The sequence below is a fragment of the Heterodontus francisci genome, chromosome 27 (genome assembly GCF_036365525.1).
Source record: "Heterodontus francisci isolate sHetFra1 chromosome 27, sHetFra1.hap1, whole genome shotgun sequence".
Classification (NCBI taxonomy): Eukaryota; Metazoa; Chordata; class Chondrichthyes; order Heterodontiformes; family Heterodontidae; genus Heterodontus; species Heterodontus francisci.
Genome location: NC_090397.1, coordinates 15,917,255 through 16,205,612, shown reverse-complemented (window position 1 = coordinate 16,205,612; position 288,358 = coordinate 15,917,255). Strand labels below are relative to the sequence as shown.

The 288,358-nt window shown below is 43.4% G+C and overlaps 1 protein-coding gene and 1 pseudogene across 4 annotated transcripts; both read right to left on the bottom strand.

Moving 5' to 3' along the window:
- Positions 1-25,058: 25,058 nt before the first annotated feature.
- On the bottom strand, positions 25,059-31,428 carry LOC137384668 (ATP-sensitive inward rectifier potassium channel 8 pseudogene; annotated as a pseudogene).
- Positions 31,429-59,910: 28,482 nt separating this feature from the next.
- Positions 59,911-266,022, bottom strand: abcc9 (ATP-binding cassette, sub-family C (CFTR/MRP), member 9). 4 transcript variants are annotated; one of them, XM_068058911.1, is made up of 41 exons: positions 265,808-266,022; positions 242,649-242,744; positions 239,237-239,378; positions 211,173-211,294; positions 209,785-209,951; positions 204,060-204,302; positions 202,540-202,725; positions 200,275-200,334; positions 198,328-198,492; positions 194,212-194,367; positions 182,788-182,922; positions 181,719-181,881; positions 180,610-180,650; positions 174,721-174,863; positions 168,558-168,666; positions 163,678-163,788; positions 162,263-162,335; positions 160,926-161,031; positions 159,945-159,983; positions 158,733-158,771; positions 151,201-151,299; positions 147,834-147,918; positions 145,721-145,801; positions 142,547-142,684; positions 140,935-141,060; positions 139,433-139,532; positions 133,033-133,265; positions 118,985-119,142; positions 112,025-112,094; positions 109,127-109,284; positions 107,932-108,024; positions 106,282-106,384; positions 94,322-94,435; positions 92,421-92,541; positions 87,775-87,905; positions 84,474-84,552; positions 84,014-84,122; positions 76,205-76,308; positions 68,048-68,181; positions 67,363-67,425; positions 59,911-62,415 (listed from the first exon to the last, which is right to left on the bottom strand). In XM_068058911.1, exons 1-41 carry the CDS (start codon positions 265,950-265,952, stop codon positions 62,278-62,280), a joined length of 4,878 nt encoding a protein of 1,625 aa, XP_067915012.1. In that variant the 5' UTR covers positions 265,953-266,022; the 3' UTR covers positions 59,911-62,277. The 4 variants fall into 4 exon arrangements, with proteins under 4 accessions (XP_067915012.1, XP_067915013.1, XP_067915015.1 ...); XM_068058912.1 differs by lacking the exon at positions 158,733-158,771; XM_068058914.1 differs by lacking the exon at positions 242,649-242,744.
- Positions 266,023-288,358: the final 22,336 nt, after the last annotated feature.

The following is a 288,358-nucleotide window of genomic DNA, read 5'->3' as shown; positions in this document are numbered from 1 at the left end:
AACTTCTATGAACACTATTCATCGCTTATGTGCCAGGAAACCACCTGCAAAGCAACAACAGCAGACTCACAAACAGAGTTGCAACTTGTCTAAAGAATGTGGTGCTGCTTAGCTACACTGGACAGAGTATCCTGCTACTGATAAACAGTGTAAAGTTTGTGAAAAACCCAATCACTTTTCTCATGCTTGTATCTCAGTAGCAAAATCAACTACTAAGACCAATAACATCAGAAGGGTGCCATTTTTGCATATCACAGCAAAATGGCGAGAGACTGTAGCTAATGCAGAGACGGATGACCCTGAATATACCTTTGTGTTGTCTGTCGGACACAGCAACCAGCCTCATGCAACAGTGACCATTGGCTGCTTGGATGTAGATGCTCTCATAGTTAGAGAAGCATCTGTCAATGTCATGGGAGACAAAATGTTCAACAAACTTCAGGATTGTCCCATTCTCTGCAAACCAGGGAATATGAACACTTTCCTTTACAACAGTGACAAACCACTGACAGTTCTTGGGACTTTCGAAATGCCAGTCTCATTCAAAGACATTAGAACGAATGCTGTATTCTATATCAGATCTGGAGAATGTGATACGCTAATCAGGTTCCACACTGCAACAGATCTGTACATGATTACAGTTAACATAAGTGATTCCTATGCATAACAGTATTCATGAACTGCATGCTGACTGCTTCACTGGTATCAGCAAACTGAAAGGTGTTACATGCAAGCTGCATGTAGACCGGAATGTTGCCCCAGTCACGGAACAACAGCGATGAATACTATTTCACGTCGGGAAACAGACAGAGAAGGAATTTCAGTGCCTATCTGACCTTGACATTATTGAGTAAATTGGGGATGAGCCAACCCCTTGGGTCTCACCCATACATGCCTACAACATCTTAGAGAATGTAACCTCACCTTGAACAAAGGCAAGTCCTTGTTCAATGAAAGCAGAATTGAATTCTTTGTTCATGTGTTCAGTGGTGAATGAGTATCATCTGATCCATGGAAAGTTGAAGCCACTGCAAATGCTGCAGATCCTACAAAATTGCAAGAAGTGCAGTGTCTGCTAGGACTCATCACTTACTGCAGTCATTTCATTTCTGACCTCACCACGTTATCTACTCCCACTACACGATCTGACAGACCACCAAGTGGGAATGGATTAAATCACACAAACAGGCAGTACACCAGATCAAACAACAGGTATCAGCATGTTGCACAAATGCCTATTTCAACCCTGAGAAAACCACCCAGCTAGACGTGGATTCAAGCCCGGTTGGCTTAGGGGCAGTTCTCATACAGAAAGACTAGACAGGGGGCCCATCAATCATTGCGATGGCAAGCAGATTGTTAATGCCTGGAGAGCAACGTTATTCGAAAAGAGAGAGAGAGAGACACTCTCAATCACTTGGAGTATCTTACACTTTCATCTTTCCTTGTATGGAAGCGAGTTTGAAGTAGTAACTGATCGTCGACCACGAGTAAGCTTACTCAACAATCCATAGAGCAAACCACCCACTTGAGTAGAGCGTTGGATATCAAACTACAAGAGTACGAGTTCCATGTTGAGTATCAACCACGCAAGCTCAACCCGGTGGACTACCTTTTATGACATCATTTTTCCACAGTCAGTCCTACTAGTCATGAGGAAAAGGTTGCCGAACAACATTTTAACTATGTTAAGTTTAAATGTGGTGCCAAAGTCGCTAAAACTAGCTGACATCAAGGCAGCAACAAAACAAGATGTGGCATTGCAACTATGTATGAAGACTATGGAATCTCAAAACTGGAAAGATGTGATCGAGAGAGCATCTACAAACAAAATTGCTCACTACAAGGTCTTCACAATGTTTGAAATGAGCTCACCATTACAAACACTTCTGATCTCCTGTATTGTCATTCCACAATCATTGACGGAAGGTGTTGTCAATATAGCACATGAAGGTGACCAGGGAATTGTCAAAACCAAACAACTGCTTAGGGAAAAGGTATGGTTCCCAGGATTGACTGCATGGCAGAGCACAAAATCCATCAATAAATGTTTGCCATGCCAAGCAACCACAATGTCAAATCTTCATGATCCTCTCAAGATATCTGCATGACCTCCAGGACCATGGATTGAAGGCAGCATTGACTTCGCAGATTTGCCCGCTGGTGAACACTGCTTGTTGTCATTGATGACTACAGCAGATTCCCAATCATGGGATAGTTATATCAACTTCAACGAAAGTAGTCGTCCCAAAGCTTGACCCGATCTTCGCCTTGTTTTGAATCCCTGAAATGGTGAGAAGAGCCAATGGACCCCCATTCAATAGTGATGAGTCCAGAAAATTTGCAAACTACCCAGGTTTTACTCATCGAATAATCACACCCCATTGGCCAAGAGCTAAGGGGGAAATCGAGAGATTTATGCGTATCTTGAAAAGAGTGATACGTACAGCTACAGCTGAGAGCAAGCCGTGGAAGCTAGAGTTGTATCGTTTTCTTCGTAATTACAGAGCAATTCTTCACTCGACTGCTGGAAAACCTCCAGCTACACTCATCTTTGCACATTCTAGGCATACATGTCTTCCTGAGCTACCCCATGGAGCTAATGATCAACATGTACATGAAAGTGATCGAGAACAGAAGGATCAAATGAAAGTAAATGCAGAGCGAAACATGCAATTTAGAGCTACCCTCGAAAGCCAGGAGATAAAATGCTTGCGAAACATGATAGTCATATTGGAAAGCAAACTGCCCCTTATGACTTCAAACCATTTGTTGTTACTAACACAAAAGGATCAACAATCACTGCTAAGCGTGGTTTTCAAATCATCACATAAAACGCGTCATTCTTCAAAGCACTGAAAACACCACTGTATTGAAGTATTGAATCTGATTCAGACATCGACACCTCAGATGAAGAACATAAGTTAAGTAAGACTACACTTGATGTCAGATGATATCCTACACATGAAAGACAATTTCCACCATACTTATGAAGCGAACTATTGTCAGTTGGTGAACAAATCTTTCATTTCATTGTATATCATGGAGTGCATTGTTAAATTAATACAAAAGTTAGAATATGGAATGGTGCTACTGGCAAAGTTCACTGTTCAAGTTATGTCTATGTTTACGCTTTTGGAAACAAACCATTGAAACATGCGAAGCCTCTCATTTACTAAAAAGGGGAGGGACATAGTGTATTGAGAATTGCATTGTGCATTTTGTCCACTTAAGGCTCCCATAGACACATATACCAGCAAAGGTTGTCTGTAAGAAAATAAAGGAATCCATCTTTTAACACCATGTAGCAGTTCTGTGTCTTACTAATTCTATCTGAATATTACCGTTTAGGCCAAAAACATTACCTTGAGGAGAATTGGCATTTGAACCAGGCAGTGTTGATGGGAAACTGATACTGCAGTAAAATGCAACATAAAACCAGCAGTTTAATCCCATTATTGTAGACCTGCATTTTTTTTCACAGTCAGCTACACCCCTAAATAATGTGACTATTGTTATGAAAGTGCTTCCATTAAAAAAAATTTGGACTTGTGTTAAAACTGAAAAGATTCCATGGATGTGTCTTTTTCCCCCTAGTTCACCGAAAGGACACTTGAGATGTTGTTTGAAAAAACACCTCTGCTGGAAATCAGGTGCTTTGGGCTCAGTAAACAACAGAACCTTTGGTGTTGGTGACCTGCGGATAAATGTTTACAGAGAAGCTACATGTCAAGGTTTATGGAGGTCAGGAGGTCGACTCGCTAGGGTTTGGATATTGTTTTTAGTGCAGCAGTTGGGGTGTGAACTGTTTGAAGACACTTAGTGTTTTCCTGCTAAGGAAAAAGAAACCACCCAGCTCACCTCCTTTTCTCCTCTGAAGAAATCCTACAAAGATCCAGGATTGGAGAGCTAAAATCCCTGGTGCTGCATAGCTCCTGAGAAGCTGAAAAAAGTCCTGTGATTCAAGTGTGTTCTGGTATAAAACCCTGATGCCACACTTGTTCTAGAAAGCCTACTAGAATAATTCTCGACATCTCCAGAACAGACTGCTTCTGAGACGATCCCAGTGTCTCGTCTTGGTCCACAATATTATCATGACTGTTGAGACCAGGTGAGAAGGGGTCTAGGGGTTCCCTCTCAGCCTTTGCCTAGTTAACCGTAACAGGGTTTAATTTTTAAACACCATGTTTTTAGCTCCCCTTCAGTGAATCCTTGTTCACTGCTCCAATTGTAAGGCAAAGAAATCAAACAGGTTTCCTTAGATTTAAACAAGAAAGGTAGAAGTTTATTAATCTTAAACTCTAATCCAGTTAACGACTACGAATATGCGTCGTGACCATGCTAGTATGCATACACGATAAACACACACGCAGATAGAGACTGAAAATGTAGAAGAGATAAAGGGGAAAAGTTTGAGGCAATGTCCGAAAGTTACAGTCCTTTACTTACCTTCCAGGAACGGAGAGCAGTCGGACCTGTGTGGGAACACTTAGAACCGGGAGCGGATAAATTCAGCGTGAGGCTCGGGTCCTTTACTTACCTTTAGGGAGCGGAAAACAGTCAGACCTGTGCCTACAGCAGTCCAGGCACGCCGGAGATTTGAAAAAAAAGTCAACAGTGACATCACAGGAAAGCTGCAAGGTGAACAACTGCTAGGGAATAACTCTAAATAGCTTGGTAAGTAACTAAAGTAAAGAGAAAGGTCTACAGTTCTTTTTTAATATAGTAGGTAGTGGGTTTTTTTAGGGAATCAAGGTTCCTAGTGTAAATAATCTAATTTTTGGGTATTTTAAGGGAGTAAAAACAGAGTGAAAAAAACAAAGAGTGACATCACAGGAAAACCGTAAGTTCACTCGTTGGTAAGTAACTGCTAATTTGAATTCTAATTCTAAGTTGATTTCAGATTAAAGGTGAACAGGAGAAATATTTTACAGATTAAAAACTAAAGACCAGTCAGAAATTTTAAAAACAAATTAAAATCTAATTAAATAAAATAGAGATGCAGGGCCAGGTGATTTGTTGAGACCATATGTTATCTATATGGACTTTAGTAAAGCCTTTGACAAGGTCCCGCATGGCAGACTGGTACAAAAGGTGAAGTCACACGGGATCAGAGGTGAGCCGGCAAGATGGATACAGAACTGGCTCAGTCATAGAAGACAGAGGGTATCAGTGGATGGGTGTTTTTCTGAATGGAGGGATGTGACTAGTGGTGTTCCGCAGGGATCAGTGCTGGGACCTTTGCTGTTTGTAGTATATATAAATGATTTGGAGGAAAATGTAGCTGGTCTGATTAGTAAGTTTGCGGACGACACAAAGGTTGGTGGAGTTGCGGATAATGATGAGGATTGTCAGAGGATACAGCAAGATATAGATCGGTTGGAGACTTGGGCGGAGAAATGGCAAATGGAGTTTAATCCGGACAAATGTGAGGTAATGCATTTTGGAAGGTCTAATGCAGGTGGGAGGTATACAGTAAAAGGCAGAACCCTTAGGAGTATTGACAGGCAGAGAGATCTGGGCATACAGGTCCACAGGTCACTGAAAGTGGCAACGGAGGTGGATAAGGTAGTCAAGAAGGCATACGGCATGCTTGCCTTCATCGGTCAGGGCATAGAGTATAAAAATTGGCAAGTCATGTTGCAGCTGTACAGAACCTTAGTTAGGCCACACTTAGAATATTGCGTGCAATTCTGGTCGCCACACTACCAGAAGGATGTGGAGGCTTTGGAGAGGGTACAGAGGAGGTTTACCAGGATGTTGCCTGGTCTGGAGGGCATTAGCTATGAGGAGAGGTTGGAAAAACTTGGATTGTTTTCACTGGAACGACGGTGGTGGAGGGGCGACATGATAGAGGTTTACAAAGTAATGAGCGGCATGGACAGAGTGGATAGTCAGAAGCTTTTTCCCAGGGTGGAAGAGTCAGTTACTAGGGGACATAGGTTTAAGGTGCGAGGGGCAAAGTTTAGAGGGGATGTCTGAGGTAAGTTTTTTACACAGAGGGTGGTGAGTGCCTGGAACTTGCTGCCAGGGGAGGTGGTGGAAGCAGATACGCTAGTGACGTTTAAGAGACATCTTGACAAATATATGAAAGGAAGGGAATAGAGGGATATGGGCCCCGGAAGTGCAGAAGGTGTTAGTTTAGGCAGGCATCAAGATCGGCGCAGGCTTGGAGGGCCGAATGGCCTGTTCCTGTGCTGTACTGTTCTTTGTTCTTTGTTTGTTCTTTGTTGTACCTGCATGATGTGGGAGCTGGTGGACACCATTGTGGTTCCTAGTGACCACATCTGTAGCAAGTATTGACTGCTCAAGGGACTCCGGCTCAGAGTTGATGAGCTGGAGTCTGAGCTTCAGACACTGCGACACATCAGGGAGGGCGAGGGTTACCTGGACGCTATGTTTCAGGAGACAGTCACACCGCTTAGATTAACTACCTTGAATGTAGCCAGTGGTCAGAGACAGGAGGGTATGACTATGAGTGAGACAGGTAGAGGGATCCAGGAGGTAGTGTTGCAGGCGCCTCAGCCCCTGTCCTTGTCCAACAGGTTCGAGATTCTTGCTCCCTGTGTGGACGACAGGAGGGACTGTAGGGAGGATGAGCAAACTGACCATAGCACCATGGTACAGGGAACCATTCAAGTGGGCTGAGAAAAGAGAAATGTAGTCGTAATCGGGGATAGTATAGTTAGGGGCATAGACGCTGTTCTCTGTGGCCAGGATCGAGAGTCCCGAAGGCTGTGTTGCCTACCTGGTGCCAGGGTTCAGAATATCTCATCTGGGCTGCAGAGGAACTTGGAGTGGGAGGGGAAAGATGCAGTTGTCGTGGTCCACATAGGTACCAACGATATAAGATAGAGCTTCTGCTGAAGGAATATGAGCATCTAGGGGCTAAATTAAAAAGCAGAATCAAAAAGGTAATAATCTCCAGATTACTAACTGAGCCACGAGCTAATTGGCACAGGGTCAATAAGATTAAAGAGGGAAATGCGTGGCTGAAAGATTGGTGTGGGAGAAATGGGTTCAAATTCATGGGACATTGGCACCAGTACTGGAGAAGGAAGGTGCTGTTCCAATGGGACGGGCGCTACCTGAATCATGCTGGGACCAGAGTCCTGGCAAATTGCATAACTAGGGCTGTTGATAGGGCTTTAAACTAAATAATTGGCTGGCGGGGGTGGGGGGGGGTCAGTTGCATGGAAATTAGGAAATCAAAGTTAAAGGAGAAGGTAGGAGTTCAGGTTAGTGATGAGGCTGATTGTTACCAGAAAATAAAAGGTAGGGACAGAACATGTGAACATCACATTGCACCAAAGAATTGTACAAAAGTAGGGAAATTTGATAATAGAACAAACTTAAAAGCTTTGGATCTGAATGCACAAAGCATTTGGAATAAAATAAATGCATTAACAGCGCAAATAGAGACAAATGGGTATGATTTAGTGACGATTACTGAGACGTGGTTACAGGGAAACCAGGTTTGGGAATTAAATATCCAAGGGTACTCAGTATTTCGGAAGGAAAGGCAGGAAGGAAAAGGAGGTGGTGTAGCTTTGTTAGTAAAGAAAGAGATCAATGCTGTAGTAAGAAATGATATAGGCACTGGAGATCAAGACGTAGAATCAGTCTGGGTAGAAATAAGAAATAGCAAGGGAAAGAAGTCCCTGGTGGGAGTAATCTATTTGTCCCCAAATAGTAGTTCTGCAGAGGAGCACAGTATAAACCAGGAAATACTGGGGGCTTGTAAGAAAGGTACAGCAATAATCATGAGTGATTTTAATATGCATATAGATTGGATTAATCAAATTGGCAAGGGTAGCCTTGAGGGAGAGTTCATTGAATGTATTTGAGATCGTTTTTTGAAGCAATATGTTGTGGAACCAACCAGGGAGCAGGCTATTCTAGATTTGGTATTATGTAATGAGGTGGGATTAATTAATGATCTCATAGTTAAGGATCCTCTAGGGAAGAGTGATCATAACATGGTGGAATTTCAAATTCAGTTTGACGGTGAGAAACTGGAGACCCACACTAGCGTTCTGGAGTTAAACAAAGGTAATTACATAGGCATGAGGGATAAATTTGGCCCTAGTGGTCTGGGCAGGAAGACTAAAAGGTAGGACAGTTGATGAGCAGTGGCAGATGTTTAAGGAGATATTCAATTCCTCCCAACTAAAATACATTCCAGAGAGGAAGAAAGACTGTAAGAGGTGAAAAAAACATCCATGGCTAGGAAGTTAAGGATAACATAAAGACAAAAACTAAGGCATACCATATTGCAAAGGCCAGTGGCAGGCTGAAAGGTTGAGAAACTTTTCAAGATCAACAAAGGGTTACTAAAAAAGTAATAAAAAGAGCAAAGGTAAATTATGAAAGAAAACTAGCACACAATATAAAAATGGATAGCAAAAGCTTCTGTAAGTATATAAAAGGGAACAGAGTAGCTAAAGTGAACATTGGTCCCTTGAAGGATGTGACTGGGAAGTTAATAATGGATAACACAGAAATAGCAGAGACACTAAATCAGTATTTTGCCTCAGTTTTCACACTGGCGGACAATAGCACCATCCCAATAGTAACAGATAATGCAGAGGTTATAGAAAGGGAGGAACTTAGAAAAATCATCATCACTAGGGAAAAAGTACTGAGAAAACTACAGAGATTGAAGGCAGACAAGCCCCCAGGGCCTGATGGCCTACATCCTAGGGTCTTAAAGAAAGTGGCAGCAGAGATAGTGGATCCATTGGTTATAATATTCCAAAATTCCCTGGATACGGGAAAGGTTCCAGTGGATTGGAAAAATGCTAATATAACGCCCTTATTCAAAATGGGAGGGAGGCAGAAAGTGGGAAACTATAGACCAGTTAGTTTAACATCTGTCATTGGGAAATTGTTAGAATCCATTATTAAGGAAGTAATAACAGGACATTTAGAAAGTCAAAACGCAATCCATCAGAGTCAGCATGGTTTTATGAAGGGTAAATTGTGTTTGACTGATTTTCTAGAGATGTAACAAGTAAAGTGGATAATGGGGATCCTGTAGATGTAGTATATATGGACTTCCAGAAGGCATTTGATAAGGTGCTGCACAAAAGGTTAATACACAAGGTAAGATCACAGTGGGTTAAGGGAAATTTACTAGCTTGGATAGAGGATTGGCTAACCAACAGAAAACAGAGAGTCGGGATAAATGGGTCCTTTTCTGGTTGGCAAGATGTAACTAGTCGGGTGCCATAGGGTTCGGTAGAGAGGCCCCAAATATTTACAATCTATATTAATGACTTGGATGCAGGAATAGAAGGTACTGTAGCTAAATTTGTAGATGACACTCAAATAGGTGGGATAGTAAGTTGCAATAAAGAAATAAGAAATTTACAAATGGATATGGATAGGTTAGGTAAATGGGCCAAAATTTGGCAGATGGAGTTTAACATGGATAAGTGTGAGGTTATCCATTTTGGTCAGAGGAATAGAAAGGCAAATTATGATCTAAATGGAGAGAAACTTCAGAGTGCTTCGTTGCAGAGGAATCTGGGTGTCCTCATGCATGAATTGCAGAAATCTAGTATGCAGGTGCAGCAGGTAATAAGGAAGGCAAATCAAATTTTGGCATTTATTGCTAAAGGAATGGAGTATAAAAGTAGAGAAGTGTTGCTACAACTGTACAAGGCATTAGTGAGACCACACCTGGAGTATTGCCTACAGTTTTGGTCCCCGTACTTGAGGAGGGATGTAGTTGCATTGGAGGCAGTTCAGAGGAGGTTCACTAGATTGATTCCAGAGATGAGAGGTTTGCCATATGAAGAGAGATTGTGCAGTTTAGGCCTTTACTCTCTAGAGTTTAGAAGAATGAGAGGAGATCTAATTGAGGTATATAAGATGATTAAGGGGATTGACAAAGTTCATGTAGAGAGGATGTTTCCTCTGGTGTGGCAATCTAGAATGAGAGGTCATAGTTTTAGGATAAAGGGTAGCAGATTTAAAACAGAGATGAGGAGAAGTTACTTCTCTCAAAGGGTCGTGAGTCTGTGGAATTCACTACCCCAGAGTGCGGTGGATGCTGTGACATTGAGTAAGTTCAAGGAGGAGATAGACAGATTTTTAATTAGTAATGGGTTGAAGGGTTATGGAGAAGAGGCAGGAAAGTGGAGTTGAGGCCGAGATGAGATCAGCTATGATCGTATTGAATGGCGGAGCAGGCTCGAGGGCCTGAATTGCCTACTCCTGCTCCTAGTTCTTATGTTCTTCAAGTTCAATGTGGCCTCTTTGGTTGTTGGTAGGTCTTGCAACTCGTTGGGGCCCAGTTCACACTTCAACTTAGTCTGATGTAGGAGCAGGAGCAGGCCATTCATCCCTTCGAGCCCACTCCGCCATTCAACAAGATCAAAGCTGATCTTCTACTTCAACACCAGTTTCCTGCACTATCCCTGTAACCCTTGATGTTTTTAATATGTAGAAATCTATCGCTCTCAGTCTTGAATATACTCAACGACTGAGCCTCCACAGCCTCCTGGGGTAGAGAATTCCAAAGATTCTTCACCCTCTAAGTGAAGAAATTCCTCCTCATCTCAATCACCATAGCCAATTTGCCCCTCATACCTTCATAGTTTCATTTGCTTAGATTTAAGAACCTAGTTTCTGACTGAACTACGTTACTTTCAAACTTTAATGTAAAATTCTATCATATTATGGTCACTCTTACCTAAAGGCTCCTTTACAACAAGATTATTAATTAGCCCTTTTTCATTGCAGAAGACGAGATCTAAAATAGCCCATTCCCTGCTTGGTTACTCAGCTTACTGCTGTAGAAAACCATCTTGCATACATTCCAAGAATTCATCCTCCACAACATTAGTACGAATAAAGTTTACCCAGTCCATATGTAGATTGAAATCCCCCATGATTACTATATTACCCTTGTTACATACAAGTCTAATTTCCTGATTTATACTGTTATTTACATTACCACTGCTGTTTGGTGGCCTATAAACAACTTCGACCAATGTTTTCTGCCCCTTGCTGTCTCTTAGTTCCACCCAAGCTGATTCAAAATCTTGATCTTTAGAACTAAAGGTCATCTCTCACTACAGCACAAATGTTCTCTTTAAATAACAGAGCTACCCCACTACCTTTTCCCAGCTCCTGTCCTTCCTGAATGTCACATATCCTTGGATATTCATGTCCCAGCTTTGGTTTCCTTGGAGCCACATCTCTGTAATGGCTATCAGGTCAAACATATGAATTTCTATTTGAGCTGACAATTTATCTGTTTTATTGTGAATACTGTAGGCGTTCAGATACAAAGCCCAAAATTGTTTTTTTTTACAGTTTTTGTAAACTCTGGCCCTGTCTGCTGGCACACTCTTAAGTTTGCATTCACTGTCCCTTCCTGCCACACTCTGATCAAGATTACCTTTATCTACTACCTTTATCTACTATCTACTGCCTTGTCATTTTCCTTTAATTTATTCAATCTTCCCATACATGATCCCTCCCCCCTCTATTTAGTTTAAATAAATGCAGGATGTTCCTGAATCCACTAAGAGTGATGCCACACATGGCACTCCACAATTTTGGCCATTCTTTGGATGGAGGAGCTGATGTGTTCAAAGCCCTGAGCCACTGTGGTGCACATGAGCTTGATGGACTCCTCCATCCTCAGCCCATGACCCCGCACTGCATCAGGGAACTCTTTCATGTAGGAGCACATCTCCTGGTGATGTTGCAGATAGAGCCTTCTTTCTTGCTGTTTCAGTGCTGTATCTCTAAATAAATAAATAAAAACAAGTCCTCAACAGTACTGTGGCTGCGAGCCATTCTGAGGGGGTGAGTAAGTGCCCTGGGCACACACCATTCCCAAGTTCAGGAACAGCATGCACCTCGAGGGTCCTCAGGTGGTCTGTCTGCTGCTGGGTACAAGCCCTGAAACCTGTCCTGAGGGCTGCACTCACCTTGCCAGAGCATATCAGGTCTTTGAACCTTTTACAGCGCTGGATCCATGTTCTTCTATTAACGCTTCTGCTGCTGATAATGACAGCTACCTCTACCCAGGCCTGCTTTGCTTGGGTGAGTAGTCTCCTCTTGCCACCCTCCAGGAAGATGACCTCCCTCCTCTCCCTCACAGCCTCAAGCATCAACTCCAGGTTGCTATCTGCACTGCTGACCTCCTGCTTTTCATTGCCACAGTTCCACACTTAAGTTTAATCCAATACTGTCAGCAGGTCTCCTCCTTACTCCCTGCAGATTTAAATGGCAGCCACAGTAATGGCTGCTGTGCGGTTTTAAATCGACCCCGCACTTTATCTGGCCCAATCTCTGCTCCCGTCCCTGCAGCTTCTAATTGGTCTCCAAACCTGAATCCTATCCATTTAGGGGGTTGCCTGCAGAAATCATGAATTTAATCTACTTCCCTTCCTCCCCCAGGGTGAGGTCGCGACCAAGAACCAGTCCCAACTTCCATTTTCCACCTCCATCGTAAACATTTAGTCCTTGGCCTCAGTCAAAATGAGATTTTGAACTTAATATTCCAACCTATAAAATCCTCAGGAGAGAGAGAGTGAAATGCAAAAGGAGCTTTATTAATAAGATATGTTCTTACAGCTATAGGATGGAAAGGTTTTGACAGTAGTGCATGCTTGGGTAGAGTTATTAAAAAATAAGGGATCAATAATCATATTGAGAGTACAGCATGAACCTTAAAGTAATTGGAATTAATTGAGGTTGACATTTGTAAGCAGTTTGGAGAAGCTCGCAGTAGGATCAAAGCTGTAATAAGGGGAGATTTTAACTTAAGGTGAGCTGGGCTAAGACAGAAATTTGTAATCAGAGTGGGGAAAAGTTTATTAGAGTACATCCAAGATTGTTTCTTTAACCAGGACTTTGCATGTCCAGCAAGGAAAGATCCAGCACTAGTTCTGATGAAAGTTCATTGACCTGAAACGTTAACTCTGTTTCTTTCTGCACAGATGCTGCCAGACCTGCTGCGTATTTCCAGCATTTCCTGGGTTTATTTCAGATTTCCAGCATCCACAGTACATCTACAAACAAGCAAACAGCCTGAAGATAGAAGAACACTTGGGAAATAATGACTATTACATAATAAGGGTCATAATAAAAATAAAGTAAAAGGTGTCAGCAGACAGATAACAAATTTCAGTAGCATGAAACTAAGCCAAGTCCAGATGAATTGGTTAGAAAAAATTACTGATTAAACACGGGACCAATAACAGTTGATAGTCCAATACATTCCTACTAGGGTCAAAGGATGGGGTAGAAACTAGGGGGCCATAGAGAAAAATATAAGAAAAATGAGGCTTGACCGAAAGAAACACATGATATTAATGGATAATGCAGAAGAAACTGTAAGAAATATAAAACTAAGAAAGAAAATAATTTGTAATTATATGATACCTTTCACAATCTCAAGTTGCCCCAAAATGCTTCCCAGTCAAGGAAGTACTTTTGAAGGGTAGCAACTGTTGTTATGCAGGCAAATATGGCAGCCAATCTGTGCACAGCAAGGTCCCACAAAATGTAATGGATAATGACCACATAATCTGTTTTTGGTGGTGTTGGTTGAGGGACACTTGTTCAAAATAGTGCCGTGGAATTGTCTAAGTCCCCCTGAGAGGGCAGACGGATCTCAGTTTAATGTTTTACTCCAACGGCAATACCACTGACAAAGGAGTTGAGAAACGAGACTAGGAAGGTCAATAACGAGTATCAACAAAGGATTGATGGTCAACACAAAACAGAAAGGGTAAATGATTGAGACTGTTTTCTGTTGCATGTTCCTTGAACCTCTGTGTTACTATGGACTGCACACAAATACTGACCACTCCAGAGGGCATCAGTAGTGGTGGGTTCTTTCTTGAATACTGAGAGAGCAGCTATTACATTGAGATGTTAAATGCTCAGGTGTTTCTCCAAGACTACTAAACACTGAATCACATGGTGTGTTACATTATAGCTCTTACATAGCTAACATGATCTTGTAGCCACGCCTCTTAAAGGTGTACACACACAATATCCCCCTTTTCCCAAAAGGAAAACAAGAGAAACATATTAACAAATTTGAACATCTCTTTTAGATAAGTAAAAGTTAACCATATACATGTACAGAAAAGTATTGAGATAATACAAAAGAAACAATAAGAATATGCAAGAACATCAATTGCAAAAGCAGAAAGGTGCATTGATAACTCTGCTAGATTTTGAAACAGGGTAGCAGTTCTCGGATACTGGAACAGATGTTTGTGAATTGAATTTCATGGAAGGAGATGGTGTAGAGTCTCTCTGAGATCTCGTCTTCAATCTTGTGCGAGTTGTAATGGAGTCTTCCATGGACTTGGAATTTTGAACAGCTCTGATTTGACCTTGGTTATGACGCAATGTAGTAGGTGTAGTTAATTCATAAGGAACGTGGTTCTGGTTGAACTTTGGAGACTGTTGCAGAACTTGGTGTACGATTGATAGGATTTTGGATGGTAACTTGCTGACCAATAGCTAATTTGAGAAGGCCACTCCCAACATTTCTTTCATCTTCCTGCATTGTTCTAGTAGAACATCTCTAACTTCATGCACTCTATACAGTTCGCACTGGAGGTGCTGTATGTTGGATATAACAGGCTGTGCTTCATCCTCATTCTCACCCTTGGGAATCTTGAAACCATAAGACATGTAAAAGTTGAAAAGAGCTTCTATCTTCTAACCACAACATGAGCAGAATTGGAAAACCATTGGAAAACCTGGGAAACCATGGTCGGCATTGCATTCCTTTATTGTAAGACCCCTTCAAGTCACTGTCTGAGACTAGAGAGAGATAGTACTTGGCGTCACTGCATGTTTGCAGTCCAGTGATAGCAGGTCCAGTTGTTTGAACAATGTAGAAGAGTTGGGGTTTTCCATCCAAACCATTATAACAACACTAAATCACAATGGATCCCATGTCTTGGGATCGGGGACCCATTGTAATCAGCTGAGCGTTGGTTGGAGTTATCTTGTCAGGCCATTTACCTGGACATATGTATTTTAAAATGCATAGGGGTACAATGTTTGTACTGGCACCCATGTCCACTTTTGTCCAAAGCAAACATGTGCCCTCTTTTCCTGGACAGGAAATATGAATGGATACAAAAGCTTCTAGCAGAATAATTGAATCAATGTGTTCAGTAACATTGATGACATGGAATGTCTGTTCTGCTCATTCACTTTTGCTTATACTCTTATCTTCAGGATCAGTTGTGATAGTGTCACCCAATACTTCGTGGATGAATCAGTTGTGTCATGACAGAAAATTGTGAAGCTTGTCAGGGCGCGAAGATGTCCTATGGTTTGACTGTTTGTGTTCAGGACTCATACCCGCTGTATCTGTCTTGGCTTTGTGACGTTGTCATTTCCAGTAACCTCTGACACTGCATGCTTTGTATCTGGAATTAAGTGCTGGACAGGCTTTAGGCGAATGTAAAAGCCTTGTACATGGTGTCTTGCATTTGGAATCCCTTTTCAATGCACCTATGGTATTTGCTACACATAGAGATTGAAGGCTTAAACAAAACAAAATGTGCTGGAAATACTCAGCAGGTCCGGCAGCATCTGTGAAAAGAGAAGCAAAGTTAACGGTTCAGGTCTGTGATCTATCATCAGAGATTGAAGGCTTTGTTGACACGCGATGATGGACTCAAATTTCTGGCCATCCTTCAGTAAGGCAGCAACCATGTAGGAAGCTAGGAGAGGAACATAGGAGCAGGAGTAGGCCATTCAGCCCATCAAGCCTCCTTTGACATTCAATTAGTTCATGGGTGATCATCTACTTCAATGCCACTTTTAAGCACTATCCCCATATCCCTCGATATCACTGGACTAGCAATACAGAGGCCCAGGCTAGTGCTATAGGGACATCGGTTCAAATCCTACCTAAGCAGATGGTGAAATTTGAATTCAATGAATAAATCTGGAATTAAAAAGCTAGTCTAATGGTGACCATGAAACCATTGTCGATTGTTATAAAAACCCATCAGGTTCAATAATCTCCTTTAGGGAAGGAAATCTGCCATCCTTACCTCATCTGGCCTACATGTGACTCCAGACCCACAGCAATGTGGTTGATTCTTAAATGCCGTGCCAAATGGCCTAGCAAGCCATCCAGTTCAGGGGCAATTAGGGATGCCCACATCCCATGAATGAATAAAAAAACCTTTCGATTTCTGTTTTGAACATGCTCAATGATTGAGCTTCCACAACCGTCTGGGATAGAGAATTCCGAAGATTCACTACCCTCTGAGTGAAGAAATTCCCCCTTATCTCAGTCTTAAGTGGCCTGCCCCTTATTCTGAGACTATGTCCCCTGGTTCTAGACTCACCAGCCAGGGGAATCATCCTATCTACACCCAACCTGTCACGCCCTGTAAGAATTTTGTAAGTTTCAATGAGATCACCTCTCACTCTTCGAATCTCTAGAGAATACAGGCCCAGTTTCTGCAACCTCTCCTCATAAGACAATCTGACCAAACCAGGGATTAGTATGGTAAACCTCTGTTGCACTCCCTCTATGGCAAATATATCCTTCTTTAGATAAGGAGTCAAAAACTGTACACAATACTCCAGCTGCAGTCTCACCAAGGCTCTACACAATTGCAGCAAGACTTCTTTATTCCTGTACTCAAAACCCTTGCGATGAAGGCCAGCATACCATTTGTCTTCCTAATTGCCTGCTGCACCTGCATGTGACTCATTAACAAGGACACCCAGGTCCCTTTGGGCATCAACACTTCCCAATCGTTCACCATTTAAAAAATTTTCTGCCAAAATGGATCACTTCACACTTATTCACATTATATTCCATCTGCCATGTTCTTGGCCATTCACTTGGACTGTTCTAGTCCCCTTGCATCCTCCTCACAGCTTACATTCCCACCTAGTTTTGTGTCATCTGCAAATTTGGAAATAATACATTTGGCTCCCACATCCAAATTATTTATATAGATTGTGAACAGTTTTGGCCCCAGCACTGATCCTTGCAGTACCCCACTAGTAACAGCCTGCTATCCTGAGAATGATCCATTTATTCCTACTCTCTGCTTTCTGTTAACCAATTCTCAATCCATACCAATGTACTACCTCAATCCCATGTGCTCTAATTTTGTTTACTAACCTCCTGTGTGTGACCTTATCAAAAGCCTTCTGAAATCCAAATGCACCACATTCACTGGTTCTCCTTTATCTATGCTATAAGTAACATCCTCGAAAAACACCAGCATGTTTGTCAAACATGATTTCCCTTTCATAAATCCATGTTGACTCTGCCCAATGCAACCATTATTTTCTAAGTGTCTAGTTATCATATCCTTTATAATAGATTCTAGTATTTTCCCTACTACTGACACCAAACTAACAGGTCTGTAGTTCCCCGTTTTCTCTTTCCCTCCTTTCTTAAATAGTTTGTACTCTTTGGGTTTGTCCAAAAGATCCTTTTGGTAGAGTTCCATCAGTGTGGATGCAATCACAAGTTCAATGATGTGATCTTCCAGTGTGGAGTCAGTAAAATCACACTCTCAGCCTTTGGCATGACAATGACTGACAAACTGGTCTATGGATTCGCTAGGCTGATGTCTTAAATACATGAATCTGAGTACTTGAAAATTGGGCTTGAGGTGCAACTGGTCTTCCAGAGTGGAACAAATTTTCACAGGGTCCTTCATCATTAGAGTCATAGAGAGATACAGCACTGAAACAGGCCCTTCGGCCCATCATGTCTGTGCTGACCATCAACCACCCATTTATACTAATCCTACATTAATCCCATTTTTCCCTCTCACATCCCCACCTTCCCTCAATTCTCCTACCACTTACCTAAGCTAGGGGCAATTTTTTTACAATGGCCAATTTACCCATCGACCCACAAGTCTTGGACACGCGGGAGGAAACCGGAGCACCCAGAGGAAACCCATGCAGTCACAGGGAGAACTTGCAAACTCTGCACAGGCAACATCCAGAACTGAAGCTGGGTTGCGGTGCTAGCCACTGCGCCACTGTGCCACCCATTGTGGGCAGATATTTTGAGACGATGTAGTCCTTCATTGCTGATGGCTACGATTATCTTTTTTGCTTGCTTATGTGGATCATCAATGGCTAGGTCGTCGAAACAAATCTTGATTCTCGGCTTGAAAAAATTTTGAAAGCAGGTCAGATGCTTGCCAATTAATAGTAGGAAGATGTGTTGTTGCATCTACAGAAGAAAAGATATGCCATGCAGACAAATAATAGAAAGATTTGAAGTATCAATTCTGAGCAGACTTGGATGGTGTGGTGCTGTCTTCTCAATAAAAAAGTAGTTGCAGTTCCACTGGTAAACTAGTTTGGAGGTGTGGTGCTATTGCTTGCGATGCAGATTTGCAACAACACTAATGGATAAGCTTGGAGGTTGTGGCTCTGTTGCTTGCTGTGGAGACTGCTGTACTGTCACAAATGAGCAGGCTTGGAGGTTGTGGTGTGTTGCTGAATTCACGTGCTTTTGGTTTAGCCCCGCCCATGAAGGGTGGATTTGGTGCAAAGAAAAATCAAAGGCCCAATACTGCATGGTGATTTTCCTTTGAAAAATGGCAAAGCGATTGTTTCATCTGAAACCACAAAGAAAATCTTTTCTCCGTTCTGAATCTTGACTGTCGCCTGTTCCGCTGTTCATGGAAGGATCGCAGTGCTCCCTGCACTGAAAATATACCAATTTTGTGCTCAACCCAGTAGTCCACTGCCTTGATGGCGCTGAACCGACTGACACACCTCGCAAATGTAATGGGGTCTGTTACCTCTGTGCAGCGCTCAACTTGCCAAGACTTCCTCAAGTTGTTCCTGATGAGAAACTGACTTCAGAATTCTCGTGTTAATTGAGTCAACAGGAATCTGAAACCACTCGACTTCACAGCCCAAAGTGAAAAGAAGCTTACACAGTTGCTGCTGACTGCACTGCTGCAAAGGTAAGGATGCTTGAAGTGTTGGGGTGTTGGAGATCCAGATCGTTGCTGAGTAGACTTGAGAGAAAAAAATAACTTGCAATGTGGTCTGATCTTCCAAGAGTAAAAGAAGTTTAGTTCAGAATAGTTCTTCTAAAAACAACTTAGGATCTTCAAAAATCTCAGCACTGCCAACATGTTGCATGTTCCTTGAACCTCTGTGCTACTATGGACGATACACAAAGACTCCAGATGGGATCAGTAACATAATATTGTGGGTACTTTATTGAATACTGAGACAGCAGCTTGTACATTGAGATGTTAACTGTACAGAGTGTTTTTTTCAAGATTTCTAAACACTCAGGATCATGTGGTGTGTTAGATCATAGCTCTTACATGACTAACATGATCTTGTAGTCACACCTCTTAAAGGTGTACACACACATTTTCAGTTGGAGATTCCAAGAAGATTTGTTTGACGTGTTTACATTTATGATGAGACAAGGTAGATAGAAAGAGGCTGCTTCCAGTTATTGAGCAACTTAGGATGAAGTGACATAGATATAAAACTAAATACAAGAGATTTAAGACAGAGAGTTAAAAAAAAAACTTTTCCACACCGAAGGCTGTGATGTTGTGGAATGCAGTACCAGAGTTCATGATTGATGCAGAGACCATGCCAACTTTTAAGAATGGGTTAAATCAGTGGTTGAAGAAAAGAGGGATAAAGGATTTGAAAACAGGGCAGGCACATGGGAATAGGATATTGCTGCTGTAGAGGAAAAATATCAATATGGAACGGTTGGGCCAAATGCCTGTTTCTATATTATAATTTTATGTAAATCTAAGTACTTTCATAAACACAGGAGAAGCAAAATAGACTGGGTGGCCTGCTCCAGTGCAAAGGGAAACGTCAGGTACTGGAGAGTGAGGTAACAGCAGTAATGCTGATGTATTTCAGTTTAGGAAGGTGAAAGTGAGGAGAATGTGTAAGAGCTACTACTACAGGTATTTATTCAAAAGGGAACTACATTAAAAATAATTGGAATTAAAAGTGCAATGATTTGGCCATGTAGTGAAAGATTGTTTTCCACTGATTTGTGAATCAGAGGATATAAATTCAGGATCGTCCCTCAAAGAATGAAAAGGAATTTAGAAGATTTTTTTCTGTAGGATTACAAGAACCAGAAATGCTTTTACCACATGCGGACATTCAGGTAAAGACTCGACTGCTATTTATAAGGGAATTGACTAAGTATTTGCAAAAGGAAGAAAACGAAAGGAAAGAAGCTATGAAATCGAACTAGATCACTTCAATTAATGAGCCAACACTAGTACAGGCATGACCGAGTCACACAACACAGAAGGAAGCCCATACAGCCCATCGTGCCTGTGTTGGCTGTTTGAAAGAGCTGTGCTATTAGTCCCACTTCACTGCTGTTTCCCTGGAGCCCTGCAAATGTTTTGCTTTTCAAGTATATATCAAACTCCCTTTTGAAAGTTACTATTGAGTCTGCCCTCACCACCCTTGCAGGGTGAGCTAAGTAACCTTCTTTTGTGCAGTCATTTTTATAATTTGATCATTTGGCCCGAATTTATCTCTGGGTCAGTTTTGGGTGGCCAGGTGGAAGCGTGCGTTAGCAACCCACTTGTTCCAGAAATAAGGCCCAGGCTATTTTAACTCCTGGGCCTCATTTAAATCCACCAGCCATTCCAGTGGGAAGTGGGCAGGAAGCAGCAGAAAATTGCATGGCTTATAGAGTCATAGAGTCATACAGCACAGAAAGAGGCCCTTCGGCCCATCGTGTCTGTGCTAGCCATCAAGCACCTACCTATTCTAATCCCATTTTCCAGCACTTGGCCCGTAGCCTAGGCTTGGCGATTACCCTCACACTCCCCTCTCCACCCCAGACAACAGGTAGGTGGCAAGATTGGCTTTCAGGGCCATTCTGCTGGGGTCTTCTGCTCTTCCTGGCCCCATGAGGGAAGTAAAAAAGCTTAATAATTTGGGGCCTCTTCTGGGCCTGGATTGTCTCCTGCTATCTTCACCAGGCAGGAAAGCCATTGCGGATTCCTACTCAGTTCATCGAGTGTAAATTGCAGTGGCATCTCGATGATGTCATATGGCCCCAACAGGCACATGTAAGCAAGGTCGCTGCTGGCTTTGTTGGGTGTCCTCGACACCTGCTCAATTTCAGCACAAGTGTTACAACCAGGTGAGAAAGAGGTCTAGGGTTCCCTTTCAGTGTTCACCTGGTCTTACTGTAACAGTTTTATTTTTAAATACACTGTGTTTTTAGCTCCCATTTGGTGAATCATTATTCACCGCTTTCCAATAAGGCAAAGAAATCAGCACAAACAGGCTTTCTTTGGTTTAAAGAAGAAAAGTTGAAATTTATTAAAATTAAACCTAAACACTAACTCGGTTAACGTCTATGGATACACGACGCACCCCACGCTAGTATGCACACGCGATACACACATGCAAATGGAGACAGAAAGAAATCAGAAGAAATAAAGTGGAAAAGTTTGAGGCAATATCTGATGAGGTTTTTTGTGTTATAATTCTTCGAGCTCACTGTAGTGTCCTTGATTGTAGGTAGATCTTGCGTTTCGTTGGGACTCAGTATTCTTTTTAAACCTTGTTCACTGTAGGAGACTTTTCTCTCATATGTCTTCAGTGGATTCAGAGGCTTGTGAGAAATTGATAGGAGCAGACAGACAGGAGCGGCTTTGGCGAGCCAGCCATTAGAGATCTTCTCAGTCCAGGAGCATTCTGCTTTTATTCCCAAACTGTTTGTACAAATTCAAAAAACTCAGGATGCCCAGCAATTTAGTCATGTGACTAGCTGGTTTGGCCATGTCCATTTGTGTATTCGGCCATCTTAGCAGTCAACCTGGAATGCGAGGTCCCCCACCTTCAAAGTCTGGTGATCAAAAGTCCACTGTGGGTTGAATATGTCAGGGAATAGCTGCTTTGTCCTTCCAAACACTGCCTGTTAATATGCAAATATCTTTTCCAGCCACAGCTGATCTGTTTATCAAGTCCTTTCTTAACTCCAGTAACAGTTTAAAATCAATGTTCATTACAAAATTAAGATACCTCATTTTTGGCAGGTGGAGGGTCTAGCATGACAACAAGTGTTACGACGAACCGCTCCAGACAAAACCCCCAATCAAAATATACAATTCTGATTGTGGTGAGAGAAATGCACTGTTAATTCAATCCCGTCCCTCCACAGATCGCCTAACATATCATTTTAAACTTTCCAAATGAAAGAAAGACCCAGCCAAATTGTACCATCTATTAACCCCTGAATGAGGCTAACCAAACCAGGTGTCTTTAAATCAACAAATTAACTGTTTAATTAGAAAAACTAAATTCTTAAACATGATGAAGATATAACAACATTTAAAATAGAAAAAAATTAGAGTTCTTGAAAATTTACAGTCCAATGTTGCTTGAAGTCCTCACAGCCGTCTGATGGGCAAAAAGCTTCTTCCACAGTAGAACAGTCTGTAGTCTAACTCCAGCAGTAAGTGACGCTTCCTTCTTCAGCGATGGATTTCAACAATTAACAACTTGCAAACACTTTCAATAGAATCAATCTGACTTTAGAGTTTTTTGAGGAATAAAAGATTGTAGCAGTCTAACTTCCCTTCCTTCAGTTTAAATTACCAGAGATCTCTGTTTTGGCTTGACTTTTTTTAGAATTTTGAGAGATAATAACAAACAGACTAAATTCCTTTCCTTCAGTTTAAATGGCTAGAGCTCTTTTTCAGGTGCTAACACCAGCTGTCTGTCTGTGTTTTCTCTTAGAACAAACAGTCTCCAACTAAAAACCCAGTTCAGAATTGAATTGTAACAAATATATCGCGTGATGCTCAGTCCCAGTGTCTGTATCCAAGGTAACGAGAATGCATCCTTTGAATCGCAGGCTCTGAATGGCTGTTGCCAGGTAACCAGGATGCATTCTCTGAAGCTGGTTGATTCCCTCTACATATGGTTGTATCCAATGGCACCAAAAACGCATTTTCTCTAACTGCTGAAGCTTGCTGGTTCTTAAAGCAGTACTGATCCTTTGCAAGCCTTAAAGACACACCACATATTTCCCAGAGAGAAAAAAGAACTACAGGACCATGACATAAGTATAAAATAAAGCTTCTTCTACACTGTTCCAAGAACATGCTTTAACTGCAATGTCCCCAGCCTTTTCCACACCAACTATCTTTGTGGGATAGTGTCAATATTATCTTCTGATTACTCTAATAATCAGCAGTTTGAGGTGTAAGCTTATACTAAATAGCAACTTGATTCCAAATTAAGGTAACACACGTGTGACAAATGTAATAGTAAGAATGGCAGTCATCAGAGAAATCATATTTACATGTTTTCATTCAGACTGAATATTGAGTTAGGCATGATAAAAACACCCATTTACATGCTGAACTTTTTTTACTTAGATTTTGTGCGCCCAGGATCAGACAGCGTACTTCCCAAAGGAAAACACAACTGCTCAGTTCCAGACCAAGCTGGCTGAAGTGTTCTTCATAAGTGTAAATTGGGAACGCAAAGTACAACCGTAATTTCAAGAGGGATAATATTTATGTCCGGCGACAGCACAGAATGGAAGGTAGTGAATCAGCAACCTGCTTTAAACTCAACCACATTGCTTTATCATTGATGCCAGTGTAAAACAGACTGTTGATTCAGAATTGCTGATGTTGTGTTATGCCCAAAACACTTTTTTTTGTTTGCGGGATATCCATAAAGGTCAGCATTTAATGCTAATTTCCCTTGAGTACATTTCAGAGCCAGACCAGGTAAGGATGGCAGATTTCCTTCCCTAAAGGACATTAGTGAACCAAATGGGTTTTTATCCAAATCTGGTAGGTCTACGGTTACCATTATTGATAGCAGTTTTTTTAAATTCTAGATTTATTTAACTAGCTGAATTTAAATTCTGCCAGCTGCTGGCATGGGAATTAAACTCATGTCTATGGATCATTAGTCCAGGCCTCTCGATTACTAATCCAGTAGCATAACCACTATGTTACCAGAACCAAGATGCCAGTTGAATAGAGCTATTGCAGCCAGGGACATGAAAATTTACCACTGTCAAAGCTTCCCTTCATTCATAATGATGAATACTTGTTCCAATATACTTATGATATATAGTTGTTCGAAGCCTTTGCATCAGGACGTTTGTGGGGTTCTTCATAAATCATCTAATCACAGATCAAAGGGTAAGCTCCACTGTAGGGTTAGTGACTTTGATTAACACAGCTTACCTTATTTTACAGGTGGGCATGGCCATTAATTGACTTAAGTCCTTGTTGATTGTAATCAGGGTCCTCCTCCTACAGAATTATACTGGCAGTTCACAACCAATTTCAGCCAGTGAAAGGAATATGTATTTGTATAACACTTTTCATGACCTTAGGAGGTCTCAAAGCACTTTACAAAAAACGAAGTACCTTTGAAGTGTAGTCACTTGTAAATTAATATGAATCTCACAGTGAAGGGCCAAAGACATGTCTATATTTTAAATGTCAATGGCAGTTTAGCTAAGGTGCTAAACTAGATTGTGGCTATTGCAAGAAAACCTCTGTTTTCAAGGTCTATGTTCAGGAAGAAAGTGAGCTGTGCCTTTATTATTTTAACATACTTCACAATGTTATACTGGCTACTCTTCATTCATCTGCCATGGACAAATGTAACCATTTATTAGTCCAAAGCTTGAATCTCATTTTGATAAGAATGTTTATCTTGTTCATCAGTTGGAGAGAAACAAGAATTTGGTGGCACTTCATACATTCCAGTTGCTAATGTACAGAGTAAGTGTCACAATCAATGGGTCTCACTATTGTTTTATGGGGCAGGAAAAGATAGACTCCTGACCATAAAGAACATTAGGTCCACTTATGGAAGTAACCAGTGACATCAGACCCAAGATAATATCTCATAAAACCCCAAAAGAATGTGCCAAGTCTATGAAGTTAGTATGCCAAGCCACTTTGCCACCCTATGAAGCAGGGAGATAGTCAGTTACTATATTATGGAGGCTTACCACTAAAAAAAAACAATAAAAATGCATTTAATTTTATTGTTTTCTTAGACATCACCACATAGTTCAAACAGAACATTTCCCAGGTAAGCAGTATAATTAACATGGACGTAATTATCAACTGTCGCTATGAAACCGCTATTTGGACATCAATTTATCCAGGCTGTAACAATAACTTGTATTAAAACACTGGTTGTGTTTAAATGTGACATGTGCGATTTCTATGTGCCACTAATCAGTTCCCCATATAAACACAAATATTCAATTCATAATAAAGTTAAAAAGGAGCTATGTGCCATAAATGTGTTCCAAATAAGGCTAATTTATCCAAAGAAGTTGTTAGCACACTTAACTTTAACATTTTTCACTAACTGGTTCCAATTTTGTCAGGAATTTTGTAAATCATGATCATTTTTTGAATGAATTTATGAGTCAGTTGTGGAATTCTACCAAGTTCATGATGGGGTTCCCTAGCATCCCCAAATTGAAAACAGAAAGTAAATAAGCTCATCAAAAAAAACTAATATAGATACATATATAATGGAGTCATTCCGGGTCTGAACGTTACATAATTGCATTAAAGAAAGACTTGATTAATATAGTTCCATTCATGAACACAAGACATCCCAAAATGTTTTTCAGCCAATTAAGTACTTTTGAAGGGAAGTCACTGCCATAATAATGCCACAGTTTTGTTATTAATTAAGTTAATGAAACAAAACAGAAGATACTTTTGGATCTCATTACAGGCGGCATGAAAAATATTGTACATAAAAAGGAAAGCAAAAGTTAAATCCTAATCAGTCACAGATTACTATATTTTCCCCACTGGATCTGAGTGGGAAGCTACAACTGACTAGGATCTTCCCACACCAAGAACTCTACTTCGGAGTTGAGGATTGTGAAAACTTGGTCTTTCAGTGATCACAAACTTAATTAAAAAGAAACAAAAAAGAGGTACACATATATAGCATTTCTCAAGCTCGGGATGTCCGAAAGTGTTTTACAGAAAATGAAGTACTTTTAAAGTGTAGTCACTGCTATAATGTAGGAAACATGGCAGTCAACCTGGACATAGATAGATCCTGCAAACAGTAATGTGATAATGATCAGATAATGTTTTAATGTCTGTTTTAGCGATGTTAGTTGAGGGATAAATATTGGCCTAGATATCAGGGAGAACTCCCCAGCTTTTCTTAGAAATAGTGCCATAGGATCATATGTCCATCTTCGAGGGCAAACATAAAAGCTTAACATCTCATTTTGAAAGATGATACCTCCAACAATGCAGCATTCCCTCAATATTGCACTGGAGATTTGGGCTGAAATGTAAGTTCTGATTCAGAAGCTGAAATGCTGCTACTGAGCCAAGACTGACACTTAAAAAAGGGTCATGAAATTTTACTTCAGCTTGGTAGGGGAAGCTAGGGGTAATCGAGATAAATATATTATTCCAACCAAACAGTGCTGTGCACATCACTATATAAATAGTAATAGTCTAACTTTCCGAAATAAATAGATAAATAACAATAAATAACAGTATTCTGACTAGCACAGCAACAGTAACTTTTGGGCTATTATCAAAATATAAAGCAGTGCACTGAAAAAAATACATTAAACATCTAAAACGTTTGCTTAAACTTGTTTGTTTTCATCATGACTCCAAAGTGAAGAGCCAAGCTCCATGGTCCAAGTACTATCAGCAAGATTCAAAAGAGTAAAGGAGAAAATGAGCTGAACTATCAAGCACTGACAAAATGACTCCTAGCTGAAGTTTTAAAATATTTTAGATTGTAGGAAGGTGGAAAAGAAGTAAAGATTTCCACAGTTTTGGGGTCCTTTGGGAATGAATTAGAATAGGAGACTGTGCACTGTCTTGATTTGAACATAGTAAGGATGTTGCGAGGAAGAGGAATATGTAAGATGGCATATTGGGGCTTAGAAGGAAGTAGTAAGGAAAGTTCTAATTAATTTATTGATATTACAATGAAGAGAAAAAAAAGTTTGGGATGGACCAAGTGTTTAGAAGTTAGAGGTGAACAGAAAGGTGCTAAAGAGTTTTCCTTGAATATGAGATAAGGGTCCAAGTCTTTAATGGGCTTGGCTATTTGGGCTTTATTGAGATTTAGGAATTCTTCAAGAAAAAGGATGGGTTTGATAAGAAAAGGAAACCAAGCTACTTCGAGGCAAATGTAACAATGGAGAAAATGTTGGGAGATCAATTTCAGATCAAAGGAGAATGTGAAACCAAGAGTATTAATTGTTGAAAATACACTATAGGTGAAGCCACCAAAGGTAGCTGTTCGTCAGACTAGTCAATGACATGAAGGCACTGTGTCCTTGCAGAAGTAAAAGAATCAAAAAGTTCATTGCCTGCTTGGAGGTAATGGAGGAGATTGAGATAATGGGGTCAAGTTTGACTCTTGGGCGCACTGCCTGGACACCTCTACCTGCAGCAAAGAAGCAGCTGTGATTTTGAGGCACTGGCCTCTGTTACATTGGGCTGATGAGCTGTGGGGCACCAATAGGGCATCTTGACACAGCTTGCTGAATTGAGGTCTCCCATTATCAGGCCGTCCAGGCTGCCAGCAAGGTAAATACAAAGGGAGGGATGGGGGGGGGGTTCATGATCGCGGGAAGCGGGTGTCCTAGTGCAGCAATGGCCCAGATTACTTTTGTGGGTCAAGAGGTGCACTCCTGCTCCTCACAAAAATAATTCCACACTTGCTTTGGTTGGCTCTCTTCGGCTCCATCCTCCATGGAATCGGGCAGACCATGGCCACCACAGACTCCAAACAAGTTCCGACCCTAAAATGGCAATTGGGGAATTCCCCCTTTCAAAATATGTCCAACCTGTTCTTCAGCATTAACTAAGTGGTAAGGTTATTGACCCCATTTTGAGGCAATTACCATCCCTTTTAACAGGTGAAAAAAGTGAAAATCGAACCTAGTTGATTCAACCATTACAATAAGAGAGGAAAGGCAGTGAAAATACTGAGGGTAGACAATGGAGTATCAAGAAAACATGTATTCACACACCACATTCTGGCTGTACCATAAAACACCTATATGAAAATTCACAGTGCTGACTTCACAATTCAAAGTGACAAAAGTATGGGGGAAAAAAAGGACAGTCATTCCCTACCTTTTTTTGCAATCTTGAAGAGCAACCAGGATTTTATAAGCATCTATCAATCCAGAAGCAATTAGTCTCTCGATGACCTTCAGATGTCCCTGTTTACAGTCATTTTACAGCTTCATATTAGCAGCTTAATAATACATTCTGTGTTGCACGGTGTAACCTTTGTACTGACAAATCAGCATATCTTCCAAATTACCACAACCGGCTATGGGAGATTGTGCTAGAAAAGTGTTTTCAAGTTTTGCTTTAAAGGAGTTATTTATAATCTCTGGGAAGAGGCAATTGAACAGAATTGTATTTGAAGTACTACCTTCGCCAGGGTTTAAAATAGTAAAAAGCCATCATGTTCAGGATGACATTTAGATTTCAGCTTTCTAGCACATTGCAAGCAAAGAGCCAGACAATCATAGCTTTAATGGTGTTATGGTAGTGCTGTGGTTGGAAAAGTGGCGTCACACTTTAATATTTATAACCTATCACATGCCCAGACATTATGAGCCAATTCTCCTTCATACCAAATAACTATGGACAGTTTAATGATTATTCGAACTCTGCCTTGATAATAAATAGCTTGCTGAGTAATAAATCACCCCATGCTTTGAAATCTTTATGGCTGTTCATATGCTAGTGCCTTCACTCGTTTTATTTTTATTGGGTATATTTGAATGTCAAGTGTTACAGAACAGCATTGTTTACACGCCAATTACTATAAGACTCGAGATAATTCTCAGCATATATGATAAATGTATAACCAATCTCCGACAGCATTGTTCCCACTGAGCCAGCTTATAAACTGGGCTTATTACGCCCAAAAGTAACCGTCCTTCACAATCCCAGCACATTCAAGGAAGTTCCCTTCTCACAGAAAGGTCTATCTCCGTCACCCTTCTACTTGCTGCTGTTCTCCCGCTTTCAAATGGAATTCTGTACCTTAACTTATTCCCCACTTCTGCCATGAGATTCTGGCTCCTTCCAGGAACACGTGTCTCTCACTACCTTCAGGTTATGCGCTGTGCTCCCTGGGCTTAGAGAATTCCCGAAAAAGCACATATAAAGAAGGTCAGCAGTTCATTTAACCAATGTATTTCAGCAAAACTAATTAAATGAAGGTAAATGAATTCCAATTTAAAGAATTTCCACGGCTCTGCAAACTGCGAGGCGGAACAGAAGCAAAACTAAGGCCTGAGCTCGGGGGTGGGTCACAGATAGTGTAGGGCTGGGGAAAGGTGCAAGAGTGAACGGCATAAGGCAGGTACAAAAAAATAATGCAGCACCAATACAGCAAAATGATAGCAGAAATGGTCCTTTGCCTCTGGAAGTTAATTGATTAGTGGTTGACCTGTGCTACATCTTGCACCTCATTGGCTGAAAGTGGTGTCAGTAACAGATGTGGGGCCGATGAAATCCAAGGGAAATGACAGACAGCCACGTGAGTCTGTAATGTAGAGACAGTTTGCAAAACATCTAAGAGGGAAACAAAGTTCTTCACTTTAGATTGCGGTAATGTATTCTCAGTTCTCTTGCAATGTGGATAGAAATAGAACAAATGATATTAAAGCAAGGTCCTTGTTCGAGAATTCCCTTACTCTACACAACACTTCACTGAATTGGTTTCAAATCATGTAGATTCTCAAACTCCAAATGCGTTCACTTCCTTCACTCTGGAAAATGATTTGCTTGGAATTTATCTCCCAATTCATGTTAGGATTAATCAGTACTCCGTATTCTCCGACATAAAAAACTGGACTTTATTTACGAAAGAGGAGGCGCTCCTTCTCATGGAGTTGTTCCGCCTCATGGAACTGCGCTTCCTCAGGGAGTTCTGGTGGGAAAGTTCGCTCTTCTGCAGAGTCTGGATCAGGATGGACGGTTTCTCATCCAGTTCTCGGGCAGTGCAGCGAGGAGTCGCCACTTTGATCCTGTTGCCAAACTTGGAATAATCCACCGAGTAGGTGCCGTCCTCCTCGGTCACTATTGGGACAAAGCGATAGCCCCATAAGATCTCCTCGGATATGTAGGATGTCCTGGCCTGAGTTGTGATGCCTGTGGTCTCCACCACCCCTTCAAGTATAACAATGACCTCCAGGTTCTGGTTCTGGAGGTCGCTGGCCGAGATCTCATACAGGGGGCTGCGCCTGTCTATAACGTGGCAGATGGTGAGTGGGGCCACCAGGAAGATGCTGTTGGTGTCTATTGGGTTGTCCACTTGGATGTCGATCTGGTGGATGGGAATGACCTCTCCCTCAGTGGTGGTGCTCTTCTTCACCACTTGCATCCTGACCGAGGCGCTGATGATCATGCTCTTCCTCAGGTCACCCACCCGGAACATGAAGCACAGTTTGCCGTTCCTCAGGCCGATGACGGCGTGGCGGCTGAAGATCAGGGTCTCAGCGCGGCGATGAGCCTGGGCGGTCTTCATGAAGATACAGCCCAGCATGACGGCGTTGATGATCAGCCCCGAGATGTTCTGCACGATGAGGCCGGTGATGGCGGTGGGACACTCCTCGGTTATCATCCTGCCCCCGAAACCGATGGTGACCTGCACCTCGATGGAGAAGAGAAAGGCCGAGGTGAAGGATCTCACTTTGGTCACACATGGCTCCAAGCCTGAGCTCCGATGGTGGTCCAGGTCGCCATGGGCAAAGGCCACCAGCCACCACATCATGGCGAAGAGCAGCCAACTGCACAGGAAGGACATGGTGAAGATGAAGAGGGTGTAGCGCCATTTCAGATCCACCAGGGTGGTGAAGACATCCTGCAGGAAGCGGCCCTGCTCTCGGATGTTCTTATGAGCCGCGTTACAAGCGCCGTTCTTGGCGATGAAGCGAGCTTGGCGCGGCCGCACGGTGTAGCGGGGCTGCCGGACATTCTCAGCTGCGATCCGAGCCAGGACATATTCCTCTGGGATGATGCTCTTCCTGGCCAACATTCTGGGAACATAGTCCTGGCTTTACAAAGGCACTGGGGAAGACAGCGTCTTCGCATGGACTGTCTCTCCTACTCGGGCTCCTTATTTAGTTGCTTAAATGTCTATCCTTGAATAGTCTGATACATTTAAGCATTGGATTTGCTCCCGCAACACTCTTTGCTCGGAATTTTCCATTCAGGGTTAAATCAATGTCGGAAATAAAAAAATAACTGGGAAGAGTTACCTCCTCCGTGGCGCTAATGAACCATGTCGCTTAGTAAATCGGTACATTCTGTGTGGTTTCTCAAAGACGGACAAACTCGGGTTATTGGAATCCCAAGTTTAAAGCTGTCACACACTTTGCTCGGTTCCTGCACTCAACTTTCTGCAGTCGGCACATTACTTACGTGTGTAGATCACATTTTGCCCTCACTTCCTTAGTCTGCGGCCATAGACTTTCTGACGTGGATGGGCAGATCTCCATTGTGTTTCTGCTCTTGTCGGAGGAGCCAGCCAGCAACCAGCACTTCAAAGGCAACCGCGCCGCATTTTCCAGTTTAAATCGCAATATCAACCGTCTTTCCTCCTGAACAAAAAATCGGCATGGAACCTTTGTCATAAATTTTTACAGCAACAAGCGGTTGAACCAGTCACCACTAAGTTGACTACTTTTGATATGTCTTCCTTTTTCCTCAACCGAGGATTCCCCTCCCCCACTGTGGTTGGCAGGGCCCGCAACGTTGTCCGACCCATTTCCTACACCTCTGCCCTCACCCCTTCCCCTCCCTCCCAGAACCACGACAGGGCTCCCCAGCCTCCCACATCCAAAGGATCATCCTCCGCCATTTCCGCCACCTCCAGCGTGATGCCACTACCAAACACATCTTCCCCTCCCATCCCCGTCAGCATTCCAAAGGGTTCGTTCCCTCCGTGACAGCCTGGTTCACTCCTCCATTACCCCTGACACCTCGTCCCCTTCCCACAACACCTTCCCATGCAGGAGGTGTAATACCCACCCCTTTACATCCTCTCTCCTCACTATCCAAGGCCCCAAACACTCCTTTCAGGTGAAGTAGTGATTTCCTTGTACTGCTTGCAATTCAGTATACTGTATTCGTTGCTCACAATGCGATATCCTCTACATTAGGGAGACCAAATACAGATGGCTCAGTCCAAAAACACAACTCCGAGCTTTCTGTCGGTTGTCATTTCAACACCACCCGCCGCCTCCCCCCCCCCCCCCCCACCCCTCCGCTCTCATGGCCACATCTCTGACCTAGGATTGCTGCAGTGTTCCAGTGAACATCAACACAAGCTCGAGGAACAGCACCTCATTTACCGATTAGGCACACTATAGCTTACCGGACTGAACATTGAGTTCAATAATTTCAGAGCATGACTGGCCCTCCCCCCTTTTTTATTTTTAGTTTTCTTTTTTTCTTTTTATTTTATTTTAGTTTGTTACATCATTCATTTTTCTTACCATGTGCCTGCCTACTGTTTTTTTTCATGTTTGTGCTTTTGGCCAGGGCTGTTCATTATTCAATCATTTAACAACCTCACTGCACTAACACTTTGTCTTTCACCACACCATGAACACACCCTTTGCCTTTGCTCCATGACCTTCTGGTCAGTTATTCTCTGTGACCCTCTGTCCTATCAACACCTTCCCTTGTGTCATCTTTTGCCCCACCCCTGCCTTATTTTCTTAAAACCTATTACATTTCTAACCTTTGCCAGTTCTGATGAAAGGTCACTGACCTGAAACGTTAACTCTGCTTCTCTCTCCACAGATGCTGCCAGATCTGCTGAGTATTTCCAGCACTTTCTGTTTTTATTACTGCTAAGTTGAGATGGTTTCAAAATATTCTCAGACTTTAATAATGGTGGTGATTGCCCCTCACACTGGGCTCAGCAAGAGTTGAACTCTGTGCATGTGTGCTTGGACAGTTTTTTTTAATGTACGGAGAGGGCCATTTGTGCTAAATTTCAAACTTTGGAAAGTAGGACCAGTGGACCGAATTTGTGCAGGTTTGAAATATGGCTTTATGCCAGACTGGAGTTATACTGCACCCGAGGTGAACTCAGCTCAGTGCGAGAGTTTCTCCTGGTGGCGGAGTCTCATCACCAGGTGTTACTATGTTGTGAGGAGTCAGAGGCTGAACACTCCTATCAGCAGTTTATTGTTGATGAGTATCCCAAAGTGCTTTTCCCTAGGAAAGAGAAGTCTGAGGCATGACCAAATAGAGGTCAGTAAAATTACGAAGGGGATTGATAGAGTAGATGAAGAGATGTTTCCACTTGTGGGGCCGTCCATAACAAGGGGTCAGAAATATAAGATAGTCCCTGATAAATCCAATAAGGAATTCAGGAGAGACATCAGAGTGGTTACAATGTGGAACTTGCAACCACATGGAATAGTTTAGAGATACAGCACTGAAACAGGCCCTTCGGCCCACCGAGTCTGTGCCAACCATCAACCACCCATTTATACTAATCCTACACTAATCCCATATTCCTATCACATCCCCACCTGTCCCTATATTTCCCTACCACCTACCTATACTAGGGGAAATTTATAATGGCCAATTTACCTACCAACTTGCAAGTCTTTTGGCTTGTGGGAGGAAACCGGAGGACCCAGAGAAAACCCACACAGACACAGGGAGAACTTGCAAACTCCACACAGGCAGTACCCAGAATTGAACCCGGGTCGCTGGAGCTGTGAGGCTGTGGTGCTAACCACTGCACCACTGTGCCGCCCCAATAGTTGAAGCAAATAGCAGAGATGCAGTTGAGGAGAAGGTAGACAAGCACATGAGGGTGAAAGGAATAGAAAGATATGCTGGGAGGCTTAGATGAAGTGAGATAGGAGGAGGACCGTCTGGAGCATAAACACCAGCATAGATTTGCTAGGTTGAATGGTCTGTTTCTGTGCAGTTAATACTGTATAATTCTATGTAAAATGTGTCAGTGTAACTACAAATCCAATCTTCAAATATTTATATGGGTGTTATACATACGGAGAGCTTTAATATATGTGTTTCTGAAGAGATTTACCTTTTAATATCAACTTTTATTTGATAGTGATGAAAGCTTGCATTTGCCAGAGTTAAAACTGGAGCAATGCAACATGGAAGCTCACATGACAGGTTCCCCAGGCAATGGTGGCAGGAACTAAATTAAAAAGAGATTCCCCACTCCTTGGGCTGGATTTTACATTGGGTGGACGGGACCTGGCCACAGACGTAAAAGTCGGTGGGGAACCTGCTTCCACCTAGCCCGGGCATCCCTCCCGGATTTTTACATCTGCCCATGCTTTAATTGTTCTGAGGCAGGACTTACACATGCTTCAGGGAGGAAGTCCCACCTCATTGAGCTGCCGGCAAATCTTTGGGCAGCGGTGGCCACTGCTGGGACTACAGCCCAGCCGAGAACATGGAGCCAGGACTGCAGGTAAGTTTGGGTTGCCTTGCTGGGGTTAACCTGTCATGCCCCAGCGAGGCAAAGGTGGTTGCTTGGGGGAAAGGGAGGCATCTTGGATCCTGGGGGTGGCTGGGGAAGCGGGGGTGGTCCTCAATCGGGCACCCAGTGTCACGGGTGCCCGCTTGCCATGGGTAAAATCCCTGTGGAGGCGGGCGAAGGCGCTTAAGTGGCTGTTAAGTGGCTATTTGGATCAGACCTAAGCTCTGCAGTCCTGCCACATCCAGCCGTGAATGGTGGTGGACAATTAAACAACTAACTGGATGAGGTGGCTCCACAAATATCCCCATCCTCAATGATGGGGGAGCCCAGCACATCAGTGCGAAAGATAAGGCTGAAGTATTTGCAACAATCTTCAGCCAGAAGTGCCGAGTTGATGACCCATCTCGGCCTCCTTCTGAAGTCCCCAGCATTACAGATGCCAGACTTCAGCCAATTTGATTCACTCCGCGTAATATCAAGAAACGACTGAAGGCACTGGATACTGCAAAAGCTATGGGCCCTGGCAATATTCCGGCAATAGAATTAGAATTAGAATTTTTTTTTTTAGTACTGAAGACCTGTGCTCCAGAACTTGCCGCACCCCTAGCCAAGCTGTTCCAGTACAGCTACAACACTGGCATCTACCCTGCAATGTGGAAAATTGCCCAGGTATGTCCTGTACACAAAAAGCAGGACAAGTCCAACCCGGCCAACTACCGCTCTATCAGCCTACTCTCAATCATCAGTAAAGTGATGGAAGATGCCATCAACAGTGCCATCAAGCGGCACTTGCTTAGCAATAACCTGCTCATTGACGCTCAGTTTGGGTTCCGCCAGGGCCACCCAGCTCCTGACCTCATTACAGCCTTGGTTCAAACATGGACAAAAGAGCTGAACTCAAGAGGTGAGGTGAGAGTGACTGCCCTTGACATCAAGGCAGCATTTGACCGAGTATGGCATCAAGGAGCCCTAGCAAAACTGAGGTCAATGGGAATCAGGGGGAAAACCCTCCGCTGGCTGGAGTCATACCTAGCACAAAGGAAGATGGTTGTGGTTGTTGGAGGTCAATCATCTGAGCTCCAGGACATCACTGCAGGAGTTCCTCAGGGTAGTGTCCTCGGCCCAACCATCTTCAGCTGCTTCATCAATGACCTTCCTTCAATCATAAGGTCAGAAGTGGGGATGTTCGCTGATGATTGCACAATGTTCAGCACCATTCGTGACTCCTCACATACTGAAGCAGTCCGTGTAGAAATGCAGCAAGACCTGGACAATATCCAGGCTTGGGCTGATAAGTGGCAAGTAACATTCGTGCCACACAAGTGCCAGGCAATGACCATCTCCAACAAGAGAGAATCTAACCATCTCCCCTTGACATTCAACGGCATTACCATCGCTGAATTCCCCACTGTCAACATCCTAGGGGCTACCATTGACCAGAAACTGAACTGGAGTAGTCATATAAATACCATGGCTACAAGAGCAGGTCAGAGGCTAGGAATCCTGAGGCGAGTAACTCACCTTCTGACTCCCCAAAGCCTGTCCACCATCGACAAGGCACAAGTCAGGAGTGTGATGGAATACTCACCACTTGCCTGGATGGGTGCAACTCCAACAACACTCAAGAAGCTCGACACTTTCAGTGCTGTATCTCTAATCTAAAAAAAAAATCTAAACCAACCAGGCCAAAGCAGCCCGCTTGATTGGCACCCCATCTACAAACATTCACTCCCTCCACCACCGACGCACAGTGGCAGCAGTGTGTACCGTCTACAAGATGCACTGCAGCAATGCACCAAGGCTCCTTAGACAGCACCTTCCAAACCCACAACCTCTACCAACTAGAGGGACAAGGGCAGCAAATACATGGGACCACCACCACCTGCAAGTTCCCCTCCAAGTCACACACCATCCTGACTTGGAACTATATCGCTGTTCCTTCACTGTCGCTGAGTCAAAATCCTGGAACTCCCTTCCTAACAGCACTGTGGGTGTACCTACCCCACATGGACTGCAGCGGTTCAAGAAGGCAGCTCACCACCACCTTCTGAAGGGCAATTAGGGATGGGCAATAAATGCTGGCCTGGCCAGCGACGCCTACACCCCATGAATGAATAAAAAAAGACTTAAGGATCTTGATTGGCCTGGGGCAGGTGGCCCCTTTCTCGGCTCCCCCGTGCCCTACGTAAAGTGTTCAAATTCTTTGTGGCAATTTTTTTAAAAACCTCCAACAGCCAGTTAATCATGTGACAAACTGCTCTGACCAGCTTAGCAGTCTACCTGGAAAGCGAGCTCCGCAACCCTCAACGTCTGGTAATCAAAAGTCCATTGTGGATCGAATGCATCAGGGCATGGTCTTTTGTCCCTTTTAAGCACTGTCTGTAAATATGCAAATGAATTTACAGTCAAGGGTCTGATTTTTATTTAAAAGCAACTTCTTTCTTTACTTAAGTAACAGTTTAAAAATCAATGTTCGTGTGGCAAAATTAATGTGCCTCATTCTTGGCAGGCGGGGGCCTGCATGACACCTCCACACCCAGGGGAATGAAATGTGATTTGGAAAGAATGGTGCATTTCATTAAAAGGTCTGAAAGAAATATAAGATACAGAAAGAAAAACTATGCATTTCTCTCATTCATTTACATCCATTCATAAATCTTAAAGCTTATTAAATTTGTCTTTTCTGGGTGTCAGTGCTGCTTTAATTTCCCCTTTTTGGCATCCCAGTAACCATATAGTTCTTTGGGGAAGTTTTTCTTCAATTTTCCCATTGCCATGAATGCCTAGGGGTTTTTTTTTTCTGTTAAAGTCATTTTTTTTTTGGAGAGTCAGTAGTGGGTGGGTCTATCTTGTACTCTCTTTCAGTGCTTTGCTAAGTCATGTAAAGGCTTTTGACTTCAGGGGATGGGTGGTTCCCTTTTCCTCTGACTGTGGGGAAGGATTATTTTTATCTCCCCTTTGTTCTCTGGGACATTCCTGCCTGCAGGTATGTGTGCAGACTTGACTGCACTCTCCTTTATTTATTTATTTAGAGATACAGCACTGAAACAGGCCCTTCGAGTCTGTGCCGACCAAGAACCACCCATTTCTACTAGCCCTACTGTAATCCCATATTCCCTACCACCTACCTACACTAGGGGCAATTTAAAATGGCCAATTTACCTATCACCTGCAAGTCTTTGGCGGTGGGAGGAAATCGGAGCACCCGGCGAAAACCCACGCGGTCACAGGGAGAACTTGCAAACTCCGCACAGGCAGTACCCAGAATTGAACCCGGGTCCCTGGAGCTGTGAGGCTGCGGTGCTAACCACTGCGCCACTGTGCCGCTCCTGTGGCACTTCGACTAGGTGAGGCATCACCCTCATGGTTTCTGTGCCCCCTAGAGGTCTCTCTTTGTCTCTGCAGGTTCCTGTTAATGCTGTTAGCAACTCTGGTCGGGTGCTTCTAGAGTCTGCATTTACATAGGAGGATGTGAGGTCTAACTTTTTACATTTTTTGGGGTTGGCTGACTGGACAGTAGGGGTTTCCATCCAGGATTCCTCCTGGACTTCCTTTAACCTGCCCTCTTGTTCACTTTTTCCCCTTCTCTTTCCAAACTTTTGCCAATCGTGTGCCTGCCTGTCCCCTTTTGTTCTCGGCGGGGCTCCCTTACAGTTCACCAGCACTCAGCTGGAGGGTCCTCCTAACACCCGTACAGGATTTGGGGTGCAGGTTTTGCTGAAGGTTGGGGTTTCCCCTCAACCTGGCATAGGTGGCAACTCTTGCCATACTCCACCACATCTTTGTTGAGTTTTGGTCAGTCATACTGCTGTCTTATGCAGGCTTTGGTCTTTCGTAAACCGGCATGTACAGCCACTGTAGTCTCTTGGGCCCTTCTTAATATTTCTCTCCGGTACCTCTGCGGCACCACTAACAGGTGAACTATTGTCCACTCCTTGCTCTCAGGTCTGTGAGGAGAACTCCATTTCCTCATTGCCTCATTATTTAAACAGTGGTAATCAGGGACTCCCTCTCCTTCACTTTCAGACTGGGCAGCCTGTGCTAACTCTCACAATACTGGGTCGGCTCACTGAGACTCAGCTCGGGAAAATTTATTTAATTCATTCCCTAGGTCTCCTAACTTTCCAAAGAAAGTCTCGGGCAGGTCGACCTCATGGTCATCTGCCTGCAGTGTCAATGCATCTCCTCTGGGGGAGCTGGTTTGCTCATGGCCTGATCCACTACACATTCAACGAAACTGCAAGGGTCCATCCTCCGCCACTGCCTTGTCTCTCTGACCTCCTGCGGTCTTTCTTTCACAACTGGGTGGGCTAATCCCTTCACCCCTGCCAGATCATTACCTAGGAGCAGGTCAACCCCATCCACAGGCAAACTAGGAACAATCCGTATGTGTCACCGGTCCCGAAACTAGGTCACACTCCAGGTGTACAGGTACAGGCATACACTGCCCTCCAAAACCATTCACCACCATTTTGGTGTTCACAGCACTCTCTGGGGAAAAGGTCAGGCATTTTCCCAGTAAAAGGGATCTGGTGGCCCCTGTGTCCCTGAGAATTACTATGGGCTTGCTTGCCCCACTTGAGGGATATGGGGTTACTTTCCCTTCAGACACAAAACCTTGATAACCCTCAGGAATCCTATTAACGTTTCCTGCACTTGCAGCCGTAAGCTTCCTGGGTCTCACTCTTACTGCAGTTAAACCCATAGCTGTGCTTTCCATCAAGTTCACTTCTTCATTGAGCGGGTATGCCTTGATTAATTCTACAGGTTTTCCCTTTCGTTTCCAGCAGTCAGCTTTTAAATGCCCTGCTTTATTACAATGGAAGCACACAGGTCTCCGGGTCTCACTCTTACTCACAGCACCTTCCTTTTTGGCTGGAGGAAGGCCCCCTGTGTCTCCTGCTTTCCTTTCTCTCCAAGGACTGCCTGGGCAGATATCACCTTCCCAGCCTTTGTCCTTTTCGGATTTGTGGGGGTGATTAGGAAAGGCTCTCCCCTGAGAACCCAATTATAAATTAAAGCAAACCCATCGGCCAGATCGACCGCTTGTGAACCCGCTGCTCCTCTACATGGGTCTTTATGGAGAGTGGGAGTGTGTTTTTAAATTCCTCTAACAGAATTAATTCTCGAAGATTCTCATAGCTGAGCTGTACTTTAAGAGCCCTCAGCCGCTAGTCAAAAGCCAGCTGCTTACTTCTTTCAAACTCCAGATAAGTTTGATTAGCTTGCTTCTTGAGGGTTCTAAACTTTTGGCGATAGGCTTTGAGTACTAATTCATATGCACCGAGGATAGCATTTTTGGTCAGTTCATAATTTGATGAACTCTCATCTGGCAATAGGGAACAAACTTCATGGGATTTTCCAGTTAGCCTGCTTTGCAGTAAAAGAGACCAGGTCTCAGCTGGTCACTTTAGCTGCCTTGCCAGTTTCTCAAAGGACACAAAAAATTCCTCCATATCTTCCTCATTGAATTTTGGAATTAGTTGAGCGAGTTTTAGCAATTTTGTACCCAGCCCTGAATTCTGCTCCTCCATATCAGCCCTGCTTACACTGGGGTTACTCTGTCACCCCTTACTTAACTCAAGCTGCTTCAACTCTCTTTCTTCACATTCTTTCTGGAATATTCTTTCTCTCTCTCTCTCCTGCCTTTAATTTTCTTCACGTTCCTTCCATAAGGCTTTTTTTTTCTCCCTCTCCTGCCTCTCTCTCTCTTTTTCTTCTCATTCAAGTTTTCTCTGTTCCAATTGTATCTTTGCGAGCAATACCCTCTCTGGGTCTGCTTCTAACACTGCCTCCGCTTCTTCAGATTCAAGGGAAAAATGGTTGGCCACTAGCCTTAGGAGTTCAGACTTCCCAGCCTTGCAACGTACAGTGATCCCACACTGCTCAGCCATTTTCCTCAACTCCTCCTTAGACAGTGCTTTTAACTTATCCCAAGTTACTTCACCGTGGCTTGGAGAGCTACTCGCTTCAGTTGCAGACATGTTAGTATTGAATCACACACAACCACAAGAAAACCTGTATTAATCTTGCTCTTTTTTGACTGGGAACAATTTGGCTTCCAACTTCCAATTTCTCTCATTTGTCTTTGGGTCAATTCTGGATGCTAGCACCCACATTTCTGTTACAACCAAGTGAGAAAGAGGCCTAGGGGTCCCTTTCAGCCTCACCTGGTCTTACTTTAACAGGGTTTAATTTTAAGCACACCGTGTTTTTAGCTGACCCTTGGTGAACCCTTGTTGATTGTTTTTCAATTATAAGGTAAAGGCATGAGCACAAACAGGCTTTCTTAGGTTTAAAGAAGAAAGGTGACATTTTATTAAACTTAAACTCTAATTCGGTTGACACCTACGGATACACGATGCATCCACGCTAGCATGCATACACGATACTCATATGCAAATAGAGACAGAAAAGAACAGAAGAAAAATAAAGTGGAAAGGTTTGAGGCAATATCTGAAGAGTTTGGTACGGTTCTTCGAGCTCACTGTAGAGTCCTTTTTTAGGTTGATATTGCTTTTCACTGGGGCCCAGTATTCCTCTTAAACCTTGTTCACTGCTTGTCGCTCTTAGGGTTCATGTGTCTTCAGTGGGTTTTGGGAGTCCCATGAGAAAGAGATGGGAGCAGACAGGAGAGAGATCTTTTCAATCCAGGACTCTCCTTGGGGGTTGCTGCTCATGACCGGGGGCTTCTGCGTGGATCGCACCTGCCTGTTGATTTTGCCTCTGGTGCACACGTGCAGAGGATCACACAATGTAGGATGAGCCAGACCTATTTCCATGCGATAAATAAAGTTGAAACCTTCATGTATTCAAAGGTTTCTTTGATGGGTACATCAGCTGCTTTCCTGGATTAACTATGTGGCATGCCATGGCATTGCCCATCTTCCCTTTAAGAATGCAGAGTGAGACCCTGGTGTATCCCCCACTTCTCTTCCAGTATGCAGAGTGGGATCCCTGTGTATCGCCCCCTCCCTCCTTCCTTGCAGTATGCAGAGTGGAACCCCTGCAATCCCCCCTTCCCTCCTCCCTTTAAGAATGCAGAGTGGGACCCCTGAAAAGGAGCTTACCTTCTGCCGCGAAAACTTTTGCCTCTGTGGACCTGCTGGCTTTTCAAATCGTGAACGGGACGACACGTGACGGCCACCCATTCAGTGAAAAATCAGGAAGTGTCAACGGAGAGGCAGCGGGCTGCATAATCTGCAGAGGTAAGTATCGTTTAACATATTGTAATTGGGTGCCGCTGCCATGCGGCGGGGGCCGCACCGAGGTCCCCCCGCTGCCGGTAATTTGTGGCGGGCCCTTCTCGACGTCAGGGGTCAAGGCAGGCCTCGCCCTGCAGGATTTTACCGGCCCCCGCACCGTGACCCACGGTGTCGAGAGGCTGGTAAAATTCAGCCCTATGTCCTGGAAGGCATTTGATACCTCATCTGATGCTCACCCTACAACCTCCAGTCTTGCTATCAATCAGATGTGTATCTAGCTCCCACTTTTCTTCTATAAAGCAGTTAGCATCAGCTAAGTAGGAAAGTTTTATATTCTTTTACTGATTAAATCAGGCAAGTGTTTTGACAATGAGATGTTACTATGCTGCCTTATTCGCTGTCTGTGAATACAATATAAGTGCCTGCGAGTCACATTACATTGTCACACATCATTTTGGGGCATCTCTCTACACAAAATAAAAAGAAGACTTGCATTTGCATAGTTACTTTCATGACTGCACGACTTTCACAGTGCTTTATAGCCACTGATGAGCTTTTGAAGTGTTGTCACTGCTGCAATGTAAAAATAAATGCTATAGAAATGCAAAAACTTGTTGTTTCTGATGCAAACACTGAATACTGCAGAAATGTTAGAACTGTACTCATATATTACCATTCATATGAAAGATGCAATCGCATAAGTAACTTCAGTTTGAAAATGTCTTCTGTATTCATCGTAAAAGCATTGCTTCTAAGTTATCTTAATAAAAAAATGTAAAACACATTTTGCTGATTCTTTTGCTTAAAATCCACAAGGTTCTTGATGTTGGTGTTCTACTCCAGATAACCAGGCAGTAAAGGATAGAACTGGTGCCAAATCTTTACACACTTGCAAGCTTTTACTTATTGAGACACACATTACAAACATGTACCTTCTAACCCAATAACCACAGTTTCAGTCTGCTCCTATATATAGGAGCTCAAGTGAATCCCCAGTTCGTGCCCATCACCTGAATATAACTAAATACTCAATTACTATACAATTAGCTGGTGTTGGGGGATTATGTGAAATGGGCATGATACATTTAAATTTTTCACTGTATAAACAGTGTCACCTAGGTGTTCCATTACCAGTCCCTTTTGCCTTGCAGCATCATCACTTTTATCATTTTGTCGCTCCTGCCCTCCAACCTATCACAGGCCTTCTGCTTTTATTCTTTCCATGCCCTCCTTTCCCTGGTTCTATATTTGCTTAAAATCTGTTCATCTCTAATATCTTGCAGGTCTGATGAAAGGCCATCAACACGAAACATTAACCCTGTTTCTGTTTCTGCAGATCCTGCCTGATCTGCTAAGTGTTTTGAACATGTTCTGTTTTACATTCAGATTTCCAGCATTTGCAGTATAGTGCTTTTGTGTTAATCCAGATTGCCTCCTTAAAAAGAGAGGTTAATTTGTATGTCTGTAAAACATGGCAAGATGTAAACAGTGCTCAATCTGACCTTGCACTCAAGCGTCTTGTTGACATTTCAAACTGCGTGCAATGTAAAAGAGACCCAAACTGGATAACTTGTTAATATAAAGGCTTATGTGGCAATAATGTTTAGCCAGTAGATGCCACTATCACATTCAGTAAGACCTATACTAAATTATATTTACAAGACATGGTTATAATATCTAAGGGATCAGACAGAAACCTTGTTTTCTCCACTTTGATTCCAAAAATATTCCCCTGAAATCTGGAATAATTCCATGCTTCAAAAATCTCAAATCAAATATCTTTATGGGCCAACATATTCAGGTTTAATAATAAAATAAATATTGTGTAATAAATGATATTAAACAGAAAATATTTAATTCACATAGCAGGAGTACCCAACTGCCTGGCCTTTATTTATTTGTGGCACAAATTTTATTTTACATCTTTATGCCACTCAGGTGTATTTCAGCTGCATGGTCTTTCAGCGTATTGACTTTTGTCTACTTTTTATTGACTTATTTCCACACTTCAGTCTGTTAATCGCTCTTTTTTCTGTTTCATCAGGTTCACTCATTGGAATCCGTATTATGATTTCTGCAGTGAAATCCCACTCAAATCGATACCCATTATGTACTCATTAGGAAAAAAAGAATTTGCCTCACATCTTCGGCGTCATAGAAATTCCATATATGTATATGCATATATCAATTTGGTCATCACAGCAGGGGGATATGGAGGCCCTGATTTGCGTATGAGAGGCAGAAGGTTTCCTTGAGGAGCTGCTGGGAAGATTCCTTCTCATCCCGGTCCGTAAGGATGTAAAAGAGACTTACCTTCTTCAGCCGGCAGCTTCCACCTCCATTCCACTGCCGGGTCCCATTTGCACTATGGGGGGTTTGGTTTCAATATGTTAATGAAGTGTCCTGCCATGCATGACACAAAACTTACCGCTGTAAAAAAAAGACCATTGGTGCATAGGTGGAAGGTTGGGAGGTACGTTCCTTATTTCAAGATTTTTAACTCATCTACTGCCCATTGTGGAGGGGTTAATATAAAGACCTTTGTTTCTATAACTGTCGTGGGATCACCTCCTTCTGGCTAGTACCATCATCCCTTTAGTCATTAAAATCATTCCTTTCCTCCACATTATCACAGGCTTCCCCCTTTTGTTCCTTTCCTGCCCTCTTTTCACTGTCTCTGTATTTGGTTAAAAATGGTTAAATCTTTAATTTCTTCCAGTTCTGATGAAAGATCATCGACCTGAAACAATATCTGTTTCTGTCTCCACAGATGCTGTCTGATCTGTCCAGTGTTTCCAGCATTTTGCTTTTTTTTAAAAATAAACCATACAATCATTTTCATTCCAACAAGTGGAAAGCTGACATATTGAGCATAGATGGTCCGACTGTCAAAGCACGGCTCTGCTGATCAGGTCGGATGATGCGAGTGTCTGATGGACAAATCCTGAAGAAGATCTTTCACGCAAGTGCGTAGAAAAATGAGAGCTTGCAACAAAACTTCTTACAAAAGTGAGAAGTAAAATATTCACACAACTCCTCACATTTGCCCGAAGCAGATTGCTTGACAGCTGGGAAGTGATTTTCTGTAGGGCAGCAAGAGGAGACATAAAGACTGCATAAAAATGACTGAAATGGTGCAAATTTGGTGTCCATTTCGCCTTGACCTGCTTCCTTCCAATTGGGAAAGCCTCAATGTCTCTAATCCTTCCTTGCTAGCATGGATTTATGAGATTCTTCCCCATTTTGGGTGACAGCACTTCAGATAAGCCTAAAGGTTGTCAGAATGTAGAAGAATAAACAGGGAACGGTGGGAGCATTTGTCAGCTTGCACTCGTAGCCTCATTTGAGTTAGGAGAGGGGAAAGTGGAGCTGACTTTCGGTAAAAGACACCAATCAGCGGGTACGTGGAGTTTGGCCAAGTGTTCTGCGATTTCTATAATGTTTTACGTCAGTCCTGTGCTTGATGAACTGTGACTTACTCATTTCTGATTCCAGTAAATGAGAAAAGTGACGCATTGTGCCGCACTATTTACTTATGGAGACAATTATTATAGTTTAATTGTTCGGAAATGAAATTATCAGACTCCAAGAGATCATTGTTACATCAGTGATTTAATTTCATGCAAAAATGCATACACTTTATAAAAGCAATGCAATTTAGGCAGCATCGGTTTTATCTATATATATAAAATCACCCCTTTTCAACATTCTGTTATTAAGGTGTTGCCTCAAGGTGCCGGTTGATAGATTCCCAGAAAAGCTGGGACTAGCCCGGCACAATCGGACTCACGTCCCTCTTTCTCCTGACTTCAGTAACTCCCAAGATGTGTGAAAATTCTGCATAGTTGCTAATACTACACGGGTTTAACTATTTCTAGCTTTAATTTGAATTTTCCCAAACAACCCACAAACAACAAATCACTGTGTGGTTAGTAATTGTAATTATTTTGTTTTTTTGGATTAGAGTTATAGAGTTACACAGCACAGAAACAGGCCCTTCGACCCATCGTGTCTGCGCCAGCCATCAAGCACCTATCTATTCTAATTCCATTTCCAGTACTTGGCCTGTAGCCTTGTATGCTATAGTGTTTCAAGTGCTCATATAAATACTTCTTAAATGTTGTGCGGGTTACTGCCTCTACCACCCCTTCAGGCAGTGTGTTCCAGATTCCAACCACCCTCTGAAAAGGTTTTTCCTCAAATCTCCTCTAAACCTCCTGTCCTTTAATCTATGCCCCCTGGTTATTGACCCTCCGCTAAGGGAAAACGTTTCTTCCTATTTACCCTATCTATGCCCCTCATAATTTTGTATACCTCAATCAGGGGTATCAGATTTTGCTCTAAGGAAAACAACCCTAGCCTTTTCAGTCTCTCTTCATAGCTGAAAAGCTCCAGCCCAGGCAACATCCTGGTGAATCTCCTCTGCACCCTCTCCAGTGCAATCACATCCTTCCTATAATAAAAGCAAAATACTGCGGATGCTGGAAATCTGAAACAAAAACAAGAAATGCTGGATTCACTCAGCAGGTCTGGCAGCATCTGTGGAAAGAGAAGCAGAGTTAACGTTTCAGGTCAGTGACCCTTCTTCGGAGTTCCGAAGAAGGGTCACTGACCCGAAACGTTAACTCTGCTTCTCTTTCCACAGATGCTGCCAGACCTGCTGAGTGAATCCAGCATTTCTTGTTTTTGTTGTCACATCCTTCCTATAGTATGGCAAGCAGAACTGTACACAATACTCCAGCTGTGGCTTAACTAGCGTTTTATACAGCTCCATCATAACCTCCCAGCTCTTATATTCTATGCCTCGGCTAATAAAGGCAAATATCCCATATGCCTTCCTAACCAGCTTATCTACCTGTGTGCTGCCTTCCGTGATCTCTGGACAAGTATATCAAGATCCCTCTGACCCTCTGTACTTCTTAGGGTCCTACCATCCATTGTATATTCCCTTGCCTTGTTAGTCTTCCCAAAATGCATCACCTCACACTTCTCAGGATTAAATTCCATTTGACACTGCTCTGCCCATCTTACCAGCCCATCTATATCGTCCTGTAGATTAAGGATAAATGTTGAATAGGACACTGGGAGAACTCCCTGGTCTTCTTCAAATATTGCCATGGCATGTTTTACATGACCTGAGGGAGCAGACATAGCCTTGGTTTAATGTCTCACTGAAAAAATTGCACCTACAACAGCACTGCACTGAATTTTGAATACAAATTATGTCTAAGTGTCTGAAGAGGGGCTTGAACTGTATAAAACACTGGTTAGGCTACAGCTGCAGCATTGCATATAGTTCTGGTCACCACATTACAGGAAAACCATAATTGCTCTGGAGAGAGTACAGAGGAGATTTACAAGAATGTTGCCAGGGCTTGGAAGTTTCAGTTCTGAGGAAAGATTGAATTGGCTTAGGATAGAGGAGGCTGCGGGGTGACTTAATTGTGGTATGCAAAATTATGAGGGACCTAGATAGACAGGAAGGACCTGTTTCCCCAAGTGGAGAGGTCTATTACCAGGGGGCACAGATTTAAGGTGATGGGAAGGATAAGAGGGGACATGAGGAAAAACCTTTTCACCTAGAGGGTGGTGGGTGTCTGGAATTCACTGCCCGGATGGAGGCAGAAACCTCGAATTCTTTTAAAACGTACCTGGACATGCACCTGAAGTGTTGTAACCTGCAAGGCTATGGACCAGGTGATGGAAGGTGGGATTAGATTGGGCGGCTAGTTTTTTTACAGCCAGTGCAGACACGATGGCTGAATGGCCTCTTTCTGTGCCATAACCTTTCTATGATTCTATGATTGAAACCATGGGCTTCTGAGTCACAACAATTGAGAAAAGAAACTTTTTGATTGGCAAATGGGCCTGATTTAACATGGGGTAAAGACAACTATTCACTTGATGAACTACCACCACTTTTGGTTGGCTATTTCCGCAGAGTTGTTCCTGCTGTAACTTCGCTGGACATGTAGTGAAAACTAAGTGGGAGCAGTTCTGAGGAAATTTCTGTCCAATGAAATTGATTCCATTATATTGTTCCATTGTTGTGAAATAAAACTCTATTCCAAATTGGACATACTCATAATCTTGCCTGCTTAAGTATTTATTGCACATGAGGGAATCATTCATGAGGTCCTCAGCGTGTCATTTTATGAAAAAACATAAAGAGCAAATCTCTTTAAATTACTACAAGATTTCGAGGCTGCATAACCTGGAGGGTTTATCCAAAAGTAGTGGTAAAAGTACAATGGAACATACAGCAAACCACAACCATAATTGAAGTCTTTGTGAGTTATATTGCAGGAAGTCACCAGACCTGTCCAGCCATGAGAATTGCTTGAGGACTCCACTGTTCTTCTCCATGAGGGCTCTAGTTGACCCATGGATCTGCCAAATATGAAATTCTGAGAGGAATCATGAGCAAAATGTGAAGGGGGTAGGTAACACTTTTCCTCAAACAGTCAACTTCTCACCTTCTTTGTAGGGAAATGAGTGGTGCAATGGAGGACAGCCACAATATAAATGTGTCATGGCAATGGACAGTAAACATTAGAACATTACAGCGCAGTACAGGCCCTTCGGCCCTCGATGTTGCGCCGACCTGTGAAACCATCTGACCTACACTATTCCATTTTCATCCATATGTCTATCCAATGACCACTTAAATGCCCTTAAAGTTGGCGAGTCTACTACTGTTGCAGGCAGGGCGTTCCACGCCCCTACTACTCTCTGAGTAAAGAAACTAGCTCTGACATCTGTCCTATATCTATCACCCCTCAACTTAAAGCTATGTCCCCTCGTGTTTGCCATCACCATCCGAGGAAAAAGACTCTCACTATCCACCCTATCTAACCCTCTGATTATCTTATATGTCTCTATTAAGTCACCTCTCCTCCTCCTTCTCTCCAACGAAAACAACCTCAAGTCCCTCAGCCTTTCCTCGTAAGACCTTCCCTCCATACCAGGCAACATCCTAGTAAATCTCCTCTGCACCCTTTCCATAGCTTCCACATCCTTCCTATAATGCGGTGACCAGAACTGCACGCAATACTCCAGGTGCGGTCTCACCAGAGTTTTGTACAGCTGCAGCATGACCTCGTGGCTCCGAAACTCGATCCCCCTACTAATAAAAGCTAACACACTATATGCCTTCTTAACAGCCCTATTAACCTGGGTAGCAACCTTCAGGGATTTATGCACCTGGACACCAAGATCTCTCTGTTCATCTACACTACCAAGAATCTTCCCATTAGCCCAGTACTCTGCATTCCTGTTACTCCTTCCAAAGTGAATCACCTCGCACTTTTCCTCATTAAACTCCATTTGCCATCTCTCAGCCCAGCTCTGCAGCCTATCTATGTCCCTCTGAACCCGACAACATCCTTCGGCACTATCCACAACTCCACCGACCTTAGTGTCATCCGCAAATTTACTAACCCACCCTTCTACACCCTCTTCCAGGTCATTTATAAAAATGACAAACAGCAGTGGCCCCAAAACAGATCCTTGCGGTACACCACTAGTAACTAAACTTCAGGATGAACATTTGCCATCAACCACCACCTTCTTTCAGCTAGCCAATTTCTGATCCAAAGCTCTAAATCACCTTCAACCCCATACTTCCGTATTTTCTGCAATAGCCTACCATGGGGAGCCTTATCAAACGCCTTACTGAAATCCATATACACCACATCCACTGCTTTACCCTCATCCACCTGTTTGGTCACCTTCTCGAAAAACTCAATAAGGTTTGTGAGGCATGACCTACCCTTCACAAAACTGTGCTGACTATCGCTAATGAACTTATTCTTTTCAAGATGATTATAAATCCTGTCTCTTATAACCTTTTCCAACATTTTACCCACAACCGAAGTAAGGCTCACAGGTCTATAATTACCAGGGCTGTCTCTACTCCCCTTCTTGAACAAGGGGACAACATTTGCTATCCTCCAGTCTTCCGGCACTATTCCTGTCGACAATGACAACATAAAGATCAAGAACAAAGGCTCTGCAATCTCCTCCCTAGCTTCCCAGAGAATCCTAGGATAAATCCCATCTGGCCCAGGGGACTTATCTATTTTCACACTTTCCAAAATTGATAACACCTCCTCCTTGTGAACCTCAATCCCATCTAGCCTAGAAGCCTGAATCTCAGTATTCTCCTCGACAACATTTTCTTTACTGTAAATACTGACGCAAAATATTCATTTAACACTTCCCCTACCTCCTCTGATTCCACACACAACTTCCCACTACTATCCTTGATTGGCCCTAATCTAACTCTAGTCATTCTTTTATTCCTGATATACCTATAGAAAGCCTTAGGGTTTTCCCTGATCCTATCCGCCAATGACTTCTCGTGTCCTCTCCTTGCTCTTCTTAGCTCTCCCTTTAGATCCTTCCTGGCTAGCTTGTAACTCTCAAGCGCCCTAACTGAGCCTTCACGTCTCATCCTAACATAAGCATTCTTCTTCCTCTTGACAAGCGCTTCAACTTCTTTAGTAAACCACGGCTCCCTCGCTTGACAACTTCCTCCCTGCCTCACAGGTACATACTTATCAAGGACACGCAGTAGCTGCTCCTTGAATAAGCTCCACATTTCGATTGTTCCCATCCCCTGCAGTTTCCTTCCCCATCCTACGCATCCTAAATCTTGCCTAATCGCATCATAATTTCCTTTCCCCCAGCTATAATTTTTGCCCTGCGGTATATACCTGTCCCTGCCCATCGCTAAGGTAAACCTAACCGAATTGTGATCACTATCACCAAAGTGCTCACCTACATCTAAATCTAACACCTGGCCGGGTTCATTACCCAGTACCAAATCCAATGTGGCATCGCCCCTGGTTGGCCTGTCTACATACTGTGTCAGAAAACCCTCCTGCACACACTGGACAAAAACTGACCCATCTAAAGTACTCGAACTATAGTATTTCCAGTCGATATTTGGAAAGTTAAAGTCCCCCATAACAACTACCCTGTTACTCTCGCTCCTGTCGAGAATCATCTTTGCTATCCTTTCCTCTACATCTCTGGAACACTTGGAGGTCTATAAAAGACTCCCAACAGGGTGACCTCACCTCTCCTGTTTCTAACCTCGGCCCATACTACCTCAGTAGACGAGTCCTCAAACGTCCTTTCTGTCACTGTAATACTCTCCTTGATTAACAATGCCACACCCCACCCTCTTTTACCATCTTCTCTGTTCTTACTGAAAGTGGATATAGATCTGCCCACTGCTGGTGCCAGTTGCATATCAATAGATTGGAATCTTTGTGATTCATGTAGACAGTGGGATTGTGTGAAGGAGCCCATGGATGATGTAAGTGCAGTCAATGAACCCTTGAACTTGGGCGGAGTTCTGCAACCTGTGTGAACATTAAGGTCCTATATTATTGCTTCTGGTTGTCCGTGCATAATGTGATGTGTTTTTGCTTTAGCAAACAGGGTAGCGGTTGCCTGTTTAATGCAAACGTGAACTGCGGATGGACTAATATTACCGATATCCTCTATTCCAACTAGAAGGAGCCACAGGCAAAGAATTAAGGACATCAGTAATCTTAACTGCAACAGCCAATGCTGTGGTGATTGTGGTACTTGGTTGCAGGTCTTACTGTAGTAGGTGACACAACTCTGTAAAAGCCTCTATAGAGGAGCAAAACCTCTTTATGCACTATTCCTCTGAGAATCACAGTTGTATTGTCTTCATTCTATGAGCTTTGCTGGGAGGGTGAGGATTTCTGTAAGCACTATCTAATACAAGCTAAATGTCTTCCATCGCTCTGTACAGCTTTTTCTGAGAACAGTTGAGGGCCCCACTGAAAATGGGAACTTCCTGACTTGTGCTCCACTTGGTTTGTGGACAGAAACAAGAACTGGTGGTAGCAACAGGGGTGGAGAAATAAAGAGTGTCGGAAGTTGTAACTGCATCATTTTTCCCCTAATTACCATCTATTAATGAGGCTCCCACCTGTTTCTGGTGGGAGCTCTGGCCACTTAAATTGAGGCCCAAAAACCATAATCAGCATGAAGCTGTTTTGGTCCCACTCTCACTTTGTTTTTAAGGATAGAGTGGTAGCAACATGAAAATAGCAACCCCCTCATTACCCCGCTGTTGAGTTAAAATAATTAAATGTAAATCTTTACTACGCCGTAGGCCCAGCAAATTAGTACACCAGCACACTGCACGAGCAGGCCTGTTTGGCCAAGTCTGCTAAAATGCAATCCAACCCAACATGTAGCACTTAATGACCAAGTGTGATTGTCAACCCAACCAGAATCAGGCTTCCTGCACTTCTTTATCATAAGTATATACACTATAATTCGGGAAAAAAAACAATTCTTTGGCCAAGAGTACCTTTTGCCTTGCTATTGGTCATTTAAGTTGAACAGGCCACACAGCACAATTGAGCAAAGTTTGCATTTTATTAAATAGAAAATGTAAAAGCAGCCATGGCATACATTTTGGTGTGCTGTATTAAAAATTAACACAGAATCTTGAGGTATATATTTACAGTAATGCACTGTGCAGGGTTACGGCAGAAGGTGGGAGAGCAGCACTAAGTGAAATGCTCATTAGGAGAGCCGGTGCAGACACAATGGGCCAAATGGCCTCCTTCCGCACTGTAACAATTCTGTGATTCTGTGATATTAAAGTGGTCATTGCTACTTCATATGACATTGCATATCTATGGATTGATTGAGTCTACGCCATTCAGTCCTATTTGCTATTAACGAAATCATTATTGGCATTACTCGTGAAACACATGTTCATCCTGTTGTAGTATTTCAACCAAATTAAAAGTGATACAAGTCTTTCCAAGATGACTTCAGCTAAGTTGTACAATGTCTTTCTTACCGTGTACAGATCATTCTACATTTCAAAACTCATTTTAACATACATAAACATTTGCTTCTTAGATTTGATTTTACTTTTAAGTACTTATCAATTTTTAAAATAAGAACAACCCAAGCATGAATTCCAAGTTTGTCAACATTTTAAAATAACCTAAGTGTAAAGGAAAAGGCAAATTAGCTGGTTTTATGCAACAAGTTTATCAGGATTTTACATTGCATATGATGGGTCTGAGAGTTTCTGCAAAGATGCTCTACAGAATAATTACAAATTTTAACAAAGAATGATGCTGTCTTACAGCAAATAAGGATCTGATGTCCTTTAATTGTTGGTACTAAAGCATTGCACAATGTGCATGATTAAATATTTCATTTAAATCAGTCTTTTATATCAGTTCACATCTTATTTTAATAAATGATGAAAAATTACTTCGAATTATGTGTGGAGAAAAACTGGAAGGTATAGAAAGAGAGGGGCAGTAATGCAAGCAAGAAGGAACTTGCATTTATGTAACACCGAGTCAGGTGTCTCAAAGAGTCTCAAAGCACTTTCCAGCATTTGGAAGGCTTTTGAAGTACAGTAACCTTGTTTTTTGGCAAATGTAGCAGCCAATTTGCACACAGCAAGCAAAGGAATGGCCATATAATAGACATAATATACTGGATTATTAAAATCCATTGGTACAGTTAGTTGGAATATTACAACTGAACACATAAACTAAGTTATTACTTATGTTGCATGCAGCAAATTTGAATGTACCAATGAGAATGTGCATGTTTTGCCTTTGCTATTCATTTGACAGTAATTGTCAACCTTCTCACCTGCAATTCTTATTGTTGCTATTCTCCCGTGTGATATAGTACATTGAGATCTATGCTTCAATGCTATTGATCTGGTGTTTAAATAGGGATATTATAACTTTCAAGTCATTCAATACACTTTTCCACAGTTTAGCGTATAAATATGAACAAACACTTTCAGAAGTGCTCTCTTGAGATCCTTCAGCCAAACTTTCAATTTTGGTCCTACAAAATCAATCCTGTATCTTGTCTTTCACAATTTCAGAACTTGGATTTGCTAAATGAGGCATCAATTCTTATGGGTGCACATACAGTTATTGCTCTGACAGTGTGCAAATACTAAAAATATCATAAGGATCTAGAGGAGTTTTTCAAATGGTGAGGTACCACATCTACCCAGCTGGGGCATGGTAGCGGGTGAGAAAAGAAGTGCAGGATATAGAGTGAGGCAGGAGGCTGAAAGTGATGAGACTCAAGGTAGATATCATGCGACTACTGCTGGGCAACAAAGTGACAATGTCGATAGAATAAGATGTTGCAGTTGTTCACCACTGTGCTAAACCTATTCATCTCCTCAATGTGTATAAGTGTTGGACATCCCTGTGACGTGGGGTGCATGTTGACTGTAGGTGCTTGGTATTTTGAGTGATCATCAGATGATTTAACAGGTGATTTCTGTGTTATCTGTCTTGAGTGTGTATGTGCATGCTCTGGTAAGGCTGCAGCTCCTGAAACTACTGTAAGTTAACTTGTTAATTTATATGCTTAATAAAACATTGAAGGGGAGCAATTTGTTGCAGCGCGACACAGACTATGTCAATTCTCCAGGGGCAGGCAGTTCCGGGGGGAGGAGGGCTACCTTTGCAGCCCATGTGAGTTTCTTCAATGATATCAATGAGGAAATAGGAAATCCATGTGGGTTTTGCAGGCAGTGGCCCATGGTGTTGCCTGCCCCCAGAGAATCAACTTAGGTCTGCATAGCACCACTTGAAGCTGCATTATATGAAGGAATTTCTCCCCCAATATGCTTTCTAACAATGCACAGCTACACCTAGTATTTAAAGTCACATGGTGGCAGCGACTGTTTAAAGCAATTTTCACTATTTTGGTGGACATATGAGTAGCTGGCACTGTTTTTAAAGTTAGGCATAAACTAAAGTATGCACACAATAGTGTCGGGAGGTACTCTACACCACCTCTGACTCTTGAAATCCCTGATGCAAATGCAAAATGGAAGTAGTTCGAGTGAGCACGGGAAAGCTATGCTCTTGCGACAAAGCTTGACCAGGAGTTGGAATGCCTGCAGGTGGTCACATTTCTCACTGTGATTGGGGAAGCAGCATGCAAAGTTTAAGCCACGTAGACAGACTGGGCCATAGGTGTGGACAGGAACAGGATGGAGCCGCTGCTGAGGCAGGTCTCTCAATATTATCAAACACACAAAAATGTTCCTTTTGAGAGATTTTGTTCAACAGGAGAAAGCAAGAAACTAGTGAAACATATGACCAGTATTGTACACCATTGCGAAAACTCACCAAAGGGTGTGAATTCAACATCATAGTTTCAGAAGAGATACTCCAGGACTAACTTGGGTTTGGAATTGCAGATTCAAGGGGATGAGAGACACTGCTTTGAAAAGCTAATCTAACCTTGTTGAAGATGGATGAGATTTGTCACACAGCTGAAAGCCTGATAGTGCAACTGAAAGTCATCAAGGATTTAAGAAGGCAAAACATGAAATCCAGGGAAAATCCCAAAGCATGACAGAGGCAAGCTTCAGGATAATTCTAAAGAATCCCCAAAGACTCGTGAGCACTGGAACTGCAGGTAGAAACATGAGTGCCACAAGAGAGAGCTGTCCCAGCCTTTAGGAAGATTTGCGACAAGTGCAAAAAGAGCAACCATTTTGCAGTGAAATGCCATGAAAAAGAATCACCTGAACACAGACAGAGAGCTTGAGCAATAGATAAAGAACCAAGGACAAAAGAAATCTTTCTCATTAATGAGGTTAGTCCTATTGGCTATGTTTTATGTTCTATTGGTTTGGCTGACTCAGAGTGTGTTACACTTAAGCTGTAGTTAAACAACTATCTGAGATTTCAACTAGTCATGGGTGGACAATGTAACGTAAATTCTGCTTCACCTACACTGAAACGCAACAAGCGATTTTAAACTCACAAAGGTTGAATCACGTAAATCTGTGACTATATCTTATGGTGGTACTGGTCTTCCCTTTAGAGTAAAAGTCCAGGTCCAACTTGCTGTCTGTAGGTGTAAGCTGGACTGTAAGCTCGCCGATAGTCCAGTTCTGGTCACCACACTTTTGGAAGGATATGGGGGTCCTTGAGAGGGTGTAGAGGAGATTTACAGGAATTGTTCCAGGGATGAGAGATTTTAATTACAAGGTTAGGTTGGAAAAGCTGGGTTTGTTCTCTTTAGAACAAAGGAGATTGAGGAGAGATTTAATAGAAGTGTACAAGGTTATGACAGGCTTAGATAAGTTAGACAAGGAAAAACTATTCCGATTAACAAATGGTACAAGGACTAGGGGACAGAGATTGAAAGTTCTGGGCAAAAGGTGCAGGATGAATTTGAGGAAGCACTTTACATGCAGTGGGTGGTAATGACCTGGAACTTGCTGCCCACAAGGGTGGTGGAAGCGGAGATGATCAATGACTTCAAGAGGAAGTTGGATGGCCACGTGAGAGAAATAGACCTGCAGGGCTATGGGAATCAAGCTGGGGAGTGGGACTGACTGCATAGTTCCGTGGCGAGCCGCATGGACTTGTTAGGCCGAAAGCCTCCTTCTGTGCCGTACAATACTCTGTGATTCTATAAAAATGGAATTAATAGAACACCATCTCTTGGAGTAACAGTATACATGATCAATGACTACAATCACTAACCAAGGAGTGTTTAATACTGAAACATCCTCGGGTATTCAGTATTGGGGTAGGAAAAGTTGAGATTACCAAATCAGGCTCGATAAGGCTGTAGATCGGTCCAATATGTCCCAAGTTTTGTATCAATGGTTTTAAGGGATAAGCTTAAGGAAACCCTGATGATCTGGTCAGACAGGACATCATCGCCCCTGTAGCAACACTGACCTCATGGATCAGTTTGGTGGTAGTCACACCCAAGAAGAACAGCACACTTCACATCTGCTTAGATACTAAAGGTTTAAACAAGACTATTAAGTGATAGAATTATCCTCTACTAACTATTAAAGATATAATTACATGCTACTTGGTGGGAGCTGACATTTGCGAGTTATGTGACTGCACACTGTTAGATATGTGCGACTCTTACCATTACTTTATTGAAGTACCAGCCTCTCTTCCATTAATATGCACAATGTTCTGACAGAACTCCGAGAGATGGTTTCAAGATTTAGGATACCAGACATCCTAGTGATGGATAACAGTCCACAATTTGCATCCGCAGAACTTGAAGTGTTTGTCAAGACATGGGGATTTGAACATGTAACGTCATCACCTCACAACCTAAAGTTCAATGGCAAAGTTGAGAATGCCATCAAGACTGTGAAATGACTCCTCACAAACTGCAATGAGTCGGTCAATCAGAGTTTCTAGTTCTATTAGATTGGTGCAACATGCTGAGTGAACATATAGGTACAAGCCCTACACAAAGACTTATGGGTTGCAGATGCAAGGCTCTTCCTACAGTGGGAACACTTCTACAGCCTCAATATTCGACTGAAGAAGATACTTGGGTGTTTGTTGCCATGAGAAGCAATGTCGGCAGTATTACTATGACAGGAGTGCTAAGCCACTACAAGAAATACACCCTGGTGTGTCACAAGAGTTTTTTTTTATTTGAAAGCTTAGAATTCTGTGTGTTTTTAAAAGACTGAGAAAAAGGATTTTCTCTGAACATTGAATGCTGAAATTTGGTTTTGAACTGAGTGGGACAGACTGCAAAACACCTGTTCCAAACAGTTCAGCAAAGGGAAATGACAGATCACATGATCACATGTTGGCGTTCAGTTTCATTTTTGCATTGTAAAAGACCAGTAAATTTGACAGGCAGGAAGCAGAACAAACTGGCTGGGGCCTGTTTTTTGTAGACCAGAGAAAAAGGCCTCTCCCTGAAAAAGGTTTGCCTCACTTGTAAAATAAATTTTACATTTGAGGTGGTGGCTGTGGTTTACCTGGAGAGAGAAAATACCCCTGGAGAGGAAAAGATCCAGGGAAAGAGAAGTTGCTGCTCTCTGTGGAGAAAGGCTCCTTCGTTGAGATGAAGCCCAGAATTTTAAAGATAGCAGATTCTGATTGCCTCAGGAGTGGTTCCTGTTGCCTCTTACTTTTTGGGAGATCCTGCATGCTGAAGAAAGCTTCTATTGCTAGACTGCTATTTCAAAACCCAAGTAGACCTGTTGCTATACCCTTTGCTGAAAGATCTGTGTGACGCCTGCTGCAGATAAAGTATTGTGAATGCCTACCCATCACAGACTGCTCATCAACCTCGCCTGGAGAGACTATGAGTGGTATCCGACTACTGGACTCTGAGACACCTCACTGACCCCGAAATATCCTACCAGAATGTTACAACACAATTATTTTATTATTCCTAAGAAACAGTTGTAAACCAAAACATCCATCTCAAGCGCCGCTGACTCAGTAGTGTGTATAAGCTGGGGATGTTGGCAGCCTCGAGGACTTCTGTGTTGGAGCTATGGTCCTGCCACCTGATGCCAAGTATTCTCCGGAGGCAACGAAGATGGAATGAATTGAGACGTTGCTCTTGGCTGACATACGTTGTCCAGGCCTCGCTGCCATAGAGCAAGGTACTGAGGACACAGGTCTGACACACTCAGACTTTTGTTGGGTAGTGGGACTAAATTAACAGTGCATTACTCCCACCTTGGTTGTAACAGGTGATAGAGTGTAGATGAAACTACTCAGCCTGAGTGCTAGCCCATGCACAGCTATGGTGCATCTAGAACTTATGATGTGCAAGTTGGAGACTCATCATACCACAGGAATTGGCGCGGTTGATTTATGCTGATGAGCCACCCGTAAGCAAAACTCCTGAGTTTGAGGACTTTTCTGAAATGCATGTCCCAGCAGTTCTCTGAACTGTCCACAGTACACAAAGCAAGTAAAGACAACTAGGATCATAGGAAACAGGAGCAGGAGTAGGCCATTCAGCCCATTGAGCCTGCTCTGCCATTCAAACAGATCATGGCTACCCATTTTTCCCCGCTAACCCCATATCCCTTCATGGCATTAGTATCCAGAAATCTATCGATTTCTGTCTTGAACATGCTCAGTAATTGAGTTTCCACAGCTCTTTGAGGTAGAGAATTCCACTGATTCACCACCCTCTGAGTAAAGAAATTCCTCCTCATCTCTGTCTTAAATGGCCTGCCCCTTATTCGGAGGTGGTGTCCCCTGGTTCTAGACTCAGCAGACAGAGGAAACATCCTATCCACATCTACTCTGTCACACCCTGTAATAATTTTGTAAGTTTCAATGAGATCACCTCTCATTCTTCGAAACTCTAGAGAGTTCTTTATGTTGTCATTGTCGACAGGAATAGTGCCGGAAGACTGGAGGATAGCAAATGTTGTCCCCTTGTTCAAGAAGGGGAGTAGAGACAGCCCTGGTAATTATAGACCTGTGAGCCTTACTTCGGTTGTGGGTAAAATGTTGGAAAAGGTTATAAGAGATAGGATTTATAATCATCTTGAAAAGAATAAGTTCATTAGCGATAGTCAGCACGGTTTTGTGACGGGTAGGCCGTGCCTCACAAACCTTATTGAGTTTTTCGAGAAGGTGACCAAACAGGTGGATGAGGGTAAAGCAGTGGATGTGGTGTATATGGATTTCAGTAAGGCGTTTGATAAGGCTCCCCATGGTAGGCTATTGCAGAAAATACGGAAGTATGGGGTTGAAGGTGATTTAGAGCTTTGGATCAGAAATTGGCTAGCTGAAAGAAGACAGAGGGTGGTGGTTGATGGCAAATGTTCATCCTGGAGTTTAGTTACTAGTGGTGTACCGCAAGGATCTGTTTTGGGGCCACTGCTGTTTGTCATTTTTATAAATGACCTGGAAGAGGGTGTAGAAGGGTGGGTTAGTAAATTTGCGGATGACACGAAGGTCGGTGGAGTTGTGGATAGTGCCGAAGGATGTTGTAGGTTACAGAGGGACATAGATAGGCTGCAGAGCTGGGCTGAGAGATGGCAAATGGAGTTTAATGCGGAAAAGTGCGAGGTGATTCACTTTGGAAGGAGTAACAGGAATGCAGAGTACTGGGCTAATGGGAAGATTCTTGGTAGTGTAGATGAACAGAGAGATCTTGGTGTCCAGGTACATAAATCCCTGAAGGTTGCTACCCAGGTTAATAGGGCTGTTAAGAAGGCATATGGTGTGTTAGCTTTTATTAGTAGGGGGATCGAGTTTCGGAGCCACGAGGTCATGCTGCAGCTGTACAAAACTCTGGTGAGACCGCACCTGGAGTATTGCGTGCAGTTCTGGTCACCGCATTATAGGAAGGATGTGGAAGCTATGGAAAGGGTGCAGAGGAGATTTACTAGGATGTTGCCTGGTATGGAGGGAAGGTATTACGAGGAAAGGCTGAGGGACTTGAGGTTGTTTTCGTTGGAGAGAAGGAGGAGGAGAGGTGACTTAATAGAGACATATAAGATAATCAGAGGGTTAGATAGGGTGGATAGTGAGAGTCTTTTTCCTCGGATGGTGATGGCAAACACGAGGGGACATAGCTTTAAGTTGAGGGGTGATAGATATAGGACAGATGTCAGAGGTAGTTTCTTTACTCAGAGAGTAGTAGGGGCGTGGAACGCCCTGCCTGCAACAGTAGTAGACTCGCCAACTTTAAGGGCATTTAAGTGGTCATTGGATAGACATATAGATGAAAATGGAATAGTGTAGGCAGATGGTTTCACAGGTCGGCGCAACATCGAGGGCCGAAGGGCCTGTACTGCACTGTAATGTTCTAATTCTAATTCTAATACAGGCCCAGTTTCTGCAATCTCTCCTCATAAGACAATCTCACCATCCCAGGGATTTGGCTGGTGAACCTCTGTTGCATCCCTCTATGGCCTGTATATCTTTCCTTAGATAAGGAGACCAAAACTGTACACAATACTCCAGGTGCGGTGTCACCAAGGCTTTATACAATTGCAGCAATACATCTTTACTCCTGTACTCAAATCCCCTTGCAATGAAGGCCAATGTACTATTTGCCTTGTTAATTGCTTGCTGCATCTGCATGCTAGTTTTTAGCAACTCATGCGCAAAGACACCCAGCTCTCTTTGGACATCAACACTTCCCAACCTCTCACCATTTAAGAATGACTCTGCCTTTCTGTTTTTTCTACCAAAGTGGATCACGTCACACTTATTCACATTATATTCCATCAATGTTCTTGCCCGTTCACTTAGCCTGTCCAATTCCCCTTGAAGCCTCCTTGCATCCTCCTCACAACTTACATTTCCTCTTAGTTTTGTGTCATCTGCAAATTTGGAAATATTACAACACCTAAAATACCTGGTAGTCAGACATCAATAACCGATCGCAAATATGGAAGACAGCGGCAGCCTCTATCTCGACTAAAGGACTATTTGTTTTCATAGTGCCTGCTCGTGCATGCATATTTAGTTTCAACTACATTTCAGAGTTCCTCTATGTGCATTTTTTTGAAGTCTGAAATTGATGGTATATCTTTTTTTCCTTTTTGAGGTGAAAGATGTGACCTGGGACACATGTGATGTCTGATTCATCATCATATGATACATCAGGTGATTCAGTTGTTCTCGCTCTTGTTTTGTGTGTGTGTGGGTGTGTGTGTGGGTGTGTGTGTGGGGGGGGCAGTGTAGTCCAGTAAAGCAGCAGACCTATGGAGCTCCTGAAACTACTGCAAGTTCATTTGTTATTTTCTATGCTTAATAAAACATGGATACTCTTTCTAACATGCACATCTATGCCTACTATTTAAAAAGGTATCGATACAAAATCCCATTAGGTTAAAGTGGAATGGTCACTACGACTGTTTGAATGTGATCATTTCCAAATACTGGAGAGTGGATGATGAAAGGTGCGTATCTGTAGCAATATTTCCTCCTTCCACACTTCTGATTGTCACCTTTTATATTTTTTAAACAAGGATAGAATGCAGCTGCTGAAATTGTTATTGCTGCAGCCTTGTGTTTAATGTAGTTATTTGACTTGGATTGAATCTGGTTCCATTGCCCATGTTGAAGCTACTGTCCAGAATAAATCTGCTATTTTTGATTTCTAAACCTATGTAAACACAGTTCCCCCTTTTACTATGCATCTGCAACCTACAAACCTTTCAAAAACTTCAATAACTTTATCTTTTTAACTGAATAAATAGTATTTGAAACAATGTGATCCACGTTAGATATCGTGGCACACGTTTGAACTTGCACTATTCTCAGTTATATTGTCACTGTTAAAATATAAAAGCCATTCTGATTCGACGCTGAAATATTTTCTATTACTGCATTTCAAAACATGTGCAGTTCTAAAAAGTCTGAATAAATCCATTAGTTCATGGACAGTGGCATTTCCCTGCAAAATTGCTTTGTGTTCTGTAGCTCATTAAAGTTGTGAAAGATCACTTGTTTTCAGGTTAATACTAGTGCAGGCTCAAGAATTAAAGGACTCTCCATCAGGTGATCTGCAATATGTCATGGGAAATGTTATGATGGGGGTCAGGGATCTTAAATGAGACAGCTGCAATTTTCTGATTCTTGGAGATAGTGTATAAAAACATTCTATTTTAAGGAAGACTGCTGTAAACTTTATATAAAAAATACAAAACTGTGGTTGCAGAAGGAGAAAACAAATATCAACTTGCAAAGTGAGAGCTCTGGAAGATTTACATATCAGCCTTAACAAAAGATGCAAAAATGCCACCCTCGTGGGCCAGGAGACTTTCGGGTTTATCATATTCGAGAATATTCCCCCGTTTCATCACAATAACCAGGTCCGCAGTCAGTATGGTGTGCACACGATGCTGCAGGAAGAAGAAGAGCATTTTAGAATGTAGCCCAAGTCCAATGAACCAGTCAAAATTAAATCATAATGGTCCAGAATTTACGGTCAGTGGCAAAGTGATGGTGCCCGCCATCGAAGAAAGCTGCCCACAAAGATCTAGCAATTTCTGTGGTGTGGATTTCCATTTTCCTGACGTCAGTTTGAATCTGGCGGCAAGTCAAGGAGATCTCCAGGTGTCCAGCAACAGTGATGACATCAAGCAGAATAAGCAGCCAATCACATTGAAGTATTCTCACAGACAGCAAAGCAGGAAATAAAATGCACTGAATTTTTCACTTTTAATTAAAATTTTATAGAAAGCAAAATAAATGGTACATCCACATGGGATTGAAATAGATGCTGAAATATAAACAAATCTTGTTCAAACTTTTTTTTTAAAGTATGTGAATTTTTTTTTATCATAATGGAGAAATTTGATATTCCACAAATATAAAATTAGTTCCTTCGGGCCAATAAGGCTGTTCAGCAGTAAATATGAACATAATGCACTTCTAAAAATGCAGTTACACTTCATTCAGCAAGATGCAACTTTTTCAAGGGTTTTTATAGTGAGATTAACAGTGTAGAAGGACAAGATTTCATCAATTCAGTGATTTCTACTTGATTGAAGTCTGCGGGTACTTCAACAATGCACACGATGGGGAAATGTAGAATCACTTGCAGCAACTTTTGGATTTCCACTTTTAACTGTGCATGTGCAAACTCCAGAAGTTGCTGTCAGTTTCAGAAGCGTAAAGACAACGAATGTTGACAGTTTCGCCATCATTACTACCGCAACATCTGGGCCATTATTTACATGTGTATTATGGATCACCAGTTTTAAGTCCCTTCCTCAGTCTGAAAAGGGAACATCTAGGAATATGAGTGGGTTATTCAGCCCCTCAAGCCTGTTCTGCCATTCAAGTAGATCATGGCTGATCTGCACCTCAACCCCATTTCAGCTGCTGGAACTTAAATCCATTGAAACACTTAAACAAGATTGTGGAAAGTGCCTGGATTGTCCAACCAATTGTGGCTGTGAGTTAGAGAGGACAACCAGGTTTCTACATTTCACAACAATCACAGATTTATAAGTCTGGTCAAAAAAGTTAAACTTTAAAAAGCACAGCAAGCCCACACTAGCACTTAAAGATTGAGAAACTGAAATTAATGTGTCCTGAAATGCTTCCAGGTCACACAGAAAATTTATCTCATGGCAATGTGAGGGCCAACTTTCTCAATGTGCTCTTCTGGCGAGGAACCTTACTCGGCAGAAGCAGCAGTGGGGAAATCATTGGCATGTTCCCTACCCATTATGAATGGAAAATCTATAGGAAGTGCGTCTGCAATTTGTTGATAAGCACTCCCGTGGGGTGAAGCTGGGAGCCAGGAGCAGCATTGGGAAAATTGTCCCCTTTTGTGCAATTATTCTGTACTTTATGTTTGTTAGTCTCACACCAGCTTAGTGCAGTAACACCTTGGCCCATATACACAAAAGTAAGAAGAAATTACAAATTGCTAAGTGATAAAGGTTTATTTTTCCCATTTGTATCACCAGGCATGGCCTGTTGCAGACACGCTGGCCTTCATTTTCATACCTTTAGTACTCATAGCTGGAAAATCATGGACAGAGTCCCTGTAATTTCCCAACCAGGTATGTCCAATAGGCCTCACTCACCCCAATAGTGTCAACTAGCAAAATTGGTCCTTGAGACTTGATTGCTTATATTTTCCTCTATTGCTTAAAGGAAAGTTAATTCACTTCTGGCCATGTTTCATGACTGCCAATCAGAATGTTGAGCGCCCCCAATATTACTTTAGCCAGTCTTGTCCAATTCTGGCAAGACAGCATTCATTATGCATTCCTGAGGATATTAAGTCAAGTACTGGGACTGGAATCACATGTAGGTAGATTAGCTAGGGTCCTTTTCCGTTTCCTTAGAGAGGTAGTTGGGTTTTTACAACAACCTTGCAACTTTTGTGGTTTTTTTCCTATGTCCAAGCCGCAAATGATCAGATTTACTGAATTCAGTTTCACAGTTTACTATGATGGGAATATTACCCCAGTCGCTAGTCCAGTACCAAAACCACGAGGCTACCTTTCCCAATGTGTGCCTGTAACACAGTCTTTTTATACATCTCATGCAGCTAAATTGGCATGTAACTGCATTTACTGGCCAATACTTCACTTATCAAGCTGTGTACTGCATGCAAACCTTAATTGAAATGGGCCGAGAAAGCACTTACAATGTCCATTTTTAGACCAGGAAGTAGAGATCGTCTTAGATAGTTTGTTTGACCTTGTCAGCTGTAAGTTCACTCTTTGGTGTATGAGTTTTTAATTGATTTTATTCCTATACGTTTGAAAAACTAGCACATATCATTAGCCATGTAGGTCCATCTTTTCCATATTAAATATGGCTGATTTTCAGCTGCAAGTTCATTTGAGTACATGGGATGCCAGCGAGAGTTGGGTCTTGCCAGGGCTAGGTATGGATTTCTCATAGAAATTGGGTCAGGCTGGGGTTACTAACAGAAATCATATTAAACCAGAGCTGCCAGCAGGAGTTGGACTGGGTCAAGACCACATCTCCTGGATTCTACCTAAAAGATTATTTTTGTAACTGTAAGATTACTTGATTATAGCTAATTTTCATTCTCAATGGGAGTTCAGAACTCAGTTTCCTTTTCCTTCTTCTGGGTTTACTTAATATTTAAAGCTGGACTCTATCAAAACTTTCACAGTTTTTGACAACACTTTCTAAGTTAACAGCAAGACAGAGTAGTGCTAGAAACAACATTTTAGTCCATTTCCACTTACTATTAATTTTGCTTACTTATTTGCTGAAGTCTAATTTCTCATTACACTTAGTAGCCGGAGGAAAATACACCTCTGTATGTTTAGGGGATAAAACCCTTGTGAATGTGGGCTCTGCCAATGTGAATGCATCAAATTAATGTGAAAGCAGTTTAAATAGTGTTTGCTTACATAAATTACATTTTGCAATCAGCAAGCACAGATGGAACACAACAATAAATTAAAGAGCTCACAACGATAAATTAAAGAGCTGTCAATCGATGAAGTTAAGAGCGGATTAACTGAGGAATCAAAAAAAATTCCAATCACTTCAAAGGTTGTTTGTACCTGTGATGAGTTTCTAGGGCCACTATTTACCATGCAACATGGCCTTTTAACATAAATAGATGCTGATTTATTTTAATTAACAATATATCAATAGTCACATACCAGATGTGAACACTTTCTTCCAATGACAGTAAAAATTTGAAATAATATTTAAGGACTCTAAGTTTAGGAGTTAACAGCTCACTTCTTAATAATCAGGTTAAGTATTGCTTAAATAATGAAAGACAAAGCATATTTTTTAAACAAGGTATTAACCTAGATCTTGAACCACAAAAGATGCACAAATCTCAAAGTACTAAAGCTACTCAATGGCAGCACGTCAGCTTTGGTACTCGAGATGCAGTAAGCTTGCGTGTTTACATGAAGATTCCAGCATTCCAGCAGAGAAACAAAGAAGCTCAAAACTGCCATGGCTGATGCCAGTATCCATCAAGTCTACCAACCCAAGAGCTGGACTCTGTGCCAATAGAGTGCACTGGACTCCTCTACTTGTTGGACTTCACCAGAGAGGTAAAAATGCTCTCCTCCTGGGAGAGCAATTTTGAGGAAGCACCATACTCCACTAAAATACCCTCGCAAAAGACTAACACTAGGTCTGTATCCAGAATGGAATTCTCACGATGCTGGAAGGAGAAATAGTAGAGAAAAACAAAAAGTGAATGGTGGAGATAATGAAGGGGAGAGAAAGAGAGAGAGAGAGAAATAATCATGTGAATAGAACAACAAAAGGAAAATTGTCAAAACATGGTAGAAACGTCAAGTTGCAATAAATGCAAGTAATGAAAATTCACAGGAAACCATCTGTTTGAGGGGAACACTCCTTCAGAACTACTGACCACAGCGAGAGAGTGCAGTTTTCTGACTCATTCTGGACTTTAAATGCCGGCCTCTATTCTGTTGACCTTTTGATATTGACTGGCACGCTTACTCAAGTCACTTATTTAATAACATGATTGAAATCTTTGTGCTTTTTTCTCTCACTAGGGTAGATCTTGACTTTGTGTGATAGTGTAAAATGGGTGAGAGTGGATCAGCAGCCCACCTTAAATCTGTCCCGATTCTTATTTCTATTAAAGTCAATGGGAGAGATGTAAAATGGGCTGTTGCCTCACTGTCACCCATTTAATACTCTTGCACAGAGTCAAAATCTACTCCGCTGTGTTTTCTCTGACTCCGATTCAGTCTAACTACCAGAGTTAAGGGTAGTTTTTTATTTCCTATGGTCAGAGTGCACATAATTCATCTGTTTTAAAGTATATGAAATCATGATATGCCCTCCCTCTGGGCAAAGATGAAAATTATATCCTTTAGCCTGGTGTATTCTGATGACATCTTTCTTGTTAAGTCTGATGCCACTGAGAATGGAAGCTTCCTGTGTAAATTTCCCTCTGACTTAATTTTTATTTGTGTAATTACAGTAAGAAAAATACAGTAATACAATATGAGGCAGACATTTCACAGTTTATACTCAGCACCATCATTTAACCCCGGCGGGTTCAGTAAGATTAAAAAAAAGTGCTGCGATAACCCTGGATCACTGATTGGTGCATAAAGCTGATGCCATAATTTAGATACAAATCACGTTTAAATAAAACAATTCAGCAAGAGAAAAAGACAAACCAATGTAATACAATGCTAAAGCATAAAACTGTAAACTTCAAACATCCACAAATATTCATAACATAGCAAGTCTGAATGCATTATAAATGAGGAAAATACAAATGAAGATTGAATATGAAGACTATAATAGCACAAATACTCAACTCCATCACTTGTACTTACTGCGATTGTCACCACGGTGCAATTGGCAAAGGCTGTCATTACTACTTTCTGCAAAATGCTCTCCTAGTAAACAAGGACAGAGTCGGACGTTACAGAGAATCTGGTGGTTTAGAAATGCTACAGCAAAAATGGCTTAACTATAATATTTCTTATAAGGTTTTTTTTAAAGAAACATCAATTTTCTTGTTGACATGGGGATGCTCGAATAGGGTATCCCTCTCTGTTAGGTTCTTCCAGTGAATGCAATTCCAAGGAGTGCTCTGGAGTAGGTCCATTGCAAAAAGCAAGATATATACATTCAAAACAAATCCAAACCAGTGGACCCCAGTAAACCATGCTGTGGGCTGGTTTCCACAATGCAAGCTGCCAAACCTTGGTATGGTTTCCTGACATATGACTGCTGTTGCGCTAGTTTGAAATTGTGGCTTCTTTTGTTTGCAGTAGAGTCACTGCAGGATGCACAGGAATGTTGCCTATAGTTGATGTGTAAATCAGACTTTTAATAGACAAATCTTCTAAGAAAAGTGGAGTATTTTAAACAATTGCACTTTCCTACACTTTCCTTCTTTAGATTTATGGAAAACAGAAAGAAAATAATTTGTAGACTTTTGACATTTCATGAAGAAGTTATGCCTTACATTATGTGATAGTAAAGTGCCAGTATATCCTTAAAGGTTTAACTTACTGTAGCCATGTCAATAGAAGCTGTAGCCTCATCCATAATCAGAATGCTGCTTTTCCGTACAAAGGCCCTGGCCAAACTAAAGAGCTGTCTCTGTCCAACGCTGAAGTTCTCTCCACCTTCAGTTACCATGGCATCTGCAAAAAGAACAAGGAGACTTCATTTAGATGTTCAAACTATAGGTCACGTATTGTTCAGGCTTTGAAGCGCAGCACTCAATTTATTTTATTTATTTAGAGATACAGCACTGAAACAGACCCTTCGGCCCACCGACTCTGTGCCGATCAACAACCACCCATTCATACTAACCCTACATTAATCCCATATTCCCTACCACCTACCTGCACTAGGGGCAATTTACAACGGACAATTTACCTATCAACCTGCAAGTCTTTGGCTGTGGGAGGAAACTGGAGCACCCGGCAAAAACCCATGCGGACACAGGGAGAACTTGCAAACTCCGCACAGGCAGTACCCAGAATCGAACCCGCGTCCCTGGAGCTGTGCGGTGCTAACCACTGCACCACTGTTGGCCTTTCACTGGTTGTTACTATGCAAATGATAGACAGTATCAGTAATTTACTGTGTTTTGAAAGGTTACTCATCGTAAGAAAGAACTTGCATTTATATAGCGCACCTCATGTCCTCAAGGTATCAATTACTTCTGAATTGTGGTCACTGTCATGTAGGCAAATGCATCAGACAACCAGAGAATGAGATACATGTACAGTTGGATAAATGTTGGCCAGAACACATAGAGAATTCCATTGCTGTGCCACAGTATCTTCTATATTCACTGCAACAGGCAGACAGGACCTCGGTTTGACATGTTATTCGGAAAATGGAACATCCAGCAGTGCAGCACTCCCTTGGCATTGCACTGAAATGTCTGCCAAGATTTGTGTTCGTCTATGCAGTACATAAAGTTGCTTCCTTTTGTATTCAAGGACAAGTCAATACATTATTATCCTCACTTAATAATAAAGGATCATAGAATCAAAGAATATTACAGCACAGAAAGAGGCCATTCAGCCCATTATGCCTGTGCTGGCTCTATGATAGAGCTATTCAATTAATCCCATTCCCAAGCTTTTACCTCTGCTCCGATCACCTAGTTCATGGTTTGTATTAATATTTTAGAGGTCACTTTTAGTTTTGGGGAATTAAATATGTAGCTGTAAGAATTTCATTTGGTTGCAGACCACCTAAGATTTACAGTTCAAAGATCTCTCCATGAGTGCTTACAGGGACAGAGTTAGACAGGTGAGAGCTATAAAACAGCCATTGGACTTGTTTAGTTGGGAATTGAAGCCAGAAAGTCTGGAAGGGATTGCACTGTCATTGTTAGCAATATCAAATATTCATGTGGCTATCAGAAATGAAAGAGTTGCTTGGGGTTGGAGGTAATTAGTTTAAATTGCTATCTGGGACATAGGAACATAGGAGCAGGAGCAGGCCATTCAGCCCATCGAGCCTGCTCCGCCATTCAATATGATCATGGCTGATCATCCACTTCAATGCCTTTTTCCCACACTATCCTCATTTCCCCTTATGTCATTTGTATTTAGAAATCTGTTGATCTCTACTTTAAACATACTCAATGACTGAGCTGCCACAGCCCTCTGAGGTAGAGAATTCCAAAGATTCACAACCCTCTGAGTAAAGAAATTTCTCCTCATCTCTGTCCTAAGTGGCTTCCCCCTTATTTTGAAATTGTGTCCCCTGGTTCTAGACTCCCCAACCAGGGGAAACATCTTAGCTGCATCTACCCTCTCTATCCCTAAAGTATTTTGTAGGTTTCAATGAGATCACCTCTCATTCTCCGAAACTCTAGAGAATACAAGCCCAATTTCCTCAATCTCTCTTGTCTTCCCGCGAACAAGTCTGGTGAACCTTCGTTGCACTCCCTCCATGGCAATAATATCTTCCCTAAGATAAGGGGACCAAAACTGCACACAGTACTCCAGCTGCGGTCTAACCAAGGTTCTACACAATTGAAGCAAGACTTCACTATTCCTGTACTCAAATCCTTTTGCGATAAAGGCTAATGTACCTTCTAAATTGCTTGCTGCACCTATATATTAGCTTTCAGCGACTTATTGACAAGGACACCCAGGTCCCTTTGTACATCTACACTTTCTAATCTCTTACCATTTAAGAAATGCTCTGCACATCTATTCCTCCTTCCAAAGTGGATAACCTTACATTTTTCCACATTATATTCCATCTGCCACATTCTTGCCCACTCACTAAGTCTGTCCAAATCACCTTGAAGCTGCTTTGTATCTTCCTCACAACATATATTCCGACCTAGTTTTGTGTCATCTGCCAACTTGGAAATACATTTGGTCCCCATTTCCAAATCATTGATATATATTGTGAACAGCTGGGGCCCAAGCACTGATCCCTGCGATACCCCACTAGTCACAGCCTGCCAATGTGAGAATAACCCATTTATTCCTACTCTCTGTTTTTTGCCTGTTAACCAATCCTTAATCCATGCCAGTATATTATCTCCTATCCCAAGTGCTTTAATTTTGCTAACCAACCTCCTATGGGGGATTTTATCAAAGGCCTTTTGAAAATTCAAGTATACCATGTCAACCAACTCCCCTTTATCAATTCTGTTAGTAACATCCTCAAAAAACTCGTCAAACGAGTTCGTCAAACATTCATATATCCATGTTGACTATGCCCAATCAGATCATTTTTATCCAAGTGCCCATTTATCACATCCTTTAGAATAGATTCTAGCATTTTCCCAATGACTGATATAAGGCTAACAGGTCTGCAATTCCCTGTTTTCTCTTTCTCTCCCTTCTGAAATAGTGGGGTGACATTTGTGACCTTCCAGTCTGCAGGAACCACTCCAGAATCTATAGAATTTTGGAAGATGATCACCAATGCATCCACTATCTCCATGGCTACCTCTTTCAATACTCTGGGATGTAGAATATCAGGACCTGGGGACTTATCAACCTTCAGCCCCGTTAATTTCTCCAGTACAACTTCTTACTAATACTACTTTCCTTCAATTCCTCATTCCCCCTAATCCCATGGATCTCTAATTCTGGAAGATTTCTTGTACCTTCCTCAGTGAAGACAGACACAAAGTAATCATTTAGCTTCTCTGCCATTTCTCTATTCCCCATTATAAATTCTCCTGACTCTGCCTGTAAAAGACCCACATTTGTCTTAGCCAAACGTTTCCTTTTTACGTACCTATAGAAGCTTTTACAGTCTGTTTTTATATTTTTTGCAACTTATATTCATATTCTATTATCCCTTTCTTTATCTGTTTCTTTGTCCTCCTTTGCTGTATTCTAAAATCCTCCCAATCCTCAGGTTTAGTACTATTTCTTTTAATCTTCACAACATTTAAGAAGTATTTAGATAGCACTTGAAACGTCATAACTTACAAGGCTATGTGCTGGAAAATGGGATTAGAATAGATAGGTGCTTGATGGTTAGCACAAACACAATGGGCTGAAGGGCCTGTTTCTGTGCTGTATAACTCTATGACTCTAATCTTATACAATCCTTAACTTCCTTTGTTATCCATGGCCTTTACTTTTGGGTTTTTTGTGCCTTGAAGGAATGTATATTTGTTGTAAACTATGTAACATTTCTTTAAAGACTATCCATTGCCGATGTACTGTCATACCTTTTAATATATTTTCCCAATTCACCTCAGCCAATTTGCCCCTTATACCTTTATAATGTCCTTTGTTCAAACTTAACACCCTGGCTTCAGATTGGACTACTTCACTTTCAAACATGATATAAAATTGTAACATATTATGGTCACTCATCCCTAAAGGTTCTTTTACAACAAGATTATTAATTAGCCCTTTCTAATTACATAATATTTGATCTAAAATAGCCTGTTCTCTAGTCGGTTCCTCAACATACTGCTCTAGAAAACCATCCCTTTACACACTCCAGAAACTCATCCTCCAGAGCATTAGTGCTCATTAGGTTTACCCAGTCTATATGCAGATTGAAGTTACCCATGATTACTGTATTACCCATGCCACATGCTTTTCTAATCTCTTGATTACCCATGCCCCACACTACCACTACTGTTTGGTGGCCTACAAACAACTCCTTTAGATTCCACATTTTGTTCTTCCTATCTGGGATCCTCCCTTACTAATGTACTTACTCCATCCTTTATTATCAGCGCAACATCACTTCCTTTTCCTTTTTTTCTGTCCTTCCTAAATGTCGAATATCCTTGAATATTCAGTTCCCATTCTTGGTCACCCTGTAGCCACGTTTCTGTTATAGCAATTAGATCTTACCCATTTACCTCTATTTGGGGCTTTAAATCATCTACCTTGTTGCGAATGCTGCGTGCATTCAGGTAGAGTGCCCTTAACATTGTCTTCTTGATATTCTGCATTCTAAGCCTAGTTGTTGCTCACCTTTGTTTTGCCTGCCTTCTAATGTCACTTGCTACCTCCTGTTAACAGCTTTACTTTCTTCCAATTTGAGCTACCCCTCAGGTTCCCATTTCCCCTGACAAGCTAGATTAAACCCTCCTCAACAGCAATCTGCCTGAGAGAATGTTAGTTCCAGTCCAGTTAAGGTGTAGCCTTTCCATCTTGTACAGGTCCCACCTGCCCCAGAACCGGTCCCAATGCCTCAGAAATCTGATGCCCTCCCTCCTACACCAATTCTCCAGCCACGTGTTCAATCGATCAGTCCTCATTCCTATGCTCACTATCACGTGGCACTGGGAGTAATCCTGAGATTACTGCTTTGGAGGTTCTGCTTTTTAATTTCCTTCCTAACTCCCTAAGATCTGCTTTCAGGACCTCATCCCTCTTCCTACCTATGTCATTGGTACAAATGTAGACCATGACCTCTGGCTGTTCACCCTCCCCAGAAGGATGTCCTGCAGCCGCTCTGTGACACCCTAGACTCTGGCACCAGGGAGGCAACACACCATCCTGGAGTCACGTTAACTGCTGCAGAAATACCTGTCTAATCCCCTGACTATTGAATGCCCTATCACTATTACTCTTCCACTTTCTTCCTCCCCTTCTGTGCAGCTGAGCCATCTATGGTGCCACAGACTTTGCTCTGGCTGCACTCCCCTGAGGAACCATCATCCTCAACAGTATCCAAAATGGAAAACTGATTAGCAAGCAAGATAGACTCAGGGGACTCTTGCACTGCCTGCCTGGTTCTCTTAGACTGCTTGGCGATCACCCAGTCCCTCTCTGCCTGCATGCTCCTAACCTGCAGTGTGACCACCTCCCTAAACATGCTATTCACGTAGTCCTCTGCCTGGCGGATGCACAACAGTGACTCCAGCCACTGCTCGAGTTCCGAAACCTGGAGCTCAAGCTTCTGCAGCCGGTGACACTTCTTGCGGTAGTGTTCGTCTAGGACACGTGGTGCGTCCATGACTTCCCGCATTCCGCAGGATGTACATTCCACTTGGCCAAGCTGACCTGCCATAATGTAACTTTAAAAACCTTTTATTACAATGAGAAGTAAAATAACTTACCAGTTACTCACCAATCAACTTCTTCCCCTGGACCGAAGAGAGAGGCAGCTACTGGAGGCTGAAAAAAGATAGAAGAAAGAAAGAAAGGAGCCCCTCCCTCACACACCAAACTCCCACTTTACAATCTGTGCACTCAAATTTATTTTCTTCTTAATTTATAGCTCCTCTCCTTCCCGAACTCCCTCCATTACCAAACTCCCTTCTTCATACTCTGCTAAAGCTCAGAAACCAGTTTAAGCTAGCTACCTAATTAACTAACTACAGCTACTCGCAGAGTGTTAGTATACCTGTTTAAAACTGCAAGAAACCTAACTTACCTCTTAAGTGAAACAGGAATTTCAATTAATTGCTAGATGTAAACAAAAACTAGTCTTGAGAGATTAACCCTTAAAATTCACTCACTTACCAAACTCCCTTCTTCACACTCAGTGCAGACATCCCATATGTACTACATGATATGGCAATAGGTGATGCAGGGGCTGCCTGTTGGTCATGTGTTTTTTTTAAAATCTCTGTGCTTACTGACACAGACACACAGTTAGTTTACTTTTGGAAAGCAGTTGGCTTTGGAAGCTGATGGACTCAAGAGCAAAGTGGCCATCAGGAACCAGCGGTGTTTCTGTTTTGAGTCAGGTCCATGCTCAAGTTTGAAATCTAGATTTGTGAGGTGTTGAATGAGAGTTGGAGGATTGCCTAGCCGGATTGCCTAGTGTAAGAATCCCCAGAAGATCTCATATCTCGGAATACAGCTGAGAAATTAAGGAAAATAGAAGTGAATTCCTAAGAGCTGTGGTACACTTTGGATTGTTCTCAGGAGAAGTCAACAAACCGCCAAGATTCTGTATAGGGAACTCTTGGGGTGGAAGTAAAAGTCAAATGGGGGTGTTCTGTTGAGATTTAGAATTTAAAGTATACGTCTTCATGTTTTGTTAAGATCTTAAGTTTAAAGTAAAAGTAATTTCAAATTGCAATGTTAAGTTAATAGTGTTTTGCTTTGTTTAACTTTTGGACAGTAAAGATTTTTGTTTAAAATGTAAAATCTTGTGGCATGATTCTTTCAGTAATAGCTGGGAATTCAACTTACTCTTTTTAAAAGTTAATGGTCCCTCATGGAATTGTAATATCCCATAGCCCTATTTATTCAATTCTCTTTTGAATGTTACAATTGCTTTCACTTCCCTTTCTCACTATTGCAAAGAAGAATCTTACTTTCTCACAAACTGGAATGACAAGTATAACATTTATTTTTAATTTTATATTCATCTAATAGTATAAAATGAGAGTAAGGAATGGGTCTATTCTATGATATAGAAAATTGGATGTGGTGTACAGGTTACCAATTCCATATGAGCCTGTCTCACATTACGCGCAGAAGCCAATTTCACCGCAAGACTGTATAGGATTCACACGTGAAGCAAGGTCAGTTAGGTGAGGTACCAGGGCATATATTATCTAGTAAAGTAATCTGTATGGGTCAACATTTCTTGTTTTAAAAAGACGTTAATGTTCGGAAATGGAACATAATCCATGTGAAGTGCTCAATGTTAGAATCAAACACTCTCAGGTCAATCATACCATATTTATAGGCAAAGTAAAACTCCCTTCACATTGGCCCAATAATATGCTTCAGCCCCAAACAGTGCCCTCTACTGCACAATTGTGCCATTTTTCCAATTCCCATCCAAGCCAAAAGAAGTCTGAGTGTGACACCAGCAGTTAGTGTCAAATTAAGAGCCGTTTTTTTGCTGTAGGCCTAAGTTTACTAAGAACTTGATGTCAGACTCATTCTACTTTGCATGTGGACTTTCATTAGCGCAATGTGCACAACCCTAATGTGTGGAATTCCCTCTCCAAATCTCTTTGCTCTTCATATCTCTCTCTACGCCTTTAAAACACAGCTTAAAACTTACCTCTAAACTGTATTAATGTCTCTTTCTTTGGCTCAGTGTCCATTTTTGTCTGACAGTGCTCCTGTGAAGCGTTTTGGGATGTTTTACTGCATTATAGGTGCTATATAAATGCAACTTCTTGTTGTTGCTAATAGATCTTAACTTTATGTGTGAATGAAATGGATTTCCATTATGATTTTTTTATTCATTTTAACTTTTCGATATCCAAGAGCGTGAGAGTGAATGAGAGAAAGAGAGAAAGACCCCTTACCAAAAACCCCAAGAAAAACATAATCCATATTATTTTACGACACATTTGAACATTAAGCCTTTACCTTGACTCAATGATACCAAAGGGTTGAAACAAAGCACCAGAGTCAGTGAAGGAGCAATCTTGACGCCTATCCTTCCAACTGAAAGAATTTGTGTACTAAGAAAATAAAGGAAAAGTAAAGCAAAAACCTACCTCCCCAAGGTATTTTGGGATCATGCTTAGTGTGTATGTGTGTGTATATATATATATATATATATATATATATGTTGTCAAATGGCAAGAGATGGTAATTAACTAACTGAGCTTTACCCTTAGCAATAGTGATAGCACAGGACGATTTATGAGGTACTGGTTGAAACAAACTGAAGAATGCCAGGGTCAGTACTGTGAGAATTGACATTTCAAACATCAAATTTCATCCTCAATACTTTTAAATTCCAGCGTCTTATGAAGAGTTTTATGGAGTTGCGCAGACGTACTTAATCCTCCTGGTAATGATTTGACCACGTTCTTTAGCTGAGCTATTTCTAACGCCTCCCAGAGTCTGTCATCAGTGCACTTGCACTCCGGATCCAAGTTAAAGCTGAAAGAAAAATAAGAAGTTGTAAATATATCACTGTAATCATATTTTAATTTTTTTTATATAGTTTTGGCGATTTTTTTGTGTGTGCACGTTAAGGGGAGGATTTCAGTGTTGGGGACCCTAGTTTTGACACAAAGTACCAAAATCAAACAGGGGTGAGATCTAAAGCAAGCACCCTCAAAATGATTTAACTCCAATTTCAGAAGGACACCATCTAATCTACTAGGGAATATTTCATATTTCCTGCACAGATGCTCCTATGTCCTTCGCGTGAGAATGCCAAGTTAGTATTATTTTGTCCCAGCTCCTTCATATTTACCTCAACTAGGGAATCCAACTGCATACAGCCCAGTGTTCCATCCAGGCGGATTTTTCACAAACCAGCTTGAGTTTACATATATCCACTGGTACATGGGAGCCAGCTTTCATTGACTGTATTTTTAATATAATGCATTCAACAAGCAAAAATTTAAAAGAGTCTGCCCAGCTAATAGTGGCAATCTCAAAATCCCAGCTGGGTCTATGGAAAATAAGCCTGGTGGCATCTCTCAAGCAGCGCCTGGGACCAGAGGCTCAGTGTTAACCTGATTTCTGGCTGCTACAAGACTGCTTACAAGTTGGTCAAGGTCTTAAGAAATATATGGTCCTCGAATCATTCCTTCAGCTTGAGAAAGGGTTTGCAATGGCAGGTAATGGGGTTAAAAAAATCAGAATATAAAACAGCCCTTTAGCTGATTATTAATAAAAAAGTGTTTTTTTTGTTTAGGAGCTAAATACATTTGAAATTAGAGGCACAATGATTACGTCTCAGGTTAGAACAACTTTTTAATTCCATTGGGCTGTGTTTCGGCCATGTGGTGAGGGGTGTGGGTGGTTCCCACTGTTCATTCCCACCTGACCGCAGCAAGTGTTTTTGTTATTGGGGTTTTAATCCTTGGTGTTTTATTTGTCAAATAAACAGAACGTGACAGGTTTTCTTGTAGGCTTAAAACAGAAGATTAATTATTTATTGAGCAATATGCCTTATCTCAAAATTGTCGCAACTGCATCAACTCACACATTCACTTACACACAAGAAACAGATATAGAGGAAAAGGGGTAAGTGGTTTGAACTGAGGTAGGGTTTCGGGATTCACGGTAAACCTGCTGAATTCTCTCGGAGGTCAAGTTCTCTTTAGTTGCAGGCTTGAGGTGTTTGTAGATTTCCCTGTTGATTGCAAGTTCAGTTTGAAAACAGGGGGTCACTTTCAGTTCACTGGTACACAAGTTGACAGCTGGAATTCGCAGTAGGGCGCCTTCCTTTCTGGTTTGCTAGATTTTCTCCCAGCTCTCAGATGGATAAGCTTTGGTGATTTTTCTTCCTAGGTCTCCCTCTTTCTCCCCTCATAGAGCTACCTTTAAAGCTAAAAGTTTCCCACATATTGCCTCTGCTGGGAGACAGAGATTTTCCTCCCTGTGGTGGTCGACAATGGCGCAGGGTATGGCTACTTAACACCTTCTTTGTTTCAGAAGAACCCATTCAATTCAAAAATGTCCCTTGATGGGTTCAGGGTGGATGTAATTGACACCTCTTAGCTTTTAATGTTTTTTTTTTGTCCTTCACAGTTTGAAGATACAAAGGCAAGGTCTTTGGATCTCCAGTGGCCATTTTTTTTAAGCACAGTGTCCACTTTTTTTTCCCCAAAGAAATATCCATTTTTATAACTCTTCAGGTTGAGTTCTTGTAGTTTCAATCCCTGCACTTTATATGAACGTCACACTGCCCCCCAAAAGAGAAAAATGAAATTCCTTGGATTTTATTTTTATGTTGTTTGTTTTTTTGGTTTAGAAGGAAAAAAGTAATAATAAGGTTTCCGAGTCACATCACTACACACATAACACCCGCACCTCAATCTCACAACTGCTACATTGTAACAGCCATTTCTTGTTCAAGTCTGAGTTTTACATCATCTTTTCTTTGGATGAGGCACAATTGTAATTGAATTTTCCTTTTTGGCCATTGAAGTTTTTCCCCAGGAATGCTTCTGTTTAAAACATTTAATGCTTTCTTTTATCCGTTTCCCACTTTAACTTTTCCAATGCAAATTTCCATTACTGCATTGTTCTGAGTTGATTGAAAATTCCACTGTCTGTAGAGGCTTTAACCCCTTAACTGCTATTCCCACAACACATGGATTTAATAGTTCAGGTTCTGGCACATTGATAAATCTTATCTATATGGTGATTGTGGGTTGTCATGAACACATGCTATGCCAAATGATGATTTTTTAATCCACCGGCTGGAAACTTGAATTAAATTTTATAAAAGGAAAAAAGGAACAGATAAAAAGGTGACTGCTAGCAGTTAAGATGACCAACACAATTTGCATCAATATACCCTACATTCCAATGCATCGAAGTGGACATGAACTGTCTGGCCAGTCCCCTCCTGAACAATGACTTGGGGAATTTTGAGTGAATTACCTGTCCTGTTCCCATTAACAAGAAATTACTTGGGACATTAAACTGGTAGAGATGAACCAATGAAACCTAATCACTTAAACAATGGGACCCTGGTTGAGAGAAAGGAATTCCTAGACATTAACTAATTAAGTTGCAAGAGGAAATACACATTGAACCATCATGCTGAATCACCAAGTGATGGCCATGTAACAGGCCCACCATCTGTGTGTATGAGCTGGCGTTTTCTCTGCAGCAACTAGACACCGAACAGAGGAGACCAAGTGGGGTCCCTCCTCCCTCTCTCCAGTCCACCTTACAAGCTTAGAACCCGGCCTGCTGGCCACAACCATCCAGGCCTATCACTTCTGCAGACAGAGACCCCGTGAAGGAAACCATCTACATTGCTGTCTCTAGAAAAACCCCGAACCAGCTGGCCACATCTGCAAGTCAAAAGCTTCAAGACCACAGAATTCATCCAGAAACCAGCTGAATCACGAAACTCCACAGACTCCATACCCCTTTTATTGCTCCAGACTCTAATCCGACTAATGTATTCTTCTCCACTCTGTAATCTATGTGAGTGTGTGTGTGAATCTTGAGTGTGTGTGTGAGAAAGTTGGAATGTAGTTTATTATTTTACTTAGATTGCTTTAAGTATAATAAAGCCAACCTCTTTCTTTGTTAACTCAAGAAAACCTGTCCGAATGGTCCTTTGATGATCATGGCATATAAATAGTTAAACACTCACTGAATTGGCAAGTATATCCACTTTAAAAAAGTAAACCTGTTGTGGTCAAACAAGGAGAGGGACAAGAGGGGAGCCCTTTGACCCCTCTTCACCTTATCATACAGAATGATAACTTTTTTGTTTAGCCCCTGTGTGGTGTTGGGATTCTCCTCTCGTACTTTGTCCTTAGTGTCCCGTGGTGGGAGCAAAGCACGGTCAATTCAGTCCTGTCACTCCACAGGATGCAGCATATTATTAAGCTTTCACACCCAATCAGAAAACAGCTAAATTAAACACTTTAGTAACCCCAGAATGAAACAGACCAAACCAGGTATCTTTAGACAACAACAAATTAACTATTTATTAAAAAAACTAAATCTTAAACACTATTAAGATAAACCTAGGTCTAAAGACCTTATAATTTCTTATTTTAATCTAACTCCCCATTCACACACATACATTCAAAAGTAACAGTAGTTAATCATTTTTTAAAAAGTGGAGTTTTTAAAAATTAGCTGTCTCTTAAGAATAAATAAAATAAGAAAGTCTTTGTGGATTATGTTCTTGGTGGATGAGGTCTTCTAATGTGGATTTGATGAAAATAGTCCTTCAGAAGATAGGCATTCAAATCTTTGGTTGCAGCAAGCATTAAACAGTTCTTTGAATGATGAGCACAGCAATTCAAACAGTGTCTTGAAAAGGGCTTTTTTTCTTTACTAAGGGAATTAACTTGGCTTGTAGCTCCTTGTAGAATTTTTTCTGAGAGAGAGTAAAACAGCTCCTTTTTCCTTCAGTACGCCTCGCTGGAAAGTGTGCTCAGAACTAACTGGTCTCAGCCAGTTTCTCCCAGTTCCACACAAAACCAAGTGGAAAACATTACCATGTGACCTCTCGCCTGCTGTTGCCCAGGGTAACAAAAATGCAACTGCTGCACACTGTGTCTCAGGAATTCCAGAACCTTCTCTCCCTTAAAGGTGCACCTTAAAGGTAAACACAGTCTTAGAGACAAACACACTGTTTTTAAATCCGAGGAGAAAAAATAATTACAGATCCGTGACATTAGTGAGTTCTGAATCTGACTGGCTAGGTTCAGTTAGCTCTGGATTTAGAACCTGACCCTTTGATTTTTCAGTGGACACATCCACACTGACCTCATTTTTAGTTTTTTGGTGGCTTTCACAGGTGTTGATTATTTTAAGGTATTTTACCTTCCCTTTCCTTTTACTTCGGGATGGTTTTCCCTTAATCTGCCCCATGTCCTCTGGGACATTACTGCTCACAGGTAGTTGTCCAGCTTCCACTGCACTCCCCTGTGGCACCCCCTCACTCTTGGCTTGCCTGTTTGGGAACTTTTTTTGTCCCTATTTAAATCTTTAAAGAAGGTTTCGGCTAACTATGTTTTTGGTGCTTTTCTTCAAACTTTGCTACTTTTATCTCAGCTCCTTTAAATTCTTCTGGCTCTATCTTGGCCTTTTAAAAAATCTACTGGCTTTCCTTTAGCCTTTTTAATTTTTACTTACCCTATCACCCCCTGTGGGATTTTTGTGACTTCCTCAACCCTCTACAGCTGTGCAGAGTTTTGTTTGTTCCCCTCAGTTTCTCCAGTCTCTGCAGACTGTCTTGGACCATCTGGGTACAATACTGTGGTTCCCGCCAAGTCACTGCCCAGCAATAGGTCAACCCCTTGCACTGGTAAGCTTTGAATGCTTCCGACCATCACTACCCCGGCACTAACCTTGAGCGTCTCAGCCCATCAAAGTTTTGCTCTGGTTTGGGATAAGGTTTGAGTGGCTGGTGGCATTTTCATTTTGTCCTTGCCAGATAGTTTGAATATACAAAGGCATGGTCTTTGGACCTTCAGCAACCATTTTTCTTAAGCACTCTGTCCACTTTTTTTTAAGTCGATTTTTATAACTCTTCAGGTTGAGTTCTTGTAGTTTCAATCACTGCACTTTATGCGAGTGTTGCAGGTGTGACAAGGGGATCTCTCCCCAGTGAGTGACTGAAGGAACCTCCAAGAAAATGGCATAGACAGCTATAATTGCCTGTTGAGGCTCATTCTATGGGTTCAGGCCAGTTGCTTGCTTAAGTGATGGCAAGGGGAGACTGGGAGAACTCTAATGAAACTTCAAGATCATAGCGAAGTCAGTGAAACGGATCTGTGGCGATAGTGCAAGACGGGCAACAGCAAAATAGCGGCTGGTTTGACACACCACTGGTTCAACACCCCACCCAATTTTCTTTCACATTAAAATCAACAGCATGGGTGTGAAACATGATGCCAATTGGCTATCTGCTGTTTCCTGCTACCTGTAGAAGGCCTATTTCATCCCAACATCTCAAAGTCATGACATTAGAACAAAAGAAGCATTAAAAACAATTTTTTTAAATAGAAATCAGAGCTGTCCATTTACATCTTGTTATCATGAAGTAGTTATAGTTACATAGTATTTATAGCACAAAAACAGGTAATTTGCCACAACAGGTCTATGCCAGTGTTTATGCTCCACATGCGCCATCTAACACCCTTCATTATCTAAACTCATCAACATATCTTTCTATTCCTTTCTCTCTCATGCGTTTACCTAGCTTCCTCTTAAATGCACCCATGCTAGTCACCTCAAATAATCTTTCTGACAGCATGTTCCACATTTTAACCACTTTTTGGTTAATGAAGTCTCTCTTGGATTTATTAGAGACTATCTTATATTTATTGCCCCTAGTTCTGGACTCCCCCATAAGTCAAAACATGGTTACTCTATCCAACTCAGTCATAATCTTAAAGACCTCTATATGGCCACCCATTGGTCCTCTCTGAGAGGAAAGAGCCCCAGACTGAAATGCTGCTGGATGCTTGCTGAGAGAATGCAGTTTTCTGCAGAACTCAGTCAATATGAGACTCTTGTACATCATTTAGTGATGTCTTTCACAGTGGACATGCCAATTAGAAGAGAGCAGTTCAGAAACTTCAGGTGAGTTTCAGTGTGGATGTTTACTATTACAGCAAAGATTGCCTCAGGACACATAGGTAGCCAACTGGGATTGTGATGTATGAAAGCTTAGTTTTTCCACTGATGGATATGGGATCAAACATTATGAATGTTTACTATGTTTGCCTGAACTTCCTCTCTTCATTATTTTAGCAGAGGTGTCAACACATTTATTTGAAATAGGTTAACACCATCACTACTATAGTAGAGTTATATCAGAGAACACATTAAGCATTCATACAGCATCATCTCATGATGTAACTTCAGGGCCTGTGAGTCTACTTCCTGTTTAAAGCATCTTTTTGCTAGGCTGACTAATTACGCACTTATTGTCCCTGAATTTACTCAAAGTTTCTGCCAACATAACCTGGTTGTAAGTGCCGCAGAAACACTGCTTACACATGTAAAAGGGATTTATGTTACACTTCTGACAACGTTATGGTTGTGACAGAAAATTTGAGGAAATTCAGGGTGATTGCATTCAGGGTGATTGAGGTAATTACTGGTTAATATTGCTTTCACAGGCTAGAAGGTAGGCACATAGGAATCACTAGATGGCAAAGAACAAGGTCCATCTGGTCCACTTTCTTAATAGTTGTATGGTACAACAATAATGAAGTTGCTGACTAATTATAGCAAGCAATCTCTATCAATTGGTCTACAACATACACAGACATGAGGCAAAGAAAACTGCAATGATGGACAGCTTTGGGAACCATAGGTCCAAAGTCACCTGTTCCCCCCAAGTATGCTGCACTTACCACATGTCATATTCTGTCAGAACATAAGTGATTGAGCTGCACATTTTTTAATCAGTTGCAAAGAGTGTTTCCTTTACAATGGGATAAAGGTGTAGAAATTCCACTGAGAATTACAGGAAATAGATGGCATGAACTGCTGATCAAGCAACTCATTATCTGATTGATGTAACGTCACATAAGTATATTTTTTCATATCACACTAGCATCCATACATATTCTATTCAAAATAATTTGATAAGCTTTTGACCTTGGAAAAAAGAGCATTCATATCAACTATTAATAGTTCAGAAAATTTCTAGAAAAGTGGTTTAATGCTTTTTCTTTTGCTGTGTTATATCAGTGGGAGGATGACTTTATTTCCACTGGCAAATCTCCAACAACATTTAGACTTGTAGTTAATTAATGGCCATGGCTGGAGAACATGGTTAGGGTGACAGATTTTAAGGCCTATGATAGAAAGGCTCCGACAGTCGAGATTACTTTGATTAGGTGGAGGATCTTAGTGTTGTGAAACGCTATGAAACAGTCTAGGAATTAAAAGCACATTCAGTTCTACATCCAACTTTCTTGCTTGCTCCTCAACTCTTTAGACATACAACACTTTCAGATTTTCATTGCAATGAGATTCCATGCTGAATGTAAACTGCAATGTTCAATTTGACATACAGCAGCTGAGAAGACGTGCCATTCTTATTTACAGCATATTCTGTCTGGGCTGCTTTCCAAGACCAAGAAAAGAACACTTATGGTTGTGGAGCCAGCAATGACTCTAAGTGCTTGCTTACCGAATGGATCCACTAAAAAGTACAGGGTCTTGCAAAATAATGGAAAGTCTGGAGCGAAGAGTGTGAAGAGGGAGTTTGCAGATGTCTATTCCATCAATGATGATTTTACCTATTAAGTAAATATAAAACACTGTAAGTAAAAAGCACAATACATTATGTTCTGTGCAAAGAACCTAGCCCCCTTCTCAAATTCACTGTTACTCAGGTCATTTGTTTTTTTCTTCCCAGTTAAATAAATCATGTTTACAGATTGATGAAATCCTTATGTCCTTCGATTGGGAATCTCAACCAGGGGCAGCCAGTGAAAAAGAGAGATTGCTTAATCATAAATCTTAACAACCAAGTGACTCCTACCTGTGGAAACTAAGCTGTATAACAGTGCCTGAGAAAATGTCCAGCATTCTCACAGTAATTAAATAAGGTGTACTGTTTCACAATGCTGACAGATGGCAAGACTGACCTTCAAATATATCCACCATCCTGAAAAATGCCAGAGACAGGGAAGATTTTCCACTGCCAGTGCGCCCACATATCCCAACCTGGAAAAAGAAAACAACACACATACAAACATTGCACTTTTGTTATTAATGTCAAATAATGCATGAACTATTAACTGGAAAATCAGCTTTTATAATATTTTGCTCACACACAGCAGGGATAATACAAATATATGCGTTGGAGCGAACACACATGCTAATTGTGCATTAACCTGTGGCAATTTGAGGGTGAACATTACTGTGTGTGTGATCTGTTGTCCACTGCTGTTCCTACCTTCAAGGTTGAGGAGTAAGAGTGAAGGAGAGCAGCAGGGATTGAATAATTTTTTTTTTATGTTGATAGACTGCAGCGACGGTTATTAAACTAAATTTATAGTGAAATGAAAAAAATAGCAGGAAGACCATGGATTAGGATAAATAATGCTCCAGAAATTAAAAGAGTAGTACATAGCAAGATTGTGAATGCAATGAATAAAGGCATTTAGATTTTAATGATGTCGAGTGCTCAGCACCTTCCATTGCTGGAAATCACTTGCTTGCAGTTTGCACTGTGAGGCAGAATCTTTTAGTTTTGGGCTGAAATTTCAGATTTCTTGGTTGCAAATGCAGTAATGGGCAAGCTAGGGAAAAGCATCATAAAGGATTTTTTCATGATCTTCCAAAAGAGTAGAGTGATTATTTTTCAAAAAAAAAGTCATTAAGTACTCTGAATTAAACTCCCAGCTGCCGCTCAGTGGGTATCACTCTCACCTCTGAGTCAGAGGTTATGGGTTCAAGTCCTGCTCCAGTGACTCTGAGTCCATAATTTATGTTGACACTTCAGTGCAGTACAGAGGGAACACTGCAGTTTTGGAGGTGTTACCATTTGGATGGACATTAGACCAAGGCGCCGACTGCCCTTTCGGGTTGATGTAAAAGACCCCAAGGCATGTTTCGAAGATAAGCAGAGAGGTCTCCTTGCAAACGTTCATTCCTCAACCATCACTAAAACAGATTATCTGGTTATTATCATATTGTTTGTTGATGGAACCTTGCTTTGTGCAATTGGCTGCCAGAACAGTGACTACACTTCAAAAATATTTCATTGGCAATAATGCACATTGGGGTGTCCGGAGGTCATGAAATCTGATTGGCTGCACACACCATATCTGCAAGCATTGCTACACTTACATTGGTATGTAAGATATGGTTGGAGGCAGCACAGTGGGTATTGCCAACTCAGCTCTATTGCCATCTAATTTTCCAACATGACTCCTTTGATGTTTTTCCTCACAATGAAATCCTGATATGGGGTGTTTTGAAGATAATCCTCATATCTTGCAAAAATTGACCATTGAAAAAGTAGCAATGTACTTTTAAGTGTTCCTTTTTGACACGTGATAGTTACTGACTTTTAACACCCTTTCAATTGGTGGGCTTGATACTGGGTGGGATGTTTACAGGAAATCTGGGAAATCTAGAGCTGTATACAAATGCTTTCATTTTTATGCCTTTTAAGTATATAATGAAGCCCTCGAACATTTTACACAACAGCAACCAATGTTAGCTGAAAACCAGGTATTTGCCCTTGTGCAGTGTTTGAAATGTGCAGGAACGTTTGGAAATCCTCAGTTTGCAAGTCTGACTCCCCAGTTACCATCAACAGAACTGTTCACACTGACACACTAACATTTGGTGTGTCATCATGAACAGAGTTTTAGAGAAGTTTTAACCCAAATCCCCAAATCCCTCAAGAGACTGAACTGGTTTGATGCAAGCCAATGCACATACTTGGTATTAATGGCGCAGAATTTGCTAGGCATGCTCCATTTGTTAAACCTGTTCCCTCACCATTCAGGGCTAAAAACTTCTGCGCTGCAAATTACTGGAATTGTGAGCTGATAACGACACGATGAGGGCAACAGGGCATCTGAGACCTTGGAAAACGATGGGACAAACAGTGCATCTCCATAACCAATGAGATATAAGGATTGAGAAAGAAATGGAGAAATGATGTAGAAGGAAATAATGTGACTTAGAGTCAAATCTGGTACAGAAAGAAAAATAAATGGAGAAAGATGGAATTAAGAGAGAAAAATGTCAGAAAGGAAAAGTAAGAAAAAGTGTTAAAATTAAAAATTTTACATTTTAAGAATCTCTAAGAACAATTGACTATGTGCAAGGGTGGGATGCCACCGTTTCATTGTTCCCTTTCTGAGCCAGAGAGGTCGAGTGGCATTGTAGGAACAGAAATCTCATAATTTAAAAGGATCCTTATGCTGTTAAATATCAGTCCAACATTTCTGCGGTGACTTTAATTAGCAATTAATGTGCGAATGCAGCAATTTCTTGAAATTCACAGGGTGATTGCGAGCTTCCATTTTCACAAGGCTAACGGTGAAGCCAAACAAATCGTTCAGCACTTTTTTTTTCACACTCCATCAAATATAACCAGCAGATCTTGATGCATTCGCATCTTCTACACTCCCTTTCCATTTGACCCAGACATTATGCACACTGGAGCTGTATTATTATTTATTTTAACCAAGTGCCTGTTGAGCTCATCCAGCAGCTTTTTGCAGGTATGTTTTAGCTGGCCAATCTCCTTTGTAATTTTTTGCTTACCTTAACGTACTTCAGCTTTATCCAAATGTCATGAAAAATGGGTAACAATTTAACCTCCTGTTTAATTCACTGCCTGCACAATGTAAGTAACTTCCCATTGAGTAGGGGGAAATGAAATTTTAAGATCAAGCTTGTGATATTATGAATTAAATAGAATGTTACATACACACAATTATTTCTGGTAGTAAAACATTTACAAATGTATACAGTGCAGATCTGACATTGCTGCGTGGTTTTCTCATTATTTCTTTCAATCTTCTGAGCTAATTAATAAGCAAACAAAAATTAAATGATGAAAGAGAGAACACTCTATTGGCCCTGTCAAAATAACCAAATATCAGTTCTATTTGATTGTGGGTCCAAAACAACACAACACACAAATCAATGAAAATAGCAGAACAAGAAAGATCCTGCACCTCTAATATGAGAAATAAAACAAGCCTTCTTGTGTAATATACATTTTGAGAACCAGAGAGCTTCAAGCCAAATCTGAACTTTGAATTTGTCAGGATTACCTGGTTGATGTAAGTGATTCTTTTTCATTCCCATTTCCTCACGTAGTGCAGCACTTAGCCTATTTCCTACTAAAAGTTTGCAAAATCTCTCCAATTTCTTAGGAGGACCGTTAAAGGACAAGATTTGTAAAACTCTCTTAATTACCTTTTGGCCGGGTGTGATGTAGGCTTTGACATGTTTAAGGACAGGTTTGAGAGTTGGGTCATATCGAACACAGAGATCCTGAATCTTTATCTCTCCTTGCTGAGGCCATTCTTCTGGGACCTGGGATGGGTCTGGATAGAATATGAAGATCTAGAATGGATGCATAATCTCAAACTGATATTGTTAATTCAGGTCTTCAGAATTCACTTTCATCTATTGCTCCTTATTCTAAATCAACCCACATATAAGCAGCTTAGAACAACTCATCTACTGACTTTCTCCCTCTTCCTATAGGGAAGAAGCAACACTCTTGTTCTGGAATTTGGCATATGTACATGACAACCAGCAGCCAGAGACTCAGTTGTATAGTTTGTGGATGTTCCCACTCACAGCACTACTCTTTATTGTGTTTAGATCTGCAGAAATTCCAGCAAAACATCAGGGACGTCACTTCTTGGTGGGAAACTGATGGGTCTGGATCAAATGTAGGCTTTACACCCCAATTGAATTTACTCTCCATCGACCTTGGAACAGAGGAACAGGAGCAGGCCACTCAGCCCCACAAGCCTGTTCTGCCATTCAATTAGATCATTGGTAATAAGGTGGATTGGCTTTAAATTAAGACCCCCCCCCCCATATAATTTAACATACATCCATCATGATATTTATACATATTTTAACTGACCCATTGATACACACTACATGTTGCTATGGGTTAGATTTCACAAATGAGCATTTCTGGCACAGAGTGTCATGCAAAGTGAGAACATATCAGAGAACACACCAGAAATAGAGGCACAGAGATCAGCATGCCCAACTGCCTGATATCTCCATCCACCATGTGAATCTCTAGGTATGGTGTGCTTATTTGTAAATCCTACCCCTTTAACTCTGTGCACAACATGGAAGAGTACAAATGACTTACATACCTGGTACAAAAAAAGTCACATTTATTCAAATTCTTCAGATGTATTGGGTGATTTTGTATTCCTGGCCAGGAGCATGGGTTATTGGAACATAAGAAGAGGAATAGAGCATTCAGCCCTCAAGCTCATAATGCCAGTCAATCAGATCATGGCTGATTAGTATCTTAAATCCATCTATCACGCTTGGTTCCATAACTCTGAATACTCCTACCTAACAAAAATCTATCAATCTAAATCTCGAATTTTCAATTGCATTTTGGGGACAGAGTTCCAGATTTTCACTAACTTTTTGTGAAGAAATGCTCCTTGGCTTCACCCCGAAAAACCTAAGTCTAATTTTAAAGTTATACTCCTTTGTTCTGGATTCCCCCACAAAGGAAACCTTTTCTCTCTATCTACCCTATGTATTCATAGAATCATGGAATAATACAGCAATGAGAAAGGCCATTCAAACCATCGAGTCTGCACCAGTAATCCAGTTAGTCCCACTCCCTGGCTCTTTCCTCACATCCCTGAAATTTTTTTTCCTGTATTTATTTAATTCCCTTTTGAAAGTTACTATTGACTTTGTATCCACCACCCCATCAGGTGGTGCATTCCAAATCCTAACCACTCTTTACATAAAGGATTTTCCTATGTTATCTATTTTGCCAACCACCTTAAATTTGTGCCTTCTGGTTATCAACCCTTCAGCCATTGGCAACAGTTTCTCCTTTATTTACTCTATCGAAACTGTTCGCGATTTTAAACACTTCTAACAAATCTCCTCTTCAGCCCCTCTGCTGGAAGGAGGACAATCCCAGCTTCTTCAGTCTATCAATATAACTGTAATTCCTCATCCCTGGAACCATTGTAGTAAATCTTTTCTGCGCCCTCTCCAAAGTCTTCACATCCTTCCTAAATTGCAGTGCTCAGAATTGGCTACAATACTCCAGTTGGGGCTGAACTAGTGTTCTACATGGGTTTAGCATAACTTCCTGCCTTTTGCACTCATGCCTCCATTTGTAAAGCACAGAATTCCATATGCTTTATTAACTACTTTGTTAATCTGCCCTGCCATCTTCAAAGATTAGTGCACAAACACCCCCTGATTTCTCTGTTCTTGCACCCTTTGACATTACACCATTTAGCATCTTTCCTCATTCTTCCTAGCAAAATGTATCACTTCATACTTTTCTGTGTTGAATTTCATTGGCATGTGTCTGCCCATTCCACCAGCCTGTCGATGTCCTCTTGTAAACTATTACTATCTTCCTCACAGTTTACTAGAGTTCCAAGTTTTATGTCACCTGTAAATTTTTGAAATTGTGTCCCACACCTCCAAGTCGAAGTCATTAATGTAATCAAAAACAGTAGTGGTCCAAGTACTGAACCCTGAGGAACACCACTATATACCTCCCTGTAGTCAAAAACACAACCATCTACTACAACTGTTTTCTATCCCTTAGTCAAGTTTTTAATCCTTGCTGTTACTGTCCCTTTTATCTCATGGGCTTCAATCTTGCTAACAATCCTATTATGTGGTTCTTTATCAAACGCCTAATGCAAAAGGTTCACTATAATTTCACTATAAGCCCAGCGACTCCCAAAAAGAGTTCTGAGGAAAAGTCATTGACCTGAAACATGAACTCAGTTTCTCTCTCCACAGATGCTGTCTGACCTGCTGAGTATTTCTAACATTTTCTCTGTTTTTATTTTATCAAACACCTTTTGTAAAAGTCCATATGCAGAACACCAACTGCACTGCCCTCATCCAACTCAATCAAGTTACTCAAACACAAAATAAAAACAGAAAGTGCTGGAAATACTCAGTAGGTCTGGCAGCATCTGTGGAGAGAGGCAGAGTTTCAGGACAGTGACCTCTTCACCGGTACTGCCAGACCTGCTGAGTATTTCCAGCACTTTTTGTTTTTATTTCAGATTTCCAGCATCTGCAGTATTTTATTTTTATTTTAGTCAAACACGATTTGCCCCTAAAAAAAAATGCATCCTGGCTCAACTTTATTAGTCCATACTTTTCCAAGTCACTGTTGATTTTCTCCAGTATTGTTGTTCCTAAAAGCTTCCCCAGCACTGACATTAAAATGACTAGCCTGTGATTGCCAGGTTTATCCATCTTGCCTTTTTTAAACAAAGGTGTAATATTTGCAATCTTCCAGTCCTCTGGCACCACCCCTATATTTAAGGCAAGTTGGAAGATTGTGGCCTTTAATCTTAAACCCCTTTATTTTTGATACACAAGTGAATACAAGCCTGGTCTATGCAACCTGCACTCATAACTTAACTTTTTTAGTTCCAGCATCATTCTGGCGAATCTGTGCTGCATCTGCTCCAAGGCCAATATATCCTGTCTGAGATGTAGGGCTTTTGAAGTCGGCGGTCTTCAGAAACGGATGCGCCCTCGCTAACCCCTCGCGATATTTCACACGGGGGCTCATTTCAATGGAGGGGATGGAGCGGCCGTCCCCAATGATGTAGAGGGAGCGACTGCTCTGTACCCGGCAATGGCATCCGGCGCCACCGTGCAGGCACCGCTACCATTTTTTAGAGGACTTCAAGCCCTTCAGGTTCAATAAAATGTTTAAAAGTGCTGACACCCAGAAATAACAAACAAAATGTCAAACACTTTCAATCCCCTTTCCAACTCCCCCCCACCCCCCACTGAGTTATCAATTAATTAAATAACCCATCCCCTCGAAAAAACAATTTGTAAAATTACAAACTATAACCCCCCACCTTCAGAACATTTGACCCTCAATACCCTTGCACCATCCCCACAACCAATCGGAGCATTTTTCCCTGCTCCTACACCCCTCCTGACCTGAAGATTTCACTGCTCCCCCCCCCTCCACCAGTGTCATGCTTCAGAACTCTGAACAGCGTTCCGAAGGCGGGGGACTTCTGTTTGGCGGCTGCAATATCGGCGTGGGACGTCCACTGGGATAAGGTGAGTTGATTTAAATTTATTTCCATTCATTTTAATGTGTAAATGAAGGCCCCGCCACTCGGTGGCAGGGGCCGCACTGAGGTTTCGCCGCCGCTGGTAAAATGCGGCGGGGCCTTGTCGGCATTGGGGGCCATGGTGGGCCACTCCTGCAAGTATTTTATGGCCCCCTCCCACCACCACGACCCTCGACATCGAGAGGCTGGTAAAATTCAGCCTGTCGTGTCCAGAACTGAATGCAATACTGCAGATAGGGTCTGACCAGAGCTCTATACAGCTAGAACATAACTCCTACCTCTTTGTATTTGTTATGGACGAGGCCTGCAATATTGGTCTATGCAGTAGTAAACTGGAACATGCGTAAGATTAGGGGAGGCTAGGAAACATCACTCAGAGTTCCTGCTGCTGGCTACTGTTCAGAGTCTGCTAGAAAGTGCAAGCATGTGGATAGAATTGTGACACCCCCATGGGCACTCACCGACTAAGCTCACAAATGTACTGGAGGTTGACCATACTAGATGCACAAGCGTGAAAGAGGAGAAAAATTAGAGTGACAAAAGAATTGTACTCAGTAATGCATGCATTACACAAGTTTGCCTGATGTGCTTAATTTTTATACACCTGAGAATAACGTACATTAATTTTTTATGAAGTGCATCTTTATTTATAACCATACGTAGCATTATCATGTACTTTAACGAAGACACTTCTAACTGCTATCTCTTCTCACTTCAAGGTTTACATTCCAAGGGATTTATTGTATTTGTAAATCATACCCATGGTTCCTTCGTAATTCTCACTCTCAATGTTCAGGAAACTGTTCACCTTCTTCACAGCTCCCATCTGCACTTCCAAGTCAGCGAGATTTCTCACTACCCAGTTAAGGTAATTACAAACCTATACGAAGAAAGAGCTTGCATTTAAATAGGCCTTTCAGGACGTCCCAAAGTGCTTCACAGCCAATGACGTTCTTCACTTAAATGTGGTCACTGTTATAATAGAGGGACAGGCAGCACATCATCTGCTCTAGTGATGTTGGTTGAGGGACCGGGAAGAACTCCCCTGCTCTTCTTCGAATACTGTCATACATCATTTACATCCACCTGAGATGGCAGACGGGGCTTTACAAGAACATAGGAATATAGAAACACAGGATCAGGAGTTGGCCATTTAGCCTCATGAGCCTGTTTCACATTCGACGAGATTATGGTTGATCTCCACCCTAACTCTATATACCCACCTTTACCCCTTATCCCTTAATACCCTTGGAAAACAAAAATCTAGAAATGTTTCCTAATTTCACTCCTGTAAGGTCTGGTTCTAATTTTTAAGCAATTCCCTCTAGTCCGAGACTTCCCAACCAGGCGAAATAGTTTCTCTAAATCTACTCTATCTGTTCCACTTAATAAATTGAAAACTTTGATCAAGTCACCCCTTAACCTTTTAATTTCCAGGGAATACAACCCTAGTTTGTTTAATCTTTCCCTGTAATTTAACCCTTGGAGTTCAGTTTAACGTTTCACGTAAAATCAATCAAATCAAAGACAAAACATAAAGGAGGCCCAAATACCTCATGAGACCCCATATACAGTAAATGTATTTAACAAATTCCTATGCAACCTCTTCCATAATGCTTAGCGTTTACTGTGGTTTAATGGGGCTTCATTGGTTTTCATGAGTCCAATGCAGAATTGAAAGCAAATACAAGAGCAGATTAAGGCAGATGATAAGCCCTGTCAGCATTGACAGCAAACTAAAGAATGCCATATAACTGACAGATACAACAATTAGTTTTACACTGAGCACAAACCTAGTTAACACAGATAGGAAACATTCAGTTTGATCCTGAGTTCTGACCCAATCAGAGATGGGGTACAAAATTAGGCCTGATCGCAGTGAAACCGACAAGGTTGAGTACTAAGGATTTGCAAGATCATTGGGCTGAATTTTCCCTCCAGGAGCAGGAAACAGAGTTCAGGATTATTTCCGGGTCCTGAATGCACCCTCAGGGGGCAACAGTCACTCACTGGGATTGTCATGGGGGCGCCCCCTTAACTGGCATGGAGACAGGCTCTCTGTCCAATTAAGGACAGCGGGTGGTCTCTCAAAGCTGGAAGGGCAATCAGAGGCCTTCCAGCTTGAAAACCGCAGCAGGCTGCAGTGGAAGGTAAGTAAGAGAGGAGGCACTTCAAAATGGAGGCATCATCTCGCCAACCTCTTTAAATCTTGAATTAAATTTCAGCAGCCAGCTGTCAGTGGGGATGGGGGTGGGTGGAGGGGTGTGGCTGTTCCTGCACCTAGGCAGTCAGAGAGGGCCCCTAGGCCTGCCTGGAGTGTTGGCCTCTTGTCCTGCCACAGGATGTCCGCCTCCAGGCACCTAAACCGGCCCCCACTGGTGTGGGAACTTGGAGGCTGACTGGAAAATTCCATTCAGCCTTCTTTAATTGGCCTCAATTAGGCTCTTAATGAGCCTGATTGGCTACCACCGCATGTGGGCAGGTAGACTTGCCAGACACGATCCCACCTCCGCAAAAATGACCTGGAGGTGAGATGGAGCCAGGGAACCAGCACGCTGACTGGTGGGGCTAGTTTTCAGCCCTGCCCCCTCCAATCCCAGCTCAGTTCGGACCAAAAATCCAGCCCATTATATTTGACAAAGACAAACAAGTCTACTTACTGTTAATGCATAGGTAAGACCAAATCCCACAAAACCAGATGAAAGTTCATTCTGATAGGCATCCGTTATGGAGGCTAGAGCTGCAGTGAGTACAATGTAAGCACCAAGATAGTCCTGTTTAAATGAATAGGAAGAATATGTCAGTTTACTTCAACATGACAAGCTGTCTACCATTACCGATCAGAAGAATAGGCTTGACTTCCAAGAATTTAGTGGTTGAATATGGCATGCACCGTGGCACTAAACCATTAAAATGAAAGGCCCCATTTTTGCCCTGTGTTCAGTTAGCTGTCCCACTCAGCCCAGGGATTAGGGGAGCAGAAAAACCAGCAAGGGCTCCTGTTCCGAAATGTGATCTAATGGCATCCATGCCATTGTGAATGTCAGCTCAGAGCAGGCTCAGAATTGACTTTGATTGCCCTCCATGGATGGATTGCTTGCTGATACTCACTGTCTAGGACTGCGCATGAAGAGCAGAGACTTATAAACAGGATGTCATACATGGAACTATCTTGCAGCGAAGAGTCAATGAATTTAGGTGAGATGTGGAACTGCAGCTGCAAATTAAATAGGAGATGGTTTTTTTTTCTTCTTCTGCTAGAAGAGATAGGAGGAAGAAAGAATTTACAGTTGCTGAAGAATGTTGCAGCATCCACAAGGGCCTCCTAAAATCAGGAAGTGGGCAAAAGGAGGCTATCCTGTTTGGCCCTGAGGGGTGCCTGTCTCACAGCAGACTGCAAAGGGAAGGAAAGGTGATAGAAAGAGTCCAAAACCCAAAGGAGATGCAGATAAAAAGGACATGTGGCAGAACCAGGAAATCTGCCAAAGGATCTCAACATCAGGCAGATTGACAAAGTATGCACAGCACAACCTGTGTCTTCACAATCTGTTACACCTTGACTATGGTTGTATGCAACACACTCATGTCATGTTACTTGCAATGATTCATATGCATGCTCATACTGAAACATAAGAACATAAGAAATAGGAGCAGGAGTAGACCATACGGCCTCTCCAGCCTGCTCTGCCATTCAATATGATCATGGCTGATCTTCTGTCTCAACTTCACTTTCCTGCCCACTCCCCCTATCCCTTCCTGCGAGACCAAAAATCTGTCTACCCAGACTTAAATTTACTCAGCGATGGAGCATCCACAACCCTCTGAGGTAAAGAATTCCAAAGATTCATAACCCTTTGAGTGAAATAATTCCTCCTCATCTCAGTCCTAAATGATCAACCCTTATCCTGAGATTGTGCCTGTGTTCTAAATTCCCCAGCCTGGGGAAACAATCTCTTAGTGGCTACCCTATCAAGCCCCTTCAGAATCTTGTATGTTTCAGTGAGATTACTTCTCATTCTTCTAAATTCCAGAGAGTATAGGCCCAAATTGCTCAACGTCTCAAGATAGGACAACCCTCGCATTCCAGGGGCCAGTCCAGTGAACCTTCGCTGTACCGCCTCCAATGCAACTATATCCTTCTTTACATATGGAGACCAAAACTGCCCAAAGTACTCCAGGTGTGGTCCCATCAAAGCCCTGTATAAATGTTGCAAGACTTCCTTATTCTTGTACTCCAATCCCTTTGCAATAAAGGCAGACCTAGATCAGGTTGCACTTTCAAATTGCAAATTAAAACTGGGACTATTGTTGCATTAACATCTGTAAAGGTCAGCTCCCTTACTTACACATTCATGTGGATACATTCCAGCAGACCACTATGATACACAATACATTGCCATCTAAACACTAAACACTAACTAAAACAGTGTCTGCACCAACCATTCTAACCTATGCTCCTTTTCTGTTTCTATAGGCAACCTGAAGATTAGCTTGTCCTGTCAAGGAAATGGAGCAAGCTAACTTCTCACACATCTGCCAACACTACCCCAACTAGTTGCAACTTATATATCCTAGATGATAGTCTGTTTGAGAAGGGCACATTGTGTGTCTCAGAGAGCATACGTGAGCAGGAGCATGCTGCGTAATTTAAGGAGATAAATTAAGGGTAAGTCATGGCAGGGCAGCTCGGCAATTTGGAGTGCTCCTCCTGTGCAATGTGGGAAGTCAGGGACATTTCCAATGTCCAGGGCAAACACATGTGCAGGAGGTGTCTCCAGCTGCAGCTACTCAGAATCTGTGTTTCGGATCTGGAGCGGTGGCTGGAGACACCGTGGAGCATCTGCGAGTCTGAGATCATAATGGATAGCACATACAGGGAGGTGGTCACACCGCAGGTAAAGACTGCTCAGACAGAAAGGGAATGGGTGACTGCCAGGCAGAGTAGAAGAACTAGGCAGGTAGTGCAGGAGTCCCCTGGGTCCATCTTCCTTTCTAACAGATTTTCCACTTTGGATACAGTTGGGGGAGATAGCTTCTCAGGGGAATGCAGCAAGAGCCAAGTCTATGGCACCACGGGGGGCTCAGCTGCACAGGAGGGGAGAAAAAGGAGTGGGAGAGCTATAGTGATAGGGGATTCTATCGTAAGGGGTACAGATAGGTGTTTCTGTGGCCGCAAACGTGACTACAGGATGGTAAGTTGCCTCCCTGGTGCTAGGGTCAAGGATGTCACGGAGCGGCTGCAGGACATTCTGAAGGGGGAGAGTGAACAGTCAGAGGTCGTGTTACACATTGGTACCAACGACATAGGTAGAAAGAGGGATGAGGTCCTGCAACAAGAATTTAGGGAGCTAGGTAGCAGATTAAAAATCAGGACCTCAAAGGTTGTAATCTCTGAATTACTCCCAGTGCCACGTGCTAGTGAGTATAGGAATAGGAGGATACAGCAGATGAATGCGTGGCTGAGGAGATGGTGCAGGAGGGAGGGCTTTAGTTTCCTGGATCTCTGGGACTGTTTCTGGCAAAGGTGGGACCTCCACAAGTTTGATGAGTTGCACCTGAACCGGAATGAGACCAACACCTTTACTGGGAGGTTTGCTAGTGCTGTTGGGGGCGGGGGTTTAAACTAATTTGGCAGGGGGATGGGATACAGAGTGGAGGTACTGTAGGGGGTGATGCACAGTCAAATATAGAAGAGAAATGGAGTCAGTCTGGAAGACAGAACAAAGAGAGACCTGTTAAGGCACAAGGGAAAAATGCAAGGCTGCATTGCATCTATTTTAATGCAAGGAGTCTTACCAGTAAGGCAGATGAATTGAGGGCATTGATTAACACATGGGATTATGATATTATTGCTATCACAGAGACATGGTTGAGGGAGGGGCAGGACTGGCAGCTCATTATTCCAGGGTATAGAATCTTCAGGCGTGATAGGGGAGGGGATAAAAGAGAAGGTGGTATTGCACTGTTGATCAAGGAGTCATTTACTGCAGTAAGGAGGGATGATATCTTAGAAGGTTCCTCAAATGAGGCCATATGGGTAGAACTTAAAAACAAAAAGGGGGCAATCACTTGGCTGGTGGGAGTGTACTACAGGCCTCCAAACAAACAGTCAGGGAGAGATAGAGGAGCAGATATGCCGGCAAATCTCAGAGATGTATAAAAATAATAGGCTAAAAATAGTACGGGATTTCAACTTCCCTAATATCAACTGGGATAGTCTTAGTGCGAAAGGCTTAAAGGGGGCGGAATTCTTAAAATGCATACAGGAGAGCTTTTTGAGCTAGCACGTAGATAGTCCTACAAGAGAAGGGGCAGTACTGGACCTAATCCTAGGAAATGAAGCTGGACAAGTGGTAGTATTGTCACTGGGGGAGCATTTTGGGGATAGTGACCATAACTCTGTAAGGCTTAAGGTAGTTATGGAAAAGGACAAAGACAGACCGGAAATAAAGGTACAGAATCGGGGGAAGGCTAATTTCAGTATGATAAAACAGGATCTGGCCAAAGTGGACTGGGAGCCAGAATGGGAGCAACTACTTGTAGGAACGTTGACATCAGACCAGCGGGAGTCAAAGAGGAAATAGTGAGAGTTCAGAGCCAACATGTACTCGTTAAGGTGAAGAGTAGGACCAACAAGTCCAGGGAACCCTGGATGTCAAGGGATATAGAGGATTGCACCAGGAAAAAAAAGTGGCTTATGGCAGATTCAGAGCGCTGAACACAGCGGAGGCCCTAGAGGAGTATAGAAAGTGTTTTTTTTAAATTCATTCATGGGATGTGAGCGTCACTTGCTATGCCAGCATTTATTGCCCATCCCTAATTGTCCTTGAGAAGGTGGTGGTGAGCTGCCTTCTTGAACTGCTGCAGTCCATGTGAGGTAGGTACACCCACAGTGCTGTTAGGAAGGGAGTTCCAGGAATTTGACCCAGCGACAGTGAAGGAACGGCGATATAGTTCCAAGTCAGGATGGTGTGTGAGTTGGAGGGGAACGTGCAGGTGGTGCTGTTCCCATGCATCTGCTGCTTTTGTACTTCTAGGTGGTAGAGGTCGCGGGTTTGGAAGGTACTGCAGAAGGAGCCTTGGTGCATTGCTGCAGTGCATCTTGTAGATGGTACACACTGCTGCAACTGTGCGTCAGTGGTGGAGGGAGTGACTGTTTGTTGATGGTGTGCCAATCAAGTGGGCTGCTTTGTTCTGGATGGTGTTGAGCTTCTTGAGTGTTGTTGGAGCTGCACCCATCCAGGCAAGTGGAGAGTATTCCATCACACTCCTGACTTGTGGATGGTGGACAGGCTTTGGGGAGACAGGAGGTGAGGTACTCGCTACAGGATTCCTCGCCTCTGACCTTCTCTTGCAGCCACGTTATTTATATGACTACTCCAGTTCAGTTTCTGGTCAATGGTAGCCCCTAGGATGTTGATAGTGGGGGATTCAGCGAGCGTAATGCCATTGAATGTCAAGGGGAGATGGTTAGATTCTCTCTTGTTGGAGATGGTCATTGCCTGGCACTTGTGTGCCGCAAATGTTACTTTCCACTTATCAGCCCAAGCCTGGATATTGTCCAGGTCTTGCTGCATTTCTAAACGGACTGCTTCAGTATCTGAGGAGTCACAAATGGTGCTGAAAATTGTGCAATCTTCAGCGAACATCCCCACTTCTGACCTTATGATTGAAGGAAGGTCATTAATGAAGCAGCTGAAGATGGTTGGGCCTAGGACACTACCCTGAGGAACTCCTGCAGTAATGTCCTGGAGCTCAGCTGATTGACCTCCAACAACCACAACCATCTTCCTTTGCACTAGGTATGACTCCAACCAGCAGAGAGTTTTCCCCCTGATTCCCATTGACTCCAGTTTTGCTAGGGCTCCTTGATGCCATACTTGGTCAAATGCTGCCTTGATGACAAGGGTAGTCACTCTCACCTCACCTCTTGAGTTCAGCTCTTTTGTCCATGTTTGAACCAAGGATGGAATGAGGTCAGGGGCTGAGTGGCCCTGGCGGAACCCAAACTGAGCATCACTAAGCAGGTTATGGCTAAGCAAGTGCTGCTTGATGGCACTGTTGATGACACCTTCCATCACTTTCCTGATGATTGAGAGTAGACTGATGGGGCAGTAATTGACCGGGTTGGACTTGTCCTGCTTTTTGTGTACAGGACATACCCAATTTTCCACATTGCTGGGTAGATGCCAGTGTTGTAGCTGTGCTGGAACAGCTTGGCTAGGGGTGTGGCAAGTTCTGGAGCACAGGTCTTCAGTACTATTGCCGGAATATTGTCAGGACCCATAGCCTTTGCAGTATCCAGTGCCTTCAGTCGTTTCTTGATATCACGCGGAGTGAATCGAATTGGCTGAAGTCTGGCATCTGTAATGCTGGGAACTTCAGGAGGAGGCCGAGATGGATCATCAACTCGGCACTTCTGGCTGAAGATTGTTGCAAATGCTTCAGCCTTATCTTTCCCACTGATGTGCTGGGCTTCCCCATTATTGAGGATGGGGGTATTTGTGGAGCCACCTCCTCCAGTTAGTTGTTTAATTGTCCACCAACATTCATGACTCGATGTGGCAGGACTGCAGAGCTTAGATCTGATCCGTTGGTTATGGGATCGCTTAGCTCTGTCTATTGCATGCTGCTTATGCAGTTTGGTATGCAAGTCGTCCTGGGTTGTAGCTTCACCAGGTTGACACCTCATTTTGGTGTCTGGTGCTGCTCCTGGCATGCCCTCCTGCACTCTTCATTGAACCAGGGTTGGTCTCCTGGCTTGATGGTAATGGTAGAGTGGGGAATATGCTGGGCCATGAGGTTACAGATTGTGGTTGAGTACAATTCTGCTGCTGCTGATGGCCCACAGCGCCTCATGGATGCCCAGTTTTGCATTGCTACATCTGTTTGAAATCTATCCCATTTAGTACGGTGATAGTGCCACACAACACGATGGACGGTATCCTCAATGTGAAGGCAGGACTTCGTCTCCACAAGGACTGTGCGGTGGTCACTCCTACCAATACAGTCATGGACAGAAGCATCTGCAGCAGGCAGATTGGTGAGGATGAGGTCAAGTATGTTTTTCCCTTGTGTTGGTTCCCCCACCACCTGCCGCAGACCCAGTCTAGCAGCTATGTCCTTTAGTACTTGGCCAGCTCGGTCAGTCGTGGTGCTACCGAGCCACTCTTGGTGATGGACATTGAAGTCCCCCACCCAGAGTGCATTCTGTGACCTTGACAGCCTCAGTGCTTCCACCAAGTGGTGTTCAACATGGAGGAGTACTGACTCATCAGCTGAGGGAGGGCGGTAGGTGGTAATCAGTAGGAGGTTACTTTGCCCATGTTTGACCTGATGCCATGAGACTTCATGGGGTCTGGAGTTGATGTTGAGGACTCCCAGAGCAACTCCCTCCCTACTGTAGACACTGTCTCGCCACCTCTGCTGGGTCTGGCCTGCCGGTGGGACAGGAATTACCCAGAGGTAGTGATTGCAGTGTCTGGGACATTGTCCGTGAGTATGACTATATCAGGCTGTTGCTTGATTAGTCTGTGGGACAGCTCTCCCAACTTTGGCACAAGCCCCCAGATGTTAGTAAGGAGGACTTTGCAGGGTCGACAGGGCTGGGTTTGCCATTGTGGTTTCCAGTGCCTAGGTCGATGTCGGGTGGTCCGTCCGGTTTCATTCCTTTTCATTGGGAGAGTACTTAAAATAAGTAATTAGGGCAGCAAAGAGGGGACATGAAAAAACACTGGCAGGCACGATAAAGGAAAATCCCAAGGCATTTTGTAAGTATACTAAGGGCAAGAGAAGGGCCCATTTGGGACCAAAGTGACAATCTGTGTGTGGAGCTGGAGGACATAGCTGAGGTTTTAAATGATTATTTTCATCTGTGTTCATTATGGAGAAGGACGATGTAGGTGTAGAGATCAGGAAGGGGGTACATATTAGTATTGAAAGGGAGGAAGTATTAGCTGTTTTAGCGGGCTTAAAAGTGGATAAATCGCCAGGCCCAAATGAGATGTATCCCAGGCTGTTACGTGAGGCAAGGGAGGAGATAGCAGGGACTCTGACACAAATTTTCAAATCCTCTCTGGCCATAGGAGAGGTACCAGAGGATTGGAGAGCAGCGAATGTGGTACCATTATTCAAGAAGGGTAGCAGGGATAAAGCAGGTAATTCCAGGCCAGTGAGTCTAACATCAGTGGTAGGGAAACTATTGGAAAACATTGAGGGACAGGATTAATCTCCACTTGGAGAGGCAGGGATTAATCAAGGATAGACAGCATGGCTTTGTTAGGGGGAGATCATGTCTAACTAATTTGATTGAATTTTTCGAGGCAGTGACCAGATATGTTGATGAGGGTAAAGCAGTTGATTTAGTCTACATGGACTTCAGTAAGGCTTTTGATAAGGTCCCGCATGGGAGATTGACTAAGAAGGTAACAGCCCATGGGATGCATGGCAATTTGGCAAATTGGATCCAAAATTGTCTTAGTGGCAGGAAGCAGAGGGTGATAGTCGAGGGTTGTTTCTGCGAGTGGAAGCCTATGACCAGTGATATACCGCAGGGATTGCTGCTGGGACCCTTGCTGTTTGTAGTGTACATTAATGATTTAGGAGGTATGATCAGTAAGTTCACAGATGACACGAAAACTGGTGGTGTCGTAAATAGTGAGGAAGAAAGCCTTAGATTACAGGACGATATAGGTGGGGTGGTAAGATGGGCAGAGCAGTGGCAAATGCAATTTAATCCTGAGAAGTGTGAGGTGATGCATTTTTGGAGGACTAACAAGGCAAGGGAATATACAATGGATGGTAGGACCCTAAGAAGTACAGAGGGTCAGAGGGACCTTGGTGTACTTGTCCATAGATCATTGAAGGCAGCAGCACAGGTAGATAAGGTAGTTAGGAAGACATATGGGATACTTGCCTTTATTAGCCGAGGCATAGAATATAAGAGAAGGGAGGTTATGATGGAGCTGTATAAAACGCTAGTTAGGCCACAGCTGGAGTACTGTGTACAGTTGTGGTCACCACACTATAGGAAGGATATGATTGCACTGGAGAGGGTGTAGAGGAGATTTGCCAGGATGTTGCCTGGGCTGGAGCATTTCAGCTATGAAGAGAGACTGAAAAGTCTAGGGTTGTTTTCCTTAGAGCAGAGAAGGCTGAGAGGGGACATGATTGAGGTATCCAAAATTATGAGGGGCATTGATAGGTTAGATAGGAAAAAACTTTTTCCCTTAGCGGAAGGGTCAATAACCAGGGGGCATAGATTTAAGGTAAGGGGTAGGAGGTTTAGAGGGGATTTAAGGAAAACTTTTTTCACCCGGAGGGTGGTTGGAATCTGGAACGCAATGCCTGAAGAGGTGATAGAGGCAGGAACCATCACAACATTTAAGAAGTATTTATATGAGCACTTGAAACATCATAGCGTACAAGGCTACGGGCCAAGTGCTGGAAACTGGGATTAGAATAGGTAGGTACTTGATGGCCGGCACAGACACGATGGGCCGAAGGGCCTGTTTGTGTGTTCTATGACTCTATGACTCTATGCTCTCGAACAGTGCAGGGGCAGGGCACTAGAGGGTCACCTCCTCACCAGTAGCAGAACCATTAGTTTTGGACCTGACAGAGGATACCTTTGAAAGAAAATGGCTGTTTTCTGCAGTCAAAGAAAGAATTTGCATTTTTATCGCACCTTTCACAGCCTTGTGATGTCCTGGAGCACTTTACAGTCAATGAAGTACATTTATGTTTCAATGCAGTCATGGTTGCAATGTAAAGAAATGTGGCAGCCAATTTGCTGGCAGCCAATATGCACACAGCAAGTTCCACAAACAGCAATGAAATAATGACCAGCTCATCTGTTTTAGTGATGGTGGTTGAGGGATAAATATTGGCCATGTCACCAGAGGGATGACCCCTGCTCCTATTTGAATAGTGTCAGGGGATCTTTACATCCAGCTGAGAGGGCAGACAGGGCTTTAGCTTTACACCTCATCTGAAAGATGGCACCTCTGGCATTGCTGCACTTCCTCAGTATTGCACTAGAGTGTCAGCTTAGGTTTTGTGCTCATACACTGAACCCACATCTTTCTGACTCAGAGGCAACAGTTCTACCACTGAGCATGGCAGACACCGTATTTCTTTGAAAGTGTGTAAAACACCTTGCTGACTCTGACACTGGATCTGGAGGAAGTCACTTTGTTTATCTGGGCATGACTGAACTATAGTTCTCTGTGGGTTATGGGTCAACTCCAAGGAAACCTCCAGTCAGAGTGAAGCTGCCCGTGAAAGAGGCACAGCAGCAGTACCTCTCACGATTGCTTGCAGCTCTGGTATGGAAGCCTTGGATGTCAACCTTCATCTAGTTCTCCCGTCTGGCTTCAACATGCTGGGAATCAGATAGAGTCAGCTATCATACAGGGCATCACAAACCTCACTGGTGCTCCCAGTTCTGCTGTGTAACTCTATAACTCTCATCCAAAAACCAAAATAATTACAATTACTAACCACACAGTGATTTGTTGTTTGTGGGTTGTTTGGGAAAATTCAAATTAAAGCTAGAAATAGTTAAACCCGTGTAGTATTAGCAACTATGCAGAATTTTCACACATCTTGGGAGTTACTGAAGTCAGGAGAAAGAGGGACGTGAGTCCGATTGTGCCGGGCTAGTCCCAGCTTTTCTGGGAATCTATCAACCGGCACCTTGAGGCAACACCTTAATAACAGAATGTTGAAAAGGGGTGATTTTATATATATAGATAAAACCGATGATGCCTAAATTGCATTGCTTTTATAAAGTGTATGCATTTTTGCATGAAATTATATCACTGATGTAACAATGATCTCTTGGAGTCTGATAATTTCATTTCCGAACAATTAAACTATAATAATTGTCTCCATAAGTAAATAGTGCGGCACAATGCGTCACTTTTCTCATTTACTGGAATCAGAAATGAGTAAGTCACAGTTCATCAAGCACAGGACTGACGTAAAACATTATAGAAATCGCAGAACACTTGGCCAAACTCCACGTACCCGCTGATTGGTGTCTTTTACCGAAAGTCAGCTCCACTTTCCCCTCTCCTAACTCAAATGAGGCTACGAGTGCAAGCTGACAAATGTTCCCACCGTTCCGTGTTTATTCTTCTACATTCTGACAACCTTTAGGCTTATCTGAAATGCTGTCACCCAAAATGGGGAAGAATCTCATAAATCCATGCTAGCAAGGAAGGATTAGAGACATTGAGGCTTTCCCAATTGGAAGGAAGCAGGTCAAGGCGAGATCTGCTAGAGATGTACAGAATTATAGCGGGGGGGAGGGGGGCAGGGTTGTTAGATAAGGTCAATTTGAAAGGGCTATTTGGTTTAGGAGTATTAGTTAGGGGTACAAATTTTATATTGGGAGTGGCGGGGCGGGGGGTGGGGGTTGTTAAATGTCTTGGATGGGAGCACATACGAATGGAAAACTGTGCAGGGTGCAAATTTGGTTGCCGATTCACTATCGCCTGTTTTGTGTAACCACCCAATTTTAATTTCACCCTTGTGGCCTCCAGCAGAATAAAGGAGGTTAGGAGATTAGTGTGCTCACTAGTGTTTTTGGTCTGATAATTCCATCTGATGCTCGTGTATGTTTTTATGTGCTGTACAGCCTCATCTTGAACACCATCTTCATTGGGTCCTGATCCAGCAAAACCTCAAATTTAAAATTCTCATCCTGGGGTTCAAAATCTTGAATGGTCTCGCTTTCCCTATCTCTATAACCTCCTCCAGCCCTACAGCACTGAGATATCTGCGCTCCTGTAATTCTGGCCTCGATGGGCCGAAGGGCCTGTTTCTGTGCTGCATAACTCTATGACTTAAATAATAATCCTACCAATACCATTCCATTACGTTAAAAAAGTATTTCTCGCATAGCTAATCTACTCATCATTAATTACACATTAATTGCCCAATGTGGTTACGTGGATGCAGCCACCATTACAAACTAGTACCTGATGTAATGCATTGTTGACCAAACAAAATAATAGTGAGGAATTATTTAAAGTACTCCAAGTAAGAAGTCCGACTGTAGGGAAGGAGTTAACACATGATCTGAAACCTTGATACTTCACCAATAAAAGTAAAGACACATATTGTAGCTTCATTGTAATCAAAACAGTGAAAGCTGTGCTTGGAAGAGCTGCCAATGTTAAATTCTGCCAGTGTGGCAATGTTGAATAGCGATGTCATTGCTGGTGTCTGGCCTTTCAGAGGTGCAGAATGCTTACACACATTCTACACAACGCTTGAACTGAATGACATGAAGGAGAAACACTTATTGCAAGCGAGTAGGCCTTGGCATATTGTGAAGAAAACAAGGCATCCATGTGGGGAATTGCAATATATATTTTTGATAAAAAGAGAAACAGATTTGACAATTTGTAACTGAGAACAATTTGGAAGGTTTTTGGGCAAACGTTCACTGACTTGAGCTGGGACTCCGAAACAGACGTAAAAGGATGTCTGTGCTATTTTAAGACGCTGCAACATTGACACACATTCGCTTGCATTTCTTATGGCTTGTCACACCAATGGTCTCTCTACTTGCAATTGGGAATATTTAGAGTATAAATTTTTCCACTCATACCGTTCTGACCTCCAACCATCTGTTGGCTGCAGACAGGAACAAGTAGGCAATATTATTGGCGTCTGTGAGCTCCAGCATACGCTGTTTAAATCTGGCTTCATGTCTGCAACAGAACAGATTCTTTTCTTCAATTCACTTTGTTATTGCTATTTCTCTAAGCTCCATATACAGACTACAGCAACACATTTGTATCCATTTCAATTGTTTCATTTGCTGTGATAATAGAGTTAAAAAAAGACAGGGTTTTCCAGGTCATTACATGTTTCTCCTGTTTTTAAACATAGAAGCAGCACTGTTTAAAAAGATCTTCACTTTTGGCAGAAAGACTAACTAAAGCCAATTTTCCTGGGCCTGTTGTCCACCTACTTAAATCGTCCAGAGATATCCATGGTGCAGACCCTAGGGATGCCAACTCTGGTTGGAGGTGTTCCTGGAGGTTTTATCACATGAGCTCCCATCTCCAACTGCCCCATGCTGCCAAACAGCTTTTCTTTTCCATCGCCAATATTTTAATAACTAATAATCAAAAGCATTCAAAGAAAATAAATAAAGCACACAATTGATCTTAATGCCCCTGTGATTTTTCTCTTGTGTTGCTCGCAGTGTTGTCAAAGTGCTTATTCTTTAATTCCTCGAGACTCCAGGATGATTCTGAAGGGTGGGCAACCCTACCAGCTGACTGTCAGGGCCCAGTTCCAGCAGCAGGACTGGTAATTCAGAGGCCATTGTAGGTCTCTCATGCCAGTAGCTGTTTCTCTGGACTGGGTGATCAGGGACCTTTTGACTGCTGATGGAGATTGAAATGCAAACTACTGGGTGGTTGGGGGTTGGGTGGTGCAGAAAATCAAATAGTACCCCATCTGCAGATCAGCTTGTCCTCCAGGACTTTGGCACAGGCCAGGCTCCTCTAAAAAAAAAAGCCTCAGGCAACCCAGGGCAACGCTAACAGGCATCTGCCTGTTTCCCCTAGTTCTTGTAACAATAGAATATTCAGTTCCTGAGTTCAAGACCATTAAGTTGAACAGGGCATGAAAACAGCCTGCTGATCTGATATTCCTTGTTCTTACACATTTGCCCAAAGTCAAAGTTACCCCCAGCCCCATAGTGCAGTAAGGGGAATCTGGAAGCCTATCCAGCCTTCATTTTTCCTTGATTCACTTAGGGAGTTTTCTTAATCTTAACTCCTTGCTATTGGGTGGTGCTCTTTAATTTCCCTGATGCTGAGCTAAGATACTCTACTCAGCCCCCATATGCCCCAGCATTTTTCAGTCCTCCTCTTTAAGGCGCTGCAGCAGTCTTATGATCAGTCTCTGCCCAGCCTGATATCCCGCCCTCCCAAATAACAAGCACTGGGATTAGCACCCATGTCACACCTCTCCAATGTTAATGGTTACCCGCTGAGGTCATTAGGCAGGCACGGCGGAAGCCCTGCCCACAGCCAGCCTGATGTGCATGACTCAAGAAAGTCAGCCATTATGTTCACTGGCGTGAATGATAACACATTTTGAGTGGCTGTCACTCAAAGACCTTTGCAGGTTGTAATAAATATGGCACCCAGCACAAAGTAGAAGATCATGATGCATTCAGAACTTGCAATTTACAAATTACAATTTGTAACTGAGAACCATTTGGAAGGCTTCACTGCCTTACCGGAATGCTCGGATTGTAGTAAGCCCTTCTGCAGTTTCTGAGAAGTGGCACAGTAGAGGTAACTGTGTACTGTCATCCAGCTCCTGAAGATCCCTTCACAAATACACAATAGAAAGAAGGGGTTAAGACAGCACAAGACATATAGCTACACATGGTAGGAAGTCATTCCATGCTAAGAAAATTAAACAAGCATGTAGTAAAGGCAGAACGGTTTTAATGAGGATTTTAACTTTCGTATGGATTGAGATAAGCAGACTAACACATGTCAGAAAGGTAGTGAATTTCTTCAGTATGTCCAGAATAGTTTTCAGCAACAACATGTCCTAGAACCAACAAGGAGCCATACTGTAGTAGAATTAGCGATGACTCAGTTAGTAGCATTCGTGCTTCTGAGTCAGAAAGTTGTGGGTTTAGGGCCATTGGACAAAATATGCCCACCTCTTTTGTACCAGAACAAATTCTGTATACCCTGTTTAAATTAGTTGGTACCCTGCACCGGACTGGAGGCATTTTAAATTTTATGGAGAGGCTGAAATATTTCTGATCAATTACTTATATTTTTAGGTTTTATTGTTGTACCTAATTTCTCTTTTTTACCTGTGTCCAGTAAGTTCATCAAAGAGGGGAAAATCGGCTGATAAAGATTTTTTGAGGAAATATGGTGTGATTTGATTGGTTTACTTTTTGTGTTTGATTGTTAAGATTTTCTTCAGTGTTCAAAGTTATCGAGTTATGTTTTATTTAATTTCATCCATTCATAAAGTGTTACAGCTAAACTGTGACATAGGCAGTGTGAGGCTGGCATAAAGGAAATGCATGCGAGACAGCTAATTTTATAAAGGAAGAACAAATAGCCCAGCTCCCCCTAGCTATTCAAATTGTCCCATCCCTGTAACTTGGGGCAGGGTCCCTGACCTTTGGCGGGGGAGGAGTCCTCGGGATCTGCTCCACCAACAGTGCCAGGGATCCAGGAATGCTCAGTCTGATGAATCTAAAATCTTTCTTTGCAATGGATGAAGAGCACATGAAAGTCATCGAAAGGGACATGTGCATTGCAAAAACTAGTTGCTTCTCATCTCAGTGAGGTCAACTTAAACATCTGATTATATTGTGAGTCTTAAACAATAAGAAAGGGTTTAGCAGTGTCCTGCTTCTGAAAACGTTTCAAAGATATACGCGCTTGATCGTTACTTACTTTGAGGCAACCCGGAAGTACTTCTGTATAAAGTAAAAGGCAACAACAAAGGGCAATAAAGCCATAAAGAAGATTGGCGTGACAAACAAGAGCACACTTATTGATGACAGGCAGAGGAAGGTTGATCTAGTCAAGGACTCCAGAGTTGGTGGGATATGCTAAAAGAAAGAAAGAAAAACTTGCATTTATATAGCGCCATTCATGACCAAAGAATGTCCCAAAGTACTTTACAGCCAATGAAGTACTTTTGAAGTGTAGTCACTGTTGTAATGCAGGAAACACGACAGCCAATTTGCACGCAGCAAGCTCCCATAAATGGCAATGTGATAACGACCAGATAACCGTTTTTTTGCTATGTTGATTGAGGGATAAATATTGGTCAGGACACTGGGAATAACTCCCCTACCTTTCTTCAAAGTAGTGCCTTGAGATCTTTTACGTCCATCTGAGAGGGCAGATGGGGCTTTGGTTTAACGTCTCATTCAAAAGACAGCATCCTCCAACATGCCCTCAGCACTATTTTTGCATGCAAGCCTGCATTTTGTACTCTGGAATGGGACTTCCAGGACTTGAACCTACAATCACCTAACTCAAATGCAAAAGCAGCACCCACTGAGCCACAACCAACACCTGACACAAGTACTGTCCAAAGAGGCAACAGTTACTGATCTCATCTCACTTGCTAACTTTTCTAGTCATATTTCAAACTGTGTCATCTATGGTCAAATAGTGGGATGCATCAAATCCCATACAACTCTCCTAAAGTCACCATTCTTCTCGAGGGATAGTGGGCTGCAGTGGGAAGAATGCCAAGTGGTGTCTACATCAATGTATGAGTTCATATTTGGCTCAATTAACACAGCTGAATTCTGCTTCAATGGGGAAAGCTGCAGTGACAGCAAGGTCTTGCTCACAACAGATGTCACACTCTCATGCGGTCTGGAACAGCTGTTTCTGCTCAGACCAGCCTGCAGTTTTTCTTGTCAACATTCCTTTCATTTTTTCTGACTGTTGGTTCACATCCCATCTCTGGCTGCATCATCGTTATGTCCTTCCTGTTGAAAGCTAATGTCCATCAATTGCTACATGACTCACACATAGGGGTCAGTTTTGACTGACCAGACAATCACCTGTACCTGCATTAAAGAGATGGCCGTGGTTTTGAGGCACTGGTCTCAGTTTGTGGGATGCCAAAAAGACATCCTGTGCAGCTTGCCGGACCGTCCCAGCTGCTAGCAGGATAAGTACAGGCAGTGGGAGCCCAGGATCGTGGAGGGTGGGGGTCCCAGGCAATGTTCCCCCTGATTTTCCTTTGCTGTGCACAGCCCGTTTGTTGCACTGCGTGGTCTCTAAGATTGTCGCGCGGCTGTGCATGTGCAGGTCTTAAAGAGACCGCTGCTTGTGTGCAGCCTGTTTGTCCCCTGCTTGGAAAATTCCAGATTGTTGTGCAGCCACACACCCACACAGCTTACACAGAACATTGGTCCCAAGGTCAGGTGGCCCTGATACTTTTTGTGGGCTTGGGAGGGGCAAGAGTGCTAATTATCTTGTCTGGGCCTTGTCGGCTCCAATGCCCATGGAGCTGGTTGGTGTCAGGCACAGGCTATGACCAGTACCAAACTAAAATGATGTCCTAGAAGCACCATTGCATTAAATGGTGAACACTGGCTGAAACAGATGGGTTTTTAAGGGCCACCTATCCTTTCTTGAGGACATTACTGGCTCATTAACCCCAAGTGATAAAAGTGACTTCAGTGTGCTTTCCTTCATCTTCTTTATTGGACTACCTCTATCTAAAGGCAGTGATTCACATTACAAAATAACTGGGCACTCAAAAGCAGCAAGTGAAATTTTGACATATATACCACTGAATTACTTTATTAAGGTCATATTGCTATATGACTTAATCCATTTTGATTGCTAAATCTTTAACATGGTCATTTAGGATCATTTTCAACAAAATGTTCATCTTCACAGGTACAGGTATTAGAAGGTACCAAATGATCTATTGAAAGATTTCAATCAAGAAAGCGAAATGCTGACACTCTTACTCTTCCTTATCATTGCTTCTCAATACAAATAGCAAACTAATAGCTGAATAATGTCAAGGAATTACAGGAAATGATTAGCAATGTGTGGTCAGGTTGTGATGATCTAGGTTTACAGTTTGCAAAGCAATATGAAACCACAATTATACATTTATTTGTCATTAAAATTGATTCTTTAACAGTGATTTAATTTTAAGATGAGAGGACAGGTAGGCGATCTCCTATCAAATGCTATTTCTGGGAGTGTTTTTACTTACTTTAAAGCCCAAAGCGAAGTCCCAACATCAGTTTAGGTCAGTAACCATGCACATGCTCCAGTTTCAAGTCCACAATGAACTCTTGAACTTTTTGACCCAAATATAACAATTCACCTCATCCGTTTAGATGAACACATCAATAAACATCCAAAAATTTCAAGGCACAAAATAATTTTAATGTAACTGTCCCCCAAATAATTACTGAAGATTTTAGCTGATTCCAACTTTCTTAATTCCTAAAAGGGCTTTGGTTGAACTGGCCATGGTTCAGATACATGTTCCATTTTATTAAGGGCATAGAGCTTCCCAAATACCATTATAGTCACTTAGAAGAAGGAGTAGACTCTTCAGCCCCTTGAACCTGTGCCACCATTCAATTAGATCATGGCTGATTTGTAAGACAACTCTATTTACCCACCTGGGTTATGCCCCTTTGTCTTGTACTCCCCCATTAGAGGAAATACTTTCTCCCTATGTACCCTATGAAATCCTTAATCATCTCAAATACCTCAATTACAGCACAGTGATTACAAGACCAGTCTGTGCAATCTGTCACAATACTCACAAGCAGATGAGATATTTAACGTTCATACCTGATCTATTATATTTGTGTCAGCAGAAAAACGATTGAGGATTTGGCCCAGAGGTGTTGAGTCAAAGAACCTGAAGAATCAGAAAACAAAGCAAAGGCTACATAGTAAACAATGTGAAGCACAAAAGTGTTGATGAATCACAAATACGCCAGCCTGAAAATGTATGAAAGCCGAAGTCATAGCAACAATATTTACAAGGTGAAAAATGGAAAATATTAACATTGAAGCTGCTCTGAATGTTGGTTCTGTGATGTCGGTTCCAGAAACATCTGACAAAGGTTTTGGAACTTCTCTTACTGCGATGAGACACACAAATGTCATTAACCTGACATTTAGCCAAACAAAGATTTTAGTTAAGACATTTATATATGTCTTAAAGCCAGGGAGTTATGTTTACATCAGGTGAGAAACTGTTGGAGCTGATGTCAATGGAAAGAAGAATTGGGTGGGTTCTATACAGGCAGGTGATCCGCTGGCAGTTTACCCCACAAGGGGCTAGATCTTGACTTTCTGCAATAATGTAAAATGGGTGATAGTCAGCCGGCAGCCCGTTTTCTGTTTCTCATCATTTTATTTCCATTGACGTCAACGGGAGAGATGGAAACCAGGCTGACCACTGGCTATCACCCGTTTTACGCTATCTAGCTGGTGATGAATATTAAAATTACCCCCTCCCCTTTATTTTTGATTTTGCATCTCCTTTTTAAAACATAACTAAGTTCGGCAAACGCTAGAACTCTGTGCACAGAGGTAAAAATTGGGAAGCTTTGTGCCATTTCTTCGGGTATAAAACAGGTGCAAAGCTGAGAAATGTAGCATTGGGAAAGCTGGTAGCATTAACATTAGGCCCTTGCATATGTTACTGAGGGGCAAACACCCATTTAAGGGCCCATCTGGGAGATTTGCCAGGCTTGCCCCCTTCAGAATTCTTCATTGGCTGCCAGCAAAAGGTAAATTTGAATCTTTAAAAACGTTTTTTTTAAAGTTTTCATGCTGAGCCAGGAGGAGCAGGAGTTCTGTCTCGACTCCAGAGTCCTCGCTTCCCCAACATAGTGAAATCTAACCCCTCCTTTGAAGGACTTAGCTTCAGACCAGTGTTGGCGAGGCAAATGGCCTGATGTTCATCCTCTCCAAGCTGCCTGTGGAGGCATGAAAGGCATGGGCAGATTTCCCCAATAATGATAATGAAGACCATTGACCAATTTTGGGCGGGCATCAGGCCTCCAGGTTGGGGTTGTGTGCCAACAACAGGCTGTAACTAATTTTCCCCACCACTGTCTTGGTGCTGCAGTCTTTGGCTACTGTTATTTCAGTAAGTAAACCTACAACAAAGAGTAACAAAAATAAATCAATGAGCAATAACAACAACTACTTGTGTTTCTATAGCGACTTTAATGCTGTGAAACATCCTGAGGTGCCTCACAGGAACATAATCAGGCAAAATTTTACAGTGTGTCAAAGGAGATAATAGGACAGGCGACCAAAAGCTAAGCTTGCCAACTCTGATCAGATGTATTCCTCGAGGGGCTAAATGGTCTACTCCTGTGTCTATGTTCCAATGCGAGAAGGATTTCAAATTTGATAAAACTGTTGTTCTGTGAGCCAGAAGTTAAAATGATCTTTAACTGAGGTGTTTCTGTTAATTAAACAGTAAATTGACAGAGGCTGTGGCGATAGGATTTGGGGTTGGGAACAGGTGGTGGATAAATCAACATAACGTAAGTTTAGATAAAAAGTGGATGGAGAAAAGTTTTCCATTGAAGCGATCTTGACATAATTTCTATTTTCAAACATTTTATGAAGCACAGCGGTTTGTAAAACTGACAGGTTCTTGGACGTTACTTTAAGTCTCTCAGAGTTTGGCCTGGATCTGCTGTGGTGAAGGATTCTTGAATAATTATTCCACTGGGTCCTGCCAAACCAGTTCCTGACTGAAGCAAGAGGTTTGACCGGAAACATGTCCCTGCTTCTGCTTTCGGATTTAACTCACTCTGAATATTCTAATTTACTGGGGGGGGGGGGGGGGTGGGGGGAGTCTTTAACCTCATCAGAGGCAGAAAACCTGTGGTTAAAGATTGGCTACCCACCATATATCCCACCTGACATGAACAGAAATGAAACCTGGGAGGGGTGTATAACGGGCACCTGATCTGCCATCAGTGTTCTGCCCCGCCAAATCTGAACATAAACCCCCATTGCGTTTAAAAATGGTTGCAGCTGATTTTCCTGACCTTTGTGCGGGGTGGATGCAACCATTTCCCTTAAAACAAAGGCAGGGAAAATGGGAGGAGACCTATTTTACCATCAATGGCCCAGGACAGGGAATAACAGCACTCTTAGTTTAGGACATTTGGGTTCTCTACTCCTGGGCCAGGACATTAAGGATGAACTGTTCCGGAGTTAGGACTCTTTAGGGAAACTGATCCTGGACCCAGAACACTTTAGATGCATTGCTGCTGATCTGGGACTCTTTGGGTGCACTGTGCCTGTGCTTGAGATGAGATGTTGAACTGAGGCCTTGTCTGTCTAACATTTCAAGTAGATGTCAAAGATCCCATAGAAGTATCCGCAGAAGAGCAAGGAGTTCTTCAAAAATATTCTCCCAATTTCCTGGCTAACATTCCTTCCAAAAATAGAATTACACAGTTATTCTTCACATTGTTTTTTGCCTCAGTGCTTCAAAGTAGTTCACTGTATGGGAAGCCATTTGAGACATTTCTCAGAGATGTTTTTTTTAATTTATTCATGGGATGTAGGCATCGCTGGCCAGGCCAGCATTTATTGCCCATCCCTAATTGCCCTTGAGAAGGTGGTGGTAAGCTGCCTTCTTGAACCGCTGCAGTCCATGTGGGGTAGGTACACCCACAGTACTGTTAGGAAGGGAGTTCCAGAATTTTGACCCAGTGACAGTGAAGGAATGGCGATATAGTTCCAAGTCAGGATGGTGTTTGACTTGGAGGGGAACTTGCAATTGGTCGTGTTCCCGTGTATTTGCTGCTCTTGTCCTTCTAGTTGGTAGAGGTTGCGGGTGTGGAAGGTGCTGTCTAAGGAGCCTTGGTGCGTTGCTGCAGTGCATCTTGTAGATGGTACACACTGCTGCCACTGTGCATCGGTGGTAGAGGGAGTGAATGTTTGTAGATGGGGTGCCAATCAAGCGGACTGCTTTGTCCTGGATGGTGTCGAGCTTCTTGAAAGTTGTTGGAGCTGCACCCATCCAAGCAAGTGGAGAATATTCCATCACACTCCTGACTTGTGCCTTGTAGATGGTGGACAGGCTTTGGGGAGTCAGGAGGTGAGTTACTCGCCTCAGGATTCCTAACCTCTGACCTTCTCTTGCAGCCACGGTATTTATATGACTACTCCAGTTCAGTTTCTGGTCAATGGCAGCTCCTAGGATGTTAGTGGGGGATTCAGCGATGGTAATGCCATTGAATGTCAAGGGGAGATGGTTAGATTCTCTCTTGTTGGAGATGGTCATTGTCTGGCACTTGTGTGGCGCGAATGTTACTTGCCACTTATCAGCCCAAGCCTGGATATTGCCCAGGTCTTGCTGCATTTCTACACGGACTGCTTCAGTATCTGAGGAGTCACGAATGGTGCTGAACATTGTGCAATCATCAGCGAACATCTCCACTTCTGACCTTATGGTTGAAGGAAGGTCATTGATGAAGCAGCTGAAGATGGTTGGGCCGAGGACACTACCCTGAGGAACTCCTGCAGTGATGTCCTGGAGCTCAGATGATTGACCTCCAACAACCACAACCATCTTCCTTTGTGCTAGGTATGACTCCAGCCAGTGGAGGGTTTTCCCCCTGATTCCCATTGACCTCAGTTTTGCTAGGGCTCCTTGATGCCATACTCGGTTAAATGCTGCCTTGATGTCAAGGGCAGTGACTCTCACCTCACCTCTTGAGTTCAGCTCTTTTGTCCATGTTTGGACCAAGACTGTAATGAGGTCAGGATCTGAGTGGCCCTGGCGGAACCCAAACTCAGCGTCACTGAGCAGGCTCTTGCTAAGCAAGTGCCGCTTGATGGCACTGTTGATGACACCTTCCATCACTTTACTGATGGCCGGGTTGGACTTGTCCTGCTTTTTGTGTACAGGACATACCTGGGCAATTTTCCACATTGCAGGGTAGATGCCAGTGTTGTAGCTGTACTGGAACAGCTTGGCTAGGGGCGCGGCAAGTTCTGGAGCACAGGTCTTCAGTACTATTGCCAGAATATAGTCAGGCTCATAGCTTTTGCAGTATCCAGTTCCTTCAGTCATTTCTTGATATCGCGTGGAGTGAATCGAATTGGCTGAAGTCTGGCATCTGTGATGCTGGGGACTTCAAGAGTAGGCCGAGATGGATCATCAGCTCAGCACTTCTGGCTGAAGATTGTTGCAAATGCTTCAGCCTTATGTTTCGCACTGATGTGCTGGGCTCCCCCATCATTGAGGATGGGGATATTTGTGGAGCCACCTCCTCCAGTTAATTGTTTAATTGTCCACCACCATTCACGGCTGGATGTGGCAGGACTGCAGAGCTTAGATCTGATCCGTTGGTTATGGGATCGCCTAGCTCTGTCTATTGCATGCTGCTTTCGCAATTTGGCATGCAAGTAGTCCTGGGTTGTAGCTTCACCAGGTTGACACCTCATTTTGAGGTATGCCTGGTGCTGCTCCTGGCATGCCCTCCTGCACTCTTCATTGAACCAGGGTTGGTCTCCTGGCTTGATGGTAATGGTGGAGTGGGGGATATGCCGGGCCATGAGGTTACACATTGTGGTTGAGTGCAATTCTGCTGCTGCTGATGGCCCACAGCGCCTCATGGATGCCCAGTTTTGCATTGCTAGATCTGTTCGAAATCTATCCCATTTAGCACGGTGATAGTGCCACACAAAACGATGGACAGTATCCTCAATGTGAAGGCAGGACTTTGTCTCCACAAGTATTGTGCGGTGGCTAGTCCTACCAATACTGTCATGGACAGAAGCATCTGCGGCAGGCAGATTGGTGAGGACGAGGTCAAGTTTGTTCTTCCCTCGTGTTGGTTCCCCCACCACCTGCCACAGACCCAGTCTAGCAGCTATGTCCTTTAGGACTTGGCCAACTCGGTCAGTAGTGGTGCTACCGAGCCACTCTTGGTGATGGACATTGAAGTCCCCCACCCAGAGTACATTTTGTGCCCTTGCCACCCTCAGTGCTTCCTCCAAGTGGTGTTCAACTTGGAGGAGTACTGAGTCATCTGCTGAGGGAGGGCGGTAGGTGGTAACCAGTAGGAGGTTACCTTGCCCATGTTTGACCTGATGCCAGGAGACTTCATGGGGTCCGGAATCGATGTTGAGGACTCACAGGGCAGCTCCCTCCCTACTATACACCACTGTGCCACCACCTCTGGTGGGTCTGTCCTGCCAGTGGGACAGGACATACCCGGGAATGGTGATGGTGATGGCAGTGTCTGGGACATTGTCTGTAAGTATGACTATGTCAGGCTGTGGCTTGACTAGTCTGTGGGACAGCTCTCCCAACTTTGGCACAAGCCCCCAGACGTTAGTAAGGAGGATTTTGCAGGATCGACAGGGCTGGGTTTGCCGTTGTTGTTTCTGGTGCCTAAGTCGATGCCGGGTGGTCCGTCCGGTTTCATTCCTTTTTATTGACTTTGTAGCGGTTAGGTACAACTGAGTGGCTTGCTAGGCCATTTCAGTGGGCATGTAAGAGTCAACCACATTGCTGTGGGTCTGGAGTCACATGTTGGCCAGACCAGGTAAGGACAGCAGATTTCCTTCCTAAGGGACATTATAGTGAACCAGAGGGGATTTTACTACAATCGACAATGGTTTCATGGCCATCATTAGACTAGCTTTTTAATTCCAGATTTATTAATTAAATTCAAATTCCACCTTCTGCTGTGGTGGGATTCGAACCCATGTCCCCAGAGAAATACCCTGGGTCTCTGGGTTACTAATCCAGTGATAATACTACTACGCCACCGCTTACCCCTAAGACATTCTGCATTTAGGATCATAAGACATTATGCATTTAGGATCATAAGAACTGCCAGATGAAAAAAGACCAAGTCCATCTCGTTTGCCTTCTACTTTCCTGGTAGATGTCATGATAATGAAGTTGGAAATGCAAAGTTTATTTTCTTTAATTATTGCCTTTGATGCCATAATGTTCCCATCATTTCCCCGCAAATACTAGTTTCCAAAATCAACTGCGTGCTTATAATATGACAAGTCAGAGGCAAAACCAACCCCCACAGGGAGGAGAGAAAAACAAGGCACAATGTAATGACCACTTTGTAAACCGTCTCTTGGATGGAGCATGGGCATAGCCTGAAAAGCGAGAGAAAGCAGAAAGGACAAGTGAATGCAAATAAAATCAATCTTTATCCTCTTTATAATTACAAACACCCTGATAAAGGTTGGAAACAGACAAATGATGTGTGATAACAATGGCACCCAGACGCTACTTTTAGTTTATCTTGTTTGTTAAAAATGATGTAGGATGCCAGCAGGACACAGCAGGAGCCATGGCCTGAAGAATGTTATTGACTTGGATGTCCAGGCATAGATGAGTGAAGAAGATCCTGCTTCACTAAGCAGATACCTATCTCTGTAGTTTCCTACAACCCTCCTGGGCTTTCTGTGTTCCTTTAATTCTGGCCTCTTGTGCATTCCTGATTTGCTTGGCAGTACTGTAGCTTCAACTAAGCTCTGAAATTCCCTCCCTAATGCTCTCTGACACTCTGCCTCCCTGTCCTTTTTTAAGGTACTCCTTAAAATCTACCTCTTTGACCAAGCTTTTGGTTATCTACCCAAATGTCTCCTTATGTGGTTCAGAAACATTTTTTTTTGATAACACTTGAGAAACCTTTGATCATAAAGATGCCATATAAATGCCAGTTATTGTTGTTATAGCTCTACTAGTTAAGCTTCATAAATATAATTGAAGACTAGGTTGCAGCTTACCGCACTGGTGCTAAGATGATCTTGTTTAGGAGATTACGGTGGAGGTTTTTGGCTGCTGTTAGGCCCATCCATTCCACAGTTAGAGACGTGATGAGGCACAGTATGATCCCAATGCTGCACAGGAGGCTGTACCACACTTTGTAGTAATTTTGGTCAAACTAAGGAGCACAGATATAAAGAGGTTATGGATTTGCAAAGTCATTAAATAGAGTACATGGAGAATTGTTCAAACCCTTCAGCAATTTAGCCTGATCAATGAGTATGATTATTCAGTGGAAGAATTAATTTCTGAAGTTTCAGATCACATTATCGGAATCTAAAAGTTTTCAACTATCAAACAGATTTTGAAGGGTAGGAATGATGATCAGTGATATTATCGTATCAAATATCTGAAGGCACTCTTTTCAAACTCCTCTCTGCACTATTCCACTTATTTGAGTTAATATTGCTGTTAAAATAGAAGATGCAATTTGTTATTAGAGCAGAAGATGTTCATACTGATGGCAATTGCTACCCATAAGAATTTAAAAGTGATTTTCTCCCCATCACAGAATACTAACTCAACAGTTCAATTTTTTTCTGTTCTTCTATTCTCTCTACAGCTACTAATCTTCCATTTATATACATAGAATTACATAGTATTCACACTACAGAAACAGGCCATTCAGCACAATTGTTCAGTGCTCCACACAAGCCTCCTCTCACCCTTTTTCATCTAATCCTATCTCCATATCCATCTATTTATTTCTCCCCTCTCCTTAAATGCATCTCTGCTGTTCGCCTCAACTACTCCATGTGGTAGCGAGTTCAACATTCTAACCACTCTCTCGGTAAAGAAGTTTCTCCTCAATTGGATTTATTAGTGATTATCCTACATTTATGGCCCCTATTTTGGATTCTCCCACAATTATGCCACATGTAGTAACACAAACATCTGCAAATCATCTGAACACTGTTACATTTCTGAAGGCGACAGAACAGAAATAAACTCTGGTTATTTGGGACATATAAAAAGGGCCCAGAAAAGCCCAGTTAGTCCATCAGCACAGCTGTTCTGGAAGTTGGTGCGACCTCCACACTCACCAAGCCTCACTATTCCCACTCCCACAATCCCTTGGGAGAGGCAAATAGCCAAGCAGGAAATCTTGCACCAAATTAGGGAAAAAAAACTCTGGGAAATTCCACCCTCATCCGAAGACCATCAAGTAAGTTCCAAGAGACGGCAGTAACTGAAGAACACTAGGTTCAGTAAATCCATTTACCTTCTACATTACTGTAGTGCTAGTTCACGGGGCTGGCTTTGTGAGTGGCTGCTGCCACGTGACACCAGGTACGTAGGATGCACTTCGAGACAAGTAACAGACACACTGCTTGCAAGTTTCCCATTCATTCGTTTTAGATTTCTGATGCCTATGTTGCTTAGCCCTGAAGGGTCAGAACGTCTGCAAAGCTCACACAAAGTGAAATGGGCTGGTTGCACTCAATTTTCTGAGGCCAACTCACTGGGGTAGAAGTTCATCTTGGGGAAATAGCACAACACGGGCAGTATCGCACAGGCTATCTGCTATACTCCCAGCCCAATACTCAATTCAACGGAGAGCTTGTTATTGAAGTCTTGCATTTATTTTACAAACATGCAGCTCCCCACTCAAACCTTCACCCAATTTCAGTAAGTGCCTCCTTATATATACCCTAAGACCCTAATTAACACCCTCCACCTGCATATGATTCAACACAATTATCACTAAGAAGGAGTTTAAAGCCTTAACTGGTTTTTCAGTCAACCCTTCCTGTTTGGTGGAGGCGACAGGGCCTGAGGTGGATGCAGGGCAGGTGGCACTATTTGCCAAACTCGGCGACTTTCCTCATAGGTCAGCATTGCAGCAGGCCAGAAAGGAAGTGGAGGCAGGAAGGAGCAGCAGATTTGTGTCATGAGTTTCTTTGCATTATCTTAAGCAACACAATAAAGGATGTGGATTCCAGTTCCTTGAAGATCTTTAGAGGGTTTATTAACAGTTAAACTAGTATATACAATACAGAGCAAACTATATACAGAACCTTTGATTAGGGTGTTCCAGTGCAGACTGAGTATGGCTTTTAGTCACATGACTACATCCTGGTACTTAGCTCATTAGCATACTGAGTTCTGAAAGAGACATCACTCTTTAGCTGTGCCAGCTCTATTGTGCATGGTAAGAAACTATGCCTTATACTGGGCATCATCTGTTTTGAATCTTGTCAGCTTCTTTGTTGATCAGGTGAAAATGAAACAGATTGTTTAGTGTTGTCTCCTTTCCAAAATTCCCCAGCAGGCAGTCTGAAGATTTGGTTTGGTAACAGTTTTGTTTCTAATGGGTGGGGCATTGAAGATGTCAGCTCAGGAGCAATGGGCTAGAATGACATTGGAGGAATGAACTTGCAAGTTTTTAGCGCCTTTCACATCATCCTATCAACTCCAATTTAAGCTGCAAATGTCCTTGTAGCAGATGGCACCAAGTCTTCCTTTGCATCTCTGCTGACCCTGGGAAGACAGTTCCCCATGGCTGTTGTGTAAGTGTGCCAATGCTTGCATTTACATAGCGCCTCTCATGACCTCAGGATGTTCCAAAGTGCTTTACAGCTAATGAAGTATTTTTGAAGTGTAGGAAGGGCAGCAGCCATTTGTGCACAGCAAGCTCCCACAAGCAGCAATGTGATAATGACCAGATCATCTGTTTTTAGTGATGTTGGTTGAGGGATAATTATTGGTCAGACTGGGGATAACTCCCCTTCTCTTCAAAATGCGATCTTTTACATCCACCTGAGAGGGCAGATGGAACTGCAGTTTAACTTCTCATGCGAAAGATGGACATACCACTGAACTTTGTGGATCACGTATAATCTTTGCATGAATTCCCAATATCTCAAGCAGCTGATGCTCATAGGATTGTTGCTTTCATTTTGGATTTATCCCCAATGTTGAAACTGTGCAATGACTAGCCCTTTCCAAACGTCCTGATATATGGAGTTCAAACAGGACAAACTCGGGAATGATAAATATAATCACAGCCAGAACTGAGCAGGGATATTTTAACCTCAGCTGCCCAGTGGATAATGCCCCAGTCTACTTAACTGCCAGAAAGTATCCTGGATCTCACCATTTCCAATTTTAACCAGCGTTTTGAGAGAAGCAGCTAAGATGCTCAGCCCAAGCTGGCAAGGTACTAATTCAGATGATGTATTCAGGGCCCTATAGAGGAGAAGCTGACAGGGTTCTCCAGCCATGTAAAGATTAGTGTGTGGGGGGGATCAGGAAACTGAAGGGGTCCTGCAGCCAGGTGAAGAGGATCAGGAAGTTGAAGAAGTCCTCCAGCCAGGTGAAGATCAGTGTGTGGAGGATTGGGAAGCTGAAGAGGACTCCAGGTAAGTTTTCTTGTACTTTCCTTTGTGGAGCCAGGGAGAGCATGGGATTCGTTCATGGGATATGGACATTGCTGGCTGTGCCAGCATTTATTGTCCATCCCTAATTGCCCTTGAACTGAGTGGCTTGCTAGACCATTTCAGAGTCAGCCACATTGCTCTGGGTCTGGTCTCACATGTAGGCCAGACCAGGTAAGGACGGCAGATTCCCTTCCCTAAAGGACATTAGTGAACCAGATGAGTTTTTACAACAATTGACAATGGTTTCATGGTCACCATTAGACTAGCTTTTTTTATAGCGTTATTTTTTCCATAGTGCCTTTCACAACAACCAGATGTCCTATAGCACTTTACAGAAAATGAAGTACTTTTGAAATGTTCACTGTTGTAATATAGGAAATACAGCAGCCAATTTGCACACAGCAAGCTCCCACAAACAGCAATGTGATAATGACCTGATAATCAGTTTTTTTGTAATGTTGATTGAGGGATAAACAGTGGCTGTGACACAAGAGATAACTCTTCTTGAGAAGAGTGCCATGGGATCTTTTATGAATACCAGAGAAGACAGCAGGGGCCTCAGTCAAACATCTCAATCATTACATGCAACAGTGCAGCATTCCCTCAGTCCTGCACTAAAGCGTCAGTCTTGATTTTTATGCCCATGTCCTAGAGTGGGACATGAGCCCACAACCTTCTGAGTCAGAGACAAGAGTGCTACCAACTGAGCCACAGCTGACCACAACTAAGCAAGTTTGCACTTTGAGCACTACAAGAAGGGTGGTCTAACATTCCAAAGGCTGGCAGCTGCTTCAGGCCCATCTCTCACCCGTTCTAGACTGGAAGAATATAAAGTACGCCATGGGCTTACACTGCCACAGCCATGGCAGGAAACTAACAGAAACCAGCAGTCTCCCACTAGAAATCTGCTGGCAGTTAAAGTGACCCCTTCCCTTTTTTTTTATGGGTGTCAGGGATGAATTGCCAGGGTTGCATGGGTCATGTGACACACAGTCATTGGTTTTAAGATACTAAGGGCAATTTACAAAAACTGCTTAAAAATGATCGAAATACTTCACACTGTAAAGCTATTGAGGCACACTGTGGAGTTCTTAGCATCTCAATTTGGGAAGCGAACAGGAGGTAGTGGCCAGTAAATATGACAGAAATAAGATCCACCAGATCTCAGGCTTACATCATCTTTTAGTCGGGCTTGGAGTAGCTGAAGCAGGTGGCAACTCCATTTGACTGATGAAAATGGGGCAGAAAAGGCCACATGTCGATCTGCCACCGATTTTAAAGGTAAGTGCTTCAAGCCTTTTAAAGGCCTTGTTTGTAATTTTATTATGATGCCATTTGTGTTTTCCTGAATCCTTGTCCAGTTAGCATTGTTTTTTTGACTCCTGGGCTCCCTTAATGGTACTAGAGGGGTTGTCAATGGGACTGCTCTGAGCTGATGTTCTTCGGGGAAGGGATGTGCATGCAGAGGGATACCAGTTTGTCCTGATAGTACCCGCACTCCTGCACCAGCCAAGAGGTGGGATTGTTTGCTTCACCAGCCCTCGTATTGGTGGAGTCCCCTCTTCTCAAGGGATACTTTGCCAGTACACCCTTGGTGGCATCACAATGTGATGTGAGGAGGTTTGCCAATTCTGTTTGAACATATTCCCAGGGGAATCCATGGCCTCCTGGCTCCAACCGCTCCACCCTCACAATCCTGACACTGGTCATCCGACACGCCCATCCTTGCAGTGAACCGCCTTCCAAAACCAATCAGAGAGCAAATACATTCTTCATTAGCTGATTGGAGGATTCTTGACTGTCAGTCAAATAGTCCTTTTTCCGCATGTCTGATATTCTTGTAACTAATAGATAGAAGTGAGCAAAGACATTTTATTACTGCCCATATGATTTTTCTCCTGGGTTGCCTGCAGCATAGGAACACAGGTACAGGAGTAGGCCATTATGCCCATTGAGCCTGCTCTGCCATTCAAACAGATCATGGATGATCATCTATCTCTATGCCATTTTCCCCCACTATCCCCATATCCCTTGATGTCATTAGTATCCAGATATCTATTGATTTCTATCTTGATCATGCTCAATGATTGAGCTTCCAGAACCCTCTGAGGTAGAGAATTCCACAGATTCATCACCCTCTGAGTAAAGAAATTCCTCCTCATCTCAGTCTTAAATGGCCTGCCCCTTATTCTGAGACAATGTCCCCTGTTCTAGATTCACCAGTGAGACATCTACCCTGTAAGAATTTTGTAAGTTTCAATGAGATCAACTCTCATTGTTTGAAACTCTAGAGAATACAAGCCCAGTTTCTGCAATCTCTCCTCATAAGAAGATTAGTTTTTAATTCCTGAAGACTCCAGGGCAATCCTGGAGGGTTGGCAACCCTAGATGTGAAGGCCTGACTAACCATTCTACTGGAAGATTCTTTCGAAGCACCCAATCACTGCGTGTCTTGCATGACAGAGGGCATGTCAGATTGTTCAGGAGACAGTGTTGCTTGTTTGACCGCACCTGCCAAGATGCCACCAACCAGTTCTGCAAATCTGCCAGGGAATGACCACGGGGGTACATTTGAAGACAGTGGAAATAAAAATGGGGAGAGATGTAAAATGGGCTGCCAGCTCACTATCACCTGTTTTACACAGTCACACAAAGTCAAGATCTACCCCTATCTCTACTGTGCATTAATTTCCAAACTTAAACTTAACTTAAATTAGATGATATACCTGTCTTATTTAATCACATTTTTACACATGGCCCATCCATCCAGTAGTGCAGGACGCCTTGGGAGCCACTTTGAACATCACCATCTACACAGTAATCTGAAGGAATAAATGAATACCCTTCCCCAGTTATGAAGCACAGATTTTAACGGCATTGATTTAAACAGGATGAAAATGGATGGCTTCTAAAACAAGTGGATAATCCACAAAGAACAAAGAACAAAGATAATTACAGCACAGGAACAGGCCCTTCGGCCCTCCAAGCCTGCGCCGATCCAGATCCTCTCGCTAAACATGTCGCCTATTTTCTAAGGTTCTGTATCTCTTTTCTTCCTGCCCATTCATGTATCTGTCTAGATACATCTTAAAAGACGCCATCGTGCCCGCATCTACCACCTCCGCTGGCAACGCGTTCCAGGCACCCACCACCCTCTGCGTAAAGAACTTTCCACGCATATCCCCCCTAAACTTTTCCCCTTTCACTTTGAACTCGTGTCCTCTAGTAATTGAATCCCCCACTCTGGGAAAAAGCCTCTTGCTATCCACCCTGTCTATACCTCTCATGATTTTGTACATCTCAATCAGGTCCCCCCTCAACCTCCGTCTTTCTAATGAAAATAATCCTAATCTACTCAACCTCTCTTCATAGCTAGCGCCCTCCATACCAGGCAACATCCTGGTGAACCTCCCCTGCACCCTCTCCAAAGCATCCACATCCTTTTGGTAATGTGGCGACCAGAACTGCACGCAGTATTCCAAATGTGGCCGAACCAAAGTCCTATACAACTGTAACATGACCTGCCAACTCTTGTACTCAATACCCCGTCCGATGAAGGAAAGCATGCCGTATGCCTTCTTGACCACTCTATTTACCTGCGTTGCCACCTTCAGGGAACAGTGGACCTGAACACCCAAATCTCTCTGGACATCAATTTTCCCCAGGACTTTTCCATTTACTGTATAGTTCACTCTTGAATTGGATCTTCCAAAATGCATCACCTCGCATTTGCCCTGATTGAACTCCATCTGCCATTTCTCTGCCCAACTCTCCAATCTATCTATATTCTGCTGTATTCTCTGACAGTCCCCTTCACTATCTGCTACTCCACCAATCTTAGTGTCGTCTGCAAACTTGCTAATCAGTCCACCTATACTTTCCTCCAAATCATTAATGTATATCACAAACAACAGTGGTCCCAGCACGGATCCCTGTGGAACACCACTGGTCACACGTCTCCATTTTGAGAAACTCCCTTCGACTGCTACTCTCTGTCTCCTGTTGCCCAGCCAGTTCTTTATCCATCTAGCTAGTACACCTTGGACCCCATGCGCCTTCACTTTCTCCATCAGCCTGCCATGGGGAACCTTATCAAACGCCTTACTGAAGTCCATGTATATGACATCGACAGCCCTTCCCTCATCAATCAACTTTGTCACTTCCTCAAAGAATTCTATTAAGTTGGTAAGACATGACCTTCCCTGCACAAAACCATGTTGCCTATCACTGATAAGTCCATTTTCTTCCAAATGGGAATAGATCCTATCCCTCAGTATCTTCTCCAGCAGCTTCCCTACCACTGGCGTCAGGCTCACCGGTCTATAATTACCTGGATTATCCCTGCTACCCTTCTTAAACAAGGGGACAACATTAGCAATTCTCCAGTCCTCCGGGACCTCACCCGTGTTTAAGGATGCTGCAAAGATATCTGTTAAGGCCCCAGCTATTTCCTCTCTCGCTTCCCTCAGTAACCTGGGATAGATCCCATCCGGACCTGGGGACTTGTCCACCTTAATGCCCTTTAGAATACCCAACACTTCCTCCCTCCTTATGCCGACTTGACCTAGTGTAATCAAACATCTGTTCCTAACCTCAACATCCGTCATGTCCCTCTCCTCGGTGAATACCGATGCAAAGTACTCGTTTAGAATCTCACCCATTTTCTCTGAGTCCAAGCATAACATTCCTCCTTTGTCCTTTAGTGGGCCAATCCTTTCTCTCGTTACCCTCTTTCTCCTTATATATGAATAAAAGGCTTTGGGATTTTCTTTAACCCTGTTTGCTAAAGATATTTCATGACCCCTTTTAGCCCTCTTAATTCCTCGTTTCAGATTGGTCCTACTTTCCCGATATTCTTTCAAAGCTTCGTCTTTCATCAGCCGCCTAGACCTTATGTATGCTTCCTTTTTCCTCTTTGCTAGTCTCACAATTTCACCTGTCATCCATGGTTCCCTAATCTTGCCATTTCTATCCTTCATTTTCACAGGAACATGTCTCTCCTGCACGCTAATCAACCTCTCTTTAAAAGCCTCCCACATATCACATGTGGATTTACCTTCAAACAGCTGCTCCCAATCTACATTCCCCAGCTCCTGCCGAATTTTGGTATAGTTGGCCTTCCCCCAATTTAGCACTCTTCCTTTAGGACCACTCTCGTCTTTGTCCATGAGTATTTTAAAGCTTACGGAATTGTGATCACTATTCCCAAAGTAGTCCCCTACTGAAACTTCAACCACCTGGCCGGGCTCATTCCCCAACACCAGGTCCAGTATGGCCCCTTCCCGAGTTGGACTATTTACATACTGCTCTAGAAAACCCTCCTGGATGCTCCTTACAAATTCTGCTCCATCTAGACCTCTAACACTAAGTGAATCCCAGTCAATGTTGGGAAAATTAAAATCTCCTATCACCACCACCCTGTTGCTCCTACATCTTTCCATAATCTGTTTACATATTTGTACCTCTATCTCACGCTCGCTGTTGGGAGGCCTGTAGTACAGCCCCAACATTGTTACCGCACCCTTCCTATTTCTGAGTTCTGTCCATATTGCCTCACTGCTCGAGTCCTCCATAGTGCCCTCCTTCAGCACAGCTGTGATATCCTCTTTGACCAGTAATGCAACTCCTCCACCCCTTTTACCTCCCTCTCTATCCCGCCTGAAGCATCGATATCCTGGGATATTTAGTTGCCAATCATGCCCTTCCCTCAACCAAGTCTCAGTAATAGCAATAACATCATACTCCCAGGTACTAATCCAAGCCCTAAGTTCATCTGCCTTACCTACTACACTTCTTGCATTAAAACAAATGCACCTCAGACCACCAGTCCCTTTATATTCATCATCTGCTCCCTGCCTGCTCTTCCCCTTAGTCACACTGACTTCATTATCTGGTTCCTTACAGGCTTTTGTTACTACCTCCTTACTGTCAACTGACCTCAATTGGTTCCCATCCCCCTGCCACATTAGTTTAAACCCTCCCCAACAGCGTTAGCAAAAGCACCCCCAAGGACATTGGTTCCACTCCAGCCCAGGTGTAGACCGTCCAATTTGTAATAGTCCCACCTCCCCCAGAACCGGTCCCAATGTCCCAAAAATCTGAACCCCTCCTTCCTGCACCATCTCTCAAGCCACGCATTTATCCTGACTATTCTTTCATTTTTACTCTGACTATCACGTGGCACTGGTAGCAATCCTGAGATTACTACCTCTGAGGTCCTGCTTTTTAACTTGGCTCCTAACTCCCTAAACTCTGCTTGTCGGACCTCATCCCATTTTTTACCTATATCATTGGTGCCTATGTGCACAATGACAACTGGCTGTTCACCCTCCCCCTTTAGAATGTTCTGCAGCCGATCTGAGACATCCCTGACCCGTGCACCTGGGAGGCAACATACCATTCGGGAGCCTCGTTTTCGACCACAGAACCGCCTATCTACTCCCCTTGCAATCGAATCCCCTACGACTATAGCCCTTCCACTCTTTTTCCCGCCCTTCTGAACAGCAGAGCCAGCCACGGTGCCATGGACCTGGCTACTGCTGCCTTCCCCTGGTGAGCCATCTCCCTCAACAGTATCCAAAACAGTATACTTGTTTTGGAGGGAGGTGACCCACGTCACCAGATTACCATCAAAGCAGTGATACAGTAGACATCTGCTTTAATAAAATGTACTTTGTGGCCCATTTTGTGTTCATCGAAGCAATGAAAAATAATGTTGCAAACAGAAGATTTATGGGGTCGAAATGTGTCTTTGCGCACTTGCACAAACTCAACGGTATCACTAGGACAGGACTAAAACTGGATGGCCTACTATACGCCCCACCTAATATTCAGTTCCATTGACTTCAATAGAATTGATTGTCGGATGGGTGAATTACAGGCAACCAATGCAATACCATCCAATAATATAATGTGCATCATTTGCACATTGACCATCGATATGCACTCACCGAGCGAGAATTTTAAAATGTCACTAATGTAGAATTATACATTGTTTTGTGCTGCAAATTTGAATCCATCCAACAACAACACTGAGACTGCCAACTCATTTCACTTAAGATCCTCAACAGCCATCAAATGGTGCAACTTTCACCTCATCTGCCTCGACAGAATTCACAGCCAGGCCACTGAGATTATAAACGATTTTTGACAACATTTAGTCCCAGAACCATTTACGTGGAGAAGTTAAAATCAAAATATCATCTTACCAATACTGTACTATTGTAATCATAGAATCATACACAGAGAAGGAGGTCATTTGGCCCATCTTGCTTGTACTGGCTCTTTGGTGGAACTATCCAATTAGACTTGCACCCCTGTCCTTTCCACATAGCCCTGTACAATTTTTCCCTTCAAGTATTTATCCAATTCTCTTCTGAATGTTACTATTGAATCTGCTTTCACTACCTTTCAAGTTATGCACTCCAGATCATAATAACTCACCGCGTAAGCAAATTTTTCCTCATGTCACTTCTGGTTCTATCGCCAATCACTTTAAATCTGTGTCTTCCAGTTACCGACTCCTCTGCCACTGGAAACAGTTTTGCCCTATTCACTATCGAATACGCTCATGATTTTGAACACCTCTATCAAATCTCCTCTTAACTTTCTCTGCTCTAAGGAGAGCAACCCCAGCTACCCTAGTCTCTCCATGTAACTGAAGACGCTCATCCCTCTCCATGTAACTGAAAACTTAACATTCTTTTTAAAGTGTGGTGCCCAAAATTGAACACAACACTCCAGCTGAGGCCAAACCAGTGTTTCATAAAGATTTAGCATAATTTTCTTGCTTTTGCTATCTTTTCCTCTATCAATAAAACCAAGGATCCATTTTTTTTTTTAAAAGCCTTCTCAACATGTCCTTCCACCTTCGACGATTTGTGTTCCTCCACCCCAGATCTCTCGGATCTTGCACCCACTTTAAAATTGCACCAATTTAGTCCATATTGCTTCGATTCATTTCTCCTACCAAATAATACTTTGTTTACCTTCCCAAGATTCCAATTTTTAAATAGTCCTGTTTTGGGGGTAAAATAGGCAATATCCATGTATAAAATTGATTTTCAATATGAAAGGCACTGGGGTAGATTTTGACATTGCTGCTGAGCTGTAAAACTGGTGTTGTACATCGCTCAGCCATTAGGGAAACTACCTGGTTTCCATTTTGGGCGCTTTCAATAACAGGCAACCAATCTGCAATGCTAGAATTTTGCTGAGACTGCAAGCTGAAAACCTATCCCAGTATATAAATCTAAATTGTTGTTGTTAACATTTGCATTTAGGGTGAATGCTATTTTGGGTTCATGACCATCTTTGAAAGCCCAACCTTCTAATTACGAATGTGCTCCCATTGATTCATTCCTACAGCACTTTATTATGAGGAACATAGAAGCAGGGGTCCTCATGCCTATTCCATCATGGCTGATCTTTATCTCAACTCTATTTACCCACCTTGGTTCCATGTTCATTAATAGTCTTATCTAACAAAAATCTATGGGTCAGATTTTTAAAGCCCGCTGAGTGCGGGAACAGAGGTGAGCACGATTTAAAGATTGCGTTCTCAGAGGTCGGCACTGGGACTCACCGCCTCCGGAATGTGACGCCATTTTTAAAGGGAGGCCGGCTGCGAGGGAACGGGTCAGGTGCACGCTTCCAATTAACAGCTCATTGAAGCGCTCATTAACAGGCTTGCCAGCAGCAGATTTTCATTGTTAAAGGCTGGGAATGGGGAAGACACCATGGGGGGGAATACAACAGGGTCATGAAGACTTGAACAATGTGGAGGGCCACGAGAGCTATGGGAAGGGCTGAATAAAATAATGCAGAGGTATAAAGTAAAGTTGAGTTACTTCAGATGTGCCTCAGTGTGGCCACTGCTGCAGCTATAAGATTTGCTTTGCTCAGTCATAAGTGGCAGGAATCCGGAGAGGGACGTGACACCACTGGCATCACAGGAGCAGCTGGGGTTGGCAAGGGTAGGCTTGGTGAACATACAAAGCCCAGCTGAGGCAGTTGAGATGGGAACAGGCTACTCGGACATTGGACAGAGCAGCCAGGATAAGCTGCGGCAAATGCAACCTCCTGGACAGCAGGAGGCCAGAGGCACACAGTGGGGGGCTGCAAAGGCAGGAAGCTGCTACTCATGACATCAAGTGCACAGCCTAAGAGTCAGCTACCTGCAAATGACAGAGTGCCAGTACCGTAGGAGGCTACGCCTAACCAGGCAGATGGTCTCGGTACTGTATGTTCTGATCCACAATGACCTCAGACCTCAAGGCCCCCATTGCAAATCCTTATCTGCAGCCCTCAAGGTTGCTGTCGCACTGAACATCTATGCAACTGGGTCATTCCAGGGATCAGCTGTAGACCTCGCATCTCGCAGTCGGCATTTCCTCAGTCCAACAGGCAGATGCCCATTTCGGGAAGGCAGGAACTACACCTGCTTTGACATGGAGGGGCCTGTGCAAGCATGGAAAGCATTGGGTTCAGCCTCCATCGCTGGATTCGCTTAGGTGCAGGGCATCATCACTTGTGCTCATGTGGAAATCAAGGCCCCAAGACAGGCCAGTGAGATCCATCAACAGGAAGGGCTTCCACTCCCTCAATGTCCATCTGGTCTGCAATTACAAGAGCTTCCTCCATGTGTGCACTCGCTTTCCTGGTAGCTGCCATGACTCCTTCATCCTCCGTCAGTCCAGGCTGCTTCGGTACTTCACGCCACCCCCCAAAGGGCATGGATGGATCTGAGGGACAAGGGAAATCCCTTGAAGAGTTGGCTAATGACCCCTGTATGACCGCCCGGGACAGAGGCACAGAGGCGAAACAACCAATGCCACCAGATCAGTAGGCCAACCATTGAGCAGGCCATCAGGCTTCTGAAGATGCGATTCCAGTGCCTGGACTGTTTGGGTGGCACCCTCCAATATCTTCCTGCAAGAGTCTGTGTCATTCTGGTGGTCTGCTGTGCTCTCCATAATATGGCCCTCCAGAGAGGAGTGGACCTTGAGGACAGTGAATCCCTGGAAGAAGACAGCTTATCAGGGGAGGAGCAGGAAGTAAGAGAGAAGAGGAAGAGGGAGCAGAGGGGGATAACACTGAACAGAGAGGTGCCCCTGCTGCACGACAATGTGATCTCCTCCTGCCACCCTCTGGGAAGAGGACCTCCCTCACGGACCCCAGCATTAGATCCAGGTTGGCATCAATGAAGCGAGGGTCTGCCCTGCCCCTAAGTGACAGGCCTCCTGCTCCCCTGTGACAGCTCACTTCCCTCTGGTGCAGTGGAAGGCAGATCTCCCCCTCAGGACAACCAGCAGCCTCAGTGATGGCTGCCGTGGGAGTCTACGTGAGCCCCTCATTTGATCTGACCCACTGCCATTTTCAATCTCTCTGGCTCTAAGAGGTCAGGGAACCCGTCTCCATACCAATAAAGAACTTCCCCATTTGAAAATTGCAATCTGAATCAGCTTCCCACAGGAGGCAGGTTTCTGACCCAAAACCAGTCCCACTTCCTGTTTCCCACCTCCATAGCGAAAATCCAGCCCTATCAGTCTGAATTGAGAATTTTCTATTGACCCAGCCTCAACAGCTTTTAGGGAAGAGGGTTCCAGATATTCAGTCAGGTTCCTTACCTTCTCAGTCGTTGTGCTGCTTTCGTTTGCTTGTTTTGAGCTTGTCCACCTTGCTAGCCAGTAGTCAATGGCTACCATGACAGAATGTTTTAGCAACTTGGAGATAATTAGTAAAAAGAGCAGAAGGAATCCTCCCGAGGTCAGATATCTCCAGAAAGCTCGCCAAGGCATTTTTGTCCGAAGCCTCATTACTGTTGACATGTTATCTTCCTCATCATCTTCTTCATCCTCCTCTATACACAAAGGAGTGAAGGAAGAAGAATTACATCAATATCTTCACCTTGAACACAACTGATCAACTCCACACTGTATATTATCTAGTTATAATTATAAAACAGTGAATGAGCACTTTTTATAAGCTGGAAATGTTAACCAAAGCAAACAAAGGGATCATTTGATAATATTTCAATTGTGTCATGCAGGCCCCCACCTGCCAAGAATGAGGAATATTAATTTCACCACATGAACATTAATTTTAAACTGTTACTGGAGTGAAGAAAGAACTGGTTTTTAAAAAAACGCACAATGGATCCTTGGCTGGAGAGACATTTTTGCATATTAACAGACAGTACTTGGAAGGGACAAAGGGGCTGCTCCCTGCTCCAATTTAATCCACAATGAACTTTTGATTAGCAGACGTTGAGGGTGGAGGAGCTCACATACCAGGTTGACTGCTAAGATGGCTGAATACACAAATGGACGTGGTCACACCCAATAGTCACATGACTAACCTGCTGGGCAATCTGAGTTTGTTGAATTTGAACTTGCCACAGAGTTTTGAACAGGCAGAAAGCTGTTTGCTCCTGGGCTGAGAAGACCTCTCTTCAGCCTGCTTTCTCACGGAACTCCAAGACCCATTGAAGACACATGAACCCCAAGAGAGAAAAGTCTCCTACAGCGAACAAGATTTAAGAAGAATACTGGGCCCCAATGAGAATCAAGATCCACCTACAAACGAGGACTCTTCAGTGAGCTCGAAGCACAGTAACAAACCCCCTTCAGAGACTGCCTCAAACTTTTTCACTTTATTTTTCTTCTGCTCTTTTCAGTCCCTATTTGCATGTGTGTATCGCGTGTGCATGCTAGCATGGGTGCATCGTGCATCCGTAGGCGTTAGCTGAATTAGAGTTTAAGTTTAAGTTTAATAAAATTTCACTTTTCCTCTTTAAACCTGAGAGAACCTGGAATGCTGGTTTCTTTGCCTTGTAATTGGAAGATGGTGAACAAGGATTCACCAAAGGGGAGCTCAAAACACAGTGTGTTTAAAACAAAACCCTGTTACAGTAAGACCAGGTGAAGGCTGAAAGGGAACCCCTAGACCTCTTTCTCATTGGTTGTTACAATTGTAATGCATTACCTTTATGATAGTGGAGAAAGGGGAGAATTTTATATAGGTTTGATCAACATTTATACAATCACATACAATAATCTTATCAAAAATCTTTTGTTATCACATTGTTTACATAGAAACCCAGGATTAGGAATAGGTCATTCAGTCACTTGAGCAAAAGCAAAATAATACAGATGCTGGAAAACTGAAATAAAAACAAAAAATGCTGGAATATTCAGCAGGTCAGGCCGCATCTGTGAAGAAAGAAAGAGTTAAAATTTCAGGTTGATGACCTTGCACCAGAATTGGAAGAAGTTAGAGATGTAACAAGTTTTAAGCAGGTACACAGGCATGAAAAGAGGGAGTGGGGGGTGGGGGGTGGGGGGGGGGAAGAACATAATGGAAGGTCTGTGATATAGTGATATAGAGAGATTAAATGACAAAATGGATGATGGTGCAAAGCAGAAGAAGATGGTAATGGGACAAATGAAAAAACAAAAGATGGGTCCTGAGGAAGTGTAAATGGAAACAGCAAAATATTAGCAACAGCTGCTGTCTAATAAAAGGGGGCTGAGGCTATGATCAGAAATTGTTGAACTCAGTGTTGAGTCCAGAAGGCTGTAAAGTGTCTAATCGAAAGGTGAGGTGTTGTTCCTCAAGCTTACGTTGAGCTTCGTTAGAACAGTATAGGAGACCAAGGACAGAGATGCCAGACTGGAGAGGGGTGAAGAATTAAAATGAGAGGCAACTGGAAGCTCAGGGTCACGCTTGCAGACTGAGCGGAGGGTTCTGCAAAGTGCTCACCCAATCTGTGTTTGGTCTCCCCAGTGTAAAGGACACTGCATTGTGAGCAGTGAATACAGTATACTAAATTGAAAGAAGTACAAGTAAATCGCTGTATCACCTGGAAGGAGTATTTGGGACCCTAGACTGTGGGAGGGAGGAGTTAAAAGGGCAGGTATTGTCCAGAGCTTGCATGGGAAGGAGATGTAGTAAGGGGAGGGGGTGTTGGTGGTGATTGAGGAGTCGACCAGGATATCACGGAGGGAACAGTCCTTCAGAATGCTGAAAGGGGAAGGGAAGGTGTGTTTCATGGTGGCACCATGCTGGAAGTTGTGGAAATGGCAGAGGACATGGGAGGTAGGTGGGGGTGGAAGGTGAGGATGAAGGGAACCCTATCATAGTTCTGAAAGGGAGGGGATGGGGTCAGAGCAGAAGCGGGGGAAATGGGATGGGCACGATTGAGGGCCCTGTCAACCATGGTGAAGGGGAATCCTCAGCTGAGGAAAAAGCAAGACTCATCAGAAGCGTTGGCATGGAAGGTAGCATTGTCAGAATAGATGCGACAGAGATGGAGAAACTGGGAGAATGGTCTAGAGTCCTTACAGTAGGTTGGGGGGGGGGGGGGGAGGAAGTGTAGTCAAGTTAGCTGTGGGTGTCAGTGGCCTTATAGTGAATATTTGTCCATAGTTTATCCCTAGAAAGGGAGACAGAGAAATCAAGGAAGGGAAGGGATGAGTCAAGGATGGACCATTTGAAGGAGAGAGAGGGTGGCAATTGGAAACAAAGTTGATGAAGTTTTCCAATTTGGGACAAGAGCAGGAAGTGGCACTGACACAGTCTTCAATATGCCACAAAAAGCGATGAGGCAGGGGGACTGAGTAGGACAGGAACAAAGAACGTTCCACATATCCCACAAAAAGGCAGGCATAACTAGGACACATACAGGTATCCAAAGCAACACCTTTTATTTGGAGGAAGTGAATGAAGTTGAAAGAGAAGTTGTTCAATATGAGAACAAGTTTAGCTAGGTGGAGGAGAGTGGATGGAAACTAGTTGAACTTTCATTCAAGGAAGAAGCAGACAGCACTTAGGGGGATGGCAGTGCAGAGAGATTGAACGTCCATGGTGAAAAAGAGACGGTTCGGGCCAGGAAAATGGAAACTGTTAAAGTGGCAGAGAGTGTTGGAAAAGTCACAGGAAGAGACTGGACAAGGGGAAAAATACATGTGAGATAGGAAGAAATCGGTTCTTTGGGGCAAGAACAGGCTGTAACAATGGGGTTGCCAGGGCTGTCCTGTTTGTGGACCTTGGGAAGGAGGTAGAAGAGAGCTATATGGGTTAGGGGTCTATGAGGTTGGAGGCCATGGAGGTAATCTCACCAGGGGAGATGAGATCGGTGGCAGTTTTGGAAATAATGGCTTGAGGTTCGGTGAAGGGGGTCATGATCCAGGGGGAGGTAGGAGATTAGCATTCAGTCTCTGCAAGGTAGAGACCAGTTCACCAAACAGCAACAGCACCACTCTTCTCAGCAGGTTTAATGAAAAATGTTGGGGTTGGACCTGAAGGAACAGAATGTTGCAAAAGCAGACAGAGGTGGATTATTGTGAATGAGAGGAGCAGAGAAACTGATATGGTCAATGTCACGTAGGCTGTTCCTAATGAAAAGATCTAGAAAGGGTGAAAGGCCAGAGAGAGGAATCCAGGTGGAACAGGAAGTCTGAAGATGGGAGAAAGGGTCTGCTGCGCAGGGGGAAGACTCCTAGCTAAAGAAGTGGATGTGGAGGCAAAAGCGACCGAAGAGGAGCTCGGCACATGCCAAACTTGAAATTTGAAAATCAGGTGGGGGTGATGGAACTGAGGCCTTTGCTCAGGATTGGTTGTTCAGGGTTAGGGAGGGGACGGTTATAGGGCATAGCGAAATCACAGCAAATGGTGAGATTGGAAGAACAGCTGGGGTCAGCGTAAAGTGAAGGGGAAGAAGGATCTGGAGTGGCCATTGATTCAAGAATTGTTGAAGCTTGCGATCCTTGACACCTGAGAGGAAGAAAAAAAGTTTTTTGTTAAAGCGCCAAAAGAGACGAAGGATGAAATGGAACTTAAGACAGAGCCAGAGGAAGGATATGTAACTGTGAAAGTGAGTTTTAGTAGATACCTTTTGAAACACGAGAATGAAAATAGCAAGCAATGAAGGTGAACAAGGTAAAAGAGACAAATGGAAATCCTGGACACAACAGCAGACCTTCTTCAAGGTGGACATTCCTGGAAGTGGAGTGGCAGTGAATTAAACACTAAACAAAAGCAAAATACTGTGGATGCTGGAAACCTGAAATAAACACAGCAAATGCTGGAAATACTCAGCAGGTCAGGCAGCATCTGTGGAGAGAGAAACAGAGTTAACGTTTCAGGTTAATGACCCTTCATCAGAACTGGGAAAAGTTAGAGATATACCAGGTTTTAAGCAAATGCAGAGGCAGGGAAGTGGAGGGGGGGAAAGAACAAAGGGGAAGGTCTGTGACAGGGTGGAAGGCAGGAGACATTAAATGACAAAAGGGATGATGGTACAAGGCAAAATGAGATGGTAATGGGAAATGACAGAGAAGGTCATTTGAGTTATACTTCAACTCCATTTACCTGCCTTTTCTTCATAACCCTTGCTACTCTTACCCAACAAAAACCTATTAATTCAGTCTTGGAAATTTCAATTGACCCCCGGCATCAACAGACTGCTATTGTCTGCCCTCTTCTTGTTTTCTTGTCTTTTTAAGATTACAAAGCCATATACCATTTTCTAATCAAGAGAAAATGTGCTGACAAGAAATGTGTCTTTATTGTTCATGAACCAGCCAAGAGCAATGTGGGTCAATTCCTCTGACTTCCCTTTCTGTCTCTAAGGGAAGAATTTTAAGCAGCAGCTGTCCTCAACAGACTGGCCTAGACCAGGACTTGTGAACTACGAGAAATGGACCTTCTTTGACCCTGAAAGACTATACGCAGTAAGGCTTTTGCAGATTGTCTTGATATCTAATAGGTATAAAGTCCTGTTTACTGATCGCAGTCCTGGAAAGTACAGATGCTTGTGCTGCCAGTATGTAACAATGGAGAAATTATGCCCTTTTTCATGACATGATCAGGTCAAAGCCATAAAGCAACAGTGTAAGTATATTTTTTTACCATATTTCAATTCATGGAAACAGTGTTAGATCTGTAGCATGTCCAAGAGATGACTAACATTCCAAATGTTGATCAAAGGTGGGCAGTGTAATATGAACAAAAGTTGATGTGGTTTTTGGTCTATTTTTCCCATGATATACAGAGTAACAGTTAATAGTTGGTCGGTTTCCCAGGCAGTGGAATGATTGACTCAGTCATTAGCCTTCATTGCTACATTATCAGTTAGGGAAACGTTAAGGCATAGGGCACAAGGAACCTGGATGTAGAAGTACATGAACTGTAAATGGACTTTAAAGCAAAATGTAATTTCCACACTCCCAGATCGACTTATCTTTGGTTGCTAAAGGTTTGGGGGCTTTGTCAGGGCCTCTGCAGAGGTTGCACCAACTCTTAGCTGGTGAAAGTTCTGCTGTAGCCTGATAAGAGCATACTAGGTAGAATTCCGACAGAAGCTCTGGAACTCCCAAAGATATACCCTTTGACATGAGGTGGGGAGAGTGGTGTGGTAGCTTGGAAAACAAAGCATTAGCACTCTCAGACCCAACTGGAAAATGGCTGCCGGCAAGAAATGGGACAGAATTTCAGTGGAACTGGGTTCTACTCGTATTTTGGTTGTTGGCAGGCGATCCACCCTTGGCCTGAAGAAGATGTTCACCAGATATGTGGGGGATTGGAAATGTTAGAGGATCCCTGATGGGTCTGCTCCTGGACTGAGCCAAAATTTCTATACATAGGTCCAGGATCCTTATGATCTGCAGTGGGGGGGGATGGGCCTATTTTGGGACCGGATGACTTTGGAGTGAGGTCACACGGTGCCCTCTGGTATTCTTGAGATCTTTTGTGACCAGTGGCATTGCAGGATGTAAACTGCATCATAGATGAGGAGGACCAAATTACTATTCAGTAATAAGCTTCTCTTAGTTGGATTGGATCTTTTGTGAAAATGTTTTTTTAGTCGTGTCCTCCTCTTGAAAAGGGTATGGGGCCACGCAGTGATGTTTTTGATCAAATGGCACTTGAACTAGAGCCAACCTATTACTCTACTTCAAATAGACCTGGACCAGAAGAGTAGCATTATGCAGTAGTGAGCAACGAAGTAAGGACAGAATCTCCAACCTTCATCCTCATCATCCATTTGGGCTTTGGCTTCTCGAGAATACATTGCTCTTCGCAAAGTTTTTCTTTCCAGAATTGTCTGGCTTTCACCTTCAGTCTCCTAAAAAAACACACCCAGATATTTTCATTGACTTTAGTTGAATGAATTAACATTCGCTGTTTTAAGAAGGCGGGTTTCACACAACATCTATCATACTGCTGGAATTTAAACACCGCTGTCCATTCTTTTGCTCTCACGTTTTAATTATTCCAATGCATTTTTCCAGCTGCTTTCTGTTCTGTTCGATGCATCAAAATTCATCGGGGGTAATTTTAACTTAAGGCGATCATGTTAAAAGGGTGGTATCCAATCAGGCACCCATTGTACACCTCTCGTGATTTTCGCTTCCATGGAAACCAAAGTTGGGAGATGTGCACAACAGGCAGCTGATCTGATATTGCACATTTTACATTATCACCTAAAGCTAACATGAACACCACCCCCCCACCCAACCAACCCCATTGGGTGGAACTTTATATTTCAGCAAGGAAGTCAAACATCAATTGTACACCTCGCCTATTTTTTCTCTCTATTGCCATTAACAGAGAAGAAATTTGGGCAGGGTGTGTAACGGACACCAACTCACTGGCTCCATGTTAGAATTGAAGTTGAATTCCACCCCCATTGCTTTAGAGAGAAGTTACACCAATTCTTCGAATTAGAACCATGAGGATAAAGCCAGTGAAGGTTCCAGCATACACCCTTCCATCTGCAGCTACTCACTGCATCCATCACAGCCAACAGAAAGTCACCAATCGGAAAGTCTGCACTATTTGATATCATCCTGCATACTTTAGAATCTCATTATTTGTCAAAAGTCCTTCTCCTTCAACACAGAGCATAAGATGCCTCGTTACTGGAGGCCTCGATCCAGACCATGAAAATCCAAGCAGCAATAAATGGCCGTAACTCTATAAATGTTATACTACTTCCTGAACCAGTCCCAATGTTGCAGACACTATTTTACCACATGCAGGCCAGAAATGTCCTTTTAGGTGCACACAGAGACCCTATAATAACACTGATACAAAGGAATGGAAAATATCCCATTGCAAGGGCATCCTATAGACTCAGTACTGATAATAAAACAATAACCAAAATCCTGGTCTCTGGACTGGGCCTGATTGTTCCCAAACTATTCCACGTATACCACAGAGGTTTAATGCATGGAGCTCAATTAGGGGGCAGTACTAAGTGGACATTTAGCATGGTCCGTGACTGCAAACGCACCAGGACCCTGGTGTATGTTCACCATGCCCTGGTGTTCTTTTTGAATGTGTGGAAGGAATTGCTCAAGGGGGGGAGGAGCATATATCGGAAAACCATAGGCTCGCAGCCCTGTATGTTTCTCTCCGTTAAAATAAATAGAGAGACAATCTTGGCCAACAAACTTGTGAGCTGCCCGACAGGCTCGTGGGTAACATATGTTAGTAAAGTCAACTCCTGTAGATTCACATGTTACTTTTTCAAATTCCTGATCCTGTCGGTTCATGAGTGTTTTCCATTGCTCGTACAATTCCACATCATGATTCTGAAAGTCCTTCAGTGTGCCTTCCCTTATGATAGTGCCATCTTTCATAGCAATTATCTGAAAAATAGAAGAATGGTCAGTTTGTCAGCCAAGCTGAGTCTCAGAAAATCCTTATTTGCTCTTCAACAGGACCAGGCACTCGTACAATGGGCCAGATTGCCTCCTTCTGTGTTGTATCATTCTATGATTTCATGATTTTAACAAGAGCGATTTGTGTTTTGTAACATAAATTTGTGCCATGAGTGGGATAGCATACAATGGGACAATCAATTACCACTTCACATGGCATATTGTACTGGGGGCCTCATTTGCTCCTGCCAATCCAAAGGTAGTAAATATCATAATTGTTCTGTTCAGGCTAACACTAATCATCAGATTTATTTATAAGTAACATGCAATATAGAAGCAAAGAAACACTTCAAGCAACAAATAGTACAATACTTGACTTACACAATAAACTGTTTTGAGACAAAAAAGTATTTTCAATAGGTTTTGACTGAACCTATAATGTAATGTTACATGTAATCTGATTTCTTGAGCCTTGCTGAACTATCTCTTCTGCAAAGCATGGAACTCAATACTACAATTCTGCTAATTATGTGCATATCTGTGTTTACTTTGCTGTTACAACATGATTGTTTTCAGATGAAATTAATTCTTCTTAATGCCAGACAAATACTATAGGAATCACCACTAAAACTTAAGTAGGTAAGCTGTGAACAGTCATCTCTTGGCCATCTGATGGTCCTTTTGCTTTTGACACTGAGCAGAAATTGAATTCATTTCTTCATTTCTCAGATACTTGTCAATGCTTTTAAACAGTGTACAACCTGACTTCCCTGGAAATAAAACTCTATTGGTCGTACAACCACTGAAGATAAAGGGTTAAACTTTGACATTGTGCAATTGTGTAAGTCGGGTGACATCAAGTCAGCAGCCAATGTTACATCCCTCCCAATTTTTATTTGCATTGAAGTCAAATTCAGTTATGAGGATAGATTGGTTGTTCTCCTGAGAGAAGAGAAGGTTGAGAGAAGATTTGATAGAGGTGTTCAAATTATGAGGGGCCCAGACAGAGTAGATAGAGAGAAACTGTTCCCACTGGCAGAAGGGTCGAGAACCAGAGGACACAGATTTAAGGTGATTGGCAAAAAAACCAAAGGTAACACGAGAAAAATGTTTTTACTTAGCGAGTGATTAGGATCTGGAATGCACTGTCTGACAGTATGGTGGAGATAGATACAATCAGGGCTTTCAAAAAGGAATTAGTCAAGTACATGAAAGTAAAAAAAAAAAATGCAGAGCCACAGGAAAAGGGCAGAGAAGTGACACTGGCTGGATTGCTTTTACAGGGAGGCAGAATGGGTTTGACGGGCCAAATGGCCTCCTTTGTGCTGTAACCATTCTATGATTCTATGTAAAATGGGATGCTGACTTGCTATCACCCATTGTACCATTTTACACTGTTGCACAAAGTCAAGATCAACTCCAAAGCAACAGCTGCAAGATGCTCTGCTTTGAATTGCTCACTCTTCTTACTTACCCAGTCAGCGTGAGTCAGATACTGCAGCTTGTGTGTCACCAGAGCTACGGTTCGCTTGTCTTCACGAAGAAATTTGAGGATTCCTTCCTGCATGAGGTGATCACTGAGGTGAATATCTAATGCAGAGAATGGATCATCCTGGTGGGGGGAGAAAACAATGGAACTTTTGTGTGTTTACATAATTAAACAAATACAAATGCTTTCCATCATGGAGTATATTTTCCTGTTTTTGCTGAAGTTAGTGAAAAGGTTGGTGTGACTATAAAGTGGGAAACCATTTAATAGGCTGCACTTATATAAGGTTGCCAATGCTGATTGGATGTATTCTGGGAGGTTTTATCACATGTCTTCCCGTTTCCTACTGCCCCACCCCATGTTCTTGCCACTAGTCACCTGACATAGCCATCCTCAGGGTGGCCTTCCTATGCCAATTGGAAAGGCAATATACCCTTTATCACCTGACATGGTGACTCTAGACTGTCAGTTAAACAGCCTCTTTTCTCCATCTCGGATTTTTTTAATATATGCCTCTATGACTTTTTTCCCCTGGGGTTTTCACTGCAGTGTCTGGGAGAGTAATCTTCAATTCCTGCAGGCTCCAGGGCAATGTGGGAGGGTTGGCAACCCTAATTATATCTCTATTATCAGAAATAAAAACTGCTCTCTAGAACAAAATATGCTCTGGCCCAATCTGGAATATAGAAACGTAGGAACAGTAGGAGGCCAGTTAGCCCCTTAAGTAGATCATGACTGACTTGTACCTGACCTCCATTTACCCACCTTTGATCCATATCCCTTGATATCCTTACCTATCAAAAATCTATTGGGGCTGGATTTTTTTTTAACCCCCCGCGATATTCTGCGCAGCGGCTCATTTAAATGGCTGGGGAAGACCACCCACCCCGTTGACATGGAGGGGGCAGGCTGTCCATCCCCGGCAATGACATCAGGCGCCACTGTGCAGGCACCCACGCCATTTTTAAAGGGTTTCGAGCCCTACATTGCCAATTAAAATTTAAAGGGACTTCTTTAAATTGAAAAAAATTAAGTAACTTGATCCTAACCCACTCCCCCCCACCAATAACTACAGAATTAAGTATCTGCCCTTTTCCCCTGCCCCCCAAAACACTTACCTGGTGCACCTGACCTTCCCCCCAAAAAGGTCATAAACTCTAAACTTTACCCCTTCCCACCATCCCCTAGACCAATTAAGTTGCTCTGACGCAGCTCTCCCCCCCCACCTCCCCATCTCCCCCCCCACCCCCCCAACCACCGCACAGAGAAACTTACCTGCTCCCTCCTCCCCACCAGTATCCACTTTGAATCTCCAGACAGAGATCCAAAGGCACGGGAGTGCCGGTCACCTGCACCAATATCGGAGCAGAACGGACGGCGGGAGTGAGTAAGTAATTAATTCCTTCATTTGCATTTTTTTGAATATGTAAATTTGGCTCCCGTCACTGAGCAGCGAAGGGGCCGCCATGAGGACTTGCCGCCGCCGGCAATATCGGGCTGGGCCTTCTCAGCTTCGAGGCCCATGGCTGGCCTCTGGCGGAAGCATTTTCCGGTCCCCCCCGCTACAACCCCTCGATGTCGGAGGAGCTGTAAATTCCAGACCTTGATCTCAGTCTTGAAAGCTCTAAGTGTCCTAGCAACTACAGCCTTTTTGGGGATGAGATTTCCAGATCTCCACTACCCTGGGAATGAAAAGGTCCTTTCTGTTTTATTCCTGAATGGTCAAGCTCAAACCTTAAGATTGTGCCTCCTTGTTCTGGATTCACCCACCAGAGGTAACAGCTATGTTGTATCAACTCTAAGATTTTTAAAATGAATTTAAACACCTCAATTAGATCATCTAATTGATCAACTTTCTAAACACAGGAGAATACAAACCAGGTATATGCAACCTTTGCTCATAATTTAACCCTTTTCACCCCGGTATTGTTTTGATAAATGTCGATCTATTGCAGAAATCCTGTTTAGCTAATTCAGGATATCCAGAGCTGCGTGTAGCTTTTGGTCATGTTGTGCACTGTACAAAGATAAACACAGCATGAAAACATTGCCATTGTGGCACTGCTTTGCTGACTAATAAACAAAAATCATTTTCAAGTGCTCCTGAAGCAGTTATGATGCACAATTAGTTTGCCAAACAAGATACCACATTAAACAGTGAAGGACTGTCACTAAACAATTACAAAAATGTTAATAATTCTTTAGCCTGGCTCTCTGGCATTTCCAAAACCAACTGTTGTGAAACATTTAGGGCAACCTTCCATTCTGCAGTAAAGGCCTGTAGTTGTAACATTCCCAGACTTTCCAAAGAACATGATAAGTTGATTACCACACTTAAGTGTCTTGCCGAGCCAGAGAGGGGTGGGAATAGCTAAATGTGTCACAGCAACCTCCAGAAAAACAATTACATATATATTTTATTTCCATTATTGTTGTGAAAGTTACATTGGGAAGAATGACAATTGAAACTCAAATGACAGCTGAAAGATCTCATTCAAAGTGGAGTAGGGAGTTCTCTCAGTGCACTGGCTATCAATCCTTCCTTATCCAGCATATCCGGTCATTCATTCATATTTTATTCCTTTTTTTTGCACCTCTCCGAGGAGATTACATGGCTGCTGGTGACTGGGAGCATTGAGGATCATGATGCCTAATGGCAGCAAAGAAGTAGTTAAAAAGTTTGAAAGAAAACTTACTGTTTGTGGGATCACACTGTGTACTAATTGGCTGCCATATTTACCTACACAACAGGATAACATTCCATTGTAAGGAAAATTGGAAACAGTGTATCATGGGCCACCAGCTTTACATCCTTGCGAAGTTGAGAGTTACCTAAGCAACACTGGCTATTCTGCATACTGCAAAAATATTCCAGTGGTTATAAAACACTTTGCGTTGATAGGACGATGTGAAAGGTGTTAAAAACTTGCAAGTTCATTCCTCCAATGTCATTCTAGCCCAATGCTCCTGAACTGACATCTCCAATGCTCCACCCATTAGAAACAAAACTGTTACCAAACCAAATCTTCAGACGGCCTGCTGGGGAATTTTGGAAAGGAGACAACACTAAACAATCTGTTTCATTTTCACCTGATCAACAAAGAAGCCCGACAAGAGATTCAAAACAGATAATGCCCAATATCCGGCATGGTTTCTTACCAGGAACACAGTACTTGTGTTTTGATACAAGGCTCGAGCCACACAGATTCTCTGCCTCTGACCTCCGCTCAGGTTAATTCCCTACGTAAGCAAAAAGGTCACATTATGAATAGAACCATTTCTTTTTAATGTAGAATCTTACAAATTCAATGTATTACATAACAAAATGATCCTTTTCCATACTTGTAGCATTGTTGAAATGTGACTAATTGTCATGATTCAATGGCTTGATTGGTGAATTATATTGAGTGGAAAACAAAAGGATTGGTGTGCTTTCCTGCTTATCAGAGGTCAGGAATGGGATCATGTGCTTTAATATTATACTCAGATACAGGGTCAGATGCCCATTAACTGCAAAACTACAATGTGTATAAGCCAGAAACTATGGGTTGAATGGTGCGCTGTGAAGTCAGCGGCCTTCCGACACGGAAGTGCCGACGTGAGCCACCGTGATATTACGCGCGGGGGCTCATTTAAATGGAGGTGGTGGAGTGGCTGCTCTCGATGACTTAGAGGCGGTGGCCACCGCATCCCCGCCAACGGTGTCCGCCGCTACCGAGCAGGCACCGGCGCCATTTTTAAAGGGCTTCAAGCCCTTCCTGAGAGATTTGAATCTTTAAAGGGAAATGACCTTTTAAGTTTTTTAATTAAAAAGCAAAAGCAGGAGGCCCTTTCCCATCCCCCCCAATCGTTGTTTTATATGCCAATCTGACAGACATTAATTTTATTTCCCCCCCAACCTCATCACTTTTGCCCTTCAACCCCTTCCCACCATCCCCATAGCCAATAAAAGACTCCATACTGAGTTCCGAAGGCCCGTGAGTTGTGATCGGCAGCCGTAAAATCGGCGTGGGACAGACGACGGCGGCAGTTAAGTTAATTTGCATGTTAATGTTTCTAATTTCCATATTTTAATCAGCGGGGTGGCCGCACCGAGGCTTCGTCACTGCCGGAAAAAGGCGGCAGAGCCTTCTCGACGTCGGGGGTCGAGGCGGGCCTCACCCAGCAGAATTTTACGGGCCCCCCTGCTACGACCCCCGACGTCGAGGGGCTGGTAAAATTCAGCCCGTTACCTCAATGATAGTGGTATGACTAAGAGCCTCACAGCGAGATTGCAGCGAACAGAGCAATAGCACATGTGATCGCAAAACCATAAGGCCTGCAATATAATCGACCAGTTACCGACAACCATTATTCTTGCTCATCTTTATGCAGCCTTGCCATCACTGACTAATCTGTTGGCGTCGTAATTATAAAGAGGTGAAACTCTAACCACATCAATCCAGCATCTGTAGTAGATAAATCCGTCCCACACCCACTTTTGCAGAATAGAATGATCCTGTAATTCTGACCGCACCTACCCATTCTTGCAACTTAATTTCTCAATCATTATAAACTTAACCTGAACCCACATGCATTGGCAGGATTTCTATCTCAATGTCCCTCTCAAGTGTCTAGTTTGAAAAATATTCCACTGAAAGACTCATTTTCACTCCCCTCCCTATCACCAGCCACCAAAAGTAGGTCTGTTGTGTAGCGACACACTTTACTTATGCTTGGATATAGATCCACGACTCTGATAACTCAATCATATCAGATTTCACACAAGTCGACTGAAATGAGATCTATTGCCAAAGAAGCAAATTTTCACTTGATCACTCTTCATTAGAATTTCACAACATATACAAATCCAATGTATCTAGCAGGATTGTGTGTCAAAAACATATTTTTGCAAGTGCTTTCCTCTAATCTCTTCAACAATTCCATGAGGTTCTACACTTGGATTTTTTCGAGAATGAATTGCTGATCCACCTATCATATCCAAATATTTTAATTCATTCAAAGGCAGCTCTGACTCCATGGGGGCGAAATGCACTTTTGGCGGTAGCGCAGAACAGGGCAATAGCGAATCGGCAGCCAGTTTTACACCCTGCTCATTATGCGTCAATGAATGCTACTGCCCAAAATGAGTTTCACCCCAATGAAGTCTTGATATCATTTCAGGTTTACCAGGATATAGTAGCATTTGCTTTTTGCTTTACTCCATTTGCAACCTGAAGCAAATTTGCAAATGGAACGGTATGGCAAGGGTAAGACATTTCGCAGTATTTACCCTCTCTCCAATCTCGGTTTGGTCTCCAAATGGTAACAGATCAATGTCAGGCTGAAGGGAGCAGGCATCAATGACGGCTTTGTACCTGAAAGGGTGAGAAATGAAAGATGTGAATGCTACAGAATGCTTCAGTCTGGATTAAAGTAATTCCCCAACAGTGCTTACAATTGTTGGAGGAGTGTATGGCATAAATTTTGGGAGATTTACAAACATCAGCCTGGGAGAGCTAAAATGAGCATCATAATAGGCAAGAACAGAACAGAAAGGCAGATTGTTAACAGCAACATGAGGGATTCATGAAATTTTGTTTCAATTCAGCGAGAAGACGACGTTATGTTAAGGACACTTAATGGACACGTTGGATGGAAATGTTCAGTGTTTTAAATGGGGCAAGCTGCAGATCCATTCAAACTGGCTTAGGAACCTATAAGATATTTAGAGGTCAGTAAGGTATGTGATACATTTTGCAGAGAAGTGTTACAGGACACACGTTCACAAGGCAGGAGCACATGTCAGGAATTTGGGTATGAGGGTCAGTGCGTTTCACATGATGCATCATCCAACAACGGGGGTAAAGTTCTATGCTGGGGAGCACCTGTCTCTTAACTCTATCCCAAAGTGTAATGAAGATTTAATGCACCAAATATACACAAGGCAACTGGAGTACATAGGACAGGCATCTAAATCAGAAAGCATTTTGCACTCTGAAAATCTGGAACGCTCCCTCCCCCCAAAAGGGCTGTGGGATTTTGGGGGTCAATTAAAGTTTTCAAGCCTGAGAATGATAGATTTTTGTTCGGTAAGAATATCAAAGGATAGGGAGCAAAGACGGGTAAATGGAGTTGAGGTGCAGATCAATCATGATCTAATTGGCCGGCAGAATAGGCTTGTTGGGGTGAATGATCTACTCCCATTCCTATTCCTAAATCCTAAATAAACAATGGAATGGGAGAGGCTCTGATAATACTTGTTGGAATCTCATGAATGGAGGAGCCTTACTGGAAGAGAGTGAATATTATCTACATACTCAGGAAAAAACAATGGGACAGGAGTGAGGGAATCATACAACAGTTAGTGTATCATGATTATCGGGGAAATACTTATTAAAATGTTAATCAAACGCTAAAGAGCACAAAGCCCATGGCTGGAATTTTATGTGCCCCGAAAGAGCGGGAAGGTGGCGGGGGGCGTGTGTAAAATGGAGTGGGAGGCTCGGGGTGTCATTCCCGACACGCTCCCGCCTCCACTTTATGCAGGGCGGCAGCAGCGAAAAATGGCCCGCCCGTCCCAGACCAATCACGGCCCTTAAGTGGCCACTTACCGGCCAATTAAGAGCCTCTGCCCGCCGCCACGGGGATTTTACCTGTGGCTGGTCAGGCGGCCAAGCTTGAGAGAAGCTGCCTGACAAAAGCAGGCGGCTCTCTGACAGCCTGGGGGGGTGGGGCCCTCATGATCGAGCACCAATGCTCATTTTACGTGCCATCTGATTCTAATCTCAACTGAAGTCAATGGAGAGCAAAATTAGCCCAAAGATCTGTGGGTTTGGGAAAGTGTTTTTCAATATAGATAAGTATGAAGTGGTGCCTTTCACAGAAAGAATAATAAGGAAGTCACCTGCTCCTTGCAAAATAAGAGTTTAAATGGGGTAGAGGAGCAAAAGAATCTGGGGGTACAGATACACAAATTGGTAAATTGGCCATTGTAAATTACCCCTAGTGTAGGTAAGTGGTAGGAGAATGGTGGGGATGTGGTAGGGAATATGGGATTAATGTAGGATTAGTATAAATGGGTGGTTGTTGGTCAGCACAGACTCTGTAGCAACACAGGTTAATAAGTTTTACACCCTGCACAATGTTCTCTTCTACTCATTTCAACGGAATCCAGCAATTTTCAATGAAGAGGAGATATGCAATGAGTTCCAATTCTCCACAAATTGCTCGACAGTTTGGTCCACCCTTAGTCTTACCTAAAAATTTAAAAAAAGAATCATCTTGCACTCGGCCTCCCCATTGAATATCATGTCACAAAATTGCTAGACTTACGATGATAATGCAGTTATCTCAATGCAGCCATTTAACGCTAATAGTTCATGTCTGAAGGGGCCTGTTAATGATGTGATTTATGGTTCTGACATGACACTCAGTCCATAAAGGGACCAATGAAGCTGTAGAATCTCATTCCTGCAGGTAGCAAATTGTTCTTAGAGTTTTTAAAAAAACTTTTTCTTCATCTGTGTTGGCAGTACTTTTTTTGCCAGTCTTGGCACCCACACTCCTGTTGGCGTTAGAAGGCAATAACTTTCTGGATGCAAAGCTGTTCCAACACTCAGAAATGCAAATTAGATAAATTCCTTTCAGCACATAACACTATGGGATACAGTATATGGACTGTTTGAAACATGATGTGATAGGTGTAGCATACTTAGGAGAATAAGGAATGTGATTTTGGACTGTGGGAGGGCAGGAATTCCTCTCAGATGGTGACACAAATGGAGAGTATCTGATCAGCCGCCCGTTATGCGCAGCCAGTGAAATTCATTCAAGAGTAAATATCAGGTGCTCCGTATAATGGGCGGCCAATCCAATATTGCCCATTTTGCACCACTGCCTGAGATGAATTTCTACCCTATGGCTCCCAAAGCTCTCCACTCCTAGAGTTTTCCTTATGTCAATTCTGGGTATGGTATAGACTAATTGATAAAGCTTGATAACTAAGAATAGACAAAAACTCCAGTAATGTTGCAAGTACTAGGATCATAGACGGTGAACTAGACAAACTGTTTTTTTCATCTAGAAATTCCAATATTTCTGTGAAAGGAGTTCTACTGTTCCTGATCATGACAAAGCAGTTGTTTCTATTCTTTGTGGGTCAAGAATACTTGTACATTTGGCACACCTAATTTGCCATTCACTCATTGCCTTCTCAAGGGCCAACACAACAATTCTCAAATACAACTGGGTTACAATGTGCTCATCTGCTACTTGTACTTTAATTATTTTCTTACATTTCCTTTTTGTTTATTTCTTTCTCTTTTCATCCATTCTTTCTTTCCTTCTGTTTATTTTTCTTTCTGTTACTAATTTGACTCTAATTCATCCAATTCCCTTCTCTGTGATTCGCTCTGTTTCTTTTTCTATCCTTCTCTTTCGTTGGTTAAGGAGATAGACCATTGGACACAATGTTGATCGAGGTCCCAGATGCAACATTAACATTATTATTATTTCAATGTTCCAATGATTTGAGGTGCAAATTTAGTGCAATGTGAACAGTGAAGGTAAAAATTCCAATTCTCGTCATGAGATGCGCTTTTGCAGCACTTTCTGGCCCATTATTTTCATACCTTCCAGATTAGTACAACCAAAATTACCTTTGCTTTATAAAGGAACTCCCAAACGTGATGTTTTCCTCCACAGTTGTATTTAGTAGCCAAGGTTTCTGAGCAGAATAAGCAACAGAGTTTCGGTTTCTGCTCAAAGTTAAAGTAAACACGGTTAGGGTGCAATATCGTGTCTGCAATAGAAAACAGCAACTTAGTCCCGTTTAAAAAATGCATAAAGCAATTAGGATAGCATGGTCCTGATTCAGAACAGTCAGAAGCAGCAATTGTTGTCAACTCTTGTCACATAATATTTAATTTATATTTCGCAACATATTGCATTGTTAAGTAACAAACATTGCACAAAATAGAGCTAGGCATAGCACTAATATAGAGTGTCTTTTTTCCCTTAATTTCTTTTTTTGCTGTGCCCTGTTCTAACATCAATTTTCCTTCTCCAAACAAATCTGTGTTGAGCTTCTCTCCAGTTCTCTATATGATCTACTATTCTTTATGGGAGACATAACATGGGGCGGCGGGATTTCCATTCTGGTGTCGGGACCCCGATGTTGTGGGCACTTCCAGGTTCTGACTACACACCACACTAGCAACGCACATGCATTGCAACTTGTTATGTAAAGCAGCTAATTGGCTTAGCGACAGTGGACGCGAGAAGGAGGCAGGACTTAAAGAACGGCGGGTCCAATTTAAAGGGTAGGTTAAAGCCATTGCTGAGGTTGCCATTCATCCAAGGGATGGAGGAAGATGCAGAGCAAACAGCAGTGAGAAAGGAGTACCCCCCCCCGCCCCCCCCGCCCCGTGCCAGAGCAGCCCACCCTCCCCCCATCACCCGTTTTTCAGATGTCTCACTGGAGGTGCTGCTGGAGACAGTACCAGAAAAAAAATCCTGTTTCCTGCCAGTGGCAACAGAAAGCCTGCAAGCCTCACCAAGAAGGCATGGCTGGAGGTAGTTAATGAGGTCAGCAGCAGAGGAATGAGGAGGAGGAACTGGGTGCAGTGCTGAAAGCATTTCAGTTACCTTCTCAGGTCTGGAAAGGTGAGTCCAAAGATAAACCCAGATGGCATGCCTCCAGGTCACCAGAGTGCAAAAGAGAGGTGCAGCCTGAGGGTGCTTAGAGGTTTCTGGAACATGGGAGAGATGTGTGTTCAGTAGGCCTGATGACCTAAGCAAAAGTCATAATCCTGCTGCTGCTGGACAGGAAGTTGGAGGTGTCATTCAGGCCCCCACCTGCCAAGAATGAGGCACGTTAATTTCAAATTGTTGCTGGGGAAAAAGAGAAGGCCTGTGACAAGGGGCTGGAAAGACATTTTTGCATAGTAACAGACAATGCGTGGAACAAAAGAGCTATCCCCTGCTCCAATACAATTCACAAACAGACGTGGTCAAACCAGTTAGTCACAGGACTAACCTGCTTGGCAGCCTGGTTTTTTTTTCTGAGTTGTAGAGTTTTGAACTGAGAGTCTGCAGAAAGCTGTTTGCTCCTGGATTGAAAAGACCTCTCCTGGCTGGCTTACCACAGCCTCTCCTGTCTGCTCCTATCTCTTTCTCATGGAACTCCAAAACCTACTGATGACACATGAACCCGAAGGCAGAAAATTGTCCTACAGTGAACAAAGTTTAAGAAGAATACTGGGCCCCAATGAAAAGTTACAGTAAGACCAGGCAAAGGCTGAGAGGGAACCCCTAGACTCTTTCTCACCTGTCATAACAGAAATGTGGGTGCTACTGTCCTGGATATGACCCACAGACAAACGAGAGAAATTGGAAGTGGGAAGCCAAATTGTTCCCAATCAAAAAAGAGCAAGATTTCAATATAGGTTTTCTTGTGGTTGTGTGTGCCAGGCTGAAGTAACTTGGGATAAGTTAAAAGCACTGTCTATGCAGGAGTTGAGGAAAATGGCTGAGCAGTGTGGGATCACTGTACGTGCCAGCAGAAAGTAGAAAGTCTGAACTCCTAAGGCTAGTGGCCAACCATTTTTCCCTTGAATCTGAAGAAGGAGAAGCAGGGTTCGAAGCAAACTCTGACAAGTTATTGTTAGCAAAGATACAATTGGAACGGAGGAAACTTGAATTTGAGGAAAGGGAAAAAGAGAGAGGCAGGAGAGGGAGAAGGAAAGAGCCTTCCAGAAGGAACGTGAAGAAAAAGAAAGGCAGGAGAAGGAACAGGAACGAGAAAGAGAGAGACAGGAGAGAGAGAGAAAGAAAAAGCCTTCCAGAAGGAACATGAAGAAAAAGAGAATAGAGAGAGAAAGCAAGGGAGGAGAAAGAAAGAGAGACAGGAGAGAGAAAGAGAAAGAACCTTCCAGAAAGAATGCGAAGAGGGAGAGCTGAGATGACTTGAGTTAACTAGGGGGCGACAGAGTAACCCCAGTGAAAGCATGGCCAATATGGAGGAGCGTAATTCAGGGGTGGGTACAGAATTGTTAAAACTATCTCAACTAATCCCAAAATTCAATGAGGCAGACGTAGAAGAATTTTTTGTGTCTTTTGAGAAACTGGTAAAGCAGCTAAAATGGCCAGCTGAGACCTGGCCTCTTTTATTACAAAGCATGCTAACCGGAAAAGCCCATGAACTTTATTCCCTGTTGCCAGATGAGAGTTCATCAAATTATGAACTGAGAAAAAATGCTATCCTCGAGGCATATGAATTAGTATCTGAAGCCCATCACAAAAAGTTTAGAACCCTCAAGAAGTAAGCTGATCAAACTTATCTGGAGTTTCAAAAAAGTAAGCAGCTGGCTTTTGACCAGCGGCTGAGGGCTCTTAAAGTGCAACTCAGCTATGAGAATCTCAGAGAGGTAATTCTGTTAGAGGAAGTTAAACAGGATTTTAAGTGGCCATTCTGGCTGATGAGTTTCCCAGGGAAAACCTTTTCTAATCACCCCCACAAATCCAAAAAAGACAAAGGGTGGGAAGGTGATAAAAGCCCAAGTAGTCCTGGGAGGGAAGGAAAAGCGGGAGACAATGAGACCCGACCTGAGCCTGACAGAATCCCATCCGATTCCGAGTCGGACCCGGCCTGTACCTGTACACCGGGTGCACCTGGAGCGCGATCTAGTTTCGGGACCGGTGACCGTAGGGATTGTCCCTAGTTTGCCTGTGGATGGGGTTGACCTGCTCTTAGGTAATGATCTGGTGGGGGTGAAGGTGGTAGCCCCCTCAGGAGTGAAAGAAAGACCGCAGGAGGTCAGACAGACAGGGCAGTGGCAGGAGACAGACCCCTGCAGTTTCCCTTAATGTGTAATGAATGAGGCCATGATCAAACCAGCTCCCCCAGAGGAGACTGAATTGGCACTGCAGGCAAATGACCATGAGATCTGCCTGTCCGAGACTTTCTTTGGAAAGTTAGAAAACCCAGAGAATGAGTTAAGCAAATCATCCCTGGCTGAGGCTCAGCGAGCGGACCCAGTATTGCGAGAGTTAACACAGGTTGCCCAGTCTGAAAGTGAAGCAGAGGGAGTCTCTGATTGCTACTATTTAAAGAATATTTAAAGAATGAGGTACTGATGAGGAAGTGGAGTTCTTCTCATAGACCTCAGAGCAAGGAGTGGACAGTAGTTCACCAGTTGGTGGTGCCGCAGAGGTACCGGAGAGAAATATTAAGAAAGGCCCACGAGACTACATGGTTGTACAAGCCGGTATCCAAAAGAGCAAAGCCCGTATAAGACAGCGGTTTGACTGGCCAAAACTCCACAAAGATGTGGTGGAGTACTGCAGAAGTTGCCACATGTGTCAGGTTGAGGGGAAACCCCAACCTCCAGTGAAACTTGCACCCTTAAATCCTGTACCGGTGTTAGGAGGACCCTCCAGCGGAGGGCTGGTGAACTGTAACGAACCCCTGCCGAGAACAAAAGGGGACAGGCAGATACAAGGCTGGCAAAAGGTTAGAAAGGGAAGGGGGAAGAGCGACCAAGAGGGCAGGTTAAAGGAGGTCCTGGAGGAATCTCGGATGAAAACCCCCACTGTCCAGTCAGCCAACACCAAAACATTTTAAATGTTAGACCCCACATCCTTCTATGTAAATGCAGACACTAGAAGCACTGCACCAGAGTTGCTAACAGCATTTACAGGACCTGCAGCGACAAAGAAAGACCTTTAGGGGGTAGAGAAACCATGATGGTGATGCCTCACCTAGTCGAAGTGCCATAGGGGAGTGCTGTAGAGTCCGCACAAATACCTGTAGGCAGGAGTGTCCCAGAGGACAAAGGGGAGATTAGCAAAGAATCCTCCCTCACAGTCTGAAAAAAAGACAACCACCCATCCTCTGAAGTCAAAAGCCTTTGTATAACTCAGCAAAGCACTGAAAGAGAGTTCAGGATAGACCTGCCCACTACTGACTCTCCTGCGGAATAAAATTTCAACTTAGGGCTAATTAAATCTAACCCTCCCCCTTTGAAGATCTCAAAAGGAACAAAGACGCTAGGCAGTCATGAAAGTAGGCAGACTGAAAAAAAACTTCCCCAAAAAAACCACATGTTTACTGGGATGCCAAAAATGGGGCAATTAAAGTAGCACTGCCAAGAAAATATAGGCTGTAATAAGTTTTAGGATTTATGAATGAATGTGAATGAATGAGAGAGACGCCTGTTTTTTTCTCCCTGTATCTTATATTTTCTCTCTCGACACTTTTTAATGAAATGCGCTTTTTTACAAGTTGCATTTCATTCTGCTGGGTGTGGAGGTGTCCTGCTGGGCCCCCCTTGCCAAGAATAAGGCACAGAAATTTTGCCATATGGACATTAAATTTCAAATTGTTGCCGGGAAGAAGAGAAGGCCTGTTGCAAGAGCTGCCAGACACTTGGCTGGAAGACATTTGCATATCAACAGGGACAAGAGAGGTTACTTCCCCTATCCACTTATCCTAAAATGGTCCTTGATCACCAGATATTGTGTGCCAGAGGAAACATTCCAGGGTCTGCCAGGACAAGAGAATCCACAAACACAGAAGTGGTTACACCAGTTGATCACATGACTAACCTACTGGCCAACTTGGGAAGATTTTTTTTGAATTGTACAGACAATTTGAGCACAGAGAGACTGTTTGCTCCTGGACTGAGAAGCCCTCTCCTGTCTGCTCCCATCTCTTTCTCACAAGCTTCTGGACCCACTGAAGACACGTGAACCTCAGGAGAGAAAAGTCTCCGACATCGAACAAGGTTTAATAAGAATACTGGGCCCCAACGAAAAGCAAAACCTACCTACAATCAAGGATTCTACAGTGAGCTTGAAGAACAGTAACCAAAACCATCTTCAGATATTGCCTCAAACTTTTCCACTTTATTTCTTCTGCTCTTTTCTGTTTCTATCTGCATGTGTGTAACGCGTATGCATGCTAGCGTGGGCACGTCGTATATCCGTAGGCGTTAACTGAATTAGAGTTTAAGTTTAATAAATTTCAACCTTTCTTCTTTAAACCTAAGAAAATCTGTTGGCTGGTTTCTTTGCCTTATAATTGGAAAGCAGTGAACAAGGAGGAGCTAAAAACACAGTGCGTTTAAAATTAAACCCTGTTACAGTTAAACCAGGCAAAGGCTGAGAGGGAACCTGGGAAACACCTTCTCACCTGGTTGTAACCCATCTTTTACATCCACCCGAGGGGGCAAATATGGCCTCGATTTAACATTTCATCTGAAAGATATCACCTCCGATAGTGTAACACTCCCTCAGTACTGCAGTGGAAGTGTTTGCCTATATCACGTGCTCACATGATCATGTGCTCAAACATCTCAGAGTCAGAGGAGCTCCTCCTGCTTCCAGAAGAAATTTTTTTTAAGGAAGTAAATATATTTTAAACTTACTGTTCGTTGATGGCCGCTGAAGAATCCTTCGCTGGATAGCAGGATGGGATCCTTTAACTGGTGTTATGTTGCTAATTTATATATTTAACTGGCATAACTGCCTGTTTTAGGTGTCCACTGGGGCACCTGTAAAATGGGCCCCAACAAGTTTAATGGTGGAACCAAGACCTGTGAGATTGGGCTCAGCCTGTCCCATTGCTAAACTGGTCTGCTTTGCACAAAAAGAGGTGCACTGCATACCAATTTAATCTTGAGATATTTTCAATGGCAGGGTCTACAATTTTGAGAGATATAATGTTTTGTGCGAGGGAACACAGCAAACTACCAAAATAAAATTTGATTAGAAATTCTCCAGCTTCCTAAATACCTAGGAACTGTTCCCATCAGGTAGGAATTGTTTTATTCAGGAACATAATCGGTTTATGGCTAAACTATCCGAACCCACTTAAAGGGTGACAAATAGTCTCTCATCAGGTCGGCTTTTGAGGCAGAGACTATTTTAAAAGGATATAGATCATTAATTGAAAAGGAATGATGCAAACGATACGGGGACAGGGCAGGACATGGGATCATAACAGTCAGCTCCTGTCAAAGCACCTGTCACTGGCACAGGTGTGATGGGCCAACTGGCTTCTTTTTGTGCCATACCTGGGGTGGTAGGGGGACCAAAATTGAACGTGAAACAGAATTTCTGACTCACAGCTGAATTCCTCAATTTCAGACACGTCAACCTTGGTAGATAGAGTTCTTATCTGAAACATGTGAGAGTCTCATACATAGGCTAATTGGAGTCAGATGGTGCAGGTGGGACCAATGTCATTATTGTCTCTGCCCACCTACTTCCTGCTCCTGCCCACCAGGTAGGATAAGTAGGGAAGTGGCCACTGTTGGTGTAAATTCAAGGCACCCTCACCTGCCATCGAGGAAAGTTGGTTGGAGGGTTAGGACACATTTTTGTGGCAGTCGCTGATAGATTTTAAGCCTTAAGGACGTCCAATTTTAATGTGCAGCTGCATCTTCTACAAAAAACTTGCCTGCCTCTTTGAAGTGCTGTTTGTTTTCCCTCTGGACACTTTTGCCCCTCCCCTTTAAGGTGCTGCTGTAGGTCTTTTGCATTAGGCCGTCCCACGCGACTGCTTACCTCCTGATGGGCAGGCTGTCTATCAGTGAGAACATTTTTTTCACTGGCAGGTCACCGGCCACATTTTAATGAGGACCCTAAACCAAAATGAATCGGGTTCTACATTGACACTTGTGAGAAGGGGGTGGGGGTGGGGGCAGCTACATCCTGCTCAACGTCTGCCACCCATCGCATTCCAGATTCCAAGCTCCGATTTGACAGAATCACAAATTTTCACAAGTTTATCATTCTTATTGTGAACTATCTTCTCTTGGTCTAGTGTCCTTTGTGCGTCTGCTTGACTTTAAGGATTGCTGAAACCGTCAAAGGTGGAAGCTGACCAATGCGACTGTCATGCTAATTAATTTCAGGTTGAGCTGAATATGATCACAATTGATGAGCCAAGATGCGCTTGTGAAAACAGTGGTCAGCAGTGGCTTTGACATAATCAGGGCAATGGTAGCTAAGCAGCAGGAAGCATCACTCTTAAATAGGAAGGAGCAGAAGAAAATGGCAGAGATGCAATGATTAGTTACAAGTGTAAAAAGCATTACCACTGGTGTGATGGTTATCAAGATGAAGTGTCACTAGAAAAACAATACATCTCACAATTAGTAAACTGGCAAAGTGTAAGAAAGAGTACCTCCCAATCACCTCGAACACAGGCTCAATTTCATGTGCACTGCAATTTACGGTAAAACTAAGTTAGCAAGTTACTTGACAAGTTTCTTTCACAGTCCAAAGCTTTTTTGATTAGTTTAATCTTGTGAGACAGAAAGTTGTCTATCACGTCGGCACAGTGCTTTTTAAAGGTAATCACCAAATGAGAGAAAGGGAACAAGACATAACGTATCCAGCAAATAAAATCCTCGGGTAATGAACTGGAATGTTTCTGTTAGTCTCAGGGAATGACTATCCCAGAATGTACCAGCTCTACTCCCCCACAACCCCAACCTACCCAGCTCTTTTTTTTATAGAATATCAAAGTCAACAGCCTTGAATTATTAAGAAGACTTTATAGGGTGGGAAAAGAGAAACTATTTCCTCTGACGGGGACTCCAAGACAATGGGGCGTAACCTTAAAATTAGAGCTAGGTCATTCAGGGGTGATGTCAGGAAGCATTTCTTCACACAAAGGGTAGTGGACACTTGGAACTCTCTCTCCCAAAAAGCTGTTGAAGTTCATTCAATTGAACATTTTAACATTGAGATTGATAGCTTTTTGTTGGCAAGTGTATTAAGGAATACAGTACCAAGGCGGGTAGATGGAGTTAAGATACAGATCAGCAATGATGTCATTAAATGAAGGAACAGGAATGAGGGACTGAATGGCCTACTTCTGCTCCTATGTTTTTTGTGGTGAACATATCAAGGAAAAGGGAATATAATCTTAAAATGGAGCTGTGCCATTTAGGAGGGAAATTAGGAAGCAAACTTTCGCACAAATGATAGTGGAAATCCAGAACTCTCTCCCTAATAGGCTGCAGATGCTGGAGTACAATTGGAGCTTTCAAGACTGACATCAATAGATTCTTACTGGATAAGAATATCAAAGGATATGCAGCTAGGATCCATGCATGAAGAATGGGCATTAGGTACCAGAATGGGGCAGGCACTTCTAGAATTGTATCTGAACAGGACAGAACGGAAGAAAGCTGGAGGGAAACATTTAATTCCAAATATAGAAACAGTACTCAGACATATAAAGCCAAGCAGAGAACTCCACCCTCCAAAACAAGGTAGATCAAACAACATGGATCAACTAGCATTCAGAACACTTAAATAAATCTTTAAAATCAGAGCATTCAGTTTACTGATGCAAATTAATGCAAAGTTGTAACGTAGCTCAAAATACCTTAATGTTGTTTCCTGGTTCATCTCATTTTCGGGTTCTCTATATGTGCCAAAAACAAAAAACATGTCCATCCTCAGGATTAGTGGGCATTGCAATATACAATGACCATGAAATCAGTCCCTGCTCGTCACTATACTTAACATTAGAAGATTGTTTATTTACTGATCTAGATCATAAATTCTGCAGCACTTTCCTGTACTTTGAAGAAAATGATGCCTTTTTCCTTTGTAGAACGCAAGGACACACTTGATATAACTGTACCAGAAATAAGCAAACATCCAGAATCCAAAAGGGTACATCACAGCATTACAAATGTGGCAACACAACCAACCATATCCAGCACTTTCACCCCACTGTATCATTGCTTATCTTATGTGACAATTCAACAATCCCCCTACCTCAGAAATAACACGACTCACTCAACACAATGACAACCTATTGCTCAGGATTGTCTGTGCCAGCAAACCAAATGTATTATTGGGGTAAGATGCTTGTGCCAGCAGTAGCATATGGTCACAGTTACACTCTCCTTGCAAATCAATGCTATTTATTTAGAATGTAATAGCTGGTGAAATCTATAGTGATGTGTTTGCAGAGCTTGTGTTACCACTGGTCAGAGGAAATCAACTTGCATTTATACAGCATTTTTAATGCAGAAAAAATATTACAATGTGTTTCACAGAGCTGTAAGCAAAAACTGGACATTGAGCTGAAAAAAGGAGATATTAGAAGGGGTGACCAAAAGCTTAAAAGGAGGAGAGGGGAGAAGAGAGGAAGAGGCTTAAGGAATTCCAGAGTGTGGCACCTAAGTGGCTCAAAGCATGGCTGCCAATGATGGCGAAAAGAAATCTGGGATGCACAAGAGGCCAGAGTCAGAGGAGGAGAAAGTTTGGCACATGGTGAGGGCTGTAGGCCTACATTTCACTACAAGGAAATCCAATGAGGCAATCTCCTTCATTTTTACACAGTTATTTTACTTACTTGCTCCAGTAAACCTTCCCAGAAACTTTCAGCATCTCTCCAAGCATAGCAAGGAGAAGTGAAGATTTTCCACATCCTACCTGCCCGACAATCATTGTCATCTGACCTGAAAATAAATGGTAATCAAAGAATCTTTCATCAGTTCTGAATTAAATAATCTGTTAACAAAACCTCTGTGCATTTTTCAGAAATTCAATTTTGAATATATGAGCAGCAATGCAGTAAACTTCTAAATGGGTTCTATGATATTCTAAATGCATCTATTAAGGATGGAACAAGCCAATCTAAGACATTGTGAAAAAATTGACTAGGTTTTGCCATTCAGAGTTCTAAACTCATACTTGAGGTTATAAATCTATTCATTCCTCTTCTCTCCCACCCTCTCATATTCTTAACTACATACAAGTTCATTTATGCACAATTAAGGAGACTACTAAAATATTATAATTGCACTTATCTTAACCACCAGTTTGAGAGGCACATAAAATGGGTAACAAAAACAAAATTCCACTCTCTAGCATTTTAAGAGATGTGATTTTCTTATCAAAATAAACTTTGGGTCACTTTAGATCTGAGTTCTAATGCTAGATTGGAGACATTATCACCCACTTTTGCGTATTTCTCAATTTTGGCATATCTCAAAACATCGGAGGATTATCTGTAAATTTCTTGTTCATCTTGATCCAGAAAGGCCAAACCTTCGAGGTCAACAACAACCACTTGAATTTATAAAGCACCTATAATGTAGTAAAACATCCCTGGCGCTTCAGAGGAGCATTATCAAACAAAATTTGACACCAAGCCACGTGAGGAGATATTAGGACTGATGAGCTTGGTCAGAGGTTGGTTTTAAGAAGCATTTTAATGGAGGAGAGAGCAGTAGAAAGGGTCTTCTGTGGTTATGTCATATACAAGGTGAATTGGGCATACCATCAAGAGGTAACTGAAGACTGGACGAGGGGGAAAGGAGGAAGCAGGAAATAGCACAATTTGACTGATGCTTCCAATGGCTCCTATGGAAATAAGGCTGAGGCATAAATGCACAAGATGAGATAAGCGATTTACACAATCCCCACTTGAAAATCAGAGAATCGCACTAATGCTCACGACCATGCAAATACTATAGATTATAATATTTTAAACCTTTGTGGATTTTGAGGAATAGCACGTTACACTTAACATAAAGATTTCAGCAAAAGATTGCATGCTGCACAAATCACATGATAGGATTCTCCCCAATCAATAAGATTTGGCATATTTTTATGGTAAGATCCGATTAATGGGAGTTGGTGTATTTTAACAGAAAGGTCCAACCAATAGAAATTGATATATTTTACCTTTTGGAACTCTGATGCTGATGTTAGAAAGAGTCGCCATGCCACTGCCCCAAGAAAAGGATCCATTGGTTACCTGCGATTTGAAAATGGTGAGAAAGTATTTCATACACACTGGAAGCAGCAAGTTGATTTTTTAAATAAAAACAGAATGTGCTGGAAATACTCAGCATGTCTAGCAGCATCTGAGGAGAGAGAAAGAAAGTTAACATTTCAGGTCTGATGAAAGGTCATTGACCTGAAACGTTAACTCTGCTTCTCTCTCCACAGATGCTGCCAGACATGCTGAGTATTTCCAGGACTTTCTGTTCTTACATTGGTAGCATCCTCTTCTCTAGGGAAGACAGATGCAAAGTGCTCAATTCATGTGTCACCATGCTCTCTGCCTCTACAAGATCTCCTTTTAGATCTCTAATCAGCCCCACTCTTCCTTCTATAAATACATTAATAGTAAAAGGGTAGTCAAAGTATTTTGAGTTCCCTTTTATGTTCGCTGTTAATTTATTTTCATAGCCTCTCTTTGCCCCCGATTCCCTTTTTTGGAGTTTCCCTGTACTTTCTATCTTCATTAAATGTATTGATTTTATTTTGCTTGTTTAGCACTATTTAAGGATTTTTCAAGGCCCAATGTCACCGAGGCTGGTTCACAGAAAGAATTTACATGTTGGAAAATAAATGCATATTTTTAACAGACAAGGCCAGGAAGGTCCCAGGTTCAACCCTGGGTTTGTGCTGAGTTAGGAGAGCTCAGTCAAGGTCTTATAATTACATTTGGTGCCGCCGCCTTGGATAGGAGAAAAGTTGGTTGTGGTGCCATTCCAAGATGCGATGAAATAATTTGTGCTGTAAATTGTGTGTGTGTTTGTCTGTGCGTGTTTGGGTGTATGCTTATGCATGCATACATACATGTTTGTGTATATGTTTGTGCGTGCACATGTAAATGTTTGTGCGTGCGAGTGAAGGCAAAATAGCTGGCGCGCTTTGTAATTGGCAACTATGGTGATGGCAAATAATTTGCCCAATATAGACGGCAGTCTGGGATAAGGGTGGACGGTGTAAGTAGTTGGGACTGTAAATGGAAAATCAGGGCTTCCTCATTGGAGCATTTGATCAGGGGATGATCGCTTTTATCTTGGTACTGAAAAAGCTTTTTAAAATAATAGCCAGTTACATCCAATGATTTTTCTTCTTTGTTTGAATTATAATTTCATTGAAGTGATTAATATCAGGAAATGAGTACTCTTACACAATCTGACTTCTGCACTGACTGTGGGAAAGGCCAGTTCCACCTCATTTATGTTTCCCAAGCCATGTGTAGGGACTGCTCTTTCCCTTTTGTTCCCATGTGCACAAAAAGACAGGGATTAGTCGCATGAGAACCACAGCTGTACAGTAGGAAACAATTACAAGTTAGTGACCTTTACTGACACATCTTCTGTCTCCCTGGACCGAATGTACCTCCTCAGTGGCTGCTCATAACCTTCCAACTGGTCTTTCAGGGGCTGCCTCCTGTTAAAGGCCTTGGTGTGCTGTATTGTAAATAAAAAGTACATTTTATTAAGATTATACCAACTCAAAACTAATTTAGGTCCTGTCTTTAATTGAACTTCATCCCACCATAGGACCTTTGACTTTAACTTGTGGCTCTCGTTTATGGTCTCCTCCCTATTCTCCATTTACAACCAGGACGTATCTATCCTAACCTTTGCCATGCCTTATGTAGGCTGAGTTTCTCTGTAACCATTTGCATGAGCATTTTAGATGCCAGTCCGGACCCGAGCCCATTATTTCTATGACATTTTTTCTATCTCTTCTCTTTACCCTGCTTGGGCTTTTCTCTCCAGTCTCCTCCTCTTCCTGTTACCCAGTCATGCCTGCCTTGATTACTCCCCTCTTGGTCCCCCCCCGCCACACCCCGCAGGCAAAGCCCTATTATGATTCTTCACTATTCCTATGCCTTCCTATTCTCCTGGTTCAGTAGGCTTGACTCCCTCTTAGATAAGCCCACAGCTTTGCTCTGTGCCTCTTTCACTGAAGGCCTCCATATGAGTAACAACCCAACTGCCCCTGTTGCCATCCTCCCCACCCAGTGTACCTATTTCAGTCTAATCTTGCTAACCTCCTTCCCCTCCCACTGCTGAACACATGAAGTCTGGCAGAGGATCAATAATCATTGCTCCTGTCTGCAGCTCCCTCCAAAATATCCTTGTGAACAAGGCCCTTGCCATCCATGAAATTATGGTGGATGATTGCATTGAAATCATGACCTTGATGGAAACTTGTTCAAGGTGACAACACCCTAGTCTTTACTGAAGCCTCCTCACCTGGATATGCCTTGCACCACCTACTCTGTCCAGACCACTATGATGGTGTGTTGTCCCTTAACACTAAATTTCACCTTTATCTATTCCCTTATTACTTCGGCACCTTCTTTCCCTTTGAATAGCTCACCTTGTTCCACCCCCTCAACTCACCTTTTAAATCCTCAATCTCTACCACCCACTCAAACCACACATTTCTCACTAAGACATCGTCACTGTTTTCTTCCCTCAGATTCTGCACAGAGTGCCTTCTCCATTTTGGTGATTTCAACTCACCTTGCCCTCTCTCCTCTGAGTTAGAACAGAAGAAATTGGAGCAGGACTAGGCCATATAGCCCCTTGAGCCTGCTCCGCCATTCAGTAAGATCATGGCTGAACTTTTACATCAACTCTATTTTCCTGCCCTGTGCCCATATCCTTTGATTCCTTTAGAGTCCAAAATTCTATCAATCTCAGTCTCGAATATACTCAACGACTGAACATCTACAACCCAACATTTACAGTCCTCTGAGTGAAAAAAAATTCTCGCCTTAGTCCTAATTGGCTGATCCCATATCCTGAGACGATGGCTGTTAATTCTAGACTTTCCAGCCAAGGGGAAATAGCCTTTCAGCACCTTACCTGTCATGCCCTCATAGAGATCACATCTCATTCTTCTAAACTGCAGAGAGTAGAGGCCCATGTTACTCAATCTCTCCTCATAGCACAGCCCTATTACCCAAAGAATAAATCTAATGAACCTTTGTTGTATCCCCCTCTAAGGCGAGTGTATCCTTCCTTACATAAAGAGACTAAAATGGTACACAGTACTCCAGGTGTGGTCTCACCAAAGCCCTATATAATTTCAGCAAGATTTCCTTACTCTTATACTCCAATCAGCTTGCAATAAAGGCTGAAGTACCATTTGCCTTCCGAATTGCTTTCTGTGCCTGTATGTTAACTTTTTGTGATTTGTGTACAAGGTTACCCACATCCATCTGAATACCAACATTTACCGTCTAAAAACATTTTAACTTGGATAATTTCACACTTCCTGCTCAATCACTTAACCAGTCTATACCCAGTTGCAATCTTTTAGCATCCTAATAACAGCTTACTTTCCAACCCAGCTTTGAATCGTCAGAAAAGTTGGATATATTACTCTCGATCCCCACATCTAAGTCATTGAATTAGATTGTAAATAGCTGAGGCCCAAGCACTGAACCAGTAATGACACCATGCCATCCCAAAAATGACCTGTTTCTTCCTACTGCCTCTTTCCTGTCCACTAAGTAATCCTCAATCCATGCCCCGCATCTTCCCTGAACCTTTCCCTCCATCTCAGTTCTCCTACCAATATTAATGACCACCCCATTAACCTTGCCATTTCAGATGGCTTCTTTTTGTCCCATTGTCTCAGTCACAAACAAGGCAAATTCTGATCACCTCCTTGTATCTTTTGCTCTCAAATCCTCCTTCCCCCTTTGATTCCGTCTTCCTTCTGTTGCTGGCAAAAATTCTCTCCCAAGTCACTTATAATGGAACTTTCAAGCTCAACCTTCTGGCCTTTGATCACCTTGCTGCACACTTCTGTTTAGTTCACAAGTGTGATCTTGCGCTTCTGGTCACCCGTCATTTTAATTCTCAACTCCACTCCCACTCTGACCGCTCGTCTTCGCCTCCTACGCTGTCCAAGCAAGCTCAACTGAAGCTCATCTTGCAATTAGGGACTTTACAACTTTCCGAAATCAACAATAAGCTCAACAAATTTAAATTGAGTAACCACTGTTCTCAATTTTTTCCAGACAGCAGTCGCTGATAATGGTTATACTGTTGCTATTTACACCCTCTCTAGACACATCTTTTGTTTCTTTACTTGTTCCATTACCACCCTCTTGTCTTGCACCATCATCCCTTTTATCATTTAATTACTCCTATCCTCCACCCTATCACAGACATTTCCATTTTTTTGAATCTTTGAAATATGCTTCTGATAACTAAGCTGCAACACTTTTAGATTCCATTTTACTTTACCTCTGTAATATCTCCAATCTGTTTATGTTATACTAAATATTAACAAAGATACAATGCAGTTGTTTTGTAGTATTTTGAATTACATGGCTTGCAGCCTTCACTCCAGGTTTTGGTACTGACTTTTGCCACCATTTTAACCCTGCCAAAAAACCATCATTTTAAATGTGCATGATTTGGAGGCAGGCAGGGCACAAATAGGTCCCCAGTGACATCTTAACTAAAAATCCTGACAGTTCCACCAAGTACTAGTAAAACCTGTTGGCAAGTAGATCTACACCAAAAGAGGCCCAGAAAGTTAAATAATTTTTAAAATATGTTGAATTGCTGACAGCAACTTCTTGAATTCCACATCATTCTGCACATGTGCGGACTCCAGAAGTTGCTGTCAGTTTCAGTGGCGTTAAGGTCGGTGGGTGGGTTCTCAAAGCTGAACAGCCAATAGGAGGCCCTCCAGCATGGAAGCAGCTGCAGCCTGCCATTGCAGGTAAGGGAGAGAGAGGGTGCCTCCATCTTGAGGTGGCCTCTTAGCAACTTTAAAAAATTTACGATAAAAAATGGCCACAGCTGCCAGGCCACCATTGTGGAGGGGGAGTCCTTCCACAGGGTGACCTGTGGCCACAGCTGTAGCCAGGTAGGCAGAAAGGGGGACTCAGAGTCTGCCTGGAGCACTGGCTCCCCTGGTCTGCTGCCAGGAGGCCGCCTCCAGGAAGCTGGCCTGTTCTTATCCTGCTGAGGGTCTGCAGGCTAACTGAAGAAGTTCACTCATCCTGTGTAATTGGCCTTAATTGGCCTTTAACTCATCTCAATTGACTACGCACTGCTTTCGGGCAGGCAACCTTTCCAAGCCTGATCTCACTTCCCGGAGCGGGATGGTGCCGGAAAATCAGCATGCCGGCTGGCGGCATGAAATTCTGTGCTAGCTAGCCACTTTTCTTGCTCCCATATTAGGGCGCAAATTCCGCCCCATTAGTCACATCCTGCCAATAGAAGTATGTACCCATTAACCATACGCTCAGTCTCCTACCTCCTTACCAATTCCCTACCCATATCAAAAGGTTGCTTCCAATGACATGGGCTTCTATTTTTCCTAATAATATGTTGGAAATTGAGTTTTTAATAAAATCATGCACCAGTTGGTTGCTACCTAACAATGAAATACAGCAATCAAAGATGACTGTCAAACTGCATGCCAGATTTTTGTTAAGTCACATGAATAACATTTGGATGACCTTATTGCTTCAAGTGTATTGAAAACTGAATTTATAGCTCTTCATGGTTTGTCATTTTTCAGCACTAGACCAACATTTCATGGATTGTTTAGCCACTTAACACTGTAGTAGCAAGGCTCAACAGGAACTAGAGGGCCTTCTGATAGGTAATCAGTGGGAAAAGATTTACGGTTAATTTTTGAGAAACTGCACTAAATAACTCTCCTTGTTTTATGATTTTAGAGTAAGGCCTATGGCTTTTACACCAATACAAAGAGGGATCAAATATCAAGTGGTTTACGCAGTGCAATCTTGGTTTTACTTGGCTCTGCGCAATTTGCAATTTTCTTTTGAAGCAATGCAGTTTAACAAACATTAGTCACTGAGTATTTTCTATCTGTTTGGTATCTGTTGATATTAGCTTCTGGGAAAAAGTTCATCTATCCTTTGGCACAATATATGGAGTTTGCAAGTTCTCCCTGTGTCTGCGTGGGTTTTCTCCGGGTGCTCCAGTTTCCTCCCACAAGCCAAAAGACTTGCAGGTTGATAGGTAAATTGGCCATTATAAATTGTCAATAGTATAGGTAGGTGGTAGGGAAATATAGGGACAGGTGGGGATGTTTGGTAGGAATATGGGATTAGTGTAGGATTAGTATAAATGGGTGGTTGATGTTCGGCACAGACTCGGTGGGCCGAAGGGCCTGTTTCAGTGCTGTATCTCTAATCTAATCTAATAACTATGGTTTTGTTACTTACAACTCCTGAATGTTTTTTACATGTGTCTACATTCAATGGGGTCTCACCACCCCGAAATCCATCGTCCGAAATCTCGTCACTTGTCAGAAACTCTTTCAACTTCTGTTGGCTGGTGGAAGATTTGATAAAAAAATTGTTTTAGCATCACCTGAAAAGACCAGCAAATCATTCCCACAAATTCTAACTAAAATGAGCAAAGCAGCCACAGCGTAACAAACTCTATCTACAGCGCATGCATGTTACAAGTCATTAGAAGGTTTTGCACCAACACTGAGCTGGTGAGGCCCAGAAAATCCACAGGCCAGTAATCCCAGCACTAACTCCAGACCATGTCCTTCAGGGCCACCCACAACCAACCCCTGCAAACTTTCTGAGGTCAGGGGAAGGTTCTCTGAACTGCTGCATGTTACTCATCAAGGGCACTCACTTTACAAAACAAAATCAGAAAGGCCAGTCTAATTCCTTGACCAGGGGAAGTATTGCACGTGTTGCAAATAAGCATTGGTAAAAGTTTGGGTCACTAGGTAGTTGCCACATATACTACTGGATCAGATTGGGATAATGAGAAGCGATTACATTAACTGGCTACATTCTCACTGGTAAAGAGAGAGTTGAGAGGTGATTATGATTGCTGTTCTGAGGATTCCAAAGAGACTAGATAATGTTAACCAGCTGTCTCATCTGGTCCAGAACAATAGAAGCTGAAGGTAAACTCAAAACTGAATTGCAGAAACATTGGGCCAAAACTTTTTGGAAAAGTAACGGTAAGTTAATGGCACGGACTGTTATTAATGCACAATTTGCGAGCAAGTGCAGGGAAAAAGAGATATGTCATGAGTTGCAAATTTCCAGAACTTGCCAGTCCATTTATACTGCTCAGCTAGTTGCCTGAGACAAAGGACATCTCGTCCTTGGCCTCCCATTATTTTTAAGAACTTGCTAGATTTGCACATTAATTGCCCATTAAATTCACAGGTTCATATTTAACAGTATAATACCCTTTTAACAATGTGATCATTATTAATGCAATGGCAATCAACCTCTCTAGACCAGAAAGGGAGCAATGTAAACTAGCAATAACTTTTTCTTGGAACTTTAAAATGTTTAAAATTTTACATTTCTAATTTTTTCCTTTCTTTTCCTTTGTGTCTTTTTCCTCTCTCAATCCAATCTTTCTTTCCCTCTCTTTATTTGTTTTTCTGTACCGGATTTGACTCTAATACACCCTCCTTCTCTGCTGCTCCTCTGTTTCTATCTTCATCCTTAAATCTCACTGGTTGATGAGATAGACTGTTGGTCCCACCATTCACTGAGGTCCCAGGTGCTCCATTGTCCTTGCCGTGCTGCTATCAGTTTGCACTGCCAGCAAATTACACCGCAAATTATCTTTAAACTGAATAGTGCAGGAAAAATTCTAACAGTGCACACTGTGAGATGCCCCCCTCCAGCAAGATCTGGCTCATTATCTGAATGAGGGAAAGCCACTGCAGATTCCCCAGACAGGTCTCAGTGAAAATTGCTGTTGGGCCCTGATGACATCATCACAAACTCAAAAACCTAATAACAGCAAAAACTAAACTCACATAGTTTTCTCTGGTAGGTGAGTCAGTAACTAGATGGCGCACATTAAAGGCCATTACCAAATGAACAAAGGGAGAGGATAAGGCGTGGAATACCTTGTGAAACAGTAGTGGGAGGCAGAACCTACAATTGCCATCAAACCAGAAATGAATAAAAGAAAATTAAGAGGCCATGGAACAAGGAATGTGGAATGGAATTGAGTGGAAAGCTTTTTCAAAGAGCTGTTGCAGGCATGGGCCTTTTTCTGTTCATAGATAATATTCTATGATTTAATTCAGGAAACTATACTTCAAATATATCTATTGAACCTCTTTTCCTCCATCTCTCTTCATTCTATCTTTATTTTCTTATTTTTCATCTTTAACATTAATAATTCTTGGTCTTTATCATAACCTATCCTTACACAGAGCTTACAGAAGAGAATTTCTTTGTTATAAGCTGCCCACAAGCCTTTCGGCTACCCCTGTTAAGAGTTTAAAAAAACTGCAACTCAGAACTGTGAAACAAGTTGCCAGACAAGGACTTAAAGGAGGCGCTATAATATAGTTTCAAGGGGCATTTTGGGAGAGAGAAGGGATTGATGGATACAGTGAGAAGGTGATTAAATGAAGTTCATCTATTAAAAAAGGTCAAGTTTTTGTTGGGTCTAATAGTCTTTTCCTTTCATTAAATATTCATATGTTTCTATGTTTTTAGAAAAATTGCCTAGGCAACTGATATTGGCCTTAGAGCAGAGGACTGCAATTAGACTTGTACAAATTTATAGGTATTGCTGCTCATTAGGCTAAATATGTGGACGAGACATGGATCCAAATTCTTTGGCATTCGCACAATTCGAACATTCAGTGAAAAAGATTTGAAGTAAGCTCTTTAGTTTGAGTGCTAAATAAAAGTAGAATGGGTACATTTTCCCAGCCAGAAATATCTCAGGCACCTTGATGATCTTAAAATGTATTTAGAGATTATGATGTCTGGGAAAAGGGCATAAGATGGTTGAGTGAAGGCAGGAAATCATGAAGACTGCAATAAAGAACACTAAAGTAGAAAAATATGTTCGTATGGAGAGGCAAGATTCTTTCATTAGGTTTTCCTAGTCTTCTTCCACCTACAGCTTCATTCTTGAAGAATGAGGACTCAAGTCCTGGCCATTGCTAAATTCACTGCAGCACATAAGAAGGTCCCCAGAAAACTATATACACCATCTTGTGTAGGTCCTTTCAACATGCTGAAGGCAGGTGATCATCGTATAACTGATGGGGAAACTCTGAGGTTTGAGGTTTTTATTTTTGGCAAAGCCTGATCCTGCCCTCACCTAATGCTTTTCTAGAAGAGTCACTCCAAAGCATTCAAGAACATGAATTCTGGTAGATTGATTTTTCCCATTCTATCTCAGTGACATTGAGGCCAGTTATTCCACATTTACTGTCATTCCAACTGTAATCAGGTAATTCAATATAGATCAGGTATCAAAGCTGAACTTTTCCCTGTTTGTGTGGTTCAATAATATACCATTCAGTTCATTTGCTTAGTAAGTCATGGAGGAACTCCATCTTTTCGAGATAATAGTCTCACATGTTGCTAACTGTGGCTCAGTGGGTATCACTCTCATCTCTGAGTCAGAAGGTTGTGGTTTCAAGTCCGAAGGAACTTTCTTTTTACAAAATCTAGGTTGACACCCCATTGTTGGACTGTCAGAAGTGCTGTCTTTCAGATAAGATATTAAGCCAGCACCCTCTCAGGGGGATGTAAAAGATCCTGAGCACCATTTTGAAGAGCAGCAGGGGAATTTTCCTGAATGCATTCGAGATGTGAACATATAGGAGGATGCTCTGCATACCTTACAAAGACAGAAAGACTAATGAGGAAGTGCTAGAAATGGCTGGATAAAAGAGGAAATTAGTGCATCCGAGAGAGAAAGATGCAATATTTCAGTCACATGATTAGAGCAGAAGGCAGACAGAGACAATTATTGGAAGGAAAGATCAATGGAAAACATACAAGAGGGAAGCCGAGGAGTAAATGGATGACGAATATTATGGACTGGATGCAACTGACCTATGCAGAATGTGTAAGGGCAGCACAAGACAGAGAGAGGTGGAGATCCATGATAGTCAACCTTCTGGGAAGAAGATGAAACCAATGAACAAACAAACTAATTCTATTACTCACCCAACATCAATAAAACAGATTATCTACCTATTATCTCATTACTGTTTATAGGACCTTGCTGTGAGCAAATTGGCTGCTGCATTTCCTATGCTACAACAGTGCCTGCACTTCAAAGTACTTCATTGGCTGTAAAGCATTTCGGATGTCCCGCGATCGTGAAAGGCTCTACACAAATGCAAGACATTTTATTTAACCATTTGTTGCTGGATTTTAGAGATAGCTGTCAATCTTGCTGATTTTGTGTTTAAATAGCTTTTTTTTTTAAAACAGCACATAACCCAACTGACAAACTAGGGAACAATGCAGGATGGAACTCCTTAAGCCATGTAAATGGTCTCCTATCCATACAAAATCCTCAGAATACATTCAAAATCTATCCTACAAGAATCTCTGGTATACTAATTGTAATTGAACGGACACTGACTATAGAAAATTCAAAGAGGACACAATTTATTTTTTAATTAAAGGAAAGAATATGCTGAGAAAAACAGCTAACCACCTTTATTAACTGGAACAAATCCAAGAAATACTGTCAACTACTGAAATAAATTCAGTGTTTACAACACTGTGATAAATTCATTTTTTGTTCTCTAGCATAGTATTAATAGCAATCTGGATAAAATGTTACTATCTAACGAAGTTTCAATTTAAAACTGTTTGCTTGCTAAGCACCCCTGTCACTGGACTTAATATCGTCCAGGCTGGGATTCCATATTGAGGTCCCTGTTCAAACCATATTTTGTTGTATCTTTCATGGGAAGTAGAACATCTAAACTGAAGGAGCCTTGAGTTCTAGCCCTTGCTGTTGTTTTGTTCTTGCATTGTTTATGAGCATCAAAGTGTTTCTTTTTCTTTCCATGTGTTGTCACTTTACTCCAGAATAATCCATCCCCCTTACCCCACTGTGTGCAGTTTATTCCTCACTAGATTTTTCGATCAGTCTGCCATACCCTCATCAAAATCAAACTTTCTATTAAAAAATATCAACCTCTTGCCAACAAACGGCTTCAAAGCTCATATCAAATGAAAATCTACTTGTACAAGGTGCATTCATTTCTACCACAACTTAACCAAGTGTGTAAACATTCTATATCCCAATTACATTTTTTTTAAAAAGGAAAATGTTGAGAACCTTCTGACTGTTCAAACAGATACAGGTGCTGTGTGATATTTATTTAATGATCAAAGCCAGGAATTTCTTAAAGAGCTTAAAAGGAGTCATCTTGCTTGAGAAGAAGTTGAACAGTTCCTGAGCACTTGATGGGATTTCATGGCTCTAACAGCTTTGCAATCTTCTCCTTTTCAGAATCAGTTTTACAAAGTGCATGACACAGTACACAGTGTGGCAGTAGCCAAGTCGACATTGTGTTCCATTACTCATCGCGGCCTTCTCTGATCACTGGTGCACTTATACAGTACTTCTTAGTCAATGAGTCAGTAGTCTTCTGTCAGGGGGAAATGAACTGTAATCTGGCTCACTTACGTTCAATTTAAGATTTACATATATCTCAACTCCTACAGAAGTGCAGAATCCAGACCTATGATGACCCTCAGATGACTGCTATCCGACTTGAAGCAAAGATGAAAGCAAAATAGGGTATGAAGTAAGAAATTATGTTTAAAAAATCTCTGACTGTATGTAAAATAAGTTAGCAGGTAAAAATAACCTGCAGCCAGGCAACTGAATTTACAAGCCCAAAGAAAATGTGCCAGAACACTAATTCTCACACTCCAAAGATTTTTCAAAGGTCTGCAAATACGGACAAGAATGATTAACATATTTTCGTTTGTTTCTCCTGACTAGAATTTCTTGCCTCTACCCAACATCTTTTGCCCTCTCCTCATCAAATACAGAGAAACACCCTTTTACAATTCTTCAAAGACTCCTGATTGGAAAAAATGGACACCTCGGCATTTACTGACAAGCAAACCAGAGGTCCTCTTAAATAACTTGTGATGAGCAATTTGTCTCAGGTCTTGTTCACAGGTTGTACAGTTTACTTAAATCCTTCTATCTTGTGCTGTGTGGATAGACAGGATGTCTAATGGGAATATTATGGACTGGTAGAAAGGGGCTATATTCTACAGTGGAGTAAGAAGGTGAACTATGAAGAAACAAAGTAACTGGAGCCTCTTAAATTGGGAAAACAAAACTCAACAGCAACTTATAATTAGATAGCAACTTTAAAGTAATAAAACATACCATGGCACTTCACAGAAACATCAGCAAACAAAATTTAACACTGAGCCACAGAAGGAAATATTAGGACAGGTGACCAAAATTTTGGTTAGAGAGGTAGGTTTTAAGAAGTGTCTTAAAGGAGGACAGCGAGGTGAAGGGAAGTCTGTTGTAACTTCCAAGCTGAAAACAAACAGGAATCACTGTATTGAAAAGTATGAATGATTACTATACCTGACCAGGGCTTTAACTGTGGATCTGACCACAGTGGAGAGCAGAAATAATGGGGTCACCAAGATGTTGAACAGAGACAATGAAGTAAAGGCCACTGCAGAGGTCAGTTCCACGTCACTGCTGTGGGTATGTGCCACAAAGGTCTGTTGGGCAGCAGAAAAGATCCTGATTACTGATCATATCAAATTGAATGTTCTACACCCCCCTCACATTAGATCAGTGCACAATGATCTCATTCTCTGAAAAAGGATTGCAGTCGATTAAATGGCCACTCTCTGGAAAGCAACTATGGACTGGATTTTGTGCCGGAGCCGGGCGGAAAAAGTCATGGGAGCCCCGCCTCTCCCTTTTTGCAACCCCACCCCTCCCCCACCCCCGGAGAGATCCTCAAGTGCTTTTAAATCAATGTTTCAGGAGGTGGAATCTCCGTCCCTTGAAAGATGGGGATCCCACCTCCATGAGCTGCCAGCCAATCAGAGGGCCGGCAGCTCAGCGGTATCAGCTGCACAACCGGGAGTGGTGGCCACTACCGGTACTGCAGAGGCTTCGAGCCCAGGCCCAGCCCTGGAAGACAGTACAAGAGGGAGTTGAGGCAGGGTCGCCGGGGCCAGTCCAGAAGGCAAGGGGGTGCTGGGGAGTTTTCTTGCAGTCCAGGGGGAAGGGGACTGAATTGGTTCCTGGTGGGGATCTTCCACGGACCACAAATTGCCCACAGAAGAGGGACAACCCCAAAATTCTGCAGAGAGGGCACCTCATGTTACAAGGTGACCTCTCTGCATGGCGGAGTGCATTCACCACCCACCCCCTCAACCATTGGTAAGATCCCAGTGGCGGTGGGAAGAGGCCCTTAATAGGCCACTTAAGGGTCTCAATAGGCCTCTGGGCAGAAAGACTGTTGTCTGCCTATCCTGCACCCAGGAAGATTGCTAAGCGATGGGGAGTGATAGGCCCTCCACCCCACCGCCCCCCCATGCCACCTGTCGCGATACTCCATGCAACCCCCACACCTCTGATCCTGCCTCATGGGCCTCACAAAATCCAGCCCTATGTTTGGAGACTTCTTGCTTCTAACCCAATTTTACTCTTCGATAGCATTGTGTTAACTCAATAGAGACCATTAACTTTAAAACAAGAGATATGAACTCCCTAGACTGATTAACGGATTACACAGCAAGATTTCACGTTTTAAGACTTTTATGATAAAAACTAAGCTAAAAATCAACATTAACTAAACAATATTTAGTAGGTAGCTAATACACTAAATTACAGAGAAAGGTATTTCCCATTAACTTATTAACACACTTGAAAACACTACACCACATTTATACGTTGCATAGTGTTTTCATCGAAAAGGCATCCTTGCAGTTAAGAGTCCTAAACTCCTCCCAGTTACAATGGGTTGGATCTCCCAGTGCCCTTATCAAAGCCCATGTCCTCTTTGCTCACTTCTTCCGAGCACATTTGACTGGTCTTCTGTTAATAAGGCAATCTCTGGTGACTCCATTGGTGTTTTCTCATCTGCAAACCTTAACTTTCAAACTGGGTTAAAATTTTAGCAGCCCCTTGCTGTATTGGTGATCTGAGAGCAGCTGTTTCTCTCTCTTTAGGCTGCACTGACTGTTGTTCTTCCTTTCTTTCTTTCAGCCTGCCTCCAGACCTAGGAAATTCTGCAGAATTTATCCAGATCGAAAAGTCAATAGTTGTTTGCCTTTTACAATCCTCAGAGAGCATGGGTGGAATTTTATGCTCTCCCATGTGGCGGGTTTGGAGGTGGGGAGAGCATAAAATTGGGTGGGATGGTGCGGGAGGGGTGGGGGAACCCAACTCCATCCTGCCTCTGCCGAAATGTACTCCAGAGTGAGAAGGCCTGTGAATGGCCTATCCGCCCTGCTGCCAATTGAGGCTGTTAACTGGGTAATTAACTTCTATTTAAGGGCCTCTTCCAGCCGCAGCCGCAATTACCCAATAAACCCTTGTGGGCTGCTTCCAGGCTGTGGGGTGCGGCTGGGTGGGGGTAATGGGGGGGGGAGTGGGGGACCCTCGTTCAAAGTCACTTAGTGCCTGAATGAGGGATCCTGCATCGAGAAGGGGGCCCCCACTGAGGGCCAACCCCCTGCCCTTGCTCCCACCCCGACCATGTGACCCCCACCCTACAAGAGCCCTCCCGCCCTGACCTACCTTGAGCCAGGTTCCAGCGCTGCTCCTCGGTGTCTGGGGACCGCAGCAAAGCAACTGCCACAGCCTCCGTGGTGGCGCTGCAGCTGTTGGCCTCTGATTGGCCGGAAGCTCTGCAAGGCCGGGACTTCTGGCAGCGGAGTCCTAAATCGTACGGAAGACCCACTGCTGTCCAGTTAAGTTCCTGATTGGGACTAAATTCGGTCGGCCTTCCGTACAAGACCCAGTGTGGGGATCATGGCGTTGGTTTCCCCTGACATCGAGACCCCTGCCACCAGCACAAAATTCCACTCCATACATCTAGCCATAGCAAAACCACCTGGGCCTTCCTTTGTTTAACCAATACAACTCAAATTTGCATTTTAGAGCTCCAGCTCCCTGTTTACCATCTGTGAGTCTGAGAGTGAAACCCATTGTCATTTAAGGAGTTACAACCTTGCACCCTGCTTTCAAAAGAGCCTTTGATCTGGGTTCATAGTTTCCATGGCAACTAAGACCCCGGCTTGTCTCTGGGCAGAATTGGTGTGAGATCACAAGTCTCCTCCGATTCCATTGTACGCTGCATTAAAGCTTACAGTTTTAAAACATAACCAAACTACAAAGTCCAGTGTTCATCACAATTGCCACATAATTTGAAAACTGCAACAATCATACTGGTGATTTCAGTAAGACTTCATAGAATCTCCCTCCAGCAGTAGCATCACAACAATGCTGACTGGTACTGTAACGAGCTATGTGTCTCATCATCCAATTCTCTTAGCTTCTCTGCATTGAGCTGACTTGAGGTGCTTGAAGATACATTTTTGAAGTTTTATATTTTTCTTTTCCAAGTTACGATTTTCCAATTTTATATAACACTTCACCCAGTAAAGTAACTTTAGATCAGATAGACCCTTTCCAAAAGTGAAAGGAAAATTAAGATGTCTAACAGTCCTGGAGTCCATTACATAAATTGGAATTCAGGACCTGTTAGTAAATAACATTTTGGGATACAGTATGAGTAATTTGAGACACAATATGCGGTAAGTGCAAAATGCTTGGGTGGAAAAAAGTGACTTTGGACACATGGTTCCCAAAGCTCTCCACCACTGGCGTTTTCCTCATGTCATTTGTGGGTCTGTAGACTAATTGAGCTGGATCTTGACTTTGTGCTCAAGTGTAAAATGGATAATAACAACGGAAATAAAAATCAGGAGAGATATAAGCCAGGTTACTGATTTGTTACGAGCTGTTTTGCACTATCACACAAAGTCAAGACCTACCCCATTGACAGAGATCGACTGTCATAAGTCAACAACAGCATTATAATTATATGCTCTAGCTACCAGGATGAACCTTGGTCATCTTTTATCTAGCAATTCCTATGTCATGGAGACCCATGGGTTTTGACAAATATATGTACAAGAAAGATCAATTTGTTGAAAATAGAGACATGTTGTCGAAGCTTTTCGTCTTGCACTCATCAGGACAATCCGCAAGAATGAGTCAATGTCAAAGACATCCTGCGTGACAATGGCTACCCTGATTAGATCATTTCTCGCTGTGTATCGCACAAACTTATGAATGGGCCTAAGGCCATCATTTTTGGCCCTGAAAAGTGCCCAGTCTACCTCAAATTACCCTGGAAGGGTAATGTATCCCAAAATTTTGAGCAGGTAAAGCTAGCTGTTTCACACTGCTACTATGCAGTAGCAACACGTGTGGTGTTCGCCACTGACAGGATGCTGCCGTCAAGCCAAAAAGACATCCTGCCTATCACACAAATGATCAATGCGATATACGAACTTCAACGCCAGTGTGATGCTAGGTATATAGGCCATACTTCCCAAAGACTGGCGGATCGTATCAAACAACATGTCCCTTCCGTTGTTCGCAACAGACAAGGTGCAGGCTGTACCCAACCAGCCTGTGCTTGCAAAACTCAAAACACAGTGTCCAACATTAGATGTGATTCCGCGATTGGACAATATTTGCTAGATAATCTGCAGCGTGCTAAGAATTACACTGACAAGAAGTTTAAGATTGTCAGTAGGGCTTGCAGTGTGGCGCCTTTGTGCGTACTGGAAGCTACATATATTAATACACAAGGGCCAGTTCTTTGCAGACAGAAAGAACATGTACACACATTGTGCCGGTTTCAGCTGAACAAAATAAGTGACAACCATTCACTGGTTCATTCCTCAGGGCAATGCCTTGATAAATCAGAGCCAAGCTGCCTGCTTTAAATTTCAAACAAAGCTTGTCAGTTAACTGTCAGTCACCGTAAACTGGTGCATTCTCTATGGCAACGCCTCTATCAATCAGAGTTCACTTGCCAACCAATCAGGACTCTCTTCTCATGCAGTATAAGTTGTTGTTTTCCCTTACGTTGGTTATTCTTGCGTATGGTCCTGATGAGTGCAAGATGAAAAGCTTCGATAACATCTCTCTATTTTCAGCAATTCTGAAGATCAATTTGATTAGTAATTGCTGATATTATAAATATTTTATTAAAAGTGGCTTGACTCCCGTTGTGGGGAGCACGAAGAAACAGTGAGGTGTAAGTGGAGCTTGGGTAATAGTGCCGTGCAGGCAATAACTTTGTTTTAAATTGCACTCAAATTTTTTCCATTGAAGTTAATGGAAATTAAAATCAGTCAAAGTTCAAATTTGGTGGTCAATTTACAATCCCTTGCACCACCATCCAAGTTAACTTTATACCCCAATGACATGACATTGCACTTCGGCTAAAAATAAAATCTCATTGATGCTTACAAATAGAATAGGGTCATCACAAAGGTAAATATCTCTACTTGTGAGTCTTTGTCATTCATGAATTACTCAGTCAAGCTCTGTTTATTAAGTCACAGCTGGAGTTACTGGTGGTGGGAGTAGAATTCACAGTTGTTGAGCCTGTTTTTTGGGCATTAAAATCAATCTTGCAGGGATGAATTTGGGGCCATCATCTCCCATGCTCCATCTCTGTTGGAAATGGGCTGGTGGCCAAATTGGAAGCTGACCGATTCTAGGTGAGCAGTATGCCTGCCTAATTCCACAAGTGGGCTCCTGCCATTCCAAGACCGGCCTCTATTCAGCTTCACCTTTCCTCCACACCACACCCCCACTAACTGCAGGCCAGCAGAATGGCAGAGCTGTCCAGAATTGGGCAGGCCCCAAGCCAAACTTCATCAAGATACTCGTTTGCCAACTGCAGCTCGCCCAATTAATGCAAACGAGGCAAGAACCAATCTGCCAATTCCGATCGGGCTTTTGTGTAACAGGAATCGGCAGCATTTAAATGAGGCCCAAAGCTAAAATTGGCTCCTTCTGCCCACTTTGTTGAATTTCTCCCCCACAGCAGTATTAACAGGGTCCTTTTTGCACCCCCAGCAGCATTTCACCTCAAAGAAACATATCACACAGATAATCAGCATAGAAACAAAGTTAACGCAAAATATTTGTGTAATCTGTGCTGTGAATAAATCATTTTATAGCCTGATAATTCTAAACTCATCTTTTCCACCAGGATTTAAGTTTACACTTCTTCACTGACGATCAATCGACAGATGAGCAGTTTGATTTTAAATAGTTATAACAGCCATTCTAAAATGTAAACTTCCTGCAGATATGTGTTTAGAAGGTAACATGGAAAAGCTCTTATGACAAGACTTAATGTAGTTCAATAAGTGGGAAAATGGTGCTGCTCTGTTACGTTTTGATTAAATGTGTTCTTACCGCCAATACTGCTGCTATCGGTATCGCTGCATTCATAAATACTGGAAAAATAAAGAGCACAAAGAGTGAAAGGATATCAAGGAGCGATTAGAATCAGCACTATAATCTATACATAACAGAGCAAAATTTCCTCATCCAGGTGGAAAGAGAAGCTCTTCCCACTACTTCCCACCACCCAGGGTTTCCCAGAAAAATGACTGGGTGGATCATAGCTTTGCCTATAATGGGTGGGCATATTATTAAAGAAAGGGCTTGCATTTATATAACGCCTTTCTGGACCTCAGGAGTTCCAAAGTGTTTTACAGCCAATGAAGCACTTTTGCAGTGTCGTCACTGAGGTAGGAAATACGCACAAATTCCCACAAACAGCAAGGAGGTAAGTGGTGAAATAATCTGCTTTAGGTGTTGGTTGAGGGATAAATGTGGGCCACAACACCAGGAAGATCACCCCAGCCCTTCTTTGAAATAGTGCCACAGGATATTTTATGTTTACCTGAGGGGGCAGACAAGGCATTGGTTTAATGTTTCATCCAAAAGACAGCACCTCCCTCAGAAATAGCCTTGGCTTTCCACTCAAGTCTGTGGATTGGGGCTTGAATGCATAACTTTCTGACTCAGAGGCAAGAGTGCTAGCACTGAATCACACTTAACACCTACTTCAAATTAAATGCAAATGACAATATCCTATTTCTCATTAATTGCAGCCCATTAGTATTGCTGCAAAGAATGCCAGTGTCTTTCCAGTGTTGCACAACAGCTTGGGTAATAATTCATTAAATTTTCAAGGGGCCAGTTTGACATCAAGTTCCTCCTCTTGTCCATGCAAGACGGGTTAACAACAACTGCCTGCATTAATATAGCACCTTTAAAGTAGCGACATTAACATAGTAAAGGCAATTGACAGCGATTTCATTGGATCCAATGCCCATCCGAATTAATGATCCTGGGAACCCCCATTACGTCCATGGTCAATGAAAATCCCGTCCTACTAAGGTCGATCGCCAAAGTAGGAAAGAGAAAATTCCGTACCTAACAACTTTATTTTCCTAAAATATAGGAAGTATGTTAATTATCTCTAAGATAACATGCTAATTCTGGTCAATACGTACTGGATAGGGATGTGTAAAGTGCAAAGCTCTTGAGACTGGTTAACTCCTGCATTCTAGTCTTTTCCACGTTGTTACAGAAAATGTGCTCCCAGGCATAAAGCTTCAAAAGTTTGATGCCCTTCAAGATCTCATTTGTATTCTTCAGTCTTTCTGTGGAGTAGTCCTATGGAAGGGATAGAAATCATAGCCAGTGTTGAGCTGTAAAATTCTACAGTAGCTACTAATAAGTATATTTACTAGAAAATCAAATAATGCATAAAAAGAGACCGTTAATTATAGATGAGAAGACTCTGTTTATCCTAATTACAATAGATTTTCTTTGAAGAGTACTCCATAGTTTAGCAAAGCTGAGGTAAAGCCCCAACTCCCCATTGTTTTCCACCCTCTAGGCTGCTGGCATGGCCATAGAGAACTCTAGGCGTAGGCCTGGCCCCTGGCTGGAGCTGTGAGTGTAGCAGGTATGGGTGCAGCAGGGCAGGGGACATGAACGTGAAAGGGCAGGTGCTCTGAGTGTGTCAGGGCAGGAGATGTGAATGCAGCAAGCCTCTCAGCTACAATCTGGCCTCAGAGATCAGGGCTCTCTTTAGAGGGTGGGGGTAGGGGGTATAATTGGAGCAGAGTATTGGTGGCAGGGATAGATTAATGTACAGGCCTATGAGGCTCCTGTTCAGCGGTCCTCATCAGTAGTATATCGTGACCTAATTTTGCTGTATTATTAATGAAGTGTGTAAACATTCTCCATGTGTTTTCCTGCACATTTGCATTTTAATGGATGGAGAGGGGTTCGGCAGGGGTGGGGGCGAAGTGTGGAGAGGACCAACAGCTTTAAGAATTCTTAAGCAGGCTCTGATTTGGGCTTTACTGTCCAATACAGTTCTATACCTGACTTGAGAGTGTTTTAAACAGAAAACTGGGTGCTTGAAATGGAAAGTACATACCTCCCCTTATTTTGAGCACAACCTTTCACCAACCAGTAAACCAAAACTCACAGATTGACTCCCATTTAACCACTAAATGATACGTTACGTGAAGTCGAGTTGATTCCTTGTTTTAGATACTCAGTACTTACCAGAGTGCTTTTCTGTAAATCTGCGAGCTTTGTCGCTATGAAATATTGCAGGGGAGCAAGCAAGGCTATGACAGATGCACCAATCAGAGCACTGGTTCCCAGCATGTGATACAACAAGATCACACCCATGATAATCTGTGAATAAGAAAAAGAACTCGCATTTTTGGATACTGATTAAAGGATCAACATTGATTGAAACATAGACCAGAATTTTTCGTGGGGCGGAAGGCCCGTCCACCAGCCAAAAAGTCAGTGGTGAGCCCGCTTCCGCCAGGCCTGGGGAGCCAGACCAGGATTTTATGCTCTCCAGGCCCTTAATTGGTCTTGGGCAGGACTTGCACCTCTCTGAGGCAGGAAGTCCCACCTAATGGAGCGGGTCAGCAGTTCTTAGTCCCAGCAATGCCACCAGAAACGGTGGCCACTGCTGGGACTACACCCAGCCATCGCAAGGAAGGTGAAGGTTGGTCCCGGAACGAAGGTATGTTTTTAGGGCCTTGCCAGGGACAATCAGGTGGGCTTTTTGAGGCCCCAGCCGCCTGCCAGCCAAGGGTAAAAAAATTTTTTTTTCCAAAATATACTTTATTCATAAAAATCTGTAAAAATTACATTCCCAAACAGTTTAAAACAGCATCAAGTCAAAAAATACAAACAGTGCAAAGGTGATCAGTTTCCTTCTATACAATTATGAGTTGCCTCACAACCCTTCCATTTCACATTTGTCCTGCCAGATACATTTTTACATTATACAGCACACAAAATTTTCCCGATACAGTTTGAGGGGTTTCCCATGGATCCAGCCCCTCAGTTCAGCTTGGCGGGGGGACCTGACACTGTGGTCTTTCCACATTGAGCCTTTGCTGCGGCTGCCCCAAGCTTTAGTGCGTCCCTCAGCACATAGTCCTGGACCTGGGAATGTGCCAGTCTGCAACATTCGGTGGTGGACAACTCTTTGCGCTGGAAGACCAGCATGTTTCGGGCAGACCAAAGGGCGTCTTTCACCGAATTGATAGTCCTCCAGCAGCAGTTGATGTTTGTCTCAGTGTGCGTCCCTGAGAACAGCCCGTGGAGCACAGACTCCTGTGTTACAGAGCTGCTTGGGATGAACCGTGACAAAAACCACTGCATCTCTTTCCACACCTGCTTTGCGAAGACACATTCCAGGAGGAGGTGGGCAACCGTCTCTTCCCCACCACAGCCACCGCGAGGCCATTGTGCGGAGGGGGCGAGACTTCGGGTGTGCATGAAGGATCTGACGGGGAGGGCCCTTCTCACCACCAGCCAAGCTACGTCTTGGTGCTTGTTTGAGAGTTCTGGTGATGAGGCATTCCGCCAAATGACTTTGATGGTCTGCTCGGGGAACCATCCGACAGGATTCACCATCTCCTTTTCCCGTAGGGCCTTGAGGACATTCCGTGCAGACCACTGCCTGATGGACCAGTGGTCAAAGGTGTTTTCCCGCAGAAACTGCTCCACGAAGGATAGGTGGTACGGCACGGCCCAACTGCATGGAGCGTTCCGCGGCAATGTGACCAGGCCCATCCTTCGCAATACCGGGGACAGATAGAACCTCAGCACGTAGTGACACTTGGAGTTTGCGTACTGGAGGTCTACACACAGCTTGATGCAGCCGCACACGAAGGTGGTCATCAGGATGAGGGCCACGTTGGGTACATTTTTCCCGCCCTTGTCCAGAGATTTGAACATCGTGTCCCTCTGGACCCGGTCCATTTTAGATCCCCAGATGAAGCAGAAAATGGCTCGGGTGACCGTCACAGTGCAGGAGTGGGGTATGGGCCAGACCTGCACCACGTACAGCAACGTGAGCGCCTCGCACCTGATGACCAGGTTCTTACCCACAATGGAGAGAGATCGCTGCCCCCACATGCTCAACTTTTGTCGTACCTTGGCTACTCGCGCCTCCCAGGTTTTGGTGCACGCCCCGGCCCTTCCGAACCATATCCCCAGCACCTTCAGGTAATCTGACCTGACGGTGAAGGGGACAAAGGATTGGTCAGCCCAGTTCCCAAAGAACATGGCCTCGCTCTTGCCGTGGTTAACTTTGGCTCCCGAGGCCAGTTCGAACTGGTCGCAGATGCTCATCAGTCTGCGCACGGACAGCGGATCCGAACAGAAGACGGCGACGTCATCCACGTACAGGGAGGTTTTAACCTGAGTGCCTCCGCTGCCTGGGATTGTCACCCCTCTTATGCTCGCATCCTTCCTAATAGACTCAGCAAAGGGTTCAATACAGCAAACAAACAAGACCGGGGAGAGAGGACAGCCCTGTCTGACTCCAGATTGGATCGGGAAACTTTTCGATTCCCACCCATTGATTGAGACTGCGCTACTGATGTTTGTGTAGAGCAGCTGGATCCAATTGCAGATTCCCTCCCCAAACCCCATTTTGGAAAGCACGTCCATCATGTAGGTGTGCAATATCCTGTCAAAAGCCTTCTCCTGGTCCAGGCTGATGAGGCAGGTGTCCACCCTCCTGTCCCGTACGTAGGCTATCGTATCCCTGAGTAGCGCGAGACTATCAGAGATCTTCCTGCCGGGTACAGTACAGGTCTGATTGGGGTGGATCACCAACTCCAGAGCAGACTTGACTCGACTGGCTATGACTTTGGACAGAATCTTGTAGTCAACATTAAGCAGTGAGATGGGCCACCAATTTCTGATTTCTGCCCTCTCCCCCTTCTGCTTGTAAATGAGGGTGATGATGCCTTTCCTCATGGATTCTGACATGCTGCCGGCCAGGAGCATACTCTCGTATACTTCCAGCAGGTCTGGGCCGACCCAGTCCCACAGGGCCGAGTACAACTCGACCGGTAAGCCGTCGCTTCCAGGAGTTTTACTCGTCTCGAAGGACTCGACGGCCTTTGTCAGCTCATCCAGAGTTAGCGGCTTGTCCAGTCTCTCCCTCCTGCTGTCATCTAAGACCTCTGTGATAGATGACAGGAAGGACTGGGAGGCTCTGCTGTCTGTGGGCTTCGCGTCATACAGCCCAGCATAAAAGGATTTGCTGATCCTTAGTATATCGGACTGCGAAGACGTTAACGAGCCATCTTCTTCCTTCAGGCTGCTGATAACAGAGCTCTCTCTGTGTACCTTTTGGAAGAAGTAACGCGAGCACGTCTCATCCTGCTCGATGGAGCGGACTCTGGACCGGAAGATGATCTTGGAGGCCTCCTTGGCAAAGAGCGAGGCCTGCTGGCTCTTCACCTCTTGGAGGTCCTCCTTGACTTCGACCCCCATTGACTGCAACCGGAGCAGATTTTGCATACTTTTCTGGAGTCGGGATATTTCCCTCTGTCTCTCTCTCGCCCTCTGAACACCTTTGTGGATGAAGAACCTCTTGATGTTCTCCTTAATTGCTTCCCACCACTGAACTGGAGACTCAAAGAGGGGTTTCACAGTCCTCCACCTTTGTAATCCCTTTTGAGTTCCTCAACGTTCTCTGGGGTCAGCAGTGTAGCATTGAGCTTCCACGTCCCTCTGCCAATCCGCTGGTCGTCCTGTAAGTGACAGTCAGCCAGTAAGAGGCAGTGGTCGGAGAAGAACACCGGCTTGACGTCGGTGGATCCGACTGTGACGGCACGGGACACAAACAGGAACGGGCAGACCCGTCCGATCTTGACCATGTGTATCTGCGCTGCGCTCCGTCTGCAGGTTTGCTGAAGACGTCGTGCAGTTTGGCATCTTTAACTGTTTCTATTAGGAATCTGGACGTAGCGTCCAGTTTGCTGTCATCACTGCCGGATCGTCCAGCCGCATCGATGATGCAGTTGAAGTCACCACCTAGGATGACCGGTCTGGACGTCGCCAGCAGCAGTGGGAGCTGCTGGAAGACGGTCAGCTGCTCGCTGCGTTGTACCGGGGCGTACACGTTGATCAACCGGAGCGGAGCGTTGTTGTACATTACGTCTGCTACGAGGAGGCGACTACCCACCACCTCCTTAACTTCGGAGATGGTGAAGTTACCTCCCCGCAGCAGAATACCCAGGCCGGAGGAACGGCAATCATTACCCCCCGACCAGATTGATGGCCCGTGGGACCACAATCGCGATCACTGCCTGTAGGTGCTGAGGTGTGGTATTCCATACTCCTGCAGAAACAGTAGGTCGGCTTTGACCTTGGCAAGGTAATCCAAGGTTGAAACACATCGTGTAGTAGATTTAATGCTACGCACATTAATGGAAGCAATCTTTACACCCATTTTTTTAAAGTTATTTGTTGCTTCCCATACCATTTGTCCTTGCTAGTCCCAGTCCTTCGGGATGTTCCTGCATACCCATCGTGTGAGCAAGCTGTTTCACAATAGTTGGGCTCAGAAACCCCTCCTGGTTTTTCATGCAGGGGTTGTTCCGCTGGGGTGACATCGGGGGGGTCTTGTAGGCAGCAAAGATTGGGTTATCCTCTGCTGCTTCCATCTGTTCCTCCTTGAAAACATCACAGCTCCCGGTCTCCCGGAGCTCAGGTGCGCCAGACGTGTCTTTGCTCCCGGTGTCCCGGAGCTGAGATGCGTTGGCCACGTCGTTACGTGTGGCGCTTTGGGGTTGGGGCACGCCAGGCCCATCACAGCTTCCAGTGCCCGGGGGCTGGGATGCTTTATCTTCCATCTCCTTGGAGTTCTGCCGCCTCTTTTGAAGGGGCTGTCGTTCCAGCATTCCCCCGTCCAGTGAAGAGGAGCTGTTGCAGTCTGATTCAGAAGGTAGCCTCCTCTTGACACTGGTTTGGGTGTTGGCCTGTTCTGCTTTTGGATGTTTTTTCTTTGTGGTTTTCCTCTGGACCACTTGCCACTGACCTGTTTGTCCATCTGCTGCCTCCTCCTCCATTGATTCTGTCTGTGGAGGAGGGGTTTCCGAGCGCAGGGTAGGTGCTGGGTTGCTGGTTTCAGCTGCCTCCCCTTCCTTCTCCTTCTCAGGTTGAAGTTCCTCACTGCAGAGAAGGTTGCTGGTCTCCTTTCGAACACTGGACGCCTTCGTCGAACCTTCTCCCGGCGTTTCCTTGGACCTTGCCGCCTGAGCATAACTGAGGCAGCGTTTGGGGCAGGTTTTGTAGAGATGGCCTGCCGCACCGCACAAGTTGCAACACTTAGTCTGCTTACAGTCCTTGGTCTGATGGCCAGAGGTGGTGGGCAGAGACCCATAAGTGCCAATTAATTGGCCACTTAATGGCCTTGATTGGCCAGGGGCGGGCGGGCCACTTCTCGCTGTAATGGGGGCAGGAGAGGGTCGAAAACGGCCCCCCTAACCTCCCACTCCATTTTACGTACCCCGTCACCCCGCCACCAGCCCGTTCATTTGTGGGCATAAAATTCAGGCCATAGAGGGTTAGTGCAGTCAGTCTAAGCTCAGTGGTAGCATTCCTGCCTCTGATTCAATAGGTTAAAATAGCTCTAGTGAACTGAGAGGTGAGTTACTGGGCTGGATCTTGCGTAGGAGATGGGGCTCCCGGTGGCAGGCCGTTAAAGCGGTGGGAACCCTGTCACTGCATTTTCCTGTGCACACCCCCACTCCACTCCCAACCCCCAGAGTGATCTTCTGGACCTTTTAAAACAAAGTTTCAGGATCCCCTTTAAAGACGCGGATCTCGCCTTTATGAGGTGCTGGCCAATCAGAGGGCTGGCAGCTCAGCAGTATCGGCAGCGCCGCTGGGAACAGTGGCCACTGCTGGTACTCCAGAGGCCTCAGATCCAGGCCCATCGTCGGAACCTCGGACCAGAGGTAAGTGCGGCAGGGTCACTGGGGCTGATCCGAAAGGCCTCGGCGGGGGGGTGGTCATTGAGTCCAGGGGGAGGGGAGGGACCCGGGATGGGGGGTGGGGCGGGAGGGGAAGTGGTTCCTGGCGGGGTCCTCTGTGGGCCACAGATTGGAGGAGGCGGAGGTGGAGGAGGCAGAGGTGGATGCAGAGGTGGATGCGGAGGTGAATGCAGAAGAGAACACCCCACCACCCAGTAAGCCCTCAGGAAGGTCACCTTGTGTTACAAGGCGACCTGCCCGTGTGTTCAAGGCGACCTCCCCCTGTGGTAGAGGCAACCCTGCCGCTGGTAAGATCCAAGCAGCAATGGGAGGAGGCCCTTAACTGGCCCTTAATAGGCCACAAGGGCCTCAATTGGCCATTAGGCCCACCTCCAAGAAGAACGCTTGGCGTCGGGCACTCCACCTCCCGCCACTCCTCATGTTTCTCCGTTCCCTCCCTGCCTCTAGCCTGTCTCAGGGGTGCCCATTAAATCCAGCCCACAGTCTCTAAGAGCTGTGTTGAAATCCAGAGGGCTACACCCATATGCAGTTACTCGCAGAGCACTAAAACCCACTGGTTACGGTTCCTCCCCATCTTTGTAAACTGCCCCTTTCCACAACACACTTTGGACAATAAGCAATCCAATTGAAAGCTTGCTGTTTCCCTTTTTAAAATTGCACCATCCAGTCAATTAAAAAGAAAACCATAGTGGGATTATTTTCAACTTGGATGGTAAACTGGCAGGTTGGGAATCCACTGCTGGTTATAGAAACCACCACAATCTCCAAGCATCTAGGGCTAAAGAATTTTCTTTACTATCAATCGTCAGGGTTAATCCACTACAAATTGAAAGCCAGTTTTAAAGGGACTCCTTTTCAATCAGGTACACGAGGTTAGGGGGCAATTAATGTTGGAACTCATACAGCAAGGGAAGAAGGATTTCAAAAGTACACAAGGGTTTTTTGCCAATGCAAGTTTAGGTTGTTGACTGGATTTTAAAACGGAGTGCACTGTAAAACATATAAAAAGTGACAGGACAGGAAAAGGCCCTCTGGTCCATCCATCCTTTCCCACACAACAGTGAAGCCTTGCACATGACAATACTTACACTCTCCCCTTCACCCATAGCCCAGTGGTCTAATGGGAGAAGCAAAAAACCAGATTAAAAACCCATGCGATTCGACTCTGTTCGGTGATCAGAACGAGACCAAAAGGTCAGCCTGGCCCTGATTAATGTCATGCAGTATCTACTTCTTGTACAAGGGGATTGCTGGTCCAGCCAGAAACAGGTCCAGCTCTCATAGAGTCTCATAGCGTTGGATTTTACCAGCCCTCTGAAGACAAGTGGGAGGTGGGAGGCATTGGGAGGGGAGCCCAATGTCTTCCCAACACCACAGGATATTCTCAATTGTGGGAACAATAGCAGTGCAGCCACCCACAGACTGGAGGCGGGTGGCCAATTAAACCAATTAATAAGCCAGTTAAGGGCCACTTCCCAACTCTGCCAGGATTTTCCTGGCATCAGGAGGGCCCCCGCGTGGGGAGAATGTCAGGAAAACTGTAGCAGTCTCCTAGCGGGTTCCTGGGGTGGGGAGAGGAGGGGTGCCTTTCTTAATGACCACTCCATGGCTCACACAGTGGCCCTCGGGTGGCAATGGCTGCCCTGGTGACTCTACCACTGGCGGGTTCGCCCCTTGGTTCACTGGGGCCTGCCTGCCTGGTCCCAGCACAGTAATTAAGAAACCTTACCTGACCTTCAAGGGTGCTTCAACGTGGAGGCACCATCTTTTTCATTCCGCAGCAGCAGCGGTAGCCACCTCGATCATTGGTGGTGCTGAGGCTGCTGGGCTGCCAGCTCTCTGATTGGCAGGCCGCTGTCATCAATTGGACAGCAGTCCTGGAAGTGGCCTCTTAATTGGACACCACCGGCAAAATGCTGCCTAGCGTCCCGCCACCCGTCCATGGGGCCTCGTGACCCACTTTTGGTCCTGGTAGTGGGACAACCTTGCAGTTGAGAAAATTCCAGTCATGGAGTCATTAAGGCACAGAAAGAGGCCATTCGGCCCAATGGTTCTATGCCGGCTCTCTGTGGCACAATCCAGTCAGTTCCATTCCCCCGCTCTATCCCAGTAGTCCTACAAATTTATTTCCCTTTGAAATAATTGATTGTCTCTGCTTTCATCATCCTCATAGGCAACAATTTTTAGATCATTAACACTCGCTGCGTAAAAAGTTCTTCCTCACAAACCCCCTGCATTTCTTGCCCAAATCCTTAAATCCTTGTACCACCAGCTAATGGAAACAGCTTTTCTTTGTCTAACTTAGCTAAACTCATCATAATCTTATACACCTCTATCAAATCTCCCTTCAATCTCCTTTTCACCATGGAGAACAACTCCAGCTTCTCCAATATAACCTTGTACCTAAATTCCCTCATCCCTGGAACCAGGGAAACAGGCCACCTGCCCGCCATTTTACTAGGAGATGGGATGTTTTTAATATTCAGAGTGTTGAGACCGAGCCGATGTCAGCATATCAGAAATGTCTGCTTTTGTGTCACTCTAAGGCATGAACTCAATGGGCCAAATGACCTCGTTCTGTGCCATTAGGACTCGATAATTCTATGACAAGGGGTTGTGAGAAATACAGAATTCATCACCAGCGCACTAAAAGGTGACAAACCTCCAGGCCGTCACTCAGGAGGCAGAGAGGCAATTCTGACACAGCAATAATTTCTCTGAGATACTTTGCCTTGTTCTTACTTCATAGACCCTCCATTAAAAGGCTCAGTGGAATCCACACTTTCTCTCAGCAAAAATGAGATTTACGAGGCCTCAGAAGGAATGGGATAGCTGGAATAGGTGGGGAAGACCCTGGTATATCTCTGCAAACTACTGCCGGGACATTGGGGTGGGGGCGGGGGGCGGGCGTGCTAAAGACATGTCTGCCTTCCATCCCAGTTCAGATAACTGGATAACTGACATGAATCGCCAGCTTCTCCTCTCCCAGCTGGGGCTGTGCCTCATTTCTGTTCTCGTTCATCACCACAATCTCTGGCCCCAGTGAGTTCAGTGCCGGTCAAAAGGGAAAACTGCTCTGAAGCAGAGCAAGATTCCCTGCTCCAGGGAGGCATGCACACTCAGACCTCTTCACACCAACACCAGATATGTTGCAGAATTTTTATTCAGTCTAAGGATCTGAGTGTCAATGGCATGGCCAACATTTATTGTTAAGCCACATAAGAGGGCAGGTAAGAGTCAATCACGTTGGTGTAGGGCTGGCATCACAGATAGGCCAGACCAGAAAGGACGACAGGTTTCCTTCCCTGAAACACATTAGTGAAAAAGTTGTGTTTTTCTAACAATCCGACAGCTTCATGGTCACTTTTACTGATACTGCCTCTTTCCAGGTTTTAATTTAAAACAGAATCCTTTTGGGCCTCCTTATCTCGAGAGACAATGGATACGCGCCTGGAGGTGGTCAGTGGTTTGTGAAGCAGCGCCTGGAGTGGCTATAAAGGCCAATTCTGGAGTGACAGGCTCTTCCACAGGTGCTGCAGAGAAATTTGTTTGTTGGGGCTGTTGCACAGTAGGCTCTCCCCTTGCGCCTCTGTCTTTTTTCCTGCCAACTACTAAGTCTCTTCGACTCGCCACAATTTAGCCCTGTCTTTATGGCTGCCCGCCAGCTCTGAAACAGAATACCTATTCACAAACTGCCCATGGTGGAGACTGGCGGAGCTGTTTTCCCGGAGGTCGCCTCCTATTTAGCTGCCTCAACAGCACGGAGGGCAGGCTCACAATGCTGCAGGGTCAGCAGCTCTGGAGCCTGGGCAGCCCCACCCGGGCGAGGTGGGCGCTGCTGAGCAAAGTCTGAGAATGCGAGGGTGCCTAAAAATGGTAGCGCCCTCAGTGGGGTAAAAATAATTAAATATTTTAGAGGGGGGATGGCGGCAGGCCCTGCAGATTGGAGGGAAAAGCACTCCGGGGAGATTGTTGAGGCCACAGAGGCAGCCTTTCCTTTCTGCAGCCCTGTCAATGGGGCATGGAGCCTTCAGTTCTAATGGATCCCCCAGCCTGCTGCAGGGAGACTGCTCCACCTAAGGCAAAATGCTGGTGGGCCCAAAAAAAAAAATCACCTATAATTAGGGCCTCAATTATTTCAACTGCCTGCCCACCAATGTGGAGCAGTCAGCTGACCCACTTCCCAGGCTGCCCAGGAAACATCCCCGGGGGCGGGAATGTGTCATGGAGCCATCCCGACCCGGCCCACACATTTTCCCAGCACCCTTCCCCCTCCCTCTCTATGGGGTTGGGAAAATTCTGCACATATGACCCAGCATTCCATTAGCCCTTTCAGTTGCCCCCTGCATGGTCATCGGAAGCAGAATAGAAAGGTCTAGTCAGTACTGAATTGTCAAAACCTGAGGCAAGCACAGGTTTGCAACATACTGCTGAAAATACGGTTACTTTTACCATGAGTGTAACATAAAATCAACAGCAGCAGTCAAGATTAGTAGACTTTGATACGGCAGCCTCCATACATTGAACTGATTTCTACCATATACATAAGGCCTACTCCTGCATAATTCAAACCTCTAGAGGGCAGGATTAGATTATTTCTGAGGCAATGCAAAATCTAGTGAATACTGATAAAATAATAGTCTGACGAGTGGATCACCTACCGCCTGTATACTGGGTGGGTTCTATAAGGGGCGGGGTCAGGTGATGAAGTGAAAACGACTCCCTGGAGACGTCTATTCTTTTTCCTGTGAGCAAAGGTCCATGATGCTTGTATTGCATCATTAAGGAGGTGGGTGTTGGATGACTGTATGAACCTGTCAACAGGCAGCATTTTGAACCCCCTCCCGGTGCCCACCTGTCCCACGTCCTGCCAGTTGTAACTTAGATGCAAATAGTAGAGATGTAGGAATAGCTTGTGGAGATCTGGTTGACTGACTTTGGGAATGATGGAGCAATTCCACAGAACCATCCATCAAGAGATTAAACACAGCCTTCTATGGCCTGTTGAAGGAATTGGCTTGATGGCTCAAACGACATTTTTTAGTCATTGCTTTCCATCATTCTTAAGGACTAAGCACAATATATGAAGTTACAGATCCTTGGCCCTATCGCTCTCAAAAGCTTCAGTGCCATTTTAGCCCAAATAAAGACGTAATATTGTTCTGTGAGATTAATCTTCCTGTACCTTGTAAAGACTGAGGCGCAGACGTCAAGTGTCAATGCAAAAACATAGCAGGAACTTAATGTGGATTTACTTGACTGTTCAAAGTGCTGCCTTGTGTCACCCACTGAGTTTCCAAAAAAAATAAAGTAGGCTGCTTATTTGTGGCAACACAAAAAGCGCAATTCAATCCAGAACATTCTCTTAAGCATAGAGTCACAGAGTCATACAGCACAGAAACAGGCCCTTCGGCCCATCGTGTCTGTGCCGGCCATCAAGCACCTACCCATTCTAATCCCATTTTCCAGCACTTGGCCCGTAGCCTTGTATGCTACTGGTTCAGTATATAGTCTTATTATGTTAGTTTAGTAAAACAACCTGGTTTCTACTGAGAAAGATGCAGTCAGACACTGACATTCAGAAGTACTCCTTACAGTTCTAGTACAGGTTACCTGTTTGACATACCAGGGTTGTTAATGAGATTTTACTTGAGTGCATTACCTGAACTGGCATGGCCCACAGATTAGGACAGAGGAAAAGGAACCACATCAACTGATTCGTTTCTATGGCAACAAGGTTATTGATTTGGCCCAAAGTCATCTCTCCCATTGACATATTGGAGGTGGACAGACGCAGAATCTTATTGTAGATCATAGCCTAAAAAAGACAAAGCATAACGAAATGTTACTTTCAGTGAGAACAGATAGATTTCATAAATAGTGGGAAGAAAGTGTCAATTCAGGTGCAACTAAGGTGCAACAATTTCCATATAAAATAATGGTAATGAATGCTAAAAGTGGCCGTTCTGATAATCACAATGATCCATTTTAAATTTAAAGACCTGGAATTTCCTCAAATAATTTGTTAAGCCAAAATTTACAGCAGTTTCCACACCAATCTTGCTGAACTAGTACTTACACCAACATTTCCTGTCGATATCATGAATATATGCCGTGGCAGCAACATCGAGATAAACAAGCAGAAATTAGCATAAGCAATCCGTGCCCAAGGAAAGTGCAGAACATGCACCATATTCTTCAAATCTTTCTTAATACATAAAAATTAAAGTTCAACGTCATGTGAAAATGCAGTAAGGTTTTCCTTTTTTAAAGTAACTTTTTCTGATGCCCATTAAATGCATTCAAGAAGAAAAAGTGCAGGTCTCAGTGAGGAGAGTTTTGTTACAAAAAAACACCATAAAACACCAGCAGTATATAAAATATTCGGCACAAATTTACAGCTCATTCAGATTTGACATAAATGCAGCTTGAGTGTGCTGGTCTTTTACATGAGGGGTACAACAATGGGCTGAATTTTACCTTAGGTGGACGGGAATTCGCCACCCGTGTGAAAGTCGGTGGCAAACCTGCTTCCGCCTAGCCCTGGGATCCGTCCCGTATTTTACGGATCCCCAGGCTTTAATTGTCCCGAGGCGGGACTTCCACCCACTTGAGGGAGGAGGTCCCGCCTCCGTGAGCTGCCGGCCAATCAGTGGGCCGGCAGCTCTTAGTCCCAGCAGCGCCACTGGGAGCGGTGGCCACTGCTGGGACTGCAGCCCAGCCGACGCCAAGGAGCCTGGAGGGAAGGTAAGTTCAGGTTGTCTCACCAGGAGGATCGGTCCTTCCGTGGTGAGGCTGGAGTGGTCATCTGGGCGGAGGGGGGAGTCTTGGGTCCTGGGGGTGGGTTGGGAGGCAGGGGCGGCCCTCAATCGGGCACCCTGTTCCGGAGGTGGAAGCGGGGCGGGTAGGCCTCCCGCTCAATTTTACGTTGCCCCCACACCACCATCCGACCCACTGGGGCGGCGTAAAATTCAGCCCAATGTTACTGAGTGGCAGAGGATTTTAGTGGAAAAATCAGTGCAAAAGATCAAGGAAGCTGAAAGTCACTAATTCGTGAAGCTTGATATTTTGTGCTGAAAATCAGCATTATGCCACACGAATGCCATTGTTGCACTGGAAAATACAAAGAAATTGGAGGGTAAAATGTTTTGGGCACATTAAATCAAGTGGAAGAAATTTCACTTGTTCATAAGTACAGGGCTGCAGTAAAATGGCAACTGTGACATTTTGGCAATTAGCCAAGCATTAAGAATAGCAATAACATTGCACTTATACTGTGCCTTCAACATCGGAAAATGTCTCAAGGCACTTCACTGTTGTATAATCAGACAAAAATTGACACTGAGCCAAAGAAGGAGGTATTAAGAAAGATGATTAAAATCTTGGTCAAAGAGGTAGATTTTAATTAGGTCCTGACCTATATTTATCCCTCAACCAACATAATTAAAACAGATGCTTTGGTCACTATCAGTTTGTGGCACCTTGCTGTACGCAATTTGGTTGCTGTGTTTCCTACATTACAACAGTGACTACACTTCAAAAGTACATGATTGGCTGTCAAGGTCTTTGGTCGTGAAAGGTGCCAAATAAATGAAAGTTCATTCGTTAAAGAAGCAGAAAGAGATGGAGAAGCGGAGAGATTTAGTTTTAGTTTTTAGTTTTAGAGATACAGCACTGAAACAATGAAGGGATTCTAGAGTTAGGGCCTAGACATCCGAAGGCACAACCGCCAATAGCAAGGTGAAGGGAGTGGGTGATGCATAAGAGCTACCGGTACATTGGCCTAAAGGTCTTTAGGAGATATACGGTTAATCACACAAGGAGATGAATTAAAATGTTATCTACAAGAAAAATACTCGTTAAAAGAAAGTGTGTTAGGGTGAGTAATATTGTGAATTTGTCCAAACGCCAGCCATTGAAATGCACAGTGGAACTTTTGTTCAGAAAATGTTTTGCAGATATTAATGCCTTGTAATAGAAATAGAAATAACAAAATCAGAAAAGTACATTTAAAATGTAACATTGTTTTTGGAATTTGAGTGTTGAGTGTTTGAAGTGAAGCAGGAAAGTAGGGGAGCAGAAAAAGATTCAGCAATTATTTTGAAAAGCAGCTTTATAAGGCGAAGGCAGAAATCGGTAGATATATCATTCAATGATATCATCACACTCAGGCATCTGAAGAATCCCGAGGTCGGAGATTAGCCATCTCCTCCCACCCACCAGCAGCCCCACCCCCCACTCAGGTGGCACTCACTCGATGAAGCACGATATCATTGATTGTATCATCAGCACTGCTGAGCAAGGGCTAAGGCTGCTTTAAAATGCATTGAATGTTCCTCACACCTCTCCCTACCACACCCCGCCCCTGTCCTACTTCCACTGATGCTCACCACTGAATGGACTGAAATAAAGGTTTACTGGCAGGGAGATAACTTTATTTTGCAAACTTTCTCCTGTCCTGAGGCATGACTGACGCTGGTCTATGGATCCACCAGAACCAGGTGCCTTCCAGTACCTCAGCCAAGTAATCATTCTTTATGCAAACCTATACAACTACAACAACTTGTATTTATATAGCACCTTTAATGTAGTAAAATGTCCCAAGTTGTGTCATAGGTGCATTACCAGAAAAGGTTTGACACCAAGGAGATATTAGGACAAGTGACTAAAATTCTGGTTAAAGAGTTAGGTTTTAAGGATCATCCAAAAGGAGAAAAGTGAGGTGTACAGGTTTTGGGGTGGGAATTCCTGAACTTAAGGCCTAAACAACTGAAGGCAAAGCTGCCAATGATAGGACAAAGGGAGCAGGTTGTGCACAAGAGTTAAGTTGGCTATTCATTCATGATGGGCATCAGACCTACGCTCAACCTTATATGCATGCACACTCACAATCACACTCACAGAAATTCCAGCAAGGGCCAGAAGTAAACCATTGGTTTACCTTGCTGATTTGTCCCCCTCTCCAATAGAGGGGCACTGATGCAGTTGACTCACTCCTATTGACACTCTGATTGAAGCTTCTAAGTTCAACACAGACTGGGAATCAAAGCTAACTGGAATACTTAGGGTGATTCTGTGATCCAGTTATCTCACTCTGGTGGGGAAGCATTTTGGGTGCCCATCCCTATATCTTCCAAATTGCAACTCTCTACGTGTATCGCTCCCCGCTGGTTCCCAACCTTCAGCAACCGAGCTATTGGGAGAGCTAGCTATTACATTACTGTGGCACTGCTGCTAGAAAAAGCTATACAATGGGTATTGCTGGCAAGGTTGGGGCATTTATTGCCCATCCCTAGTTTGATCCAACTGCTGGATCACTTCGTAAGCAGTTAAGAGTCAGCCACATTAGCCTGGGACTAGAGTCACATTTAAGCCAGGCCAGGTGAAGGCATGAGGCTCTGTTGAAACAGATGATCTGGTCATTATCGCATAGCTGTTTATTGGACTGTGCTGTGTGCAAATTGGCTGCCAAGTTTTCACTGTATAGTGAGTATGCTTCAAAAGTACTTGATTGGCTATGAAGCACTTTTGGAAGCACTATATAAATGCAAGTCTCTTTGTAAGACTCACAAGACAAGCAAAAATGCAATGTTGAAAGATCTAGTCAATCCCTTTAAGATTTTGCTACAACATTATTTGGAACAGTTCCCACAGGGAAGACAAGCTGCAGATGCTGCAGCGTTAGATTAAGTGATCAATCTTACGACAAAACAAAAGCTTTACTTGAATGAACAGCAGTAAACAGGGTACAATGTGGCACAACTGGTATCATACGCACCAGTAAGGCTCCACGTAAATTGATGCCTGTTTCAATGGCTACATAGTAGGAGGCTTGTAAAAACGTTCTCTGTAGTATGAGGGCGAGGAAGAGCAACACTGCCAGAACATAAACGTTCTCCAAAAATTCCTTCGATGACACGAAATAAACTCCCATAAATTTTACCTAAAAAAGGAAAGATTTTAGTCGACGGTAGAACAAATAGCTATTACCTTACAGTCTGATGTCTGTCAGACATGTGCAAAGTATTAAAAGGACTCTCTGTCACAGAGAAGTCCATTTTATTTATTTTAATAAGGATAACATTTCACACAGGAAATATTAACTGTATAGGTCATATACACTTTCCGAAGTTGTTTCATTAAATATTTGTGGATAAACCAAGAGAGGTGACTTTGATTAGTCTAACCCCAAATGCATTTTCCACACTTTATCCAGAGTTGCTGCTACCCTGTAATGTCTGCAAGTCAGGTCTTAAAACAAAACAATTGAGCTGTCAGCTGGATCCGTTCCTTTTTCCATGTGGTAATGGCATGCAAGTAAGGATAACAACCCATTTTACTGCAGTGCTTCATGTAAAGGCCACCACTTATGTTTTAGTTTTAGAGGTGTAATTATGCAGTGTTTTAAACACTTACTAGCTAAGAACATCATTACATCACTGGAGTCAGACAGAGGGCTACATTTTTCCCATGGGCACCTCTTTTATCGGCCAAGGTTTCTGCTGTCAGATTTTCCTGATCTAGACTCATAGATCGATGATCCATACTTAAAGGAATCGAGTAAGGTTGACCAAGCAATGGCTAAGGGTGGGTAGCAGAATTCTAATTATAACATAATGGGAGGAACTGGGACAGGTTTGGGAGAGTGAGCAAGATGGAATCTTTTAGTTTCTCACTACTTAGGCCATTTATTTATTTATAGAAGCAAATTATCATTACTACTTGAGCTCCCCTTGGGCCCTGTTCAGCCCATTTTGTATCTTCCATCTTAGTGCTCTTGCCTTTGGCAGAGGTTGTTTCCCTCCAAGTATAGGTTTCCAATGGACATGTGAAATATGTCACAACATGCAAAAGAAATGGCCAAGGAGAAATACAGATTGAACTTTGTTTAAGATCCCCAGACAATGGTGGTCTAATTTGCTGCTCTGGTTGCTGAGAAGCAAAGAAACCAACATTTGAATGCACAGTTATGGATTGACTTGGTTTCATTCAACTGTGGCTATTCTTCTATGTGTACCAACAGGAGTGATATATGACTGCACATGGGAGGAATCAGCAGCAGCGGCATTTAATAAAGACCTGCCTTAGTTAGCATTCGATTGTATTAGCATGTACAGGCATCCATTTTTATTTGTTTTTTATTCATTCTTGGGATGTGGCATCATTGGGAAAACCAACATTTATTACCCACCCCTAGTTATTTTGAGAAGGTGGTGGCAGGCTATCTTCTTGAACCACTAGTAGCAGATCAATAAAACTGACTGGCTTGCAAGGCCACATTACAGGGTAGTTAAGAGTCGATCGTATTGGTGTGCAATTATAGGCACGTAGGTCAGACCAGGTAAAGACAGCAGGTTTCCTGTCCTACAGGACATTCCTGAACCAGTTGGATCTTTACAACAATCTGACAGCTTCAGAGTCACTTCTTTACTGACACCAGCTTATTTCCAGATTTTTTTAAAAACTGAATTCAAATTCTCAAACTGCTACGTTGGAATTTGAACTCACCTTCTCTGGATTATTAGTCCAGATCTTTCTAGTTTACAGGTCCACTAATAAAAACACTAAGCTACCCTATCCATATACATTCATAGAACAGATGTGTCGACCCAGCTGGTCTTATAACTTCTAATGGATTGAATTTTGCTCATTTATCGAGTTCTATGTACATCTTCTAAATCATAAGATACATGCTTAAAGGGAAAAAAGGACCAATTTTACTTACTTTGTCCGTCTGATTTGCTAGAATGATGGTGCTTTCCAGAATGGTATTGGTTTCATTAACCTAAGGAAAGTCAGACTTTTAATGACCAACTTCCACAAGCAGGGTGTTGCTTTTTTTAAAAAGGCATAAGACAGACACGCATGTATTAGTATTACATTCATTACCGTTTATATTTTCTTTCCTCTAGTAAGGTCTTGTTAACGTTCTGAACAAGTGGGGTTCAGAAGATTTCAGCCCAACGTTCTGGGGAGTGAATTTGCTTCAGGCATATGTTCAGGCCAGGATCAATTTTTATGGTCAGGATCAATTTTTATGGTCAGGCCTCATTTAAATCGAATCAGAGAGCTGATTGTGCACTTAATAGGCAGCTCAGCAATTAGGAGGGTGGGAAAACTGACAGGGGAGTGGCAGGCTCTACTTAAAGGCAGCCTGCAGCCCCTTAAAAGGGAGGCACACTTTTCGGTGGTGAATAGTGGACAGTGCATTTCTTAATCAATGGGCGACTCCATCTGCGACTTCCTTCAAGGCCCCCAGATTCCCTGATGCAGCCATGCAAACTAGGAGTAGGTAGAAGGCCTTCTGCACTTCAAATGGACACCAGACAAATGAATCAGCATAAATGGAGCAAGGTGGCAGAGCACCCCGATGCCACTGGCTATCTCCTTATATCTAATATCCAGGTCTTTAAGGTCTAGTGAAACATAACTGCAAGTTAGAGACTTGAAAATGAGTTCCATTTGAAGACTCTGCAAGGGAAGGCTGCCTTAGTTCCGAGTAAAGCCAGGCTTGGGTATAAAATTAAAACCCAACCTGGGCCCAACCCGACCACAGCCGAGCCCGAGCCCTTTAATTTTTATTCTCACCTGGCCCGACCCGACACGAATCTCCTTCATCTGTTGCGGTGGCAGTATATTCCTGCAGCTAGAGTTGTGAGGAATCATGAGTAAGCCTGATCCCGTGACTTCCCGGAAGCAGTGTCCAGCCCGACCCAACCTGACCCGAGCCCAAATGCTGGACTCGGAATTTCGACCCTACCAGACTCGAACTCGACACATGTAGTCAGGTCCAGTCAGGTTCGGGTGGGTGTGAATCCACCCCTCCCGCCACTTCATTCAAATAATTGTGATGTCAGTCTTTTTCTAATGAAAGGAAGTTTTTGTTCTCTTACCCCACTTATCAGAAAACTCTTTGCATGTTGACACATTGGCCCAGAATTTGTGGGGTTTCTGACAGCTAACTGTCAGCGTTTGCTATCATTAACCCTCTGAAGCTGACCCCAACTGTCAGATTAGCATGGAAATCCTGAAGTTGCAGTTTGTCATTCAGTGCTCGGCCACAGGCTGCGTTGTGGATCCCTGGCCCCTCTACCCTGCCTCCTCAAGCTGATAATTATTGGAATCAATTGCTCTTGAAAGACTTCCCATTTTCCACTCTCATATCACTGTTAGAAACACCATAAAACGTTAAGTCTTGTTCAATGAGGTGTAACTGGGCTTTAAGGTGATCTGAGCAATAACTATTGCTGAACAACTGATCAGACCCTGAAAAAATAATGTTATATTTGTGGAATGTTGTTAAATGTCTCCATTATGATTAACTAGTAAATTTTTAAGCTAGCTTTTTTAAATAATTAAATTTTGAATGCTTGGTCATGATATTTCAGCTTCTACCTTAAACCCTTGTGGATGTCCCAATCGTTATTTTGCTCTCTGTAGAATTTTTAAAATGTGATTTGATTATTAGCACTTTTCATTTTCTGGTTGGCTGTCTGGGAGAATTTTTTATGTGATTGGCTGCTGGGATAGTTTGATGACATTAATGCAGCACGATGCTGAGAGTCCCCATTAAAGAACATTACAATCAGTTCACATCGAGAGAGTTAAAGTTTTCACCACAGAGATTGCTAGATCTCTCAGCAAGGATTTTTCAAGACCCCTTGTTTCACCGCTGACTGCAAAGTCCAGGCTATTCTCTAAGTTCAATGTACATCGAAACAAAAACTGCTCAGTTCCTTTGAAAATATTACATAGAATGAAATAGGATCTACAGCCCATAAACAGGCCATTCGGCCTAACTGGTCAATGCCGGTGTTGAGGCCCACACAGGCCTTAAGGGCCATAGATAGGCCCAAACACAGTAGTTTAGATCAGACAAGAAGAGAAAGGCGAATCTCAGTCACGTCTGGAGTTCTGCTAAGCACAAGAACACATCAGTAAAAGCTGAGCATACCTAAAAATGGACCAATGTATTAAATCACAAACTTACAGTGCTACTTGATTTGCTTGTCTTGCTAAGATGATCGACAATTTTAAAGATGCAGAGGGGGCCAGCAAAACCCAAGAGGTCGGCCAAATAGCGGAACGTGCTGCTAAGAAGAATCGGTCGACCATAAGCCCTGTACATAGAACGCCATATCGATGGAGGCCGATCTCCTGGGAAGCGGGCATTTTTCTGCAGGGGAGAATAAATGCAAAAGGGTAAATCAAATTTAAGAAGCTGTACAAAGAAAAAAAAAGTTTTAAAATCTGGTCGGGGCAAAAGTGAGCAGTTTGTTAATAGATTGAAAGCATGACACAACACTTTTTGCTTACCAGTAAAATGATCATTAGGGTCAGTATCCCACTCAGGATAAAGCAAGCAATAGAAAATAGGTTAAAAACGTACAGGGTGCAGTGCAGTCCCCAAAACAAATTAGCAGATTACATTATTAGTTTACTCATTAGATCAGAAATTTTTTTTAGGTGAGGAAGGCCATTCTTTCTCTTAGTCCATGCATCCAAGAAGATTCTCAGGTCTTCTCATTTTAATATCTAATTGTTTAAGAAATTCCAGGCATTCGTCTCCTTACCTGTTGCGGGAAGTCTATTCCATACCTGATCACTCTTTGTGTAAAGAAGTTCTTCCAAAATTTGCCTTTTACTAGTTTGAACCTGTGTCCCCTGGTCTTAGTCTCAATTTGTATAAAATCTTTGACTGCCTGAGGAATCTTTATATATAATGGATGGCTTCCTAAATAATGGATATAGGGCCATTGATATTCTAGACTGTAGATTGCTGGTAACCTGCAGTGTGGGACTGCTGGTATCTTAGGATCTGGGACTGACAGTACCCTATGGTGTGGATCTGGTGGTGCTCTCAGATCTGGAATTGCTGGTACCCTAGAGTGTAGACTGCCAGCACCCTCGGATCTGGAACTACTGATAGCTTATGGTGTGGGACTGCTGGTGCCCCAGGATCTGAGATTGCCAGTACTCTACAGTGCAGGACTACTGATTGCCTAGGAGCTTGAATGTGAAATACCTATATTGCAGAGTGCCAATACACTACAGTAAGACTGAAGATATTCTATGCTTTGGTATGATACTTATTGTTGCACAGAACCAATAAGTTTTTGAAAACAGTCATACTGTGAAACATTTTTAGATTTAAGGTATGATCTTCCAAAAAATTCTTCAAAATTCTACATGATTTAGAAGTTATCAATATAAGGGCAAAATATTACTGATCATCATGCAGAAGAATTCAGATAGAAACAATTTATATTATTTCATATCCATAATATTGATGTGCTATTGTGTATTAATTCCAAGGGACTGAACTACTTTCATTTTGATTGAAAGTCACATGGCTTCCAGATGCTAAATAAACCCTAAATAGCATTAAATAGATGAAGAAATCAATAACATTATTCGTTAACATCAGTGCAGACAAATAGTAATGGAAGACATGCTCTGGTATCACTATCAACAGGAGGAGGCACACTTACATTCAATTGGGACTCTTACCTTCTGCTCTTCATAAGCCTCTTTCAAACGCATGTAGTTGGTGAGAGCCCTTGTGGCTATGGGTAGCTTGCCAATGGTTTTTAGGTCTATTGGTCTCTTGTGTGCTGAAATGATGAGTATGTTCATCCACCAGTATGTTGCTTTTGATAGTAAATTGACAAATGGCTGCAGGAATCTCACACCCAGATCTTGCAAGTCTTCAGGAGGCTTCACTTTTTTGGGGTTTGCAAAGAACACATATTTCTAGCAGGAGTGAAAGCAAGGCTGGTTAAACAGATGTTGCTTCAACAACTCACGTTGGTTTTAGATTGCATGAAATTATATAGAATGTACACTACAGAAGCAGGCCATTCGGCCCAACAGGTCTATGTCAGTGTTTATGCTTCACAAGAGCCTCCTCCCAACCCTCTGCATCCAACTCTATCAGAATATCCTTCTATTCCTTTCTCCCTCATTGTTTACTTAGCTTCACCTTAAATACATCTATGCTTTTTGTCTCAAATGCTCCTTGTGGTCGCAAGTTCCACATTCTCACCATTCTCTGGGGAAAGGGGTTTCTCCTGAATTCCCTTTGGATTGATGAGTGACATTCTTATAGGTATGACCCCTAGTTTTGGTTTCCCCCAGAAGTGAAAACATCTTTTCTATTCTACCCTAGCAAACCCTTTCATAATCTTAAAGACTGCAATCAGGTCACCCCTCAGTCTTCTCTTTCCTAAAGAAAAGAGCCCCAGCCTGTTCAATCTTTCCTGACAGGTATGCATCAGTTCTGTTACCTTTGGAATTAGATTGGATAGGTGCTTGATGGTCGGTGCAGATGCATTGGGCTGAAGGACCTGTTTCTGTGCTGTATAACTCTATGACTCTAACTAGTCGCCCTATATAGACCAGAAAGACCCTAGGTTCGATACTTAATCTGGTTCTATTGCTTTTTTTCAATAGCCGTGTAAATATAACATTTCCAGCATTTTGCTTCAAACAAATCTGCAAAATTAGTTTTGAGCTTGAATATTATGGCCTTGAGAATCCACAGTGTTGAAATCACAATGTAAATACCATGGCAGAGGAGGAGTTTGGAAGCTGAGCAATTTTACCTATTCTATTCAAATATTCTGTTCCGATAATTTGCCAATTCTACAGTGATATGATTAACACAATAATCACTGATGGCGATACATCACCACAACAAACAAGTGAAGCTATTGTGCAATGAGAAAGGACTAATTAATAATCTTTTTGTAAAGACCCTTTAGGAAAGAGTGACCATAATATGATAGAATTTTACATTAAGTTTGAAAGTGATATAGTTCAATCCAAGCTAAACAAGGGAAACTACAAAGGTATGAGGGGCAAGTTGGCTGTGGCAGACTGGGAAACTAATTTAAAAATATGACGGTAGGCAGGCAATGGCTAGCATTTAAAGAATTAATACATGGTTTACAAAAAATTTACATTCCTTTGAGGCACAAAACCCCAATAGGAAAGGTGATCCAACCATGGCTAACAAGAAAAGTTAAAGATTGTATTAGATCAAAGGAAAAGGCTTATAAAGTTGCCAAAAAAGTAGTAAGCCTGAGGATTGGGAGCATTTTATAATTCAGCAAAGCAGGACAAAGAAACTGATAAAGAAAGAGAAAACAGAATACGAAACTAAACTAGCAAGAAACATAAATACGGACTGTAAAAGTTTCTATAGATATGTAAAAAGGAAAAGATTAGCAAAGACAAATATCAGTCCATTACAGGCAGAAACAAAGGAATTTATAATGGGGAATTAAAAAATGGCAGAGAAACTAAACAAATACCTTGGGCTGAATCTTTACAGCTCGCTGCGGCAATCTTCAAAAACTGCCTGGCGCATGTGGGAGATGTGTGCCATGGAGACACCGCGATATAACGCGCGGCGGCTCATTAACATAGAGGGGGCAGACCACCCACCCCGGCAACGGTGTCCGCGATACCACGCAAGCACTGGCGCCATTTTTCAAGGGCTTCAGGACCTTCCATTTCATTTTAATTTTTCAAGTGACAGGTTTTCCAATAAATTAAAATAAAATTTTATTCACACTTCCAATCCCCTCTCCCACCATCCCCCCATGAATAATCTGTTTATTATTTGTCCTCTCCCCCAAAAAACAGTTAATTTTTCAATCACGACCTTTCCCCACCGAACTTTCTTTCCTTTAACCTCAACCCCTTCCCACCATCCCCTCAATCAATCACATTCGTTTTTGCCACTTGCCCCCACCCCCACCCTGAAAAATTCACACCTCCCCCCCCTCCCCACTAGTGTTACGCCTCGGATCTCGGAATGGAGATCTGAAGGCATGGGAGTTCCAGCCACCGGCCGGAATATTGGCCTGGATGGCCGTCGAGACAAGGCAAGTGTTTATGCATTCATTATAATTTATTTAAGTATTTAAATTAAGGCTCTGCCAGCAAGCAGCGGGGTGGCTGCCCAAGGCCTCGCTGCTGCCTGTAAAAAAGGGGCGGGGCCTTCCTGGTGTCGAAGCCCATGGCGGGCCTCTCCCGGAAGCATTTCCTGGGCTCCTCCCACCATGACCCCCATTGTCAGGACTGGTAAAATTCAACTCTTTGTGTCTGTCTTCACGAAGGAAGATACAAAAAAATTCTCCCAGCAATACTAAAGATCCAAGGAACTAGTGAGAATGAGGAACTGAAAGAAATTAATATTAGTAAAAAAGCAGTACTGGAGAAATTAATGGGACTTAAAGTCGATAAATCTCCTGGACCTGATGATCTGCATCCCAGAGTGTTGAAAGAGGTGACTGTAGAGATAGTGGAGGCATTGGTGATCATCTTCCAAAATGTTATAGATTCTGGAGTTGTTCCAGAAGATTGGAAGGTAGCAAATGTAACCCCACTATTTAAGAAAGGAGGGACAGAAAAAACGCGAAACGACAGATCTGTTAGCATGATATCAGTAGTGGGGAAAATGCTGGAATCCATTATAAAAGATGTGATAACTGGACACTTAGAAAATAATGGTAGGATTGGGCAGAGTCAGCATGGATTTATGAAAGGGAAATCATGTTTGACAAACCTGTTGGGAGTTTTTGAGGATGTAACGAGTATAATAGATAAGGGGGAACCAGTGAATATGGTGTGTTTGGATTTTCAGCAGGCTTTCGATAAGTTTCCACACAAGAGGTTAGTAAGCAAAATTAGAGCACATGGGATTGGGGGTAATATACTGGCATGGAGGGAGAATTGGTTAACAGACAGAAAACAGAGAGTGGAATAAACGGATCCCTCTCAGGTTGGCAGGCTGTGACAAGATGAGTACCGCAAGGATCATTGCTTGGGCCCCAGCTATTTACAATCTATATCAATGATCTGGATCTGGGGATCTAATGTCATATTTTACAGTTTGCTGATGACACAAAACTAGGTAGGAATGTGAATTGTGAGGAGGATGCAAAGAGTCTTCAAAGGGATTTAGACAGGCTAAGTGAAGTGAACATGAACATGAGCATGGCAGATGGAATGCAATGTGGAAAAATGTGAAGTTATCTACTTTGGTAGGAAAAACAGAAATGCAGAGTATTCCTGAAATGGTGAGAGATTGAGAAGTGTTGATGTCCAAAGGGACCTGGGTGTCCTTGTTCATAAGTCACAAAACTAACATGCAGCTGCAGCAAGCAATTAGGAAGGCAAATTGTATGTTGGCCTTTATTGCAAGAGAACTTGAATATATAGGTAAAGAAGTCTTGCTCCAATCGTATAGAGCCTTGTTGAGACTGTATCATTGTGTACAGTTTTGATCTGCTTACCTAAGGAAGGATATACTTGCCATAGAGGGATTGCAACAAAGGTTCACCAGACTGATTTCTGGGATGGTGGGGTTGTCCTATGAGGAGAGATTGAGGAGATTGGGCTTGTATTCTCTAGAGTTTAGAAGAATGAGATGATCTCATTGAAGCATACAAAATACTTACAGGGCTCGACAGGGTTGATGCAGGAAGGATGTTTCCCCTGGCTGGGAGGTCAAGAACCATGAGACACAGTTTCAGAATAAGAGGTAGGCCATTTAGGACTGAGATGAGGAGGAATGTCTTCACTCAGAGGATGGCAAATCTGTAATTTCACTGCCCCAGAGGGCTGTGGAGGCTCAGTCACTGAGTATATTCAAGACAGATATTGGTAGATTTCTAGATATTAAAGATATCAAGAGATATGCGGATAATGTGAGAAAATGGCATTGAGGTAGAAGATCAGCCATGATCTAGTTGAATAGCGGAGCAGGCTCAAGGGGCCAATTGGCCTACTCCTGCTCCCATTTCCTATGTTCCCATGTTCCTATATTTTCAGTTCGAGCCAGCTCAGGGTGTTCTTTGCAGCTATGCCACAACATGATTGAACCAAGGCATCAACATACAATTCTGGACAACCAGGAATATTTTCAATGTCAGCCAAAATAAAGCAGCAAACACAAATCTTTGAAGGTGGGCGGCACAGTGGCGCAGTGGTTAGCACCGCAGCCTCACAGCTCCAGCAACCCGGGTGCGGTTCTGGGTACTGCCTGTGCGGACTTTGCAAGTTCTCCCTGTGACTTTGTGGGTTTCTGCTGGGTGCTCTGGTTTCCTCCCACAGCTAAAGACTTGCAGGTTGATAGGTAAATTGGCTATTGTAAATTGCCCCTAGTGTAGGTAGGGGGTAGGAGAATTGTGGGGATGTGGCAGGGAATATGGGATTAATGTAGGATTAGTATAAATCAGTGGTTGTTGGTCAGCACAGACACAGTGGGCCGAAGGGCCTTTTTCAGTGCTGTATGACTCTATGTAGTAGGGCAATTTGAGAAGGTTCTTAAAAAAGCATACAGGATAGAATCAGAATACAAAAACAAGGAAGTCAGGCTAAACCTATATAAATTGCTGGTTAAGCCTCAGCTGAAGTATAGCTTCCAATTCTGGGCACCCCACAATTTAGGAAGGTGCAGAGGGGGGTAACAGGAATGAGGTACCTCAGTTACACAGAGAGACTGGAGAAACTAGGATTGTTCTCCTTAGAGCAGAGAAGGCAGGGCAGATTTAATGGAGGTGTTCAAAATTAAGAGGAATTTAGACAGAATAGATAGGAAAAAACTATTTTCACAGGCAGCAGGATCGATAACCAGAGGACACAGGACAATAATTAGCAAAAGATGTTGGGGGAGATCAGCCTTGTATTGAACTGAAGTTAAGAACCAAATTGCACTGGGTTAAACTCAAGATCACTGTTGCGACACAAAGTGAAATGCTTTACATATTTATCTATATCCAGTCACATTGGGTAGCCACATAAATACCATGGCTACTAGAGCAAGTCAGGGGCTGGGTATTTAGCGGCGAGTGGCTCACATCCTTACTGCCCATATTCTCTCCACCCCCTACAAGACACAAGTCAGAGGTGTGATGGAATACTATCCACTTGTCTGGATGGGTGCAGCTGCAAAAACATTCAAGAAAATTGACACCATCCAGGACAAAGCAGCCTGATCAGCACCCCACCCACCACCTTAAGCATCCACCCCTTTTACCTTGTGTGTCGCTGCCATTTTTGTTTCAATGTGTGAATGCTGCGAGCTTCAGACCGACACAGTTTACAAAAGGCAGCAACATCCTCTAGATTTGCTAGGACAAGTTTTCCTTCTTATTTCTGGTGAAATTGAAATAGAAACATTGAAAATTCCGCTTGTTTTCATTAGGTAATTGGAACTACTTACCCTGAATATGATCACATTGATTTCAATAGCCATCAGTGATCCATAAAGAAAGACTAACATAAGTGTTATACAGAATCGCAGCTGGGACATGCTCACTCCGTGATCACAGTATTTCACCAGTTTAATGGTTTTAGTGATAAAAGCCAGGACCCAGTAGATAAAAAGGGCTGTGAAAACAAACATAGAATCAAGAACAACAAGATTTTAGATTTATACAGTATCTTTAACATTGTCAAATCAATCAAGGTACTTCGCAGGAGTGTTTCCAAACTGAAAATTTGATACTGAGCCATACAAGGAGATATTAGAACAGATCAGTCAAAGAACTAGATTTTAAAGAGCATCTTAAAGGAGGAGAGAGAGGTGGAGAGGCAAAGACATTTAAGGAGGGAATACCAGAGTTTGCTGAATCCACGGCTGCCAATGGCGAAGTGAAGGAAAGGGTGGAGGGGCGGGGAGTGCACAACGTGTCCTTAGCACAGCAAAACCTCTTTATACACAGATTTAGGCATAAAATTTAATCTTTTATTTCAAGCTTTACTTTGCTTTTGCATGACATTTTCTTTTAGAAAGTAGGAGTGATCTCATGTCTGAAGAATTGCTGAGGTTTTTATGTCTCTTAAACCATCCATAGCCATTTATGTTTAATAAACATCGAAGCCCCGAGAATCCCCGTCACCTACTAATCCCCCAGGGAAAGGGGGAAAGGGGATTTAATTTGCTCTATGGTGGGCATCCAAGCCACTACGGGCACATTGTGGATGCTCACCAGTCCCACGTTGCCAGAAATATCTGACTAGCATAAGGGGATTACCTCGGCCCCACCACCATGCCCAACAGAAACTACATTCTGACGGCCCTTTGAACTCCTGTAGTAAGGGGCCATTACAATTTTTTTGTTAATTGCCACTATCTTTGGGGGTCCAAGTTGCTTTCTTCCCCGAAATCCTACCCAGCCCGGCGAAGTCCACATCTGCACTTCTAGAAGCTGGGACATCTGATGCCACTTAGCAAACCAGCCTCCTGGTGTTACAGCAGATGCCTAATGTTCCAGAGAAGCGGAAACTCTCTGCCGTAGCGATTGCCTACCTTTGGCCCTGCCCCCTTAGACGTGGTTGCCTATGTAGGTGGAGGCAGAGACACTGCCCTTTAAAATGGCAGCCAGGAAACTCCCAAATAAAGGCCTCAGCATAGTCTTGGGCTTATTCTGAGAAATTCCACCAGGTTTCCATTGGAGGAAATTCAGGGCCTGTGTTTCTGTTAATCATCAATAGTCAAATTACCCTTGCTTTTCCTAACAATAAAACACTTAGCCAGGTGATAAAAATTAACTGGAATTGTAAATCAGGGATGGTTTTGTCCATCTGAAAATGGAAATACACTCTCACCTAATAGTAACTTTGGAAAGTTGGAGGTTTCGATATTATGATAGTACACGATTGATGTAATTGCAGCTATAAATCCCATGATAGCAGGCATAAATAAATGAAGGTGACGAGTATCCATTTTTCTGTTCCAGCAAAACAATAGGAAACAAAATGAACATTTGATTGAAACTTTGGACCGTTATATTTTCTAGGTAAGCATAGGATAAAACATTGAACATTAAGTAATATGCAAATCATAGAATTATACAGCACAGAAGGAGGCCATTCGGCTCAACATGCCTGTGCCAGCTCTTTGAAAGAGCTATCCAATTAGTCCCACTCCCCTGTTCTTTCCCCATTGCCCTGAAAATTCCTTTTGTTCACATACAATCCAATGCTCTTTTGAAAGTTACTGTTGAATCTGCTTCCACCACCCCCTCAGAAAGTCTAGCTCATAACAACTCGCTGCGTGAAAAAAAGTCTCCTCAGAACCCCCTGTTTTTTTTTTTGTCAATTATCTTAAATTGGTGTTCTCTGGTGACTGACCCTCCTGCGATAGAAACAATTTCTCCTGATTAAAAAGGTAAAAAGTTGAGAAGCATTCAAGATAGGAAATCTCAGAGACAGAAGCAGGAAAGATTACCAGACAGAGAGAATAGGGGACATTAGATGCCACAGTGGGGAGAAGGACATGATCATTGGGCGGCACAGTGGCGCAGTGGTTAGCACCACAGCCTCACAGCTCCAGCGACCCAGGTTCAATTCTGGGTACTGCCTGTGTGGAGTTTGCAAGTTCTCCCTGTGTCTGCGTGGGTTTCCTCCGGGTGCTCTGGTTTCCTCCCACAGCCAAAAGACTTGCAGGTTGATAGGTAAATTGGCCATCATAAATTGCCCCTAGTATAGGTAGTTGGTAGGGGAATATAGGGACAGGTGAGGATGTGGTAGGAATATAGGATTAGTGTAGGATTAGTATAAATGGGTGGTTAATGGTCGGCACAGATTCAGTGGGCCGAAGGGCCTGTTTCAGTGCTGTATCTCTAAATCTAAAATCTAAATCTAAATGAAGGACAAGAACAAGCTATTCTCTTGTATCCAGTCAGGTGTATGACTGTAGTATTAAAGGACTCTACCTGGATATGAGGGAGTGAACCTTGGCTCAGTAGTAAATTTACTATCATGAATGAGAACATTATAGATTTGAGCCCCATTCCAGGCAGCACCAGCAAACAGAGATGAGAATTCTGGGCCTAAAAATTGGATCATGCCTGATTCAGGATGTGATCCTGGTGTAGTGCACCTAATGGCACAGGTGGCAGGGTCACAGAAAATTGGTCCTCCAGACTCATTTGTTTAATATTGGCAAGCTGCAGGTGCCCAGTCACAATCCCAGAGGCAGCTCGCCAATTTCAGGAAGCAAGACGATTGCCAGCTCAGACACCATCTGGCATCGTAACCAGAACCTGGGGCGGGTAGGGGATGAGCACAGTAGCCCGTGAGTTTAATATACTCCTCCTGGCTCCACGATAAGGATGCCAAGTGCTTGCGAATTTTATAAAGTGAGTCTGAAACAGATGTTAGGTCCCATACTATATGCAAAGAGCCTAATAGCTGCTTCAGTCATGGGCCCTGGAAGCCAATGCAGGAGCCTTGACCAATATGGCAGACAGCACACTTTCACCACAGGATGTACATGTGCAGCTGCCTTCCATAATGGACATGGCAGCAACCAATTTCTACACCCTGGTGTCTGAATACATGCTGATGGCAGCACCAGAGTTCCAGTCTCTAAATATGGCACTGACATCCAATTGGATACTTGCATGAATACAGCAGCAATTTCCCTCAAGCACATTCTAGCCTGTTCTCCTGGTAGGGAGCTGTGAGTCAGGATACAAACTTGTCTCCATAAAAAGGGACATAAAAGAACCCAGAGCATAATCTACCAGATGTAAAAGCAGTGTGGAAGAGATAAGTTGCCACATGTGTCATTAGCCATGAAGCGGGAGAAGTTGACCTAGATAAGGAAGAAGTATTTAAATATTGGAGAAATGGGAGTAATTTTAACCCCCCAAAATTGGTGGATTTGAGTTGGGTGCACGGTGAAAATTTCAAACCCTACTCCAAACAGCCTCGAACCTGTCCACTTTTGCTTTTAATGGCGGTGGGTCAGTCGGTAAAACCTTTTAAGCAGACTGCATGCCTCCATTTTAACAACCTTTTTATTTCTAACTCATGTCAGCCAAGTTTCCCTCACCTCAGGAAGGCTGGCATATAAAAGGAGATAAGAAGGGTTAGATCTATAAGGTAAGTGCCTTTACAGCGCTGTTTGTGAACCAGGAGAAGCAGGAGTGTTGCCTCCAGGCCCAACAAGATCATATGTAAACCCCGCAGTGAGATGGCTGCTACTCAACTCCAATGATTGGACCTCCTGCTCACAATTACCATCTCCACCTCACCCCTACAATGACCTCTCCACCGGAATGCCATGTAGACCCCATGACAGTGATCTCAGCAGCGACAACCAAATCCACACGCCCCAGGATCTCCGCCTAAATCACAATCTCCATAACCCTTCCCGCAATCTCTCTCCCTGGCCACCATCTCCGCCTCTCCCCGGGATCTCTTCCCCTCCAATACTGGAACCCCAACAGCGATCTCTCCCTATCTGCTCTTCTATTGCATCCCTCTGCTCTGGGCTGTCAATCAGGCTGGCTGTCAGATGAAAAACCTAGAGAAAAATCTTAAAAAGCATCCTGCAGTTACAAATTGCAATTTTGTCAGCAAATCTGTACTTTCAGGTTTCCTATCCATAACTCCTCCTGCCACTCTGAACACACAATCACTTAAATACCAAGGCCATGGTTTTAACGAGAGATTTAAGAGTTGCTGAGGAAACAAGAGTTTGGCACAAAAAAGGTGCACCTTGGAAACTGCTTTACCAGTAGCAGAGTCGGGGAGCTGCATTTGAGATGAGGAGCTAATTCCTCCACCTCCACTTCTCAAGTTGTTGCTGGCAATGCCACCAATTTGACACTTAATTAGTGACAGCTAGTGACATCTGCATCCAGCCCAAGCTCTTGCTGGAGATAATTTGTAGCCTCAGTCCTTAACCTCATGGCCTGGCATATTTCTTACTTCACATTATTATCAAGCCAGGAGACCAACCCTAATTCAATGAGGAGTGTCGAAGGCCATGCCAAGAGCAGCACCTGGCATACCTAAGAATGAGGTGCCAACTTGGTGAAGCTATAACACAAAATTACATCCAGGCTAAACAGTAAGAGACAGGGCAAAACAATCACACAACCAGCGGATCAAAACAAAGCTCTGTAGTTCTGCCATGTCCAGTGGCGATGGACAATTAAACAACTGGTGGGAGGAGGAAGTTCTATGAATATCCCCATCCCCAATAATGGTAAAGCCCAGCACGTGAATGCAAAAGACAAATCTGAAATATCTGCAACCCTCTGCAGCCAGAGTGCCAAGTGGATGATCCATCTCGGCCTCCTCCTGAGGTCCCCAGCATCACAGATACCACTCCAACCAATTTGGTTCACTTGGCGTGATATCAAGAAAGGGCTGAGCATACTGAATACAGAAGAAACTATGGGCCCCAAAAACATCACAGTTGCAATGCTGAAGACTTGTGTTTCAGAACTAACTGCACCTTTAGCCAAGCTATTCAAGCACGGCTACAAAACTGGCATCTATCTGACAATGTGGAAAATTATCCAGGTATGTCCTATCCACAAAAAACAGGACAAATTCAATCTGGCCAATTACCACACCATCCATTTACTCTCAATCATCAGCGAAGTGTTGGAAGGAGTCATCGATGGTGCTATCAAGCAGCACTTACTCACCAATAACCTGCTCAACAATGCTCAGTTTGGTTTCTGCCAGCTCCACTCGACTCCAGACCTCACTACAGCCTTGCTCCTAACATGAACAAAAGAGCTGAGATGAGTGTGATTGTCCTTGACATCAAGGCAGCATTTGACCAAGAGTGGCATCAAGGAGCAGTGGTAAAACTGAAGTCAATGGGAACCGGGGGAATATTCTCCACTGGTTGGAGTCATACCTAGCACAAAGGTCGATGGTTGAGGTTGTTGGAAGCCAATCATCTATGTCCCAGGACATCACTGCAGGAGTTCCTCAGGATGGTGACCTAGGCCCAACCATCTTCAGCTGCATCATCAGTGACCTTCCCTCTAACATAAGATCAGAAGGGGAATGTCTGTTGATGATTGCACAGTGTTCAGTTCCATTCGCAAATCCTCAGATACAGAAGCAATCCATGCCCGCATGTAGCGAGACCTGGACAACATTCAGGCTTGGGCTAATAAGTGGCAAGTAACAATCACGTCTCACAATTGCCAGGCAATGACCATCTCCAACAAAGGGGACTAACTACATCCCTCTGACATTCAAAGGCATTACCATCACTGAATTCGCCCACCATCAACATCCTGGGTGTTACCATTGACCAGAAACTGAACTGGAGTAGCCACATAAATAGTGTGATTACAACAGCAGGTCAGAGGCTGGGTATTTTGTGGCAAGTAACTCGCCTCCTGACTCCCTGAAGCCCTTCCACCATCTACAAGGCAAAAGTCAGGACCGTAATGGAATACTCTCCACTTGCCTGGATGAATGCAACTCCAACAACACTCAAGAAGCTTGACATCATCCAGGACAAAGCAGCCCGCTTGATTGGCACCCCATCCACCACCTTCAAAATCTCCCTCCACCACCGATGCACAGCGGCAGCAGTGTGTAACATTTACAAAATTTGCCAAGGCTTCTTCAACATGTTCTTCCAAACCTGCGACCTCTATCACTTAGAAGAAAATGGACAACAGGTGCAAGAAAACACCATTAGCTGCAAATTCCCTCCAAGTCACATACTATTCTGAGTTGGAAATATATTTCCATTCCTTTATTGTTGCTGGGTCAAAATCCTGGAACTCCCTACCTAACAGCACTGTGGGCGCACCTACACTATATGGACTGCAGTGGTTCAAGAAGTCAACTCACCACCACCTTCTCATGGCAATTAGGGATGGACAATAAATACTGGCCTAGCCAACGATGCTCACATCCCATGAACCAATAAAAAAGTTACAACTCTGTGAGACTCAGATTAGCACAGAGAGAAACATCGAACAGAATGGAGGCTGTTAGACATTTACTAAGTGCCTTGCCAGCCCTAAAAATTATATCAGAGAAGGAAGAGGCCATTCAACCCCTTGAGCCTGTTCCGCCATTCAGTTAGAGTTCTGAAGAAGGGTCACTGACCTGAAACGTTATCTCTGCTTCTCTCTCCACAGATGCTGCCAGACCTGCTGAGTATTTCCAGCATTTCTTGTTTTTAATTCAATTAAATCATGGTTGATCTGTAGCTTAACTATATTTACCCACCTTTGCTCCATATCTCTTGATTCCCTTATCCTTAAAAACCCCTAGCATCTACAACATCTGGGGGCAGAGAGTTCACGATTTCCATGAAAAACTACTTCCTAATTTCACTCCTAAATAGCATTTGCAAATCTTCCCCTTTGAGCAGAAATCTACCAGAATGACAAATTGGTCTCCCTAGCGCTACTGCTTGTGACTCAGGAGAAATGGTCCTTGCATGCACAATTTGTGCATGCCATTATGCAGTACCCAGCTGTCAAGGCTCACAACCAAACAGTGTTGGCTGAGCTCTGCTGGTTTCCCTAATATTTGGAAACACATGGCTTCGCTACCAGTTTTGAGAAGATGATGGCAGTGGAGCTGACAAAACTTGCCTATTAACTCAGAGTCCTGAGAGAGCAACTGGGGAAAAGACAAAGAAAGAAACACAAACTGGGGACTAAAAGCGAGAGAGTGCAACACATACTGTGGCATGATGGGGTTGGGGTGCAGATAGAAAGAGAGGAACACAAACTGGGAGAAGGAGGGAGAGAGAAAGACAAACTGGGGAAGAAGAAAGAAGCACAAACTTAGGAGAGAGGGAAAGAGAAAAATAGACTGTGGGGGTAGAAAGAGAGTGAAACCCACTGGGGACATAGGGGGAAGAACACAAATGGAGGAGAGAAAGAGAGAAGCACAATCTAGGGAGGGAGAAAAAGAGAAAAGCACACTGGGGAGAGAGAGAAAAGCATACTGGGGAGAGAGGGAGAAACACAAACCTGGGAGGGAAGACAGAAACACAAACTGGGGGAAAAGAGGCAGAAACACAAACTGGGAGAGGGAGAGAAAAAGAAACAAATAGGCACAGAAGGGTGGAATGTAAGCTGCAGCAAGAGAGAGTTCATGACAGCCTGGCATGTATGCTTTTGTATAATGTGTTTTAGTCTGGGAGCCAGGCAGCTTTGGTGCTGCTCCTTGAGGACTGACCCTCACTTCCCTGAAGCTGAGCCTCAGCGGTGCAGGAGTCAGTAAAGTAAATTCGATTTGGTTTTGGTTTTATTTATCATTTTTATAGTTTGCCATTCATTGTAAAATATAAAATTGTATGAAAACTTTGGTTAAAAATCACTTACATCAATGATGTTTTTGTTGAATCATTGAAAAAACCATGTAAATACCATTGTGGTCGATATTGTAGAACATCACTAGTTTTTATTGAAACATTATTTATCCTTGAATCTTTCGACTCTTTAGTGTTCTTTCTTTTATTTATAAATTATGTTGCTCATCTCACTATAAAAGAAAAAGCCAAATATTCAGGATTGGTGATATTGAGACACTCAACTGAGGTTAATGCAAAAACATTCGCAAACTGTGAGCTAATGTCACATGATCAAATGTCATGTGATTAAGCATTACATGAGCTGTGTCAAATGACTGAATGCCATGTGATCAAATGTCACATGATCAAATCTCCAGGAGTATCTCAAACCAGAGTTGGCAAGCTGACTCCTAAATGACCTAGCTCTAAATTTAAGAAGGTGCCCTCTTCTTCTGGATGCTCTCGCCACAGGAAATAGTTGCTCTGTATCTCCACTATTGAATCGTTAATCATTTTCAACATCTTCGTTAGATCATCCTTCAACTGTCTAAACTCAAGGGATTGGTACTAAAACAGCAGTCGCCCCTGAAGTAGTTGTGAAGAGTTTGTGGTTGTGACCCACAGCAAGAAAGTGCAATTTACCGTATAAAGTGCGGGCCCTCCACTGTCAGATAATTGGGTCAGCAAATAACAACAACCAAGGGTCAATGACTTTTTCCATGGAATAAGGAGCCACAGTGCATCAATGCTGTGTCAGGAAAGGTATCAAAAAGTTGCACAACAAATACAGTGTCATTAAGGTAAATGACTTCAATGGAAAATACTCTACACTGTATCTCATCATAATTCCTGCAGCCAATAAGAAAAATGTTGCGATAGTTACAAGGGACATATGGTACAATGTAAAAAGTTAAATGAGTGAAGCTGGCATTTCAAAGGCTCACCGTTAAAGTGATGGGATCATCAATTATCAATGAACCTATAAGCTATGAGAATCTGCAGAATGAAATGGTTGAGGATTTGGTGCATGTGTGTGGAGATAATTGAATAAAATTGAGGATGTCTAGCTAGTTTTGCATTTCTGTGCAAGTGTCAAACAGGACGCATGTGAACAATTGCAGGATATTTAGACCATGGGCACTAAGCATGGTACAGAATCTACGCAAGGACTCATCTGGATATCATGTTATGTGTCAAAGTGACCTTGGCTTTTGGGTCCTTTCTGCTACTTACATAAAATTGCAAAAAATGAGCAACCTTTTAAAATAATTTGACAAAAGAACCAGAGTCGAGATGAGAAGAATTATTTATTACACAGTGAGTTGTAATCTGGAATGCACTGCCTGAATGAGTGGTTGAAGCAGATTCAATAGTAACTTTCAAAAGGTAAAGTGGATAAATACTCAAAGGAAAAATTTGCAGTGCTATGGGAAAAAAATGCAGTGAAGTGGAATTGGGTAGCTCTTTCAGAGAGCTAGCACAAGTACAGTGGGCAAATGGCCTCCTTCTGTACTGTAAGATTCCACAAAATGTCACCATTCTGGTTGCTGCAGACCAATTTCACACACAATGACAAATTGCAAGCAGGTACTGGCGGTGGTCATTTGCTTCTGAAACCCCTACACTCCAGAGCACATGTCTAACTTTACAAGGCTTACAAATTCAAGTTTGTCTCTCAGAGCTGGGAAGAGAGGCTCCATAGTACTAAGTATATGTATGTGTCGAAATGGTGTCTGATATGCGGATGGTAAGTCAGCTAAACTTTAGAAGCATGCAGGCCTCCCCTTCTGAAGCAGTGCTGCATGTTTACCACACCACGTATTCCACAGCTTATGTTTACACTGTGTTCCCTCAACAGACGCAGTCAGGAGGGCACATCCACACACCTACAGACCTCCCACTCTAACACTCTAACACTTCCCATAGTATTAGGAGCACAATCCTCTCACTTTGGTTCAGTACTACACTCAGTAGGAGTTGGCAGCTCACAGAGTGCGATGCGGATCCAGGATGGAAATCAATGCTGCTCCCAGCCCTGCCCTTCAGCTCTGCTCCAGAAAATCACATTTTTGGATCAGTAATTTGAAAAATGACATGAGTGTAACATGCTTGGGAGAAAAGGTTTTCTTTGGATCTATGGTTCCCAAAGCTCTTCACCACTATCAGATTTTCTCAGCTCATGTCTGAGTCTTTTGTACATTAATTAATTGCCATGTGTAGTCAACAACTCCATCATCATTGTATCATGTAACTATCTGGATGTTAGGTGAACTACGTGGGCCTTTGTCCTTTTATTGTCTGGCAATTCCTATGTTCCTAGCTCCGATCCTCTGTGCCACTGCTGGGTCAACTCAGTTTGTGGTGTATAAGTTGTAACAAACCTTTTCTTGGATAAACAAGTCTCAGTTTTATGTGTTTCACAGCAAAATTTTGAGTACTTGGAGGCCAAAGAGGCAGGAAAATTCCCTAGAAAGAATTGCCCCATCCTTCAGATCAAGGATTCAAGTTGATAATGTGAACCTTTAAGGCCCAACAAAGATGAGTCAAACAGTTGCCCAGCAAAACGCGACAGATGTCCTTGCATAGAAACAACTTAAATTTATATAGCACCTTCGGATGTCCCAAAGCATTTCACAGCCAATCAAGTCCATTTGTGGTGTAGTCACTGTTGTAATATAGGAAAGGCAACATCCAATTTGTGCGCAATTTGAGTCCCACAAACAGCAAATGAGAGAAATGGCTACCTTTCTAAAACATTATGTTTGTAGCAGGACAGGAGACCAGGAAAACTCCATTACTCTTCTCTTATCGGTGCCATAGGACTTTTTTTTACATTTTCCTGAGAGGAGAAGCAGGGCTTTGATTTAACTTCTCATATGAAAGATGACACCTCTGTGGAAGTGAGTACTGCCTTGGTACTGCCCTGAAGTGTTGGCGTAGATCATGTGCTTAAGTCTCTGGGAGTGGGGTTTGAACCCATGACCTTTTCACTAGGAGGCAAATGTGCTACCACTAAGCTGACATCCTGTTTCCTAAAGGGTTCCCTGATGCTATGTGCTGAGACATTAATAATTCCTGTTCTACATAGAATCATAGAATTGTTACAGCACAGAAGTGGGCCATCTTGCCATGCTGGCTCTCTGCAAGAGCAAATCAGCTAGTCTCACACCCCGACCACACTCCTAACGGGCAGAAAGCAGAGAGTAGGAATAAACAGGTCATTCTAGCGTTGGCAGACTGTGACTAGTGGGGTACCGCAGGGATCAGTGCTTGGGCCCCAGCTGCTCACAATAAATATCAATGATTTGGATGTGGGGACGAAATGTATTTTTCCAAATTCATGGATCACACAAAACTATGCGGGAATGTGTGTTGTGAGAAAGATGCAAGGTGGCCTCAAGGGGATTTGGACAGACTTAGTGAATGGGCAAGAACGTGGCAGATGGAATATAATGTGGAATATGTGAGGTTATACACTTTGTTAGGAGGAACAGATATGCAGAGTATTTCTTAAATGGTAAAAGATTAGAAAGTGTAGATGTACAAAGGGACCTGGGTGTCCTTGTCAATAAGTCACTGAAAGCTAACATGCAGATGCAGCAAGCAATTAAGAAGGCTAATGGTTTGTTAGCCTTTATCGCAAGAGGATTTGAGTACAGGAATAGCAAAGTCTTTCTTCAATTGTATAGAAGCTTGGTTAGACTGCACCTGGAGTACTGCGTGCAGTTTTGGTTCCCTTACCTTAGGAAGGATATTATTGCCATAGAGGGAATGCAACGAAGGTTCACCAGACTTGTTCCCGGGATGGCAGGACTGTCCTATGAAGTGAGATTGAGGAAACTGGGCCTGCATTCTCTAGCGTTTCAAAAAATGAGGGGTGATCTCATTGAAACCTACAAAATAATTAAAAGGGATAGACAGGGTAGATCCAGCTAAGATGTTTCCCCTGAATGGGGAGTCGAGAACCAGAGGACACAATTTCAAAATAAGGGGGAAGCCACTTAGGACAGAGATGAGGAGAAATTTCTTTACTCAGAGGTTGTGAATCTTTGGAATTCTCTACCCCAGAGGGCTGTGGAAGCTCAGTCATTGAGTATGTTTAAAACAGAGATCGACAGATTTCTAAATATAAAAGACACAAGGCGATATGAGGAGTGTGTTGGAAAAAGTGGATGATCAGCCATGATCATACTGAATGGCGGGGCAGGCTCAATGGGCTGAATGGCAAACTCCTGTTCCTATGTTCCTACCCTTTCCCCATAGCCCAGCATTTTTTTTTCTCTTCAAGTACTTATCTGATTCCCTATTGAAAGTCATAAATCAATCTTCCTCCACCATACACTCAGGCAGTGCATTCCAGATCCTAATCATACATTACGTAAACTTTTTCTTCATGTTGCATTGCTTCTTTTGCCAATTACCTTAAATCAGTGTCCTCTGGTTCTCGACACTTCCGCCAATGGGAACAATTTCTCCTTATCTACTCTGTTTTGATTTTAAACACCTCTATCAAATCTCCTCTCAACCTTCTCTTCTCTAAGGAGCACAACCACAGCTTCTCCAATCTATCTACGTAACTGAAGTGACTCAAGCCTGGGACCATTCTCATAAATCTTTAATGCACCCACCCTAAAGTTTGGTATCCAAAATTGGATACAATATTCCAGTTGAGGCCGAGACAGAGTTTTATCAAGGTTCATCATAACTTCCTTGCTTTTGTACTCTATGCCTTTATTTATAAAGCCCTGGATCCCATATGCCATTTTAATGACGATCTCAACTTGCCCTAGAACCTCAACGATTTGTACACATCTACCCCCAGGTCCCTCTGCTCCTGCATCCCCTTTAGAACTGCACCCTTTAGCTTATATTGCCTCTCCTCATTCTTCCGACCAAAATGAATCACTTCACACTTCTCTGCATTAAATTTCATCTGCCACGAGTCTGCCCATTCCACCAGCCTATGTCCTTTTGAAGTCCATCACTATCCTCCTCACAGTTCACAATACTTTGTGTCATCTGCAAATTCTGAAGTTGTGCCCTGCACATCCAAGTCTACGTCATGAATATATATCAAGAAAAGCAGTGGCCCAAAAATGACCACTGGGGAACCCAGTATACTTTCCTCCAGTTTGAAAAACAGCCATTCATCACTAATCTGTTTCCTGCCACTCAGCCAACTCTGTGTCCAAGCTGTCACTATCCCTTTTATCCCATGGGCTTCAACTTTGTTGATAAGCCATTATATGTAGCACTTTATCAAATGTGTTTTGGAAGTCCAAGTACACCACATCAACTGCATTACCTTCGTCAACCCTCTCTGTTATCTCATCAAAAAAACTCAATCAAGTTAGTTAAACACGATTTGCCTTTAACAAACCATGTTGGCTTTCTTTAATTAATCCACACTTGTCCAAGTGACTGTTAATTTTGTCCCAGGTTATTATTTCTAAAAGCTTTCCCACAACCGAAGGTAAATGGACTGGCCTGGGTTTACCCTTACATCCTTGTTCAATGAAAGGGTGTAACATTTGCAATTCTCCAGTCCTCTAGCACAATACCCATATCTAAGGAGGATTGGAAGATTATGGTCAGTACCTCCACAATTTGGTTCAGCGTTCTCAGATGTATCCCATCTGGTCCTGGTGACTTGTCAACTTTACTAACAGCCAGCCTAATACCTCCTCTTTATCAATTCTTAGCCCATCCAGTATCTCAACTACTTCCTCATTTACTATGATTTAGGCAGTATCTTCTTCCTTGGTAAAGACAGATGCAACATACTCATTTAATGCCTCAGACATGCCCTCTGCCTCCATGCATATGTCTGCTTTTTGGTCCCTAATCAGTTCCATCCCTCCTGTTACTATCCTTTTATATGCCTATACAAGACTTTTGGATTCCCTTTTATATTAACTGCTGAACTGTTCTTATATTCTTCCTTTGCCTCTCATTTTCTTTCTCGATTCCCCTCCAAACTGTCTACATTCAGCCTGGTTCCCATGTGTATTATCAACCTGACATCTGTCATTTACACCCTTTTTCTGCTTCATCGTGCTCTCTTTTGTCATCCAGCAAGCTCTGGATTTGGTTCCCTACCATTCCCCCTTGTGGGAATGTAGTTCAACTATACCTGAACCAATCTCCCTTTTAAAGGCAAGCCATTGTTCTTTACCATTTTGCCTGCCAATCTTTGATTCCAATTTACCTGGGACAGATCCGTTCTCATCCCATTGAAATTGGCCCTCCTCCAATTATATATTTTTGCTCTAGATTGGTCCTTGTCTTTTTCCATTAATAACTTAAACCTTATGATGCTATGATCACTGTTGTCTAAATGTTTCCCACTGACATTTGATCTACTTGACCCACCTCATTCCCCAGAACCAGATAGCACAATGCCTCCTCCTTCCTCTTTGGGTCGGAAACATACTAATCAATAAAATTCTCCTGAATATACTTCAGAAACTCTTCCTCCTCTCTGCCCTTTACAGTATTAGTATCCCAGTCTATATTAAAGTTAAATAAAAATAAAATGTCTCCCATTATCACTACTCTATGGTTTGTGCACTTTTCTGTAATTTTCTTGCAAATTTGCTCCTCTATATCTTTCCCACCAAAATGAACTCAGTAGTGTAATGGCACCTTGAATGTTTCTTAACTCTAAACAAATAGATTCTGTCCTTGACTCCTCTTGGATAGCCTCTCTCTCCAGCACTCCTTAATCAATATTGCCACCCCTCCTCCTTTCTTTCCCTATCTTTTACTGAACAACGTGTATCCTGGAATATTTAGAGCCCAGTCCTGCACTTTTATGAGCCAGGCCTCTGTTATTGCCATGACATCAACTTCCCATGTGGTAATCTGCACATGCAGCTCACCAACCTTATGTATCACACTTCATGCATTCACAAACATGCACAGTAAATTCAATTTAAATCTTATTGCATTCTCTCTTACTCCAATCCCACCTTACTATTTCTCACTCTAGTGTTATCTGTCTCTCCCAATCCTTTGTTCACCTTGCTTTTCCTCTCTAATGTTCCTCTCTTGGTGCCCATCCCTTTGTCAAGTTAGTTTAAACCCTCCTCAACAGCACTAACAAACTGCCCCACAAGGGCATTGGTCTCAGGTCTGTTTAGGTCCAACCTGTCCAGCCTGCACAGATCCAATCACCCCCAGAATTGGTCCCAATGTCCCAGGAATCTAAAGCCCTCCCTCCTGCACCATCTGCCCAGCCATGCATTCATCTGCTCTATCCTCCTATTTCTACACTCACTGGTGTGTGGCACCAGGAGTAATCCAGAGATTACTACCTTTGAGGTTCTTCTTTCTAGTCTCTTTCCTAGCTCCCTAAAATCTGCAGGACTTCATCCCTCTTTCTACCTGTGTTGTTGGTACCGATATGGACCAGGATCTCTGGCTATGCACCTTCCCCACTCAGAGTGCTTTGTAGCCGCTCAATAACATCCTTGGCCCTAGCACCAGGGAGGCAACATACTACCCAGGATTCATGTCTGCGGCCGCAGAAATGCCTGTATGTTCCCTGAACTATAGAATCCCCTACCACTATTGCTTTCCTAATCTTCCTCCTTCCCCCCCTGCATAGCTGAACCACCCTTGGTGCTGTGGACTGCACTCCTCAGATGAACCATCACTCTTACCAGTATTCAGAACTGAATACTGGTTGAAGAGCAAGATGGACTCAGAAGATTCATAAGACCTCTACCTGCTTGGTCCACCTTGGCTGTCTGGCAATCATCCATTCCCTCTCTGCCTGCCCACTCTTAAGCTGCAGGGTGACCACATCCAGAGACATACTATCCATGTAACTCTCAGCGTTGTGGATGTACTGCAGTGATGCCAGCTGCTGCTCAAGCTCTGAAATCTGGAGCTCGAGCTCCTCCAGCTGCAGACACTTTCTGCATATGTGGTTGTCCAGGCCACAAGAGTCGTCCTAGAGTTCCCACATGGAGCAGGATGTGCACTCCATGGGACTGATGTACCCTGCCATTCCCCTATTTATTATACTGACTAAAGTTTAGCAGAAATAAAATAAAGAGGAATATAAAATTAACTCATCAGCTACTTACCAATCAGCACCTTCCCTTGCGCTGATGTCACTTAATTTTTTTAACCTCATTCCCCGCCACTCACTCCGCTCTGATACTCTGCCCCAAGCTCCTTCAGATCCATGCTCTTTGCCTACGGAATCTCTGAACTTTTTAAAGAAATAATGTACTTTGCTGTTTACTCACCTGATTTACTCACCCTCAGAGCTCCACCTGCTGTCTTGCTGTAACATCAATGTTGACATCATTCTCAAAATTCCAAGAATCCTCTGGTGTGTCTGCTAGGCAGCTCCTCTCTCGGTGCTCCACTGTGATATACGTACTAACTCTCTGCACTTCAAGCATTCAGGTTGACTGCCTGATAGGGTGCTCCTAGCTCGGAGTGGTGGCTATAGGGAGTTCTGGTTGGGGGCTGCAGACCGTAATTAACAATCCGTTAACAGTGAAAAATCAGGGCTGTAGCCCCACAACTTTCCAGCGTGGACTCCCTGCAAGCATTCCTCACGAGGAGCACCTGGTTAGAGAATCACACCGTACTTATCCAGGATCGTAGACTAAGTTCAGCATTATTCTCTCCTCGGCCCGATCTGATGCAGCTACTCTGGGAGATTGTACACACCGTGGTGATATTTTCTGATCTTGTGAAATCTTTTACCATCAGGAATTCTCTTCCCGCAGCATGCAGCGGAATTTTGCTTCTGCCAAAGCACCAATATTAAGCAGGAATGAGGGAAGACTTGGGGAAGGACATTACCAGTGTGAAATAGAGGGGTGGGGGAGGGGAGCTGGAGATCAGTGCCAGAGTGAACTAGGGGAAGAATCAGAGAACTGTGTCAGAGTAAATAGGAGCTGGGGAACTGGAGAACAGAGTAAATCACATGGGGTGGGAGGTGGAAATCAGAGAGGAATGTCAATTTAAACTGAAGGAAGAGGGAAAGCAGAGTACCGGCATGAACTGTCAGTGGGTGGGGGAGAGTGCCATTAGAAGCTGGGGAGAGGAGCAAAAGATCAATTTCATGTCACTGTGACAACCCCAGAAAAAAATTTCAAATCAATCGATCAATCACATTTAGGACAGTAACTATACAGATCCAGAATATTCCAGGTGTTCCACCAGACATGAGGAAAAAGATCACTTTTGACACAACCTTCCACTATACAAGTAATGAGATGTTAGGAACAAATCTGTGCCCCACTGCACTCTCAGTGTAACCACATGTCACGTGCATTAATCCAAGCCTGTTTGAATTCCCAACCATTTTAGACTTGTGTCAGCTGGTTTTCTAGCTTGAGGTAAATGTTGTGTAAGGTTCCTTTTAAATATGTGCTTAGTGACCCTAAACTCTCAGGGAGAAAAATTCAATTTGGCCCAATATCAGGTATAGGGCTCGCGATGCGCAGTTACCCTACACCCAGTCCCGTAGAGGCAGGCAGCACACAAACTTTCTGTTGCCTGCTCATCAATGTGATTGTCACGTGCAGTGCAGCATGAAGCACACTGATGACTGTCTGCACACCTAGCAGGGGGCCCAGCAGTCTGCATGGCTAACACGATGCACAGTTAGCCCAGACCTCTTAAAGGCAACCTACCTCTCTTAAAGGGGAGGTGCATTCAGGCAACAGCAGCTGCTGGAATAGTGTCAGGAAGGCTTTGGTGGAAGAAAGACAAATGGTAATAGAGCAGGAGAGTAGAGAGAGAGCTCCCAGTTTCTTTGATGTGGCGCTGGAGGCCTTAGTGATGGAATGGAAAGCAGAAGAGAGACTATGCTTCCACAGGGGACCAGGAGGCCTTCAAGGCACACCCTGTGAAGGGAATGGGAGCAGGTAGCCAGGGAGGTCAATTTATAATGTCTGGTTACAGTGCCACAAAATGTTCAATGACCTCACACGGTCAGTCAAAGTCAGTGAATGATTCTTCATGTGACATCGCTTATCCATCACACCACCAACCTCTGATGCTGCTCAATGCATCAAAGCCTCATCACTCACTCAGCAGCGATAAGGACTTATGACTAACATTTAGATGCTCCACCTGACCCTCACACACTGACCAATGCTGCCAGCCTCACAAACACCTCTTTCAACTTCCACATACCTCCAGCTTTTCAGCTAAGGCAGGCACATTGCCCAACCACATTGCAACACACTCAATGACATTCGTCCCCACCTCTTACAGGACAAGGTCACATATAACCGCAGGCAGCAGCAGAAAATCGCCAGGGGACAGGCAGACCTGTATCTCCTGAACCTTTGGAGGGACGCTGTTCAGCATGATGGGGCCAGCTGTGACTGAGGCCATTGCATCTGGCATTGCTGAGAACATTAAAGATGACTATGTTCCTGCTTTATTTCCTTTCTCAAATCCAACCTCACCCTCATCCTGCTATCAGGGATGAAGTGCAAGTGCAGATGTTGTGATCATGGATCTCTTGCTTTCCAACCCACCCAGCTTCCTTCACCCCAGTCTTCCCCTTCCGCATTTTTGCTTTCAGATACACAAGATTTGACACCTGGCCAGCCTCACTCTGAAGGGTGAGAACAACATCAAATCTCTGATGAAGCAGCATAGTCAATTGATCTGACTCTTGTGGCCACCAGCTCAGATTCTGGCACTGCACGTACCTTAAAGCATAGTATAGAGCCTGAATCAGCACATGGTGAGTCACTGGGCACAGGTGGGCTGCGACAGGGCCAGGGCAAAAGCATCGCACATATGCCAGTTCCTCAGAGGACGAGGGTAGTGGAAAAACTTTGCTACTGCAGACTCAGATGAAGAATTCAATGGGGCGGCATACAGGGGAATGCTGATGCACATTGAGATGCTTGGTGCATTGGCAGGCTTGCTGCAGAACCAATTGTCATTGTCAAGGGGCATGGAGGAGTCCGGCTTCAACTTGGCACAGTTCTTCTAACAGAACTTGCAGCCCGCCTTTTCCAGCGTGGAAGTGTTGGCCAGCTCCAATGACAGCACTTGCAGATCCAGCCGTGATGCAGTGTCTGATGCCTAATGTCTCAGCTTCCATCCCAGCACAGGTGGAGGCCATCCATCATCACAGTGCTGCAGTGGAAGCTCAGACTGAGGTTATGGGATCTATGCTCGTTGCCATGTAAACCCAGCTTGATGCCAGATGGGCTCAGACTGCTACCATCATGGCTGTGGATCACAGTGCTCAAATGGACTTGCAGGCTCTCACAGCACTCCAGCAATCTGTACTCCAGCAGATTACTAGGATTGCTGAGGCACCGCCCCAGGGGAGTGGCAGTGGTTCTGTGGAGCATGAATCTGCCGTTGTCTCTCAGGATTACAGCATTTGTCCTCCCACCATGAGTACCCTGCCTGTGCCCCTGCTGTTGCCTATCAGCCAGCCAGCCCAGACTATTACCGCCCATGTCATGGTGCTGCAGTCTGAAGGCGGGGCTGCTGTCTCTGGGGTAGGAGCACTAGGACAGGCAAAGGCACGAAGGGAATGTACAAGTTTTGCATGTATTGTTGGATAAAACTGTTATGAAATGTTTTTTTCGTGGTGGTTTTTATTTCGAGATTTTGGACAAGAGGATACTATGATGCTACATTGCTACATAGCAGAGAGATGGAAAAGTGGGGAATTATAAAGCAACAGTGATGTATAGATGAGAACTCGGGGAAACGGGAATCTGAGTATCCACTCAAAGACGACCTGTCTGGAGTGAAGGGGTTTTGGATGCTTCCTCCTCCTCCTTCTCCTGAGGTGCAAAGGCCTGGTGGCTAGGGCTACGCCCTATAACAGAAAGGTTCTGGGGGATGCAGCAGACCACTACAAACCTGCAGACATGCTCTGGTGTGTACTGGAGGAAACGTGTCCCTACCACCCTGTCCCCCCCACCCCCGAGCAGTCCAGACAGTAGACCTATTGTTTCAGGACGCCAATGGTTTGCTCTTCAATGTTCCTGGTCGCAGCAATGGCTCTCATAGTAGGTATGCTGTTCATGTGTGGTCAGGTGGTACAGGGCAATCATGAGCCAGGTTTAGAGTGCTTATCCCTCGTCACCCAGCAGCCAGGATCTGGTTATTCATAGTGGGCCAAAGATAGCAGTTACAGATAATTAACACAGTGTGAATGCACTATGACTGCTGCCAGCATAACAGGCATTCCCCGAGAGGATCTTCTTAGCCTGGTCACACACCAACTACACATTCAAGGAATTGCAGTTGGGTACATTTCCCTGTTGCTATGTGGGGCCCGCAGAGCATGCGCAGGCAGTCGATGGCATGCTGCATCATTCAGAATCCCGCTAGCCTGGCAAAGCCTTGTGCTGTCTCCTCCTGTTTCTCTCCAGGTATGTGAGGAGATGATGAAGCTCCTTCTCCTTGTACACAGGGCCCCTGTTACCTCACGAATGCAGTGATGCATGGCGAACTCTGAAATGTTGGTGATGGTGCCTGCTCCCGCCTGAAAAGATCGCTGGTATCGAAATCGAGGGCCACAGTTATCTTCGTGGCCACTGGCAGAGCCATCCTCGCCCTGCTGTGCAGTTGCAGGTCCGGTTGGAGGAGCAGGCACAGATTAGTGACCCTCTCTTTGGTGAAATGTAAACACCTCAGACATTGCTCCTGGTTGAGGTGGAGATAGGAGAAGTGCTCTCTGAAGACCCTTGTTGGGTATGGCTTTCTACTGAGAACCCTCCTTCTCCCTCTGCACACACCTTCCCCTCTCTGCAACTGTGCTTTATCTCCAAGTCATGCTCCAGACCAAGAAAGACTGCAACTATAACCCCCATTCCCTTGACAGGCCTTCCAACTCCTCTGACCTCCTTGATAAAGTCCAGCACCAGTCTATTGTGAATCCAAAGTTTTCAGACAACTCCTCCAATAACACTGAGCACAGTACTTCCGCTTACTCTGCAGGAGCAAAGAACAGTCAAAAGTATTTCACCTGAAAGTTGAATAATGATCCCTTTAAATACTGCCAGTGGTTGTGGGGATGTTGGTGGGGGGCAGGGGGGTGCGGTATCCCTTGTGTAGTTGAACACCAGTTCAGCTGAGAGAGATTAAAACTAACAGAACCTGTGAGGTAAGAATGACAGATCAGATGCCAAGGGTGACATTTTATCCAGGTGACCGAGGTCTTGCCCTCTGGCAAAAGCACCACAAGAACCCAGCGTTGCCCCTGTTGTGGAAGGCCTGATGAATCAAGTGGCAATTAGGCGCTTAACTGGACAGCGGTGTGCCTATCACGGGATCAAGGACCCTGGTGATAGAAGTCCTGTCCTCAGAGAGCTGTCAGCCAATCAGAGCTCTTTAACTGAGCAGCACCACTGCAGAGGTGGTGGAACAGCCACCCGAGGCCGAGGAATGGTACTGGACCCAGGCCACAGGTTGGTCAGGGCGGGAGGGGGTCTTGCGGGGTAGGAGTTGCGGAGGAGGGTGTTATGGTGAGGGGGTGCCTTTAGTGGACCCCCTCCTCTTGATGCCGGGTCCCTTGTTCAGCAGCCACCCCACCCCCACGCCACCCCAGCCGGCAAGCAACCCGCAGGCTTGTCTAAGCATTAATCATCCAGTTAAAGGTCTCAATTGGCAGTGGGGTGGGATGACTGTTCACAGGCCTTCCTGCCCTGGACTTAATGTTGGTGGAGGGTCCCTTGCCATCATCCCACCTGATTATATGTTCTCCTTGCCAGCAAGCCCGCCCCAGGGGAGAGCATATAATACCTCCCAGAACAGTGTTCGACGCTGATTCACATCACAATCAGGTCACCCGATATGCTTCTGTCGCGCACACGGCAAGTCCGCACTACTGCTCTTGTGGTAAGGGCATGCTGGACGGGCTGCACCAGAAGTGGTCCAACTGCAATTATTGAAGTTTTGGGTTTCCGTAGCGGAGGCACCAGCAGCCTTACAAAGCCAAATTTTGCAGCTTCTGTTACTACAGAATATTGCAACAAACACAAATATTATAAGTGCATGAATCAAAATAAATTGAGTACATATAAATCGGAAGTTTAAATGTTTTACTCAAGAATGTTACTGTAGGTCACCCCAGTTTAAAAAAAAAGTCCGATAAAATATTTAGTTACTCTCTTTCTTTCAGATACTAAGCTGTATCATTTTCATAATGAAGTAGAGGAGTATTTGGCTATCCTTGAATAATGAAAGACAAATGTTGTAAGCCTATTTTACAATAAGCTTCTGGACTTAATATTTTATTGTGTCTATTTTCCAAGCATTCGCTGCAGATCTTTAACTTCTTTTGTGATTAGATATCTTCAAACCATTAATATAATGGGGGTCAGAGAGTCAGGACAGAAGACACTGCAGAACTGTACATCTTGTACTAGGACAGATAGCGTCACCCATATACACTGACTAATTGATGTGACAGAGGAAGAGAATGACTGAGATTTATGTCATAATTTATTTTACTTATGAGATCTTTTTGGCAATTTTACATTTTCTAGTATAGAACTATGTCTAGGTCAGTTTTGACTAGGTTTTTCTGCTCTTTTTCCAAAAGTATTGAGTTTACAGCAGACTAAAAGGTAGAATAGCACTTTTGGGATCAAGTGCTCCATGTATATCATACCAGATGCCAGAAAAGTGATAAAACAAAGGCATCAGTTTAGACATTCCTTTCATTTGTCTCATTTGCACCAGTTTCTTTCTCGCTTTCTGTTACCATATGGGGCAAAAATACCAGTGGGGAAGCAATTCAGTGGAATGACAAGATATGGGAAATCCAGAGCATTTTTCTTGCACAATTGTTCAGACCTTGAATTCCAGCTTTTGTAGAAAGGCTGCATTTGTTGACAATGCAACCATTAGGTGCCGCAGTACTAGCACTTGTGCAAATGCAGCTTCTTCCATTGACACGTCACTATCTGCGATGTTCAGGCAGCTGCCAGGATTAAAGATGACACTGCTCAATTTATCAGAGAAAAACAAATTCAACCTGAAAATCCCCTCAATGGCTGCCATTGCTGCCTCCATCCCACCCCCAACAGTCCCCCGCTCCCTCCTGCCATTGCACTTCTGTCTATCGCTCCCTCCTGCGCCCATCTTCTCGCTGCTGACTCCCTGCTGCCTTCCCTTAAGCACTCGCTCCAGCCTCACCGTTCCCCTCCCCCTCAGTCGCTCGCTCCAGACCTCGCCACTGCAACCCCTCCCCTTCCCCTCCCCTCGGCTGATTGTTCCCCACTTCCCACCCTCCCCCCTGCGCCATCCTGCTCTCCAGCCGCTTGCTCCCACTTCCCCCACCCCTCCAGATGCTAGCTCCAGGCCACGCCACTTCCCTCCTCTTGGCCACTTGCTCCCATGTTCAATCGTTCTCTGTGTGCCGCCTGAAGAAGCAAGGCGGATTGCGAGGGGTGACAGGGCGACATAGGAGCAAATGGCCAAGAGGAGAGAAGCAGCGCGGCCTACAGCTAGCAGCTGGAGGGGGGGGAAGTGGGGAGCGAGCGGCCAGAGGGCGGGGTGACGGGGGGGCAGGATGGGAAGCAAGGATCGGGGAACAGTCAGCCGAGGGGAGTGGGGGGGGGGGGGGAGGAGCAGTGGTGAGGTCTGGAACGAGGGGCTGAGGAGCAGAAGCGGCCGTTATGGGGTGGGGAGGGGAGAAGAAAGCGTCGAGGGTGGTAGCGAGCGGCCGAGGGGGGAGAGCAGACGGTGGGGCAGGAGCGAGTAGCTGAGGCAGGGCAGGGGGAGGGTGAGTGGCTGAAGGAAGGCAGCATCGTGACGGGGATTGAGCGGGGTGAAGCGGCAATTGAAGCAGGGATGGTGGGAGGGAGCGGGGTTCTGTTCAGGTGAATGGAGACCCCATTGAGGGGTGCTGAGTGGGAGGTGTGGATACGCGATGACGTTAGTGTTACGCGATGAAGTTTTCCCGCACATGCGCCAATTAGTCCTGGTAAGACGTAGGCTGCGCATGGATACAAAATAGACTCGGTGGCAGGAAACAAAGGGTAATTGTTGACGGGTGTTTTTGCGACTGGAGGGCTGTTTCCAGTGGACTTCCGCAGGGCTCAGTACTGGGTCCTCTGCTTTTTGTGGTATAGTAACAATTTGGACATAAATCTAGGGGGCATGATCAAGAAGTTTGCAGACGACACAAAGATTGTGGGTGAAAGTGAGGAGGACAGCTGTAGGCTGCAGGAAGATATTGATGGTTGGTCAGATGGGCAGAAAAGTAGCCAATGGAATTCAACCTGGAGAAGTGTGTGGTGATGCATTTGGACAGGTCAAACAAGGCAAAGGAATACACGATTAATGGGAAAATAGAGATAAGTGTAGAGGAAGTGAGGGACCTTGGAGTGAATGTCCACAGATCCCTGAAGGTAGCAGGACAGGTCGATAAGGTCGTTAAGAAGGCATATGGAATCCTTTCCTTTATTAGCTGAGGTATAGAATATAAGAGCAGGGAGGTTATGCTGGAACTGTATAACTCATTGGTAAGGCCACAACTTGAGTACTGTGTGCAGTTCTGGTCACCTCATTACAGAAAAGGATGTAATTGCACTCGAGGGGGTAACAGAGGAGATTTGCGAGGATGTTGCCAGGACTGGAAAAATGCAGCTATGAGGAAAGATTGGATAGGCAGGGGCTCTTCTCCTTGGAACAGAGAAGGCTGAGGGGAGATCTGATTGAAATGTACAAAATTTTGAAGGGCCTGGATAGAGTGGAGGTGAAGGGTCTATTCACCTTAGCAGAGAGGTCAGTGACGAGGGAGCATAGATTTAAAGTGATCGGTGGAAAAATTAGAGGGAAGATGAGGAAAAGCTTTTTCACCCAGAGGGTGTAGGGGGTCTGGAACTCACAGCCTGAAAGGGTAGTTGAGGCAGAAACCCTCAACTCATTTAAAAGGAGTCTGGATATGCACCTCTAGTGCCATAATCTGCAGGGCTGTGGACCAAATGCTGGAAGGTGGGATTAGAATAGGTGGATCGTTTTTCAGCCGGCACAGACACAATGGGCCAAGTGGCCTCTTTCTGTGCCTGAAACTTTCTATGATTGTCACTGAGAGCAGGAGACCGTTTGCACATGTGCGCAGCTTGGAGCACTCTGATGATGTTCGCTGGCCGCTGCGTTGTCAGGAGTCAATTTGTCTTCGAAAATGTCCTTATTCATACAAGGTTTTTCTGCACCAAACATTCCCTGGTGGAGTACTCACAGCCTTCCCTGGTGGTCTAGTGGTTAGGATTCAGTATGTTCACTGCCATAGCTGGATCTGATTTCCAGTCAGGAAACATGACTTTCTCTTTTTGACATTGGTAGGAAATTGGTTAAGAGATAGGAAACAGAGTATAGGGATAAATGTATACTCCAATTGGGAGGGTATTTCAAGTGGTGTTCCCCCAGAGAGATCTGTAATGGGACCTTAGCTTTTTGCTATGTTTATAAATGAATTAGATGAAAAAAAAGAGCTTTCTATCCAAGTTTGCTGACAGCACTAAGTTAGGTGACACAATAAGTAATGTAGATGGGAGCAGAAAATTGCAAAGGAACGTTGATAGATTAAGTTATTGGACAGAACTGTGGGAAATGGAACTCAATGTGGAGAAGTGCAAGGTCATCCACTTTGGGCCGAAGATAGATTGGAGTATTTTCTAAATGCTGAGAAGCTAGGAATTGTGGAGGAGCAAAGAGATTTAGGGGTCAATGTACAGAAATCACGAAAAACTACTGGACAGTTACAAAAACATAAATTAACAGGCTAATGGAATGTTAGCCTTTATCTCAAGGGGACTGGCGTACAGAGGTGTGGATATTATGCAAGTCATATAAATGCCCTGGCTAGACTCCATTTCGGGTGCTGTATTCAGTTCTGAGCACTGCATCTCAGGAAGGTTCTATTGACCTTGGAGGGGATACGGTGCTGATTCACCAGAATGATACCGGGGCTAAAAGAGTTAAATTATAGGACAGGTTGCATTGGCTAGACTCGTATTCCCTCAAGTATAGAAGAATAAGGGGTATCTAACTGAGATGTTTAAGGTGATTAAAGGTTTAGATAAGGTAGATAGAAACTACCTTCTGATGGTGGAATCCAGATCAAGGAGGCATCACCTTAAAATTAGAGCTAGGCTATTCAGGGGTGATGTCGGGTTGTTCATTAGGTTTGACATTGGCCTTTTACCTCTTGGACCTGGATTCAAATCCAATACTAGATAATGGGATGAAAGTCTGCTTTGTCTACTGGCTGTAAGGAACCCATGTTAAACAGGTTTGGGCAATCTCAACCCAATCCCTAGTGGGGATAATCTAATCTAGCACTAATTACCAATCTAACACAAAGACCATGGAAAGGCTAGCTCAGTTACTCTTCTGACACTGGGGTTGTAGCACATTTTTGGGGCCAGATTAGAAGAAGCTTTACTCTGCATCTGGCTGTGGTACACATGCTATGAGAGTGCTTGCTACTGAAAAAGGGAACCATGGGAAGAGTACCATTCTCAAGCACTGGCTCAAGCCCCACTCCAGAGGCTTGAGCACAAAAATCTAGCCTGACACTCCAGTCCAGTACTGAGGGCAGGCTGCACTGTCAAAGGTGCCATCTTTTGGACGAGACACTAAACTGAGGCCCTAGCTGTCTGCCCTCTCGGGTGGATGTAAAAGATCTATTTCACTATGGTATTATTTCAAGTGGCCTGTCAAGAATTAACCCTCAACCAAAATCACTAAAACATATCATCTGGTCATTTTTCTCATTCCTGTTTGAGACCTTGTTGTATGTAAATTAGCTAACACACTTCCCTACATTATACTTCAGAAAAGGTTAATCAGTTGCAAAATGCTTTGAGACATCCAAAGCTCACAAAAAGCACTATATAAATGCACTACATAAAAGCACTATATAAATGCAAGTTATTTCTTTCTACTATCCCTCACCTTGATGACAGCCAAAAAACATGAAGGGTGTAAATAACCAAGTTGCAAATGTTCCAAGTGTTTACTGAGAAATGAACTGCAGCGTAGTAAGGAGGTTATTTATGTCGCCACAAAAGACCTCCTTATTTAGTGAAAACACAATGATGTTGAGATACAAGAGCCATTTCCATTGGAATAGTGGAACAGCTTGAATACTTGTCTGATACCATGAAACGATCAAAGAATTTTATCCTTCGGCATGAGTGTAACTTGAAAATATTTACAAAAATGACCTTCAAATATATTTAGATTTGTATTCCAAAGTGACAGTAAAGTGCAACTTAACACTATTTTCCAATTGCCCTGGCTATATCTATGGTGCTACACAAATTTGAGATCACACTTTATCCTTGAACCATGACTCAATAAATAACCTTCTTAAGCAGTGCTAGTGTGGATATCTACCAAGATTTATAAATTGTTCAAGAAATGCTGCAATTTTGTTCACAGAGACATATGTTTTAAACTTGTAAATACTTTGCCTTAGGACAGCATTGTCCAATGAAAATCATTAACTAGTCACAGGGGTGCATCGGGCATGACTATTTTAGCCACATGCACTAATTTTAGTAGATAACACCTTACACACACTCACACAACACAGGTAAATTTGTTTCATGTGCATATTTACCAAAAAAAAAAACTCCTACCATTCAGTACCCAAGGAAGTAAAGCACTCATAATGAACAAAAAACACTCACCCTCTGCTTTTTGTCTTACCATTTTACCAACAAGTGCACAAAAGGGTTAAAATTCACATGCATACACTGTACAAATACAAATATTGAGATCACAGGCCCATTGACTTGGTCTATTATTTATTTAACCTGTATTAATCAGAAATGCAATTAGCCACATCTGGATTCCAAAAGTATTGAGCACTGCCGTAGAATGAGTTTTGTTACTCTTGTTGATTTTGCGCAAGTGTGGCAAGATATTATTCAGACAATTCCATTTAGCCTCATTGATCAATGCAAGTTGCAATTATGTTATTAACCTCTATTATGCCTCAATATCCCATTAAAAACTATGTATTCAATGTTGCAATTGCTTCTTCATGCTTTGATCAACCACCTATTTCCACCACTGATCGTTTTTGTTTAAACATGACTGTCACAGAAAGTAGAGAAAACATGGATGGTCAAGTGATATGTCAACTCCGACTACAATAAGGTAGTAACTAAAAAGAAAAACCTCCCATTCATGGCCTCAGGACATGGATAACAAGCAATCAGGCCATGAAGCACAATAGGCAGATATAACGGGAAGACGCAAAAATGGACTCCACTACCATTAACCAATTTAATAAAAATCTGCCTTTCCTTTATTATGGAGAAAAGAAAATGCTAGTTTCCTAAAAGGCAAACAGATTGGCTGATGGTCCTCTTTGGGTGCCTGAAAGTTGCTGGCATTGAAGATGAGAGCAATTGTGACCAGTAAAACTGGCATTATAAGGTGAGATTTTAACTCACTCCAAACCCACCTAATTGCACAAAGTTAATAAGAAGGCCTATGTCTAGAGTTCTTCTCATATAGAAAGATCGAGGTGCTTTGGGTGTGTTCACACTAAAACTGGAGCACAAGTGAAAAACCAGTATTGCCGAACAAAACTGGTACAGTTATAATGGAAATGCAGCCTAAATCTAGAAGCTGGGCACAACCTATCACCACAGCATTATTGCTAAACTTGAACCTTGCGGAAGTACCATTATAGGGCAATGGACATTAAGAGGAAGGAGAAATAAAAAAGATGATTTGGGGGGTGGGAGGTTGGGGGTGGGGGTAGGGATGTGGTGCAGAGTCCATGTGACGAGTTTTTACGATGCTTTGAGAAAAGGAAGAAAGTAATGAGATATGGATGGTGAGGGGGATTTCCAGATGGCAAAGCAAATTCTTAAATGAGTTATTCTCAATAGTAGAGAGAAGAATGAGAACTAAGCTGGTGTTAAAAGATCGGAGGGTATCTGCAGTGACATACAGTTGCATGAGCTCACAGGAGGTAGCGCAGGCTGAGGCCATTGAAAGATTTGAAGGTGAAGATGAAGATTTTAATTGCCATTAGATGAATGGACTCTGCAGGTTACCATGGAAGTAAGGTTATCTGAGCCACTGTTTCCATGGTGAACCTATGCCTGCTCATGCATTGTTCCTTGTCATTCCCAGGTAGCTGACTCTTGTGGAACATCAAGGTAGAATCAGCTGAACTCATGTCCTCTACGCTCCTGAATCTACTCTTCTCTTCCTGTTCCACTATGATGTACCTCCTAATGGGTGCATCAATAGTGCTTGCTGACAAATAAAATCTCCCATACACTATTCACCTCTGTCACTGCTGCAGTGACATTTTAGAAATGTTCCAGTTCATTACCCTCAATCAAGGAAGATGCAACCAACATTGATGATTAGTTCATTAGCGTTTTCGACCAACATGTTATAACTTAGATTTTCATATCAACACTTTTGCTAAAATTAACTAAAGCAGGAATTTTGCCCTTTAAGACATCAATGCAGTCAAAACAGTAGCTGTATATTTTTCAGTCTTATTATCACATTTTCAATATTCTATTTGCAATACTGCAATTGTTAAAGATGTTAAAGATGTAATAAATCCAAACCATACTGATCTGAAACCACTCCCTCTGCAATTTCGCAGACAAGTACAAAGAGGAGTATAAACGTGAGAATCCATCGGGAACTGTGTCCGGGGAAGTGTAACCATGTGTTGTGGTGGATCTGAACCTTTGAACTTTGGCTTCCCCAACCTGAAATTCAAATCATCAATTTCTTTTTAGAAAGTAGATAATAATGGAACATAAGATTCATGAGTAAAATTATAAACATGAAATATGCTTTATAAAGTTATTGGATGCAATTTTGACTTTGGGCGCTAGTGTAAAGCGAGCAAAATCAGATCAGTTGCTTGTTATATATCTGTCCTGATTTTCATTCACATTGACCTCAGTACAAACAAAAATCGGAAGAGGTGAATAATGGGCGGCTGATCCAATATTGCTCGCTTTAGTCTATTGCCCAAAGACAAAATTATCCCCATTAAATCTAAACTGTATACTAAATATACTGACTGAAAGATCTTGTATTTTGGGCTATAATTATTTCAGTTCTAAGAGCATAGAAAGTTAAGGACAATAAAAATTCACTCAGCCCATCTAAGTTATACTCTATGTGGTGTGAGACAGCTGCCTCATGGAGGTCTCACGCTCATTCATTTAGTGTCACACTAGCTCTGGAGTGTATGTCTATTAGCTTATTAAATTACTTTGCCGCAGGGTGTAGACACAAAAGTAGCAGTTTAATGAACCTTTAGTCTCCCTCTGCCAGTTCAGTTTCATTCACTGTACATGTGTGATGCACATTTGTCAGGCCAATGTGCATGACTTTACATTAATGTGTTACAATTAATTTGCCATTTGTCTACCCATTGTATAAGTAATCTAGTTCCTTCTGCAAATCTTTTATTACATCCTCTGGGATACAATTTCTGTAAGAGTTCTGTTATAAATTCAACAGATAATTGGCAAAAACCTGGAGAAATATTTTAAACCAGCCTTTAATTATTGACCCTGAATGACTGCTTAAAACCTCCCCAGACTCCAGCAATACTAGTACTTTGTTACCTATTTTCAAACCAACCTTTTATCCAGCCTTTGAGTTTAATTAGGTATCTTTCCTGTGCAGGCTACTCAATTTTTCAGAAAGACTAAGAAAGCTCTTTCATTGCGAGATCCACAATCTAATTTGTCGGCATGCCCTTAAAGAAATCAATGATGTTTGTCTCACCAGATCTTTCCCTTCTAAATCCATACTAGTTATTTCTTATTAAGGTTGATTTTTAAGGAATGCCAACGTGGCTTTCCAGCCTTGAAAGGAGACATTAACTAATTGACCGATGGAGCAGTGGCAAACTATAATTATGAGGAGATTCTGGGACTATTTCTGCTTGAACAGCAAAAGCCACTTTGAGATTAAAAATATGAAGGTTTTGATAGATTCAGTGGCAGACAACGCGGGGGTAAATGTTCATTTCCACACCTGAGCTATAAATCTGGTGGAATGCATGGTCATTATGGACAGTGTCCAACTTACAGTCCAATGATTTCAATGGAATGAAAAGCAGGTGGATTCTACCAATGGACAAATAATCCACTTTGTCATTATTCTGGGTCAGGCCTATTTGAGTAAATCAATGACAGGATTTAAAACTGTCACTAAGAAAGGGAGATGAAAGGTTAGGAGAAATACTTTTATGAAGAAGGTTGGTGAAACATGGAATGTTTTGCTGCAGGGATTATTGAGGCCCAAAAGGCATCTTTTCGGAGAAAATTGGGTTTGGAAGCAGAGGAAGCTACAGACCAATGGGGAGTGAACGGAGCAGTGAAATTAGTTTTAGGTTGGCCTGGCAAAGAGTGAACTCAGACTCAATAGGCCAAATGATCTCCTCCTATGCTGTAAACTTCTATGACCTTATGGTTCATACAAGGTAGTGAACAGCATGGAAAAAGTAAATCTGGAAAATTACTTTAAAGTAACTTGTGTGAGTGTGACAAATGGATGCAGGTTAAAACTAGAAAAAGGCAAATTTAGGTCATTACCAGGATCTTCTTCACAGTGAGGTGTACCTCCAGCCTAAGTTGTAGAATAACTCCCATCATTGCACTGGTTATTGCTATTATATTAATGGGCCTATAGATGTCTGGACCCTGTAAAACCCTCACAAAGCTCCAGTGATTACTTTGTGGCAAGTGCCCTGGCTATTGTTACCTTCAGAGCCTCAAGATACAGTCCTTTGACGCTTATCATTTAAAAATCAAATGTTTTTCTCCTATTCCTTACTAGTACTAGCACACATCAGCTGTGGCCCAGTTGGTAGCACTCTTGCCTCTAAGTCAGAAGGTTGTGGGTTCAAGTTCCATTTCAGTCTTTGAGTACAAAAACTAAACTGATACTCTAGTTTAGTACTGAGGGAGTTCTGCACTGTTGGAGGTGGTGTCTTTCAGATGAGATGTTAAACTGCAGCACTGTCTGTTCTCAAGTGGGTGTAAAAGATCCTGTGGCACTATCCTGAAGAGCAGCAGAGTTTATCCCTGGCCGACATTTATCCCTCAATCGATATCACACAAAAAATTATCTGCTCATTATCACATTGCTGTTTGTGGGAGCTTGCTGTGCACAAATTGGTTGCTGCATATCCTACACTTCAAAAAAAACTATTACATTGGCTGTAAAGCACTTTGGGATGTCCTGTGGTCATGAAAGGTGCTATATAAATGCAATGTTTTAATTGATTTCCAACTACCCCCATTGGAATCCATAATACAGTGGAATCCAGTTGATTACAATAACTGTAGCAGTTGCAAGCAACATATTTTTATAATCTCAATTTAAACTATCCTCCTGGTCTCTTCTGTTATCTGTTGATAAAGTAAAATAATGATGTGAAGTCATGTTAATGGACTTCATTTACTCTGGGCTATCATAGGAATATCTGCATGTTATGTATTGCAGGACCTTGCTGCTACTACTAATACTATCATGACTACCATTACTACTACTATTAAATCCCATCCATCAACTCAGAAGTGCCAATGGGGCTGAGTGAATTCACTCCATTGTTGTTGGTTCTGAATTACCCTGGCCATTTCAGACACCTGTATCTCTTTCTATGAAAAGTCACTCTCGACATTGTCTATCCAGCACTTCCTTGGTCTTCCTCGACATCTTGCTCCATGTATCTCTATCTGCAAGACTATGACAGGTATTCTAGCTGTTCCCATTCTTGAAATGCGCCCAAGCCATTGCAGTCATCTTTTTTTGATCTTTTCTATAAGCGTTGTTTCTTGTCCAAACAAAAAGAAATTCAGGACTTACTGAGCAGTAATAAATTAAAGAAAATGTTGACTTCAGTCATCCACACCTTTATTTAGAAAAAACATTGATGCTAATATTCCCTCAAATCACAATAAGCATATTGGGCTGCACCCATTCAGGCTGGTGAAGAGTATTCCATCACACACCTGTCTTGTGCTTTGGCAAGTTGCTACAGTGCATCCTGTGGATAGTACACACCGCACAGTGGTCGAGGAGGTGGTTGGTTAGGCTTGGGCCGTTATCTGTGAATAGGAAATTCAACCTCCAATAAAACCACAATAAGGATCATGTACGCCTCAAGATGAACACCTCTAGCCCTCATCAATTATCCCCTACCCCCCTCCTGCCTGACTGGCCCCGACGATCCTGACCCCACTTACCTGGGTTCTGGGTTCTGCTCCCTCTTGCTGGTCCTGGCTGGGTGCAGTCCCAGCAGTGGCCACTGCTACCGGTAGCACTGCTAGGAATAAAAGGCTGCCTGCCTTCCAATTGGCCGCAGCTCTGGAAGGTGGGATCTCCATCCTTAGAAAGATGGGAGCCCCAACAGCAGGCAGGTAATTGTCTGATGAGCATAGAATCACACTGGGGCTCCTGGAAATGGCTGTGGCAGGTTTGCCTGCGGCTTTCTGGCCCCCTGACGGGGTCACTGGCATAGACATTAAATTCAGCCCAATATTTATGTGGCAGAGTCTGTTTAAGTTTCTGGTCAATAGTGAGCACCAGGATGTTGATGATAGAGGATTTGGCAATGATAATGTAATTTAATATCAAGGGGAGCTGGTTAGGCATTCGTTTGTTGGAGATAGTGATTGTCTAGCACTTATGGGACACAAATATTACTTGCCACTTAATCAGTCCAAGCCTGAATGTTGTCCAGGTCTTGCTGCAAGCAGGCAGGAGCTGCTTCAGTATTGGAGGAATTGTGAGTAGTACTGAACACGGTGTAATCATCAGCGAATATCCCCACTTCTGACCTTATTCTGGAAGGAAGGTCATTGATGAAGTAGCTGAATATAATTGGGCATAGGACATTCCCCCAAGGAACTATTGCAGTGCTGTCCTGAAGCTAGTTCAACTAATGTCCTTTAGGGAAGGAGATCTGCTGGTCTGCCCTACATGAGACTCCAGACCCATAGCAATGTGGTTGACTCTTAAACGCCCTCTGAAATGGCCTAGCAAGCCACTCAGTTGTATTTAACCGCTACGAAGTCAATAAAGAATTAAACCAGACGGACCACCCGAAATCAACCTAGGCACCGGAAACGACAACGGCAAGCCCAGCCCTGTCGACCCTGCAAAGACCTCCTTACGAACATCTGGGGGTTTGTGCCAAAGTTGGGAGAGCTGTCCCACAGACTGCAGCAGCCTGACATAGTCATACTCATGGAATCATACCTGACAGACAATGTCCCAAACACCGTCATCACCATCCCCAGGTACGTCCTGTCCCACAAGCAGGACAGACCTACCAGAGGCAGCGGCGGCACAGTGTTATACAGTCGGGAGGGAGTTGCCCCGGGAGTTCTCAACATCAACTCCACACCCCATGAAGTCTCATGGCATCAATCAAACATGGGCAAGGAAACCTCCTGCTGATTACCACCTACCACCCTCCCTCAGCTGATGAATCAGTACTTCTCCATGTTGAACACCACTCGGAGGAAGTACTGAGGGTGGCAAGGGCACAGAATGTACACTGGGTGGGGGACTTCAATGTCCATCACCAAGAGTGGCTTGGTAGCACCACTACTGACCAAGCTGGCAGAGTCCTAAAGGACATAGCTGCTGGACTGGGTATGCGGCAGGTGGTGAGGAAACCAAAAAGAGGGAAAAACGATCTTGATGTCATCCTCAGAAATCTACCTGTCACAGATGCATCTGTCCATGACTGTATTGGTAGGAGTGACCACCGCACAGTCCTTGTGGAGATGAAGTCCCACCTTCACATTGAGGATACCCTCCATCGTGTTGTGTGGCACTACCACCATGTTAAATGGGATAGATTTTGAACAGACTTAGCAATGCAAAACTGGGCATCCATGAGGCACTGTGGGCCAACAGCAGCAGCAGAATTGTACTCAACCACAATCTGTAACATCATGGCATGGCATATCCCCCACTCTACCATTACCATCAAGCCAGGAGACCAACCCTGGTTCAATGAAGAGTGCAGGAGAGCATGCCAGCAGCAGCATCAGGCATACCTCAAAATGAGGTGTCAACCTGGTGAAGTTACAACCCAGGACTACTTCTGTGCCAAACTGCGTAAGCAGCATGCGATAGACAGAGCTGAGTGATCCCATAACCAACGGATCAGATCTAAGCTCTGCAGTCCTGCCATGTCCAGCCGTGAATGGTGGTGGACAATTAAGCAACTAACTGGAGGAGGTGGCTCCACAAATATCCCCATCCTCAATGATGGGAGAGCCCAGCACATCAGTGCGAAACATAAGGCTGAAGCATTTGCAACAATCTTCAGCCAGAAGTGCCAAGTTGATGATCCATCTCAGCCTCTGCCTGAGGTCCCCAGCATCACAGACGCCAGACTTCAGTCAATTCGATTCACTCTGCATGATATCAAGAAATGACTGAAGGCACTGGATACTGCAAAGGCTATGGGCCGTGACAATATTCCGGCAATAGTACTGAAGACCTGTGCTCCAGAACTTGCCGCGCCCTAGCCAAGCTATTCCAGTACAGCTACAATACTAGTATCTACCCGGCAATGTGGAAAGTTGCCCAGGTATGTCCTGTACACAAAAAGCAGGACAGGTCCAACCCGGCCAACTACCGCCCTATCAGCCTACTCTCAATCATCAGTAAAGTGATGGAAGATGCCATCAACAGTGCCATCAAGCGGCACTTGCTTAGCAATAACCTGCTCAGTGATGCTCAGTTTGGGTTCCGCCAGGGTCACTCAGCTCCAGAACTCAGTATAGCCTTGGTTCAAAATGAACAAACGAGCTGAACTTGAGACATGAAGTGAGAGTGATGCTGGGGATCCCGCAGCCCGTAACTCACCACCTGACTCCCCAAAGCCTGTCCACCATCTACAAGGCACTAGTAAGGAGTGTGATGGAATACTTTCCACTTGCCTGGATGCCCGCAGCTCCAACAACACTCAAGAAGCTCGACACCATCCAGGACAAAGCGGCCCTCTTGATTGGCACACCATCCACAAACATTCACTCCCTCCACCACTGACGTACAGTGGCAGCAGTGTGTACCATCTACAAGATGCACTGCAGCAACGCACCAAGGCTCCTTTAACAGCACCTCCCAAACCCGCAACCTCTACCAACTAAAAGGACAAGGGCAGCAAATACATGGGAACATCACCACCTCCAAGTTCCCCTCCAAGCCACACACCATCCTGACTTGAAACTATATCACCGTTCCTTCACTGTCGCTGGGTCCAAATCCTGGAACTCCCTTCCTAACAGCACTGTGGGTGTACCTACCCCACATGGACTGCAGCGGTTCAAGAAGACAGCTCACCACCACCTTTTCAAGGGCAATTAGGGATGGGTAATAAATGCTGGCCGAGCCAGTGACATCCACATCCCATGAATGAATAAAAAAAAAGCTGAGATGATTGGCCGCCAACAACTAGAACCATTTTCCCTTGTGTTAGGTGTGACTACAGTGGAGAGTTTTCTCGCTGATCCACAATGTATACAGTTTTACCAGGGCTCCTTGAAGTCAAGGGCAACCATTCTCACCTCACTTATGGAAATCAACTCTTTTTGGACCAAGTCTGTACCGAGGTCTAGAGCCAAGTTGTTCTGGCAGAGCCCAAACTGAATATCGGTGAGTAAGTTTTTAGTGAGTGAGTGCACAGAAGGCAATACATTCCATCATTTTGCTGATAATTGAGTAGGCTGACAGTACAGTAATTGACCAGATTGGATTTGTACTGTCTTTTGTCATAGGGCACACATGGGTAATATTTCACTTTGTCAGGTAGATCCCAGTGATGTAGCTGTACTGGAATAGCTTGGCTAAAGGTGCGGCTAGTTCTGGAGCACAGGTCTTCAGCATTGCAGCCAGGATATTGTCGGGGTCCATAGCCTTTGCTACATGCAGTGTGTTTAGCAGTTCCTTAATATCACATGGAATGAACCAAATTGGCAGAAGAGTGGCATCTGCGATGGATCATGTACTTGGCAATTCAGGCTGAAGATGTTTGAGAATGCTTCTGCCTTGTATTTTACACTTGTACTGGGCTCTGCCACCATTGAAGATGCAGATGTTCATGAAGCCTCCTCTTCCCATTAGTTGTTTAATTGTCCACTACCATTCAGTCCTACCTGGATGTGGCAGGACTGCAGAGTTTTGATCTGATGTGTTGGTTGTAGGATTGCTTAGCTCTGTCTGTAGTATACTGCTTCCACTATTCAGCATGTATGTTTTCCTGTGTTGTAGCTTCATCAGGTCGGCACCTCATTTTCAGACACATCTGGTGCTATTCCTGACATGCCCTTCACTCTTTATTGAAGCAGAGTTGATTCCCTGGCTTGATAGTAATCGTAGAGTGAGGGATATGCCAGACCTTGAAGTTTCAGATTGTGGCGGAACACAATTCTGCTGCTGTTGACGATCCACAACCCCTCATAGATGCCCAGTTTTAAACTACTAGATCTGTTCCGAATTTATCCCATTTAGCGTGCTCGTAGTGCCATACAATGTGATGGATGGCATCTTCAGTGTGAAGATGGATTTTCATTTCCACAAGGAATGTGCAGTGGTCACTCCTAATAATACTGTCATGGACAGATGTACCTGGAACAGGTAGATTGGTGAGGAACGAGGTCAAGTCAGTGTTTCCCTTGTGTTGGTTCTCTCACCACCCGTTGCAATTCCCGTCCTATTGGTGATGGGCATTGAAGTCCCCGGCCCAGAGTGAATGTTGTGCCCTTGCTAGCCTCAGTGCTTCTTCCAAGTGGTGTTCAATATGGAGGAGCACTGATTTATCAGCTGAGGGAGGGTGGTAGGTGGTAATCAGAAGGAAGTTTCCTTTCTCATGTTTAGCTTGATGCCAAGAGACTTCTTGGGGTTTGGATTCAATGTTGTCCACTCCCTCCCAACTGTAAACCACTGTGCCGCCACCTCTGGTAGGGCTGTCCTGCTGGTAAGACACAACATACTCGGGGACAGTGATTGAGGAGTTTAGCATATTGGCTAACAAAATACAAATGCTGGGTCTACACCTATTATAGGGGGATTATTTACAGTCTAAGGGGAAGCAAAATCAATGTGTGATTTATTAACATATTAGTCACTGATCATCTCAATGTCTGAAAAAATACTGCAGTTGATGTATTTGACCCATTTTCCAAAACTGTTCTATGGAAAATAGTCCATATCAGCATCAAATATGATAGTTATTCATTTATTCAACAGTCACATCCTTAACATTAATATTAATAACGCCTCCTCACACTGCAGTGCAAGATTAACAGTTGAGCTTTTTTTTAAGCTGCAAATGGTGAAGCATTTTTAAATGAACGTGCTCAGACAGATAATGATCCATTGTATGGTATCCATTGTATCCATTGAAAGCTGTCTGCAAGTATAATTTTTGGAGCAGGCATAATTTTTATAATCTTTTTGAGATCTCCATAATCTCTCTGTTCAAGAATAGGGATGATTATGAATTTACTCAGAGCAGTTCAAAAGAGCCCAATTAAGAGGCATAAGTCTTCTCCAGCAAACCATCAAGAGACAGAGGATCAAACAGTTTGGTTGAGAAGGTTTAGATAGTTTTCTTGTGCACATCTGTCTCCTAATGACAGTCTCAACCCTCTTTCTGTCTCAAATAACATTATTTTCCCCCTTTTCCATCCTTAGTTACTAGTATCAAGAAGGAGAAACATTGCCTTTAGAACTTGTAGGCTGTTATGTCTCTCATATCTTGGATTTGATAGTGTAACACTGAAGGATTTTCATCATGAGCCATTCTAGTGTGATATTGCATGTTTGCTCTTTATTATCTCGGATATAACTTTAGACCTGGATAGGTGATGAAGCACTTCTTGCCGCTTTATGATTTTAAAGGGGGTAACTGATTATTGTGTTCACAATTCCAAAGAGTTTAGGGAAATCCATTATTTCCTTATTGCTTTAAGGCTACAATCCTTGAAAAACTTGAAAAATCCTTGAAGATCATTATCATCAGCAAGGATTGTGTGGTTAAGCTTTACTGAGTTTCCTATTTAGAATATAAAGAAGTGCAAAGCAAGAAAAAAATCTCCTGTGTTCCAACAAATCTACTATCTCTAAACATATTTGTTCCATCTGCTCTATTATGGATGCTCAACAACTAGCTCAATCTCCTAAGGGGAAGTTCTGCATACTTTCTTCCCAACACCTGGAGCAGTTGTGGAACTGCACAACCTCTTTTCAGTTATTTTCCAGCATGCTTACTTCTAAACTACTTGTATCTTTCAGCATTTCCAAAGCCTGGATTATTCCTATTTTGCCAACTAAACATGTTCAGTCCTCTGAGCATCAAATCCCATAAGTCAGTTCGTATAAACTCAAAATCATTATGTATGGAAGTGTCTGCTTGTGTTTTCCTCATGTTCAAATTCCACCATGGCTACACCCCTCCATATTTCTGTAACCTTCTCCAGCCCTATAATCCTCTGAGAAATGTGCATTCCTCCAATTCTGGCCACTATATATCCCCACTTCCTTCTCTCCACATTGAAACCATGTCTTCAGCCGTTTAGGCCCTAAGTTCCAGAATTCCCTCACCAAACCTCTTCGCCTCTCCACCTCTCTCTTCTCCCTTAAACCCCTTCCTAAAATTTACTACTTTGACCAAACATTTGGCAATCTGTCCTAATTGTCTCCTTCTTTAGATCAATGTCAATTTTTTTCTGAATGCACTCCAATGAAGTGCCTTGGGACATCTTACTACATTAAAGGCACTATCCAAATGCCAGTTGTTTTTGAACATTTTGTTGCATTGAATTTCAAGGTTTTCACTATGTAGTTAAATCTCTGTCATCTGAATATTTGCCTTCTGAATAGGCCTGTCAATGAAAAGGAAAAGTGGATGGGGTATAAAATAGTTAATCTGCTGCCATCGCAACTAAAGTTGGTCCCATGATCTTTTTTCACGCTCCAGCTCCAAATTGATCCATTCTGCTCCCAGACAAGGTAAATGATCCCCTTCAAGATTAATTACCTTAGTCTAGTAAAAGTTTGGGTGTTGTTACAGCCAGGTGAGGAGGGGGTCTCAGGCTCCCCTCTTGCCTTTCCTCTTATTTGACTGCAACAGGGTTTATTCCTTTTAAACAGTGATAATGCTTACCACCTCCGTGAGTGTTTTACCTTTTTCCTTCACTGTGATCTTAGAAAGAACCAATCAGACAGGTTTTCTTGAGTTTAAACAAGAAAGAGGTAAGTTTATTATACTTAACACTCTAACCTGATTTAAAAATAATAAAAAATATGCTACACATTCACACACACATTCACACCAGAATCACACTCACACAAATGGATTACAAAGGGGAAAGTAGGCTTTTGGTTGGATTAAAGTCCAGAATAAATAAAAGTTAAATATATAGTTTGAGATTGGATGATTCGGTGATTGTCCGGCTGGAGTTGTACTCTTGAAGTTGTTACGAGCAGGTGAGAAAGGTGTCTAGGGGTCTTTTACTGTCTTCACCTGGTCTTATTGTAACAATTTAATTTTAAATACACTGTGTTTTGAGCTCCCCTTTGTGAATCCTTGTTCACAGCTTTCCAATTATAAGGCAAAGAAATGAGCACACCAGATTTTCTTTAGATTTAAGAAGAAAAGTGAAATTTATTAAACCTTAAACTTAAACTCTAATACCTACGCATATACGATGCGTCATGCTAGCATGCATACGCGATACACACATGCAAATAGAGACAGAAAAGAGCAGAAGAGAAATAAAATGGAGAGGTTTGAGGCAGTCTCTAAAAGGGGGTTTTTTGTTACTGTTACTGTTTGTGTTTCCAGCTCGCCGTAGAATCCTTGATTATAGACAGCTCTTACTTTTCGTAGGGGCCCAGAATTCTTCTTAAAACTTGTTTACTGTAGGAGACATTTTTCTCTTGAGGTTCATGGTTTCCAAAGCTGGCGAGAGTGAGATGAGAGCAGACAGGAGAGAGGTGTTCTCAGTCCAAGAGCTAACAGCCTTCTGGTTTAAAAATTCTGTTGAAAGCTCAAATTCAAAAAACTCCAACAGTCAGTCAGTCATGTGACCAAACTGGCCCGACTACATCTGTTTGTCTATTCGGCCATCTGAGAAGTTGACCAGGAATGCTTCAATGTCTGGTAATCAAAAGTTTATTGGGGATTAAATTGGAGCAGGGAATAGCTCCTTTGTCCTTTGAAGTACTTGTCTGTTGATATGCTAATGTCTCTTTCCAGCCAATTGTTTTTTTTAAAGCAAGTTCTTTCTTTATATCATTAATATCAATGTTCGTGTGGCAAAATTAATTTTCCTCATTCTTGGCAGGTGGCGGGGATGGGGCTTGCCTGACACCTCCACACCCAGGGGAATGAAATGCGATTTGAAGAAAAATGGCACATTTCATTACAGGGTTTCAGAGAAATAAAAGATACAGAAAGAAAAACCATGCAATTCTCTCATTAATTTCCATTCATTCACCAATCTTAAAGCCAATTAAAAATGGTCTTTTCTGGGTGCCAGGGCCGTTTTAATTTTCCCTTGTTTTCTCAGGAGAGTTGGTCGTCGACAGGTCTATCCTGAACTCTGAGTCATGAAAAGACTTTTGACTTCAGGAGATGGATGGTTCCCTTTTCCACTGTGGAGGAGCAGTCTTTGTTACTCTCCCCTTTGTTCTCTGGAACACACTAATACCTGTAGGTATTTGTGCAGATTTGGCTGCATTCTTCTGTGGCACTTCAACTATGTGAGGCATCGCCCTCATGGTTTCTGTGCCCCCAGAGGTCGCTCTTTGTCTCTGCAGGTTCCTGTAAATGCTATTAGCAACTCTGGTGGGGTGCTTCTAGAGTCTGCATTCACATAGAAGGATGTGAGGTCTAACCTTTCACATTTTCCGGGGCTGGTTGACCAGACAGTAGGGGTTTTCATTTGGGATTCCTCCCAGACTTCCTTTAACCTGCCCCCTTGGTCACTTTTTCCCCTTTTCTTTCTAAACTTTTGCCAGCCGTGGGCCTGCCTGTCCCCTTTTGTTCTTGGTGGGGGACCTTTACAGTTCACCAGCCCTCTGCTGGAGGGTCCTCCTAACACTGGTAACAGGACATAGGGCAGCAGGTTTCACTGTAGGTTGGGGTTTCCCTTCAACCTGGCAACTCCTGCAGTACTCCACCACATCTTTGTGGAGTTTTGGCCAGTCAAACTGCTGTTTTATGGGGGGTTTGGTCTTTCGTATACCAGCATGTACAGTCACTGTAGTCCCATGGTCCTTAATATTTCTCTCCGGTACCTCTGTGGCACCACTACCTGGTGAACTACTGTCCACTCCTTGCCCTCAGGTCTGTGAGGAGAACTCCATTTCCTCATCAGTACCTCATTCTTAAAGTTGTAGCAATCAGGGACTCCCTCTGCTTCACTTTCAGACTGGGCAGCCTGTGTTACCTCTCACAATACTGGGTCGGCTTGCTGAGCGTCTGCCAGGGAAAATGTATTTAATTAATTCCCTGGGTCTCCTAACTTTCCAAAGAAAGTCTTGGACAGGCAGACCTCATGGTTATCTGCCTGCAGTGCCAATGCAGTCTCCTCTGGGGGAGCTGGTTTGATCACGGCCTGATCCACTACATATTCAGGGACACTGCAGGAGACCGTCTCCTGCCACTGCCCTGTCTCTTTGATCTCCTGTGGTCTTTTTTTCACTACAAGGGGTGCTATCACCTTCACCCCCACCAGATCTTTACCTAGGAGCAGGTCAGCCCTGTCCACAGGCAAACTAGGGACAATCCCTATGGTCACCGGTCCCGAAACCAGGTCACACTCCAGGTGCACCTGGTGTACAGGTACAGGCATACTCTGCCCTCCAATAACATTCACCACCATTTTGGTGTTCACTGCACTCTCTGGGGAAAAGAGCAGGCCTTTGTCCCTGAGAATCACGATGGGCCTGCTGGCCCCACTCGTGGGATATGGGGTTGCTTTCCCTTCAAACACAAAACCCTGATAACCTTCAGGAATCCTATTAAATTTTCCTGCTCTGGCCGTAGTAAGCTTCCTGGATTGCACTCTTTCTGCAGTTAAAGCAACTGCTTGCTCTGTGCTTTTCATCAGGGTCCCATCTGCACTGAGCATGTGTGCCCTGATTAATCCTACCGGTTTCCCCTTTAGTTTCCAGCAGTCAGCTTTTAAATGCCCTGCTTTATTATAATGGAAGCACACAGGTCTCTGGGTCTCACTCTTGCTCAGAGCACCTTCCCTTTTGGCTGGAGGAGGGCCCCCTGTGTCTCCTGCTTTCCTTTTTCTTCCAGGACTGCCTGGGCGGATATCACCTTCCCATCCTTTGTCCTTTTTAGATTTGTGGGGGTGATTAGGAAAGGTTCTCCCCTGGGAAACCGACTTATAAATTAAAGCAAACTCATCGGCCAGAATGGCCGCTTGCCAGACTCCCTGAACCCGCTGCTCATCTACATGGGTTTTCATTGAGAATGGGAGAGAGTTTTGAAATTCCTCTAACAGGATTACTTCTCTGAGAGTCTCATAGCTGAGCTATATTTTTAAAGCCCTCAGCCACTGGTCAAAAGCCAGCTGTTTGCTTCTTTCAAACTCCAGTTAAGTTTGATTGGCTTGCTTTGAGAGGTCTAAACTTTTGGCGATAGGCTTCGGGCACTAATTCATATGCCCTGAGGATAGCATTTTTGGTCAGTTCATAATTTGATGAACTCTTATCTGGCAACAAGGAATAAACCTCATGGGCTTTTCCAGTTAGTTTGCTTTGCTTTAAAAGGGACCAGGTCTCAGCTGGCCATTTTAGTTGCCTTGCCAGTTTCTCAAAAGACACAAAAAATGTTTCCACATCTTCCTCATTGAATTTTGGAATTAGGTGAGCGAGGGTTGTAGCAATTTTGTACCCAGCCCTGAATTCTGCTCCTCCATATTGGCCATGCTTTCACTGAGTTTACTCTGTTGCCACCTAGTTAACTCAAGCCGCTTCAACTCTCTTTCTTTGCATTCTTCCCAGAATATTCTTTCTTTCTCTCTCGCTCTCCTCTCTTTTGCATTCCTTCTCCTGTCTTTGTTTCTCTCTGTCCTCTCTCGTTCCTGCTCCTGTTTTTCTCTGTCTCTCTCCTGCCTTTCATTTTCTTCATGTTCCTTTTGAAGGCTTTCTCCCTCTCCTGCCTCTCTTTCTCTCTTTCTCTGTCCCTGTCTAATTCAAGTTTCCTTTGCTCCAATTGTATCTTTGCTAGCAGTACCCTCTCTGGGTCTACTTCTAATTCTGCCTCTGCTTCTACAGATTCAAGGGAAAAATGGTTGGCCACTAGCCTTAGGAGTTCAGACTTGCTAGCCTTGCCACGTTACGTGATCCCACTCTGCTCAGCCATTTTTCTCAGCTCCTTCATAGACAATGCTTTTAACTTATCCCAAGTTACTTCACCATGGTTTCCGAAGCTGGTGAGAATGAGCCGAGAGCAGACAGGAAAGAGGTGTTCTCAGTCCAGGAGCTAACAGCCTTCTGATTTCAAAATTCTGTTGGAAGCTCGAATTCAAAAAACTCCAACAGTCAGTCAGTCAGTCATGTGACCAAACTGGCCTGACTATGTTTGTTTGTGTATTCAGCCATTTTAGTAGTTAACCTGGAATGCTTCAACATCTGGTAATCAAAAGTCCATTATAGATTAATATAAAAGCAAAATATTGCAGATGCTGGAAATCTGAAATAAAGACAAGAAATGCTGGAAATACTCAGCCGGTCTGACAGCATCTGTGGAGAGAGAAGCGGAGTTAACGTTTCAGGTCAATGACCCTTCATCAGAACTTCCATTATGGATTAAATTGGAGCAGGGAATAGCTCCTTTGTCCTTTGAAGTACTTGTCTGTTGATATGCTAATATCTCTCTCCAGCCAATTGATTTTTTAAAGCAAGTTCTTTTTCACCACCAGCAGTTTAAAATCAATGTTCATGTGGCAAAATTAATTTTCCTCATTCTTGGCAGGTTGAGGGCTTGCCTGACAAAGTCATTGGTTGGTCAAAGTGCTATTTGTGGCTGGCCTGCTTTGCTCGAGGTTTTCTTGAAGGCAGAATTGTAGTTGGCTCTCTCTCCCTGGTCTCTGGCTGTAGCAGTCTGTAGGCTTGGCGGGTCCACAGTCACAGACAGTTTTCAAACTTGATATTTTTGAGAGAGAGACAGAGGGAGAAAGGGAAGCACACACCCTTCTCTGCTGCTGCACACTCATTTACTGCTTGTCTTCTGTCTGTTTAACAAAACTTCCCAGTTATTTCAGAGATGGACAGGCAGTCACATGGTTCTCAATCCCCCTTATTTTTAATAAAATACAAAGTCTAAAACCCAAAACATCTCTTGGGTAGGGTTGTCAATGTTTACTCCCTGGAGGGATGGCGCCACTCGTGGATGCCTCAAGATAGCTTTGACTGTCCCACTAAAGAGGATGATCTGCATAATCTATTCAGTTAGCCAAAGCATTGTTCTGGCTGGGCTTCTTGTTAGACTTTTGGCTCCAGTTCAATCTGCTGGTATTTCAGATGCAAATTGCAGTGACCATCTTGGCTGCCAGCTTTTTAAAAGTTAACAGTAGGATTTTTCTATTAAAATTCTAATGTAAGTTTCCAACCAATTAAATTAATATTTCTCATTTGGCATATGGGGTTTTCTTGACAGTGTCTTGAGGAATTTAATGAGCAGGAAAAATGGGGCCATATCCCTATGTAACTGGTTTCTGACCCAAATCCCAGCACCCCACCGCTGCCACCTCCCTCACAACACTGCCCCCCCCCCCCACTCCTCCCAAAGCACAAATAAGCAATTCTAGCTTCTTCAGCCTCATTTGTCCAAGTAATTGCTAATTCAGTCCTGGGTTATCATTTCTAAAAGTTTTCTCACCACCTGACTGGCCTGTAGCTGCTGTGTTTATCCTTATGACTTTTTTTGAAAAAGAGCATAACATTTGCAATTCTCCAGTCCTCAGGCACCACCTCTGTATCTAAGGAGGATTGGAAGATTATGGCCAATGCCTCTGTAATTTTCACACATACTTCTCTCAGTAACTTTGGATGCATTTGATCCGATTCTGATGATTTATCAACTTTAAGTACAGCCAGCCTTTCTAATATCTCTTTATCAATTTTTAGCCCATCCAATGTCTCAATTACTTCCTCTTTCAATATGATTTGGACAGCATCTCCTTCCTTTATAAAGACAGATGCAAAATACTCATTTAGTACTCAGCCACGCCCTCTGCGTAAATCACCTTTTTGGTCCCTAATCAGCGCACCCTTCCTTTTACTACCCTTTTACTTTTACGTGCCTATAGAAGACTTTTAGATTCCCTTTTAAGTTAGCTGCCAGTCTCTTCTCATACTCTCACTTTGCTGCTCATTTCTTTTTCTTTTTTTTCATTTCCAATCTGAACTGTCGATATGCTGCCTGCTTCTCACTTGTATTATCCACCTGACATCTGTCATTTTTAAAAATCCGTTCTGGGGATGTGGGCCTCGCTGGCCAGGCCAGCATTTATTGCCCATCCCTAATTGTCCTTGAAATGGTGGTGGTGAGCTGCCTTCTTGAACTGCTGCAGTCCTTGGGGTGTAGGTACACCCACAGTGCTGTTAGGAAGGCAATTCCAGGATTTTGACCTAGGAACAGTGAAGGAACAGCGATATAGTTCCAAGTCAGGATGCTGTGCGGCTTGGAAAGGAACTTGCACTTGGTGGTGTTCCCATGCATTTGCTGCCCCTGTCCTTCTAAGGGGTAGAGGTTGAAGATTTGAAGGTGCTGTCGAAGGAGTTTTGGTGAGTTACTGCTGTGCATCTTGTAGGTGGTACACACTGCTGCCACTGTGCGTCGGTGGTGGAGGGAGTAAACGTTGAAAGTGGTGGGCGGGAAGCCAATCAAGTGGGCTGCTTTATCCTGGATGGTGTCGAGCTTCTTGAGTGTTGTTGGAGCTGAGGTGAGTTAATCGCCACAGAATTCCCAGCCTCTAACCTGCTCTTGTAGCCACAGTTTTTATGTACCTTGTCCAATTAAGTTTTTGGTCACTTTTTTGAAGTTAAGTGTAGTGATCCCTGCAATACGACAGTGACCACACTGCAAAAAGTACTTAATTAGCTATAAAGCGCTTTGAGACATCTGGTGGTCATGAAAGGTGCTACATAAATGCAGCCCCAACAACACACAAGAAGCTCAACACCATCCAGGATAAAGCAGCCCACTTGATTGGCATCCCATCCACCACCTTCAACATTCACTTCCTTCACACCGATGCACAGTGGCAGCAATGTGTACCATCTGGAAAATGCACTACAGCAACTCACCAGCAACTCCTTCGACAGCACCTTCCAAACCCGTGACCTCTACCACCTAGAAGGACAAGGGCAGCAGATGCATGGGAACACCACCACCTGCAAGTTCTCGTCCAATCCACACACCATCCTGACTTGGAAATATATTGCTGGTACTTCACTGTTGCTGGGTCAAAATCCTGGAATTCTCTTCCTAATAGCACTGTTGCTGTACCTACACCCCAAGGACTGCAACGGTTTAGGAAGGCTGCTCACCACCACCTTTTCAAGGGCAATTAGGGATGAGCAATAAATACTGGCCTAGCCAGTGACGCCCACATCCCATGTACAAATAAAAAAACTGTTCTCAGGGTCCAAAGCCTTTGCTGTATCCAATGCACTCAGCCATTTCTTCGTATAACATGGAATGGATCAAACTGGCTGAAAACTGGCACCTGTGATGCTGGGGGTCTCAGGAGGAGGCCAAGATGGATTAGCTCTGCCCTCCTGGCTGAAGATGGCTGCAAACACTTCAGCCTTGACTTTTGCACTGACATGCTAGGTGGCGCCATCATTCAGGATGGGGATGTTTGTGGAGCCTTCGCTTTTCATTAGTTGTTTAATTGTCCACCATCATTCATAACTGCTTGTGGGATCGCTTAGCTCTGTCTATAACATGCTGCTTCCACTGTTTAGCATGTTTGTAGATCCCACAACCAATGGGTCAGGTCAAAGCTCTGCAGTCCTGCCACATCCTTCTCCACAAGGACTGTGCTGTCATCACTCCGACCAATACTGCCATGGATAGTTGCGTCTGCAATAGTTATATTGGTGAGGACGAGGTCAAGTAGGCTTCATCCCTCATGTTGGTTCTCTCATCACCTGCTGCAAGCCCAGTCTGGCAGATATGTCCTTCAGGGCTGGATCAACTCAGTATTTAGTGGTGCTGCCAAGCCACTCTTAGACCCCCACCAAGAGTACAATCTGTGCCTCTGGTATCCTCAGTGGATCTTCCAAGAGGAGTACTGATTACAGAAATAGGGAGGGATTTGAAAACCAGGATAAGAATTTTAAAATTGAGGCATCGCTTAACCGTGAGCCAATGTAGGTCAGCGAGCACAGGGGTGATGGTTGAATGGGACTTGGTGTTAGTAAGGACAAGGGCACCAGAGTTTTGGATGAGCTCATGTTTATGGAGGGCAGAATGTGGGAGACTGATTAGGAGTTTCCAGGAGCTGGGCTCAGCATCACAAGCCCTCACTTTTCAAATTCACTTCAAAGATTCAATTTCCACGCAGTCATTTGGTTCTCCTACCCTCTTTAGAGAAGACACAAGGGTTGAAGCAACCATGAGGTTCAACAGTCATGGACTCCATGAGAGAGAGAACCTGAGCTTCAGTATTCAAACCGTTCTTCACGTTGCTTCACATGTGAAGGTTTAAGATTTCCTATTGGAGAAACTCTTTATTGAGCAGAAGATATTAAATTTAATCTACATATTAGCCACTGCTGTTTGTCATTTTTATAAATGACCTGGAAGGGGGTGTAGAAGGGTGGGTTAGTAAATTTGCGGATGACACTAAGGTCGGTGGAGTTGTGGATAGTGCCAAAGGATGTTGTAGGGTACAGAGGGACATAGATAGGCTGCAGAGCTGGGCTGAGAGATGGCAAATGGAGTTTAATGCGGAAAAGTGCGAGGTGATTCATTTTGGAAGGAGTAACAGGAATGCAGAGTACTGGGCTAATGGGAAGATTCTTGGTAGTGTAGATGAACAGAGAGATCTTGGTGTCCAGGTGCATAAATCCCTGAAGGTTGCTACCCAGGTTAACAGGGCTGTTAAGAAGGCATATGGTGTGTTAGCTTTTATTAGTAGGGGGATCGAGTTTCGGAGCCACGAGGTCATGCTGCAGCTGTACAAAACTCTGGTGAGACCGCACCTGGAGTATTGCGTGCAGTTCTGGTCACCGCATTATAGGAAGGATGTGGAAGCTATGGAAAGGGTGCAGAGGAGATTTACTCGGATGTTGCCTGGTATGGAGGGAAGGTCTTACGAGGAAAGGCTGAGGGACTTGAGGTTGTTTTCGTTGGAGAGAAGGAGGAGGAGAGGTGACTTAATAGAGACATATAAGATAATCAGAGGGATAGATAGGGTGGATAGTGAGAGTCTTTTTCCTCGGATGGTGATGGCAAACACGAGGGGACATAGCTTTAAGTTGAGGGGTGATAGATATAGGACAGATGTCAGAGGTAGTTTCTTTACTCAGAGAGTAGTAGGGGCGTGGAACGCCCTGCCTGCAACAGTAGTAGACTCGCCAACTTTAAGGGCATTTAAGTGGTCATTGGATAGACATATGGATGAAAATGGAATAGTGTAGGTCAGATGGTTTCACAGGTCGGCGCAACATCGAGGGCCGAAGGGCCTGTACTGCGCTGTAATGTTCTAATTCTAATTCTAATATCCCAACCAGCTGTCCAACTCTTGGAGTTCATAAGGTCTCACCATCCATAAATCTTCTCTGCTTATACTCCAGACAACCATTTTTCCATTAGATGCTAAGTGACTATTTGATCTACCTTGTTATTGCTAAGGTGCCAAGGTATGTAACTTACAACATAACCTTGAACCTTACTCCACGATGCTGCCCCCTTCTCTGTTAATCCAGATTGTTCTATCTAAATTTCACAAGAATACTCTTTGTAAAACGTTGGGGGAATTCAAAACCAATCCACCCAGTGGGAATGAGTTGGGGGGGGGGGGGGGTTCCTTTAAAATACAGCGTTCAGCCTTACCACTTTGTTCCCGTTGGCCACCATTGTAACTGCTCACTGAAGTGCGATGGCTGAGGCACCTACCAGAAGCAGGCAGGAACATCATCAGTTTATTATAATCTGACTCCCAGTTATGTGAATGTGTCACCAATTGGATTTCAACTTGGGCCTGAAGTCACCCTGACTTTCCAGTCAGGCTGAAGCAGCCCAGTAGCTGTCAGTGGGGGACATGAAGAAGTCCCCAAGGTAAGTCATAAAGTTCCAGACCCCACAGGAACAGTTACAGCCTCCTTACCAAGGGCTCTATTTCCCCTTGCCTCCCACAAGCCCCTCCTGAAACCCCCTACCTGCCACTTACCTGCTCATTAACAAGCCTTCCTTTGCTGCTGGTTAACAGACTACCCGTCAGCCAATTGCAGACTTTCTGCCTGTTTCAAGCTGGCAGATGACCACTGCCATGTCCAGGAGCTAAAATAGCCTGGGCCTGAAATCTGGGCTGTCAAGTGTATTTTGCACTCATCCCCTCCTCTCATCAGCCCAAACCCACTGAGAGTTAAAATAGATGCCTTTATTTTCAATTATTCCTGGCAAATAGTTTAATCAGAAGGGCCTCCTTTTCTGCCAATTTAAATGCTACTGTTGGCCCTGGCTGTACATTAAATCAATAGAGACTCCTCTCTCACTGGCTTGATTTTTGAAGGAAATGAAGTGCCTTACCTTATCCACAATTTTTATTTTTATTCATTCATGGGATGTGAGCATCACTGGGTAGGCCAGCATTTATTGCCCACCCCTAATTACCCTTGAGAAGGTTGTGGTGAGCTGCCTTCTTGAACCGCTGCAGTCCATGTGAGGTAGGTACACCCACAGTGCTGTTAGGAAGGGAGTTCCAGGATTTTGACTCAGCGACAGTGAAGGAACGGCGATATAGTTCCAAGTCAGGATGGTGTGTGTCTTGGACGGGAACGTGCAGGTGCTGGTGTTCCCATGCATTTGCTGCCCTTGTCCTTCTAGTTGGTAGAGGTAGCGGGTTTGGAAGGTGCTGTCGAAGGAGCCTTGGTGTACTGCTGCAGTGCATCTTGCAGATGGTACACACTGCTGTCACTGTGCATTGGTGGTGGAGGGAGTGAATGTTTGTAGATGGGATTCCAATCAAGTGGGCTGCTTTGTCGTGGATGGTGTCGAGCTTCTTGAGTGTTGTTGGGGCAACACCCATCCAGGCAAGTAGAGAGTATTCCATCACACTCCTGACTTGTGCCTTGTAGATGGTGGACAGGCTTTGGGGAGTCAGGAGATGAGTTACTCGCCGCAGGATTCCTAGCCTCTGAAATGCTCGTTGGTATTTATATGGCTATTCCAGTTCAGTTTCTGGTCAATAGTAACCCCTAGGATGTTGATAGCGGGGGATTCAGTGATGGTAATGCCATTGAATGTCAAGGGAAGATGGTTAGATTCTCTCTTGTTGGAGATGGTCATTGCCTGGAACTTGTGTGGCTTGAGTGCTACTTGCCACTTATCAGCCCAAGCCTGGATATTTTCTAGGTCTTGCTGCAATTCTACACGGACTGCTTCAGAATCTGAGGAGTCGTGAATGGTGCTGAACATGGTGCAATCATCAGCGAACATCCCCACTTCTGACCTTATGATCGAAGGATGGTCATTGATGAAGCAGCTGAAGATGGTTGGGCCTAGGACACTACCCTGAGGAACTCCTGCAGTGATGTTCTGGAGCTCAGATGATCAACCTCCAACAACCACAACCATCCTCCTTTGCGTCAGGTATGACTCCAACCAGTGGCGAATGTTCCCTCTGATTCCCATTGACTTCAGTTTTTCTAGGGCTCCTTGATGCCATACTCAGTCAAATGCTGCCTTGATGTCAAGGGCAGTCACTCTCACCTCACCTCTTGAGTTCAGCTCGTTTGTCCATGTTTGAACCAAGGCTGTAATGAGGGCAGGAGCTGAGTGGCCCTGGCGGAAACCAAACTGAGCATCACTGAGCAGGTTATTGCTAAGCAAGTGCTGCTTGATGGCACTGTTGATGACACCTTCCATCACTTTACTGATGATTGAGAGTAGACTGATGGGGGCAGTAATTGGCTGGGTTGGACTTGTCCTGCTTTTTGTGTACAGGACATACCTGGGCAATTTTCCACACTGCCGGGTAGATGTACTGGAACAGCTTGGCTAGGGGCGCGGCAAGTTCTGGAGCACAGGTCTTCGGTACTATTGCTGGAATATTGTCAGGGCCCATAGCCTTTGCAGTATCCAGTGCCTTCAGTCGTTACTTGATATCACGCAGAGTGAATCGAATTGACTGAAGTTTGGCATCTGTGATGCTGGGGACTTCAGGAGGAGGCCAAGATGGATCATCAACTCGGCGCTTCTGATTGAAGATTGTTGCAAATGCTTCAGCCTTATCTTTTGCACTGGTGTGCTGGGCTCCCCCATCATTGAGGATGGGGATATTTGTGAGCCACCTCCTCCAGTTAGTTGTTTAATTGTCCACCATTCACGGCTGGATGTGACAGGACTGCAGAGCTTAGATCTAATCCGTTGGTTATGGGATCGCTTAGCTCTGTCTATCGCATGCTGCTTTTGCAATTTGGCATGCAAGTAGTCCTGGGTTGTAGCTTCACCAGGTTGACACCTCATTATGAGGTATGCCTGGTGCTGCTCCTGGCATGCCCTCCTGCACTCTTCGTTGAACCAGGGTTGGTCCCCTGACTTGATGGTAATGGTAGTGTGGGGGATATGCCAGTCCATGAGGTTATGGATTGTGGTTGAGTACAATTCTGCTGCTGCTGATGTCCCACAGTGCCTCATGGATGCCCAGTTTTGCATTGCTGGATCTGTTCGAAATCTGTCCCAAATATATTAATCTGTGGTATATTTAACAGTCCTGGCTTGAAGACAAGACCCAGTATAATCCTATCAATTGTACAGTGCTTCCTTGATCTGTTTCCAGTTATGTAATTTCTTTGGGGTCTCCATACAGCTGCTATAGAATCCTGTATATTTTCATTTACTCATGTGTTGTTTGTAGCCTGTGTAGGTTTCCTTTGGGAGGCGAACGACTGTGAATGAGAGCCCATCTCATACTCTTGAGACTTGATGCCCAACCTACCCTCTGCACCATCTTCATGAACACGGACACCAAACTTTTCATGTCTTCGATGTTTCCAATCTTTGAATCTGTGCCCAAGTTAGGAGATTTATTTCTCATTCATCTTTATTTGCTATCCTACCTTATTCCAAGGGGTAGCATATGTTTCTTGATTGTTCTGTGTTTTAGCATATAAAGCTTCAAATGAAATTTTGTAGATAATTCCTACAAATACATATCACCATCACTTCCAGTCTTCACTTCCATCTCATATTTCCTACATTACAACAATGACATTACTTCAAAAGTATTTCATTGACTGTAAAGCACTTTGGAACATCCTGAGGTAAGAGTAAAAGAACATAAGAAATAGGAGCAAGAGTAGGCCTTGATCCTGCTCTACCATTCTGGCTGATCTGATCTTGGCCTCAACTCCACTTTCCTGCCTGTTTCCCATAACTCTTAACTCCCCTAAAGATCAAAAATTCTGTCTATCTCAGCCTTGATTACATTCACTGACTCAGCCTCCACAGATTTCTGAGGTAAAAAAAAAATCCAAAGATTCACAACTATTGAGAGAAGAAATTCCTCCTCCTCTCTGTCTTAAATGGGTGATCCCTTGTTCTGAAACTGTGCCCCCTAGTTGTAGATTCTAGTTATGAAAGGTGCTATATAAGTGTATGTCTGTCTTACTTTCTTATTGAACAGCAATGTCTGATTCATATGAACTATAGTGAAGGTATTCTGTTGCGATAATGCTAATTGTTTGGCATAACTCCAGGAGGCGAGGCAAGAAATCACTCCTGGAACTGCTGTGCTAGCTCTCCACTCTCATCCTCAGTTTCACATTTTTCAGTCACAAATGGCAGAAACATAGAATATATTTGTTCAATTTGGGTGACCACATTCTAATTGGGTCCAAATGATCGGCATACATCATCTGACTTCTTTCCCATCATTTGCACCTGACCATGCTGGTGTATTCCTTGGCACCCAGGGTTGCTAAGGCAACAGAGAGAGGCTTTTAACATTTAAAACACTGCCATAGCCTGAGTGATTGACCACAGAGCAAGTGCTTTTTTAAAAAAAACAAAGTTGACTTTCTTTTCCTTATCAGACCAGTCCTGGGGCTACCAGGTGCAACAGACTGCAACTAATGCATGAGGCCTACCCCAGCTATCTTTCATCTGTTACCAGGCATGCTGTTTGGAGAAGATGCTAGAGCCCTGCCTAAAATATGCCGAACAGCCTAACCCTGTAAAATTGCCCTGGGTTAAGAGTGATTAAGGGCAGATGCCAAGGATGCCCTCGAGGATTCCACCAGCATTATATGAAAGCCAAAAAAAACTGACTGACCTGTCCAAACCAGATCAATGCTGGTTGTCAAAACAAATGATAACATTTCCTTGTATGTATGGCAAGTTTTAAAGCGCTGGATAATGACAAATATTAAAATAGAAGTCAGTCCATGTATTCTTAAATTCTTGAGAAGTCCCATTAATGAGTCATGGTGAACTGCACAAATAATTTTATAGATGTTTGAATGAGTTTTAAACTTTTGGACCATCAAAATCATCCTATTAGTTGATAAGTGATTTATACTATACCATATGCTTCTGTTTTTCTTCTAATGGGATATTATCTTGTTAAAAGAAATCAGCAAGACAGCTGCGTTGGCTTCTAAATATAAATGGTGCGATTATCAGGCCACATATTATGCATATTTAATCTTGTTGCAGTTAAACATTTTGGTCCAAATGCTCTAAAATTCTGTTGGCAGTAAACCCTAGCGGCCCCACTTTAAAAGTTCTAGTTTGTAAGTAGGTGAAACAGAATAAAGCATGGAAACAAAATTACCCTGGGTGGGTAAACAAAATCCAATTACACATGATATCATATGTAATCACTTCCTCATACACTATCATACTGATGAGCAATGTTTAGAACTTACTGTGAGGGCCTTGGGGGAAAAAAAAGAACTTCTTGCATTTATATAGCATTTTTATGACCTCAGGTCAACCCAAACCACTTTGCAGTTAATGAAGTGCAGCCAGTGCTGTAATGTAGGAAATGTGGCAGCCATTTTGTACACATTTACTCCCACAAAGAGCAATGTGATAATGACCAGACAATCTGTTTTTCCAGTAATGTCAGTTCCGGGATAGATATTGGTCAGGGCACCAGGGAGAACCCCCCTCTGTTCATCAAAATTGTGCTCTCTGGATTCTTTGCACCCACATGAGTCAGTTTAATGTCTCATCTGAAAAGCAGTGCACTGGAGTGTCAGTTTAGATTTTGTTATCAAGCCTCTGAAGTAGGACCTGAAGTCTCAACCTCCTGAGGCTTAGAAGTGAGAGTGTGACCAACTGAACCACAGCTATAGGCCTAAAAAGCAGGAAACAAGAAAAAGCCATTTCTTCCATCAAGCCTACTTCTCCTGCGGGCCATGTGTAATAATTCCTACACAGACCACACAACCTTGTTCATTTTGTTCTTGAGATCCGGGTGAGGTGGACTATGTTGCATTTATTGCACATCCCTAATGCCCTGAGAAAAAGCTTGTGATTGTTGGTACAACTGAGTGGCTTGCTAGGCCACTTGAGTGGGAATTAATAGTCAACCACACCTTAGATGGACTTGAGTCACATATTGGCTTGGCTAAGTACAGGGGTGACAGGGTCCCTTCCTTGAATAGCATTAGTGAATCAGTTGGGTTAACTTGCTTAATGTCCCAAGAAGAAGCTCTCCAGGATTCCTACTCGCTCCTAAACAAATTAGGACAATGTGTCTTTAAGAGAACACATAGAGAACGCCAGGTTACAATGCGCCCAATTCCGTTCCAAATGCAAAGCAAGACAAGACTGCAGCTGATCTGTCAAAGCAAAGGTCCTGTGCTCTGGGCGAATTCTTGATGATTCCAGTTCTGTTTCCATTGCCAATCATTACATTCTTAACAACGTTCTTTTACTCACCGATAAATAATATAGGGAAAGTGATGAAGAGCAGAAAGACATGAGGAACTAAATTGAGAGCATCCACGAAACAGCCGTTGTTTAAAACGCCCTCATCGACGTTGTAAGCTTCAGCGGTGTCATTCCCACAGAAAGACAGGGCCATGTTTTGTCTTTCAGCAGCTCTGGGTAACTCAAAGGGGAAACCGTTCTCCAGTCAAACCGCGATCTTCAGACCATTCATTCACCGTTAGTCCAGAAATTACAAGGCAGCAGAGCCCTATTTATATAGAGATGGTCCAGATGACGTTCGGGGGAAATCGACCCACACAGTATCCCGCCCCCTCCTGGAGTGAATATACACACACACTGGTCCTGTGCAAAAAAGATCTATTGCAACCTTGCAAAATATTCCACAGCAATTATCTGCTTGTAAGGCTGGCCGATCTTTGATTCTTTACTGAATTACCAATAATTCTAGAATTGTGACTCCCGCTTATTTATATGCTCCATTAGGAAATTTCATACATCACTTTTTTTTCTCCCTTTTCAATGGATTTAAATAGCTCAGTAATGGTACTTTATTTATCTTTAGGATCACTTTGCCTCTGTCGAAGAGGATGCAGAATGATATTAGCAGTTCCCATCCCAAAGGTAAAAGTTCCAGTTTGAGGTATTGTGTTTTCAACTTCTGGGTTTCATTGTTTTTCTTTGGATGAGGGGAGTTATTTTAAGTCTTCATAATTTAGCACTTTGAATAATCCAGCCCTACTTTAAATTAATGTCTTCTAAAATTGTTAATATCTTTAGATGCAGGCCCTTCCTTCACCATTGCTTGCTGTGTTCCCAATACTAACAATCTATGTATCTATCTGCTGCAACTGACAGTTTATTGAATTTTTACAAGTTAAATAATCACATTAATTTGAAGGCTTTTGATAGAGGAAATAGGGAGAAACTGTTTCCACTGGCAGGAGGGTCAGTAACCAGAGGACACGAACTTAAGATAATTGGCAAAGAACTTGCGAAGAACTGGGCAGATTTTTTTACACAGTGTTACCTGCAAGGGTGGTGAAAGCAGATTCAGCAGTAACGTTCAAAAGGGAATTGGATATAAACTGAAAACAAAAGAAAATTGTAGGGCTATGGGGAGTCAGCAGGGACATGAGACTAATTGGAAGCTCTTTCAAAGAGCCAGCACAAGCATGATGGGTCCAATGGCCTTCCTTTGTTGTAAGATTCTACAATTTGATATTTGTGCAGATTAAAAAAATTTACAAATCGTAATCAACTTTTTAAAATTAAATATCATAATGTATAAAAATTCTTGTATTTGTGTATATCCATAACATATTACAAAATCTTACCTCTGGGTGTTCTTTGTCTCCTTTTTTTTCATGAAAATTTCTTTATCCACATTTATCACAAAAGCTGCCAATGTAAGCTGTTACTGCCCCTTCCTGCCACTGGTGGCATTACAGGCTTTTCGCAGGCAGGATGGTATAATTACAGTGTGACAAGTTTACATAGACAGGGTAATTTGTAACGAAAGCATTTATAACAAAAAGAATGTATGACTTTAAAATAGGGAGTTAAGTGATCCAGCTGCCCTGATCCAATTGCTCCAATCTTGTAAGCCTATTTCACCTGAAGTTTACACTAAGGGCTGCATTTTATTCTGGCAATGGGGGTCCGGGCGGTGGGCTAGAAGGTGAACAAAGAACAAAGAACAGTACAGCACAGGAACAGGCCATTCAGCCCTCCAAGCCTGCGCTGATCTTGATGCCTGCCTAAACTAAAACCTTCTGCACTTCCGGGGCCCATATCCCTCTATTCCCTTCCTATTCATGTATTTGTCAAGATGCCTCTTAAACGTCGTTTTCGTACCTGCTTCCACCACCTCCCCTGGCAGCAAGTTCCAGGCACTCACCACCCTCTGTGTAAAGAACTTGCCTCGCACATCCCCTCTAAACTTTGCCCCTCTCACCTTAAACCTATGTCCCCTAGTAACTGACTCTTCCACCCTGGGAAAAAGCTTCTGACTATCCACTCTGTCCATGCCGCTCATAACTTTGTAAACCTCTATCATGTCGCCCCTCCACCTCCGTCGTTCCAGTGAAAACAATCCGAGTTTATCCAACCTCTCCTCATAGCTAATGCCCTCCAGACCAGGCAGCATCCTGGTAAACCTCTTCTGTACCCTCTCCAAAGCCTCCACGTCCTTCTGGTAGTGTGGCGACTAAAATTGCACGCAATATTCTAAGTGTGGCCTAACTATGGTTCTGTACAGCTGCAGCATGACCTGCCAATTTTTATACTCTATGCCCCGACCGATGAAGGCAAGCATGCCGTATGCCTTCTTGACTACCTTATCCACCTGCATTGCCACTTTCAGTGACCTGTGGACCTGTACGCCCAGATCTCTCTGCCTGTCAATACTCCTAAGGGTTCTGCCATTTACTGTATACTTCCAACCTGCATTAGACCTTCCAAAATGCATTACCTCACATTTGTCCAGATTAAACTCCATCTGCCATTTCTCCGCCCAAGTCTCCAACCGATCTATATCCTGCTGTATCCTCTGACAATCCTCATCATTATCCGCAACTCCGCCAACCTTTGTGTCGTCCGCAAACTTACTAATCAGACCAGCTACATTTTCCTCCAAATTATTAAAAATAATACAAACAGCAAAGGTCCCAGCGCTGATCCCTGCGGAACACCACTAGTCACATCCCTCCATTCAGAAAAGCACCCATCCACTGTTACCCTCTGTCTTCTATGGCTGAGCCAGTTCTGTATCCATCTTGCCAGCTCACCTCTGATCCCATGTGACTTCACCTTTTGTACCAGTCTGCCATGCGGGACCTTGTCAAAGGCTTTACTGAAGTTCATATAGATGACATCCACTGCCCTTCCTTCATCAATCATCTTCGTCACTTCCTCAAAAAACTCAATCAAATTAGTGAGACACGACCTCCCCTTCACAAAACCATGTGAGGGGAGACTCAGCCTCAGCCCTCTGTCAGACCTGCAAAGCTACTTAACAGCAGGCAGCCAATTACTTGTCCGCCTTCCGGGATGTCATCCCTTTAAGGGACGGGCTCCCACCTCCAGAGCTGCTGGCCAATCGGAAGACTGGCAGCTCTGCAGTAGTGGCAGTGTCATTGGGAGCAGTGGCCTTTGTCGGTACTGCAGGAGGCCCTGCAGCATTGAGGAGAGAGAAGACCTCTGGGGGAAGTGAGTGGGGTTGGGCTCACCAGGGACATTCAAACACCCCGGCAATGGCAGGGGTTTGTAAGGGGTGTTGGTGAGGGTGGGGGTGTCTCTCTGGGGGGATGTTAATCACTACTGGGCAGCCCTCCAGGGACCCTGGTTTGCTCCCAGAGGACGGACTCCCCCACCAGTCCACCCTCCACTCCCTGACCCTACTAAGAGGATGCCAAGCTATACCTGGCTGTGTCTCCCTGTGGTGGCGGGCTCCTCTGTCTTCTACAAAATTGAGGTGGAAGAGGGAACAGCCCCCCTGTCATTTTGTTTCCCCCCTCCACCTCCATGCCCACCTCCCTTAGTCTTGAATCCTCTGTCACCGGAGATCAGCTAGTAATATATTAATCTTATCTTATCTCTGTGCACACTATTTGGATGTACAACTTTACTTCCTGTTATCATTTCACATGCTGTATGGCAACATTTTCCCATCGTAAATTCTTCTATGCTTACTTATTCAGGTAATGGGTTTTTCTGTGTAAATTCATCACCCTGTGATTCTCCAATATGGCCACCTACTTTCTACCCGTTGTTCAAAATACTTGATTTTTTGCAATGTGCTATTTTATTTCTCAGCAACTATAATTTCTGGCGTCCAAAGTTTAATCGTAATTTATAAATTATACATCATACATAATCTGACAATTGCAGGACAATGGGGAAAGAGCAGGTTAGTGGAACTAACTGGATAGCTCTTTCAAAGAGCCAGTACAGGGTCAACGGGCTGAATGGCCTCCTCCTGTGCTGTAAGATTCTATGAACATGAGTAAGTGTACCCGTTAAATTGTTGCTTGGGTTTTTAATACATTTATTAAAGCTTTTACTAGAAGGCCTCAGCCTCCCAAAAGCAGAAGCTTGGACTTGATTTTTATACCCGGAGCTATGATGATATTAGCTGATTTCATATCATGAAGTTTAAGCATGTTCAGTGTTAATTTCCCTGAATCCATAAGTACCATTCAGTAGCTGAAATGCTGGAACTCTTTTTTCTACGAAAATACAAAAAGAACAGCAATATATATTGAATTTATATTATGCCTTTAAGGTATTAAAACATCCTAAAGCATTTCACAGAAGTGCAATCAGACAAAAAAGGACACCTAGCCAAATCTTTTATATTTATTTTGACACAGTTTCTGGTTCATGCCCTTTCCCAGCTCTGTTAACTGATGTTTCCTTCTTCCTCCAGGACCAGACACTGTGAGCCTACCTTCACTGGCGGGATGCTATGAATCTTCTTTCATCAGTTTTGACGAGCTGTCACTTCACATGCTCATCATAATGCTCCGTGAAGCAGCTGCCTGAGTGTCTCGAGCAAGTCCCACTCCAGCTACTCAATGTTGCACTTCATTGAAAGCTAATAATTGTGCTGCTCTCAAGAACTTGCCATCAACTCCTGGGACCAGCTGTTCTACTCCTGGCTAAAATCCGGGACTGTGGTGGCTTCTCAGGGATTTGAACAAATTACATGGGTCTGTTTCTAATATTCTACTGTAGGCACTAGAATATTGGAAAAAGAAACTCACCAAAACCAGAGTATTTTTCTCTCTTTGGATGCAGCAATGCTAGATTTAGTCCCCATCCCTGGTTATCCTGAGGGCATTCAGTTTTAACTATGGAGTGTGAGACTGCAGTCACTTTTAGGTCAGACTGGGCAGAGGTGGCAGTTTCCTTTCTCTGAAGGACATTTGTGAACCAGTTAGATTTTTCCAATTATCTGGAAGCTTTTGCGATATTTTTTCTTGGTGCCAGCTCAAGAAATGGATCACAAAGCAAAATACCACAGATGCTGAAGATCTGAAACAAAAGAGACAATGCTGGAAATCACTCAGCAAGTCAAGTGGCAAGGACAGACAAGTTAAAGGTTCAGGTATTGACCTTTCATCAGAACTGGACGATATTACAGATATACAAAGGAATCAAACAAGGAGAAGAGGCTGGGAAAAATGGATAAACTCTGTTCATAAAGTGGAATGTCCAGTCAAGAAGCAGTTGGGTAGCAACCCTACCTTTAACAGATATTAAAATAATGGACCTGCTGCCCATGCAGTTGATTTTTTTAAAATAACATTTAGTAGACTTCCTGTGGCTTGGGTGTCAGCCATGGCTCAGTGGTAGGATTCTTGCCCCTGAGTCAGAAGGTTGTGAGTTTGAGGCCTATTCCAGAGACTTGAGAAAAATCCAGGGTAGCATTACTGAAGGAGTGCTGCATATCTGTCGTGAGAGTGCTGTCTATCAGTTGGACAGCAAAAATCTTATGGAACTTTTTGAAGAAGAGCAGAAGAGTCCTCCTGAAGTCCTGGTCAATATTTATTGCTGAACCAACATCACTTAAAGCAGATTATTTGGTCAATACTACATTGCTGTTTGTCGGACCTTGTGTGCAAATTGACTGTTAAGCTTCCTACAAAATTGACTCTACATAAAAAGTTCTTTATTGGTTATAAAGCACTTTGGGACATCCTGAGGTGAAAGGTGCAAGTCGTTCTTTTTGTTAAAGCCCATATTTCGACTGTATGTTTTAAGTGCTAACCCAGATCATTCCTTTAAAGTGGTCTCTGTGGGAATACATGTAATTTGTAAGGCCACCAACCAGTGGGAAGATATAGAGGAACAAATTTACAAGGAAATTATAGAGAGGTGCAAAAACATTAGTTATAACGGGGGCATTAATTATGCTAATATAGACTGGGATAGCAATAGTGTAAAGGGCAGCGAGGGAAAAGAGTTTCTGAAATGTATTTAGAAGAATTTTCTAGATCAGTATGTTTTCAGTCCAATGAGGAAGGAGGTATTTCTGGATGTGGTTCTGGGGAATAAGGTTGGCCAAGTGGATCAACTGTCAGTAGTGGAACATTTAGGGGACAGTGATTACAGCATCCTAAGATTTAGGTTAGCTATGGAAAAAATGAGCAAACCAGAGTAAAAATAATTAATTGGGTGAGAACCAATTTCAATGGGGTGAGAACGGATCTGTTGCAGATAAATTGGAATCAAAGATTGGTGGGCAAAACTGTAATTGAGCAATGGGCTGCCTTTAAAGAGGAGATAGCTTGGGTACAGTCGAGGTACATTCCCGAGGGGAAAAGGTAGGACAAACAAAGCCGGAGTCTCTGGATGACAGAAGATTAGAGAGTAAGATGAAGCAGAAAAGATGTCAGGGTGAGAATACAAGTGATAAATACCAGGCTAAATATAGAAAGTTCAGAGAGGAAGTGAAAAAAGAAATAAGAGCAGCAAAGAGTGAGAGAATGAGAAGAGACTGGCAGCCAACATAAAAAGGGAATCCAAAGTCTTTTATAGGCATATAAACAGTAAAAGGGTGGTTAAAGAAGGATTAGGACTTATTAGGGACAAAAAAGAGATTTACGCATGGAGGCAGAGGGCATGGCTGAGGTACAAAATGAATACTTTGCATCTGGCTTTACAAAGGAAGAACATGCTGCAAAAGTTGTAGTGAAAAAGGAGGTAGGTGAGATACTGGATGAGCTAAAAATTGATAGAGGAGGTGTTGGAAAGGCTGGCTGTACTTAAAGTTGATAAGAACCCAGAACCTGGTGGGATGTATCTGAGGATACTGAGGAAAAAGGGTGCAAGTTGTGGATACACTGGCCATAATCTTCCAATTCTCCATAGATACAGGGGTGGTGCCAGAGGACTGGAGAATTGCAAATGTTACAACCTTATTCAAAAATGGGTGTAAGGACAAGCTCAGCAACTACAGGCCAGTCAATTTAACTTTGGTGATGGGAAAGCTTTTAGAAACGATGATCCAGGACAAAATTAACAGTCATGTGGACAGAAATGGATTAAGGAAAGCCAGCACAAGTTTGTTCAGGGCTAATCATGTTTAACTAATAACGCATTTCAAGTGAATTCTTCAAGCGAGAAGCAGGCCAAATACAATAAGTTGAGAGGGGAAGTGAAGAGGAAAATACCACTGGCAAAGAGAGAATATGAGAATAGAATGGCAGTTATCATGAAAGGGAACCCAAAAATCTTCTACTGGCATATAAATAGTATGCAGGTAGTAAGAGGGCAAGGTGGGGCCTATTAGGGACAAAGAGGGTGATATATGCTTAGAGGTGCAGGGCAAGGGTAGAATACTTAATGACTTTTTGTATTAGTGTTTACTAAGGAAGAGGAATCTGACAAACTATCAGTAGAAGCAGAGATGGTAGAGGTAATGGATGAGGTGAAAATTGATAGACAGGATGTATTGGAAAGGATGGCTATGCTTAGAGTGGATAAGTTGCCTGGTCCGGGTGGCTTGCATCCTCAGGTTGCCAAAAGAAGTGGCGGTGGGGATAGTGAAAGGGCTTGCCACAATCTTCCAATTTTACCTAGATATGGGGGAGATGCCAGAGGATTGGAGAGTGGCAAATGTGACACCCTTATTCAAGAAACAGTGTAAGGACATTCCTAGTAACTACAGACAGTCTGTTTAACACCTGTGGTGGATAACATTTTAGAAACAATAATCAGGGGAAAATCAATAGGCACTTGGAGATGTTTGAGTTAATTAAGGATAACCAGCATGGATTTGCAAAAGGCAGATCGTGCTTGATTAATCTAATTCATTTTTTTGATGAAGTAATGGAGAAGGTTGATGAAGGGAAAGCAGTGGCTGTTGTCTGCATGGATTTTAAGAAAACTTTTGACAACTGTACCCATAAAATGCTGGTTACCAAATTAGAGGCTCATGGAATAGGAGGGTCTGTGTCAGCTTGGATTAAAAAAATTGGCTTAAGGGCAAAAAACAGCGAGTCATGGTAAATGGTTGTTTTTCAGACTGGAGGATGGTAGACAGTGGTGTTCCCCAAGGGCCAGTGCTAGGACCACTTTTTTTGATGTACATAAATGACTTGGAATACAGAGTAAAATTTCAAAAATATGTCGATGATACCAAACTGGGAGGAGTGGCAAATAGTGAGGATTAAACCAATCAACTGCAACAGGACATAGATAAGCTAGCAGAATGGGCAGGCAAGTGGCAGATGGAATTTAATACAGAAAAATATGTGGTGACACATTTTGGCAAAAGGGGTGGGGAGAGACAACATAGACTAAATGGTACAGTTCTAAAGAGTTTTCAGGCTAGAGGAACCTGGGGTTCATGTGCATAGATCTTTAAAGGTGGCAGGAAGCACGGCAGCTTATTTAAATAGCCTGGGCGGTTCGCCCCCACCCCCAATCTCGTGGAGGGATTGGGCTGTCTATGTCCCCAGCAATGGTGTCAGTTGCCTGTGCACAGGCCTGGCACCATTTTTAAAGGGCAGCCAGCCCTCCCATTCAAATAAAATTTTCAAAGTCCTACCCCCAAAATTAAATAAATACATTTCTAATGCCCCCTTTCCCACCCCCCAATAACAATTACAATAACTATTTTCCCTTCCCCCCAAAACACTTACCTTTTTACATGTGACCTTCTCCCCTCCAAACTGCACGAAGTTTAAGGTTCAACCCTTCCCGCCATCCCCTATACCCATTACGTTTATTTGACCCCGTTCCCACCCCCCCCCCCCCCCCCCCGTCCGCACTGACAACTTACCTCCCCCCTCCCCACCAGTGTGGCACCTCGTTTCCCTGGATGGGGATCTGAAGGTGTGGGAGGGCTGGCCCTCAAGATTGCAGGTAAGTCTATTTAAATATATTAATTTTATTCATTTGAATATTTAATTTGTGGTCCCATCGGCCAGTGGCGGGGGGATCGGGCCGGGCCCTCCTGGCATCGAGGTCCATTGAGGGCCTCATCTGGAGCCATCTTCAGCCACCTGACGCCTGGGGCAGAACAAAATCCAGCCCATTGAGAGAGTAGTTCGCAAAGCACCTGGGATTTTGGGCTTCATAAATAGAGGTATTGAGTACAAAATCAGAGAGGTTATGCTGAACTTTTATAAAGCTTTATAAGGCTGCAACTAGAATATTGTGTCCAGTTTTGGTCACCACACTTTAGGAAGGATGTGAGGGTTTTGAGAGGATGCAGCCGAGATTTATCAGAATGGTTCCAGGGATGGGGGTTTTGAGCTACAAGCTTAGGTTGTTCTCCTTGGAGCAAAGGAGATTGAGGAGAGATTTGATAGAGGTGTACAAGATTATGACAGGTTTGAATAAGATAGATAAAGAAAAGCTGTTCCCATTAGCTGATGGTACAAGGACTAGGGGACACAGATTTAAGGCTTTGGGCAAAAGATGCAGGGGAAATGTGAGGAAGAACTTTTGATCTGGAACTCGCTGCCTATGAGAGTTGTGGAACACAGGAACATACGAATTAGGAGCAGAAGTAGGCCCATTTGGCCGCTCTAATCTGCTCTGTCATTCAATAAGAACATGGCTGATCTGTTTGTGTCTCGAATTCCACACTCCCATTTACCCCCGATAACCTTTGATTCCCTTGTCTATACAAAGTAGAGATGATGAATGATTTCAAAAGGAAATTGGATGAAAACTCGAGGGAAATAAAGTTGCAGGGCTACGGGGATAGAGCAGGGAAATGGGACTGACTGGATTGCGACTCTATGAGTATGAGGTAACAGAGCGGGTTGATGAGGGTAATGTGGTTGTTGTGGTGTACATGGACTTCTAAAAGGCATTTGATAAAGTGCCACATAACAAGCTTGTCCGCAAAGTTGAAGTCCATGGAATAAAAGGGACGGGAGCAGCAGGGATTCAAAGTTGGCTGAGTGACGGGAAACAAAGAGTAGTGGTGAACATCTGTTTTTTGAACTGGAGGATGGTACAATAGCACAATAGCAAAATTTGCAGTTGACACAAAACTTCAAACTATTTTGAACTGTGTGGAGGATAGTGATAGATTTCAAGAGGAGATAGACAGGCTAGTGGAATGGTTGGACACGTGACAGATGAAATTTAATGCAGAGAAGTGTGAAGTGATACATTTTGATAGGAAGAAAGAGGAAAGGCAATATAAGATGTAGGATACAATTCTAAATAGGGTTCAGGAGCAGAGGTACCTTGGGCTGTATGTGCACAAATCACTGAAGGTGGCAGGGCAGGTTGAGAAATTGGTTAATAATGGATCCCGGTCTTTATAAATAGAGGCATAGGATGCAAAACAAAGGAATTTATGGCAAACCTTTATCAAACACTGGTTTGGCCTCAACTGGAGTATTACATCCAATTCTGGGCACAACACCGATGTAAAGGCATTGGAAAGGGTGCAGAAAAGATTCACGAGAATGGTTCCTGGGATGAGGGGCTTCAGTTACAAGGAAAGACTAGAGAAGTTGGGTTGTTTTTCCTTAGAGAAGCGAAGGTTGAGAGGAGATTTGATAAAGGTGTTCAAAATCATGAGGAGTCTGGACTGAGTAGATAGAGAGAAACTGTTCCCATTGGTGGAAGGATCGAGAACCAGAGGACACTGATTTAAAGTGATTGGCAAAAGAACTAGAGGGGACATGAGGAAATTCCTTTTTACGCGGTCAGTGGTTAGGATCTGGACTGCACTGCCTGAGAGTGTGGTGGAGACAGGTTCAATCATGGCTTTCTAAAGGGATTGGATAATTATCTGAAGAGAAAAGATATGGAGGGCTACAGGGAAAACGCAGGGGAGTGGGACTAGCTGAGTTGCTCTAACAGAGAGCCAGCAGGGACACAATAGGCCGAATGGCCTCCTTCTGTGTGCTGTACTATGATTCTACTCTAATTTTAACTGCATGGAAATTCTTGAAGTAATTTGGGAATCAGCAAATAGCTTGTAAATTTTAGGTTCACGATCAGAAAAATCTCTGTTAAAATTTGCGGGGTGCTTTTTCTCTTTTAAAGAAGAGTTTGTTTGCAGCCGTGGCGTAGTATGTGTGTGTGAATTGAGGTTACGTTGTTGCAAAGGGAATGGAAGTTGATGAAGAGATGCACATTTTCAATCAAAGAATTTAAAAAGAATTTTGTAAGAGTTCTTTGCAGAAATAATGAGCAAAGCGGATTTTTAAAAATCAGTTCCTAAAAAAAAACATGAAGAGCACAAACTCTAATTGGGCCCAAAAGAACAACTTGGGTGGATTGACTGACAAGAGGCCAGAATTTGGAATGGAACATGGTTTTCTGGAACTCCATTCTAATTCATGTGCCAATTTAAATTTCAGTGGGGGAGAGGTGGGGGAAGATCACGAGCAAATCCTCTGCCCTCCCACAATACCAAGGGGACATTTCTGGAGGAGGAGAACCATTAATTAAAATTCACAACTAAAGTACATTTTTCAGAGTTGAAGATTTCTTTAACTTTTTTAACGTACCACCTGGGGAAGAGAGTAGCGGTCCCCTTAGCAAAGCAACTTTGGACCCCTCTGCTCTCTGGCAGTGGATCGAGCGTGCGCTGCTCATACCCTCTTACAGTCATGGGCAGCCTGTCCCAACTTAGCAGATGACCCCGTTCCTTGCAATTTGAGATGGGGTCTGTGTCACCCGACATTGACAAACGTAACTTCCATCAACAGAGCAAGTTCGTTCATTTTTGGCCTGCTGTAGAGTTAAGTAAGTTCCATGTAATATGGGGAGCAGCTCTTTACTGTTCATCTGCTTGAAGTCTGGTTCTCTATTGCAAAGCCTCCGAAACATATGAAACTTAAGTCCTTTTTCTTATTAGCATTATTCCTTCTTTAGCAAAGAGACCTTTAATGGTTCTTCATGTATTTAAGTTGAACCTATTGGTAAATTCATGATTTTAAATCAAAATTATCTCCAGATTGCTTGTTTTTTGTTCCTACGAGCAATTGTTCTTTTTTGAGTTTTCAGTGACCAATTAAAACCCATTTCACTGTGAAATTTGGAATTCTTTGAAGTTTTGTCTGTCACAGAATTAACATGCTGTAAACAATTTAAATATAACAGCCCAAATTGTGTTTTTCTTAGGAAAAGTACACAAGAAAAATTGCAAGAAGGATATTGTCCTGAAAATTCTGTAAATAATGTAAGTACTATCGGTCAAAGAGTTTCACATGAATCTTTAACCATTTTTCTTCAACTCTCCATCAGAGAATAAGTTTGGAGATTTATCTTTCACATCTAAGGTTTGTTTGACACATGAAGCTTGGCTTGTTTGGGTAGTTTTATATTAACCTGTCCAAATATCTTAATAGTTACACAAAGCAAGCCAAATCTTGAAATCTGTGCACTACCAAGTAAATTAGTTACCTCCATGTTAACTCTCAGATTGGAGGATGTTCTATGGTAGGGTTCCCCAGGGGCCAGTACTAGGACCACTGCTTTTCTTAATATATATTAATGACCTAGATTTGGGTGTACAGGGCACAAATTTAGAATTTTGAAGTATTGTGCATTGTGAGGAGGATAGAGATAAACTTCAGGAGGCCATAGACAGGTTGGTCGAATGGGCAGGCGCATGGCAGATGAAATTTAATGCAGAAAAGTGTGAAGTGATACATTTTGGTAAGAAGAATGAGGAGAGGCAATACAAAGGATACAATTCTTAAAGGGGTACAGAAGCAGAGGGACCTGGGAGTATATGTGTACAAATCATTGAAGGTGACAGGGCAAGTTGAGAAAGCAGTTAATAAGACGTGGGATCCTGGGCTTTATAAATCGAGGCATAGAGTACAAAAACAAGGAAGTTATGGTATACCTTTTTAAAACACTGGTTCTGCCTCAACTGGAGTGTTATGTCCAATTCTAAGCACCATACTTTAGGAAGGATGTGAAGGCATTAACGAAGGTGCAGAAAAGATTTACAAGAATGTTTCTGAGGATGAGAGACTTCAGTTACATGGAGAGATTGGAGAAGCTGGGTTTGCTCTCCTTAGAGAAGGTTGAGAGAAGATTTGATAGAGGTGTTCAAAATCATGAGTGGTCTGGACAGAGTAGATAGGGAGAAACTGTTCCCATTGATGGAAGGGCCGAGAACCAGAGGGCATAGATTTAAGGTGACTGGCAAAAGGTGACATGAGGTGAAACTTTTTATGCTCCATATGGTTAGGATCTGGAATGCAGTATCTGAGAGTGTGTTGGAAGCAGATTCAATCGTGGTTTTCAAAAGGGAATTGGATAATTATCTGAAAAGAAAACATTTGCATGGCTATGGGGAAAGGGCAGTGAGTTGGCGAGCTGAGTTGCTCTCAGAGCCGGCATGGACATGATGGACCGAATGACCTCCTTCTGTGTAACCATTCAATGATTCGATGATTCTAAATCCATCTTACCAGAGTCGCCAAAAATGAAGTCAGACACAGGTAAATATGGACTAACATCACTTTATTAACCCTTCTATTGTAACATGATTAAGTATTACGGAGTGCACAAAATAGTTGACTAAATATTAAATGACAATTGCAAACATAACATAAATGCACAACATCTCAGTAGCAACTGGGGTCTACTTAATAGAGTTATAATCATTGTACAAGATCACATTAGTAAGCAAGGTTATGGTTTACATAACACATCAGCTGACAGCTTTGAATATCTAGCTTTGCCTAAAGACTATTTCAATATATTGATGTTATGCAACTAGATTTGAAAATATAATTTCTGGATTTTATCCCACTATGTCCTTCTTGGTTGACAGAGGTAATGTTGGTTGAATTTTCCTTCCGCTGGTCACTTATATTTGTTCTGAGGACATCTGGAAGGTTCATCTCTGACTGTAACCATGGTATTCTTTCCCCTTGGTAGATCAAATCTTGTACCTTATGATACAAGTACATGGGTAATGGTGCTAACTTCTGTCTATCTGTCCTCATGAGATATGAATATTGCACACAAGTGATACGCTGAAGCATATGCTGACACTCATTCTTAAACTTTCTGAATTCATATTCAGAACACTTTCTTGGCATAGAAGACTTCATTGGCTGTTCTGAGCCCTTCCTAGATTTCTGCAGATTTTGGATTCCGTGTGTCAAAAAGGATCTCTTAACTAATTTCATAAAATAAGGCCACTTTATATTGTTATATAACCAATCAAGAGAGCTCATTATATTGGCAAAGTTTAGGTGAATCTTTGTAATCATCTTACAAGGCACTTGCCTAGGCTTTAAAAGAAGCAAATTTGAATTATAAAACAGAAATCAGGCCTACTCATCTGGTAACATAGGCTTTGCAATAGAAAGCCAGACTTTGAACAGATGAACAGTAAATAACTTTCACATTCCAGGCCTTAAATAATTTTTGCAGTCAAGCCCAAGGTCAGGGACCATAAATATAGGATAGTTAGGGGCGGCACAGTGGCGCAGTGGTTAGCACCGCAGCCTCACAGCTCCAGGGACCCGGGTTCGATTCCGGGTACTGCCTGTGTGGAGTTTGCAAGTTCTCCCTGTGTCTGCGTGGGTTTTCTCCGGGTGCTCCGGTTTCCTCCCACAAGCCAAAAGACTTGCAGGTTGATAGGTAAATTGGCCATTATAAATTGTCACTAGTATAGGTAGGTGGTAGGGAAATATAGGGACAGGTGGGGATGTTTGGTAGGAACATGGGATTAGTGTAGGATTAGTATAAATGGGTGGTTGATGTTCGGCACAGACTCGGTGGGCCGAAGGGCCTGTTTCAGTGCTGTATCTCTAATCTAATCTAATAAATCCAAAAGCCAATTCAGGAGAAACCTCTTTACCCAGAGAGTGGGTCAAATGTAGCACTTGCTACTGCAGGGAGTGGTTGAGGTGAATCTGATAGATGCATTCGAGGGGAAGATAGATAAGCACATGTGGGAGAAAGGAATCAAAGAATATGCTGATGGGGTTAGATGAAGAGGGGTAGGAGAAAACTCACGTGGAGCATAAATACCAGCATGGATCAGTTGGGCTGAATGGCCTGTTTCTGTGCTTTAAATACTTTGAATGTTTTGTAATAATTCAAAACAATGTCAGATAAAGGAGATGGTTCTTTCAATGATTCCTGAGTTTTATTTATCTTACCCAGACAGCGTAACCTATACATTATCTCAAGGCATATGAGCTTGACAACTTAGGTCTACCAGATCCATTAATTGGGGCCAGCTGGTAGTTGTAAAAATGATTTGTTTTAAGACCGAAGTCTAAAATTCCCAGAGCACTGAACATTAACTCTTCTTTTCTCAGAGTTCAGCATTGCTTAAAATAACATTTTTAAGGCCATATTTAAAACATCAATTTTAAGGTCATTTTCCCTACAAGTTTCTGCTTTATTTTTATTTGATGTTTTATACATAAAGAAAACCATTATTTTCATTGCCCTAAAACTTGGTTGCCTGGGGATTTTTGCTGACATTAATTTTCCTTTGCAAGGAGCACCGTTTAGGGACAGCAAATCCTGTATTTTCTGTGAGTGGCCACTTCTTGGCTGTCAATTGTAAAATAAACACGAAAAGTTGTATGAACAGGCGTGTGTTGGAAGCTGCAGGTAACTAACTTCAGTTTACTCACTTCACTCACCAGAGGTGTCGGAACCTGTACAATTCTCACACAGGAACAGGTCTTTGATAGAGGTCATCATCACAGGCATTTCAAGTTGAAAAGCTATAAGACACTTGCTAATCACTTTCTTGTAAATTTTATAATTTTTTTAATGCCTTTATTATATTATAAGCCATATTTCAAACACTATGGGCTGAATTTTACAGACCCCCGATGTTGGGGGTCGTGGCGGGGGAGGTCGGAAAATGCCTCTGGGAGTGGGTCGCCATGTACCCTGATGCTGTGACGGCCTGGCCCGATATTGCCGGCAGTGGCGAGGAATCGTAGTGGCCCCCCGCAGCTTGGCGACAGGACCGCCATTAACATATGTAAATAAATTTAAATCACAGAACTAATTACCTTTATGTTCCCGGTGTATGTCCTGTTGCGATATTCATGCCACTGGCCAGCACTTCCACGCCTTTGGACTCTGTCCAGAGAACCAAGGTGGAAAACTGGTGGGGAGTGGGGAGGAGGTAGGTTCCTCAGTGCGAGGGTGGGGGGGAGGGGGGTCAAAGTAGTATCATTGGTGTAGGGGATGGTGAGAAGGGTTATAGTGTAAAGTTTATGTACTTTGGGGGGGGGAAGGTCAGGTGGGCAAGGGAAGTGTTTGGCGGGGAGAGAGGATAAGTAATTAATTTTATGGTTATTGAGTTTGGGAGAGGGGCAATGTAAATGGATTTAAATTTTTTTATTACCTATTCCTTTAAATATTTAAATTGAATGGTAGGGTTCGAAACCCTTTAAAAATGGCGTCAGTGCCTGTTCATGGAAGAGTTTTTTTAGATCATGGATGGGCAGCTGAGACCTGTTGCTTGCAATTGCAGCACCATGTGGGAACCTCAAGACACTTCATCTGTCTTGGGGGACATATGTGTAGGAAATGTTTCCAGCTGCTTGTGCTCATTGCAAAGCATCGGGGGGCTGAGAGTTTCCTGGATCGCATGGTCCAAAGGGTGGTCACCCGACAGGCAGTGTGAGTTCAGGATAGTAGATGGGTGGCCATATGGAAGAGTAGCAAGAGGGAGGAAGTGCAGGAGTCTTCACGGTGTGTGCCACTCTCAAACCAGTACTCAGATTGCTGGGAGTGACGACACCTTGAAAGAGTGTAGTCCAGACCATGGTACCATTGGGCAAGGGACTGCACATGGGGGAAGAGCAAAGCATAGAAATGCAGTCATTATAGGAGATTCCATAGTTGGGAGGCAGAGTGATGTTTCTGTAAACATCATCGTGTGACCTAGATAATGTATTGTCCCCCACACCCTACCCCAGTGCCAGGGTAAAGGACATCAGTGAGAGGCTACAGTACACGTTGGTCCAATGACATAGAGAGGGCAGTTATTGAGGTTCTATGGGTCAGACATTCAGGAGGCAGGGAGAAAGTTTTAAAAAAAAGACCTTGAAGGTAATAGTCTCTGGATTACTCCCAGTGCCATGTGCCAATGAGAGGAGAAATAGGAAGATAGGGAGGATCAATGCATGGCTTGAAAATTGGTGCAGGAAGAAGGGCTTCAGATTCTTAGGGCTTAGGGACCAGTTCCATGGCAGGAGGCACCTATTCAAAAGGGCCATTCTGGACCTGGTATTGGGGAATGAGCCCAGCCAGGTGGTAGAAGTTTCAGTGGGGGAGCAGTGACCATAATTCCATAAGTTTTAAGGTACTTGTGGATAAGGATAAGAGTAGTCCTCGGGTGAAGGTGCTAAATTGGGGGAAGGCTAATTATAAGAATATTAGGCAGGAACTGAAGAATTTAGATTGGGGGCGGCTGTTTGAGGGTAACTCAACATCTGACATGTGGGAGTCTTTCAAACGTCAGCTGATTAGAATCCAGGACCAGCATGCTCCTGTGAGGAAGAAAGACAAGTTTGGCAAGTTTCGGGAAGCTTGGATAACACGGGATATTGTGAGCCTCGTCAAAAAGAAAAAGGAAGCATTTGTAAGGGCTGGAAGGCTAGGAACAGATGAAGCACTTGAGGAATATAAAGACAGTAGGAAGGAACTTAAGCAAGGAGTTAGGAGGGCTAAAAGGGGTCATGAAAAGTCATTGGCAAACAGGATTAAGGAAAATCCCAAGGCTTTTTATACATATATAAAGAGCAAGAGGGTAACCAGGGAAAGGGTTGGCCCACTCAAGGACAGAGATGGGAATCTATGCGTGGAGCCAGAGGAAATGGGTGAGGTGCTAAATGAGTACTTTTCATCAGTATTCACCAAGGAGAAGGACTTGGTGGATGATGAGCCTAGGGAAGGGAGTGCAGATAGTCTCAGTCATCTCATTATCAAAAAGGAGGAGATGTTGGGTGTCTTGCAAAGCATTAAGGTAGATAAGTCCCCAGGGCCTGATGGGATCTACCCTAGAATACTGAGGGAGGCAAGGGAAGAAATTGCTGGGGCCTTGACAGAAATCTTTGCATCCTCATTGGCTACAGGTGAGGTCCCAGAGGACTGGAGAATAGCCAATGTTGTTCCTTTGTTTAAGAAGGGTGGTAAGGATAATCCAGGAAATTATAGGCCGGTGAGCCTTACGTCAGTGGTAGGGAAACTATTAGAGAGGATTCTTCGGGACAGGATTTACTCCCATTTGGAAACAAACGAACTTATTAGCGATAGACGGCATGGTTTTGTGAAGGGGAGGTTGTGTCTTACTAATTTGATTGAGTTTTTTGAGGAAGTGACGAAGATGATTGATGAGGGAAGGGCGGTGGATGTTGTCTATATGGACTTTAGTAAAGCCTTTGACAAGGTCCCGCATGGCAGACTGGTACAAAAGGTGAAGTCACACGGGATCAGAGGTGAGCTGGCAAGATGGATACAGAACTGGCTCAGTCATAGAAGACAGAGGGTATCAGTGGATGGGTGTTTTTCTGAATGGAGGGATGTGACTAGTGGTGTTCCGCAGGGATCAGTGCTGGGACCTTTGCTGTTTGTAGTATATATAAATGATTTGGAGGAAAATGTAGCTGGTCTGATTAGTAAGTTTGCGGACGACACAAAGGTTGGTGGAGTTGCGGATAATGATGAGGATTGTCAGAGGATACAGCAGGATATAGATCGGTTGGAGATTTGGGTGGAGAAATGGCAGATGGAGTCTAATCCGACAAATGTGAGGTAATGCATTTTGGAAGGTCTAATGCAGGTGGGAGGTATACAGTAAATGGCAGTACCCTTAGGAGTATTGACAGGCAGAGAGATCTGGGCGTACAGGTCCACAGGTCACTGAAAGTGGCAACGCAGGTAGATAAGGTAGTCAAGAAGGCATACAGCATGCTTGCCTTCATCGGTCGGGGCATAGAGTATAAAAATTGGCAAGTCATGTTGCAGCTGTACAGAACCATAGTTAGGCCACACTTAGAATATTGCGTGCAATTCTGGTCGCCACACTACCAGAAGGACATGGAGGCTTTGGAGAGGGTACAGAGGAGGTTTACCAGGACGTTGCCTGGTCTGGAGGGCATTAGCTATGAGGAGAGGTTGGATAAACTCGGATTGTTTTCACTGGAACGACGGAGGTGGAGGGGCGACATGATAGAGGTTTACAAAGTTATGAGCGGCATGGACAGAGTGGATAGTCAGAAGCTTTTTCCCAGGGTGGAAGAGTCAGTTACTAGGGGACATAGGTTTAAGGTGAGAGGGGCAAAGTTTAGAGGGGATGTGCGAGGCAAGTTTTTTACACAGAGGGTGGTGAGTGCCTGGAACTTGCTGCCAGGGGAGGTGGTGGAAGCAGATACGATAGCGACGTTTAAGAGGCATCTTGACAAATATATGAATAGGAAGGGAATAGAGGGATATGGGCCCCGGAAGTGCAGAAGGTGTTAGTTTAGGCAGGCATCAAGATCGGCGCAGGCTTGGAGGGCCAAATGGCCTGTTCCTGTGCTGTCCTGTTCTTTGTTCTTTGACAGGGTTGCACCACAATAGGACTGGGACCAATCTCTTTTGGGGAGGTTCAGTGGTGTAGTTGAGAAGAGTTTAACCTAAATTTGCAGGTGGTGGACACCAGCATAAAGAAGTAGAAAAGAGGAATAAGGTTTATAAAGGAGTGAGATGTCGGATAGTACTAGAGAAGGAAGTAGTACTATATTAAATAGGAGCAGACTAAGGAAAACCACAAGGAATACAAGGACAGGTTTAGAATGCATGTATGTAAACACACAAGATGCGGTGAATAAGGTTGACGAGCTGAAAGTGCAAATAGCCATCTGGGAATATGATGTAATGGCAACAATGGAATGTGGCTTAAAAATAGTGAGGACTGGTGTTTAATATTCAGGGATACAAAGTGTTCAGAAAAGATAGGGAAGGAAAAAAAGGAGACTGGGTGGCAGTGCTGATTAGGAAAGACATTGTAGTGTTGGAAAGAAAGGATGTCCTTGAGAGGGCAAGGACAGAATCTGTTTGATTAGGGTTGAGAAGCCAGAATGGTATGATCACACTACTGGGGGTATTCTACAGGCCTCCAAATAGTGAGAGATAGAAGAGGAAATTTGCAGGAAAATCACAAAAATGTGCAAGAACTATAGAGTAGTAATATTAAGGGACTTTAATTACCCAAGTATCGATTTGGATAATATTAAGATTAAAAGGAAATGAGGGAGAGGAATTTCTAAAATGTGTTCAGGAAAACTTCCTTGATCAGTATGTTCTTGCGTCAACTAGGAAGGAAGCATTTCTGGATCTGGTAGTGGGGAATGAAGTGGACCAAGTGGACCAAGTACCTGTGGGCAAGAGTGATCATCGCATCATAAGGTTCAGAATAGGAATGGAAAAGAGTAAGGAACATTCTAAAGTAGAACTTCTAAATTGGAATAAGGTATGTGAGGGTTCTTGAGAGGGTGCAGAGGAGGTTTATCAGAATGGTTCCAGGATGAGGGATTTTAGCTACAAGGTTAAGTTGGAGAAGCTGGGGTTGTTCTCTTTAGAGTAAAGCAGATTGAGGGGAAATTTGATAGAGGTGCACAAGATTATGACACATTTAGATAAGATAGACAAAGAAAAGCTGTCCCCGTTAGCTAATGGTAAAGGACTAGGGTGCATCAATTTAAAATTTGGGACAAAAGATGCAGGGTGGATGTGAGAGAGATTTTCTTTTACATAGCGAGTTGTAATAATCTGGAACTCTGCCTAAGGATGATGGAAGCAGAAATGATGAATGATTTCCAAAGGAAATTGGATGGGCACTTGAGAGAAACAAACTTGCAGGGCTACAGGGATAGAGCGGGCGAATGGGACTGACTCGATGGCTCTACAGAGAGCCAGCATAGACTCGAACTGAATGGCCTCCTTCTGTGTCATAATGACTCTATGGCAGGATTTCTAGGCACTGCCAATGTCAGGAATAGAGGTGGGCAGGGCCCGAAAATACCCGTATGGGCCAGCATGCTGGTTTCCCGACCTCGATCCCGGCATCGGCTATTTTGGTCAAGGTGGGTTTGTGGCCTGGCAAGGTGGGCAGGCAATTAGGCACGTTTAGAGCCTTGTTAAGGGTAGGCAATGGAGGCCATTTGGGATTTTCCAGTCAGCCTCCAGTTAACCCCAGTTGGCCAGTTTCTTGTCAGTTTCCTGTTTCCAGTTTCCTGACATGATGGGGGGCAGTTCAACTGCCTGGAGGCGGGCACCCACTGGCAGGCTAGGGTGCCTGTGCTCCTGGCAGGCCTACAGGCCCTCTCTGCCTGCCTGGGTGGAGGTGCAGCCAAAGGCAACCCTGTGGAGGGATTCCACATCCCCAAAAGTGGTGGCTTGGCTGCTTTTCCTATTTTTTAATTGATTTTGTAAAGAAGTTGTTGAGGGGGCCCCTTCATGTTGAACCACCCTTGCATTTACTTCTGTCGCCAGCTGCTTCTCTGAAGCGGGAAGACCTCTGACTCTCCAGCTTCGAAAGTCCACCCGTTGCCCTTAATTGGACAGGGAACCTGTCTCCTTGCTAATCAAGGGGGCACTCCGGTCAAAATAACTTATTTAACATTTTTACTTGATGGGCCTCAGACTCTTCCAAAAGCCTGGGTTTGGGTTTTATTTTTTTGCCAAGAGCTGTGACACCATAAGCTGAAATATGTAGGCTGAGCCTGTGCATCTAATTTTCCAGCCAAGTATTTCACACTGAAGTACAAACTCCTCACACTAGAGCAGGTCTCTCCAAAATAAAATTTTTCAGGCTTTTATATTACTGCACACAAAATTCAACAGTATTTTAATCAGAATTGCTTGATTTATTTTTATGTGTTTCTTTTTTTTCCATTCATTCACAGGATATGGACAGCACTGGCAAAGCCAACCTTTATTGCTCATCCCTCATTGCCCTTGAGAAGGTGGCAGTCACCTTCTTGACAACTGAGTGGCTTGCTAGGCCATTTCAGAGACTGGTTCAGTCAACCACGTAGCTGTGGGTCTAGCGTCACATATAGGCCAGACCAGGTAAGGATGGCAGATTTCCTTCACTAAAGGTGATTAGGGAATCAAATGGGTTTTTATAACAAGCCAGTAGTTTCATACTCACCATTAGTGAAACTAGCATTTTATTTTAGATTTATTTAAATTTAAAATTTCCCAGCTGCTGTGGTGGGCCTTGAATGCACCTCTCTGAATCATTAGTCTAAGCCCTTGGTTTAGTAGTCCAGTAATATAACCAGTATTCTAGTATACCTCATGAGATTATTACGACCAGGTGAGAAGGGGTCTAGCGGTTCCCTCTCAGCCTTTGCCTGGTTTAACCGTCGGCTGCGTTTGCTGACAACACAACCACTAGGTAGCGGTGCTAGCACATGCGCAAATGCAGCTTGTGCCACTAAAATGTCACAGTCTGCGACGTTCAGGCAGCTGCCAGCACTAAAGATGGCGCTGCTCAAATAATCACACAAAGGCAACGTAAACACATGGCAGCACACAATGGCCAACGAGGGAGAGAGTGAG

What these genes read in the sequence shown, in the direction of transcription:
- abcc9 (XM_068058911.1), bottom strand. Translation starts at nt 265,952, where the DNA reads ATGGCCCTGTCTTTCTGTGGGAATGACACCGCTGAAGCTTACAACGTC. An exon ending in CTTGCCAAAGCACAAGACAG is followed by an intron (nt 239,379 to 242,648) that starts GTGTGTGATGGA and finishes TTTGAATTTCAG; the next exon opens with GTTGGGGAAGCCAAAGTTCA. An exon ending in CGATAGCAGCAGTATTGGCG is followed by an intron (nt 174,864 to 180,609) that starts GTAAGAACACAT and finishes GCTGCCCAACAG; the next exon opens with ACCTTTGTGGCACATACCCA.